This window comes from Rhodamnia argentea, chromosome 4 (assembly GCF_020921035.1).
Source record: "Rhodamnia argentea isolate NSW1041297 chromosome 4, ASM2092103v1, whole genome shotgun sequence".
Classification (NCBI taxonomy): Eukaryota; Viridiplantae; Streptophyta; class Magnoliopsida; order Myrtales; family Myrtaceae; genus Rhodamnia; species Rhodamnia argentea.
The window spans coordinates 14402437-14662703 of record NC_063153.1 but is presented as its reverse complement, the minus strand read 5'-3'; the positions used below and the strand labels follow the sequence as shown (position 1 = coordinate 14662703).

General features: G+C 40.0%; 31 protein-coding genes, 1 non-coding gene and 4 pseudogenes across 49 annotated transcripts; 19 read left to right on the top strand and 17 right to left on the bottom strand.

Moving 5' to 3' along the window:
* The first annotated feature begins 12151 nt into the window (after nucleotides 1–12151).
* Nucleotides 12152–15363, top strand: LOC115749131 (phosphatidylglycerophosphate phosphatase PTPMT2-like). The gene is made up of 6 exons (XM_030685828.2): nucleotides 12152–12736; nucleotides 13291–13413; nucleotides 13675–13768; nucleotides 13894–13976; nucleotides 14086–14175; nucleotides 14826–15363. The coding sequence occupies exons 1-6, from the start codon at nucleotides 12536–12538 to the stop codon at nucleotides 15096–15098; spliced, it is 864 nt and encodes a 287-aa protein (XP_030541688.2). The 5' UTR covers nucleotides 12152–12535; the 3' UTR covers nucleotides 15099–15363.
* Nucleotides 15364–16662: 1299 nt separating this feature from the next.
* Nucleotides 16663–23955, bottom strand: LOC115749130 (mitochondrial-processing peptidase subunit alpha-like). The gene is made up of 13 exons (XM_030685827.2): nucleotides 23814–23955; nucleotides 22137–22379; nucleotides 21720–22016; nucleotides 21447–21614; nucleotides 21151–21318; nucleotides 20975–21055; nucleotides 20734–20800; nucleotides 20252–20349; nucleotides 18416–18488; nucleotides 18258–18328; nucleotides 18082–18131; nucleotides 17118–17230; nucleotides 16663–17028 (listed from the first exon to the last, which is right to left on the bottom strand). The coding sequence occupies exons 1-13, from the start codon at nucleotides 23850–23852 to the stop codon at nucleotides 16976–16978; spliced, it is 1521 nt and encodes a 506-aa protein (XP_030541687.2). The 5' UTR covers nucleotides 23853–23955; the 3' UTR covers nucleotides 16663–16975.
* A 4324-nt stretch (nucleotides 23956–28279) lies between these two features.
* Nucleotides 28280–34296, top strand: LOC115749217 (ATP-dependent 6-phosphofructokinase 7-like). 2 transcript variants are annotated; one of them, XM_048278205.1, is made up of 13 exons: nucleotides 28280–28644; nucleotides 28782–28828; nucleotides 28946–28985; nucleotides 29340–29402; nucleotides 29496–29633; nucleotides 30656–30814; nucleotides 30934–30987; nucleotides 31148–31216; nucleotides 31300–31429; nucleotides 31928–32112; nucleotides 32885–32933; nucleotides 33018–33172; nucleotides 33705–34296. In XM_048278205.1, the coding sequence occupies exons 1-13, from the start codon at nucleotides 28294–28296 to the stop codon at nucleotides 33906–33908; spliced, it is 1644 nt and encodes a 547-aa protein (XP_048134162.1). In that variant the 5' UTR covers nucleotides 28280–28293; the 3' UTR covers nucleotides 33909–34296. The 2 variants fall into 2 exon arrangements, with proteins under 2 accessions (XP_048134162.1, XP_030541806.2); XM_030685946.2 differs by having other exon boundaries at nucleotides 31847–32112; nucleotides 33705–34295.
* Nucleotides 34297–35992: 1696 nt separating this feature from the next.
* Nucleotides 35993–50891, bottom strand: LOC115749145. The gene is given in 23 exon segments (XM_030685850.2): nucleotides 35993–36728; nucleotides 36846–36937; nucleotides 37512–37754; nucleotides 37863–38052; nucleotides 38132–38421; nucleotides 38509–38697; nucleotides 39201–39435; nucleotides 39583–39710; nucleotides 39811–40082; nucleotides 40186–40294; nucleotides 41464–41557; nucleotides 42463–42793; nucleotides 43001–43210; nucleotides 43391–43508; nucleotides 43606–43705; nucleotides 43785–43840; nucleotides 44440–44565; nucleotides 44651–44779; nucleotides 46052–46171; nucleotides 47681–47889; nucleotides 48054–48169; nucleotides 49744–50396; nucleotides 50399–50891. Coding segments are annotated over 23 exon segments (4332 nt in total). The 5' UTR covers nucleotides 50573–50891; the 3' UTR covers nucleotides 35993–36580.
* Nucleotides 50892–87187: 36296 nt separating this feature from the next.
* On the top strand, nucleotides 87188–92332 carry LOC115749190 (zinc finger CCCH domain-containing protein 20-like). Its single transcript, XM_030685901.2, has 2 exons — nucleotides 87188–88687; nucleotides 92321–92332. The coding sequence occupies exon 1, from the start codon at nucleotides 87261–87263 to the stop codon at nucleotides 88413–88415; it is 1155 nt and encodes a 384-aa protein (XP_030541761.1). The 5' UTR covers nucleotides 87188–87260; the 3' UTR covers nucleotides 88416–88687; nucleotides 92321–92332.
* Nucleotides 92333–95470: 3138 nt separating this feature from the next.
* LOC115749214 (transcription factor RAX2-like) lies at nucleotides 95471–97025 on the top strand. Its single transcript, XM_030685941.2, has 3 exons — nucleotides 95471–95778; nucleotides 95979–96108; nucleotides 96246–97025. The coding sequence occupies exons 1-3, from the start codon at nucleotides 95643–95645 to the stop codon at nucleotides 96709–96711; spliced, it is 732 nt and encodes a 243-aa protein (XP_030541801.1). The 5' UTR covers nucleotides 95471–95642; the 3' UTR covers nucleotides 96712–97025.
* A 5323-nt stretch (nucleotides 97026–102348) lies between these two features.
* On the bottom strand, nucleotides 102349–106321 carry LOC115749189 (ribonuclease III domain-containing protein RNC1, chloroplastic). The gene is made up of 5 exons (XM_030685899.2): nucleotides 105419–106321; nucleotides 104357–104561; nucleotides 103738–103938; nucleotides 103175–103261; nucleotides 102349–102727 (listed from the first exon to the last, which is right to left on the bottom strand). Exons 1-5 carry the CDS (start codon nucleotides 106207–106209, stop codon nucleotides 102407–102409), a joined length of 1605 nt encoding a protein of 534 aa, XP_030541759.1. The 5' UTR covers nucleotides 106210–106321; the 3' UTR covers nucleotides 102349–102406.
* Nucleotides 106322–109083: 2762 nt separating this feature from the next.
* Nucleotides 109084–112250, top strand: LOC115749176 (annotated as a pseudogene).
* A 1263-nt stretch (nucleotides 112251–113513) lies between these two features.
* LOC115749177 lies at nucleotides 113514–116487 on the top strand (annotated as a pseudogene).
* Nucleotides 116488–117506: 1019 nt separating this feature from the next.
* Nucleotides 117507–118221, bottom strand: LOC115749193 (40S ribosomal protein S30). Its single transcript, XM_030685905.2, has 3 exons — nucleotides 118066–118221; nucleotides 117825–117962; nucleotides 117507–117692 (listed from the first exon to the last, which is right to left on the bottom strand). Exons 1-3 carry the CDS (start codon nucleotides 118067–118069, stop codon nucleotides 117646–117648), a joined length of 189 nt encoding a protein of 62 aa, XP_030541765.1. The 5' UTR covers nucleotides 118070–118221; the 3' UTR covers nucleotides 117507–117645.
* Nucleotides 118222–119166: 945 nt separating this feature from the next.
* LOC115749192 (60S ribosomal protein L31) lies at nucleotides 119167–120808 on the bottom strand. Of its 2 annotated transcripts, none has more exons than XM_030685902.2 (3): nucleotides 120675–120808; nucleotides 120239–120350; nucleotides 119167–119610 (listed from the first exon to the last, which is right to left on the bottom strand). In XM_030685902.2, the coding sequence occupies exons 2-3, from the start codon at nucleotides 120319–120321 to the stop codon at nucleotides 119331–119333; spliced, it is 363 nt and encodes a 120-aa protein (XP_030541762.1). In that variant the 5' UTR covers nucleotides 120322–120350; nucleotides 120675–120808; the 3' UTR covers nucleotides 119167–119330. The 2 variants fall into 2 exon arrangements, with proteins under 2 accessions (XP_030541762.1, XP_030541764.1); XM_030685904.2 differs by having other exon boundaries at nucleotides 120594–120753.
* A 1192-nt stretch (nucleotides 120809–122000) lies between these two features.
* Nucleotides 122001–135470, bottom strand: LOC115749139 (zinc protease PQQL-like). Its single transcript, XM_030685841.2, has 21 exons — nucleotides 135112–135470; nucleotides 133756–134002; nucleotides 133557–133682; nucleotides 132765–132902; nucleotides 132536–132670; nucleotides 132173–132430; nucleotides 131967–132104; nucleotides 131811–131880; nucleotides 131502–131715; nucleotides 128475–128580; nucleotides 127443–127676; nucleotides 125600–125764; nucleotides 125364–125513; nucleotides 125185–125276; nucleotides 124704–124785; nucleotides 124509–124592; nucleotides 124318–124434; nucleotides 124116–124226; nucleotides 123922–124002; nucleotides 122698–122892; nucleotides 122001–122343 (listed from the first exon to the last, which is right to left on the bottom strand). Exons 1-21 carry the CDS (start codon nucleotides 135318–135320, stop codon nucleotides 122266–122268), a joined length of 3030 nt encoding a protein of 1009 aa, XP_030541701.1. The 5' UTR covers nucleotides 135321–135470; the 3' UTR covers nucleotides 122001–122265.
* Nucleotides 135471–136746: 1276 nt separating this feature from the next.
* Nucleotides 136747–141383, bottom strand: LOC115749140 (histone acetyltransferase type B catalytic subunit). 2 transcript variants are annotated; one of them, XM_030685842.2, is made up of 10 exons: nucleotides 141232–141383; nucleotides 141039–141080; nucleotides 140196–140305; nucleotides 139568–139636; nucleotides 139363–139401; nucleotides 139216–139292; nucleotides 138969–139068; nucleotides 138077–138158; nucleotides 137711–137871; nucleotides 136747–137594 (listed from the first exon to the last, which is right to left on the bottom strand). In XM_030685842.2, exons 1-10 carry the CDS (start codon nucleotides 141308–141310, stop codon nucleotides 136956–136958), a joined length of 1398 nt encoding a protein of 465 aa, XP_030541702.1. In that variant the 5' UTR covers nucleotides 141311–141383; the 3' UTR covers nucleotides 136747–136955. The 2 variants fall into 2 exon arrangements, with proteins under 2 accessions (XP_030541702.1, XP_048133874.1); XM_048277917.1 differs by having other exon boundaries at nucleotides 140204–140305; nucleotides 141232–141325.
* Nucleotides 141384–141510: 127 nt separating this feature from the next.
* On the top strand, nucleotides 141511–141582 carry TRNAP-UGG. The gene has a single exon. It is a non-coding gene; the product is annotated as a tRNA-Pro (tRNA).
* A 532-nt stretch (nucleotides 141583–142114) lies between these two features.
* Nucleotides 142115–143442, bottom strand: LOC115749152 (probable caffeoyl-CoA O-methyltransferase At4g26220). The gene is made up of 5 exons (XM_030685855.2): nucleotides 143374–143442; nucleotides 143193–143260; nucleotides 142779–142923; nucleotides 142524–142655; nucleotides 142115–142408 (listed from the first exon to the last, which is right to left on the bottom strand). The coding sequence occupies exons 1-5, from the start codon at nucleotides 143440–143442 to the stop codon at nucleotides 142115–142117; spliced, it is 708 nt and encodes a 235-aa protein (XP_030541715.2).
* Nucleotides 143443–149159: 5717 nt separating this feature from the next.
* On the bottom strand, nucleotides 149160–150410 carry LOC115749151 (probable caffeoyl-CoA O-methyltransferase At4g26220). The gene is made up of 4 exons (XM_048278045.1): nucleotides 150359–150410; nucleotides 149822–149943; nucleotides 149641–149700; nucleotides 149160–149453 (listed from the first exon to the last, which is right to left on the bottom strand). The coding sequence occupies exons 1-4, from the start codon at nucleotides 150408–150410 to the stop codon at nucleotides 149160–149162; spliced, it is 528 nt and encodes a 175-aa protein (XP_048134002.1).
* A 4168-nt stretch (nucleotides 150411–154578) lies between these two features.
* On the bottom strand, nucleotides 154579–156585 carry LOC115749107 (probable caffeoyl-CoA O-methyltransferase At4g26220). Of its 6 annotated transcripts, none has more exons than XM_030685801.2 (6): nucleotides 156522–156585; nucleotides 155936–156008; nucleotides 155752–155831; nucleotides 155333–155477; nucleotides 155081–155212; nucleotides 154579–154963 (listed from the first exon to the last, which is right to left on the bottom strand). In XM_030685801.2, exons 2-6 carry the CDS (start codon nucleotides 156002–156004, stop codon nucleotides 154670–154672), a joined length of 720 nt encoding a protein of 239 aa, XP_030541661.1. In that variant the 5' UTR covers nucleotides 156005–156008; nucleotides 156522–156585; the 3' UTR covers nucleotides 154579–154669. The 6 variants fall into 6 exon arrangements, with proteins under 6 accessions (XP_030541661.1, XP_030541660.1, XP_030541662.1 ...); XM_030685800.2 differs by having other exon boundaries at nucleotides 155936–156019; nucleotides 156522–156571; XM_030685802.2 differs by having other exon boundaries at nucleotides 155936–156006; nucleotides 156514–156548.
* A 1453-nt stretch (nucleotides 156586–158038) lies between these two features.
* Nucleotides 158039–164192, bottom strand: LOC115749098. The gene is made up of 8 exons (XM_030685787.2): nucleotides 163887–164192; nucleotides 163579–163711; nucleotides 163020–163123; nucleotides 162198–162369; nucleotides 161929–162069; nucleotides 161571–161808; nucleotides 158648–161481; nucleotides 158039–158536 (listed from the first exon to the last, which is right to left on the bottom strand). Exons 1-8 carry the CDS (start codon nucleotides 163916–163918, stop codon nucleotides 158252–158254), a joined length of 3939 nt encoding a protein of 1312 aa, XP_030541647.1. The 5' UTR covers nucleotides 163919–164192; the 3' UTR covers nucleotides 158039–158251.
* A 4296-nt stretch (nucleotides 164193–168488) lies between these two features.
* LOC115749110 lies at nucleotides 168489–170121 on the bottom strand. The gene is made up of 2 exons (XM_030685805.1): nucleotides 169940–170121; nucleotides 168489–169257 (listed from the first exon to the last, which is right to left on the bottom strand). Exons 1-2 carry the CDS (start codon nucleotides 170119–170121, stop codon nucleotides 169101–169103), a joined length of 339 nt encoding a protein of 112 aa, XP_030541665.1. The 3' UTR covers nucleotides 168489–169100.
* A 3662-nt stretch (nucleotides 170122–173783) lies between these two features.
* On the top strand, nucleotides 173784–183104 carry LOC115749101 (xaa-Pro dipeptidase). The gene is made up of 16 exons (XM_030685790.2): nucleotides 173784–174060; nucleotides 174189–174238; nucleotides 175078–175138; nucleotides 176407–176502; nucleotides 176584–176733; nucleotides 176909–177040; nucleotides 178526–178653; nucleotides 179594–179636; nucleotides 180035–180118; nucleotides 180684–180725; nucleotides 180943–181013; nucleotides 181677–181730; nucleotides 181811–181916; nucleotides 182011–182079; nucleotides 182275–182418; nucleotides 182740–183104. The coding sequence occupies exons 1-16, from the start codon at nucleotides 173902–173904 to the stop codon at nucleotides 182860–182862; spliced, it is 1512 nt and encodes a 503-aa protein (XP_030541650.1). The 5' UTR covers nucleotides 173784–173901; the 3' UTR covers nucleotides 182863–183104.
* A 1318-nt stretch (nucleotides 183105–184422) lies between these two features.
* On the top strand, nucleotides 184423–188650 carry LOC115749104 (probable protein arginine N-methyltransferase 1.2). The gene is made up of 9 exons (XM_030685791.2): nucleotides 184423–184799; nucleotides 184974–184984; nucleotides 185769–185924; nucleotides 186042–186105; nucleotides 186207–186349; nucleotides 187170–187257; nucleotides 187384–187499; nucleotides 187664–187814; nucleotides 188209–188650. The coding sequence occupies exons 1-9, from the start codon at nucleotides 184508–184510 to the stop codon at nucleotides 188412–188414; spliced, it is 1227 nt and encodes a 408-aa protein (XP_030541651.1). The 5' UTR covers nucleotides 184423–184507; the 3' UTR covers nucleotides 188415–188650.
* A 1581-nt stretch (nucleotides 188651–190231) lies between these two features.
* On the top strand, nucleotides 190232–193125 carry LOC115749100. Of its 2 annotated transcripts, XM_030685789.2 has the most exons (6): nucleotides 190233–191154; nucleotides 191470–191522; nucleotides 191719–191885; nucleotides 191962–192113; nucleotides 192230–192681; nucleotides 192781–193125. In XM_030685789.2, the coding sequence occupies exons 1-5, from the start codon at nucleotides 190365–190367 to the stop codon at nucleotides 192676–192678; spliced, it is 1611 nt and encodes a 536-aa protein (XP_030541649.1). In that variant the 5' UTR covers nucleotides 190233–190364; the 3' UTR covers nucleotides 192679–192681; nucleotides 192781–193125. The 2 variants fall into 2 exon arrangements, with proteins under 2 accessions (XP_030541648.1, XP_030541649.1); XM_030685788.2 differs by having other exon boundaries at nucleotides 190232–191154; nucleotides 192230–193125.
* Nucleotides 193126–194169: 1044 nt separating this feature from the next.
* On the top strand, nucleotides 194170–197730 carry LOC115749105 (protein NDL1). 3 transcript variants are annotated; one of them, XM_048278298.1, is made up of 13 exons: nucleotides 194170–194437; nucleotides 194527–194732; nucleotides 194953–195052; nucleotides 195146–195247; nucleotides 195465–195562; nucleotides 195705–195793; nucleotides 195990–196050; nucleotides 196131–196217; nucleotides 196298–196375; nucleotides 196457–196513; nucleotides 196608–196663; nucleotides 196747–196882; nucleotides 197198–197730. In XM_048278298.1, exons 4-13 carry the CDS (start codon nucleotides 195238–195240, stop codon nucleotides 197414–197416), a joined length of 891 nt encoding a protein of 296 aa, XP_048134255.1. In that variant the 5' UTR covers nucleotides 194170–194437; nucleotides 194527–194732; nucleotides 194953–195052; nucleotides 195146–195237; the 3' UTR covers nucleotides 197417–197730. The 3 variants fall into 3 exon arrangements, with proteins under 3 accessions (XP_048134255.1, XP_030541652.1, XP_048134254.1); XM_048278297.1 differs by lacking the exons at nucleotides 194527–194732; nucleotides 195146–195247 and having other exon boundaries at nucleotides 194189–194244; nucleotides 194325–194437; XM_030685792.2 differs by lacking the exons at nucleotides 194527–194732; nucleotides 195146–195247 and having other exon boundaries at nucleotides 194173–194437.
* Nucleotides 197731–198392: 662 nt separating this feature from the next.
* LOC115749099 lies at nucleotides 198393–204090 on the bottom strand (annotated as a pseudogene).
* An 833-nt stretch (nucleotides 204091–204923) lies between these two features.
* On the top strand, nucleotides 204924–207197 carry LOC115749109 (thiamine phosphate phosphatase-like protein). The gene is made up of 4 exons (XM_030685804.2): nucleotides 204924–205152; nucleotides 205354–205475; nucleotides 205588–205789; nucleotides 206714–207197. Exons 1-4 carry the CDS (start codon nucleotides 205012–205014, stop codon nucleotides 207044–207046), a joined length of 798 nt encoding a protein of 265 aa, XP_030541664.1. The 5' UTR covers nucleotides 204924–205011; the 3' UTR covers nucleotides 207047–207197.
* Nucleotides 207198–209374: 2177 nt separating this feature from the next.
* LOC115749106 (mitochondrial carrier protein CoAc2) lies at nucleotides 209375–212276 on the top strand. Of its 4 annotated transcripts, none has more exons than XM_030685796.2 (7): nucleotides 209375–209524; nucleotides 210649–210729; nucleotides 210809–211016; nucleotides 211127–211253; nucleotides 211330–211514; nucleotides 211591–211713; nucleotides 211792–212276. In XM_030685796.2, the coding sequence occupies exons 3-7, from the start codon at nucleotides 210861–210863 to the stop codon at nucleotides 211927–211929; spliced, it is 729 nt and encodes a 242-aa protein (XP_030541656.1). In that variant the 5' UTR covers nucleotides 209375–209524; nucleotides 210649–210729; nucleotides 210809–210860; the 3' UTR covers nucleotides 211930–212276. The 4 variants fall into 4 exon arrangements, with proteins under 4 accessions (XP_030541656.1, XP_030541657.1, XP_030541655.1 ...); XM_030685795.2 differs by having other exon boundaries at nucleotides 209390–209524; nucleotides 210633–210729; XM_030685794.2 differs by having other exon boundaries at nucleotides 209393–209524; nucleotides 210644–210729.
* A 400-nt stretch (nucleotides 212277–212676) lies between these two features.
* On the bottom strand, nucleotides 212677–214920 carry LOC115749103 (pentatricopeptide repeat-containing protein At2g15690, mitochondrial-like). Its single transcript, XM_048278296.1, has one exon. It carries the CDS (start codon nucleotides 214373–214375, stop codon nucleotides 212897–212899), a length of 1479 nt encoding a protein of 492 aa, XP_048134253.1. The 5' UTR covers nucleotides 214376–214920; the 3' UTR covers nucleotides 212677–212896.
* A 3683-nt stretch (nucleotides 214921–218603) lies between these two features.
* Nucleotides 218604–219664, bottom strand: LOC125314714. The gene is made up of 3 exons (XM_048277635.1): nucleotides 218935–219664; nucleotides 218772–218799; nucleotides 218604–218680 (listed from the first exon to the last, which is right to left on the bottom strand). Exons 1-3 carry the CDS (start codon nucleotides 219549–219551, stop codon nucleotides 218663–218665), a joined length of 663 nt encoding a protein of 220 aa, XP_048133592.1. The 5' UTR covers nucleotides 219552–219664; the 3' UTR covers nucleotides 218604–218662.
* Nucleotides 219665–219686: 22 nt separating this feature from the next.
* LOC115749150 lies at nucleotides 219687–221812 on the bottom strand. Its single transcript, XM_048278044.1, has 3 exons — nucleotides 221755–221812; nucleotides 220611–220996; nucleotides 219687–220553 (listed from the first exon to the last, which is right to left on the bottom strand). Exons 1-3 carry the CDS (start codon nucleotides 221810–221812, stop codon nucleotides 219687–219689), a joined length of 1311 nt encoding a protein of 436 aa, XP_048134001.1.
* A 5009-nt stretch (nucleotides 221813–226821) lies between these two features.
* Nucleotides 226822–228613, top strand: LOC115749216 (transcription factor MYBS3). The gene is made up of 3 exons (XM_030685945.2): nucleotides 226822–227284; nucleotides 227594–227790; nucleotides 227879–228613. Exons 1-3 carry the CDS (start codon nucleotides 226957–226959, stop codon nucleotides 228263–228265), a joined length of 912 nt encoding a protein of 303 aa, XP_030541805.2. The 5' UTR covers nucleotides 226822–226956; the 3' UTR covers nucleotides 228266–228613.
* A 10578-nt stretch (nucleotides 228614–239191) lies between these two features.
* On the top strand, nucleotides 239192–240272 carry LOC115749086 (annotated as a pseudogene).
* A 6393-nt stretch (nucleotides 240273–246665) lies between these two features.
* Nucleotides 246666–248002, top strand: LOC115749209 (1-aminocyclopropane-1-carboxylate oxidase 1-like). Its single transcript, XM_030685935.2, has 3 exons — nucleotides 246666–246828; nucleotides 246920–247146; nucleotides 247307–248002. The coding sequence occupies exons 1-3, from the start codon at nucleotides 246727–246729 to the stop codon at nucleotides 247899–247901; spliced, it is 924 nt and encodes a 307-aa protein (XP_030541795.2). The 5' UTR covers nucleotides 246666–246726; the 3' UTR covers nucleotides 247902–248002.
* Nucleotides 248003–248822: 820 nt separating this feature from the next.
* LOC115749208 (tetraspanin-2-like) lies at nucleotides 248823–251054 on the top strand. Of its 2 annotated transcripts, none has more exons than XR_007198226.1 (3): nucleotides 248823–249476; nucleotides 250308–250687; nucleotides 250852–251054. XR_007198226.1 is itself a non-coding variant. In XM_048277966.1 (3 exons), the coding sequence occupies exons 1-2, from the start codon at nucleotides 248979–248981 to the stop codon at nucleotides 250617–250619; spliced, it is 810 nt and encodes a 269-aa protein (XP_048133923.1). In that variant the 5' UTR covers nucleotides 248823–248978; the 3' UTR covers nucleotides 250620–250640; nucleotides 250891–251054. The 2 variants fall into 2 exon arrangements, 1 of the variants encoding a protein (XP_048133923.1); XM_048277966.1 differs by having other exon boundaries at nucleotides 250308–250640; nucleotides 250891–251054.
* A 1164-nt stretch (nucleotides 251055–252218) lies between these two features.
* Nucleotides 252219–252925, top strand: LOC115749149 (PRA1 family protein F2-like). Its single transcript, XM_030685853.2, has one exon. The coding sequence runs from the start codon at nucleotides 252242–252244 to the stop codon at nucleotides 252842–252844; it is 603 nt and encodes a 200-aa protein (XP_030541713.1). The 5' UTR covers nucleotides 252219–252241; the 3' UTR covers nucleotides 252845–252925.
* Nucleotides 252926–253548: 623 nt separating this feature from the next.
* LOC115749211 (uncharacterized protein At4g29660) lies at nucleotides 253549–255033 on the top strand. 3 transcript variants are annotated; one of them, XM_030685938.2, is made up of 3 exons: nucleotides 253549–253613; nucleotides 253968–254251; nucleotides 254640–255033. In XM_030685938.2, the coding sequence occupies exons 2-3, from the start codon at nucleotides 254069–254071 to the stop codon at nucleotides 254748–254750; spliced, it is 294 nt and encodes a 97-aa protein (XP_030541798.1). In that variant the 5' UTR covers nucleotides 253549–253613; nucleotides 253968–254068; the 3' UTR covers nucleotides 254751–255033. The 3 variants fall into 3 exon arrangements, with proteins under 3 accessions (XP_030541798.1, XP_030541797.1, XP_048133513.1); XM_030685937.2 differs by having other exon boundaries at nucleotides 253551–253603; nucleotides 254036–254251; XM_048277556.1 differs by lacking the exon at nucleotides 253549–253613 and adding an exon at nucleotides 253643–253783 and having other exon boundaries at nucleotides 254036–254251.
* Nucleotides 255034–255618: 585 nt separating this feature from the next.
* On the bottom strand, nucleotides 255619–258881 carry LOC115749210 (thioredoxin-like 2, chloroplastic). The gene is made up of 4 exons (XM_030685936.2): nucleotides 258423–258881; nucleotides 257215–257397; nucleotides 256432–256596; nucleotides 255619–255974 (listed from the first exon to the last, which is right to left on the bottom strand). Exons 1-4 carry the CDS (start codon nucleotides 258618–258620, stop codon nucleotides 255837–255839), a joined length of 684 nt encoding a protein of 227 aa, XP_030541796.1. The 5' UTR covers nucleotides 258621–258881; the 3' UTR covers nucleotides 255619–255836.
* Nucleotides 258882–260267: the final 1386 nt, after the last annotated feature.

Here is a 260267-nt window from a genome sequence, read left to right as displayed (position 1 = left end):
GAATTGAGGATGTTGAACTTAGGCATGCACTGCCCACTGGCCAAACTCATAGCTATTGGAGAAGGGGATTACGATGTGCGCCCATCACCGATGACGATGTGAGATTTGGTCATTGAGCGCCATTCGTTCTGCTTTAGTGCTGAGACCGATCCGTTTTAATGAGATGATTGTTTGAGATTAACTTTGTTTTGATTCCTTCGTACGCTTGATCACATTATCCAAAGAAAGTAGCTGCCCTAATTCACATGTATGTCGTTATTACATATTTTTCCTAATCCTTGGAAAAATAAGAGCTGATAATGGTTGCCAGGTAATGGACAATGGTAGCCGACAATAATGTCCTTGCCATGGTCGCCTTCACCTCATAATTCACTAACCAAGCTTAGGCCCACGAACTTTCAATTTCTTCTCCTGTTTCGTGTAGTTCGGACAAAAGGGAATTTACTTTTTCCTTTACTTTTGTTCAATCACGTGAAAGTCCAATGATTAATATCGATACATGTTAATCGAATGATTAATCACGTGAATTAACCTCGTGATGAGATTTCAAGTTGATCTCTCGATCTTTTTGGATCTTATCAAATTTGGAATATTTGGATTTCTTTGTGTATCTGATTAATTTTCCAAGCTAATAATTAGCCATTGAATAATTTGCACGACTGAGTTGGATAGAATTATTCGGAGAAAAGTAATTTCGCACAACGAAAGTTTGTCAATAGGCATGTGACCCTATTGGTAAAGCTGTAAATGTCGATTCTCGCTCTCTACAAAGCGAAAGTCAGAAAGATGAAAGTTAGAGATAGGAAAGATAAAAAAAAAAATAACATATTTAGTTGGACCCACCTTCACTCAAAAGTTTAAACTAATGAGTTATGGGCCAACTTGGATATACATATGCATTCTAACAATCTCCCCCTCACGTGTGAACTAATGAGTTACGGGCCAACAGTGTTAGATTTGCTATCCCTTAATCCAAGTATCGGCGTTGGTCACCGGATCCCAAGTTAGAGCTCATTAATATATCTAGTTGGACCCACCTTCACTCAAAAGCTTAAGCTAATGAGTTATGGGCCAACTTGGATATATTAACTGCTCCACACCATATTAATTCTTCAATGTGGGACTTCTCTAACACAACTCATACGTGCATTCTAACACCATGTTACTATGACTAGGACGAAAAATGAATTTGCATTTCATATACGATTTAAAGTACAGAATGATCCGTGGATTATTTGCACTGGGAAAGCTTCACCCTGCAAAATTAAAGGAGATCGAGCTTTCATCTTATGATTCAATGGATGCAAATGGAACCCACAAAAGGTACATGTTTCAAGCAAAAGTTAAGTTATAATTAACTTTTGTCGTGGATATATCAACCCCAAAACGTGAATCATCCGAGATTTTTTTGAATAATTAAGGATTTGATCGTAATTAACTGGCTATCTGAGAGAGAACCGGCACGACAAAACACGCAAGATTAGATTCTTATTATGACATCGCAATCTATTTTTTTTCCCGCTCTTTTAAATATGCGTTGATGCATCATATTCTCCATCAACATAGGAAGTTGAATAAATTTATCCAGATGTTATGTCAAGGATGCAAATATGTGCCCATGGCAAATCGTCAAAAGTTATGAATTCAATGTGTAGCGGTCAATTCAATTTTAAACTTTTCAATAGGATTATTTTAGTCCTAAAAATATTGACAAATTTTCAACATAATCATTCCAATCAATTTTGGCCTGCAATCGATGGCGCGGTCACCGGCCTTCTTACGTGGCATATTTGATGCTGACATGGATGATTTTTGCATTTTTAATTCAATTATCTAAATTATTATTTTTTTTCTTTTTTAAATTTCATTTCCATTGTACATCTTCCCAAAAGGGCTGATGGGGTCATCGGGGCGGCAGCTCATCGGCCACTAGGCAAGAGCCTGCAAAGCTTTCGCCGGCTGCGGGCGATGACTTCTTTCGGATTTAGCCGCCGTACGATAGATTAGGACTTTTTAGACAAATGTGCCCATAGCAAACTTACACCTTTTTTTTTAACCCTAATTTTGCTGTTGAAATGCCGTTGTTGGGGGAAAAAGAAGGTTGCATTCGCTTCTTATCCGTGAAAGAATCGAAGACATTTTGTGCTCCCTAGTACTCTTTCTCCTGATTCTGCCTGCCGCATGTGCCCAACAATGGCCATAGATAATGTAATAAATTAGACCAACTCTCTCTCTTCGACACTCATCTTGAAATCGACGTGGAATGGGAACATTTATAGATAAAAGGGAATAAAGAATGCATCTCGACTTTCAATAGAAATTACAACTTACGCAACTATGTCAAAATGTTCGACCCAAAAAAAAAAAAAAAAAACTATGTCAAAATGTAATCTACTTTGTTTAAAGGCACAATCGATTAAAATTTAGGATGCGTTAGTTTCGTTGGAAATTGTTGAGAAATTCTATTAGACTTTAAAGTTGACAAAACCGCTATAACATCTTGAAAATATTTTGTGAAGTACTTAGGACACTTTGTGAGTAAATGCTTATATACTTATAGAAGCACGTTACGTGGACAAAAATAGACTCTCTCTCGAGACATCTTCGTTCATTTGTGGCAAGCTATATTCTGACTATTCAAGCAATCCTCGGATTTTTTATAAACTCAATCTTAATTGTTTTTATTGTAAAATATCTTTCACTAATGGCTTATGATATGGCTGGTATTTCTTTTCTAAGTTATATTGATTGTCAAGCAATATCAAAGATCATCTTCGTAACTTTCCATACGATGAATCTTGATTGATTGGCAATTACCCCGTAAATAATTTACTTTCTTAGGAATTAGATTTGTGAATTCAAGAATTTAATTGTATATGCGAGCAAATCTTCTCAAATCTATGATATTTCAATCTCAACGGCTACGTGATCTTTCCTCAAAGTATTTTGTCCAATGGAAAACTTGGATGTTGAGGAGTTTATAAGGAGCACAAGGCCCTATAGAGAGAGATCAAGAGTTCATCTCCATATTTCGAGAGAGCTACACATATTCTAAATTATCTTCTTCCAGCTTATCATTGAGATGTTGTGAGAGGTGTTGTAAAGAGTTTAAAAGTGTGTAGAGTGAGAAAACTTTGGGTAAAAGCAATATTCGCTTCTATTGGAGTGCTTAAGCATTAGCCATCACATTTTTCTGTAATCTCTCATTTGATTATTTAGTGGAAAATCCAGCTAGTAGTGGACATAGGCTTTAGCGAAAAACAAACCATTATATACCTTTTTGCATTGCTTTCTATTCTTTTACTCACATCTATTTACAATATGATAAAAGCATTGCACAGTTCTATTTTTTTATATCCGCTCCTATCAAACTTGGAGTTTTTATTTTCACACTATTTTATCTAGTTTGATTATAATCACTTATTCACCTCCTCCAGGTGATAGTATTAGCAAACAACAGAAATAGATCATTTAGAAATTTTTTTCAAAAAATATTGCTTATATCGCTTACAAAACTGAATGAATGAAAAATATTTTCATCATCCATGAGATTGTTTAGGCATTGATAGTGAAAGTATTATTCGTTAACTAATTATTGAAAAATATTTTCTGAATCATTCATTTTCCGTGAAATAAACAGAGCCTTACTCCAGCAATTACTCCTATTCTTTCAATTTGGTGGGGGATGAAATTCATTTGAGTAAATTTTCGTTTCTCCTATAGACAAAGTCGCGTCATTAATTAGAATGCTGCTTTTGTCGGATTAGCGGATTTTGCATTACAAACAATAACGATGAACCGTGAGAAACGACGTCGGATCAAAGGAGCTCACTGATAGAGCCCGCCCTGGCATTTTGGAGATAAGATCGAGGGCAAAGTTCGACTAGTCAAAAATCTGATTTGTGACCTCCTTTTTTTTTTTTCTTGGTCGAAATGACCTCCTAATTTGCAATGTGATTTCTAGCAATAACAAGTTCATGGCCTCAATTGATTTGATACTCAACTGGGTATATATCAATGGGGTGGTGACAAAGCCAACTCAAGGGCAGGCAACAACCCCTAGGTACAAAAACAGTTTGATAATATCATATACAACACGCATGTTTTTATCAGATAAATAGAAAAAAACAAGCAAAACAACTGAAGACGATATATGCAAATCTTTATAGTGGCCACTTTAGATCAAGCCTACGTCAACTCTCTCAAATTAAAGGGTCATCAATAAGATGGAATCCACTTATAATCTTGTGAGTAGTTACAACAAAGCACGTGATGGTTCTACCCGAAGCCAATAGATCGATCTCACTACCAATCGACAAGCACTGCCCACAAACTTGTGTACTCCTTAAAATAGGGATTACAATGAGTAATAACAATTCTCGACAGCGTGGAACACAAGTCAATAAAATCAAGCCTGCAACACGATAAGCATGACATTATATCGACTTTTGTAGCTTTCTCAAGTTTCCGTCATATCTCCATCGGCGTGCGCTGACATTGGAGGTGCATGACAACACTTCTAGAGCGTTATTTTTGTTGGCATTACTTGCAATAAGATAACATCTGCATCTACCAATTAATAATGAGAAATATATGGTTTTGTCGATTTCAAAATATTATGGGATGTTTTTCGATAGAAGGACACCGCAAGTGCCAAAGTTTGTGTATGACACTCACTTTGGTGCCTATTTTTTTTTTTATAAAATTTTTTTAAATGTTATTAGGGAGCTTTGCCGGAAATCTTATGTGGCTCACCGGAGGATCCCAACAAGTAATAAAAAAAGGCTAAAAATTAATAAAATTTTTCACATAATATTAAAATTTTAAAAATAAGCTAAAAAACTAAAAAATATATAAATTTAAAAAATAAAGACAGTTAAAAAAATAGCTAAACAGCATGAGGACTTTAGCATTATAATCTGCAAAATGACAATGCAATCTCCAGCATTTTTATCTATAAAACATCAAAATTTGCTCACTTATTTGTACTAGAAAAACAAAAAATTAGAAAAATAAGCTAAATAACTTTAAAAAATGTAAAAAAAAAAAAAAACAAAGGGGTGCAGCAGGCGAGGGCTATGCAATCCCTCGTCGCCGGCACCGCAATGCGTGACCCCTGCCGACCGCTGGCGAAGACTAGCGGTCGACGTGGACTTTTTAATAAAAATTGCTATGTGGACTTATTTTAAAATAAAATTTCCACGTGGAGTCTAACAGTCGGTGGGGACTTTTTAACAAAAAACTGCTACGTGGACTTTTTTGTTAAAATAAAATTTCCACGTGGGGTCCAACTAGACTGGTTTTTCTAAAAAAGTTGCCACATGGACTTAGAAATGACGTGACACTAAAATATTTAAAGTATAAATGTCACGTATATTTTTTGGTCCTGGAATCTCTTGTCTTTGGCATTCAAGTGATCATTTTTTCTTCGATTGAGCACTTAAGTGAGTCGGCAAAAAATTTTAGCACCAAAGCGAGTGCCATGGATAAACTTTGACACTTGAGTTGTCCTTCTGTCGATGTTTTTCCAACATGAACTCCACCAACTGCGTGCAAGCTACTCTAGGCTTGAGCCATCTGTTCAGGGCAAAGGTCTGGAGTTAACCTACTAATGAGGCTTGCATGGTGTTTCATGGCTCTCAAAGTAGTAGGGAGTAGGAGTGATCGATTCCTGATCCGGTTCGTGCCTGCACAAGAACCAAGAACCGATTGGAGGGACCGGTGCCCAAATTTTGAAATCGTGGACCGGATCGACCCGGCCGGTCCAATGGAACCAGTCAAAATTGATTTTTGAGAAGCCTAGCTCTTGTTGTCAGCATGGATTGCAGGACTTCATTGGTGCGTGGATTGCAGGACTTCATTTCGAAATTGACATCTGCCTATGCGTGGATTACAGGACTTCATTGTTGCATGTGAAGTTAAATTTTAAGAAGCCTGGCTCTTGTTATCGGCATTCCTCTGCACGCGGGTCTAATAACCAATAAGAACTGATTTTTGTTTCCCCCTTGCTTCTGTCCCAGTGCTGGTAATGGCTCTTTGGGGAACTGTTATTAGATCGGACAAAAAGTTCTTTTCTCTGAATCTGGATTATGGACACTAAATTTTTTATTTTTTTTTTTTTTTGTTTTTTTTTTTTATAATTTTTTTAAAAAAAATTTTTTAAAAGTGCTAAACCGAAATCCTAAAAATTCCTCTGGCACCATTCAGATTTCACAAACTCATGCTTAATATTTGAAATTCCTCTGTGGGAAAGAGTACAGCCCGCCCGTGAGAGACGAGAGTCTTTTATTAAAAGTAAAAATTTTAGAAAAAATTTTATCAACGTCTTTTATGAAACTTTGATGGAGAAGTTTAAAAATGTTTTTGTTTCAAAGACAAACCGATCATTCCTCCGGCACCATTCGGATCTCACAAACTAATGCTTAATATTTGAAATCCCTACGTGGGAAAGAGTACAGACGAATCAGAGACCGTGAGTCTCGCGAAAATACTAATTAGTTTTATGGTTTTTTAAAGAAAAACTCTCGTACCTCATAGAATCTAGAATCGGACCGCTTGGTCATTGGTTTCATTTTCAGAAATTGGGAACCGAATCGGCGTCTCCGAGAACCTAATCAAACTGATCGGTTCGGTTCGGTATGATCCGGGCTATTCTCGGTTCGATCGGTTTGTCTTGTCATCCCTAATAGGATGAACACCTCAATTAGACCTCCTGCCCGGGCAATTTGAAGGGCATGGTTTGGATTTTGTTAGAGTGCCCTTAACAAGACTTGAACCCCAGAGCAAACTCTCTTAATATTTAAGTCTACACCTGTTGCCCCCTTTTTTTTAGTCTTTAATTATAATCTTTTACGAGTTTTTTTTTTTCAAGAACGCTCCTGAAAAGTGCCGTTGCCCTAGAATCACATCACCTTCTTGACTTCTTCTGTCGACATGCGGACCCATTATTGATTAAAATACTAGTGACCTTTCTTACTAATGAATTGAGATTTAAGAGAGGTAGATAGTGTAATAAGACAACGGTGTAATCTCGATAACACGTGTTATGAATAGGAAAAAATATATAATAATAGGTAAACCAGGCTTATGATTAGCAAATATTTTATATTACTATCTAAAACCTAAGAATTTTGCCAGTTTCAAGATAGTGAACGGATTTCAATCATTTTCAAGATTAAAAAAATTTATATATCTAAAGACAAAATAATTTTGCATTGAGAAATATAAAAGTCTCGTGTCACCTAGTCAAGTAGTCAACATCACATAATTTAAAAAAAAAAGGAACAGGAAGAAGGGCCTAATCTTGATGCTAATCCGCCTGTCAATTCACACACTCGCGCATTATCCTTAAACATGTCCAAAGATAATAAAGTTAATTGTTCTTTTTTATTTTGTTTGTTTCGTTTTTTTGGACCCTATTCTTTATTCTTTATTTTTTGGCTCGAATATTCTCTCAATCATACAGCGCGTTCACAATCCATAACCTACCATTCTTCCTGGTAATGTGATTCTTTCGTAATTAAAAAAAAAATGCGCATTTACTTCTTTGGCCTTTTGTAATTCTTGTTAGTTTATTGTGATTGGTATGAAAGCCAAAATTTATGTATACGAAAGGATAATTGTTTGGTAAATTCAATACATGTATCAATTGTTTATGTACCGTCAGGCCTCACGGATTCCGTACGAGACCTGTTGTTTTTAATAGTCTGGATTCGTTTGCTATAAATGCTACGTCGTTTGTACCGTTATTCCCGACCCAAACTAAAAATTAAATGTGCAACACTATCTTCTATCAACAACATGTTGGAATTGTGAGCTGAAAAGAGGGCAAAGGGAAATCGATTTCCACATACGATTCTCGTGATTTAAACACGAAGAAGAATGTGAATTGCAGAGTTTCAACCGTCGAACCGTTTCGACGAGCGATCATTTTCGTTATTTTCATATAATGTATTCTATTATATATTAGTGTCAACTCGAATTACAAAAAATAATTAAGTGAATTTTTTATTCGATCATTCCGGAAAAAAAATGTGTCCAGAGCTTTATCAGTCAAACCAAAATGATAACGGCACAATTCATTTTTCACATGATTCTCGTGATTAAGTAAATTTAACATATGCATAAAACAAGTATGTACGGTCAAATCTCACTGAACATGCATGAGATCCGATGTTTTCACTAGCCTGGATTCATTTACTATAAATACTACATTCAATGGACAATTATTCCCGACCCAAGCTAAAAATGGAATACATAATAAGAGCTTCCAAGAACTGTGAGCTAATAAAGGGTGCGGGAAATCAACTTTCGCATGCGATTCTCGTGATCTAGGCACGAAGATGAACATGGATCGCGGAGTTTTAACTTTCGAACCATATGAACGAGAGATTATTTTCGTTACTTTCATATGGAATGACACCGTATATAGCAGCATTAATCAAGATTCCAAAAAAACAAATTAAGTGAGTATATGACTCTATCAATCTCATAATTACAAAAGTAAAAAAAAAAAAAAAGTACCGTGAACCATTTTTTTTTTGGTCGAAAACATGAACTTGACTAGTCAAACCAAGACGTGGATATAAAGGTGCAATTAATTTTCAAACGTGATTCTCGGGATTAATCACGTGCGCATACATTGATAATTGAGATCCCTAAACCGATCAAAGCACATTAAATTTTCCATGAATATTGGAGTCAAAGAGGGCAGTTAATGAGATCGAGAATCCAAGTAATGACATCTCATTAAAAGCTCGTTTATTTTTATTTTTTCGATAAGCTCTCTTTCAACTTAAACACGGGGAAATTTCTCGTGCCGGTCCTAAAAAGCCGATGATTTCGAAACTATTTTCTTAAAATTGATTGGTCATATCGCTTAGAAAAGCCAGTCAACGGAAAACATTTCCAATGTCTACAATAATTTAGGCTTAATGTAAAAAAAAAAACTCCAACTTTAGCATTTCTGACAATTATATTTAAAACTTTTTTTTATCTCATAAAAAACTCCCTAACTTTTACTTTTGTCTCAAATTCTACCGATCTAATACCCAAAAAAACTCAACTTTAGCATATGTTCCAATTATATTCAAAACATTTTTTTTGTCTTATAAAAATCTTCAACTTTTACTTTTATCATAATTCTACCACCGTTAGTCTTTCGTCCATAATCACCATTAGTTAATTCAATATGGATCAAGTTTTCTCGTCAAATTTACCAATGAATCTTCGAAATTTAGAAACGGTAGATTTCAGGGACGTCAAGGTTTTAGATTGTTAGTCCAAATATCTCCATGTCTAGCCGATTTTTGGGCTGCTGAGTGCCGAAAAGAATACAAAACGTGCCGTTTTGAGTGACTCTATATCTCTCGACAATATGTAGGGGAAGCAAACTACATAAGAGAAGTTTTACTAAGGTGTAATTCATTAACAACGTAAAAATGCCACATAAGATTAATTAATGGTGATTATGAACAGAAAGCTAACAATGGTAGAATTGGGACAAAAGTAACAGTTTGAGATTTTTTATGAGACAAAAAAAAATAGAGTTTTGGATATAATTTGGACATATGCTAAAGTTGAATGCTTTTTTGGTACTAGACCGGTAGAATTTGAACAAAAGGAAAAGTTTGGGGTAGAATTTGAGACAAATGTAAAAGTTGGAGGTTTTTTATAAGAAATTTTTTTGGATAAAATTGTCACAAATGCTAAAATTTGAGGTTTTTTTTTTTCTGTATTGGACCCAATAATTTATGCATAAACGTTTTTGTGGATGAGGAAAAAATTCTTTTTTTTCCATTTTCTCTTTTCATTTTTGTAAGCAAAATAGATAATCGTTTTTAGAGAATGTTTCTCGATCCATGGATTTTTCGTAAAATAAACACATCCTTAAAATATTAATTACCGGCAAATGTTACTGAGGCTACTGCTTCATGTAAAGAGACAAATAACAATGAAATAGTCCAATAAAAAGTACGTGTGACAAGTGACACAATGAAGTTGTATTGTTTTTTTTTTTTTTTTTGTTGGGGTCGAAAGTCGTGCTGTTCACTTGGTAAAATATAAATGCGTTCATCACATCTGATTTATTAATTTCGAAGAGATAAACGAGGAACAAATTATTATTATTGTCTAGTAATTCCCAAAAACTTTTTATGCACAAATTTTCACAATCCCCACTTCCATATGAACACCTTATCCTAATTTGCCTTGTTCATTAAAAAATGTCTTAGCTATGGGCCTATAGCACGATATTGTAGAAATGATAAGATTATGAACAAATACTTACTATGGTGATTTTTCATGTGAATCGTTTCAACAATTTGACACATTAGAACTGAAAAATAAGAAAAAGATTACCATATCACTCGACGTTATAATGTATCGCAATTAAGGGATATATAGACTTGAACAATGTGTAAAAGATACGAGATGATTTAATCTAATAAGGGAACTAATGATCCTAGAATATGAGGAAATATCGAATAATATCACGGTTATTGATGATATTCCTACCATGTTTGTAACTATATTATAACGGTTATATAGAAAGGAATTCTACGCCACAAGGCAAAAGTGTAACGTCTCAAAAGGCACGGGTCACTTAAACACGTACTTAATAAGATATTTGCAGTGATAAAGAAATTCAGGATTAGGTAATTGTTAGGTCATCAAATTGCCTAACCACGCCCCACCAACCCCCCGCCCCAAAACCCCCCAAACAACCCAAAATTGTCCACAACAAAGAGAGCTTTGGGCCAAAAATGGGCTGAAAAAACAGGAAAAAAGGAAATGAGAAAAAGCTTGAGAGAGGGCATAATTCTTTAAAAGGATATGTTCACTCGAAGTTCTAAAATTTGTCACGAAAATGAGATTGAGGTATAAAACTTGCGGAAGATGCAATCCAATCCTTCGGTTAACTCTCTCCAATTTGGCTAATGAAAAATGCTGACATGGCTTTTTTTAATATTTTCTCTCTCATATATGGTGATGTCGTGGTTAAAACAATATTGTTTTAGTCTAAATTTGATTTTTAATATAATTTTTTATAAAAATATTTAAAATTTAAGGTTTAAAAAAAAAGTAGAAAGCCCTCATCGCTACCATCCCACCACTTCCGAAAATGGTCGATGATGGTGGGGAAATGGTCGGCAGGAGTTGCTGAACCCCAGCTAGGGGCTAATGACCCTCACCCGATTTGGATGAGGGCCAGCCAACCCTCTCCTGCAATCAGGCTTGTTGACCATTTCCCCACCAACGCATGCCCTTTCTGGCAATGGTGGGCGGCAGCGGCGGTGGCGAGGGCTCCAGCCCTTGCTAACAATTTTGCTTCTGCTTATCTTATTAATTATTTATTTAATTTTATCTTATTTTTAAAATTATTTTGAATAAAATATATAAAAAATCAGATTTGGACCAACACAACATCGTTTTAGCCATATCATCGTCGTGTAGGAGAGAAAATATTCCGTTAACTAAATTGGATTGAGTTAACGGAATAACTCGATTGTACTAATTTGTCAAATTTTATAATTTGATTGCATTTTTTGCAAGTTTTAGGACTTAATTGTACTTTCATGACAAGTTTTATGACTTCTAATGGACATATATATTCTTTAAAAAGTATTCTTAATTTTAGGTTCGATCGCAACTCTTGTTCCGAATACTTTTTTTTAAAAAAAGTTTCAACTTTCACTCTAGTTTCAAATCTACTCATGCCTTCAGTATTTGCCATCTGTTTCCTTAGATGATTAACATCATGGCCAATTAGAAATTCGCAATCAAAATTCGCGGCTTCTTCAACACCCTCGACTTCGTACGAAGTAACAATAACCTTTTGATATCGATAATCTTAAAGAAATGGGCGCGATCTATCGGAAAGCATGATCAGATTTGGGGAATGGGTTTGAAATTTCTTTCAGACAAAAAAAAAAATTCGAGGGCAAAATTGAGAATACACCTGAAGTAGAGGGGCGTTTTAGGAAATTTACCCCGAGAGACCTGGCCTGATCAGGCTTTTGAATTTTTTTTTTGAGTGGCGGAGCTCCAGAAACAACGATAGCCAAAGAAAGGGGAAAGAGAAAATGGCAGTTCAGTAATTTGATCCCAACACGGAGCCCAAATTCGGACCACCTCAGTCCCCATGCGTTTTGACTTCCAAATTTCATTTCGTCACTTTCCAGAACGAGGAGAGAGAGAGAGAGATAGAGAGAAATCTCCATGGAATTGATGGAGTTCTTGAATACGAATCTGGAGAAGGAAACGAATCCAATCGTGCACTGTCCGATTCCCTTTCCTTATTCTGTGCATCAACGAATCTGAGTGTGAACTCTCTCCAGCTCAAAAGCCTTCCCGAATCAGGGCCCCCCCAATCGCGATTCCTTGCATACCCATCTCCGATTCATTTGCCTTTCCTCGGCTTCCTGAGACCCCCACGTGCACCGGTGTGAGGTTGTCTGAATTGGTGGCGCTTCGTTCTCGACTTCGGTTTTCCCGGGTCGTCGAGATTCTGGGTCCGGAGTTAGGGTTAAGGGGGATGAAGATCGAGGAATTGGAGGATGTGGAGAGGGAGAGGGAGAGGGACGATGGGGTTCACGGGAAGATGGTCGTGAGCTACGATACGAAGATGGTTTTGGTGGGTGCGGGGGCGAGGATCTTGTTTTACCCCACGCTCTTGTATAATGTGTTTCGAAACAAGATCCAAGCTGAGTTCAGATGGTGGGATGAAATCGATCAGGTTTCATTCTGTTTCTTTTTTTTTTTTTGGTGGAAATTTAAGAAATTGCTGCGGTCTCCTTATGTGCATCCTGTTGACTATTTACCGAGACATGTTATGAGGTTTGGTTGGTTGGTGCGGCTGATTGGTCTTTGAGGGAGTGCTGGGAGGTGTTGATCAGATAGTCGAGAACTGCGTCTTTCGTATTGGTGTGTTCTGTGTGTTTTTGTGTGTTATTTGTTAGTTTGGATGGCTGAGAAGTGCATGTGAAGTAAATGAATGGGCACACCGGGAAGCTGGAGCGTTGACACAATCTTGGGCGCGGAAGGATTTTCTCTTCAGGTTTACAATTTTGAAAATCGAGGGAAGGTTAAGCTCATCTATGGTGGTGTTTGCTGAGATTAAATTTGCAGCTGATGGACCAGAAACATACTACTGTTGCTACTGAAAAGATAGTAGCTAAGTGCCTTTCATCGTTTATGAAATAAATTGTTTGTCCTGACCTTTCCAAAGATAGATACTAAGATTGATTTTATGGTATTCTCACAGAGTTGTTTTCTTTTGATGTTCTGCAGTTTCTTTTGCTGGGTGCAGTGCCATTTCCCAAGGACGTTCCAAGACTTAAGCAGCTTGGTGTTGGTGGTGTCATCACCTTAAATGAACCTTATGAAACTTTGGTGCCGTCATCTTTGTACCATGTGCGTATATCCTTGAGATCATGTCATGTGCTTATTTTTTGCCATGTGCTGAGTTTTCTCTACCAATTCATTTCCTCGGGACCCTTGCTCTCGACAGGGTAGACTATAAAGAGGGTTCATTTCATGCTATTGTTTGTGATACAGTTTCCATCCATGATTACCTATCAACAGATTCTTGAGATATCTTTCTTTTGCGAGCTGATCTATGTTTGGTTTGCTTATGATATCTTACTCACTACTTAACTCACTTGTTTGCTTCAGGCCCATGGGATTGACCACCTTGTAATGCCTACCAGGGATTATCTCTTTGCTCCATCTTTCATTGACATTGACCATGCAGTGGACTTCATTTACAGTATGACATCTTTGAAGCTGGCTTTTTGTTTTTCTGCATGTTCCTTTTGACTCTGGCTCTATGTTGTCGTCTCTGCCATGAGGATTTCTTCAATCATCTGATATTGTTCTGCTATCTTCGTTTAGGAAAGTCATCATGTGGCCAAACAACATATGTCCATTGTAAAGCTGGTCGTGGGAGGAGCACGACAATAGTGCTCTGCTATTTGGTAAGTTTCATCTCTTACAGAGGAATAGATGCATAACTTGTTATTTCTGGCATGGAAGTTTGTTCCTCTTTTTTATCAGATAGAAGATTGAGCTCCTCTTTGTTTGCAGGTAAAGTATAAACAGATGACTCCTGGTGCTGCTCTCGAATATGTTAGGTCTAGAAGGCCTCGTGTACTCCTTGCCCCTGCGCAGTGGAAGGTAAGGACAAGCTTGCTGGTTTTCGTTTTTGGATCGTGTTTATAGTTATTTCTTTCCTTGGTTGGAAAGGGATAATATGCATGTGATCAAGTCAAATTGAGTCAACACAATCGAATATTGAAGTTGAATTTTTGAAGACCTCGACTCTTGAGCTGGAATGATCATCAAGTTTTCATAAACAAATTTGACTCAAACTGCAAAACTAAAATTTTAGGATTTTTATTGATCTTGAAAATTCTGTTTCCTTGTGTCAATGTGCATGAGGGAGAGATAGGATTTTGACCTTTGGTGCCACAAAAGTAACTAAACACTTATTTGCTAAGGATTTGTTCATATTAAGCTAGCCCATGATCTCTATTCCTGTATTATCATACTAGTCGAGCTGAGACACGTGAGTCTAATCTAGTGACATGGACAAATAGATACCAGAGTCTAGTACTATGTTAATGACTCGATGAATGGTAGATTATAGAAGCTACGAGAGAAGTTTGGTTGTTCTAGCTGTAGATGTGCGGGTAGATGCTATTAGAATATTTTTGGCTTTAGTTTTAGCTGTATACGTTCTTATCCAGTGCGTTTTAGGCAATTGTGTCCTTGTCTTAACGGTTCTAAGTTATTGTTTGCCACTCCTCAATTTTTTTTCTGAGCAGGCAGTTCAAGAATATAGCAAGGGCCAAAGAACGATGGCGGTATGTTCTCCTTCAGGATCGGGGGACACAGTCTTTATAACAAAGGCTGATCTCGAAGGGTACCAGTGCACCTCGGAAGATAATTATGGTAAGGAGCTGGCCATCATCCCCAAGGTGACAAGGTCAAGACCCATGATTGCAAAGTTGTCTTGTCTTTTCGCTTCGCTAAAAGTATCTGGTGGTATTGGGAGTCTGCCAAGGCGGTTGCCAGTACCGGAGGCACGTGCATGCTAAGGCATTTGCATGTCATGGCGAGTCTTTTTGACGTTTGTACATGAAATCTTCTGGGAATAAGTTGTATTGAGTAGGAATTGTCCCCGGTATCTTGTGTCTAAGAGAGAGAGAGAGAGAGAGAAAAAAGGTCAAGTGAGTATGAAGATACGAACAAAAGAGCTATTGTTGTGTGGTGTATCCTGCTTCATTTTGTTGTAATTGAGTCTTTTCAGTGAATTCTGACGCTTTTTCTTGTTGGCAAATGGATTTACCCACTTGACGGTGATATCTGCGGTTACGGGTGTCCCTGGATTACCAAATACTCGTGGCGGGCAGCTTTTTGATTGCTTTGATCTTCGGGTTTTTATTAACTTCCTAGTTGACTGTGGCTGTGATACCAATGGTATGTTATGACATAGGATTTTCGAGAGGCCTTGGGGAGAGGCGAGTCCTGACACTTCGTAAGTCATCTCGACACTCAGCTGGCGAGTTTGGCTGCTGCCGGTGCTGTTGTTGGAGGTGGCTGTGCAGTCCGTGGCAGCCAGTCTCTCTCCTCCCCCTCTCTTCATGCGTCGTCGAGATAAGCTAATATATTCGATATTATAAAATTATAATTTACACATGTCAGCAGCCGCATGAACAGACTGGTTTTATGGGTTGATGAACAAAGGACATGATTATGAGAGTTAATTGCACAAATTAGAAGTCATTAGAAACGACGAAACGAAATGCATCCATTCGTAAATGTTGCACTTATACAAAAAGATGCATCTAGATATATGCAAGTCCATAATGTTGAGAAATATATGTTTGCTTCTTTAGTGAAACACACCTAAGTAATAGAAATGAACGATATGTCTAACGGCATGTTGTGTTTCGTATAATTGGCCTATCAATAGCATGGACAGCACAAAATTTAATATGGAAATGCTCGTGTCACGGTTCAGAGGTTTTCAAGCTCGAGGGACCGTGAACCATGCAAGAAGAACGGATGTCTCTCTCGGGTTATATAGAAGATTCTTAGATAGAAGATTCCTAGGGGCAGACAATATGTCAATGTATTGTACTACAGAGAATTTCTTGTAATATGATTGGACAAAAGCTGTGCACTCATATTAATAGATAGGGAGATGCATCTCTAGTCTTTATAAACATAGGTGTTCTCTCCCCTCAATTGTATGATCCTTGGGAACGAGAGTGAGAGCTAAGAAAGAAATTCCTTTGACATTTAGCTATGTGGCATAAATTGTCCAAAATAATCAGCCTTTAATGTAGCTTAAAATAATTTAAACTAACTAAAACAGCTCTAGAGTTACAAAGATAGTTAACCATTAGAATAGTTGTATTAACACTTTATATGGGAGAAATCCACTCCTAGGGATTGGCTTTGAGCCTTTCAACAAGAAGGTGAGGATGACGTCAAGTTATCATGTCCCAAAGTACATACCCTTTTCCAAGCATGAATCAATAATCATGAGTATCAAGCACTTGCTTCAAATATTAGTAAATGTTAAAAATGGCAACGAGCCAAAGCCGACGGCCAAGCCATATGTAATCTGTCCGAGTCAGGAGTTCAGCCAAGATATTGTTTTAAGAAAAATATTATTAGATCTAAAACATTGCACAAAATATCGCGAAAATATCCAGATGAGGTAGCTTACATCAGATGGCCATAAAAAATTAATAAGTAAAAACCAAAAGAGTCGACAGGCAAACTAGGCCCCAACAAAAATCTCCCGCATGAGCTGCTGCTTCCCTGTTTCACTGATTATCGTTCAACAAAGAATCAGAGTCCTTATTTTTCACCAGAAATGTGGCAAAGAGCGCTCGAAGATATGCACTGTTAAAGAAGGATAAACTGTAAAGACTATCACGTCACAAGCCAGTATAGTCAATCATCATTTCACGTGGAACTTCCTGCTGATCGAATCATAAGTCGGAAGATAAATAACTGCAAAAGCAAGGGGATTCCAATGTTAGGATAGATTGAGGTGCATAAGCTGACAATCCAGGAAAGAAAATCACAATCGCAGAAATTACCGTCCCCATATGATGCCATTGTTAATGGAGATTTTAGGAGCTTTTGGGCAATAGACGCGATATCCTTTGGTGTTACTTCATCAACAGCCTTTAGGAAATGCTCTACAGGTTTCCTGGAATGAATGAAGGAAATCTCCTTAAGATGACCAAGAAATTCTCAGAAACAAGTTGAGTATCTATTGTCAGATATGCAATATGCAAGTAAAAGCACCATGAGCTAGACGGAAAGAACCAAAGAATGATTACAGCAGTGGAGACTGCATTTTGGAACAATCTAACCAGCAAATCATGTAAACTAATACCATGTCAGAATAGCTTATTACGGACTGAAAGTCTGCAGAATCATAGAATAGAAAGTTAACAAAGATCTCAACAAATTCGGAAATGCAGACACCACAGAAAATATTGGTCCAGCAACATGTGAGATCAGTATGCAAGTCTCAAAATCTCCAGAACAAGTTCCTAGATCCAACCCAAAAGCTCCAGAAAATCTACAGGGACAGGCAAGTTTCTGAAACATGCACGAAGCTTTCTCCTAACCTTGAAAGGGCAGTTAGCTCCAATATGTACTTCTTTTCTCAGTCCAATTTAAAGAAGCATATTTCCAGGACACTTACGAGTCAAAAAAGCAAAACCCATAACTATCATCTAGGAAATTCCATCTGATTCTTTGAAGACAACTGAATCCCCTGGTCTCAAAAATCACAAAAAAATCATCTATAACTGGCAGGTAGACTACAAATTCAACCAGCCTCCAACACTTATCCTAAAAGTAGAACCTTTTTCGCAGGGGTCTTTGTCCTGCTACCCCATCAGCAAAAGACATGAAATCTTCCACGAGAAACAGTAGAAAACATATATAAAGTAAATTTGTAATGCAACAAACAAAGATCAGAGTTTCTTATGCAAAGACATAAAGATAATTCATCAGGAAATAGAAGCATAGTCTGTACATAGGTCTTACCTCTCACCATACGTCAAAACTTGTCTGGCTATATCTTCTGAGGCAACCATCTAAAGGAAAATAAGATTTTTAATAAACAATGTGAAAACTGATCCTTGAGAAGGATATGCATCAACTTAAGTCAACGACTAAGTCTATAATGCAGAGGAAATAAATAAGAGGCAATTTTCACATACTCTAGACTCTAAGTTCATCAAAATGGCTGCCCTCGTTGACATTTTGGCACGATCCAGCTGCACCTGATCAACTGTAAGCAAAATGAAGTACTCATTAATAGATTTCGGAGCAAACACTATAGGAAAAGCACTATCAACATAAAGGCGCAGCACTCAACCTTCTCCTGGTGTTGCTACTGCTATAAGCTCCCTTGCTGCAATATCAATGGCTTGGGCCGCAAAATCAGAACCCTGAAAGCCAGAAAGTTTAATTCCTTAAGTGCATAATTAGTAAATAAGGAAAAAGACCACAAAACATAAAAATTGCGAGTCAAAAAAGGAGCTGCAAATTCTTAAGATAATGGTAATAATTAAGTCAAGGAACTAGGGCTGAGCATGGTGCGGTTTGGTATGCTTTTAAGGCCAAAACCAAACGAAATCATAAAAATATGGTTTGATAAAAACTCAAGCCAAACCATTTTACTCATTGGAAGCCAACCGAACCAAACCATGACCAATGATATTTGCAATATCACCATAAGAGAAATACATTATCAATCTAAGCACCTTGATCCAAATTGACCAACAAAAGTCCAAATTGAACACAAAATATGATTTTCTTCAGGATGATACGTTGAACATCAATAACAAAAACATGACAACAAACATTGATAACTCTTGATCTATATCATATATGCAAACTGCGGTTTTTCAATTTGGTTTGGTTATGAATTTTTGGAACTCATGCCAAACTGCTAAAACGGTTCGGTTCAGTATGTTCAACAGGTTGACCTATATTATGCTCACCACTACCAGCAACCACTCGCATGAGATTGCCAAGGCATGTTTTTTGAAAAAGAAGCAAAAACAGGGCAAAGATCATTTTTCCCTGTATATCGTAACATCCTATTACTAGCATATTCTGGCCAACAAAAAGAGTCCAGAGATAAGAAAATTTATTGACAGCATCAACTTATTCAATGGTAAATTCATCACAAAATAGTCCTGAAGTAGGTAATATCAAAGGAAGAACAGGTGACCATGGAGTGTGGGAGCATATGATGAGAAGGAGAAAGTAATGGCAAAGTACAACCTAAAATTTTATTCAAAGCAATAATGAAAAAGTTCCTTATTCAACAGTTCATATTCAGGATTAGGATCTAGAATGATATGGCAGCCTACTCTAGATATTGTTTTAGTCTTCCAAAATAGGCTTAGTCAGAACCTTTCCTAAATATGACATCCATTGTTGCACAGGACTTCATGCTAAGTCATCCATCTTGTGCAGGACCTTCCTTGTTCAATATGCTATCTTCTCTGAAATTTCTCAAAATTCCATGCAGAGTTTGACGACACCTAAGCTAAATCATCAATATGCCTGAAGCGCCTATCCACTCAAAAAAACAAAAAAAGCAATTTCAAAGAAGAATTAAGTATCACATCTTACCACCGAGGTTGCAGTATACAACCAGGATAGTCCAACGAAGATAGACATTAAGCGACAACTTGACATGTCACCCTCTCCCAAGTCCATCTCAAGAGGAATATGGCATGGTCACTTTATGAAATGTCTCCTACCCTAGCAATGGTATACCTTCTAACCATTGTTGCAGCTCACTTTACGTAATTCACACCATCCTATCCATAACCAACTAGCTACCATTGTATACATGTCAGTCATATCAATAGCTGCTGATAACCGTAAATTTCAATATTTGTTCACCTTCATCGACTGCACAAAACGTTCAGTTCTATAGAAGGAATGTACTTCCACCTCTCAAGACCATTTTGTAAAACAGAGTCCCTGACTTATGCAGCTATTCAGTCCTTGTTTCTCTCCTTACCCTTTCTCCAATTCTTACTGAGCATATAACGAGTTTCCCCACATGAGGGGCCTCTTTGCTTCATAACATAAAAGAGCACCCCTTGCAGGAGAAGATAGTGGCATGCATAGTGAGGGAAAAGAATATCCACACTGTCACACAGAATGAAAAAGATTCTGAGAAGTGGCTTACGGTAGTTGCTTGAATGCCAAAAATGCCAGTGTTATTGTAGACGTTGCTGAAAGCTGAGAAGGACTGAACTTGGGGATACTCGTTTAAAACACGAAGATCTGCTCAATATACATGATGTCAATATGATTAACAACCCAAAATGCAAAAAATGTAGTCAAACATAAATTCAATAGGACAAGGGCACAGAAGGATATGCACCAGATCCCAAACCAAGTTAAATGTACCAAGTACTGTTATAACATTTACAGAATAATACATGATAATGGCAGCCCGATGCCCAAAGATCCCGCAATGCACGGGGTCCAGGGAGGTGTCAGAACACTTTGGGTCTAATGTACACAGCCTTACCTTGCAATTTTTGCAAGAGGCTGCTTCCATGACTCAAACTTGTGACCTCTAGGTCACACTCGGCAACAACTCCACTGTTGCGCCAAGGCTCCACTTCTTATAAAGAAAAAGACAAGAAAGTAATGATGACTCACATAACCGCGAATACATTCCCTTCCCGGGACCACCCGCAGAGAAGGATCCACCACCCCCCAAAAGCATCTACAAAAACACAAAATGAACAAAAATTGTCAAAAACCCATATAAAGGATTTCCTGTTGTTTCTTCATTCTGCTCCTATACTAATAGCAAAAGCCCACCAACTTCCTCTGAAGATATTAGAAAGATAAAGAAAATTGAATCCCACACAGCAATTACAAAAATCAGTATTGAGACCTGAAGAACAGTCAAAGTCATTGCTTCCTTCTCCTTATGCCATCCGCCAGGTAGTTCAAATGCAACAGCAAAGTGGGTTCTCTAACATACAAAGCAAAATTAATCATAGTTTCAAAAATCTAAAGCAAGTACAGCAGAGCTACAAGAAAACGTGGGAGAAAGATTATCATACGCACCCCTGATTCACCTTGACAACGATAATCACCTCCCGTATACACAGATTTGGGCTCCTCAAGATGGGGTACACCTGGCAAATCAGATACTAGCGGTTCGGCAATTGATAATAGTTCCTCGTGTTCTACCCCTGAAGCAGCAAGCACCATTCTAGAAGCAGTATAATGTTCCTGTAAGTTTTGTATGCACATCACTTTTAACCACAAAATCCACATGAAGAAGCAGTTAACCAAAAAGGGATAACTTCAGTTCTTGAGCCACATAGTATGAAATACAGACTGAATTCCCAAGGACTTACGGAAACAAATTCCTCTAAAATTGCACTGTTCAATCTGTTTATGGCAGACTCAGGGGCTAGAAGAGGATTGGCCAATGCACCGGAATAACCAGCGGAATGAAGTGCTTCTAGAAGCAAGCCATGTGGGTTATTCGAGACTTCAGCTATCTCAGCCTTGACCTTTTGAAGCTGGATGTGATCAACATTTGAAGAAAAGCACTACATCATTTAACAACTTACTGGATTTAAAGGAAAATATATCAGCAGTTAAAGCAAAGATGTAATAAAACACACCTGTTCATTGACCTCCCAATCAAGGAATGCAGGGTTCCTCACAGAATCAATAAGCAGTTCAACCATTTCAGGAACATAAGTCTTCAGGGCATCATAGGTATATCCCATGTGCTCTCTAGAAGCTGAAGCTTGCACATTGCCACCAATCGCCTCCACTTCCCGGACGACGCGTAAATGGCTACGGTTCTTTGTGGTCTTAAAGGCCATCCGTTCTAAGAGATGTGTGGCTCCAGAAGAGATTGGGGTCTCATAAATTGAGCCACAATCTACATATAAACCTATTGAAGCAGCAGGATTCTGGTAACCAAAACAAGCAAACACAACTTTGTCAAATAAGTTTGAACAAGGCCATGCCCTTTGGATGGAGACATTGCAGAGCACAAAGACGCACAATGAGAAAGAAGAAAGCCTACATACTGTGGATGTTTCAGAGGCTATTTGGACGCCATTCGGAAGAACTGAAATCTTGGTTTTACCCGGTTCAACATAATCTGGCAATGGTGGCGGAAGGTCAAGACCTGAAAGTGGATATTCAAGGGGAGTCGAAGCACTGGAGCTCCCACCAGTCAGCCAGCTCAAGATGCCCCCTGAAGATGAGGATTTTGTCGCGACAGTGCTGGCACTGGCAGATCTCACCAACTGCTTGTTGCAAGCATGGCCCTACAAAAAAGATACAACAAATTACAACATACATTTTCATGGCCATATTCTAGACAAGCGTATAGCTTAACAGAATGTACATAATGAAGCAAGGTGTAGCAGCTAAGTAAATTCAAAGGGAACACAATAAGTAAATGCAACTAAGAAGGTGTATAGCCTTCTTTGACCAAATTTGAAATGCCAACACAACTCAGAGAACTTTCTTTTGATGAAACTGTGCAGCAACTACATCCACACTTCAAAGAGAATAACATGATCCACACAAATACAGCCTATAGGGACAAGATCTCATAATGACTATTTTGGTTCCATCCACAGACACTACTGAGAACATGACAAGGGCTGCTACTCGCTATTGGGACTCTGAGTTGGACTCTTCTCAGTCCCAGTGTGGTTGATCATCCCCTTGGACCAGCTATTGATCGTCGCCTTAGCAAGCTATGGACATTGTCCAAAATTAAAAAGGAGAATGTGAAATATTTGTCAGTAACTCCACAAGTTAAACTTTTGAGTGGAATCAGATATGGGTGGACTTATCAACTAGATTTCATCTCTACATCTTCACCTTACCAAAGAAACATCGGCTTCCACTGAAATTACTAAACACCATTTCCAAAGCGAATTTTTGTGCTGCAAGAAACCAGATTACATTGGAAATGCCACAATGAAGAACTGTAAGGCACAGCAACTCGGGTTCAATGGGTCTCTAGTCTTCATGTATACAGGGTCATGGTAAGGTAGAAGCAACATGCCTAGTGTTGCAAGGCAGATAGAGGTCAGCCATTCAGGAGTGTAGTCTCAGACAAGATGGAAGCAAAGCATTGAGATTGGAGGGAGGCTTCTGATCAAGGAATGCGAGCTTGAACGAACTTTGATACATGAGGCTTCTGATTGAGGAACACGAGCTTGGAGGTGCAAGATGTGAAATCGTATTACTTTGGAGTTTGGAAGACAGACCGATAAAATGGTCTTTGCATTGCCAACCATTCACGAATTTTAAGCAGGATTTCAACTATAAACCTAATATTTGCACATTTTCTTATCCGATCTCTTCGAATTTCACGTGAGGCTGAATCTAACTCCAATTCAAGTCACCGGGAACTCCTAAAATCAGGAGCACCTCAACAGTCCAAGCTCTTGGATACCACGTTTCCATCAATTACACAAAGGATTTGTTTAAGGCCCCATATTGGCGAGCAATCCAACCTCACAATCCCAACCGTCATTCCCTCTCGCTAATCTCTGAACTTTCCAAAATCCCATGGACAACGAAGCGGTCTACAATCAACAGAAGAAGAGGAATTCGAAGAATCCCCATTGAGCTAGTGACAAGCTCATTATAAACAGCTCATCCAGCTAAATCGAATCGGATTAAGAACGCCGAAATCAGTGTAGATCAGACTGTCACTTCTCGAAGAACGAAACGAAACTGACCTTCAAAGCCCTAAGTCTCGAAGCTGCTGCTCGATACATGTTCGATCTTCCGTGTCCTCCCTACCTCGTCGTCTTCTTCTTCTTCTTCTGTAATCTGGATATTTGGGCTTCTAGCTGCGAGGAGAAGCAGTTCTACTGGTCAACCGGACACCGGCTGGAGCGGTTCACTGGCTGGGGGTTCGGGTGGAGTAGCTGATCGATTCGACGGGCCGGGCCAATAGGAAGACTCTAAGGCCCATTTTTCCGGGCTTGTTCCATATGTCCAAGCCCACTCAAACTTGACGAATCACTTCGATGGCCCAATGGGCTTGTGTCCTTGCTTCCCGCTCCGATGATTGTCGGAGATGTGCGGGACGGGTGAGAGCAATACTCCGTGATGATTAGCCGGTTGCTCGAAGAGTTTCGTAGAATCAATCTTTTAATCCCTAAGGCTGTGTTTGGTTATCTGAATTTTTAGCTAAAATAGGATTGGATGTAATAAGATGTGAAATGTAGGGATCTTACTATATCCGATCGATAATCAAAATAGTAAAGCCAAATATTTTTATATGATATCATGTTCATTTTTTTGACATGTATATGAGGGTAAATGAACTCGAAAATGCACAAAAAAGGATATAGCAAGAATCACTCATGTTTGACTGCCAGAAAAAGCACATATATATAAACGAAGAAAACCTCTGGCAATCAACCAATGACTATTGTATAATATAAACCTTAAACGGAACCTTCGCTAATTAGAGCATCCAAATTCACATGTTCGACTATAAAAAGAAATGTAGACGAGTTACGATGATATTGTCGATATAAATCAGATAGTGAATGCCAAATCCAATCAAAGAGAGAGAGCACAATCATTCAATTCGTGATTCTAAAAAATTAGAGTGCTTCAACTCGTTTGTCGCTTTCTTGAAACTTTTACGTAAACCAAAAAGTTATGAAGGAAAAAGAGCTTCGGCTCTCTGCTTTTGATGAACTAGAGAGTTATAGAGAAAAAGGAGTTTCAACTCTTTTGCCGTTTTTATGAAGTTTCAACATAAACCAAAGAGCTCTATAGGAGACTTGAAGTTTCAACGTGAGCCAAAACTACAAAAACTACAAAAAAGAAGGAGAAGAAGAGGATAGTGTTTCTTTAGAAATTTGCTTGCCCCTCACTAGCTTAAAAAAAAGGTCCTAAACTAGTTTATTTTTTCTTTAGAATTAGAAACATTATTTTCAAATTTGAATTTATTCATTTGAAATTTGGGTTGTTCTACTTGGTTTTTCAGTCATACTGGAACCCGTAGATATTCTAACTCTTTGACCTAGTTATTTCCACATTAACAATGTTTTAAATTTTATAAGACCTTATTTTAGTGCTATTCTTTTGAAATATGTTTTAACCGGCTTAAAAAAAGTCATAAATTTATAGTACGAATGTAAATTTAGTAATGAAGCTTTCAATTTGCCTAATTTAGCTCTAAGCTTTTTGATGATTTGCCAATATGGCCTTTACAATCAAATTTGGCCATAAATTGCTAACATGAATGCTAACCATCCTACATGATACGGTTGGCGCCGATGTAGATGAATTTTTTTTTTTAGTTTTCTGATTTTTTTCATTTTATCTTTTTTTTCCGTTACCTTTTATTTCTTTCTTTTTTTTTTTATTTCCCTTCGCTGGCCTCAAGTGAGGGCGTCATGACCCTTGCTAGATTTATATGAGGAGCCTAGAGCCCTTGCTATAGCCAGTGAGGGTTAGTGATAATATAGCAAAGAAATGAAAAAAGGAAAAAAATCGTAAGAAATTCAAAGAATTCTAAAAAATAGATAATTTGTTCATATCAATATCACTTATGCCACGTAGGATGGTTAACATCCACATCAATGATTTTTGCCCACAATTACCAATGACTAAATTGGCAAAATCGTCAAAATGTTTAAGATTAAATTGGCCAAATTGAATGATTTAGAACTGAATTAATATCTTTATAATAAGTTCATGACTCTTTTATAATTTTTCCCAGTGACCCCGCTTGAACGAAAAATAAATTTTAGCTATTTTTATTAAATTTATAGATGGATATATAATCTACAATCAATCTACTTTATAGTGGGTCCCCTCATAAATATATTGGAGAGACCTAAAAGCAACTTTCAGAAAAATATTTTTCAAATTTTCTAGTGTTCGTTTCACAAAAAATAAATAAGTCAAGGAAAAACATTTTCCTTTATGAAAAAGTACCTTCAAAAGGGAAAAAATGATTTCCTCGTTTCGATAAAAGGAAAATATTTTTCCTTAGTTTTCTTTCCTCAACTCCTTCACATTTTTTTAATCAAAATTTTTATTTTTATTTTTCTCTTTTTTTTTTTCCCTTCTTCTTCAGCTGGCCTCGGGTGAGCAAGGCCCATGATCTCAAGCCTCGCCGGTGATTGGCCGAAGAAGACGAAAAAGGAAAAAATAAAAAATAAAATTTTTTGAATACTCTAAAATATAAAAAAATAAAGTAAATAAAAATAAAAATAATTAAAAGGAGTGGACGGATGAAAATTAAATTCAATTATCCATACCAAATGGCGGAACATATTTTTCGGTTCATTTTCAGGTGGATGAAATTGTGCATGAGTCTATGAAACCAAAAATATTTTCCGCCTTTTGATATAGATAATCGAATTTGATTTATCCATTTAAAAGTATTCATTTCATTTCATGTGAGTAATTTATTTCGCTCTAATGGCTAGATTACAAGACTTGCAAGGGTCCTAGTGATGAATATTATAATTTGACCACGTCTAATTGAGGAAAAAAATTTCATATACCCTTTCGGTCGTGTACAACTACGTTGTTGAGTAATGATATCAACACATTGTGGCCTAGTACCCAAAAAAATCTTCAACTTTAGCATTTGTGACAATTATATCCAAAAAATTTTTTTTTGTTTCATAAAAAACCCATAACTTTTACTTTTGTCTCAATTCTACCAGTCTAATACTCAAAAAAATCCTCAACTTTAACACATATTCCAATTATATCCAAAAAAATTTTTATCTCACAAAAAAATCATTAAGTTTTACTTTTATCTCAATTCTACCACCGTCACCTTTCTATTTATAATTAACGTTAGTTAGTCTTATGTGACTCAAATTTTTTCGCCAAACTTATCAATGAATATTTGAAATTTAGAAATAGTAGGTTTAGATAGTTCATCCGAATATCTCTATGTCTAACCATTCTTTAGGCTATTAAGTGTCGAATAAAATACGAAACGTACTATCTTGAGTGACTATGGAGGTTTTTTTGGGTATTACGCCACACATTGTTAATATTTTTTTTTTCAAGAGCTTAGCATGTGAAATGGTTGCTTTCACAATTTTTTTTAAATTTCTTCCACAATCATCTCCCAACTTTACATGTTGAATTATGTACGTGTATATTAATGATATTACAAAGACAAAAACAATTTTAGATTCTCTCAATTTTTTTTTGAAATAATTATTGGTGGTGTTGATCAAGTAATCAACCAACGATTGGAAAAAAAATGGAAAATTATGCATTGCCCCTGAGTTTTTAAATCAGTGCCATTTTACTCTCTTAAGTCTAAATCGGGGATAATGACATAAATAGTCCATGAACTTTGATTCAATATGCAATGTAATCCCTAAATTTTTAATTTATTCAATGTGTCCCTAAACTTTAGCCCAATGTGCAATGAGGTCCATGAACTTTCATTTTTTTTCAATATGATTTTTGAACTTTTGATACATGATCAAGTTAGTTCATCAATTATATGAAAATATACAATGTTATCCTTTTATTAATTCAAGTTCATGATTGAATATTTTCATATAGTCTAAGAACTAGATTGAACATGTATCAAAAGTTCATGGGTTATATTGAATAAATTGAAAGTTTAGAGACTATATTGTACATTAAGTTAAAGTTCTTAGACTATTAATATCATTTTCTTTAAAATTATGTCATGGTGCCCTTGAAAGCTCCTTTCTTCACTGTGACGTCCAACATTCGTGAAATGACACATGTTGCACCCAATTCTATAGGATGTCCTACGATCAATACAAGATGGGCGATATTTATCGAATTTGACATTTAAAATGGCTAGCCAATTCTATATGACTCCGCTTGAATGGATTGAAAATTGAGCTTTAGCCAAATTTCCCCTTTTAAATCTTATTCATAGCTGTACATTATAGTGAAAACGCGATGTCATTGGGTCATAAAGTAAAATTTTAAAGATAATCGGTTACAATTTGTGACAAATTACATTCTAAAGGGTTAAAATGAAATTAGCTAAAAACATTGGTGGGCAAACTATCACGTTTGTTTCGATAAATAAATAAATACATATATGTAATGTTTGTTCCGACAAAAAAAAAAAACCTCGTAAATGTTTTTGTCCTTTTCTTCCCCTCTTTTTTTAATATTTAATCGATTTTCATTTCAACGTGCTACGTTCGGGTCAAACAGTTGTCTCCTACTTTCATGGCGCTCGCTGCTTCTCTCTCCTCGGTCTCGCTTCTCTCTCCATTCCAATGGAGTACATTCACTCCGTGTCTCCCGCATCGCGCTTCGACCCATAAAAGCCCTCCTCGGATCACTTCGACCATGGTGGTGATCGCCGCGAGTGACACGACGACCTGCAGACACGAACGCAGAGTCTTCGCTCCCCAATATCGAGGAGGTTGTTCGCCGTTCGGACAAGGAAAAAAACCGGCCAAAATTGGTGCCTACGTGAGCAAGATGGGCGGCAGTTCGAAGAAGATCGTCACCGGTGACGCCGGTTACGTCCTCGAGGACGTCCCCCATTTCACCGATTACATTCCCGATCTCCCTGTTCGTTGCGCGCTTCTTCTGTAGCTTTACTCCAATATTTATTCATGTTCATGCAGAGACTTCTTTTTTCCTTTTGTGTTGCGTTGTCTTTTTAACATTACCTTCATGTTGATTCTCGTCATCACATGTTCTGGCAGACTCATTGCAATCCCTTGCAAGACCATCCTGCGTATTGTGTCGTGAAGTGAGTTCCATTCTTTTGCTCTTTGTAAATTCACATGAAAACTTGTTGCCATTAGTCGTGAATGCAGCAAATCGTTCCTCCTCACCGTTAATAACATACTGTTACATTTCGAACCAGGCAGTATTTTGTTCACGATGAGGATACTGTCACAGAAAAGGTCAGTTTATACTTGCGAATTCTTTATTGTCTCTGTTTGTTTGCGTGTGCTCGGTTCGATGGTGGTGAAAGAATTTCAGGGTAATCAGCCATGCCCTTGATTTTTGAGAAACAGATTTTGGTTTCATTGTTTTGGTAATACCCTTGAAGTATTTCAACTCATTGACTCTGATTGTTGAAGTTTTATTCATCAAGGCGTGCTGCATAGTTGTCGCCTTAATTCAAAGATTGAATCATATGATGGAACTTTGGCATGCTCGGTTGTTATAATTTAGAGTTTGTAGATGCATTAACTCAGAATGCAAAAGCTCCTCTTAGTTGTTGTCACTTAGTCAGGTTGGATTCCATTTTGTAGGTTATTGCCCACAAAAACGGTCCCAGAGGTTTACATTTTCGACGGGCTGGACCTCGTCAAAAGGTATGATGGTGTTTCTTGAGCATGAAAATAGGTATGTAGATTGGAGTATTTATTGCTGGGGAGCTGACAGCGATTCTTGAATGAATTTTTTAGGTCTATTTTGAGCCAGATGAGGTTCATGCATGTATTGTCACATGCGGAGGTCTCTGTCCAGGGCTCAACACCGTCATCAGGGAAATCGTGTGCGGATTGTACCACATGTATGGTGTGAAGAGAGTTCTTGGAATTGATGTAAGTAATCAGTGTCAATTCTTCTTTGTTGCTTTTCTAGCTGTGTTAAATGCTGTCCATTAGTAGAAGCAGCATGAGGTCCAATGTGACAATAACGAGAGGTTTTTTTTTTTTTCCTTTCTTTTTTCCCCTCAAAAGCTAGGAGAAGTTGCAAGCTTAGTGTACCATGGTGTTCATGGTATCAGTACCCATACTCAGTGTACCATGGTGTCCATTGTATCGGTAGCCATTCTCAGAGTCAAGGCAGCATGGAAATAATTTCATGAGGACTCACTCCAATGTTTGGTTCGAGGTCCCAAACTTTGTCGCAAAAATGTCACCTCTGGAAATTTTAGAAGGAGAAAGGGACGAGAGGCTCTTTTAAGACCTTTCCCATTTTCATTCTTATAGATGAATTAGGTAGACTCTCAGCATATTCCTACCGCTAAGGTTAGATTAGGAAAGGTGCTAGAGGGTTGAGGAGGCATTTTGAGTGCAAGTTCGTTGCTTGGTAGAGGAAGAGCTTGGCATTTTAATCTTTCTGTGGGGTTGTCACTTGCAACGGATTGGCCTCCCCCACCATTTTCTTCTTTTGCTAATTAAACCAGTTATATCTTTCTTTTCTTGTAGTGGTACAAAATCAATTAGCACTATGTTTTCTGACATGAAGCGCATGCTTTATCAGCAAGGTGATTCTTAAACGTGACCTAACTTTTTTTTTTTTCATAAGAGATTATGAGCCACAACCAAGCAGATGAGGTGGTTTAAATTTTCACATGTCTGCTGGTTCTGCACCACTTCAAGTTCCTTCTTCAGGTCTTTGGATGGGATCATTTACCTACAGAGTTGAGGTGGTGGCTGGGCCGAAAGAACCCTCTTTATGTTCTTGTACAAGTGAAAGAAAACTAGACTAGCTTGTCGACACATACTGCACTGACAAAGCATTGTTAATTACATCCCTCAGTTTTGCTTTTCTATGTCAATGTGAAGTGTTTTATCTGGAGGAAAACTTGCATTCGTACTAAGGTCAACATATTATGCAGGGTGGTTACAAGGGCTTTTATTCTCGAAATACCATCCCTCTTACTCCAAAAGTTGTCAATGATATCCATAAACGTGGTGGGACCATCCTTGGAACTTCGCGAGGTGGCCATGATACCTCAAAGATTGTTGACAGCATCCATGACCGTGGAATAAATCAGGTCACTTTAAGACATTGATCAGTCAGAAAGCTGGGTTAACAGTTGCATTAGGATTCAGTTACACTTTTTTTTGCTTCTTCGATGCATCAGAAATAGTTTCTCTTGTTCTCTTGTTCCAGGTTTACATAATTGGTGGAGATGGAACTCAAAAGGGCGCATCTGTCATTTTTGAGGTAGAATAGGAACCATAGGATACTAATCAATGTCATTTATACATTTCAACAAATGTTGAAGTTCTTTCAGTACAAAATAGTTATTGGTCGGATTTCTGAGCAATAATCGTATTATGTCTATTCTATTTTCTTGTGTAATTTTTCCACTACACTGCTTCAGGAAATTAAGAGGCGTGGTCTTAAGGTAGCAGTGGCAGGAATCCCAAAAACCATTGATAATGACATCCCGGTAATTCATGCATAACCCAATCTCTGAAAACGCTGTTGATGGATCTCGAAGCCTTTGTTTGAACTACCTCCTTGTTTAAATAGGTCATAGACAGGTCCTTTGGCTTTGATACTGCTGTTGAAGAAGCTCAACGTGCTATCAATGCTGCACATGTTGAAGCAGAAAGTGGCGAGAATGGCATCGGTCTTGTGAAAGTGATGGGTCGCTATAGCGGTAATTTGCCACATGCCCTCACTTTACTTTCCATGATGCTTGATCAGGAAAATCTTTACCAAATTAATTTCTCTGGCTTAAGAGGTTTTATCAGGACAAGAAAAGCAAAAAAGGGGCAATGCGAACTTGAAAGATAAGATTCAGGAATTAAATTGACTTCCTATATTGTGCCTCTAAAAGCATATTGACCTACAAGTATAAACATCCAGGAATCCAGCTTGAACTCTTGGCCACAGATTTTGCAATTGTAAATGTCTAATTGGTGATGAATAGAAGTTGCTATTGAAATTTGAATTGCAGAAAGTCAATGCAATTTTCATGATGCAATTTTCATGAGTGCATATGCTTGTTTCTTAATGTAACCAGTTATATTCAATGTTTTATGTTCTTTTTATGCTGAATGGAAATAATCTGCAGGGTTCATTGCAATGTATGCTACTCTTGCTAGCAGGGATGTCGACTGTTGCCTCATTCCTGAGTCGCCCTTTTACCTTGAAGGGGCTGGTGGATTATTTGAGTATGTAGAGAGACGGCTCAAGGAAAACGGGCACATGGTTATTGTCATTGCTGAAGGTGCAGGGCAGGAGCTTCTTTCTGAGAGCATGCATTCTGCAGATAAGAAGGATGCTTCCGGAAACAAGCTTCTCCTAGATGTCGGCCTTTGGCTATCCCAGAAGATCAAGGTGACTATCCTACTTAAATTACTGTCATGAGTTTGATGCTCATATCATTTTATGGGACTTTTCACCCTTTTTGAAACTTCATGCAATTTGATTCTGATTTAGCAATGAGAACATTGAAGAGTCTTTCAATTAAGTTTTGCTCTGTATATCTTTGTTTTTGGCTGGTAGATTATAGTTCTAATTGCTCCTGCTTGACTTATTCATTAATTATGTATTGAGCGTGACCCGATAAACTTGCTTGCACTTTCTCTGTTCTCAAACATCCTGGTGGCTGTTGTTTTATAGGATGATGTATGTGATTGAGGTGGAGTGTCTCGATTCAGTGATACAGCACGTTCCGGTAATAGTCTAGAGGTGTATATTTCTAATCTATTAGCATGGTCTGTTGCATTATCATGTCAATGTACACCCATGTCTGTTTTCTCTACCAGCAGGATTACCACGAGTTGAGTGTTGGTTATTGCTCCTTTATTAAGATAGCAGAGGGAATGCATTAGTTTGATTTTTTCCAGACTGGTGAGCATTATCTTGTAACTCATATTTGGCTTTCGTGATTTATTGCCTCTTTACAACACAACCATAAATAACTCTCCAATGAGATGGAGATTCAGAGGCCGTGATAATCTTGTTTGCTAGTATCCGAGTCAAAGCTCTGCTATAAGTAGTCTTGGGGACGGTTAAATCAGATGATGCTTCCCCATTCTGCATCATCTGTTTCTGATGCTGGACTTCAGACTCTATCATGAAATCTTAAGATTTTCCATTTTGGCAGGGACATTTCACCAAGAAGAATAAAATGATCATAAATCTCAAGTATATAGGTCAGAAATATTCTTGCTCTCTTAAACTTGAATGGCTGGGAAATGACTATTTCATTCAATATTCCTCTTTGTTTTGTTCTGCAGATCCTACTTACATGATCCGGGCTGTCCCAAGCAACGCTTCTGACAATGTATACTGTACGCTTCTCGCTCAAAGTGCAGTCCATGGGGCAATGGCAGGTTATACAGGCTTTACAAGTGGGCTTGTCAATGGAAGACATTCGTACATACCTTTCTATGTAAGTTCATTCTATCCCATTTACATAAAGGAAGGATGCCTACCTTTGTCATTCATTTCAGTGGATTGAGACAGCAAGCAGATTCTGAAAGCAATAAGAAACATGATTAGCTGATAGTATGCAATTAGTTTCAACCAGTCTGATTTTGAATCCAGACCAAGACAGGAAAAAAAAAAAATCTTCTACTGAATGGACCCATGCTTCCTTCTATATCTATGTTATGTGTCGTATCAACATTCTGAAAAAGAATTGCTTTGGCAACTCAATTTTGTGCTGAATATCAGTGAGTTACTCACCACTATCTAGTATGCTTTATGCAGAAAATAGCAAACCACGGTCCCGATTGCTTCCGAATTTCCAGCTTCTACATGCTCTCTCATGTTTAAGCTGACTATCTCTGATCATGCATATGCATTTACTGATCAAAAGAAGTAAACTATTGGATCATGTGACAACCCAATCACTCTATTTGCTTATAAGACTGGAGATTACTTCTTATAGTCGACTGATGATTCTCTTAATTGTTCTGCAGCGAATTACTGAGAAGCAAAACAAAGTTGTGATAACCGATAGAATGTGGGCGAGGCTTCTGTCGTCAACTAACCAGCCTAGCTTTTTGACTGCGAAAGATGTTATCGAGGACAAGAGAGAAGATGAGTCACCAACCCAGTTGTTAGATAACCAGAGCAACCCGGATATGAGCAATTTGGTCAAGAAAGAGATCTACTGCAATTGACTTGGATCTCATGCTCGAACACAATGTAGTTTAAGTTATAGCTTTATCCCGACGTAGGTAATATGGGCATGGCGCCATTGCCCAAATCAATGAGTCTGCTGTTGCCACTACCATCTTTTATGTTTCTTGGCTCCACCGGTGAGGCTCATGGGGTTGAAAATCCTTCCTTGCTGAACCGGCTTTTCTGAACTCGTGATTATGCTGGTGTATTGATCTGTTATTTTCAACAAATATTCTTTGATATCCTTACGAGAAGAAATTCCCGATCATCCTTTAAAGTTTTGTTTTACCCCTCAGCTAGTTTGTGTATAGGAAGCCAAAACCAAAATGAAGGTTGTTGAGTTTTGACTTATTCGTCATCACTTATGCAACCGGATTCGTTTTCACTAGTCGAATGAAACCATTCACAGATTCCTTCTTGTCCTGTCTTTCGAATGGGGAGAAATCAAGCTGACCCGTCGTCATTAACCTATTCATTGCTCCTGTATAAGTATGGAAGAGAAACAAGAAATTTCGCGTATGTAAATGTGTCATAGATCGATAAAGGAGTTCTACGAGATACTGGTCTACAGCACTTCTTAGGTACATTTGGAAGAGGAGGAAGAACTAGAAAACCATCAAAAGCGGCTCTCTCTTTTTTTTTTATCGGATGTCTCCGAAGAGACAAAAAGCGGCTCTCTTTGGCAAGCTGATACATGTAGTGGTTTAGTTGTGAAGACAGATATCACGCAATCCGGAAGCCAGTGTTATTCAATAATGAATGGTTTCTTGTATGGCGAAAGAAACGAGTATAAAGATTCCAAAACTTGATAATGTGTCCTGCCGATTTATCTCGTTAACCATGCACGAAGCCACTTTGTTATTCTGATGTAGAGATGATATCAAAGTAAGCAAGACGTAGGGAGTAATGGAAAACCGAACTCGGTGCCTGTAGATATGTCCATAAGAGCAACAGAGAAACATTGGCATAAGCATGATGAACGTCTATTGCCCTATGCTCGGCTAAGGGAGAAACAACAGATCAGAGCCGGCATTTCCTACGCTGGGACTATGACCAGGACACATCGGCCTAAATGCCTCCCGAGGATGTTTTCAACCTCCTCGGCCATCTTCCTTAGCATGCTTTTCAAGCATTGCCCGCAAGGGCATGTTGTCGTTCTCCAACTTCAGTTTCCTTACTCGAGTCAATTCGAGCGGAGTAGGAAGAGTATCCAGACCAGTGCGATCCCAAAAACACTTAGCTTATTCAGAGCCATTGATGATCAAAGCAAGGTGGAATGCCACAATACCCGGTGCCAAGCAAGTATATATGGCTCTTTGTTGGTCATTCTATGAATAAACCTGGAAATTGACGAACCCCGGATGGAAGCAAGTGGCATTGCTGTGCATGGAAGATAAGATTTATATCGAGTTAATTGAATCAAATGAAATCTGTCTCATTCCAATATCGAGGCAAACCCTTTTCGTTCCGTCTAATGTAGCGTCCATGAAACAGAGTAGTTGGCTAAGGGATGACTAGCTCAGGGATGACTAAGTAGTGACAGAGGTTAACCCCAAAGGATCGGCAGAGTAGCGAATCGATTGATATGAATGCGACAAATTCATATACAAATCACGCTTTTCCACTGGACATATATTTGGGGCCCTACTCGCTACTCGGGCTTTCTCGACGTGGACATGGCGTACATTCATCGGTTCATCCAAGAGGTTACCGATCTATACGACATGAGATTGGCATATGCAAAGTCCACTTCTATATGGAAATGGGAGACCACATCCGAATTGCGTTTATAACCTCAATTCACATCAAAGTCTGTTTTTGTGCTTAGCAAAGGAAAACGGGAACTGCTTAAAGGCTCACTGAGACTGTAACTGGATTTGTTCTCCGGTTTAGCAACACAGCTTGCTAGCTGTGCTTTTCCATAGATGGATAAAACTAGTTCATCCTTATACCGCAAGCAAAGAGCCTTAGCCTTCAGCAATCAGCAACTAGTGAGACTCAACCAGATAAGATAAAAGAAGAATCTGTCAAGCAATTAAAAACAAAGAACTAGAAGAAAGCAAACAAGCAACCAAAGTAACAGTAAATGAAGAACAAATCTATGCTTCCATAAACAGTGAGATCCTTTACATACAAAACAATAGCGCAGTGACAACGTAAGCGATCAGTACAAAACCAAAACTAAGCTGACACGCTTTCCCAGAGCCAAGAATTGACGGTCCCCACTTTACATGATTACGCTCACTTTACAGCTCATGTAAATCTTATGACACGATCACAATCACTTTACAACTTATGTGAATCTTATGACTAATCCTTGCTTCTTAGTAAGTAACACAATGGCTAGAATTAGAGGTGCTACATCATCACATCCTGTACTTTGTGCCGAACCCGGAAGAAAGAATGCCTCTAGAAAGAGCGGCATTGAGAGCTCTGACCTTTTCCATTATTAACGGGATACCAGATCGAGTCGTCGTAACCGAAGAGCTGCTGCATGACTTAGAACTCCTTTCTCCCAAGAACCCCACCATTTATAAGTTGAAAAGAGAAGGTAATAAAAAAGACCCTGCTCTTTACAAACATCTGAAGATCCCCATGGAAACAAAAAGATAAATTGTATACAACTATAGTCCCGCTTGCCCAGCTAAACTCTACCTGATTAGTATGCACATTAGAACTGCCAGAACACCTCGGGATCGTTGCTGTACAGGGAGTGATCTTGGATTTCCTGGTTAGCCACGTGCCAATCAATGAGACGAGCTTGTATGATTTTGCACAGCACCAGCCCAGAAGGAAGCATCCACCATTCACTTTCATCCCTATTTGCCATCGAAATGAGAACATTAATATTTTTACTCTGGCCGATGCAGTGTCCAGCAAAAGAGAAGAAGGCATCAACAATGGCCATGCCACGGCAGCCAAAGACAGATACTTACGCACTAAAATTCCAGGACTGAAAGTTTGAGTTTGAATGCTTTTTTCCACTGTGGTTCCTGTAATGAAGAAGTCCACAAATAAAAGCAACTACCTGTTCAAGTGTGAAGTCATAGAGATGGTTAGAATCTGCTTTCTTGCCAAAACAAAAATCACCACTTGAATATGGTGTTCGACATGTCTCATTTGCTAAAACTGCCGTAAACAGCAGGCAGCATAGGTGAGTAGGAAGGAGGATAGATGCACACTCTTATTCTTGCATTGCTTCTCTATCAGATAGTAATACTTAAGAAAGCTAACTCTTTTACTATCAGATCAGAATATGAAGGAAAGATATCTCCAACATTAGCTGCTGTGTGACAGATGTGCGTCTCAGCATAAGTGTACACTTGAGAAGCAGTGTGAATATAATAAGACAAGGAACATGATGAAGGTACTTGAACCCACAACAAACCAACGGAAGAAGTTAGTCTTCCAGCTCATTGGCATATCCTAAAAATTATGTTCCTGGAGTAACGCCATCTTATTAACTGACAGCAGCAAAACAATAATCTTGAATCTTCATCTCATTAGTGGACACCATCAGACATACTAGTACATGCAAGGCACAAGTGATTACAAATTCTGCACTCCAGTATAAATGTAAGCTCAAGATGAAGAGAACTTACGACATTGATCAAGGACGCGATGTTCCATAAAGCATATACACGCGACAGGCCAGCTGATCGCCTTGGTCCATGACTAAATAATGCACTAATTCCAGCCGGGAAAGGATAAAGAATTGCAAGAGGGAGTATAGACAATGCTAAAAGGAAGTCCACCAGAGAAATGGAGTAGAGCTGCAGCAAAGTAAGCAAGACTAAGCTAAAGTCTCCCAATAGCAGCATTGAGACCACCAAACCAACGAGATCCTGCATCAACGAGAGAATCCATCAAAACAGTATTCTATAAATCCATCTGGATGTCAGAGAGAAAGGTTTATTGGCAAACTGGATGGACCTCATTTAAAGCATTTATACCTGATGACCAGCTGGTTTAGTATTATAGACGACGAAAGATAGGGGATAAAACATAGACTTCTTCTCTTTGAAAGTTCGAAAGCTTTTGGAATTTAGAACACCACCACACATCCTTCTACACGTCATTAGAGGTAGAGATTGTTTCACTGCTGAGTGGTCCACCAGATCATCCATGTAAGTTCGAGGCAAACTGCAAATACACCAGAAACTTCAACTTAACGGCACTACCAAAACTCTGGCCTCAAAGTAGCTTGCACGAATATAGTTACCATGGTTGCTGCTGAGGTTGCAACAAACCATCTTGACCTTCAATGGATGATGGTAAATTTTGATTTTCAATGGCACATGCTATAAGACCAAACTGGCAATATCCCGAAGCAGTAGGCTGAAAGGAAGCTAGGTTGAGATGCACGTCATATGTAACTAAAGTAGGGTTTGCATGTGTTTCTAGCCAGCTAACAATACGGCCAAGTGTTACTCTTAGTTGTCCACGGCGCACCAATCGCAATTGAGCATTCAGACCCGCCACTAGTCGATACCATATTGTAGGCGGTATTGCCTGAGATCAGATAATAAAGAACATGGCTTTAAGAAATATTACTCCAATGACGTGCAGAAAAATGATTGTAAGTACTAGCAATCTTACTTGGCTCATGAGGCTAGTGAGGATATTATCATTGTGAAGGCAAAAAGGAGCCATGTAGCTCCCGTCTCCTCCAAATATCAAGGACATAGGAAATCTTTGATTCAGAGGAGGAGGAAGATCAGCTCGCTTTTCATCTCCACCGAGGAAAAAATCCAAATAGCCAAGCATTAGGTCAGATGTTGAGGCCACCTGCATTATGACATGAAGATGAATCCTAGAAGAAATTTTTTTTTTTTTCCTCTTATCAAAATCCTAAAAGAAGCTGATAGCCTGAATTTTAGCATAGCTACTGTTCTTGGACAAAATGACACCACCATAGCATAAACTTCTACAACATATTTGTATTGGGATATATGATGTTTAGAAACGGATATATCTACCAATGGATACTCTTCTTATATAGTTAAATACGATTCAAACCCACAATATGATCATAAGGTACAAAAACCAACCTCTCCAATTCTTTTACCAGCCAGTGTGAAGTGCCAAAATTCTAGAAACTGAAAAGTACTATTTCTAGGGCACTATGTTTACACTGTTCGGTAATATAAAAAATCGGAAAAAAAGACTGTAGGATGTGTGAACTGACACCATCAACCTCCGCAACAGATGGTAAATTGAAGTGAGAAGATATATCAAAAAGACCAGCCAACGTCAAGCTAATAGATCTACAAGCTTTGCCGATATCAAACCTTAATTCCCTCGTAAAGAGCACGTGAACGGCAAGAACGTAAGCAAGCATGATCATATTCCGACCGGACAAATTCTCGAAGTTGCTGTAGTTTGCTTTTGCGACAACGCTGGAGCCATGACCATGACAGTGGATAGGCGAGAAGAGAGAGAATCCTGTAGACCGATCCCTCCCACCATTGGTAAGCAGCTAAACTATTAATCTCATCTACAAATCTGTTAAATGCATCCTCGAATCTGCATATATTTAGGTGAGAAGAATCGTCATGAGTATGGATAATGAAGCTATGGGAAAACTAAAATTCCAGACAGGCAGAGAGGTGGATTTGAATCCCATGGTATCTTTATTTAAGCAGTGAGGGTCCTAGGGAGAGGGGCACTTACACAATCTCTATAATTTCTTCAGGAGGAGAGTGAGGTAGATGCCAAGGTTGACTAAAGGTATTTGCCCCCATGAAGTACATTCTGTGAACGTGGCTTTGAGATTCCTCAATCCTATTTGTTTCCATAACCTGAAAGATTACATCAATAACATAATACATACGAGAAGTTGGTAACAGAATTTTAGGTATCAGAAGCAATAAGATGGAAGAGAGCAATTAAGGGAAGTACCTCATTTAGTGACTCCAGAAAAGGGAAAGAATGATCTATTCGAGAACTACGTCGAGGAGGAACAATGGCCGGCAATTCTTCACCACCAACATACTTCATCCGTGCAACACTAAGGACTAGAGCTAACAGGATGAGGACAGTCAGGAGTATTAGACTAAATAACCATGGCCCACCAAAAGTGTATATTAGCTCTTCAAGTGCAGTATAACAATTTGGCATATGAAATCTTTCGGAAACGCATTTGTATGGGCAAGGAGTTTCTGTCACGCCACCTGTTAAAGAAGACGAAGGCCACACAAAATCAATAACTAGAGCTTCAAGAAATTTGAAAGCTCCTAATAGTACATTTCAAAATCACAATGAAATATCAGACACCTCTCACTGCCATGTATATTGCACGGTGGGGAAGTTCGTGAAGTGGACAATCCTGACAAAGGGCTCTATCTGATCCACTTACATTCTTATAAGTACCCAAGGGGCATTCCTGCCACAGATTTTGAGAGATTAAGTTGGAACACATAAAGGAAAATAGTAATTGCATCAGCCTATGCCAATCATACAAAAGAGTAAATTCAGCAAAATCGCATGAGCTGGATGGTACTAAGTGAACCATACAGGCATTGCAGAGCATACTTGAAGTCATCTCAGCTTTTGCAACTTTAGTACTCGTCAACAAGGGCATTCTAGTGCGAGTAGATTCTAATCCACGACTTGTATAACTTGCTGAGACCCTGTGAAGTGCACCTATCTAACAGACTATTAAATCGATTATCATTTGGTCTATCATGGCCACTAAACTTTCAATTGTCTCAATTTGTCACTAAGTAAGTCCATTGATCAGCTCCCTCTGACTGGCCTCCATTATCCTTATATGATTTTCCTTTTTAGATGGTTGCTACCTGCTATTGTCGACATGTTGAATTTGGTGCCATTCCAATGTTTGATAGCATTAATAGGTCCCACTTGTTGATCATCAACCATGCTGATGTTAATTTTTTTTTTTTTTTGGTCGAATGCTGATGTTAATTAGATTGTTAGTAATTAGGAGGATTTCTTTACCATGATGAGGTGTCCGAGGCTCTTCAAGCATAAGACTTGTCACCACTTAGTACCATACTCCCCATCCCACACAAAGGCAATTAGTAGAGCATCAAATCGAGTGGGTCCAGGCATTTTCTCTCTCCTCTCTTGTTGCCAGCAACCAATTTGAAGCGAGATTAGGCCCTTTACCAGGTTTTCACCGCCTTCCTGTGTGCGGTTTCTTACTTGTTTCAATTCAATCCCCTGGTCTTCGGTGACGAGACAGATGTCTTTTCTAGTCATCGGCAATGGGTTAATGATTAAAATTGTTATTCTCATTTCTTGTACTTCTTTCACTTATACCAGCACATAGATGCCACATTCCACTATGGGCAAAGAGAAATCTAGACAGAAAGCAATGGCAGCAACCTGTGGATACACTTTATGAAGTTCATTGACCAAATTTAAACAAATTATAGTTAAATGAGTTAAATAGGAGTACAGCTAAGTCAATAAGCGATTTCTCAGTGTTGAAAACCAAGATCATACATTATCTTCTCTAATGACAAACCCACTCTAAACAATCTATTATACTTGATTTTTGAAACATCAACAGATTTGATGATAGTTTACCTTGCAAAAAACACCATAAAGCCCCTTTGGGCAGGCCTTTCCCGTTATAGTTCCATTTTCACCAGGACGACCACGGCCTCTGCCTAATCCTCCCCTGCCATTAGGAAAAGAATTCAGACCATTAGAACAACCATACTTTACTGATGTAGGCCACCTAAGTATGAAACCAATCCACATGGCAAAATCACAATGTTTATTTGGTAGCATCACTAACGTTTCACGTAGTGGTCTTTTATTCATCCTAGATGGTAAAGAGATGACAACGTGGAAAGCAACTAAAAAACTTTGAGGCTATCTGAAAGTCTGTTTAGCACTAGAGGAGAGGGTATTGGTTCAGGCATCAAATTTTACTTTTCAACTTTTTAAGCGGGATGAAAACGGTATATCCAAAGAATTTTAGTGCAAAGACTGTGCACCTCAATTCAAGTACCAGCCCTTGCACCCCAACGCCAACAGAGGTCAGCTTTCTTGAGTGATGACAGCCTAACATGATTAGAGTATCCTCTGTCTTCGCGTACAAATAAACCATGCAAGTCTACGCTCACACGATTATTGTAGGAATAAACTTTGGTTGCCAGAAGGCTTGCAGCCAAGAAAGTCAATTATGTTAAAAAACCTAAAACTTTCTGAGAAAACTTGAAGAAATGTAGCGAGTGTTCTGTCATGATGACAAAAGAACAAACTCCTACAAGGCACATTTCTCCTTCTTTAAGCCATTTATTTACATTTCTAAAGACTATATAGCAGCCCAGAGAAACAAAAGCTTGGAGCGAAATTTGGCAAGCATTAATCGACACATGGAAAGAATGTATGATGACTGGTCAGCCAATTGAAAAAAGAGGTCAGGTCAAAAATCAGTAAGTAAAAATGAAAAACCTCAACCGCATCAAAACCTAGAGCTAGAGTAATTTATCCGAATCAAGCAGTGAACATGTGCATGTACATAAGCATGCTAATTGATGCACTCAAATTTGAATGAAGAAATTAGTAGATACAAACCCCGTGTGGATGTTTCCTTTGACACTGGCTAGAGGGTAATATTCGTCCCCAACAGGAATACTTGACCAGTGAAAGTGAACTCTCCCACCACCTCCACCACCACCCCCATTGGGACTCCCATGTCCTCCGACCGTAGATATGATAGAAGAGTCACCAAGAACCAAGGCGTGAATAAACAGAAGAATAGTTCCACCAGATCCACCTCCAGGTCCTACTTCTGAGATGGTCCTACCATTTGTTTCTCTTATACGCTCTCCAAAACTCTCTCCATCTGCTCTAATGGAACCATCAATCGACAGACTTGACAATGAGTGCTCCAGCGAACCCATTACTGCTCAAATCAATAAAAAAAAGATCAGCATCTGTGCCACAAAAGTGAGATCACTAACTTAATGTCTAACTTAATGTAAAGATCCCAAGCAAGCTGGTCCTCAAAAGATATCCTACGAGTAATGACTAAAACCGCATTATCACAAATGTCTGAAAGAAAAAATAAGTGTGAAATCGACATGGCAGCCGTGTTTTACTGAAACTTTACCTATGATACCACCCCCAGCAGTTGCACCGGCAAGACTATCATTCCCACTACCACTACCAAGCTCACAAGGCAATTCGGCATTCCCATATGAGACCCCACCTAAGATAAAAATCCCATCATGATATCCATCCCCACCTTTCCCACCATGCCCACCACCACCACCGACCCCATTATCCATAATTTTACCTCTACCAACGCCACCAGTGCATCCTGCAGGGCATAATGAAGATCTGTAAAACTCATGCAAACATAATAAACAGCGGATAATGAATGTAAAAGTGTTGAAATTAAGATGCTCCTTGTACTTAAAAACAATGATTTTGCAAAACCTAATCATCATGAAATACACACACACACACACACACAAATGAGATAGTGTATCCTCCCTACCAAGCCCAGATACAGTGACTCTTCCTGTGGAGTGTACAAGTACTGTTCTGACCCAGTGAAAATGCAGCACGGAACCTGTAATGCTTCCTTCAACATTTATATCTTCGACACGACAGATCTGCAAAACCGATGTCAGAACACAAAGGCCAAATCATTTTCCAGTGAAAGAAACAGATCTGACTTATACAGGGTGAACCAGCTGGCCAGTAAGAAACCTGAAGAGTGAATGACAATGAAGAATTGACATTGCAGTCTTCAGGTGGATGTAGTAACTCTCTTGGACAATCCTGGAGCTCACAATAAAGTTGTGGAGTCCTATAAAACACAAAAATGAACTTAAAGATGCGATTGCATCAACATGCACTATCTGCAATTGGCAAGCCCCCCAACTTACAAGTCATCATCACTGGCAGTTTCCAAAGGACCTCGCAGCATAGACCCTGGTCCAACCTTCACAAATTAGTAGATAATCAGCCCAATGTGTAGAGAATATGCAATAGAGAGAAAAATAAGTTCAAGACAAAGCACAAGAAGCATATGAGATTTTACTCTAAGCAAAAATCCAGTTACATGGGGACTAATGTAGGTAATCCCATGCTATATAATATGACCACCAACACTGTGCCTCGTATTTCTTGTTCGATAGACCAATGGAATCAATTGGAGACAACAAATTAAAATCAAACAACAACAGCTACGTCAAACTGATTCATTTAGCAAAACTTGGAAACTAGAAAAGCAAGACATAACCCACTAAAGCGAAACCAAGAAATGAAGTCAGCGTAAAATATTCCAATGGAGTCAAGCTAATGATTGCAAGAAAATCTCTATTCTCTGTAATGACAGCTATCTGAGCAAGTCATCGAGAAAGTTTAGTTGTTCAGCCAGTCAAAAGGTGAAAGGCGAGAGAAAACATCAGGAGTTTCAGCATAATACTTCAGTCCAAATATGTAACGGTTGAAAATAAATCTAATGTGGATATGACTCGTACTTGACAAAGAATAGTAGTCTATATAAGGGAATTAGGAGAAAATGGGTCTTCATCTTACACTGATGCAGTAGAATAATGATATAACCAAGCGTTGAGCCTCAATGAGATCGCCTGGCCCTGATAAATTCAGGGAACCTTGTCCATGAACTCCTAGATTTGCATTTGAATGTATTACAGATGATTCCTGGTACAAGGAGAATGTGTGTTATTTTATAGCACACCACAACCCAAGTCTGGAACAAAAACGAAAGTAGGAAGAGATAAACTACCCTCAGAACCACAAGATTGCTAGCCTCAAGCAAGGATGTCGCCAAAATTGCATCGTGGCCACCATCAATAAGCATCTTGGAGTTCCACATCAAGTGCATTTTGACCGACATACGAAGTGCTCCATAAATCTAAAGTAATAAAGTGTGATTGAGACATTAACTTCATTAATCAGTCATTGACAAACCCAAAAAACCAAAAGGAAAAGCAAGGGTTCCACATTTCAGGTTTGATCGTCGTTATGGTTTTCTCTGCAGAAGCTTGCATGCTCTCATATTACTCATTTGAAAGACAAACTTTATTGTCTTAGATCAAGATTCAGAGTAACATGATATGGCGTCAACATGACTTCCATTCAGGATTTTCAATACTTCAATTTTTTGTCATTTATAAGATGTTGGGTTTGGAAGAATAGCACTTCTAGTTGCAAGTACCCGTACAGAAAATTAGGTCATAGTCCTTCCACGGGTATAGACAATGATGGAAACTGGAAGTTCTATTCTAACGAATGAAAGAGTAACAATTTGATGCATTTTTCTTACTTCCTCATTTATAATTCATTCAGCATAACAAGGCTAGATGTTGTGCCACTTACACGATTATTTTTGAAGTTATGTTTGAAAACATCTTTTAAACCACATTCTTTCAATAAATCAAGTTGTGCCAGCCAAAACGCTATCCATTTTTGCTTACTCTAAAGAAGAACCTTCTCCACATATTATGATAGTAATTGGATAAGAGGCTTGCAAATCCCCAGTAAGTGTCCAAAGCAATGAATCTCGGGTTATCCGGTAATTTCTGAGTATGGTGCAGAATCCATGGAATCCGCTATAAGTCTGATAATCTTAAATCAATTTGTAGCCATACCAGGAACTTTATATCAACAAAACTAACAAGTGATGCACCTTCAAAAAGACATCAGGATGGTATATCCATCTCTAACTAGCATTGACCTTTTGGGCTGCTCTAAATATGAGATCAGCAGCAAAAGAAGGTTTATCAGTCACGATTTCTTAATTTCCTTCTATTGGCACTCTTAGTCTAGATTACGATTTGAAAATTGTTTAAATACTACTCACAGCAAACTCCCGCACAACTTCTAGGAATGGAACTAGTATCAATTCAATAAAGTTCTAACAAGGAGAACAAGCTTTCATAGTATAACAGCATAGATAATTAACACATCTTTTTGTGTCTCAACAATTACATAGTTGAGATGCTACTGTACATTAGGACAAGAATAGTAAGTACTAAAAGTTCGAATGCAGTACTTATTCCCAAACCTGACTATAAATCATGCACAGAAGAGAATGCATATTTGTATCCGTGTAAAGCTGCAGTCATAAATATTAAACTTGCAGAGATAAATGCAAAGGAAGGAGGCAATAAGGCCAGTGACTTGCCTTCATTACAGAGTCGCTCATTAAAAGCTCTTCTGCCATTAACTCAAATTCTGATGTGCCAAGATGTGCCAGTCCAAAGCTCAGCATAGCACCAGATGACAACCGAAGTTGGCCTCGAACCTACACATCCATGCTCTATTAGCAAAGAGAAAATGACAACGCAATATAGCAAGAATTGCCTTGCTACCTAAAAGTTAAAACCAAGACCACTGTTTCGGCTAACTCGAGGGGAAAGTCTGATAAACAATTTCTTCAAGCAATTTAATTAGCTTAAATTGTCAGTTAAAGCGTACAGCCTCATATCGAACGTGCCAATGTACATGAATTACAATTTCCTGCGCTTATGCTCTTTTCTGTCGATAATGAATGCCCACTCTTTCTCCATAATTTTTTCTTACAGCAGAAGCCTCTGCTTCATCTGGCCAAACCAGCCTAGTCAAAGGACAAAGGCACGGTAAATTGTGTTACTACCAAAAACACCTCAAGGAACTTCCAATTGAACATGTGGGCAACATTTGAATATCTTGTAAGCATTCTTTTCTGGGCACATGATTGTAAGCATATTGCAAACTAATCCCAAAAGCCAGATCATGTCTCCGAGCAAAATCATGACTAAAGCATTCATGAGTCAAAGATAATATGAGCAAGCAAATAAAGTTCCCGCATCATACAGAACGGAAGGGAGGTGGAACCACAAAAGTTAAATTTTCTGACAGATTGCAAACAAGTAATATTTTTTACTTGAAAATACTGTTTCCTAAGTAAACCAAAGCACAGAAAAAGAAACCAAAACTTAGGAGCCTAAGGACTAAATAGAGGGCAAAGTTCCACATATTATTCACCCCGATTGGCAAATTTTAAACTGAAACTATTGAATTTTAACTCCAGTATTTGGTATAATCAATCATAAAAGGGGAGAAGAATGAGAACTAAAGCATGCCGTGTTGCACAAGCAAAACCTCAAGAAAAGATGGACAGTACAGACTTTAGGTTTCAAAATCCTACATTGTCTCCTATAATTAGCAAGTTCACTATGCTAGGGTCATGTGAGTTCACGAAAAACAGATAACCCTCCATTCTTGAATTAATTAAACATGTCATATAGAAACTATTCAAGTACAAGAAAAATAAAGTCAGGAACCACATAAAGAAGGGGCCAAAACTTGGAACCCCATTTGGTATGCTGAATTTAATTTTGTTATACTCTTTCCACTATTTTTTTTGGTTCTATTAAGATTACGAGAGAAAATGAGGTTGAGAAGCTTCATTCTTTGACTAACTCAAGATGCATTCAATAAATATTAGATTACACATCCGCTGGTAAGTATTTCCAGAGAAAGTGCACAATGGCCACCTGATTAGGAAAAAAACCAAGCCCTCTGATGCCTAAAGGTCGAAACAACAAAGGATTTCTACCAAGCACAATCGACTCAAAAGCATAACTGTGAAACACAGTATTGAGACCTGAACCAATCCGATGGTTGAAGCACTTTATGGCCTACTAGAAACTTACCAAATAAACAAGGAATGCATATATTCTTGAGAAGTTGAAAAGAGTTTCAACAAACCACAATAATTTTGGAGAGAATATAACACAGCAGAAATAGAGCAAGAAAGTTTTTCACCAACCTGGACACGACCCCAATACAGAGGAACACAAGCCTTAGCATGATTCTGAATATAAACATTTGTCCAAAGCGGCTGTTTAGGGAACTCCAGCAGAAGAGTGTCAGTATGAGTGGACAAGTTGTGATTGTTGACAGTAAGACTCCGAGGTACAGCATCATAGTAGGTCCCAGAAGCGCCTGAATTTTCAGGACAACCAAAGCTTCTTCCCCCTGAAAAAAAAAAAAGTCGAGATATTATAACAGTGCAGTCAGGGAAATTCCTTACTGTAAGTCTACAAGGGAAGCTCACAGAGAATCTTTGTATAACTTTAAGTGCACTCCAATTGGATAACTCTAGATGTACATTAGAATATAAAATTAGGGTCTGGTCTCACCGTGGACAAAGTATCCTGTGTCATCATGTCTACTGAAAACATTTATGGAGATTCTTCCACCCCCTCCTCCCGCAAAACCGCTGCCACCTGCAGCACTAATAGTGCCACTTCCAATCCTGCATTCTAGAAGGATCTAGTTTAGTTCACAATTTGATGCAATTCTCATTGACATGAACACAATAACAGAAGACACTTCATCAAACAGAAATGACTACATTGATAAATGATGCATCTGATTGATGTGGCTTGATGCAAGCATAGCAACAAATATAATGCTACACAAAAAACCCTAGAGCAGTATGCCTGCATGCATATTTCTAGTAAAAAAAAATTCACGATCGGCAGTATATAGCCAGTTTCTCGTGAAGCCCTTAGAGTGCTCTTGCAAGTTGCCACCAAAACATAAACAGCAGTTGCTGCTCTTACCCTTCGAGAAGCGAAGTAACATGAATGAAAACAACTGGGCCTTCAACATCATTTTAGTTGAAATGAGCAGTCAATAAACGAATTACAAAGAGTTTGATCGTAAATTACAAACGATGGCACCAGTATTACATTAGAGAGCAGGATACCAACTACTTAAGACATCTGCTACAAAAAATAGTAAGGCATATATGCAGCCACACCATCAAAGCAATAGCTTTTTATGCTTGGCTGTTCTAGTTTCAACATCAGAATTTGCAAAAGTTGCATCAAAGCAAGATATGGGGATTAATCTACCAGTTACGTTGAATGAACTATCAAATTTATTCTCAAAGTGAATAAGAAATCCTATTCCTATGTATGACTCCAGATATTAGCATATACTTCCACGTTTACCCTTCAGCAGTGATGCAGGAGCATAATTTAGTTTTTAGTTTCTTAAGTCTTTTCCTTTTTCTTAAGTCTTTAATGATGTTATTAGGGTAACAGTCGTGCCAGTCATGCGGCTTTCAATGAGCTCCAACAGTGAGACTAGAAGTTAATATATCAAATCACGAGTTGAGAGATTGAAATCCTAGCATAAATAGTTCTTTAAGTCTCTTTCTTATTAGGTTTATTCATTCAATAGAAAGTATTGGTTTTTCCATTGACCCTAGATATCTTTCCTCTGTTCCAGCATCAATCCGACTTGTTTGGCCCAGTTTTTGTTCTTTTTGCTATCTTCTATATCTCCGACTACATCAAATTGGTATCAGAAACCCTTGTTACGGTTTTTCCCTACATCAAGCACCTTCAATAAAGAAGCACTTTAATGATAGAAATTTCTACGTAGCCAACCATCAAAAGAAGATACTCCCTAGCTTCATGATGCATGCCCCCCTCTATAATTGGATGGACACGTCCATGACGTACTTCACAGACAAAGAATTGGTTTCATAACTGAAGTTAGAGCAACTTATTGTCATTCTGAATCAATAAGAATAAGGTCACTATCTTTTCTTAAAACAGCTGCAGTATCTATTATAAGACGAAAAGAACCCTCTATATATGCAACTAAGAATCTTACACTAAACAAGATTGACATAGTCATCAGCTAGCAAAAACAATGAAAAACACTTGGGACATCAAATCTAATGTCACTCAACTTTTACACCGGCCATGATACACAGAACACTAACTACAATCAATTCCAGAAATCATGATGCACTAGGAGGCTAAGAAGAACATCGAAATGTGGCTTAAATTACTCAAAAGGAAGAGACATTACATCCTATGTGCCTGAATATAAATGCTGCCGCCACTGCCTCCTCCACCCTTGACACCACCATCACCTCCATCCGCCAAAAGACTCCCCGAGACCTCGATTTCACTCTCCACCTCGAACTTAATCCTCCCACCTCCCTCCCCACCATAATCCTCTTCCTTACTTGTGGTCCCTCCCTTACTCCCATAGCTATATGGCTCGTCCAAAGACTGCCAAGAATATGCATCTCCACCCCACACATCATCGGGGAGCTTCTTATTATCAGTCAAACAATTCGCCCCTCTTCCACCATGTCCGCCGCCCGCCCCCTGCACCCCCTGCGGGGTGCCGCTTGTCTCCGCCGGCGGCTCGCCGGCCAATCCGGAAACATTTATCAGAGACCCGTCAATCAAACTAACACTCTGAGCTACCACATGCACTGTACCAGCGACAATAACCCCATTTTGGCCTAGACTAAAATTGCCACTTATATTAAACAACATGAAACAGCCCCCAAATGGGCAGCTAAGATGAACACCCGGAAGTATATATAAATTCCCTAAACCTTTAATATACACATCGCCATCGAACTCTAAGGTTTTATTCAGCTCACAGGTCGAATCAATAGAACCAACTCCTTCAAGATCCTCGCATGACAAGGGGGTGGGAGCGGCAGGGCAGGCGGCGGAGGCGGCGAGGGTGGCGTGTAGTCGCCGTGGAACCCGAGCACGTCGTGGTCAGCGACAACCGAGAACTCGTCCCCTAGACCACCAGAAAGAGCGGGCCTTATGGTGGAAACATCAAGAATGTGAAGAATTATGAAGCACAGAGCTTTGATTGCGATTCGAGCCATTTCCCAATGAAGAGGCTCGTCGGAAACAAGGGCTCAGAGGGAGGAATTGGAGAAGCTCTGGCGGGTCATCGGGCACAATGCGGTCGAGCAATTTTCTTGATATTGCGTGATGATTCGATCGAATTATCCTCTGGATTGGGGACAGGAAGTTGCTTGGGGAGGGAGGAAACGGTGCGAGATTGGACTGGTGAATTGGAGGTTGAATTTCTGCGTAATTATAATAAGTTGGTTCTGATGAAATTACGGTTGAATCGTCGTCAAGAAAAGGGACGTCGAAAGGTGTGTCCATCCAGTAGGGGAAGGGGAAGAGGAAGAAGAAAGATGAACAGGTGGACGGAAAGCGGCACATGTGCATCGCACGTGTGCGCTCTTCGAAAGACCCCAATTGTTTTTATTTATTTGTCCATTTAGGATTATTTTTTTTTCAATTGGGCCAATAATTAGGTGGAGGTCAATCCAGGCCCAAATTTGCACGACTCTAGGATGGAAATTGAATAGGTTTCATTCACGGCTCGGTTCGGTTCGATTCGATAGGGCCGTGACAGTAAATTAACTTCTCTATGTTTCACCATGATAAATGAAGCGGAATGAAATGATGTTACCCATTCAATCATCTTATGATTCGGAAAATTTAGACTCGAATTCGATCTAATAAGCCCACTGGCAAATGGAATTTGATCACCAATTATGCATCAATTAGTGGACTACTTCAACGTCATAGTTCCTAATGGGCCAAAATTGGCCCAATTAGGAACCACTAAACAAAGCCGAATCACTCCCTAGTCACTACACAGTTCTTCACTGGCTTCTCGAGCCCAAGATGATGGAGTTTTGTACTTGGGTTGGCTCATATGCATAGTCCACATCCCCACAAATGTTTTTTTCTCCAAAAGTAAACAAACAAACAAAAAAAAAATCAGAAAGATTGTAAAGAGTCAAAAGGTTCCAGCTGAAAGCACCTAGGGAGGTAGAGCAGGATCAGCCATCTGGTTCAATTTTTAATCCAACGCCTGAGATTTCCAAACAATTCTCGTATTTGAATATTCGCGTGGGCCGGCCCGTCGATTTCGCCGATATCGAGGAATCTCACAGTGGTCCAGCCCACTATTTTATCGACCAAATCTGTACTTGCTCCGGATTAATTTATAGATGGGAATATGAAGAAAAGCACGATTTTGTTCTGTTTGTCAATTGGTTAGGTAAAAAGGCAAAGCCAATTATCAATGTGCTTAGAAAGTGAGCTGAGGACTAGGAAGATGGTTTAGTGTGTGCTTTTAGTGTTTAAAGAAGTCCCTCAATTATTCTATCTTTGGAAAGAAGGCAACTTTAGCAGGTCCAATGCTGTGAACCCAATCATGGTTCACATGGATTTGTTCATATTTTTATCAGATTGATGAGTGGCCTTTGGGGGCCATTTCACATGCTTTTTGAACAAGCTTGTGGAGGAGCCTATCCAGGTCTGAGTTCTTTGATGGCATGTGGGCCTTCTTTGGGGCCCAATGTGAGACCATGGTTAAGGTAAAGGAGGGATGCCCCAAATTGGGATTTGCTAAAAGTGATCTCCCTTCTTCACCATCTCAGCAATAGGAAGAGAAAAATGATTTTTGCATGGTGCAAAGGAAAAACACAAAAAAACAAAAGGAATGAGAAGAGAATTTAGGAAAACATGTATCCTTTGACTTGGATAAGAGCTATCTAGCTCCTATCCTCTATATGAAAGATTGTGAACGACTGTTACGAAGTCAAAACTACGTATGCATACGAAAGTTGTATATGGATATGCTCGTGAAATAGTAGAAGCTGGATAGTTCTTACCCGCCCGAGTGCAAATTAAGTCCCTAGATAGATGATCGTTTGATGTGCTTTCGTCCCTCCCTGATTATAACTATTACCGGACACACGGTGAATTTGTAGAAGTTTAGTGGAAGCATGGCTGATTGTTGGAGGCAATCAAACTAACGCATAATTGGAGGCAAACCGCATATAAACATCATGTTATGGGTAAGATCTAGATAGCTCCTGTCTAGGTTCAAATTGGGTCTCATCTTTGGAATCAAGTTATTATAATGGATATAATCATCATACATTTTTTATTCAATAGAGGGACTTTGCTACCCTTATATTCCATCTCTTACTCCGAGAAAGTACCATATGTATTAGTTGCAAAACTGACATGGCGGAACGATTTAACTGTATTGTCTTGTGATATGCATTACCGCTAGTATTACATTTCAATTATTAACGATGATCGTGTATGATCGGATCGCCCTTAACATGCCATTGCTGCGTGATGCGTTCGATGCATAAAATACTTTCCCGGCTTTTTTCTAGGCAGCCAAATATCCCGCCAGTGTCTTGAAACGATGGTTGTGTGGTCATTATTGAGAGCACTAGATTGAATCCTCAGCCCCATGCCCCACATATAACATAACACGAATCGGCTACCATCATGTAAAGTGACACTCAACGGCGGCAAATTAACCCCACGTCAATTTACCCGCCAAAAAAGAAACAAAAGAAGTTGTCACCTTCATTTCTTTTTCTTTTCCCCCACTCCCTTTCATTGTCAACCTATAACTTAGGATTTCATAATGTCATTTTCACGGAGCTACCTCCAAGAACTTTTACCCACCGCTAAAGCTTTGGCCAATGTAATGTGCCTCTCAAATATTTAACTCAATTGGACACACATTAGACAACTACATATCACTTATAATAACCCATTTCGACCGCCAAATTAATTTTCAAAGATTTAATCTTGTAGACTAATTGAGTCGATTCTCCACTCAACAAGAGATGGCCAAGTGGGTGTAGTCCTACTCCGCAATCCACATAAACATTCAAAAGGATTAATCATGGTACGTTTGTTTCGCGAAAATGAATGATTCGGTCCTAAAAGCGATTGGTTATACTCCTTGAAATAACTACCCAATAAAAAATGTTCTCATTAACGACAATAAGTTATGTTTAAATATTTTCGCGAACGATGAAAATTTATTTTTCATTGGCTAAACAACTAAATAAGGTTAAGCAACTAAATAAGGGAAATTTGCCACTATCGATGAACTGTTCTTTTTTCCTTCCACGCTTTGCTAGCATAACAGTTTTTTCTTTTGTGACTATGAGAATAACAGCATGTTATGGACTCCAGATTCTTGAAGGAGTGGACCCCACAATAATTTTAATTATTTGTCATTAATTTTTGTGGCTCACAATATATTATCATTGTAACGGCAAATAAAAAAACTAACACATAAGCATATTCATTTTCTTCCCTTGTATTGGGTATGATTAATGTTTTGAAAATCAGACTATCGTCTAATTAAGTATACTCGACAAGTATGTCAAGGCACTAAACTAATAACATTTTACCAAAAAAAAACAAAAAACACAGGTGTAAATTTAGTTGGTATTCTTCAAAATTGATGTAAGGTTTTGCCCCCTTGCAGCAAGCATGGGCAACTGCGAAACTTGTCGGCAGGTAACATGCATCTGGGCTTGAGTGGGACGTGGGGTTGGAGGAGGTCTATCGAAGTCACGTTCAAGATGGTCCATGCCTTTGCTTTGGCTTTTTTTCCTTGATAACGATGGGACTAAACTCTAGATTCATAGAGTCCAAAGTCCTCCTAAATAATTTGATTGCGGGACCATATAATTACCGCTCTTAGGGACCGGTCAGAAGAAGAAGCTTATGCTTAAGATTGACATCGTATCGTCCAATTTTGATCGCCCGTTTGTCTTTCTCGCGAAGCAGAACGTTCGAGTGCAACCGTATATTGATGCACGGAGAAGAGAGAAGATTGTATGCCGAGGAAGGGATTTTGAAATTTTTGGCTGCTTGGGATATTGAAGACATATAAAGAAATTATTGTTGTTGTCATTATTAAGAAAGGCTAGACTTCTTTGTCTGTTGGTTTAAGTTTTTAGAACAACATCCGGAGGTGGTTTTGTAGAAATTTGTATGGTATCAGAGTAAGAGTCCCCGAATTCAAAATTTTCAAGACCTTTTAATTACCTCGTGTATTATCTATTTCATGCTTTATTAAATATTTTCACGCTTTAGTCTTAGGGTAGGATACATCTTATGCGTGAGAGGGAATGCTGAGATATATAAATATTTTAAACGACGCATCCGTCAATCGGTTTAAGCTTTTAAAATAATATGCAGAGGTCCCACAAATTTTACTTAAGAAGATGGGCGGCATTTGGTAGTTTTGATGACATTCATTTCATCGACATATCGTCTATTTTGATTTGTGACATTACGCTCATCGCAGAGATACACGATCAAAATTGAACAAGGGAGATGAATATGAAACTTTATGATAAGGGAGGTAAATGTGGGATCCGAAAAGATTTGAATTCGGTATCTTTTGCTTTGATATCGAGATCTGACATTTCAAGAACCATCTCCATATTTTTTTACGAGAAAACTATGTCCATCGATGTCGATGATTTTACCACGATGTGCCCCCTAGACGGCTCGACATTGACTATTGGAACTCCACCAAATCGAGACTACTTTTCCCCCCCATTGGACTACCAAAAGTATAAAATAATAACAATAATGATAATCGGTAAATGTATTTTCTAAAGGGACATCAACCGTGACATTTGTCCGTCGCTTTCCAAGTTTACGAGTCCCGCAAGATCCCCCATATCTCTCCCAACGTTGACAAGCCCCACCCCCCATTCCGAGACCGTCGCTTTCACACGAAGTCGATAGGGCCCCTTGTTCATAATTCAAACATGCAGGAACGATCCCCCACTGTTCCCGGAGTGGATTGACGCATCACTCCCCCATCGCTTATCCTCATTTTATGTATCACGCGTGAGCTGAAATATCCTGTTTGCGTTGTTTATATGCTCTTTATATACATATGATTTGTGTCGATTCATCAATTTGTGCTACCGATTTGAAATTTTCTAGCGTTGTGTCGGTGCCTAGAGATGAGGATGGTTTCAGCATATTATCAAGAATCGGAGAAATCGACCGGTTCTCTCCGATCCGTTTCCGGGTTTTCGAGGATGCAAAATAAGTTTTAGGTTCTAAAAATTGAGAAATTGTTTTCAACCGATAGGTTTCGGGTTCCAAGTGAAATTGGAAACATGTCTTTGTTATATATATATATATTCACGCGATCCTGTTGTATTTCATGGTCTATGATGAGTGTGTAATCTAAAACCATTAGTTTGAACTTCCATTTCCGGCGATATTCATGACTGACACTTTTACTTTGTTAATGTTTCCTAATTTTCGTGTATCTAAATATGAGTTGTGCTTAATGAATTGTAACATCATATTGTGGTCATTAGAAATAATGATTATCCGTAATCGTTCGACTAAGAATACGGGATAAGTTCCATGTTTGCAGATTTGCAAGGTAAGTTATAAGTTTCAAAATTTGGAGAATCGATTCCGATGAGAATGTTACGGGTATCAAGTGGAGTATGAAACCGGTCATCCCCTATCGGCACCTGATTCTTCGGGTGCTCCTATCTCCTGTCTACGTGATTTTTGTGCCCTTTTATACAAGTGATCTACCTTTATCGATTAATTTGAGGTTATGAGTCGAACCTTCTAAAGACGAGAGAGCCCCGACTGACGAGATAAATCTCAAATTTCGACCGATATTTTCATGGTGCGAAAACTCGACCCACGAATTACAAGTCAATGGTAGCTTAGCTAAAAAGAAATAAACAGAGTACAAGTTCTCATTTCGTCTTCTATGGATAAAAAAAAAATTAAAATTTCATCGTCAGTCATTTTAATTTTTTCCCATGGGAATCTGGCCAGCATATTTGGATTTTTTAAGCTTTTTGACGAAGTCTTCCACGAATTATGAGATCTATGGCAACATCTTCCACTAAGGCTAAGTCGCTTTCGCCCATTTGGGAGGGTCCCTTTGGATTTTACGTTTAAGATGAAGTGGTTTCCCCCTTTTACTGCTCATAGCATCCCGTCTGAGCTACTAAAGTCCATCTTAAATCAATTGCTTCGTGCTATCTAGTACCCTAATTTTCGCCACATCGCATTCAAACAATGAAATTCTTCGTGACAAACGAGGGCTCGAAATATCTGCAAAAAAAAAAAAAAAAAAAAACTACCGCAATTCGTCCTCCCCTCCTCTTCAAGACCTTCGGCTAGGTTCCAAGTAGGTAAACTTTTGAGAAAATTATCCAAAAAGTCATAAATTTATTGCGTTTTTGCTGATTCAATCCTAAACCTCTTAATTTTATCAATTCAGTCCCAATCATTTTCACGTTCTGTCAATCAAATCTATCCAATTAATTTTGATTGAGAATCGTTGACGCGAGCACCGGCACTGTTGTAGATAAATTTTTTTTTTAATTGCTGCCCTTCAAAATTTTGGGAAAATTGTCCTTCCAATCGAACCCAGATTTTCACCCAAGGGCTAAAGGACAGAAGAAGACGGAACTTTGGACGATGGTGCTGGCCTTACATGCAAGGATAGGGCAAACAGGCTTTTGCTTAGTCAAATCAAATCGAAAACGTGATTTGTCTGGCGATCGAATCGAAGCGCTGTGGCCTCACCTAAAAGACGACGACTTGGTTGAGACTGGTCGGCCAAAGGCGAGCTAAGATCGCTCATCCGGAGCCACGCCCATGCGATGCATGATGAATCTCCGGGGACCCTCTTGGATCATATTTCTCTTGACCCACTACCGAAAAAGGAGAGAAATAATGGAAAGTCGAGGACCCATAGGCTGGTTTCAGACCGTTCTTATAGTTCACGTCAGTAATTTCAGATCTAAAGTGATCGAATACTACTGAATTGATATCAATACGAAAAGATTCATAATTAAATTGGACAAATTAAAAGTTTTGTGATTAAATTTGTATCTATGCAATAGGTTTATGGCTCCTTTTTTATACTTCTCCATGTGACAAATATACTATCGAGCAAATTAATAGGCCGTGGGCATCGCTTTTTATTTTATGTCTTTATCAAAACACAATATTGGGCATTTCTTCGGCCACAGTGGCTCTCGGTGATTGGAATGTTTGGGGTACGCTTAATCCCTAACAGTTTCGACTTAAACATATGCTTTCGATATGGACTTGGATTTGATATAAACAAAATGGCCCGTTGCATAACCCGTTTAAACATAAACCGACATGTTTAAGTTGCGGTGTTACCGTGTCATCATTCGAAACGAAAGGCATGACTCATGAGTAAAGAAAAACCTTAAGCTTAATCTAAATTCCAAGTCCATAATGAACAACTTTTGTGGCTTGAATTCTTGTATTTGGTAATGTACAAACACGCTTATTACCAAGGGGGATGCCTAAGCTGCATTTGCATTTTATTTTGGTGCAATGAAATTCTCGGTGACTGGAATGTTCGGGGTACGCTTAATCCTAAACATACGCTTTCAATATGGAATTGGATTTGATATAAACGAAATGGCCCGTTGCTTTGTTTAAACATAAACCAACATGTTTAAGTTGTAGTGTCACCTAGTCACGGCCGGTTCCGGTTCCACGAAAAGGTGGAACCAGAACCGGCCGTTGGAAATTCCGGTTCGGGCTGGTTCCGGTTCCGAGTTCGGAATCGGCGGTTCATTCCGGTTCCTTTTTTAATATTAATTTTTAAAATAATAAATTATAAAATAAACATAATAAATTATAAATTATAAAATACAATTAAATTGTACATTGTAATAAAATATGGAGAAAAAAAAAAAAAGAGGAGGAATGAGCTTGAACTTAATAAATTATCATTAAGCGCCTACATATCTTATTGGGGATAGAATATTCAAAGCCCATGTAGTTCTTTTACTTTTGAGAACCCCAACTTACCTCATCGTCAATCGTCACTACCCGTTGTGGTACTCGTGGCGATGGTATCTCTAATATCATCGCTAAAAAATTCGTGTTCACGATCCAGCTCTTGGTGTCGATATTTTGCCCTTGTCCAATCGTCGACACAAACTTAAGCTTCAACAGAGTCCGGGCTTAATCTTAAACGGCGAGAATCCAAAATTAATCCTCCAGCACTAAATGCTTGTTCAACTACAACCGTTAAAGAAGGGGTTGCTAATATCTGACGAGCGATGAGGGCGAGAACTGGATAATCGCTTTGGTGACTCTTCCACCACTTGAGGATTTCGAAATCCGTACTATGTTACGCATCACGAAACTCAAATTGAGTGGTTAAATATTTTTCTAATTCAGAAATACTACTTATTGCCCCCTTTTTATTTTTTTTGCCTACTCTTAAGCATATTATACCCTCTACTAAGTGAACTACCATCTTCGCTACGTGAGGCGGTAGATTGTAAAGATCCAGAATCACTTAAACCATATCTACTACAAAATTCTCCATATAATGCTACTATAGATTCTTTAACATGTCCTAGTATATTTGAAATATCTATTGAATCTTCGAAATGTAAACAATCATGATAATACACGTTCAAATAATCTAGTAAACCGTTTAATTTAATACGTGGATCAAAAACAATACCAACTAAATAGACAAGAGGAATTTGCAAATGATAATGCAACCATTTTTCTCGCATTACTAAAATAGTTCGAGCTAATTCGGTATCATTTTCATATTCACTAAAAACACTACCAATATTAACACACTCTATTAAAAATAAATGTGTAATAGGATAATAAATACCAGATAAAGTCTTAGTAGCATCATTAAAAATTTTCAAAAAATCTAAATTTTTTTTGCAAACGTCTCAATGTTGAGGAAGTAAAGTAATTTCGGGAATATTTTGTGAAATAAATATACATAATAAATCTTTATAATCAAAAGTTTGCCGAAGTAACTCGTACGTAGAATTCCAACGAGTCGGAATATCTTTTGGAAATCTTCTTGCCCTTCTCCCATTTTGTTTACAAAATTTTCCCCATGATTTCATAAAATGGGGACGACTCCATAAAAATTTAATTGCACCCTTTATTGGGGCGAGAGAAGTGTCAAGAGTTTGCAAACCATATTGTACACATAAATTTAAAACATGACAAGCACATCTAATGTGAAAAAATTGTCCGCCAAAAGTGGGTTTGCAAATATTTTCTAATTCGGGAATAGAAGCGGTATTTGCGGCGGCATTATCAAAATCAAATCGAAAATACTTTATTTATCAAATTATATTCTTCTAAAACTTGCCTAATTATTCTATAAATATTATGAGCCGAATGTCTTTCATCAAAAACTCAGAATGCAATAAGTCTTTTTTGCATCATCCAATCGTCACCTATCCAAAGACACGTGACACCCATATAAGAATGAATTTGCCAAGGATCACTCCAAATATCGCTACCTATATGCACACGTTCATTGAATTTCGCAAAAAAATTTGCTAAATTTTTTTTTCCTTTTTTATAAAGATGAAAAAGTTCGCGTTTAAGAGTATTTTTTGGAATAGTTGGCGCTTGCGGAACCAACGCAGTATTTATCAAATATTTCATATTAAAATTTTCATCAGTATTAAACGGAGCATGATAAATGGTAAGATATTCAGCTAATGTTTGTTTATAAAATGCATCAGTATAACGAAATATAGGATGAGGATTAGAAGTGGCGTACTCGGAAATTTGTTGTTGCGTATTGTCGATCCCCGCTTGCATTGGATGTTTTTTCGTCAAATGCCGACAGAATGTTCCGTACCCGTTTCCTTTCGTAAATTTATATGTTTGCGAACAATATTTACATTTTATATTATACTTACCTTCGCCTTCATCACGTATCTTGTCGAAGTGTAGCCACAAATCGAATGTGTTATCTCGGCCCTTCCGTTCCGGCTCATTTGCCGTTGACGTTTCTTCGACACCAGTGGGAGGTTGAAGACTTTCTTGTGTTGGGATGTGCTTAACGTTCGGAATCGGGACATAGTTGATATTATCGTCGTTGTCTTCCCAACATGCATACTCACGAGGATCATATTCGGGAATAGGATGCTCGGAATCTCCCATAGTTATCTTGCCCTTGTTAGCATTTACGCTTCCACTTGCCATTTTTGAGAGAATTGATCGGAAATCCGATTGAGAGAATTGAGTCGGGTTGAGAGAATTGGGAGAATTTGAGCCATTTGAGAGAATTTGAGAGATTGTTCTGAGAATTTGTGACAAAAATGAAAGGGGGAACATATGTATTTATAGGCAAGAATTATTTTTAATTTTTAATTTTTTTTTCCCAACGGCCCAAAGAGCGGTTGGGGGGGAGGAAGGGGGTGGGCCCGGGCCGGGCCCACCCCCTGCAGGTCTGCCCCACGGGCCACGGGCCCCTTTTTTTTTTCCCCCGGTTCCCACGGTTATGGAACCGTGGGCCCGGTCAACGGGCCGGTTCCGGGCTCACGGGCCCAAATGGCATTGTCTAGTGTTACCTGTCATCATTTGAAACGGAAAGCATGAGTAAAGAAAAACCTTAAGCTTAACATAAATTCCAAGTCCATAATGAACAACTTTTGTGGCTTGAATTCTTGTATTTGGTAATGTACAAACACGCTTATTACCAAGGGGGATGCCTAAGCTGCATTTGCATTTGCATTTTATTACGGTGCAATGAAATTACTCGTATCCGTTGAAGTGTAGTAATTACGAAAGCATAAGTCGTTTTGCATAAAACTTTTTGTAATACATAAGGTAGCATATATTTATAAATTGATCAACATATTATATTTAAAGCTTTTGCTTGATATTACGCTCACTCACTCGGTACTCTTACTCCTAGATTAAATTAAATATGAAAGTATTTTAAAAATACGAGTTAGATATGTGTTGAATATGAATCGAATCGGTTATAAAATGTTTATGAGCTAAGGTTAAATATTGTTTGTTAGATTTGCATTATAATAAATTGATCGTAAACTGACAAAATTTGTTAATTTGAGTTAGTGAGTGCCATTTGGGCCCGTGGGCCCGGAACCGGCCCGGAACCGGCCCGTTGACCGGGCCCACGGTTCCGGAAACGCGGGAACCGGCCCGGAACCGGCGGTTCCGGGCCGGTTCCGAACCGCAAAAAAAAAAAAAAAAAAATGGTGGGCCGGGGCGAGAGCCGTTGGGCTCTGCGCCGCCCCCCCCCCCCGCGGCCCGCTTTGGGCCGTTGCCAACGTCTGACGGCCAAATTGGCCGTTGCTTTGTGTAACGGCCAATTTGGCCGTTGCTTTTCTTTTTTTTAAAAAAAATAATAAAAAAAAAAATGATTCTTGCCTATAAATACATATGCTTCCCCTTTCATTTTTGTCACAAATTCTCCGAACAATCTCTCGAATTCTCTCCGAAATCCTCTCAAATCGTTCAAATTCTCCCAATTCTCTCAATCCCGATCAATTCTCTCAAAAAATGGCAAGTGGAAGCGGAAATGCGACAAGGGCAAGATGGCTATGGGAGATTCCGACTATCCCTTTCATGAATACGATCCTCGTGAGTATGCAAGTTGGGAAGACGACGACGATAATATCAACTATGTCCCGATTCGAACGTCGAGCACATCCCAACACAAGAAAGTCTTCATCCTCCCACTTGGTGTCGAAGAAACGTCAACGGCAAATGAGCCGGAACGGAAGGGCCGAGATAATACATCGGACTTGTGGCTACACTTCGACAAGGTACGTGATGAAGTCGAAGGTAAGTATAATGTAAAATGTAAATATTGTTCGCAAACTTATAAATTCACGAAAGGAGACGGTTACGGAACATTCCGTCGGCATTTGACGAAAAAACATCCAACGCAAGCGGGGATCGACAATACGCAACAACAAATTTCCGGGTACGCCACTTCTAAGCCTCATCCTTTATTTCGTTTCACGAAGCACTTTATAAACAAACATTAGGTGAATATGTTGCCCTTGATCATGCTCCGTTTAATACTTGGTGAAAATTTTAATATGAAATATTTGATAAATACTTGCGTTGGTTCCATAAGCGCCAACTATTCCAAAAAATACTCTTAAACGGGAAGTTTTTCATCTTTATAAAAAAGGAAAAAAATCTTTAGCAAAATTTTTTGCGGAATTCAATGGACGTGTGCATATAGGTAGCGATATTTGGAGTGATCCTTGGCAAATTCATTCTTATATGGGTGTCACGTGTCATTGGATAGATGACAATTGGATGATTCAAAAAAGACTTATTGCATTCGAGTTTTTGATGAAAGCCATTCGGCTCATAATATTTATAGAATAATTAGGCAAGTTTTAGAAGAATATAATTTAATAAATAAAGTATTTTCAATTGGTTTTGATAATGCCGCTGCAAATGCCGCTTCTATTCCCGAATTAGAAAATATTTGCAAACCCACTTTTGGCGGACAATTTTTCACATTAGATGTGCTTGTCATGTTTTAAATTTATGTGTACAAAATGGTTTACGAACTCTTGACACTTCTCTCGCCCCAATAAAAAGTGCAATTAAATTTTTATGGAGTCGTCCCCAATATATGAAATCATGGGGAAAATTTTGTAAACAAAATGGGAGAAGGCCAAGAAGATTTCCAAAAGATATTCCGACTCGTTGGAATTCTACGTACGAGTTGCTTCGGCAAACTTTTGAATATAAAGATTTATTATGTATGTTTATTTCACAAAATATTCCCGAAATTACTTTACTTCCTCAACATTGGGACGTTTGCAAGAAAATTTTAGATATTTTGAAAATTTTTAATGATGCTACTAAGACTTTATCTGGTATTTATTATCCTACAACGCATTTATTTTTAATAGAGTGTGTTAATATTAGTAGTGTTTTTAGTGAATATGAAAAAGATACCGAATTAGGTCAAACTATTTTAGTAATGCGAGAAAAATGGTTGCATTATTATTTGCAAATTCCTCTTGTCTATTTAGTTGGTATTGTTTTTGATCCACGTATTAAATTAGACGGTTTACAAGATTATTTGAATGTGTATTATCATGATTGTTTACATTTGGATGATTCAATAGATATTTTAAATATATTAGGACATGTTAAAGAATCTATAGTAGCATTATATGGAGAATTTTGTAGTAGATATGGTTTAAGTGATTCGGATCTTTACAATCTACGCCTCACGTAGCGAAGGTGGTAGTTCACTTAGTAGAGGGTATAATATGCTTAAGAGTAGGCAAAAAAAACAAAAAGGGGCAACAGTAATATTTCGAATTAGAAAAATATTTAACCACTCAATTTGAGTTTCGTGATGCGGAACATAGTACGATTTGAAATCCCGAAGTGGTGGAAGAGTCACCAAATCGAGTATCCAGTTCTCGCCCTCATCGCTCGTCAAATATTAGCAACCCCTTCTTCAACGGTTGCGGTTGAACAAGCATTTAGTTCCGGAGGATTAATTTTGGACTCTCGCCGTTCAAGATTAAGCCCGGACTCGTGGAAGCTCAAGCTTGTGTCGGCGATTGGACGAGGGCGAAATATCGACACCAAGAGTTAGATCGTGAACACGAATTTTTTAGCGATGATGTTGGAGATACCACCGCCACGTGTACCACAACGGGTAGCGACGATTGACGATGAGGTAAGTTGGGGTTCTCAAAGGTAAAAAGAACTACATGGGCTTTGATTCTTCTATCCCCAAGAAGATATGTAGGTCGACTTAATGATAATTCATTAAGTTCAAGCCCATTCCTTCTTTTTTTTTTTCCCATATTTTATTACAATGTACAATTTAATTGTATTTTATAATTTATAATTTATTATATTTATTTTATTATTTATTATTTTAAAAATTATTATTAAAAATGAATCGGAATGAACCGGCGGTTCAACCAGGAACCGCCGATTCCAGCGAACCGAACAAGCCCGAAGCCGCGGTTCCGGTTCGAACCGGAACCGCCATTTTTCACGGCCGGTTCGGTTCCACCTTTTCGTGGAACCGGAACCGCCGGTTCCTCGAACCGGAACCGGCGGTTCCACCGAACCGGCCGCGTCTAATTTGAGTTGGATTTTTTTTACTTGATCCACCCGTTCGGCGGGTTTAATTGCATGGTACAAATTTCCGACACGCGGCACATTTGATAATCGTGTCACGTGCCTTTATCATCAGCATTACTGTCCTTTTTTTTTTTTGGTCGAAAGCATTACTGTACTTGTATTGGTATAAATCCGTATGTTCAACGAATGTGTCGCCTTCAAATGGATCGGATAACTCTGACCACAAAAAAAATAATAATAAATAAATCGATCGTTATAATTCGTACTATATTTTTTTAAGATGCGTGGCCCATTCCTGGCCGTTCAACTATTTTTTTTTCTTTTCCTCTGTAAACAGTGGCGAAGAAGAATTATATATATTTTTTCATTTTTTCCAGATCTCGAGGTCAGAGAAGGTCGGATCTCGCCACGTGTAAGCCCCTACCCCGACTGCGCGCAGTCACGCAGATTGTCGTGTCGCAGAAGCACAAGACGACAAAGGGGGACACGCGTACGGCGGGGAGGGATAAACCAGGGGACACGTCAAAGCCCGAAATGGCCCGTACGAACATCACATCCCAATCACTTCCCTCCGCAAAAAAAAATGAAAAAAATGAAAATGAAAAGGCAAAAAAAAAAAAAAAAAAAGCTTTCCTCGTACGGCGGGTCCGTTTCCGTTTTGTCGGAGAGCGCGAGCGCCACGTGTCGTCATCCGGCGGCTCCTCCGGGCAATCGCGCCTGCGGCAGCCGCGCGCCCCCCACCCTTCTTGGAGGGCTCTTCACGTGACCGTTTTCATTGCATTTTGGTCCCGCCAATTATTTAATTTCCCTGCGATGTAAGTTGGCAACTTCTGCTATTGCCGCCTAAAATCTTCACTTGATTCGTGTGACCCCATTGCTGCTGCTGCTGCTGCTGCTAGATGCAATGGATGCATTTGGGGTTTTATTAACTAGGATAAAAGTATTCGACCAAAAAAAAAAAAAACCTAGGATAAAAGTCACGAAACGAAAATACTAATGTTCAAATTTTAATATAAAAAAATTCAAAATAGCGACGAGATAAACACAATTTTAGATTTGTTTATTCGTATTTTTATTAACTTATTCGAATTTCTTTCTATGTGTATAATTTGATAAATATTTTCGGTATATCGTTTTGATTTATTGTTTGATAATTTTTTTTTTATTAAGGAATGGTGGAAGGGGAAAAAAGGAAAAAAAGATAGAGGGAAAAATAATACAAAATAAATAAAAATAAAATAGAAGAAGCCAAATTTTAAATGAACAAATTCAAACTTCAAAAGGATATTTCTAATCCTCAAAGAATAAAGGGTAGCGAAAGTTCTTTGAAAACTCTATTGTCTCCGTTTCCTTTTTCTCCATATATCTTGTTCATATTAAAGCTTCATGACCCTTTCTTAATTTTTTGGTCAAGTAAAAAATCCATAAAAAAAACGATGAAAGAGTAAAAGACTATATTCTTCAGAATCGAAAAATAAATGATCATATTTTCTCTCTCTTACCAAATTTGGCATTTGTTGAGTGGGGGGGGGTTTTTTTTTTGCACGGGTACGGCATAAAAAAAAAAAAAAAGGAAAAAAATTTTTTTTTAAATTGGTCGAAACCGATGCCAATTTGGAAAAAAGCGTCAGGAAGCCCCCTCTATTTAAAAAAAAATTACTCGCTCCAACCTTATCGATGTTGTTGGAGCTTCTTTACAATTTCGATCATCAGTTCATCGATATCATATTATTTTGATGGAAAAGAAATAAATAGAACTTGAAAATTTGCAATGAGCTCCGATTCTGTTGAAGATTTAGATTAGGACTAAGCATACCCCATGTTTTGGAGCTCAATTCGATCATGTTAACATGTGAACTTGAAATTTTCCAATGAACTTGAAGATTTAGATTAGACCGCAAGAAACTCCGATGGATTGAACTTGCAAGTTTGGCATGGTTCTCGGGGGCTCCTGTCTGATTCCCAGTCCTATGAAATTGGAACCGATTATAGTTGATATGGTTCATGATTCTAAGGGAAAATCAGACCAAACCGAATAATTTTTTTTAAAATTTTGTTAAATATAAACCCAAATCAATACCTCGCGGACGCCTCTCTTTCCCTCTCTTTACGCTCGGGACGGCTTCGGATTATTGGAATTTTTCAGCACGTAATATCCTTGCCATCCAACAGTGCCGGCTTAAGTTAAGAAACTTCGTCTGCTAATTGGGCTTAACTAACTGACTCTGCGAGCATTTCTGTGTAGAAATTCTATCATTATGCATCTAACTCCAAGCTTCAGCTTTCATTATATTGCCAACCTCGATATGAGGGAGAGAATTAGAATATGAAACATAATTTACACGTTCACCTCTGTGCAATCCATCGAGCATATGATGTCTAAGAAGAGGGTTCGTGGAGTTATGAGCTTATTAGCCGCGATTCCATCGGTTTTATTGGACCGCCTAGGAATCCGACCGATCGGTCTAATTTTCGATCCCGAAACCTGAGAACCGATTCTTTTGGTCCGGTTCCCTGTTCATGGGTGAGACTAGACCGGATCGGAAACCGATTGCTCCTAATTTAGATCGTACACTAATTATGGATTGATAGATGAAGGCTGTCTTCGTTTATCCAATTTATTATTTTTTTAGCAACGAATCATGAGAGATTATTATCACATCCATTTGTGTGTTTTTAAATTCGCTCGCGCACAAATATTGTTCGCCAAATAATGTGCGTGACATTGCAAAATTTCTGAATTACATATTATTTCTTATCAAATCCTATCTCAAAAAGCTAAATAATCAAACGCAGCCTAATGTCTTATCTCAATAAGGAGGGAATATAAAAAAAAAAAAAAACACTTATATGGCGCTTTATAAATACTATTGGCAAAATTTGTACCTAAACCCTATGATTAGGAGACTGCGGGCATTAGAATTCATACATGCATTCCTCCGATCTTGAGGGTTGGAATCACTCTTCCAATAAGGATCGTGTCGACGTGTGTTCCACAATCGCGAGCCCATGTTACAATAGTTAAGTGGTACGATAATCGGTCAATGCCCGATTTGGCGACAAAGATTGATCTATAGTCGACTGAAAGACAAATATCGGGGGGGACCATCATTTATGCACCAGCATCGTCCATCGATTTCAACCAACCACCAAGTCAAATGTGATTTATGATCGTCCAATTTAGTCCCCCACATGTATCTGTAATTTTGAATGGTGACCCTACTATGGATACAGAAAAATTAAATTAGCAATTATTTCGTATACAGGAAAATAGTACCGTTGAGTCGATAGCTCATTATTGACACGAATGCTTTTACATATAGACTTCGAAAAAAAAGGTCGGATGCATTTCTCACTTTCTAAAATGGAAAGGACACGTGTGATCCCGGGACCGGACTTAATTGTTGCCAGATAAAAAGAATCTGATTGCAACACTAAAACTACCTAAATTCCCGGTCCAATTTAACAATTGTCACCTTAAATTTCGAATTTCCCTTGCCATATCTACCCCCAACATCTAAAGAATTAAAGCGGGATAAATGTACTAAAAGTCTTAAAACTTATTAAGAAAATACAATTGAGTACTAAAACTTTTAAAAAGTATAATAAAGTCTTGAAACTTATCGCAAATGTGCAATTCGGTCATAAAACTTTCAAAAAGTGCAATAAAACCCCTAAAACTTATCAAACTGGTCCAATCAAAGAGCTTATGTTGATTGAACTTTTTGAAAATTTTAGGACTCAATTGTACTTTCACTATAAGTGTTAAGGCTTGATTGCACTTTTTGAAAGTTTTATGACTCAATTGTTAGGATCGGTTCGCAATCACGGGGAAGTAAAACTAGCGAGAAAGAGAAAATTTGAGACACGAGATTTTATCATGATTCACCCTTAAATTAGGGTTACGTCTAGCATACGATTTCACTATAATTAGCATATCGTACCTCTCGTTACATCACTCAATTACAAGCGAACAAGAGCATATTTAGCAGTAGCTATTCATGAGCATAAACTTAAACTACTAATGAAAAATTATGGACTTAAGTCGTAAAAGCCATCTAATTTTCGAGGGTGCTGCTCCTTTGAGGCCTCCGTCGGGGCGACTCCCTCGGATCCTCACATGCTTTTTTATCATAAAAGAGTATAAATCACATCTCAACATTAATTGCACTTCAAATTTTAAGATTTGATTGTACTCTTTAAAGGTTTTTAGAATTTAATTGCATTCTCAAATGCACTTTTTCCTAAACGATAAGGGAAAAAAAAGAATAGTCCAAATCCTACGGTTCTGGAAGGCGCTGGAAACGGGCAGAAGGCGGGCTAGGAATTTTGCGGTGGTGGGGGCAACCAATAATATTCACTGGTGGCGTCGCTGTGCTTCGTCAAGGAACGGGGGCGAAAATTTTGCAGAACAGTACCTTACGTGCCGCAATGGCAATGGCAATTGCATTGAATGGCCTGTAAAGCAGCTCCCTCCCTCTCTCTCTCTTTTTCTCTCTCTTTTGCTTTTAAGGACAGTTTTGGAGTAAGTTCCAAAGTGTAGGGCTGTGCCACTGTGTGTACATTTCTGTCGTGAGTCGGTGGGATTGGATTTTGGTTGAAAGGCTCTGCACGTGGCCGCTTTTGCTCTTTTTTTTTTTTTTTATCGTTCCCCTCCGCCACGTATTCATCACGCACTGTCTCCTTGGGATAATGTGTGCAGTGGAGAAGAGTGGGCTTGGGGAAAACTTCCGTGATTTTTTTTTTTTGGGGACATGGTTTTTGAGGACGTGCGGTTGGTAAACGCTTGGTCAAGTCGAGTCCATATGACGTGGAATAGATTATTCATAGGGGCCCAAGGCGAATTGGATAGGATTCCGCGGGGCCCGCCGTAGCTCCGGCGACTTAACCAGGGATGTCGGCGGATCGGAGTCAGATTGATTCTTACATCCCCGTTCGAATCTTGCAAGATCGTAGTAAGATCTGCGTGTTTATGATTGAGTCGGTGGATACTTCATAATCCGATCCCGTTGAATTATATTATCGGAGTAAGGTATAGTTTATGGGTATTAAAAACCCCATATTGACTAAAGAATAGTTTTTTTTTTTGGTATGTTACTCTACATAAATTAGATAATTGTATTGTGTATGTTCTTATTTGTATATTCATTAAGTCAATAACGATGGTACAAACTATTCGAGTTTTGGGCAGGCTTGATATTTTTTGTATTTGGAGAGGTGAGGCCTCCATTTCTAGCAACATAAAATGAGTATCCTCCAATGTTCAATGGGCTCTAGATGAACAATGTCCAATTCCAATTAGGGCAAATACCGTAAAAAATTGCATATTATGTCCACTGCGACATAAATATTCTCGACTCTTTTTACGTGTCACCACAAGTCCTAAACTTGACAATTACGACACGAAATAAAATTTGGGTTGCGGTTTTTAGAAACACTAAACAAATAGGGGTATTTTTGTCCCAATGGCATAATTTGGAATTTTTTTTTTTATGATATCAACCCCGACAATATGCATCCGCCACACACCAGCACTATTTAGGATGCGTTCGTTTCACTGGAAGCTTCATAATAAAGAATTTTTTTTCCATGAAAATTATTTTTTAAGGAAAATAGTTAATTTTTTATTTGTTTTGTGATTTAGGATAATTGATTTCGTTCTTGCCATAAGAAAAATTTGTTTTTCCCAAATTTAAGTTTCTCGTTTTCGGTCCATAGAAAACGTTTTCGCTAGATCGATTAGTTTTTCCTCATTCAAATACTGAAAAGTAGAAAAATAATTTGTAATAATTTATCCTTGTATCTTCACTTTTTCCCACCATTATTCAGTTGAGAAAGAGAAACTTCTTACATTATCGCAAGCATCCGGTTGATATTCTAAACTGGTTACTTTTTGGGCAACCAAAGCAAACATCTTTCTTTAAGTTGCTCTAGAAGGAGCTGCTTCCTAAAGAGTTACTGCCTTGCTTTGCTCAAACCAGAACGTGGCCTTGGGTTTTGATCGAGAGCACACTAGAATTTTGGCCGTGGGGTCATGATAGAGAGAGAATGGACATATTGTAGACTAAGCTTTTGCTTTGAATTCAAAGTGACCTCAACTTTGCTTCTTATATTTGATTATGCATCCTTTTGAGTGAAAGATAGACAAAACTTTGAGGGAAATTACCAAAAAAGTCCCCAATCTATTGCAACTGTATCAATTTAGTTGTAAACTTTTTTTTATCAATTCGAGTCCTAATTCTTTTACATTTTTGTCAATTCAATCCATCCGACCACCTTTGGCGGGCTGGCGGTGGTGTATTGCTGCTGGCACCCACATGATAATTTTTAATTATATTTTATTTCCTTTTCCTTTTCCTTTTTCTTTTTTTCTTCTTCTTCTTCCTTGGTCACAAGATTGGTGACCGGTTGGAGGAGAGAGTCGGCGAGATCGAGCTCGCCTAGCAACAGCCCTCATTGGCGCTCTCCCCGGTCAGGTTGCCGGTCAACGACTCACTGGATGAAGAAGAAAAAAAAGTAAAGAAAAAAATTAACAAATTGTAAAAAAATTATCCATGCCAACGCCGGTTGGCTAAAGTTGATCGGATGGATTGAATTAACAGAAATGTAAAAGGTTTAGGACTGAATTAGCAAAAAAAATTATAACTGAATTGACACAATTGTAATAGATTTATGACTTTTTTGGTAATTTTCTCCCAAAATTGAGATCCTAGGGAGTGAAATATATATTACATATTCCAATATTTTCTCGAAGTTTCAGGATTTGTAATGACTACTTAGAAGTAAATGAATAATAATGTACTAGACAAACGGTTGGATCGGGTATGAGATATTCTAATCCAAATAGACCCATTGCACATGTTATGATCCATTGCGCCACGCAATATAAATATAGTGGCTCATACGGACCCGACCCATATCCAACCATACCCGATATGATCCATATTCCTAGAAGACTATTGTAATTAACCTAACCTAATATAAGTTCACACCCAAACTGAGGTGAGAGTGTAGAACGAGTGAGTGCAAGAGAAAATGAAAAGAAAGTGCAGAGTGTGTTGGGTCTTAGTAAGTTGTAAACCTGTTTTTTATTCATTTTACGATACATCTAATAATCATATTTAATTTAAACCCATTTATGACTCATTTATTGAGTAAACTAACTTGTATAATAACTCAACCCTCACATATGTTTTTTTTTTTTTTTCTGTCCTATGTCTAACTTTCCTCCCTCTTACTTTTGTTATGCCTCTTTGCGGAGCGCGGGAGTCAAACCTCGCACTTATGATACTAGTGTCCCCATCCCCAATCTCTTTATTAATAGGATTGCATGCCTAATAGATGGGTTAAGAAATATGTATATGATCCATTTCGACAGGTCTCGTATATACAAAACCCACGACATTTTTCGCCGGGGGAAGATTTAGCAGTTTACTTAGATTTTGTAACGATTATTTGTGTAGTAACACTACATATGAAACGAATGCTACGAAATTTTAAGCCATTTGGTTACGTTTACATAGATAGCTTCTTCTTTTTTCCATTTTATAATCAGAAAAAAGTATTTTTGCTTGTCTCTGAATTTTAAATTAATCATAAAAAAGTTTTAGCAGGATGTAGATCTCTTCTATTTAAGACAATACATTTATCATTCTTCGCAAAAAAAAAAAAATCGATTTTGTCAAATCAAAATAAATTACTCACGTGATTGAGAATGTGTACAAAATAAAATTGATGTGCGATTCTCAAACCTCGTGATGTTTTGGAAATTGGGTTGTAAATTTGCATTCTCCTGTTTCTTGCTCTCTTATCATCTTCCACGTCCAAATAATGGGGAGAAATTCTATATTTTCCCCCTTAAATAACGAGAATACGCGAGACAATGCCGTACCATCTTCTTTTGTCCGGTCTCTCGCTATGGTGTCAACACAATACAGAAATATTGACTTAACACCCTAAAAAAAAAAAAACCAACTTTGGGTTATGTTCCAATTTTGTGCCACAATTTTTTTTTTTATCTCGTGAAAAATCTCCAACTTTAGGTTCAATCGCAACCTCCAATCTTATGTCATGTCCCAATTCTACTGTACCCTAAAATTTGTTCATCTCATAAAAACCACTAAATTTTACTTGAGTCACTAATTTGCCCCCCTTAACGCTTCGTCCAAAATTTCTCATTGACGACTAAGAAATGGAAAACTTCCAAGCACGAGTTTTTCGAGCGTCCCGAGTAGGGGTGAACAAGATGGACCAACCGAACCGAAAATTGCCTGATTAGGTCCGATTCCCTAGAGTATCGGTCAAGTTCCTGGTTTCTAAAAGCGGAACCGGAGTCCAGATTGTCCGATTTTCGTTTCCATGTTCCAAGGGGAAACTGGATCGTTCGACCGGACTGGTTATGAATAAATATATTTATCTTTTAAATGTAAACCCAATGGTTAGTATTGTGTTGTGTCCACTTTGATATTTTTTTTAACTATTTATAAACATTCCTTACTTACGTCGGTTTGTCTTTCCACTTCTTTAGTTTTATTTCTTAGTAACACATACATCTTTGTGCAACATCTTTTGCTTTTTCTTCGAGGTGACAACTTCTTTATACAATGTCTTCTTTATAATGCAAGAAAAAATAATGTTTAAATCCTCCATTTTTCAGGTGCTGTAGGGTGTAATAATAGTAGAAATCTACTGTAATATAAATGCGCGATCAAGTCCATATGATTAAATCACATTTTGTGTATAAGCTTTAATAAAATAGAAAAAAGAAAAAATATGCATGGGACAAAAGAAAAATGTGACATGGTGGTGGCATAAGTATGTTGCGGGGCATTTTTGTTTAGTTACCCATTATCTCATCAACCATTTGACACGTCTTCAATGCATTTCTCAAATCACTGGTTCCATTGGATCGGACCATGCGGTCCTTGGACCATCCGGTTCGGTTCCCGATCCTAGAAAGTGGGAACCGATCCTTCTAGTTCGATTCCCAATTCGAGGGTGAGATTGCACTGGACGAGAAAGCAATAACCCCTAGTCTTGGGTTGAGTGTCCTAAAGAGTGAGCTTTCTGACCATGAGAGCTGGAACAATCTTAAACATGAAAAAAAGGAAAGGTTCCATAATTCAAGGATAAAAATCCTCCTCCATCATTCATGATCTCTAATCTTGTTGAACCCTTTTTACGGCAGTAGTACCAGCAAGCTTTGCCAAACGTTGTAGCAATTGAAGCCGAACCAGAACAAATTGAAGAAAGTTCCAATGATGATTCGAATAATTTATCCGAAATATCCATAACCATTGACAAAGAAACTCTAACTCGGTATGGAGTAATGATGGCAGATGAAGATGAAGATATTGGATTAACCGCATAACAGTTCCAACCAAGCTCATCTAATGCGTTTCAAGGAGAAGGTAGAAGTACGTATGGTCCAAATATTGGGTTCACTTTAAACGGTCTTCCATACTCAAAGAAGATAGATCGGTTTCAAGAATTTCATGCCTGGATGACTACTCAATCTTTAGACCCCGAGTTATCAAAATGGGATATCCTATCCGAGTTTGTTAGCGGATTTCTTGGAAGCTTGAAAGCGTGATGGAACCGCCTTCCTATAGCGGACCATAATCATTTTCTAGCATTTGAATAATTTTACCATGCACTCGGTTTGATTCATCAATTCTTTATTGGTGATATCAACGACCAAAAGGAATTGAAGCGGCGAGAGTTCTTTAATAAACAATGTTGTTCTCGTTAAGGTTGATGTCTTGTATCCTGTTATCCAAGAGATTATGAGGCGATTTCGAAAGGCCCCCTAACGACCGGACAGCACGGGGGTCCCGCTCCCCGGTGAGTGGGCGGGGGTCCCGGGAGCGGCGCCCCGAGCCGTCGAGAGATGTTTTATGTTCAGTCATAGAATGATTTATATGGAAAAGTTAAATATTTTAGGCTATGTGGGCAATTTTGTAATTTGTGCCATGTAGGATTTCGCTATATAAATTTAGGGCGAAACAGGTCTCTATAGATAGAGAGGGTGTGAGAAAGAGTGGCTATATACTTTTCTACGTTATCGGTGAAACAGATCTCATCTCCCCGTGGACGTAGGTAGGCGAAACATCTCCCTTCTTGAACCATGTAAATTCTTGTGTTGTGCGAATTTCCATTACTTTCTTGCATCGTTGATAGGATCGAATTTAGATATTCGACAATTGGTATCAGAGCCTGGTTCGGCAAGCTATCAAGATGGCGGGAAAGGGTTCGAGTGTCAAGTTCAACATCGAGAGGTTTAATGGAAAGAACAACTTCACTCTCTGGCGACAAAGAATGATGGACCTTCTAATTTAGCGGGGCATGTCGAAAGTGCTGCTGGGGAAAGGGAAGAAACCAGAAATGGGTGATGAAGATTGGGCGGAGATGGAGGAAAGGGCGGTAAGCACCATTCGATTGAACCTATCCGATGAGGTTTTGCGGTATGTGGTGGATCTCAATTCGGCTCCACAGGTGTGGGTGAAACTTGAGAGCATCTATATGACCAAGTCCTTAACGAACAAACTTTTTTTGAAAAAACAATTATACTCTCTACAGATGGAGGAAGGCTCAAATCTGTTAGAACACATCAACACGTTCAATCAAATTACGAGTAAACTTGCAAGTCTGGAGGTTTCAATGGAAGATGAAGACAAAGCCCTATTATCGCTATCGTTGCTACCAGCATCTTATGATCATCTGGTGACGACATTCTTGTATGGAAAAAATACGCTTGAGACGGATGAGGTCACTGCTGCCCTATTATCCAATGATACGAGAAAGAGGGCTAACGGTGCTACGGCGCAGGGTGAGGGTCTCATCGGAAAAGTCAAGGAGCGAGAACGGGGAAGAACAATCCAGTGGGGATCTAGGAATAAAGGTCGATCGAAATCAAGATGGGGTAAAACGAAATTCTCTTGTTATTATTGCAAAAGGGAAGGTCATCTGAAAAGAAACCGTTATAAGAGAAAGGAAGACTTGAAGAAACACGAGAAAAATTCTGATCAAGCAAGTGTGGCTAATAGCTCGGACGGTGATGATGGAGATGTTCTCTCTATATCATCAAGTAAGAATCGGTTCGTTGATTCATGGATTTTAGACTCTGAATGCTCTTAACACATGTGGCCAAACATGGATTGGTTTGATTCATACCGGTCATATAGTGGCGGATCTGTTCTAATGGGGAATGATGCGGTTTGCAAAACCATTGGAATATGGACTATTAAAATCAGAATATTTGATGGTATAGTCAGAACTTTGGTGGATGTAAGGCACGTTCCAGATCTAAAAAAAAATTGATATCTTTGGGTGCGCTTGATGTGAATGGCTGCAAATACGCAATAGTAGCTGGAGTTCTCAAATTCATCAAGGGAGCTATGGTTATCATAAAAGGAGAGTTGATTGGAAGTTTATACGGGCTCATAAGGAGTATAGTAACATGTGGAGCATCTATGACTACAGCTACAGAGTCCAATACAAATGACACACATCCGTGGCATATGCGGTTAGGGCATATGGGTGAAAGGGGTATGATGGAGCTTCATAAAAGGAAGCTGTTAAAAGGTGTCAAAAGCTGCAAATTGAACTTCCGCAAATACTGCGTTTTCGAGAAATAGAGCGGGGTTAGTTTCAGAATTGCAAAGCATACGAGCAAGGATGTACTTGATTATGTACACAGCGATGTATGAGGTCCCGCACCGATCAAATCAAAAGGTGGAGTCGAATATTTTGTGACCTTCATTGATGATTACTCAAGGAAAGCCCGGGTCTACTTCATGAAGTAGAAAAACGAAGTCTTCTCCAAATTCAAAGAGTGGAAGTAGAAAGACAGATAGGAAAGAAGCTAAAATGCTTGAGAACGGACAACGGAGGGGATTACGGGTACACACCATTCCTAGAACTATGTAGAGTTGAAGGGATCACACGTCACTTCACAATATCGGATACACCACAGCAAAACGGTGTAGGCGAGAGGATGAACATGACACTTTTGGAAAGGGCTCGGAGTATGAGGCTGAATGCGGGGTTGAGTAAAAGTTTCAAGGCAGAAGCAATTAATATGGCATGCTATCTCATTAACGGGTCTCCATCTACAGCCATTGAATGCAGAGTTCCCGAGGAGGTATGGATAGGTAATCCAATTGACTATTCGGGTTTGAGAGTATTTGGTTGTCCAACCTATGTTCATGTACAAAGTAGACATCGTTCCAAGTTAGACTCAAAGTTTAAGCAGTGCATCTTTCTTGGCTATGAGAAAGGTGTGAAAGGATTCAAGCTATGGGATCCAAATGCACGGAAGACCGTGGTTAGCGGGGACGTTGTCTTTAATGAATCTAACATATTGAAGGCAAGTAACGGTTTACATGCGGATGGCGGAAGTGAAGAAGGATCTACTTTGTAGGTGGAGTTAGGTGAACTAGAAATAGCGGAAGGAAGAGAATCATCCAATAACTCACCGGAATCACGGGAGACGGTAGAAGATACCTACACCATCGCAGAAGGTAGAGGAAAACGTACTCATAAAGCACCCGTGAGATATAGATTTGAGGATATGGTTGCTTATGCCCTCACAAGAGGTATGGGTGATCTATCTTCCTATCGGGATGTGATATCCGATGCTGATAGTGATAAATGGATGTCAGTTATGATGGAAGAAATGGAATCCTTACGGAAAAACAGGACTTGGAAGATTATGGAGAAACCTAAAGGGCGAAAGATCATTGGGTGTAAATGGATCTTTCGCAAGAAAGAAGCGATGTACGAGAATGTGCGGGTAAGGTACAAGGCTAGACTTGTAGCTAAAGGGTATGCACGGAAGGAAGGAGTGGATTATAATGAAATATTCTCTCTAGTAGTAAAGCACACTTCCATTCGGGTTCTACTTGCCTTAATAGCCATGTTTGATTTTGAGCTAGAGCAACTTGATGTGAAGACGGTGTTCCTTCATGGAGACTTAGAGGAACATATTTTCATGAAGCAACTTGACGGGTTCAAAGTGCCAAGAAAGGAAGATCACGTTTGTTTGCTTAAGAAGTCACTTTATGGCCTTAAGCAATATTCGAGACAATGGTACAAGCGTTTTGACTCTTTTATAGTGAAAATTGGCTATTTGAGAAGTGAGTATGATTGCTGTGTTTATTTTAAAGTGTCAGATGATAATTCGATTATTCTTTTGATGCTTTATGTTGATGACATGCTCATTGCTGCTAAGGATATGCATGATATTGTCTCTTTAAAGTCCTTGTTGAATAATGAGTTTGAGATGAAGGATCTTGGTGCTGCTAAGAGGATCCTTGGTATGGAAATTCATAGAGATAGAAGTGCGGGTAAACTCTGGGTATCTCAAAAGAGGCATGTTGAAAAGGTGCTTGAGTGTTTCAACATGAATAAGGCTAAACCAGTGAGGACACCGTTAGCTAGCCACTTCGGGTTCTCCGAACAACAATGCCCCACAAAATATGAGGAGATTGAGGAGATGTCTCAAGTTCCTTATGCTAGCGCGATTGGGAGTTTCATGTATGCTATGGTGTGTAGCGGGCCCGATTTATCTCATGCGATCGGTGTTGTTAGCAGATACATGAGTAATCCAGGGAAGGAGTATTGGAATGGAGTCAAGTGGATCTTTAGATATCCGAACGGGACTGTAGACTTAGGTATTATGTTCGGTAGCGATGGAGGTTTGAAGGAGCTAACGGGATATGTTGATTCAAACTTTGCTGGTGACCTAGACGGGAGGAGGTCTACTACAAGATATGTCTTTACATTAGCTGGTGGACCTATCTCATGGAGGGCGATGCTCCGATCCACAATTGCATTGTCTACTACAAAGGCAGAGTACATGGCGCTTATAGAAGCTGCTAAGGAAGGGCTCTGGTTGATTGGGTTGGTTCATGAGTTGGGTTTAGAGCAAGCGGGTGCGGTGTTACATTGTGACAGTTAGAATGTCACACATCTCGCCAAGAATCAAGTGTTTCATGCAAAAACAAAGCATATAGATGTAAGGTTTCACAAAATCGGGGAGCTTGTGTCGGATGGCAGCATTCACTTGAGGAAGATTCACACGAATGATAATCCTGCAGATTGTTTTACCAAGCCGGTCACTATTGAGAAGTTTGGGTCTTGTTTGGGCTCAATTAATATAACTCGATGTTGAAGGTGAGGGACGCACTCAATGAGTGCGGGAGAGTACCTCTTATGGAGGTACGGGGATGAAGACATCTATATTTCATATTCTTTCACAGGTGGCTTTACAAAATCCAAGTCGGGGTGGAGATTATTGTGGTTGATGTATTATATTCTGTTATTCAAAAGATTATGAAGCGGTTTCGAAAGGCCCCCTGACTACTGGACAACACAGGGGTCCCACTCCCCGGTGAGCGGGCGGGGGTCACGGGGGCGGCGCCCCCGAGTCGCCAGAAACGTTTTATGTTCGATCATAGAAGGATTTATATGGGAAAGTTAAATATTTTAGGCTATGTGAGCAATTTTGTAATTTGTGCCATGTAGGGTTTCGCTATATAAATTTAGGGCGAGACGGGTCTCTATAGATAGAGAGGGTGTGAGAAAGAGTGACTATACACTTTTCTACGTTATTAGTTAAACAGATCTCATCTCCCCGTGGACGTAGGTAAGCGGAACATCTCCCCTATTGAACCACGTAAATTCTTGTGTTGTGCGAATTTCCATTACTTTCTTGCATCGTTGATAGGATCGAATTTAGATATTCGACAGTTCCTATAAAAGAAAATATCTAGATCGATACTTCAAAGAGATGATAAAGCTCTTCTATGATATAGGAGCTGATTCGACTCTTAAAATTGTCTTTTTGACATTTATTCCAAAAGAGCTCGCCATAGTTGTTGAGAGAATTCCAAGTCAAAAGGAAAATGACTTTGGGTGCTACTCTTGGAGAAATCCAGCAAGAGGCGCATCCAGCCATTGATGATATGTGCCAAAAGAGGCGGACCATCAAATCCTACCTCCAAGCAAATGCCCGATTCAACAAGGCTTGTCATATGCCCAAGCTATAAATCAAATGTCCGAAAGGACATGTTGATTGTGAATGTTCAACGAAAAGGCAAAGGCATTTAAGAAACATCAAGTTCAAGTCCTCTAAGCAGAAGAAGAGGTACAAGTTTCTTTGTAAATCAAAGTTCCCGAAGAAGAAAAAGAAAGGTAATAGAGTTATATTTGCGGGCAGAAAGGACATTTTGCTAAAAGGCGTCCCAAAGCAGCAATGAAAAACAAGCACATCAATATGATCCAGAAGCTTGAAAAAATAGCAGGTGTTTCTTTGGATAATGATGATATCGAATCGATCTTTTCTCTCTCGAAGAACCATCAGAGAATACTATTTGTGCTATTGAAACTATTGACAGTGATGATGAAATATCCAGTGATACCGATAACCTGTATTTTCTTAGCCCATAACCTTCCCTAGAACTTATTCAACTACCACCCGAAACTATCTCAGATAATCCAATCACGAAGTTCTTAAGCCCCTTGAGAGCTTCGAGATCACTCATTTCCATAATCTGTGTTTGTCTATACACATCATACCAACGAAGTACGATACTCCTACCCAAGTTATTGCACTTACCGATACCGGAGCTAATGCATTTATACTTGATCCTAAAATTCTTCCTAATGAAATTTGGGAACCGCATGTTAGGCATTTCTAGTCTACATCCGGAATAGGATTCTCTACAAAAGTGAGGAGCAAACCCATAAAGATTCGATTTTTTCCTAAATGCTCCATCACTACAAGAATCCTAGGATCCTCAAATCCAAATAGAGATCTTATTGTTGGATGGGATATTCTCAACCAACTCCCCGCTCTTCTGATAATTCCAAATGGACTACGGTTCAAAGACCAGTTCAAGAAATTTGTTAGCATCAAGAGGTTGTATTCCCCACAAGCAACCCAAATTGAACCAATCCTACAGCGGTTGCTAAGTTCATGTATAGAAACCCACTCAGAGTTTATGGAGAAAAGCTCCAATCCTTTATGGCTGAATTTTGAGTCCTTTGTCCAATTGCCTTTCAAGAAAAATGAAGATAGTAATCTAACAAAGGCAACTCATTCAGGAATGAAACTAGAAGATGCAACTTTAGCCCTCCAAGAATACTAGCCGCTGGTCCAAAGAGGGCTAATTGGGCCATCTCACTATCAGTAGGCATGCGACGCCTTTTATGTCAACAAAAGATCCGAGCAAAATAGAGGAAAAAAGAGATTGATAATAAACTACTAGCCTCTAAATCATTTTCTACAAGATGATAAATTTCCTCTACCCTACCGAAAGACTTTGTTTGCATCCTTATCCCATGCAAGGATTTATTCCAAATTTGGTCTTAACCAGGATTTTGGCGACTTGGAATCCAACCGGAAGATCACCACAAGATAGGGTTTTGCATTCCTAATCAATATTACCAGTGGAAGGTACTCCCTTTGGGTTAAAGACAACACCTTTTCTCTTTTAGAAAGCGATGTGCAAGATTTTTCAGCCAATCAATGCTAGTTATAAAATTTACATTGATGATATCCTTTTATTAAGTCTTGGTGAGGAATCTCATTGTAAGTTACTAGTCCAGTTTGACAATCTTGTCAAGCAGTATGGTATCTTGCTTACTCATGACTACAACCCAAAGAGAAGTAGAATTCTTGGGGATGTACCCGAGAGACGGAGCATTCCATCCAGGTGATCATGTCACTAAGGAACTCTTCATGTTTCTAGATGAAGATCTTTCTCGTAAGCAAGTCCATCAATTCCTTGGCATACTAAATTATCTTTGGGACTTTGTCCCCAAGATTTCTAAGCTTTTGCACCCATTGCAAAAAGATTTTGAAAAAGGATCCTCCATCATAGGAAAAGCCCAAACAGAAGCCATCAATCTTTGAAAGAAAAGCTACGGGATTTGCCTCATTTTCAACTTCCTTTTGAAGGTAAAAAAATCCTCCAAACTGATACTAGCGATAAATATTGGGCATCAATTCTTTTGGAAGAAGAGGATTTATGAGCACAAAAGTGGAAGATTCTCCCAAGCTGAAATGGATTACCATTCTACATTCAAAAAAATCTTGGTCATTAAGTATGGGATAAAAAAAGGTTTGAATTCCATCTTATCGGTCATCATTTTTTTTTTGTAGAAATGGACATGGCATCATTCCTTCAAATGATGAAGTTTAAGCAAAAAATGGTTCCACATCTACACTTATTGAAATGGACAAAATGGTTCTCAAAATATTCTTTTGAGACTAAGCATGTCAAAGGAGAGAAAATGTCCTTGTTAATCTTCTCTCCAGGCCTAAAGAAGATTTGGCCATAACATCCGTTTTTATATTTCATGGTTCCTCTTTTAGTTCAAATTCCCCAGGATAGGATATGAGCATCCCTCCGTAAATCCCATATCTCCACTAACAAGAAGGATTCTACACTAGATGTAGAGAGATGATGTGGGAATACCAGCTCAAGATCTTCATATAGTATGGTGGGCTTAATCTTGGACCATTTGAGATGAGACATGATTACTCGTTCATTCATGTGTTCACCATCAGCCCGATCGCATTCCCCGAAGAACTCAAATGGTTTTTCTCGTATGTATTTCACAATGTCACTATTGCAATTGAATTCCCCACTGCAAGGATTTTGAGGTATATCGATCGATATGAAGAAGGGCGTGAACATTCCTACTTCAAGCATCCGGCAGAAATGCTTTAGTGGTTTTGGTCCATTTACTATAGGCGAGTCCAGTTTGAAATGCTGATTAATCACCTATGGATAAAGTATGGTTAACTCGAGGATATCATCCAAACCACAATGATTTTCCGCATGAACATGGAGATATATCTGCCTTACTCATAAGATCCATCCCGTGAGCCGGAACACCTTGGTCCGTTTGTCTCTTTCGCTACAATTTGTAAATCTTATGGTTGTAGTATTGCAAACCTTGATGGAGAATACAAAGCTATACATAAGATACTCTGCGGAAAAAATAGGTAATTCCAAAAGAGATCTAGCCAAGTGCTTATGATGAAGAAGTACCATAGGATTATTCCCAGGCCCATGAACCTACTCGAGAATGTATCCGACAAGCTCTTGTAGAGTTCAATGCAAATCATCCACAAAAATTAAACCAAGCAGACTCTTGGGGTGGTCCTCTTTCTCAAGATCCGTGGGATTTTGGTTTCCCTCCAACAGACATGGTAATTGATGTGCCTCTGTATGATGTGCTACCATGTGATGTTCCGGAAAATAAAAACTTCTCCAGCTGGCCTCAACCACGGATGCCAAGAAAAGAATCCAATGCTTTGCAAATGTCGAGAAGAGAATTCGATGTCTCCGTGTAGTGGACCGTCCTTAATCCCATTTGCTTTGATACCACATTATAAGGGGCCCAACCTCAATCCATGCTCTAATGCCAACCTTATCAAGCCCCGACCTCAATCCGACCTTGATTCGGGCTCTAGTCGTGTTTTGTTTTAATCTTTTATTACATATCGTGGGCACACGGAAGACTGGACAAGAATACAAGTGCTTGTAAAGAAAAGGGTAGGCGCGACGTTTCAGCTTATGGTTTTATCCACGGGGTTCGCTAACTTGTATCACACGCACAAATCTCAAGCAACAGATTGAGAAAAGTATTAAACTTAAAGATATATATATATATATATATATATATATATATATCTTTAACTGATTATTTACAAAAGTTCAAAGAATATAGGGAATTACAAAGTACGATAACCATTCCACATCTAACGGCACCAACGGCGAGCTTCATGTTCATCGTTGACATCCATGGTGTCACCTTGCGATCTCGTCCTCGCTACTAGACTGAAAAATAATTAAACATCAACGAGTGAGCTAAAAGCTCAGCAAATAAATATCTAACCAAACTACTAGGCAATCCACCACTTCCAACCGTCAATTATATCTTAGCAAACCACGGAACAACAGGTTACAAAGCAGCGAGCAACGTGAAACATAAGCATGGAAAGGCTCATAAGAGACAAAAAAAGAACACGAAGGAACCGCGAGGATCCGTTGACCCTTTCATCCCCTCTAATGGCCGAAGCTCGAGTGGTCTCAATTAGCGAAACCAGATGACAATTAAACTACAAACTTCCGAATAGAGCTCCTCAAACAATTAACCTCTAGGACCTCATGGCCGAATACATGTATAGTCTTAATCTTTCAATTTTCCTCCCCATTAAAACACGGTTTCCACAATCTATAAACACCTCAAATCACCCCCTAGATGCACAATCAAACACCCCCAATGATCCAACTTCAAGTCATGCCCATCCGGCGACATTCGTGACGAATAGACCATAGCTTCTAGTTGCCCAAGAATTGAGTAAATTAAATCAAGTCACAGATTTAATATCCAAGATCGTTTATCCATCCATGCAAATACAAATATCGCTCCAAATATCCACATCCAAAGTTGGTGAATCACACCCAATCAAGGCCTTAGATGGAGATACGAAGAAGAACAAAGCTCGAATTCCGCCAAACGAACCTTGGGTCCTTTTCCTCCTCTTGCGGTGCAGCTCAAATTCACGGCGTTCCAATAACTTCTTCGACAATCAACCATAGATATGAGTTTCCCACGACCTTAGGATCACTTATGAAGAAACGGAGCTCGATCCGGCTTCTAGACGAGCTCAAATCGACTATTTCTTCCTTTGGTGTGTTGCATAGTCACCGATGGGAACGGGGAAGAGTCGAACGGCATCGAGGGGTTGGGAAAGGCTTGAAGGTTCAGGAACTTATCGTTGACGAGCCAAAGAAGTCACCGGCACGAGTACGGGAGGAGGGAGTCGCTCGGGCGGAGTCAATGAAGAGGAAAAGAAGAAAACAAAATAGAAGAAGAGAAAACTTGTAAACCAGAACCACTCAAGCTAGGAGAAGCCTATCCCCTTATTGAGCCAATGCCAAATGTTGCAAAAATTCAAAAATTCGAACCGGATATAGCTATAACCCTAGCTATACATATGTTTTCTCCCGTAGAGTTTCCTCCATTAACACCTACACCTCAACTAGAACAAGAGTTCGAGGCGACTACTTTTGGTCAGAGATGTAAGCACATTGCTAAAGTCCCAACTCCTTCAGGGGTAGATGCTAGTGGAAATTCTAAAAAGATTTTTGCTGGAGAAGCTATCCTTAATTGGCATACTGAGGCTACTCTCCGTCAGAACAAGGTACTTGCCTCCCATACCACTACTCTCCAGCATATTTGTACAACTCTTGGAGATATGTGCCAAGACTATGGGGACATGTGAGAACGAATTGATCGGGTGCAACAAAGAATTGATCAAGGCGCACAAGCTTCTATCAAGATAGAAGGAATGATCCGAAATCTCAAGAAAAGGCTAGCTAATCTTGAAGCTGGCAGAATTCAATCCTTTAGTGAGATTGAATGAAGACTCCCTTAATAGAAAGAGCAAATGAAGAAAACCAACCATAATTGCCCTAGCTTTTTCCCAAATTTCAAATGCAAGAAAGACATTGTTTGGGCTAATGTGAAAATTCATCTCCAAAAAACAAATCCTTTGTGGAACATTTTTTGCTTTTTCGTTGTGGTGATAACTTCTTTATATAGTGTATTCTTTATAATGCAAGAAAAGAATGTTTAAATCATCTATTTTTCAAGCGTTGTACATTGTAATAGTAGTAGAAGTCAACCGAAATGTGATATCTCGTATTTTCGAGAATTAAGTAAAATATAAATACATGATCAAGTCAATATGATTAAATTACCTTTTGCGGAAAAGCCTTAAAAAATAGAAAAAAAAATATGCGTGGGTCAAAAGGAAAATGTGACATGATGTGTTGCACGAGTATGTTGCGGGGCATTGTTGCTTAGTTATCAATTACTTCATCAACCATTTGACATGTCTTCAATTCGTTTCTCAAATCACCATTTCCATTGGATCGCCTAGAAATATGACTGGATCGCTCTTTTGATCCGATTCCCAATTTTGAGATGGTATTAGACTGGGCCGGAAACCAATCACCCTTGGTCTTGAGATGAGTATCCCAAAGCGTGAGCCTTCTGATCGCGAGACGGAACAATGTGAGCACAAGAGATTGAAGATCGAGCGCAAAATTGAAAATCCCTTACGTACGAAATTGCAAGGGCTTGTTCAATAAAATTTTAAAATCAACACAATTTTTTTTTTGGTAAATTGATACTTATTAACAGGTGGAAATAAAATAAAAACATTTTTCAAAAAGCTAAATCATTCGGTTTAATAACCACACTAAGTTTTTAGGGTTAATACCGTGAAAAACCCTAAATTGGTACACCTATCACAAATTTACCTATAACTATTTTTTTTACCACAAAAAACTTGAAATTGGTACACATGTGATAATTTTACTCAAAATTATTTTTTGAACATCAAAAGCCTTAAACTGGTACATTTGTGACAAATTTACCATAAAATAAATTTTTTTACTACAAAAAATTCCAAACTAATATACTCATGAAAAATTTACCATCCGTTAAATTGAGTTAATACAAAAAAAAAATTCAAAATTGATATACTTGTGATAAACAGAGGGTAAAAATCTCAAAATAGTACACCCATGAACTACTACATCCCATCCCACTTAGTAATTTGATGCTTAAATTTAAGAAACATTAGTGGAGGGTAAATTTGTTACATGAGTATTAGTTTGGGGTAAATTTGTCACAAGTATAACAGTTTGAGATTTTTTTTTGTAAAAAAAAATTGAAGTAAATTTGTCACAAGTATACCAATTTGGGGTTTTTCGTGGTATTAACCCAAGTTCTTATCAAGGCACTATTTATTTCGTGAAAAATGCATGGCATAAAAAATATTTTCCTGAAAGTGATTGCCTTTATTGTTTTAGAAAATCAGTCAATGGCAAATGTTTTTACTATCGTGAACGAGAAAAAAAAAAGTTTCTTTCATTCGTTTTTGTAATCAAATACGGGCGATTATTTCGAAAAAGAATATTTTTCAAATCATTTAATTTTTACAAAACAAATCGAACTCGTGTCAGATGATTAAGTTTTATTTTCTTATTACGGCATGAAATATAGCATTAAGTGAAAGTAATCTCTCATTCTTTCCTTTATTTTTTTTATCCCACTTTTTCCCCACTTCTTATCTACCATTATTCGATTCGCATGATTAAATTCAAAACGGACTAATGCATTAGCACCTATGCTTAGATTCTAGATTTTATCAATGCTCCTTTTTATTTTATTTTATTTAATGATTTCCTTTTTTCATATTTCATGCGTGTCTTTTACTCCCTCTACACCACCGCCTCAAACTTCCGTTCCAGACTAGGGGTCGACCCCACCAATTTCCCTTTTTTTACCGCCAGTAAGCTTTCCTAGATTGACAGCCCCCCGTCCCTCAAAGCACGGCACTCCTTCGCCACGTGGAGAAGCGTACGGATAAGTAGCCACGTGTAAGCCGTTAACAGGCCCGTCGCGCATGATTCCCCCTCGTCAACACCGTCGGGATAGCAAAGCTGAGGAAAATGTTTATTTTTAAACCCCGACAAATCAGCATTTTTATTTTTTTTGGTCGAAAAATCGGCATTAACTTTCTAGTTTCTACCGCCAAGGTATTTCTCTTAACCACGGTTAAATCCCAACCCGACCAGAGTTAAGCCATCACCGCTTTAAATACCATCAACCTCAGTCATCTTCCACTCCACAAACTTCCAAAAACCCTCTGCAACTTCGAGCTCTTATAGAGGTGAAAGAGAGGAGAAAATGATGCTTGGAGAGCCTCACCGGCCTCCCAACCCGACGATCGATGTCCCTCCGTGGCCGATCCTCGACGATCCGACGGACGATGCGGTCGCTCACTCTCCGTACTCTCCTTATTCGGTCAATGCCAGCTTCGGCTGTTGCGACTCATCTCCCTCCGCCGCGAGCCCCGGGCACCTCCAGGATGTCATGGCGGCGCTCCGGAGGTATCTGCCGTCGAACCGCCCCGATACGGACTCCGACTCGGACCTCCCGTCGTCGCGCGAGGCGGACTTCCCCATGGACGTCTACTCGTGCGACAGCTTCCGCATGTACGAGTTTAAGGTGAGGCGGTGCACGCGAGGGCGGTCGCACGACTGGACCGAGTGCCCCTATGCTCATCCCGGGGAGAAGGCCCGCCGGAGGGACCCGAGGAAGTACCACTACTCCGGCACCGCGTGCCCGGAGTTCCGCAAGGGGAGCTGCCGGAAGGGCGACGCGTGCGAGTTCGCGCACGGCGTGTTCGAGTGCTGGCTCCACCCGGCGCGCTACCGGACTCAGCCGTGCAAGGACGGCGTTGGGTGTCAGCGGCGCGTGTGCTTCTTCGCGCACACGCCGGAGCAGCTTAGGGTGGTGACCCCGCAGCAGAGCCCCAGAGGGGCTGCGAGGCAGCTTCCGTTCCTGGCCTCTCCGAGCACTGTCTCGCCGGAGGATTCGCCGCCGATGTCGCCGATGGCGGCCGCGGTGACTCACCAGTCTCTAAGCCGGTCGCTCGGGTCGAGCTCCGTGAACGAGATGGTGATGGCCTCGCTGAGGAACCTGCAACTCGGTAAGGTTAAGTCTCTGCCTTCCTCTTGGACTGCAAATGCTCACGCCGCCACCGCCGCCGCCAGCACCACCGGTTCATTCGGGTCGCCGCTGCGACCCGGGTTCTGCAGCGTGCCGACGACCCCGACCCGCGTTGCGCCCCGGTCGGGGATGGGTTATTTGGATTTCTGGGACCAGGTGGAGGAGGAGGAGGAGCCGCTGATGGAGAGGGTGGAGTCAGGGAGGGACTTGAGGGCAAAGATGTTCGAGAAGCTGAGGGAGGAGAGCTCTCTGGGCCGGGCCGAGCCGGAGCAGCCGAGCCTCAGCGGTGGTGGGCCGGATGTTGAGTGGGTATCGGATCTGGTGAATTGATTCGGATCCTGGGAAGTGGGGAAGCGACAAGCGAGTGGGTTCTTGGTGGTTCCTGTTTTTTTGGGGTTCTGTTTGCAGTGTACAGAACATGGATGGATGGATGGATGGATGGAGAGAGGGTTTGTGGTCTCCAGAGCAGAAGCAGCAATTCAAGATTCGGTGTATATATAAGTCTAGTATCAAATTATCAATTAATCAGCATATATATATTTATATGTGGTTATAGATACAAATATTGCGGCAAAAGAAATTGTGTTCCTTGATGGAAAGCTGTCCTGATCTTTTGTATTTGTGGCGGGTTTCTGAGAAAGATCAGAAGGGGGAGAACAAAAATTAAGGATCGGGTAATTTTTTCCCAAGTCAGGCAGCAGAAATTGGATTTGGCAAATTTTATCGCTCTTTTGGAATTGTGAAGAAAGGAGTGATTAAGGTAAAAGCTAAGCACTCGCTGATGATTATTGTAAAATTGTTCTTCCCAGTCGATACTGTGAACCTATGTTCTTACCGTCGTCTTGTGCAAATGTTTTGTCAATGGAGTCCCTTCGTAGTGGGGGGACTTGCCGAGGTTTTTATTTATCAGAACGGTTACCTGGGTGTTTTGTGTAAAAATCTGAAGCACCGTATGATAAAAATGTTCCTGTTCTGTTCTCTTGTGATCTTAACATGCCTTATCTCCCCTCGTTCTCGCGTTGGAAGTTGCGCTTCTCTTGTCGCCCCTGTTCTGGCCCCCCTTCTCTTCTGCGCCCGAGAGAAGATTTGTAACCAAGTTGCGGTCGTGTCTTTCCTTTGATCGTGGAGGAAGAAAAGCTTTGTCGAGTTTTAATCGGCACCGGACAAATTTTCGCCGGAACATCATCGGCGCAGCGGTGTTTAATTTGGATGTTCTGCGTGGCGTGATTTTTTTAGCTCTTTATTTTTCCAAGTCTTTTACTCCGGTAGTGGAACTTTTTCTCCGAATGTGATGACATTATGTACTGCAATGAATCCAAGGTTCCTTCCGAATTATATCCATATCGACGGTATTCCAAATTTTGATTCTTTAAACGATGCCCACTAAATATTTTAAAATTGGTATTGTGTCTTAAAACAATTTTTTTCCAGACCATACAATTGTGGAAAGATCTTAAAAAATTTGTCACATTTGCGTGAGGTGGTTGTGTTAATGATTCCAAAAGCTGGGTTGGACAAATTGTAATCGCGATTAAACGAAGTTCAAATATTGTGGGACTGTTGTTAATATTGGCAGACCGTGAGTTTAAAATGCCATTAAGTTTGGTGTGGGCATGATATGTTAAAAACACATTTGGGATAGATAGAATTTTTGCTCCATTTTTATTTCGCAAGTGCTTCTGAAGTACAATCTATTTTTTATTTTTATTTTTGAATAATTGATTTTTTTTGTTTTAAAATTGAAGCCATTTAAAATGGTGAATTTTTTTTTAGAAATGAAAAAAAAAATTAATTTTTAGGGCTGAAGTGATGTCATGCACCTAATTTTCATCACCAATTATTCAGTGGGCACAATTTTAGACGATTTTTCTGCGTTGTTTAATGAAGGGGGAGTCATTTGAACGATCGAGAAGAAGCTGGAAGCAGGAACATAGAGACAATTTATCAGACATCAGGCGAGGCGACACATGTACTTATATTTTACCCCCTTCAAACACGCATAGAATGTCTTTCACCCTCAGCGCCCCGGTGAAAAAAAAAAAACAAAAACTCTTTTTCCCGTCCGTTGGATCATGCCTCTCCGTCGTCCACGGGTTCCGTCCGAGGCCGTCGGATACGGCAAATCCTATCCTATAGTCAAAGCACAGGAATCAAAATCCCCCCGGTGATGCCAGCACAGTCTCCATTTGTCAAAATATCGCGTGGATTAAGGGTTAAAATTGGAAAAAAAAGGACAAAGCACGAAAGCCAAAAGCCGGTGTGGCCTTTACCGATTCGTGTCTTGATGACGAAATTATTGTCCGATTTTCCTTCAAGACATCATTGACTTCTTCATTTTTGGGTCCTTGAATTGAAATCCGGATCTCGCTATCCTACGACTAAATTTGAGAGAAAGAAAAAAAAGCCTATGCTTCTAGATTTTTGGAGAAGAAGAGGAAGAAAAACAAAAGGATAAATACTCGTGGAATCATAGGTGACGGCCATAGATCTTTGCAAATTTCTCGACTTTGACAATTATGTGATTTCAGAAATGACTTTCAATACATAAATATATATTATTCTTTGATTTTGTAAAGAAAAACCAGAAGTGACCGATAAGTATGAGGAAACGGGTCTTAATAAGAGACCGAGATAGGTCATGCGTTTGTAGTTCGATCGACTATAGACCGGATTCATCGCCAGATATGGAAGACAGATTGACGTACTAAAAACTTAAGCGGGTAGAAAACACTTTTTTAATGGCTGAGGGTTCTTTCTTTGTTTTTGGTCTCATCAAAAGTGAATAGAAAATTAATTATTTTCACTTTCCCAATCAGAATCTAACTCAGGATTTAGGTTTTGAAAATAAACAAAAAAAAAAAAGAAGTGAAAACTAAGTATTAGAGGTTATTCACGGGGTGGAGTTGGGCCGGACTGCCACATTAGGCCTAAAATGTTGCCCAAAGCTTTGCCCACCAAGAAAAACAAACATTTATTTTGAGAAAGTTTCAAGTACTTTAAATTTAGAAAAAAAAAAAAAAGGTCACAATACTTGCACCACAATATTTAATGGGAAAAAAATATCAAAAATAAAAATTGTTTTAGATGGGTTGCAATGCAAATACCGAAACTCTTAAAAGTTTGAGCTCACCATTGACTCCTCCATCTCCCGTCGAGGTGAGGAAGCTGACGGGAGGAGTGGAAACACATAAAATGAATGGAGTTAAAAGTCGGATATCTGACGTATAGGAAAGCTTTTGTGTCTAAAGTCTAAACACATAAATTTCTGAATTTTGTATCATATTCTATTTAATCTCGTCCCGACTTCAAATCTAAATAATCGAACACATCCTTAAAGGAATAAGTGTCAAAAAAGTCCTAAATTTATTTTATTAGTACCAATTGAGTCATAAACTTTTTTTGTTTGTGTCAATTCAGTCCTAAACCTTTTGCATTTGTGCCAATTTAGTCCTAAACATTTTATTGGTGCCAATTCGGTCCTAAACCTTTTGCATTTGTGCCAATTCGGTCTTAAATTGTTTGTATTTATACAAATTGAGTCAATTCGGCTGATTTTGGCCAAGAAATGCTAACGTGGATGTCGATTGTCCTACATGGCACGGCTAGCGCCGATTTGGATATTTTTTAATATAATGTAATATTTTAAAAATATTTTAAGCATTTTTTTGGTTTTTTGAAAAATATTTTTAAAAATTATTTAAAATATAAAAAAATGTTTAAAAATGTCCACTTTAGCGTCGGTCGTGCCATGTAGAACAATCGACTTCTATATCAGCAATTTCCAGCCAAAATCGGCCGAATTGACTCAATTTGCATAAATATAAATAATTTAGGACCGAATTGACATCAATACAAAAGGTTTAGAACTGAATTGACACCAAAAACAGGTTAGGACTCAATTGGCACTAATGCAACAGGTTTAGGACTTTTTTGGCACTTTTCCTCGTCCTTAAATCTTCTAGATTACTACTTTTACCCATCGATTGTCGATTAATCCGACATAATTCGGTCTCCAATACCCGCGGCGGGGGTGCAGCTTTGATTTTGCAAACCCTCTAGATCACAGTCCATCTTAGTGTGGATGACAATCATCAGCTTTTCATGTCAAGCAAGAAAGTTTTGTCTCTTATGGCCATTCTAATCATCATCCCAAACATCTAATCTTTAATTTTTTCAATGACAAGCAAACTACAGAATCCAGGAAAAGGGGGTGCGCATGTAGTGCATTTTCCCAGCACATGGAAGCTCCGGTCAACACATGTGAATGATACATCTTCCTTCCTCAAGTGCAAATTCCACCCCTATTGTCGCCATCATCATCGCCATCATCATCGCCATCTCGTGTGCTCATGTGTGCTTCCTTAGGGTTTAATATAAATGGGATGACTGTTAGGTTTCGTACTTTTCGCGCTTCGTCGTCTCGAGGGCTAAGGTTTTATTTTTATCCTGTGCCGTATGGACCGAAACGTCGCTTCGATTGCGTCGTTTTTCTTTGTTAATTTCGGGCGGGGCATGGGCCAAGTTGTACAGATTATCACTAGAGATGATGCCTACATTGGATTGCTATCTATGTGTATGTAATGATTCAAAGGCGTGATTGCACGCCATGATGTGTTTGGCCACTAAATCTCCACACTTGCGCTTTGATGGATATGGGGTGATAGCGAAAAGGGAAGAAGCCGGCACAGGAGGGTCACCATCAATTGCCTATGCTTTGATAAGTCAAATAGAGTTTTAGAAAAATAGCCCAATTGACATCGATTTCATCCATGCGCATTACGCAATCAATTACCGATTTCGTCCCCACGCAAGCTATTTCATTGGGATGGTTGCATTGAAGTGAAGGGACTTTACTCGAAGTGAGTTGCCAATACTTGATAGTTCGAGTCCAACCACTATACCAGGTACGTATCCCGCTCCTTCGTAGAATAATCGATATCGAAAAAGTCACAAACCTATTGTATTTGTATTAATTCAATCATAAACCTTTCAATTGGACTAATTCAACCCTAAATCTATTGCATTAATTTCAATTGAGTCTATTCAACCAATTTTCACCTAAAATTGCTGACATGGACGTCGGATATGCTATTTGGCATGACCAGCTTGATGTGGACACTACTTGACGGCCCTCGCCCACGACCGACGAGGGTCACGGTGACCGGCCAAAATGAAACAAATAAAAAAGTAAAGAAATTAAAAAAAAAAAGAAACTAAAAAACGTAAAATTTATCCACGTCATGCCACATTGGACGGCCGTCGTCCATATCGGCGATTTTCGATCAAAATTAGTCAAATGAACCCAATTTGTACAAATACAATAGGTTTAAGACTAAATTGATCCAATTAAACAATTTATGATTGAATTGATACGAATATAATAAGTTTAAAACTTTTTTTGATACTTTTTCCCTGTTCCATTACACATAATGGTTTGGTTCTTCTAAATTAAGGAAGTAAACCGATCCGAATTAAAACCACGACATATTGAATATTCATATACATCTCGACGATTTATTTGATTTTTCGATGTTGTCTCATGAGCGTCAAAGCACGGAGCAAATTATAATCCTATAGAAATTACAATGAGTCACACAAAGGAGGCATGAATTGCTTTTTCATTATTTCATTTTTATTGTCAAATCGGCGACTTTCGACAAAGACACTTGTAACTTTTGTTTGATTGGTTTTGTGTAATCCGAATTGATAATTCTTGATTTGATTTTTGGCAGCATTTCTTAAAGTCTCAAGATGATGAGATTTGACTTGTTGGGAGCTTGTCGAACTTTAATGGGCCCCTTACATGATCACTGTTCTTAGGTTTGTCAATGTCGGTTATTGATGGTGTCAGAAATTGCTCGACTTGGGGTTGGTCTAATTGGGCTTTGGGCCTTTATCATGTTGTGGGCCCACAATTGAAGCCCAGAACTGGAGGCCCATTTCTAAGATTGGACTCACATCTCGCTCACTAGAAAAGAATCAAATTAAAACCTGTTTTTCCTCTGGTTATTGTGATTACTAGAGCGGGCCTGCGCCGGTGCGACGGAGAAAATTAAATTTTTTTGTTAATTTATTTTTATCAAAAATATTATCTTAATATCATCAATTTCTTTTAGCAATTTATTTTTTAGCGATTATTACACACACATACATATATCTACCAAATAAGACTAATCAAATCTCTCTCGAACACGACACCCGACTTGACTAACAAAAAGATTTGATTGCGTAGCCCTGTCTATTTTGGGTGCATCACTTCACGTACAATCCATCGCCGTGTGAAATTATCACCATTGTGGTTGGGCTAGAAGATGACTTGGAGTCCCCAGCCACGGGTTCGAAATCCCTCGGGCTGCTCCTCGATCTCGGGAAATCGTTGCTTGTCCGTGGCATAGAATCGATCGTGTGATGGCGTAAAATAACCCCGACTCTATTCCTATCGACACCCCGATAGGGCTTTGTTAACGAGCTCGCTCAAAGTGAGTAGCGATAATGGCTCGAGTTGTAGATCCGGAATTCCTATGGTAACGTTAAGGGAAGACGCCGGACGCCGGTGACCTTTTCATTTATCGAAAAATAAGGGATGGATTATCAAGATTTACATATGATTTTTTTTGTTTTGGTTTAATAATTCAAGGACGCGACCATAATCAGCCGACTACTTGAAGGAGAAGTAACATGACAACCCGCCGTCATGGTTCCTCCCTCTGAATAATCTGAGCTACACAAGGCTGGAATCAAACTTAAAACATCGGTTCTCTTCTTGTGTTTAAAAATCAGGTCATTATCTTACCAGGGTGAAGAGAGAAACGACATCTGGATAAAACAAGAGTACTTCACCACAGCACAGCACGGCACAACCAAGAAATTTTTTTTTCTAGGGACCGTCTGTCGGGACGGCTTTGAAGTAGACACCATCGGATATATGCTAAACTCTCTATCAGTCGAAACAAATCATACAAACATGACACATGTGCTACATCTCAAACAAATTTTCAGTATTACCGGTATTCTGATCGATTCTGTTTATCATATTATCCGCGAGTTATGCTTTTGTATCTCTGAGTATCCTGAGCCGGATCCAGGAATCGAATCATCAATTACTGCACTTGTGTCTCAGGCCAACCGAGAGCAATGTGCGTTAAAAGCTGAGAGGCCCGGTTTCGCAAATTTTTATGAGAGGGTTAAATGTGCAAAGAACTAGGTCTTCGACGACTTGCTCATCAGAAATTTCCACGAGATGACCTCAAAAGGCAAGCAATGACATTTCTTCACAAGCATCCGCATTGACCGGGCTCTCTTCTCTCGCTTAAGTTCACAAGAAATTGCAGCTGCAAGCAAACGTTGCATCAAGACAAGTGCTATGATTGGTAAAAGAGAGACTGCGCAGTCATGAGGCCTAGGTGTGTGTGTCCAAAACTTTCTCATCCAGCCTCAATTCTTCTATATATAGAGTCACAAGTGCTCGTTGATCGGCTCTCTGACCAACTTGAAGTTGTGTCTGGCTGGCTGTTTTGCTGTCCCTGAGTGCTTGTCTGGTTTGACCGAGTGGCGGCCATGGTAAGAGCTCCTTGCTGTGACAAGGCTAACGTGAAGAGAGGGCCTTGGTCACCTGAAGAAGATGCCGCCCTCGTGAACTACATACGCGAGTACGGACCAGGCGGCAATTGGATCGCTCTTCCTCGCAAAGCCGGTCTCTCTCTATCTCTCTCTGTGTGTCTCTCTCTACCTGATTACTCCTTTCAACTTGAAACTGCAAGAAACATGGTTGAGTGGAGTTCAGGACTGTCAGGATTGTGTGAAAAGTTCTCGTTTTTCCGTCTTCTCTTGAAGGACTTGATTGTTTCATCTGGATGATTAATGGGGTCTTCTTCGTTTTGGATGATGTTGAAGGGCTCAAGCGCTGCGGAAAGAGTTGCAGGTTAAGGTGGCTGAATTACCTGAGGCCAGACATAAAGCATGGAGGTTTCACCAAGGAGGAGGATGACGTTATATGCAATCTTTTCTTGACCATAGGAACCAGGCAAAGCTTTAACAAAGTTCATTGCAAAATCAGAAACTTTCGTACACTATTTTAATTTCATTAGGCTTCGACAAAAGTCCACAAGATTTTAGTTATGCGAAAATCGGTAGAAACACTAATGGTTGCTGTCGACTCAGGTGGTCGGTAATTGCTTCCAAGTTGCAAGGAAGAACGGACAATGATGTGAAGAACTACTGGAATACCAAGCTGAAGAAGAAGCTAATGCAGCAAATGGATTCTCTGAAAACATTGCCTCAAAGTAACTTTGATTATCAGGACAAGACACGGAACTCGGCCCCAATCGATCCTGAGACGAAGAATCGGGAATATGCAGTTAATTCCATAGGGTTCTCCAAGACGAGCTTCAATCCAGGAACACCCACTTTGAAGCCGAGTCTTCTCCGTCGTGCAAGGCTCACCGAAGTTTCCGATTCTAGCCATCTACGGGCGTCCACGCCAGAAGGTTTGAGTCATTCCGATGTGGCGATGGAGAGCGACTATTCGGTGTCTGCAAACGGCGGTTCCGAACAGGACCAAGTCCCGTTGGACTTTGATTGGGATAGTATGCTCAATGACTTTGGCTTCCAAGATCAGAGCAACTAAACACAGTTCATGTTTTCCGGATGTCACCTTCACTGGTCAAGTCATCAACCCAAGAAGAAAAGAAAGAAAACTAGGGACCTTCAGATTTTTCAGCAGGTGATGGGAAATTTTCCTGTCTTAATTCTATGGAAGCGGTCTGAGCGGTGATTAAGTCGAAGTTAGATGCGAGATTTCGCTGTTCTTTATCATGATGTATATTTCGCTAGGGCCTACTCATCTGAATCTCCCGGGTATATCCTCAGTTTACGTATCAAGATGAATCAATGTAATTGAACATAGAAATGCAATGAGCAAAGTTTGCTCATGAATTTACATCAGCTGACTCACTCAAAACTGGAAAATCAAGTCTTGATTTTGTTAGCGACGCATTCGACAAAAGCCAATTTCCCCAAAAATTTGTGTAGGATCCTGTCTTTCTGCATGCAGGATATAAGACACATGCTAAGATCAAACAAAGACTCCAATCCGGAAAATAACTTCTTCTCTTGCTCTCTTCCCCACTCTCGGGTATGTATGTGCACATGCATGATGGTCCACACATCGCTCGCTTGAGAACGACGCGACGATCCTCGAAGGGTGAGCGCTAGCCAATTGGCGAAATGTATACCGTGACTGCTACGATAGTATGATGAAGCCAATGCCTTTCCTCAAAAGTACCCGATGAAATCTGTTTTACAATCTGTTCTCGCATCGATTCCTCTAGCCGGCGTATCTTCTTCGGTCCAAATTACGACTCTTCCAACGGCTGCGCTGTCCCCTCGGGACCTTCTGTTCTCGGAAATTTCCAGATCATAGACTATTTCCACGGGGATCGACGCCTCTGCTTTTTCCCGTGTTACATTCAACTATACCGAAAGAGCAGCCGTTCCCGCCACAAAGTAAGAAGTCCCCTTTGAGGGACGAGGGTTCAATGAAGTCAAGTCGTTGCCTTTAATTTCTAAAAGCAGTGCCTCACATCACATCTTTGAATTGATGAAATTAGATTAGTCAATTCATTTCATCTAATGAGTTTAGTAGAAGCAGGGAGACCCCAAATCAGCTCCTCACAGGCCTTGTTTCCCTGAACTTTCCTCACTTCCTGACATTTTGCTTTGTTTACTAAACACCCATTTGAAAAATCCATTGATTGTGGCAGCCCAAAAAGAAAAATCATTGAAAGCTAAAGGCTGACACTTGCCTCCACTAAATGAATTGAATGTGCTTGTTCTGATTAAGATCTTGCAAGACTCAAACAGTGTGCCATGAGTCAACAGGAAGGAGCTTTGTCTACTTTGTGCAGCACCTCCACACTTATTTTCTTCCAGCTTTGCTGTATAATATTACATCTGATCCATCCTTTTCGGTCTTCCATATGTGCATTAGTCTCCCATTTCTGGTCTATGATGAAGTGAGCCCTTTTATGCACTTTCTGGTAGGCTCATGAAGCTCTCCAGCTGTTCTTTCATGCAAAAAGAAGGACAGATGAACATGGCAGGAAATGGGGTTGTTCAACTTTGTCATGAGTCATCTCCATGAGGTCCACACCCTAAATTTTTCCTAGTGGCTGATCTTTGCAAATGGTCCTCGGCTCTCTCTTCTTATCCTTCTTTTCGCTTTCATTAGGTCGGCTATTTCCCTTTGAAACCACCCTCCACTTTATGCTTTTCCTCCGCGAGAAGTAAATGCAAACAGAGGGCGACGCCGTAAGAGCGTCCATATGGCGACACCGCACGTTAAGACAAGGCCTTTGGTTCGTAGAATCAATCGCAGAATGATCCCGGATCGCAGGGGAAATAGAAAGAGCCATGGAGAAGAAGGGCTTGTGTTCAGCTGCTCTTGTGACAGCTCTCTCTACACCAGAGTTCTCCTGAAAACCTCCATCCTGTGCAACAGAGGACCGAACTACATGTAAAGGAGTGAGCAGTGAACTGTAGCATCTCTCAAAAGCTTAGTGCCCTAAGGATTTGACTTAGCAAGAGGGAATCCCGGCACACCAGTCCCCAGCACTTGCTAAAGATTGTTGCTTCAAGGAAGTTGCCAGGCTCACATAATCACATCTTCTCGAATCCGATACGGACTCGGCAACGCGACGAGCATAATGTCATATGAGAGAACGGAGTTCATATGGAATGAACCCGAAAGTTATTCTAAACATGTACCGATGATCGGAACTGAATTATTGTTAGAGGTGAAAAAATGGGTCTAGAACTCATATTTTAAATCATATTTGGTGATGTCTCAATTCTACTTGCCTGATATCCAAAAAATCTCCAACTTTGGCATATGTCCCAATTATATCCAAAATTATTTTTTGTCTCATAAAAAACCTTTAACTTTTTTTTTTCTAATTTTACCACTGTTAGCCTTCCGTCCATAATCACCATTAGTTAATCCTACGTGGCATTACCACGTTGTTAATGAACTATACCTAAGCAAAGTTGATATGAAAAAAATCTATAATTTTTCTTTTGTTGTCTGTTTCTCCTATACATTGCCGGGAGGTACAGAGCCACTCAAGATAGCGCGTTTCGGATTGTCCTTGATACTCGACAGCCCAAAGAACGGCTAGACTTGAATATATAACTATGGGAAAAAATCACCAAAAACCCTAAACTATGCCAACTGTGACACATTTACCCTAAATTTTTTTTTGTGACACCAAAAATCCCAAACTTATACTCGTGTGACATATTTACCCTAAAATTTTTTTTGTGACATTGAAAATCCTAAACTTATACCCGTGTGACATATTTACCTCAAAACATTTTTTTGTGACATAAAAAATCCTAAACTTATATTCGTGTGACACATTTACCTCAAAATTTTGAGGTAAATGTGTCACACGAATATAAGTTTGGAGTTTTTAGTGTCACAACAAAAAGTTTGGGGTAAATGTGTCACACGAGCACAAGTTTGAGGTAAATGTGTCACATGTGTACAAGTTAAGGGTTTTTTGTGTCATAAAGAAAAGTTTGGGATAAATGTGTCATAACGGACATAGTTTAGGATTTTTGGTGGCTTTTTCCCTATAATTATTTGGGCAAACAATCCCAAATCTCGTCGTCCGGGAAACTTGCTATTTTTGTATTTCGAAAATTCATTAGTTAGTTCGGCGAGAAAATTCGAGCCACATAGGATTAACTAATAGTGATTATGGACGGAAGGGCGACGATGGTGGAATTGGGACAAAAGTAAAGTTATGAGGTTTTTATGACACAAAAAAAAATGGGTATAATTGAGACATGTACTAAAGTTGGGGATTTTTTTTTTCGTATTAGGAGGTAGAATTAGGACAAAAGTAAAAATATGAGATAATTGAGACAGATGCTAAAGTTAGAGGCTTTTTTTTGGGGATTAGGCCATTAAAAATGTGTTGCCTTAAGTTTTAAAAACAAGTTTAAGTGAGTCATAAATGGGTTGTCTAATAAAAATAACTTAATGGGTCTTACATGAGTTGATAACTAATCCATTTCTAACTCATATGAAAAATAGTTCTTCACCGGTGGAGCTAGAGATGTTTGGTGTAATTTATAATTTTTACAAAAATTCTGATTTTATTTTATAATTTCTTATTCTATCTTTCTTTTCCTTTTTCCTTCTAAGAGGTTCGGCGAAGGCTCGGCCGTTGGGCGAGGGATGCAACTGGAGAGGACCGGTCCTCGTCCACGGCCAGTGACCCTCGCCGGGCTTAGAAGGAAAAAGAAAAGGAAAAAATAAAAAGAAAAGGAAAAAAAATCATGTATAATTTCATAATTTCCTTTTAAAATTTTATAAAAATTGTCCATTAGATTTGTATCGCATTAGAGTGTTTTAGCGATATAATTTTTATGAGAAATAATTTTTCCTAGATCGTGTTAAATATGGAAGCAGTATCTTAGCAATATACGTTGGGTTGAGTACAGATAATTAGATTTGCATTGAATATAAATGAGTCAAAATGAGTTAATTTGGATCGGGCCATTTTTCACCCGATCCAAACGCAACCCGACTCGATTCACCTGGTTTTTTTTTTTTTTGGATCCGACGGCTCACCAATTTGACGAATCTAATTATTATCGGTTCAGAAACCCTGACACGTCATACTCTCGACCGTGGAGCGAACATGGCAGGACCAAGTCAAACGGTCGAGGTGGAGATAACGGCTCCTCAATTTTTGAATTTCTTAACGCCACGAATCTGGACGAGAGAACCTCCCCACGAGGAAAAGGGGCCCCCCCAACGGCGGAAAAGAAGAACCATTTTGAATTAGCTCATTTCTATTCACGTGGGAGTTGCCAGGGAATCTCCCTTCATTTGAGAGAGAAATTTTCATTTTATACAAATATAAATCACGCTCGATATCCGACGACATTGGCCGTGTAAAATCGGCATCAACAGAGTATGATGTACCTAACGCAGAGTCATGAGCACATGCTAAACTTTGATAATCCAGTCATAAATCTTATAATTGTGCCAACTTAATCTTAAGCCTTTTAGTACTGTCAATTTAGTCATATATTTTTTGAAAACTTGCCAATTCAGTCATACATCTATTATTTGGATGATCGTTCGGAATGTTTAGAATTAAATTGAAGCAATTAAAAACGTTTAGGACTTTATGGACAATTTTCCTGTTGTACTGTATGGGTTCATTGTTAATTGAATGGCATAGGATAAATATAGTTATGCGACAATCCATCGAAGCATACATGGTATGTTGCCCCGTCCAACTGGACGACGGATGCCTAAATAATTTTCAACACTTCGCAGCGGACCTAAGGAACTTTTTGTCTTCAGTGGGGTATAACAGCTCGAATCCACCTGGCGGCTTGCTGCCCGTACAGCTGGCATCTCATCAACGGTCAACAACTTTAGAATCCAAATATATTTTCCGACTCTCTCTCCCTTGGATCAAAACATCAGTTTGGCGAGCACTTGCAGAGAGAGAGATTAGCGAGCGAGAGAGTAGAGACGACGATGGAGGTGTTGAGATTGAGGATGAGCTTCGCCGCCGTCGCTCTGCTCTCGTTCCTGATGGTCTTCGTCTTGCCTTCCGCCGCCGGCGTCGCACAGAGCCCAGCGCCTGCTCCTTCTAGCGACGGTTCGTCTCTCTCTCTCTCTCTCCCTCTCCCCTCTCTCTTTCTCTGGTGATGTGAAATGGTGGTGAAGCTTGTGGAATGAACTTGTGCTTGTGTAGGAGTGGCGATCGATCAGGGAGTTGCCTACTTGCTGATGCTTTTAGCTCTGGTGCTCACCTACATCATCCACTGAATCGAATCCCCCAACACTTTGTAGTAGCTCCTCCCATTTTTTAATCTCTCGATGTAAACGGAAATCATCGCCGATTCATTTAATCTGATCATTCTTTCATCCTAAATCGAATTTGGAGGCTGCCGATCATGTCGTCCTTTGAAGAATCCTTCTCATGTTAACTTGTTGTAGAATGTCGTCGCGGTTTGCATTTCTCATTTCGAATTCCTCGACGACCAAAGCAGCGACTCCCGAACGGCTGATGGCAAGCGATGTAATTCTGAGAATCTCTCCACATGACGCTAAGTTGCTCGCCAAAACTTCATCCGATTTCAAGCTTTCTAATCGTATTTGCGAATCGTTAGAAGCTCTGTTCAACTATTTCCATGATTTACAATTTCGTATTAGATGCAAGCATTTCGAATATTGTAAGGCACAAAATGACTCTATTCACTATTTTGGAAGCTTGCAATTTCGTCAAATCGTTTTAAACGACAGCTTTAGGCTGGATTTGCTCAAAGTCGAAAACACCAAACATGAGTCGCCTTACGTCCGACTTCCCGTACACCGTGTACGAGAGCCCGTGAATCGCTTGTTGCACGGCCGTCGTGGCCGGGTTCCGTAACCGTCGGTTGTGCTCGTACGAGTCCTGAACTTGTTCGGAGTAGATGATTGAGTGATGGAGATGCTTGTCCCTCAAGTACCTCCCGCAGAACTTGTTCATGAGGAGACGCCGGTGCCTCTCTTGCAGCCATTTCCCGGGCGCATCTAGGTGCTTCATCAGCAACCTCTCCGCCATCACCAGATCCTTCAAGTCAGCACAGGGAAATTAGAAGGACATCGATAATGCGCTTTGGGATCGAACTAAAAAAAATTTCTATGAGCAAGCCCCACCTATTTCTTCATCCTTTGGATAAACAGACTTAATATCTATGTAAGTTCTAGGACATATGATGACAAGTTATCTCAATGATCTAAACTTTAGTAATTGCTTGTGGAACAAGCAGTTTTGGATTCCGACCTCTTAAATCGACAGGGCCGCATTAATTGTACACATTTGAAGTCAATGGAAACATCAACTTCAGGAATTGTTTCTTTCTTTTCATCCTTTACTATATACTGCTCTTGCTTGCCGTTTCATTTTAGTATCAAATTCGAATGAAGGAACCGGGTACTTTTCCATAAATCATCACAAAGCAATATCTTTGAGCAACCAAACATCTTCTACTGTAACCGATGCAAGAGAGACATTTACCTGGATCTTTTGGCCGACATACTCCAACCTCTCGTAACAGAATCGAGGATGATCAAACTTGTATTTTGATGGGTGTAAGAAACATAGCTGCATGGGAAGGACAGGAGAAACAGTGGTTCAGGAAGCCACACCAGACCATTCAAATTTGACCTTGACAATTTTAGTCAAATACACAACATGATGAAGCTAATGATGTGCACATAATAATTCCTGTAGCGTCGAAGCAAATGCGAAATCTTGTCATATTAAATGAAAGACGTGAAACATTCACGAACTGGAGTGCTTACTTTTAGTTCCACAATTTTTAGCTCAAATTCAGAGTTCACATTAATCTAAAGATTGCCAACCTGTCCAACAAAGAAGCCAGTAGTGTCTTAACCCCAAAACAGAAATAAACAAATAAAGGGTATGTCGAGCAATTCCAAGGATATTCTTTCTTTACTAAAGCGAGGACCCCATGTCATTGAAAGCTTATGTACTTAAATTAGAGGCATGTTGCAGAATATGGTGATTTCTCTATTACCACATAAAGCTTGATTAAAAGAGGATCAAAGAAGTAGTACCTGTAGCCCAAGTCCAAGTTCAATATTTCTGGCTTCGGTAATGTCAGGTATCCTATCTGTCATGTTTAAGGGATACCCCAGAGCTTGCATAACTTTCGGTCTGCTGTCATAGTCCCATATGTTTCCACGGAATCGATGCATTCCCGGCGGCACGCAAGCCCTAAAAAGCCTCGGATGTGCGAAGAGTGCATCTTCTGGAGGCTGCAAGTAAAAGTGTATCCGGAACTCTCACAAGGATGAAACAACAATTCTCTAAACTTGCTATCCAAGTGCAACATAATGACCTAGTACATGAACGCACATTGACCTGTCAACTAGACTTCACCACCTCCTCTTAGTTAAAAGTGTCTTCCGGGTTTGATCTGAAATCATTTCCCATTGATTTTATTTACTCCCCGATTGAGAGTACCAGTTGTGAGAGAACAAATGACTGTGGACGAGTGTTCATGAAAGTTTCCGATTGCTTATTGATATAATGAAACAATTTCGACCTTCTGGAGCATGACGAATTATTTGCTTCCCAAGTTCTCTTCCTGGCCATTTCTTTTTTTTTTTTTTTTTTTAAGGGCCACAAACTACTATATGCTAAGTACGAAGAGGAAAGCAGAAAATTACTTGCCTTGTAGACAGCAACATCTTGCCAGCTGAGCATTTTGGTCTCAAATTCAACAGATACATAATCAACATCCTCAAGTTGCCTCCTTAGTTTTGGCTGGCAATCCTCAGAATCAGGATCCATTCCGAATACTTCAAAAAGAACGCGATATACTTCTGGCATCCCAAAGCACAGGTATATTGCCCCAAAAAGAGCCCAAAAAACCGACCTATATGGCATATATGTATTAGTGAAATGAAAGAGGATGTTCACTAAGTAAAACAAAGAATCCGCAGTACTCATTTCTGAAGGTGAATAATTTTTGCGGCAAGATATTTAGGTAGGTAATATGCCACAAAAGCTCATAAAACTCTAATGGATAAAAAAACATAAATCCACGGCGCATGAAGTTTTGATAATTCATAGACAGCATGAGCTTTTCATTGATTAGTGAAAAATTATAAATCACATCAATTCTTCTCCTGACAATCGATCAATCCTATGTGGAAGAAGGATATACATCAGAAGACAACTGTCATTCTTATATCATAATAAACAACACATTCCAATCAGTTTCGCCTTGTTCATTTTTCTGCGTCTATCAAGGTTCCCACCAGATGATGCTAATGACATTCAATCAACACCAATTCACCATCTTCCCACTATTGAGAGCCCAGTGAGAACATTCTGAAAATTGAAGCACTTTCAACTCACACCTTCAGCATTTTCTGAAAGTTTTCAAATGCTCCAGCCACAACCCATTTGCTTAACCTTGCACATGCTTAAAGTCCGATTTCACATCTGTTTCCTTTCCAATCCATCAATTGTCGCTATATGTTTGAACATGATAGCATTATGCTCAGCACAAAAGCACAACCTCACCAAAATTTCACTCACAACCAGGACAAAGTGAAAATGAAAGCTCTCCCATTATAAAATCATACCCATCACGATAGTAATTGCTCAGAATTCAGCATTCAAAAGTTGATTTACCAATCATCAGTGCTCTAGCATTCCAAAAGTACATAAGAAAAATCCAACCTCAGACTAACTATAAACTAGAGCCAAAGTACCAAAACAACTTACTTAACAGGCGGTTCCTTGTCCTTCCTAGTCAGCTTATCCATATCATCATATGGGAATACCAAATTCTGCAAGCTAGCAGCTTTAATCCATTTCGGCAAGTTCCTCTTCCCAATCAATCCAAACACCCTCTCCCTCATCGGCGCCGGGGACTCCCTTGGATACCGCTGCAAAAAGTACTCCGCGAGCGCCAATTCCAGCACATATTGCCCCAAGAACAACAACCTCGAATGCCCCGACCTCACGTGCCGGGCATTCGTCCGCTCGCACGACGGGTGCTGGAAGGCCAAGTACAACAGTGAATCAAACTGCTTCGCCGGGTTGTCGTCCCCGAAACTGTCCGACGGCTCCAGAGGGTACCCGAGAGCCTGCTTCGCCTCCAGCAAGTACTCGTCGATCCAAGTCTTGTCGGCATTGTTCAACTTGGAAGAGGGCAAGCAGGAGCTCAACAGGGGAAACGATTTGAGGGATAACTGAGGGCTGTTCAAGAACCTGTCGGCTAGCTTCTTGTCGTCTAGAGGGGGTTTCAGGATGAACCTCTTCGGAGGCACCTTCTTCTTCGGCGAAGTGGCTCGCTTGCGCTCCGCGAGCTCCTTGAGGAGCCTTTGGGGGCTGTTCCTGGGGGGTTCTTGTCTCGGGCCGACGGCGACTGCGGAAATGGAGCGGCTCTGCGAAGCGGGGAGCTTCTTCCTGGGATTCTTGAGGCGGATTTGGATCGGGAACGGAGAGACGGAGGACGAGAAAGAGAAAGGCTTGGTGGTGGGTGGATTGGTGAAGGGAGAAGAGAGCTCCATGAGAAGATAACTAGGGTTTGGTGGAGGTTCGGGAGGACATCAATGGAGGAACTGTGCTGCGATAGACTGATCAGCGAGAGGAGCATTCAGGATTTTTTCGGAGCGTGTAGATGAGCAGGCAGTGATTTTTTTTTTTCTGTTGTTTGGTCGGACATAGGTCAATCGGCCAAAACTTCAATTAAGGGCTCAAAATGCTATTTTTTTTAAATAAAAATTTAAAATAAAATTTATTTTAAATAAAAATCTGAAGTGTCTATATTGTTTCAAATAAGGATATGAAATGGATATTATTTTAAATAAGAATCTAAAGTGGCTATATCAGCCTAAAAAAAGGCATCTCACTAATTAATGAGGTGCATTTTCGTCATTTATTTTTTGAAATTTTTGTAATTTTTTCTTTGTTTATTCCTCTTATCTTTTTCTTAAAAAAAAAAAAAACACACACACACACACACAATCAAGAGGTAGCCCCCTCTCGCCTACCGGTCTAGCGGCGAAGGTTGTCGTTGGGGTCGCCGATAGTGGCGAGGGCCAACAGGCCCTCACTAAAGTCAAGAGAGGGCTGCAACCCTCACCCAGGTCCAAGAGAGAGTGATGGCCTTCACCTAGTCCGGCGGGGTTGTCGGCTCTCGCTAATGAGCAAGCGACCCCGATGACAACCACAGGCGAGAGGGCGCTCTTTATTTGAAACAAAGACCACTTTATGTCCTTATTTGATAAAATGAGGGCACTTCGAGCCCTTAATTGAAATTTTCCCTCGGACCAATGTGGGCCGCCGGATTACAAGAGAGAGCATTTGGATCGTAGCTTACTTACAGTTTTATAGTTTGAGATGATTTGTTACGGGATAAATGCAACGGAGGCCCTAAAACTTATTATCAAAATGTAATGGTGTCTTAAAATTTTTAAAAAGTGTAATTAAGTCTCAAAACTTATTACCAAAGTGCAATCAAGTCGTAACATTTTTAAAAGGTGCAATTAAGTCCTAAAACTTATCATCAAAATGCAATCGAGTCATAAAACTTTGAAAAAAGTGCAATCGAGTTCTAAAAATTTGAAAAAGTGCAATTAATAGGAGGACTTGATTTCAACAATTTGACAAGTTTTATGTCTTGATTGTACTTTTTGAAAGTTCTAGTACTCAATTGCACTTTCTGATAAGTTTTAGGACTTAATTGAGCTTTTTAAAAGTATTAAGACTTAATTGCTCTTTTTGAAAGTTTTAAGTAAGACTCAATTATACTTCATTTATAAGTTTTAGGACTTTCAATACATTATCTATTTGCTATAATATTACCGGATCACTTAATACTAATATTTCCACACCTTATGACACCGGAATTACTATGCATAAAGGAGTAAGAATTACATGTGCAATCGAGTTTATAGTTACTTCAAGTAAATTAAAATGGTTGGAGGTACAATTATTAAGGATAGAAACTATAAGTCACTAGCCGGAATTAAGTGATAGTATCCTCCCGTTACTCTATTACCTATTAAGATAGCAAGTCGCTCAACCTAAGTGCGATCGAATTACGAGAATTGCACGAACTTTGCCATAACTTGGGGGAAATCATTAATGCAGGGTTGTTATTACAATTTGAGATTATATACTATGTTACCGACATTTCGAGGAAAAACGCGATATTATCGGATTGGATAATCACTAAAATGAAAGCATAATGGAATTGTCAAGTATAATGGAAGCTCGTTATTCTCAGTGTGATAAAAGCATTTCAGACGATGTTAACATAAATGGAGACCAGTTTTAAGTATTTTGGCCAAAAACAAAATATATTTTCAATTTGCCAATGTCAATTCCTTGTCCCCGTCAAACCGAGGTTCTCGCATTTGGATTTCTTTTCTTTTTCGTGTCAGAAATCCGTTTTTTTCATCTTTTTCATTTGCCAACTCCAAGGACTGCAGTGGAAATTTAGGGTACGCATGATTTCACTTCTGAAAGTGAAGTTTTACTCCAGAAATGCCTGTGGAATAGAAATCCGTTTGGTAATATAACTTCTGAAACAAAAATTAGTTTGGTAAAAAAATTTACTTTTGAAAGAAATTTCCACTTCTGAAGTGAATTTATACTTTTGAAGTTATTTTTTCCTCAATTTGTGAAGTTAAAAAAAAATAACTTCTCAAACTCAAGAAGTACTTTTCGCTTCACCTTCTTTTTATTACACCCTCACCCTCTTTTCGATCATATCCACCTCCGCTAACCTTCCCCGCTACGGACCATCGCCGCTACGGACCATCGCCAATAGCCGCCCATCGTCGACCTCCACCGACCGCCACCCACGACCACCGCCAACCACCGACCATCGGCTGCCCTCGCCCACCGTAGACTTTTGCCGACCACCACCCGTCTACCGCCTCCGGTAGCCAACCATCGCCGACCTCCGCCGGCCCATTGCCGCCTACGACGGCCGGCCACCACCGCCGTTGACTACTGCCGACCACCACCGGCCGCCACCAATTGCCAATCACCGCCCACTGTCAACCTTTGCCGGCCACAATCGCCGCCAACCGCCGCCCTCTATCGTCAACCATCGACCACCGCGCTAGCCACCACCGCCGCCAAGTCATCATTTCTGGCCATCGAAGTAAAAAATAAAAAATAAATTTTTATTTTTAAAGAAATTTAAAATGTTAAAAAATGAAGTAGAAATTTTTTGGTCATCGCTAATAATTTTTTGCAGAATATTTTGTGTTGATAATGTTTTAGAAGTAAAAATTTTCAATAATTACTAAATGAATTTTTTTGATTAAAAATAACTTTTGAGGTAAAAATAAAAATAATAATTTTTAATCAAAAATTGATTTCTGAAGCAGAATCAGAAGTTTTACGATGCGCGCCCTTAGGGGGCATCTTTTGCTTCGGCTCTGCTACAAACGAAGCCCAACACCTGTATCCGCCCACAAAGTATTCCCAACTTTCTCCGATTTCAATCTCATCTCGCTCGCTTTGGGAGTCTCGACTCAATGGGTATCTCGAAATGGGTCCTCCTGCTTCTAATTCCATACGTGCTCATCCCGCAATCATGCTTGTGTTCATCAAGAACGGGTTTGACCCCAGAAGAATTGGCTCAGATCCCAGTGGGTTTTCTCACTCTTGCTAAAAAACTCGAGATCGTGGACTACATGGTGAGCATCAGGAGGAGGATACACGAGCACCCAGAGCTTGGTTTTGAGGAATTTGAGACCAGCAAGCTTATAAGGTCAGAGCTTGATCGGATGGGTATTCAGTATAAACACCCACTTGCTGTTACTGGTGTTGTGGGTTACATTGGAACTGGGAAGCCACCGTTTGTAGCAATTCGAGCTGATATGGATGCTTTGGCGATGGAGGTTTGTTAAAAGTTTGCTCTTTCCCCCCCTCTTTTTGGGGATTAGTTACACTGTCAAAAAAGGACAGACAAGTCAACCTAGATACTCGATCGTGTCATGTGACGAAATAGAAGAGAAAAGGAAAGGGAAAGGGTGGATTTGCATGGACTGCCAAGAGCTGATCAAACCGTGGTCCTTGGGCTGAACAGGAAAAGTAAAGGGGTGGACCTAGCAGGGAAACTTGAGCTGATTTACAATGCTTTGCTGAATTTGGCATGCTCTTGATTTATTCATTTGAATATAAGACGTTACTTTCGCTGTTGTAATCGTGTACTGGATCACTAATTTATTTGAGATGCTAATGCTGTTGAAGAGAAACATTGTGATGAGGCTTTTGGGTTGCAACAGGAGAGTGTAGAGTGGGAGCACAAGAGCAAAATTCCTGGGAAAATGCATGCCTGTGGACATGATGGTCATGTTGCTATGCTTCTTGGTGCGGCCAAGTTGCTTCAAGGTCATCGTGACCAATTACAGGTTTGTTCTTTTTCTCTCAACGTACCTGGTCAGGAATCTTCCACCAGCAGAAGTTTTGAGCTTTTGTTCCTGTAGTCATGTTGTGGATGTATTGTAGCTTCTATGTCAATCAATGTGCAAAATCAATCACCTACAATGGAATGCATTCACAACAGTTCTCGGCCCGCTTGTTTTCTCCAGTTGCTCGACTTAAGTCTGAGTGCTCAACCGACCTTCGGAATTGGTCTGGAAACTGCAGTACTGCCGCTCTCTTTCCAATACTGGTTTGAAGTGCTGGGGTGAAGATGTTTAAAACTAGAATGGGCTAGCTTCAATTTTCAAACTACGACTGCCTTGTGTGTTCTGCACAATAGCACTAAGCGTTGGAGTGTAAGAGAAGCTTTTAATTGTCCTCCATGGTTAAGAATTCAATACGATCGGCAAATTGCTCTGTATACCAAACTGTAACAATGTAGGTGATCATTGACAGAAAGAGCCTTCGCGCGTGTGTGTATGAGACATCCCTACAGAGGAACCTATACCTTTCATTTTCTAGGCAATATTTGATCTCTTCTGCAGATAGACTGCATTATTACCTTGGAAATTCACTTCTTTTTGATCAAGATTTATTTCTGTGTACACTGCTTGTCTTTCGTTTTTTTACAGGGGACGGTGGTTCTTGTTTTTCAACCAGCTGAGGAAGGAGGCGGAGGAGCGAAGAAAATGATAGATGACGGAGCACTGGAATATGTTAATGCCATATTCGGACTGCACCTTTCTGTCAGATTCCCTATTGGTGCAGTGGCAACCAGACCCGGTCCTATTCTGGCTGCAAGTGGCTTCTTCGAGGCGGTAATAAGCGGAAAGGGAGGTCATGCGGCAATTCCACAGCACACAATTGATCCGATTGTAGCAGCATCCAATGTGATTGTTAGTCTGCAGCATCTCATTTCACGTGAAGCCGATCCATTGGATTCGCAGGTTCTCTCTCTCTCTCTCTCTCTCTCTCTCTGCAACACTAATTTCTTTGCATGAGCTAATGGAGTTGTGGAATCATTTAATGGACGTTCTAATCATGATTTATGGATTAAATCTCCTGTTACGATTCAAGATTGACGGGATTTAGCTCGTCCTATCCTCATAGGGAGGGCTGGGACTGAATTACCAGCCCCCAATCAGCATTTCAACTCTTAAATGAATACTTGCAGGTGGTTACGGTGGCTAAGATTGAAGGAGGCGGTGCGTTCAATGTGATTCCCGATTCTGTGACTATAGGTGGCACATTCAGGGCATTTTCAATGGACAGCTTAATACAACTTAAACAAAGAATCGAAGAGGTGAGATCCATCTGATTTCCCTTAGCTTCATCTCCACTCAACGTGCCCTTTCATCTTCTGATTTATCCCCCCATTCTCAAAGTTATGCCTTCTTTCACCGTTTGAATACTTCAAGTCTACAGAAGATTTTAAATTTTGGATAGTGTAATACCTTAAGTTACAAACATATTCTATTTAAACACATGTTACAGGTCATTATGAGACAAGCAAGTGTACAGAGGTGCAATGCGACGGTCTCATTCAGTGCTAAGCCCTTCTACCCGGTGACGGCTAACGACAAAGCTTTGCACGAGCACTTCAAGAGTGTCGCGCAGGATATGCTGGGCCCACGCAAGATTCTAGGGATGGAACCATTGATGGGTTCAGAGGACTTCTCGTTCTATACTGAGGTGATCCCGGGTTACTTTTATTATGTTGGGATGAAGGACGAGAGCCTAGGGAAGATGGAATCAGGGCACTCCCCATACTATATGCTCAATGAAGATGCACTTCCATATGGAGCGGCGCTTCACGCGGCACTTGCGATGCGATACATCCTAGAGAACCAACAAAAGTCGGGCGCAGCAAAAGGAAGTTCTCACGACGAATTGTGAGGTGCCTGTGCTTTCTTGATGTGAACTTGTTTTAAGCTTCTAATAACTTAAGACAGCCAACAACTACATGGAGATTTATGGCCCAAACGGGGAAAAAAAGAAACAAATGTTTGGAGCTGTATGTAAATATGGCATTGCTGATCATTGCAGCCTGCAAGCTGAGGTAGGACACAGTTGCGGCGATTGTGTTGTTAGAGTGACCTTAGCTCGGCCTCAATTGCTGGAACTTTTGTTTTGAGCAAGCAAGAAGATTGTGGTTTCACAGTGATAGAATCTGGTTATTACCTTACATGTTAGGCTTCATATGATTGTCCTCAAACAATAGCTACTATGAAAGAGTACGTCAATGCACATAACATTACTTTGGGTTCTACTTTTGGCTATGTTTCACCATTTATGAAGACAGACCAGTTTGCCCCCCACCATTTGAGATGGGATCTATTCTTGCCGCTCACCTTGCCATTACGAGGTGTCGGCACCGGAGTAGCCACGGGTTTACGTGACCGAGGTTGTTTTGGCAGTAAGAACTCTAGAGATTCGGATTACAGTGCCACTTCTCCTACCTAAAAGATGTAATTTTGCTAAATGGTGCACTGTAAAACAACCTCAACCAGCATTCCAACTGAACTTAAAGATGCCTTAGATTCCACGAGCGTGCACATGACATTCTGGTGACTACCACAAGCCTCCCGAGCACCAAGGCTAACCTAACAAGCAACAGGCAATCCCGATGCTTTTTTGTGTATACTCGTCTTCCTTCTCTCATAGAGAGATTTTTAAATTTATGATATGAATGATTTATGGTAGATTATGCGATAGTACGACAAAAAAAGATGTAATGAGATTTTTAAACGGAAAGGGATAATGATATAAGTAGTCTCTAAACTTTGGCTCAATGTAAGATGTTATTTTTGGATTTTTATTTTGTTCAATGTTGTCGTTCAATTTATTTAAATGACAAGTCAGATATTATTCAATGAGGAAGGTTCTAATATGCTTAGTTAGATTTTTAAAGCTCACGAGTCAACATGTCCATCTACTTTTGAAAAAGGGAAAAAATTATGGGGTTAATATATATTATGCATGGATTTTTTTACCTAGTTTGAGATGAACATCTTATTTGGATAATTCACGCATAACTTCTTTTTCTGTTGGTCACCGTTCAAATCTAACGAATTGTAAGCATACCAACAGATTCTGCTAACTCGATAAAACGTAAAAGATTAACATACGGTCAATATTGAACGTATCAATATAGTTAAGGGATTATATTGAATATTTATTAATAGTCTAGGGATCACTGAACAAATTAAAATTCTCAAGACGATATTGCATATTGGACCAAAATTTAGAAATCATCTGTTTGCAGACCAACGAGATAACAGTAGTCCACGAAATTCTGGAAAAAGTTTGCAGTTTCTTTTTGGCCAAACAAAATATTTTCAATTCGCCAATGTCAATTTCTTGTCCCCGCCAAACCGAGGTTCTTGCATTCCATTCAAGAAACAAAAATAAAAAGAAAAAGAAAAGGAGCATCTTTTGTTTCGATTCCATTACAAATATAAACCCACACCTGTTGTATCTCCACAAGGTCTCCCAACCATCTCAGATTTCAATCTCTACGGAGTCACTCGCTCCGTATTAACGCGATGGGAATCTCGAAATGGGTACTTCTGCTTCTAATTCATCACATGCTCGTCCCACGATCATGTTTGTGTTCATACAAACCAGGTTTGACCCCAGAACAACTGGCTCAGATCCCAGTGGATTTTCTGAATTTAGCTCAGAAAACAGAGATTGTGGACTACATGGTGAGCATCAGGAGGAGTATACACGAGTACCCAGAGCTTGGTTTCGAGGAATTTGAGACCAGCAAGCTCATAAGGTCAGAGCTTGATCGGATGGGTGTCCAGTACAAACACCCACTTGCTGTAACTGGCGTTGTGGGCTACGTCGGAACTGGGAAGCCACCGTTTGTAGCAATTCGAGCTGATATGGACGCTTTGGCAATGGAGGTTTGTTAAAAGTTTGCTTTTTCCCCCCTCTTTTGGGGACGTAGTTGCAGTGTTAAAAAAGTACAGAAAAGTCAACCTAAATATGCAGTTGTGCCATGTGATGAAAAAGAAGAGAGAAGGAAAGAAGAAAGGGTGGGTTTACATGGACTTCCAAGGATAATTGATCAAATAGTGGTCCTTGGGCTGAACAGGAAAAGTAAAGTGGTGGACCCTTGCAGAGAAATTTTAGCTGATTTACAATGCTTTGCTGAATTTGGCATGATCTTGATTTATTCAGGTGACTATAAGAAGTTACTTTGGGCTGTTGTAATAGTGTACTGGTTCAACTAATATGAGATGCTAATGCTATTGAAGAGAAACAGAATTGATGAGGCTTTTGGGTTGCTACAGGAAAGTGTAGAGTGGGAGCACAAGAGCAAAGTACTTGGGAAAATGCATGCCTGTGGACATGATGGTCATGTTGCTATGCTTCTCGGCGCAGCCAAGTTGCTTCAACGTCATCGTGACCAGTTACAGGTTTCTTCTTCTCGATGTAACTGGTCTGTGAGCTTCCACCCGAAGTTTGAGCTTTGTCATCAATCACCTAGAAGGGAATGCAACTTCACTTAAAAAGTAAAGAAGCAGGCAACCGGTTCCGACATAACCATACGCTACACGACTATTACGCTGAGATATATTTCGGTTCTAACATTCACTGACAGTTTTCGACCCGCTTGTTTTCTCCAGTTGCTCGACTTAAGCCCGAGTGCTTAACCGACCTTTGGAATTGGTCCGGAAACTACAGTGCTTCCACTCTCTTTCCAGTACTAGTTTGCAGAAATGAGCCAAAAGATGTTTAAAACTAGAATGGACTAGCTTCAATTCTCTAACTGTGACTGCCTTATGTGTTCTGCACAATATCTTTAAGCGTTGGATTGTAAGAGAAGCTTTTCATTATCGAACTCTAATGACATAGGTAATCATTGAGCTTTGCATGTTTGGGCGAGAGACATCCCTGGAGAGGAAACCTATACCTTTCCTTTTCTGGGGAATGTTTGATCTCTTCTGCAGAACTGCATTTTTACCTTGAAAATTCATTTCTTCCGGTGGAGATACATCTTTGTGTACACTGCTTGTCATTCCTTGTCTTAGAGCTGACGAGTAGATGGATTTTTTGTTTATAGGGGACAGTGGTTCTCGTTTTTCAACCAGCCGAGGAAGGAGGCGGAGGAGCGAAGAAAATGATAGATGATGGAGCCCTGGAAAATGTTAATGCCATCTTCAGACTGCACCTTTCCGTCAAGTTCCCCATCGGTGCAGTGGCAACCAGATCCGGTCCTCTTTTGGCGGCATGTGGTTTCTTTGAGGCAGTAATAACCGGAAATGGAGGTCATGCGGTGATTCCGCAGCACACAATAGATCCGATTGTAGCAGCATCCAACGTGATTGTTAGTCTGCAGCATCTGATTTCACGTGAAGCCGATCCACTAGATTCCCAGGTTCTATCTCTCTCTCTCTCTCTCACACACAGCAAATTCTTTGCATCAGCCAACTGAGCTGTAGAATCACTTAATGGACGTTCTATTCATGAGTTATGGATGAAATCTCCTCGTACATTCCAAGTTCGACGGGATTTCTCATCTGATCCTCATAGTCAGGGCTATGACCGAATTACCAGCCGTCCAATCGGCATTTCAAATCTTAAGTGAATACGTGCAGGTGGTCACAGTGGCTAAGATCGAAGGAGGCGGCGCGTTCAATGTGATTCCTGATTCTGTGACTATAGGTGGCACATTCAGGGCACTTTCCAAGGACAGCTTCATCCGACTTAGACAAAGAATCGAAGAGGTGAGATCCTTCCGGTTTTGCCTTAGCTTCATCTCCGCTTAACTAGCAATGCTCTTTCATCTTCCCATTAATCGCACCCCGTCTCAAAGTTACTTCAATTTTTTTTTCACCGTTTGGAGTATTTTTAGGCTTCGGAGGATTCAAAAATCTTGCGGAGCATAATACCATAAGTTACAATACGTAACAGGTCATCACGAGACAAGCGAGCGTGCAGAGGTGCAATGTGACGGTCTCGTTTAGCTCTATGCCCTTCTACCCGGTGACGATTAACGACAAAGCTTTGCACGAGCACTTCGAGAATGTCGCACGGGACATGCTGGGCCTACACAACGTTCTAGAGATGAAACCATTGACGGGTTCGGAGGACTTCTCGTTTTATTCGGAGGTGATCCCAGCTTACTTCTACTTTGTCGGGATGAAGGACAAGAGCCTAGGGAAGATGGAAGCTGGCCACTCCCCACACTACAAGCTTAACGAAGATGCGCTTCCATACGGGGCGGCTCTTCATGCGGCACTTGCAACGCGGTACATACTAGAGAACCAACAAAACTTGGTCACGGCAAAAGGACGTTCTCATGACGAACTGTAAGGTCCTTGTGCTTTCTCGATGTGAACTTGTCTTAAGCTTCTGATAACTAAAGACAGCCAACAGCCATATCAAGATTTATGGCCCCAAAAAGGGAAGAAAGGAACTAACTACTGTTTGGAAAGGTAGGGCATAGAACTTAGAAGTAGTCATTGTGTCCTTAAAGCGACCTCACCTCAGCCTCGATTGCTGGAATTTTTGTTTTGAGCAAGCTAGAAGATTGCAATTTTGCAGCAATAGAATCCGGTCTTTACCTTATATGTTAAGTATCTATCATCGACCTCAAACAATAATTGCTCCCAAAGTGCATATTGCGGCACATATTAGCACCTCAACCCACCATCTGCGACAGGATCTAGTCCCGCCATCGGACAGCCGTGCGATTACACAGTTGATGGTTTTTTTTGGACATAAGAACTTGAGAGGTTCTAACAACTGGAAATACTAGGGGTTAACTCATATACAGTGTCCTAATAGCTGGAAATATGTACGCGCAATGTTATGAATCGCCAAATTGCGCCACTGCAAAACAGCCTCAGCCAGCGTCCCGACTTTTACTTAAAGACCACAAATTCAACCCCCTGGCATTCCTAGATTCCACAGGCATGCATGCGACATTCCATACAAGCGTCGCAAGGACCAACACTAACCTATCAAGCAACACTTGCCAGCTACCATCATCATGATCCGGCACATTTGAAGTTCAGAGGCCATCTCAGGACAAGTCTAATGATTCATCATTCATTCTTCGATATGCAACGCAAGCCAAAACCTACTAGCTTAGCTTACACCTGGGTTAAGCGCCGGACATTCTCTCTGGTCTCACCATATAAAACGAATAGACTTCGACTTCTTCAAATCCTAAGGGAACTCACGAGTTTTGCCAGACACCAGTCATTACCAGGCGAATCGGGCATTCGACATCTCCCAATGCTTGCTAGAATGCCCATCTTCCTCTACATACAGAAATGTTTAGGGAACGAAAACATCACATCAAACGCTGACATCATGTTCGATTACGGGTATCAAGCAAAAGCATATGGAGAAAGCTCAGTAATCCAAAACCAACAACTTAAGACCTCAGCAACATCCAGTAAGTTGCAAGTCACCAAGACCAGAGTATGCAATCAAAGCTCAAAATCAAAAGCATAACAATCCACTAAACAAACAAGAAACCAAAAATCCCATCTTTGTAGACCTACATAGCTCCCTCTTCCTTTAAGACTCAATGAAGCTCACTTCTCAGACGAGTTGGGGCCTCTCTTCTTTCCAAAGCCAACAACTACACAGCACCAGAATTTGACAGAGACAATAATCAATAAATCGTTAACGAAACCATTACGAAAATGCACAGAACCGATACGGATGTAAACAGGAGGCAAATCGGGACGAGAGAGAGAGTCTCGGTCGTTACCGGCGGTGACGAACCGGCGGTTGTACTGCATCCGCTTGTGGGCGCGGCCGCGCGGCTTCTTCTTCTTGTCCTGCTTCGCCACCTTCGGCGTCTGGCCTCTCACCTTACCGGCGCGAGCCAGAGATCCGTGGACCTTACCTGCGAGAAAAGAGAACAAAACTCGAAATCATCACCCACCATCAAAACCCTCGGAAAACGAGGCTGAATCGGAGACGGCTAAGAGCTTCGGTTCGGAGCTCACCCATGGAGAAGTGTCAAACAGAGCTTCGCTTCGCTTCTGCCTGCGTCGTTGGGTCAGCGGTGCGTATGTTGAAGAGGCGAGACGAAATTAGGGTTTCTGCTTTTATAGGTGTTTGCACTTAGAAGACGGAGAGGATGGGCTGGGCCTGAAAGCTCGAGACTTCCTCATGGGCCTCAGGCCCATTTCAGGGACCTCTGTGGGGCCCAGAGTGGAACGCTTCGAAAGAAAATGCGACGGAAGGGCAATGCTCACGAGACCTTATATGATGTTTCTATCTGAATTTCTCCCAATTTATCCCACATCTTCCTTTTTGGGCTATTAACGTTCCTTATAAAGGAGAAATAGATATTGAAAGCCAGAATCGGTAAAATTGACGATCCTATCAACTCTAAAAGCCGGAGAGCCCTGAAGGAATCATGGACGAAAAACTACTGAAGTCGCATCTCTCAAGTGAACTTAGAACAAAGAATAAGATTAGCAAAAGGATCCAACCATAATGATGTCACGGAATTCAAAATAGACATGGATGATTCAAATCAAACCGGACCAAACTAGAGTGTCTGTGAATTATAGATTTGATTTTAACTTGGGGAAGTGCAATGAGGTCGTCTCTCCGCCAACCTTCGAACCCTTGGCCTGCACTTTGAGACTCTCAAAGCCAACAGGCTTATACGAAATTTGGACTTTGGTAGAGCTTAGTTTTAGGCAAAACAAGGAAGTTCAGTTTGTGGTCCTTCGCTAAATGGGCACCTTTCCCTCTTCCTCTGCTTGCTCGGCTCGTCTCATGAGTTATTACATTGCGGGTACATATGAAGCAATTTCACATGAATGTTCTTGTCTGCTTCCTCCTCTTTCCCAATTTAACGTCAGAAGCTCAGCGTCCAAATGCATCTTTCCAAATAAAGCACAAGCAGCACCACTAGCAGCAGTGATTAGCAAAGAGTCAAAGAAGCAGAACTGGAAAATCATTCGACAATGTTGCAAAAGAGCATATAAGTACATGCCTGAACTCTCCAATTCAACCAATGAGTTGCACAATTCCCATTGACAATACTGGAGAATGTATCTGAGAATTTAAGTACGGCGAGCGAAAGCAAAGAGTCAAAGAAGCAGAACTGGAATTTCATTCGACAATCTTGCAAAAGAACAGTCAAGCAACTAACTTGTGTGTCCCATAAAGCTCATATGATAATGAAAATGCTTGACAAAGCTGATATGCCAACAGCATGTAGGGTCAATACAATCAACTGTAGCAAAAACCAAAACTACTCATCGTCCTCGATGATCTTGGTACCCAGCCCCTTTATCCCCTCCGGAGGGATCTCGGCGACGGTGACGAGAGAGTACAGCTCTTCCTTGGCGTCTTCATCCTCGTTCCTCTTGCGTGCGACGCGGACCCTGATCCTCCTTGGAACGCTTCGGATCCCCCTGCTCCATATGTGCTTGTTCAGCTTCACATCAACTCTAACATCCGTGGTTCCCATGGCTTTCTGGGCAAACTTCCTGATCTCCTTTATGGCATTGGGAGCTTTCTTCTTAAAGGTGCTGTTACCCAAAAACGACGGGAAGAACCGTAAGACACCTTCTTAGAGGCACAATCACACCACCAAATTCAGCAGGCTTAACTATTTACCGCTTTTCCTGTTCCTAGAACTTTCAAATCTGAACAAAAACTATAAATCGACATTTCATGCAGGAACTGGAGATTCCAGGAGGTTTCACAACTCATGGATACCAAAGGGGCCACTGACGCTTGTTAGCCAAGGAGAACAAGACTACTGCACTCACGCTACAAGGTCTATCGATTAGAAATGCCAACCAAACGACAATGCCAGAAACAGGAAACACATATCACAAGATGAAATCCCAAACTTCTTTAAGTAGATGATTTGCCTTTCTTGTGGGTCAGCAAAGTAGAATGAAAACGGGCGTCCGATTAAAACACAATTTCACCGAAACAGGCTCCTGATCAGTCCGAAAAAGATATTCTCATTGGCAGAAATAGATCATCCATACACTTAAAATAGTGAACTATTGCAAATTAACCGAAAACAAAAAACCGCCATCAGCTTCAGCCTCTTTCAACATGTACTCAATCCTATTTCGTTCAGGCAATTCACTGAGCGAAAGTGAAATCAGCGGAGACAAAAGACGAAGTCAAAGATGGATATACCAGCCATGAAGGCGCTTGTGGAGGTTGATGGTGTACTCTCTAGTGACCACCTCCTCTTTTCTCCCAGTGGTCTTCTCCACCATTCTCGACGACCCTCTTCAATTCCAATCGCCTATTCATTCAACCACCAAGAATTCAAAACTGTTCTTCTCAAAAAAAAAAAAAAACACGCGCGCACACAATTTGCGGTATAATTGTTGATCTCGAATAAACTAGATTGTCAAAGACGAATGTAACGCGAGAATTTCGGACATTGCTCACAAAAAGATTAAGAACCATGAAACCATTAGGTAGTAAACGCTTCGGTCCAATTCGAGTTCTGAGCAAGTCAGAGATGGCAAAGACACACACAGACCTTTTCTCCCAGTTTCCTCTGCTTCCGAGCAACCAAAACAGTAGAGAGAGAGAGAGAGAGAGAGAGAGAGAGCGAGCTTACGGCGCGAATGGGCAGAGGGCGAAGCGAAGGCAATGCTGAAATTAGGGAGACGAAGAACGAGAGAAGTCCGGGAAGGCAAATAAAAACCCTAGTGGCATTCCGTAATAAACCCCACCAAAAGCATGCCCCGCTTCGTAAATATGCATTTCGGCTCAATTTCTCTCTTTACGGCCGATGATTCTATCTTTTTTCCCCCCTGTTGAGTTTTGTCATCGTGTGCTCTCCTGGCAATTATTAATTAAGCACGTACTCAATTAAAAGATGTAACGATTATCAAAATAGTGACAGCTGCGAAATTTTCCTGATTGATTGCTTAATTTGGTTGGAGAACTGCGTCGCTCGACTTAAATGGCCGGGACTATTTTGTTGTCAAGACTCGAGCTGTCCTGGTAACCAGAGCAGTCACCTCTTGCTAACCCCGAAAGAAAATGGCAGCGTTAATTGAGCAAAACTTGATAGTCAAGGAACTAATTAAACAAGCGATTGAAAAGTTGTGCAGCTAAAAACTGTTCTTTTCCCTAGGATTTGTGACTAGTTTTGTCCTACAATATTAGTAAGTACCCAAAGTAACTTCCGTAACTTCTTCATGTGTTAGGAAATTTTCGTATCAGAAGGTAACTTTTAACATCTCAACGGCAACGGCAAGCAACTCGAAAAGTTATGACAATTACCAGATGAAATTACCTGTTTTTCTAGTTATTAACTGATCCACCAACGCACGTTTTTTCAGTTAAAGTTCAAACCCTTTTATGCAGATCCTCCGTCATGATTAGAACTAGCAATTTTCGCCCATGCTATGCATGGAATCTCTTTTTACATGTAATCAAAGAATACATTGATGGATACGAAAAATTAATTTATAGTTGGTCATACATATATAAGATTACATGGACCTTACTACGGCCAATGGAAAACAAAAAGACTTCATTCTTCAAAATCTGCATGGGTAAAATGCATGGATATTAAGGAAAGATGAGGACTAAAGATTAGGATAATTAATGGGATTCGAACATATACTAATGCACAAGTAGATTATTTAATCATTTCTATGGCAAGAAAAAAGGCCATTCATGATGGGTTACTCGCTCGATACATGATTAAGAGAGGGATGCGGTCAAGCGATTTTCCACACTTTCTACCCTCATAGAACACTGGCCTTCGAGTTGAAACCGGCAAGGCCAATCAACAGGACGAAGCAATGATCCTAATAAATGTATAAAGTATGCACAAAAGTCGTAAGCTTCCTCAAATAATTCTAATGGTCTTCAAAAGCAGCAGAGCGGCCACACCAATCATTCATCGGCACAAATCAAAATCTCCCGGGAATAAGCAGTAAGTGGAATCATTAGAATTCTTTAGCTGTCTCGTACAAAAAATGGCAGACATGTTGTTTAACAATTCTGTAGTTCGTGAACAAGGGCCGATCCGGGGAAGTAGGCTTGAAAAGTAACCTTAAAGCACCCGAGATCTACCTGTTCTTTGTATCAACGAATGTTTTTACCCTTGTAAAATTTGAAATCTCAAAGTATTACGAGCTGTACCTTAGTGAATAAGCTATGTCCTATGCAACATTAACCTCGACAAAAATCTCCTACGATTTCACAGAGCAGCGTGAGTATCTCCACAAACTCAGGGCCAAGATTGTCATAGTGGCGACGCCCACTAAAATCTGCATAAGAGCGGTATTCCCTTGATTATTGTCTTTGAAAGTAAAAGATAAAACTCAAATGACAAAAATTGATAAATCATGAGGAGCTTAAACCAATGCAAAACTAGAAAAGGCACTCATAACCTATAGTTTACAAGTGTCAAATATATTTTCCAATTTTCGATCATGATATCTTTTTTCAAATACTTGCATGACCGAGAACTGGCTAACAGATAGAAAACATGAGAGGGTTGATCAATTCGTGAGAGTTGTTAGGGCAAATAAGAAGTTCCTAGGATGATTGTTGAAATAATACATCCCTAGGATGTAGCTAATTCACAAGTGGCGAGAACTCTCAAGCTAATTGCAACTGACCTTTGCATCTCTTCCATATGTAATCCGAGAGAACCCGAATAGTGATTTTAACATCTCGAGGCAAGACCTTTGCGGCACCAAAATCACCACTGTGTACTGCTTCTTACAAGGAAAAGGTAGTATTCTTTGTAATGCCGACTGGGCTGTTGACGGTGTAAGAGATTCTCTAACTTTTGAGCGTGCTTCATCTTGAACCTGCACCAGAAATGTAAAAAATGGGTCTGTTCCTCTTCCGCTACAAGATTAAGTACGTTAAAGTATCGGGAAAATGACACAAATAGTCTATAAACTTTGGTTCAACGTACAATGGGGCCTCTGAACTTTTATACGTTTTCATATAGTCTATGGATTGCATTGAATATTTACCAAGAGTTCAAGGATCACATTGAAAAAATTAAAAGTCAAAGAACGACATTGCACATTAGACCAAAGTTCAGGAACCACATTGCATAAATTAAAATTCAGCGGCGATACTACATATTAGACCAAAATTCAAGGACAATTTGTGCTATTATCCACAAAGTATCCTTTAACACTTGTCTATGGGGTTTGGCAGGCATTGTATACAAATATTCTCCCCCCATCGAATGACCTAAGCTTTTGGTTTGGTTTGGCTCTTCTATCATGTTATTAGAGCCATTTTTCCCCAAAGTTTATTTCACAAGCACATGCTATTATCAACCCAGTTTGCATATAAAGGGTGTTATAGTACTCCACATTGCTTATCTAAAGTGTTCATATGGGCCTCATATATGCATAATCGACCTCCGCCTAACAATTTAAACTTTTGGGTTCAATATTATAACAATTACATAATATAAATTATGTGGAACTAATAATTGCATATTCATTTTTTACTTTGAAAGCAAAATCCGATATACTGCATTTAATGACGAGTCTTAATCATGCAGACTTCTTTACAAATGTACTAATAAGAATAGTCCAAACAAGATTGTCCAACTAATTTTCATTAGCTTCTGTTGTTGGAGATGTATGTTCTTTTGTTCCTACAAACCGCAGATTTATGTTTAGTACATTCAAATTGTTGATGAACTACTGCACGGATTCCGATTTTCACATAGATTTTCATGCCTCATGAAACCATAGCTCAGCACTATGTGACCAAATGAAACATATGCAAAGAAACCACACTGCGTCATGCATAATGCAGAATGGAAGAACACCATAGCAAGGAAATATCAGAGGATGACCACAATAACTCACCTTAAATGAAGTGCCCACATCTCCGGAATAAACTCTTGACTGGTAGCTGCGCAAAATTTTATCCAGCCAGTAATAGTTCTCCTGAAAAAGAAAGTACCAGAAATGTAATGGTGAAAGTTCATATGGCTCCAATGTACCGACAGATCATGATTATAGAGAAGTGCAGAATCTCAAGGAAAGAATTTTACTTTTACCTGCACTCCATCTTCATGAGCTCTTTGTTCTATCTCCAGAATTGTCAAAACATCTTGCTCTGATGGGCCTTCCTCTTGAAGACGTTGTATTTCATCCAAAGTAAGATCAACCTGTCAAGACACATTGCAAAATTAAGTAATATTAGGGTATCGACCTCATTGATCCAGCAAAAGCAAGAAAGAGAATTGAAATGGAAATTACCAGCTTCGAGGAGATTTCTGGATCACAAGAAAAATTAATGCTAATGTCACCACGGACATCGCCAGTCCTCGAAGGTCTATTACTGCCAAGAAATACTGAAACCCCAGTGGAATAGATCTGTACATGATGGTAAGAACTAAATAACTGCCAAAAGAACAGAATGGTGAAAACGATGTCCGCTATGTAAATACCTGTCCATGCTTGAAACGAAGAACCTGCATTAGCTTTGTTTCAAGAAGTTTGCTCAAAAATCCGATAGAGTGAACCTCCTTCACCTACACTCAATATTTGTTATTTGAATGAAGTACAAACAGAAATTGGTCAGAAAAGCATGGCAACCCTCCCATCCATGAGGTGAGAGAATTTGATCACAAGGAACCACATACCATTGTCCCATTTTTCAATTCCACAGGAAAGCAGATCTGGACAGAACACTGGGCTTGCACCATGGGACTCCTAACAACATCTCTATACGGGTATGTAGAGTATCAGAATTTAGAACAGATATATTACGCTTTGTAGTGTATTAGAATCCAGAACAGGTAAATCAAGCTTCATAATGGAAGCCCATCCACATTTTTCACTCCTACTGAAGCATAACAAATTGCTATTGCATATGAAAAGCAAGATTAAATGTAAGAAATAACGGATGCTGGATATAGAGAACTGAATCTTAAGTATTCCCAAAGATGGTAAGAGAGAGTGGAGTGCAAGGGCACTAGCTAAAACTAAAAGAAAGAAGGATAGGGTGGCCGGCGAGTGGAGATGCGACACAAGTATTTCATTTCCAGACATGAAAAAAAGAGATCCTAACCTCCCCCCTTCTTGTTTTGGTGGGAGGTGTGACATGATATCTGGAGAGCCCACCTGACAATCTTTGTAGGAGAAGTGACAGGCAAGCCCTTGAGGTCATCGCGACTATATCTTAATATTGGCTCAGGGGGCCTTGGAATTCCGCCCTATATGAAGAATCAGAACACAATAATCAGTAGAAGGCTTTCCAATCTCAAATGATCGAGAAATCATAAGCTGCAAAAATTACTCACCAGATATTGCAAGATCAGAGGGACAGCCATTGTAGGACTTATACTGCCAACAATCACAACTGTAAAGGTTGATGGATCCTTAAAACAGCAACTAAAGTATTCACATGCTCTCCTAGGCTCTACTCTTTTGAGGTCACTTATCTTTATGGGCTGCAGAGAAAATTCTAGCTCATTTCTGACCTTGGAATAACGATCTTAGAATCAAAGCTGAAATGAAACCATGACGCAAGGCATACCCTGAAAAAGTATGAGTTTCCATAATTGAGCTCGCTCACACGGTTTGCAAAGGCAGTATAAGGATCCCTCTCTTGAGCACGAACTGCTGCTTCAGCCATCTGCATGACAATTTTGACATCCTCTTCTCCCGGTTCCACAGTGGTAGTAAATAGTTGATAAACAAGCTGCCAATTTAAAAATGAAGAGCTCAATATTGAACACCTGAACAGCAGTGGTAACATGTAATATGCAAATGCAAAGTATTGAGTAATATGCAAAGAAAACATGAAAGCAAATTTCCACAGTGGCACAGAAGATGTCAAAATAGGGTATCCTCACTCAAATAAGTCCAAATTCCAGGTAGCAAGATACTCAATTAAGAGAATCATATCCTTGCAAGCAACATAGGATGAAAACACGGGCATCCTGTAGATTCTATTTCAGCAGCTATTGGAATAGAGATAAGGCTGCCCAATTGACTACGTATGATGCAAAGAGTTAGGGTTCTAGAAGACTACCAAACCCAAATCATAGAAAGATTTGAAACACCAATCTAGAAATGAATTAAAATTACAAGCAGATGTTGCTGTTGTCTGTAAGACTACACATGGAGGGTGCCAAATCATCTTACCTACAATTGGTTCATAATTTGATATTTTTTGGTTGTGGTAGAAGAGCACTACCACTTGTCTGTTCTTCTTGTGACAGTTTTATGCTAAAAATGAGTGATACTGTATCGACATTTCTCTGACATTAGTGGTTGATCCAAATGTGCAGATACAAAGATGCATGGGTTCAATTGCCACAATACTGGAATGAGATTCAATATTTTAGGTTGTGTTCGCGGGATTCCCTCCAATATAATGATCTTTCCTCTAGTATATTGCTTCATAACTTTTTTGACGACTCTAAAATCTTTCACAAATCTTATGCGTTCCTCCTCCCTATCCTTTTCTTTTCTTCCGAGAATGGTTCTTTCTATTCCTTTTAGGAGCCTGGATGACAAATCTAAATATGCATGATTTAAGGAGACGACGTAAAAGCTCAAACTAAACAGTTGATTTGGAATCCAATTCGGGATTTTTCTTGGGATGTATTAGGAAGGAATTGGAGTGGAAGGAATTAGGAGAAGCAAGACAGGTGAGTAATGAATGGGAAAACTGTAAAATTAGAAGAAAAAAGGGTTTTTTTGGTTAGAGAGATCTTTCGTGGGATCAGGCCAACAGCATTCTTAATACTGAAATATAGGGCCATCGGAACAATGGCGTCCTATTTGTTATCTGCATGGTTATTATCCTTAAGTTGTCACAAGTGGATGAGCCAGAAGTTGGTAAGGTTGGAACCTGAATCTGCCACTGAAATATAGGGCCACCGAAAAATGGCATGATGCAGATCTATGGGGTTGATAGAATATAATCAAAATGACAATTTCATAAGGTTATGGAGTATTCATCATTTATCAATGAACCAGTAATTGATGTTTGTTAACATGAACTTCTTGCCAATAGCACCAAGTAAGTTTTCACTAGTTGATAGGAATTAGTACTAGTATACAGTCCAACCCAATTAATTCAGAAGAGAGAGAGAGAGAGAGAGAGAAATGTCAAGGAAAGTATGAGGAACACTGATTAACAATACTATGGAAATGAGATAAGCAAATTAAAGAGATGGATTGAGGTTGGAAGGATATATCTCTTCTTGCAGTCTAACCAAGTCTATGCTATTTAAAAAATCAACAAAAAAAGGACAGACAAATTAAGACATACAGTTGATCTTTCAAAAGACGTGGATATACAACAACTATATGTAACAAATGACATGAGTGGATTCTTCAGTCGTGACAATAGAATTACTAAGTCAAACCTGCAGAGCACTTTCCAGGTCCGAAGGAGAGCAATCCCCAGAAAAAGACCTCATATAAGCTCCAATTTTTGTACCAACTTCAGCTCTCTTACCAGCAAGCATATCCATTAGTACGGAAGGTCTATAGCCATATACACCAATTTCTCCAGCAATTGTTGATCCCATAGAGCACGAAAAGTATTCATTCTCCAGTACTTCAGATAGACCCCCATATGAAAAACCAGTAAACAGGACCTGTAGTGCAGAACTATCAATGTATTAGACGAAAAAAATGAGAGAAAGCAGAAAACAAAAATCTCATGATTTCAGCAAAATGTGTCATCATACATGAAGATATGTATCAGAAATATGAAAAAAAAAACAAGAATGTCCTCACTACATGATGATATGTTTGCTGCATCAAATAACCCTTTCCACAGGCAACAAATCAGTTAGTTCTTTCACCTAAGCGAGCAATGAACCAGTTAGTGCTATCCTATGACATCTCTAATGCAAATAAGTCCACCGGCATAACATAATTCAATGAGGAGGTTCATGAAGTAGAGAACTAAAGCTTTTGATAATTTCAAATCTAAGCTAGAAATTAACTTCCTCTAGCATCCCGGAAAGCCAAATATTACTACTCATCAAAGGAACCAAGCGAACATTGGCAACTTTAAGTTAAAAAAAAGCCTATTTCCATCAGTTCTGGTAGAAAAGAAATTCTTAAAGGTGCCAGACACACATCTTTTCAAGAGCCAAAAGGTACTCAAATTTTATCTCAAGACCCAAATCTATATAAGAACTATAACCTTTAAGTGTTTCGACTGCTCTACAACTTAGCAGATAACACATGCATGCACAGGAATTTAAGATAGCAGGAATGGTGAAGTCCATGTTTTGTATACACAATCTGATGAATGCCATTCATAGAAAATTAAAATGACTACTATTCACAAAATATCATAAAATTTCAGGATCCACTACCCTGAGATAGTTTATGTAAAGTACTCAACCTGAGGAGTTAACAAGGCACAGAAGTCCAGAGTTTACCTGGTCATCAAGGAAGTCAGTACATTTATAACATATTCTCATCCCATTTGATAGGATCAATTCAGTGGCTCCGATGTCTGAGTATTCAAGCTGCTGGGCAACATAGCTGAAAAGAACATCCTCACAAGGTTAAAGTCTTTCTGGCCATAGAAGGTTAAAGTTTGAACGTCCAAGTTCAAATACAAATGTGCCAGAAAGAATTGTCCACCTAGATTGATTGAATAGCCAGTTGAGAGAACATGCTTGGCTATAAAGTTGACAGAAGAATAAGAAGTTTGAAGAATTACAAAATCAGTCTTAGGTAGTTTAACCCTGTCACAGAATCTGCATTATGCTTTTGCAGCACTATCAGCACTTTTCAAGATTCATAATAGTCAGATCACAATGTTGTCTGTACAAATCACCCTTTGAGGTGTTTCCATGTTGATAGAAGTAGAACTCAAGAAGATACTGATCTACAGAATACAGTTCATTTAATACAAACAAGGGAAATCACAATGGAGGTCTGAGGAGCAGTTAAATTATGTGCATAATTCTTTAGTTGTTGTAAAGCATATCTTGAGTGTATGAGGACCATAGTGGAAATATAAAAAATCATGATAACTGTCGAAGAATCGGGAAAAGATCTCGGGGAATCAGGAGAAGATCTTGGGATATGATATTATTTTATTTCCATTTACTTTTATTTGTGAATGCCCAAAATTAGGAGGTAGATCATCAGAATTAGGAAGTAATAAATCTTTTCCTTTTCTACTTTTATTTTCTTTCTATTGTATAGCTGTCATAGACTCTATTTATATGTAATGTTCGTTGTAAGAATGATTAGAAAAATAAGAAATAGAAGAAACTACTTTTCTTCTTTGAAATCCGCATGGTATCCAGCTCCTACTTTGGTGAAAATGGCAATGACCGGAGCTCGTAGAGACACCGATTCAGGTGTCGTGCCAGAGAGAAACTCAACTGATCTCTCTAGACAATCGAGCAGTAGTAAGGAGCAATTCTCCAAGAACCCCAACCTGCTATTAACAGTTCACCGATTGAATGGCCAAAATTATTTTGAGTGGGCTCAATCGGTGAAACTAGCAATCGATGGCAAAGGGAAGCTCGGCCACTTGACAAGCGAGGTTTTCTCTGAAGTTAAAAGGGAGGAATCTCGGAGGCAAATCAGGCTACGTGATTCGGAAACAAATGATTGGCCTCTGCAACAACTAGATGTGAAGAATGCGTTTCTGAACGGAGATTTGGAGGAAGAAGTATACATGGATTCCCCCCCGGGCTTTGATAGAAGGTTTGGATCAAAGGTTTGTAGATTGAAGAAGTCACTATATGGACTAAAACAGTCACTGAGGGCCTGGTTTGAGAAGTTCACTCAGGCTGTAAAGAAACAAGGGTATGTTTAAGGACAAGCTGATCATACCATGTTTGTTAAGCATTCTCGTGATGGGAAGGTTGCAATTCTGATAGTGTATGTGGACGACATCATTCTCAGCAGGAATGATATTGCCGAGATGAACAGGTTGAAAGAAGGTTTAGCTTCTGAATTTGAGATCAAGCACTTGGGAACTCTAAGGTATTTCCTCGGAATGGAGGCGGCTCGGTCAAAAAAGGGAATTCTAGTATCACAAAGGAAATATGTCATGGATCTTCTAAAGGAGACTAGAATGAGTGGTTGTAGACAAGAAATTAATCTATTTATCGCATACTCAGCCAAACATTGCTTTTGTTGTGAGTATGGTAAGCTAATTTATGCATTCTCCCTATGAAAAACACGTTGAGGTTGTGTATAGGATCCTGAGATACCTAAAAAACACACCTGAAAAATGTATGCTATTCGAAAGTCTACTCAACAGGAAATTGAAGCATACACAGCTGCAAACTGGGCAGGGTCAATTACTGACAGAAGGTCAACTTTAGGATATTGTACATATGTCTGGGGAAACTTGGTTACTTGGAGAAGTAAGAAGCAGAATAGCGAGCAATGGCCCATGGAGTCTGTGAGATGTTGTGGTTAACACACTTCAAGTGCCAGAATAAATGCCTATGAAGTTGTGCTGTGACAACAAGGCTGCAATCAACATTGCACATAATCCAGTGGAACATGACAGAACTAAGCATGTTGAGATCGACAGACATTTTATCAAGGAGAAGATTGACGCAGGAGCTATTTGTATGCCATTTGTGCCAACAACACAACAAATAGCTGACATTCTTACGAAGGGACTGTTCATACCTAACTTCAAGTCTCTCATCAACAAGTTGGGCATAATAGATATCTTACGCACCAACTTGAGGGGGGATGTCGAAGAATCGAGAGAAGATCTCGGGGAATCAGGAGAAAATCTTGAGATATGATATTATTTTGTTTCCATTTACTTTTATTTATGAATGCTCGAAATTAGGAGGTAGATCATCAGAATTAGGAAGTAGGAAATCTTTTCATTTTCTACTTTTATTTTCTTTCTATTGTATAGCTGTCCTAGACTCTATTTATATCTAATGTTTGTTGTAAGAATGATTAGAAAAATAAGAAATAGAAGAAACTACTTTTTCTCCTTTGAAATCTGCAACAATTGATATCTGACAAGTTAAATACCCCAATAACTAGGTAGATACTAGTTATGTTTTATGCCACAAATCATGCAGCAAGGCTCAAGGAATGAAATCATAAGATAGCTGACCGTGCTATCCCTAGATGTTCCATGAGCAATTTGCCGACCTCTTGTTATATAGCACAACCATCTCAAATCCAGCAAGAAGATCTCCACAATCAGAATTATGAATATTTGAGGAATTCTGTTGAATTTTAATTCACATGTTCATTGCCTAAACTCTGACTCAGCTGAAACTACACTTGGAAGAGTAAAATCCACATCTACCATTGACATACAAGAGATTAAACAACTACCGTATAGATTGAGATAGGAACATGGTTAGAGGATATGCATTAATTAGATGTAGGAAATTTATTATATTAATACTTCCAAAGGCAAGGACAGGTACAAGAAGAGACCATTGGCCCAACTATACCCTGGATTTGGCTTCACAGGAACAATCTCTTCCGGAATATGTTCTTCATCCCATAGTGGAACTTGTTTTGCCTCCTCTAGAGAATTGACCTTCAATACGACACTTTTAAGATCGTCCACCTTTGCGGATACTTGAGGCTCAATGGCTTTAATGACACAGCTGCTCGAGGTAAGCAGCTTCTCCGCATATTTTGATACGTCTAATGATGAAATATCTACAAGTACGAAAGGACTTAGTCTGTGCTCACGACCTCTATTTTCTCTGGTATGGAAAAGCACTAAACTACATAAAATGGTTATGATTACTCACGGGGTAAGATAGTTTTCTGGAGTTGTGCCTCGTACTCAATACCAATCACAGGCTCGCCACGCAAAAAGTGCTGCAGGTTTATATGTAGCAGCAATCATTTCTAAAGCCAATGAACCTAAATAATGACTTTATCAAGCTTATAGGTCATGGAAATACTTGGATTAATTCATCTCGCAAGCTGGTTGATTGCATTTGATCACGCTCCAGATAAGCGGATTCAATCTCTGACAAAAGCAAAGCTCGAACAATAGATATTTCACGTTCTGAAAAACCATGGATTCTCACCCTTGCCACCTGAAACATAAGTGTGGTTGAAGAACAATAAACAACAAGAGAAGTTTATTAACCAAAGAGAAATTGACCTCCATCAGCATTGACTCTAGAGCCTCCATGGTCCCTCCTTCTTCGCACGATGCTGTTATCACATAGGCCTTTAGTGGACGAACTAAGACATCTGAATCAGCTGAACAAGAGAAATAGGGCGGATCTTTCATCCGAGATTGCTTGAAGAATCTTTGGTTTAGGGCATGAAGAAACACAGATTCTGTGAGCAAGTCTTTGTAGTCCTTCACGGTTTTTAAATCATCTGCTGGCATTTTATAGCTGATCATTACCACACTCTGCAACAATACAAATCAAGCTTATGGAGTCATGAAGAAACACTTCCAGGACAACAAATAAAGGTTAATATCGTGTACAAAAGAGAAAATTAAGCATACACTCACCCCAGCAGCTTCACATTCAACAGAATATGAAAATCGTGGTTTGTCATGAGATGGAACTGAATAGGTAGGAATGGGTTGGTGATCAAGCATTGCACCTCGCTGCCTAAAATGAGTCTTTATCATATCAACGACACTCTGTAATAGAGAAGGAGAGCTTTAGAAAGCCTGGAAATTTGGATACTAAACATGGTGCTTTGGGATGGAAAGTTGATATACAATGACACCAAACCTGAGTGTCCGGAAAGTCTCCAACAGCTATAACTGCCATATGACATAACTGGTACCATTTCTGATAAAACTGCTTCACAGTCTCAGCAGAGACAGTTCGAATCACCGCTTCTGTTCCAATAGGTAAGCGCTCTGCATACTGCAATATTCCGATTCCAATTATAAACCACAAACTGATGCAACTTCGCCGAGGTAAACTTCAATTTCACACCAGCCAATGTAACTTCCTCTGTAACTTTAAAAATGCCAACACTTTTGGGGAAACTTTCTTTTCCTTTAGTTGACCTTTAGAAAATTACAATCACTGACCGATTTTTCAAATTCTAATCACCTCACAGTAATACTCTCTTGCATTGCAGCTCCACTAAAAGACAACGAAACAGAAATAATTCCATAGCAGATAGGATGACAAGGGGAAACAGGATGCCCCACCTCAGAAAGAGGGGATGCACAAGGCAAATAGACAGACTATTTTCATTGAAATTCTACCTGATTGTCCACTAATTTGGCAAGGTAATAGAAGGCTACAATGAACTGAACTCGAAAGTGATGCAAAAACACATCCTTCGCAATTTCCACAAGCACCATGATTTTCTTTTCTTTTTTTAATTTGGCCATCCTAGAGGCTCGAGCAACACATCTTCTGTACCATTTTAGAAAGAGCTTAGAAATATTAGAAGTACATTCTTCAAACAAACTCTCTAAAAGAAGTGCAGTATAGCAAAGAGTCACTGAAATATCAGTAAAAAATGGATAGAAAGCAATAGGGATATAATTTATTACATGGGACTACCTTTGAACCTTCCATCAACAAAAGCCAATGAGCATCCTGCATTCTTCCAGTTGCATTCCTGTTACTTCTGTATTCTTCTAAGACAGCTCCTCGTTCTTTTTCCAGATCATCTTTTGAGACCCGAACCTGAAGTCCACAGTCATTAACAATGATACATCAAGAGACCAATAACTATCAAACTGCCAAGTTTTGTTGGTACCTCAGAGCTGAACTCTGCCAATATAGAGATAGCCTGAGACAGCAGCTCAGGCTTGTCAACAGGAACAAACAACTCATATATGGTCTGATCAGCAGATGTTGCAGCATTTTGACATGCACCGAATTCTGCTCCGATACTCTCTAGGAATTTCACGATATCGTGATTGGTATATCTGTTAGTAGCACTGAAAGCAAGGTGCTCGATTATGTGAGCAACTCCAAGCTCATCATCCTCTTCCAAGACTGAGCTGCCACAAACACAATAGGTTATCCTCTGTGTCAAACCAATGCTATGTTTTACCATAGAAATAAGCAATGAAAAAAGTGTAACTAATGGCTAGATGAAACACGCATCCCATTGTTTCTCTTTAGTTAAGAACCGAGACTAGCAATGAAGGCGGAATTCTAAACTGTCATCAGGTTCTGTAATTTGAGTCTGTAATGGTAGCAGACTCAGCTGTTTCATCAATATCATGACGGAAAATGCCAATAATAACAGGTCCACACCTAACCACATGTGCTTCAAGGTATGAAAGACACACGACCAGCATTGCACGTAGTCTCAATGCCAGCTACTCCAATGTAATTGCGTGACAATTGGGCTTAAACCATATCACCTTAACCACAAGGTTATTCAGACATCAGTTTTGTCTGAGTTTTGACTTGGATACCAGATGACACATACTGACACTTCATAAAGACTTGGATGGATCAATAAAAAGTCTAGATTGCTCGTCCTTGCAAATATGCTAGTGACCTGACCTTACTAGCGCAAGCCTGACAAAAGCATTTCCTCATGGGAGAGTGACAGTTTATCCACTATTATTGCAGACAGATTTTCTAAAAATAGCGGCTGATCTTGTATATTCCACCATTTTCCTCAGACAAGGTTTCCCTATAACCACTTGAACAAATTACAAATTCTGTTTCCCTCGCGGAAATGAAGGTATACATCATTCTCCTTATCACAAGACAATGTTGACATTAGCAGGTAAACAAAAAACCCTAAATATGGAAGCCATCCTTCAATTGATGCCACTTCACAATTTCATTCTACCTAGTCATATCTAATTTGCAAACTGATTCCACTAATAGGCAATCTCTTCGGTCAAACTCCCACAGCCACATTCCAACAGTTCACCCAATAAACTCGGCCACCTCGCTCAACACATACAATCAAACTCAAATGCACACTCGAAGCTCACTCTAAGCCAGTAACACCTCTTCGATGTCAAACTCCGAACCAATCTAATCACCTATCCGACCACACAAAGAAAAAAACACACACATACACACACACAAGCGCACACACAAAGGAGCAGTAGACCGAGTGCGAGCTCAAGTGCTCTTTGCTTACCCAACTTTAACGATGAGAGCGAGGGCGGCTCTCATTCTGGGCTTGAGATTGCGGCGGACGTAGTAAGTGAGGCCATTCTCGAGCCTGCCGTACTCGGTCCCGAAGGGCTCGTCCCCGAGCGGGTCGTCCATGTCGACGGTCGCCAGCTTCAGCGACCGGAACCCGTGCTTCTTCCCGAGCTGCGACGTCTCTGGGGGTAGCAAATCCATCGTCACGCTCTTCGCTCTCGCTCGCTCTCTCTCTGGTCTGGGGGTCGCGCGCGTACTTGCGACGGTTTTGGACGGTTTCAGAGAAGATTCGATTTGATGTGGGTCGATTAAAATGCTTTTGCGTCCTGGATTTTGCTTTTGCTTTTTATGGAAGCTTTTACTCCTCAAAATGGGCGTCACTTAGACCAAAAAAAAAAAAAAAGAAATTGGCGTCACGGCCCGGATGATGGGTGGGAAAAAAACTATTTTCATTTTCTTTTGGGGCCTCTTATTCTTCTCCTTTTTATTTTTTATTTTATAATCCAGATGTCCAGATCGGTTTGCGCGTACCTCAACTATTCATCGGGAGAGACTAGCACAACAACCCACCGCCATGACCCTCCCACTTAAATCACGGGTACTTAGCTAGGGAATTGAATTTGGGACCAAAACGTCTAACCACATAATTCCAAGTACGCCCTAACCAACTAAGTCATCTATAAGTGAGTTTTTTTTTTGTTTTTACGATACCAAAATAATGAAAAAAGAAGAAGGTTAGAATGGAGTGGGACTATCCACGCCAACATTATCCTATATATTACCGAAGAGTCTTACAATCGTTACAAAATTTCAGAGTAAGTTATAATTACTTTATGTATCATCTGCGATCGTATTACATTGGCGAGCTCGTCGGACTTGATATGCTACAGTCAAGCAATGTAACATGAGCTGTTCAGAGATTCGATTGAGGCGTGAATTGAATTTTATAACCTCATAAAAGACTGGCGACTTTCTTTATCCTCAGGCCAACCATCTAGGGGTAAGCAATGGTTGTAAGAAAGACTCATGTGAGACGTTATCTGATCAATCGATTTATCGATTGCTTTGAGTCCGTCGTCGCCATTTCATCGGGTAAATTTTGCAAATCAGGCTTGATCGCAAGTCTTCCACATACTTTCAATAGCTCAGGATAACATCATAAACTTGGATAAGTAATGTTGATCAGAGTCTATCTTCTGTAAAGTTTGTCTTTCTTTGTCTAATCCTACACGAGAACTTGTCGATTGCCGGCTCAATTATGTTACCTTGACTTTCTGCCAATAACTTCCTGACGAATTCCATGCCCGTGTTTTGCACGCAATCCATACACAAAAGTCTGCTTCTCTTGATCCCTAAACAAGAAGCGCTTTAAGAATTGTCTCCGTTTGATGGGTCAATAGGCGTTGCACGCTCCATTTTCATGTGAAAAACCAAATTTGCTCGAGGATAATTCTCATGTGCCATTTTTCCACGAAACAATGGACGAAACACTTCGTTCCGAACACAGCTTACTGCTTTCATCTTACCGTGATGTCCGGCTCGGGACTATTATGCACTTATTCGGCCAATTTGTTTGGTAGGCGTGTAATGCCGGTGGCCATCATTGGGGTTTCTCAGAGACAGACACTTGGAAACGATCTAATTCTCCTGAAAATGGATCCAAAACTAGGGATTGAGAATAAGCAAAACCATGCTGTCATGATCCGCAAATCGCGGACTGCAAGGGTTTCTCAAATCACAAGCTAAAAGGGCAATGCCCACCTCAGTCATCTAAAGGACCTTTGTTAATTCCATCCCAACGGCTACAATATTGGTATTACATGACCTTTTCTGCGCTCATTTCCGAGATACCTTCTGAGCAATCAGCTTGATGTCCTTCAATCTTTCATCAATTAACTGCTGCAGCTGCTCTTCTTGCTTGTTTTGGTTGTCCTCCACCTGGATACCATTAGCTTCACCACCTGCTTGTGCCCTATGCATGACGAATGACATATCTGGATCAAAATCACTCGGTACTTCAATCACTTTCTTCCCAGCAGTCTCAGAGTCTTTTCCCAAAATGTCGGCCCTGACACGGTTTGAAATGACAGAATAATAATCCTGTATGCTCTTATCAGCTGGATCAAGCCCAAGATAGACCAGAATCTCCCAACATTGAAGAAACTGCTTCTTGTTGATTTTGAAACGCTTCCTGGCATCCTCAACCACACTAGGAGGAGGCAACAACCGAGGGATGTAGGTTTTCTTTGATAGTTTGCCTTGCTTCAACTGAGACACTGTTGAATATACTGCCAGCTGGACTTTGTCAAAGCTCAGAAGCCGTTGCACATCGATACATGTTCGCAAGTGTTGAAGATTATCCACTGGCTCCTCTATTGTGAAGTCATAAACACCATCGGCTATTGCGACATTGTTAAGCACCTCCAGGAGATAGCAGCCATAGCCTTTGCGCTGGTAAAGTGGTAATACTAGAATCTGATATTAGCAAAAGACCCCATGAGTAGTACAAACTAACTGATCAGATACGTTATACATGCTCTTCTAAAGCACTAAAAACTGTCTTCTTATAGATAACCAAGACGACAGCAAACCTGACCCAGCCGCAGTCGCGAATTATCAGGATAGTGATAGAAACGGTATACAGCGGCAAAACCAAGAAGCCTATCTTGAAAATTGCCTTGCTGATCACTGGTCTTCTGAATAAGAAGATACAGCTCCCAACTTGAATCTGTTACATCAATAGGATTGCTACCTGATATTCATCAGAAAAAACTTGCTCAGGATCGGAAATTTCTACACTTGACATTTAATGCAACACATGCACTCCCAAATAACCCATGAAAAGTTCACCTCCAGGATGTGATGAGTCGACATATAATGCAACAGATGTGGTCACCAGTACTGATACTCAAGAACACATGCACTACCAAATAACCCATGAAAAGTCAATGAATTACCGTCTACAAGAAGCAGAACAAGAGGGACCAACCGACTATACAGGTGTCCCGCTGTCATATTGCCCATCAGCATGCGCACCACCTAACATGCAGCAAGAGTCAATTTTCATGATCCGCTCAACAAGTATCCCCTACTGTGCAAAAGAAAAAGAAAAAAAGAACAACACCTAATGCATTGGACTAAAGAAAGATGACTCGTTCAGATAAGGGAAAACTCCTGAGATCGCTTCGAAGGAAGATCATTGCATTGACCCTTTCTGGAACCAGAACCGAGGCGCGGGGGTTTTGTGGTGGCGTTTTTTTTTTTTGGGGGAGTTGGGTGGGGCTTGCCGATAGGAAAAGGGGCTCAAAAGGCAGAGCAGGAAAATGAAAAGCAAGCTCCTCTAAGAACACTCTGTCAAGCTTATGAGATAGTCAATGGGCAATAAAAAAATTCACCTCCCTCCCCGTTCCCCAGGGGAAAGAGAGAGAGCAAGAGAGAGGGAAGGGCAGGACAGACATTGATTTTCACAATGTTGACTAGCCACCAGCCCACAATGATAGGCAAAAAATGCCCATTTCTCCTTATGACTTTCCGACTAGAACCAACTAAAAGAATCAATGATGAGATTGCTCATAAGAGGAGGTCTGCTTCCCATAACAGGCTCATATTGAAACAGGAAAATCTTAATTAGCACAGTAGGAAATTAACACATTCATTAGGCAGGCTTTGCCTGTTACAAAACATAATCAAAGTTAATTGTCATGTTCACCATATTATGCATGCACAATAATGAAGAGCACTGAATATGGAAAATTTAAAAGCATGTATTGAAATAAAATGCATCCCTATGTAAAGACTATTATCATGAGTAATCATAGTAAGCATCAGCGTTTAGAGAATTAAACCCACCTCGACATCAGAACTAACTGCTTTTAGATTACTAATTGAATCGTTGACATCGCCATCAGAGTATTTATGCTGTAAAATCTCCCCAGCTGAAACTGCAGACCTGAGAAAAGTTATATTGACACGAGAACTTAACAACATAAGACACTCAGAAAACAAGAACCAAGAAAATGAACTCCTAATTTGAAATAACCCCCCCCCCCCCAAAAAAAAAAAAAAAAAAGAGATACCGGCAAGAAAAATTGCGTACCTAATAAATTGGGTCTCCTTGGAAAAAGTTTGAAGGAAGTCGTCTTTATTATCCACAAGAGTTTCACCGAACATATTCTGATTCAAAGATCAACCAATCATCGGCTGTCAAGAGGAAAGATAAAACTTCAACCAATAAATTCAGTACCTTAAGAGCAGTGTTCAGATCTGTGATTCCTTTGCCTCCCTTGAACAAAAAAAAAAAAACACCACAAATACCGCATGTCACCATAAACAAACACAAAGCTAAATTGCAAGAAGAAAGCATCATTTTCCCGCATTCTTTTGACAACCCCAAAAAAGTCAGCAATGCATACTGATCATAACAACACAGAAGTAGATGGAGTACTTACATCTGATTTGCTCTCAAAAGCAATCTTTGCATATGCATGAAATGATACGCAACTTACCCACATGGTTATCTGCATCGAGTGCAATAAGCATTAAGTGGAGTCATGTTCTAATATTTAAAACTGCACAATCACACAATGTTCGAACAAGCTCAAAGAATCATAAAGATGAGATATTCTCCTTTACAGCCAGGAAAGATATTGCTACAAGAAAAAAAAACCAGAAGATATTTCCCATTCTCAATATGTTTGCTTATGTTACAGGAGTAGTCGACCAAAACCATCAAAAGGATACTAACTGCTAGACATCACTGCACTTCAAGCACAAATACAGACTGCAGTATCCAAGGTCTTCAGTAGCTGACACAGACTATCATTGTCACATAGCTCATAAAAGGGAGCAGCTTGTCAAGCAACAACCAAACTTGACTTAGATGTCAATATAACAAGGAAAAAAGGCAGCAAAGTTAATGAAAGATAGATCACAGCTTGATCACGCAGAAATGAAACAAAAGCCAACCCTCTACAGGCAAAGCACATTATCTGGTAAGTGAAAAATAAAGTGCAGGCAACTCATACATTTCCACACAACAAAGGACACATAGTATCACACGTAAATTATGTCCCTCACATTTAGACCTTGGTATCCATAGATTTTTCCATCTTCCTCAAAGAAGTGACTCAAATCAACTGGATCGAGGCAGAAGCTTTCTGGAGCTCCCACTTCTTCTTCCTTGGACACTACAAAAACCAGCAACCAAATTACAACTCACGGACAAATGAAGTTGCAACACATTTCAGACAAAAAATGCTCAGGATCTAAAAAAGGAAAAACGACCGACAAAAAAAAAAAAAGGTATCTCATGGTTAGCTGAGCCTTTAAACCGAGACAAAGCTCTAAACTCAGTAACTCCAAGGCATACGAAAAACCAGGGCAGGTACCTCCAATAGCATATAAACATAGCAAATATAGCTCCCATTCGACCGTGGTCACGACTTAACAGGACCCCAAAGAGTGGGGAAAAAAAAAAACAATGCCTACACGGCTGGAAGTAAATAAAGAAGATTAGCAAAAGACATAACCATTTCTGTTAGTTCAACGTAGCTTGGATTGATATGGGTGGACCCGTATTTGGTCACCAGAATTTTTCTTTCTTCTGGCCGGAAGCCAGTTACCACAATGAGAAGACAGACTAATGTCAAGTAAACCATAGATCTCAATAATCACATTAACTCCTACCCTTCCTTTCCTTCTTCATGTATTTACTTGGTTACTCCATGAATCAACCCAAGAGTAGCTCACTCCACTATATGAGTAAATACTAACGATTTTATCAGGACCATTTCGCACTAAACTACGAGGAAACAAAGGTTTAGCATAATACAGAACTTCAACTAATTCGAGCCGCTGCTGACGAAAAGAGAAGGGAAAACAAAACCCGCAAAATCGTAGAAATACTCCACCCAGACTTACCCAGATACACTTTGATGCAGCCATTTGGGTCAACTCCAGCATCTGCACCATGAATGCAGGAAAAACGAGAACACTGAGCGCGCTAAAACATATGTGAATTTCCAAGAAAATAACTACCTGGAAGTCCGTAGACTACAGTAATGGTTTAGAATTGAACGGTAAGCAGCTCGACAAGAGTCGGTTCTGGGGTTACCGATGCCGGAGAAACCGACGCGCCGCCGCTTCTTGGGCTCGGCTGCTGGATCGGGCGCGCTGCCGTGCTTCTGCGCCATCGTTAGGGTTTCTCCCGAGCGGGAAACGTGATGAGGAAAGGCGGGAAATTACAGAAAAAAGAGGTGGTGGGGAGAGAGAGGGGACGTTGCGCGGACGACGATATAAGACACACAGGAGTCACGTGTGTGTCACGTGGAAGTTCCATCTGACGACAAATTCAAATTATCATATAAATAATTCCAACGTTGAACTATCGGGTGGGCGTTTGGTCTAGTGGTATGATTCTCGCTTTGGGTGCGAGAGGTCCCGAGTTCGATTCTCGGAACGCCCCCGAGTTCAGTCCTTTTGTTGCTTTCCCTTTTTTCTTCCCTTCAATTTTTGGTTGCTTTCCTTTTTTTTAGCAGAGACTCCTTTTGTTGCTTTTCCTTTTTTCTTTCCTTCAAATTTAGGTTTGCACTAACTTTGCGCGATACTTGTGATAATAAAAACCGTGTGTCGATGCCGCTGATGTATGAAAATTCGTGGTACGCTCGGCGCCGAGAACAATTATTATGCCCGAGAACTACAAAAAATCTCTATTTTTTTTTTTTTTGGGTAAGGTAAGTATGAAAAAAAAAAAAAAAAGATTGAAGGAACCGGATGAGAACGATCACGATTGCAGCTCGGAATTCCCAGGACTAAGAAGATTGAAGAAACCGGAATGAACATTGAACAGTCTCTTATTGAGTGAACAATCCCCCAAAGTTTATTCAAAGCATTCAAAAGGACATAAGACATAACTGCCACACCAAAGCCATTGCGCTCGAATCTCCAAAGATAGAGACGCGCCTTTATGAGAAACTCTTTTAATTGATCAAGACACATCAATAGATGCGCCTGCAGATTGTCATCCCATCGCCCAGCGCGACGAGAGATATATCGACCCAAGGGTCGCCCGCTATCATCTTGTTGAACTCGACCATGTCCTTCCACGCGGATTGCCTCAGTGGGACAACACAGGACGGGTCGGACAAGGCGACAGTGCCACCCCAGAGAGTGTTGTCGTACATGATCGTGCCCCCGACCCTCACCAGCCTCAACAGCCTCTCATGGTAGTTCTTCAGGTTGGCCTTATCAGCATCGACGAACGCAAAGCCGAAGCAGCTTTCGTTTTCTTGCTGGCACGAAAAAGAAAAGCCGGAAGAGATTGTCTGAGCGTCTAACAAGCTCAGAAGATACCAAATTTGTTGCACAAGTCCAAATGAGGATTACTTTACTAGAAAAGTTACACACGTTTTCTAGTAATTTATCAAGGACAGGCAAAGCTTGCGATTCAATGAAGTCAATCTTGTGTTCGACGTTGGCCTTCTTGATAAATGGTAATCCGATCTCATATGCTTCTCGGTCTACATCGATCGCTATGATCTGCAGTAGAGAAACATTTCATGGGATCAATATGAAACAGCAAGAGAAAAATGCGCAGATTAATTCTATCTTGACAAACAGACTTGCAAGTTTTTCCCTTTTTCCAAGCGAAAGACGACGTACATTGCCATCTTGCGGAATTGTAAGAGCCGTGAGGAGGAGAGAGTAGCCGGTGAAGACGCCGATCTCTATAGTCTTCTTCGCATTCAGTAGCTTCAGGAGCAGGGCAATGAGCTGACCGCTGTCCGGCGAAGTTACCATGAAGGACCTGTTCAGTCAGAATATCACCAACACTGACCATACAAACTCAAGATACTCTCTGGTTTTCGTACATGGACAACAGCTTTCCATCATTGAATTCTATGGTTATGCCAGATTTTACTCAATTTATCATCGCCGTGACATGAATGTCCGGCTCCGAGAGCAAGTAATAGAATCTGTTCATACGCTCTAAACTGAAGCGATTGGAATCACAGTGTTAAGCAGATCAATAAAAGTGCGTGTGGCATTGAGCAATGAATATTGAACAGAATTTACAGTGGATAGTTTGCACTAGCATCTGTGAGCTCCTTCAGAATCTCTGCTTCTCTTGGTACACACAAGTCCTCAGTACATATTGCCATGACCATGCAACTACTTAGGAGTATACTCAAAACTGTTACAGCAACTTCATTTAACAGAAGAATTTGGTGCAAACAAAGAGAGAGAGAGACTTCACATTGTATAGGTCATCACTCTGCAACAACCCTGCTGGACCATCGGAGACTATTTCCGCCGTCGGTTCCATCTCTGCAAAGCCACTAGATCAATCAAACACGCAGATAAAGGATATGCAAAAGAGTGATGTATTGTAATGAAGGGTATACGAGGATCTCACAGGCATTACAAGACGACTACATAAATTATCTCGCAATCAATAACTCGAAAGAGATACCGGCACAATCATAAGATATACAGAGACTCGCCTAGATATCTCCAGCCTCCACAACCATTTAAGGCTTAAAAATATAACATTTTTTTTGTCCAGTTATGCAACAGCAGACGCGAAAAAAATCACTATAGTTTGGGTGTTAATGCGGAATACAGATGGGAGGAACGCGGTCCGCTTCATTTTCACTGTGAAGCAACTTTTCCTCCATTAAAACGGGGGCAAGAAACTTTTTGATTAAAGCCTAAGATGACCTCCCTGACTTGAGGGTGTTTCCATGGACTGTTGTGAGAGAAAATAGCAGCAAAAAGTTAGAGCGAGATCAGAGAACTTTACCTTCTACTTTGGAGAAAGAACTGCCCAGTTCAAAATGTAGATTGAGAAAGTTTGTGCAATTTGGTGGGAAAAATGGGCATCATATAAATACATTTCTCTTCCAAGATAGGACCAAAGCTGCCGAATTTTGCTGCTGTTTTGTCTGCAGGATAATATTATGTTATGGTCGATTTGTTTGACTGACTTGGAAAAAAGAAGAAGTGCTTTTGTTCTGTCATCTAGAGATTGATTGAGACATTTTTTTGTTTTTGTTTTCAACTGATGCAGGTGTCATTTCCTCTTCCCCCCTTGTAGTCGCCAGAGACGTTTGGGTGCGGGACGCCCATCCTCGTTTGACGTTAAGTTGAGTACGATAATGTGAGACTGAATTTTGTCTGAGTCCTCTGTATATTATTGCCATGGCAAGACCACAGAACTAGTTGTCATGCATAAGGAATCAAGCAGGAGGAGAAGAAGAGTTAAAAAAAGGTGACGCCAAACAGAAATATTGTCTGTCAATTAGACTTCATTGTTTCCCAAAAAAATGAACAATTTAGAAAGTATTTTCCCAAAAATGTCACTTGTATTGCTTACAAAACGAATAATTGAAAATATTGCCATTGTCCATGAAATTGTTTAGACATAAGCTATCATCGGTAATAAAACATTTTCAATTGATTAATTATTTCAAATGATACAAACGATCATTTCTAGAAAAATATTATCGAGATCGTTTGTTTCTTGGGAAATAAATGGAGATAATACTTTTTAATTTCGAGAAACAAACATTTTGATTTTGTAAATACGGGTAATAGGGATTTTAGAAAAAATGAATTATTCTCTAGATGCGACTCGTTAACATGACTCGATGAATTGAGAACAAAAATATTTGGTATTTATTTGGATTTAGAAACATAATCCGGTCTTACTTTCTTTAAATGTGGGTCTCATTTCGAGTCCAAAAGTCCAAATTACAAACTTTCTATAGATTGGTTTACCATGCTACTAAAGGATGAACATGATTTCCTAATAGAATCTAGAATCGGATCGAAACGGCCTTGAAATCGCTCTATTTCCAGGTTCCACTAGAAATCGGTCCAGTTCCGAATTTAATGTATTTTGGAACCTAACTATGTGGATTGGTTCTCGATTCCCACCGAACTGAAGAACTAGATCGAAAACCAAGGTAACCCTAAAATAGAGCACGACATAGACAATATTACATGACGCTTGGCCGAATGAAAAGAAAATTCCTTCCTCCTAGAGCAACTTATTGGCTTTCATCATGGTTTTTGACTCCTCCTAGAGTATTACATGTCGGTTTTATGTTATGTGTTTTGAACTTTTTATTATTTATTGTAGCTTATGAGTTCATTTTTCATAGACTGTTGCTATTGACAAACAAGGATTTTAGATATTGTATTTACTTCCATTTTGCTTGATAAAATGAAATAAAAAAAAGGTAGAAAATGTGAATAGAAAGTACAAATGATTTTTTCAATTTTTGAGAAACCAATTATTTACAAGGTTTAATACCCCAAAAAAAAATTCAAACTGGTACACCTGTGACAAATTTACCCCAAACTGGTATACATGTGACAAATTTACCTCAAACTATATTTTTTACTATAGAAAATCCCAATCTAATACATCTATGGTAAATTTATCCCTAATTTTTTTTTTAGATAAAAGGACACTTCAAGTACCAATATTTGTGTATGGTCACTTTGGTGACTATTTTTTTGGATCACTTAAGTACTAATTTTTTTTTAAAAACGGTTATTTAAATGCCAACTCCGGTGAGGTCGCCGAAATTTATTACCGTTGGCACTAAAGTGATTATTTTTTCTCCGATTTGATCCTAAAGTGATTGTTTTTTGGATCACTTAAGTGCCCATTTTTTTAAAAAAATGATTATTTAAGTGCCAACTCCCGTGAGTTCGTCGGAATTTCTTGCCATTGATACTAAAGTGATCTTTTTATCTCCTATTTGGCACTTAAGTGATCCAAAAAGAATTGGTAGCAAAGTGAGTACCGTACATAAATATTGGCACTTGAAGTGTCCTTATGTAATACCATAATAAATTTCAAATTGGTATACACGTGATAAATTTACCCCAAACTCTTTTTTTGACCACCAAAAATCCCAAATCTATATATTTGTGATAAATTTATCCCAAATTAAGTTTTTTGATCATCAAAACTCCCAAACTGGAATATATGTGACAATTTTACCCTTCATTAGTTTTTTTTTAATTGGGTTAATACCATGAAAAATTCAAACCGATATATCCGTGACAAACGAAAGTAAAAATCCCCAACCTGGCATACCCGTCAACTACTACGTATCATCTAACTCAACAATTTGATGGTAAAATATAAAGGAGGGTGAATTTGCCACAAATGTATCGCTTTAAGATTTTTCCGATAAAAAAAAATAGTTTAGGGTCAAATTTATCACGTGTGTACCAAGTTGGGATTTTTCATGGTATTAACCATATTTATAAGCAATACCTATAGTAAGAAGTTTCTAGAAAAATGAATCAAACTCTATCGAGTAGATATAAGAAGTGTCTTCTCGAGAGACTCGACAACGTGACCAGGCAAATCGGGCACGAAGAAGTGATTTCATATTTAGGGTACATCTGTTTCACTAAAAACTTGATGATAAGAAAACAAATTTTTTATTAAAACATATTTTCTATTTGAAATTATTTACAAGGAGAATGGTTAGTTTTCATCCGTACGGTGATTTAGATAAAGTGATTTTCTTCTTGCCACAAAGAGAAGTCTTTTTTCCTGGATCTAAACTTGCTGTTTTAGCCTGGAAAACATTTTCCTAATATCAATTAGCTTTCTGTCATTCAAATATCGAAATGTTAAAAAATAATGAAAATGATTATCCTTTAAACAAATGGACCTTCTTGTCGAGATTAAGAAACATAACAGGACCTTGTTTTCGCTTTTATTAGATCTTTTACTACGAAACGGAAGTCATTTCGTGCCCAAGATGTCCAAATCACAAACTTTCTATCGATTGGCGAAGTGAGTTTTACCACGCTGCCTTGAAAGACGTCATTGTCAGCAATCCAATTGTGACCTTGTTATCAAACTGTTCCTTCTTTCTTTCACAGAGAAGCGTCCCAGAAAATTATATCTATTAATTTAAAATTTCTTATTTAATCATAGATTCTGTCGATTAGAGGTGTTAAACAGGTGGATTGAGTCAGATTTGGGTCGGATTGAAAAGGGTCTGACCTATATTGACTCATTTAATCTGTTTTGACCTATTATAATGCCATATAAATTTAGTGATCTATACCCGACTCGACCTATATTATTAAAACACTTCACTATTAAAATTCAGTTCAGAGAAAATTAGTTCTTATACATTTTTAAATATATATATTGCTAAAAATAATTTATAGTTTTCTTAACTAACACATTTATGAGCTATTTAAAATCCATTTCGGACACATTAAGTTTCTAAATAAATCATTTATGAATCACTTTTAAAACTTAAGGAATCGATTTACGATCCACTACCATGAAATATGGGTCAAATATGAGTTTCTAAACTTACTTTGCCGCCTTTATAGTAATGCAACCCTTTGGAAAAGTTGCGAACTTTTTCTTCTCGCACGACTCATAAGCAGGTTTCATGCGCACCTTCAACAATCCCAGGACCTACGTTGATGTATGTTTCAGTCCTAGGTTCCTCTGATAAGCTCCACTCTCTCTCTCTCTCTCTCTTCGCCGAGAACGTATCCGAGTGCTCGTATGGAAGCTTTGTTTATATACAGCTTTTAATGTGAAGTTACATTAGATCTCCAGAGAAGAACTGCACCAGGTCGCCCGAAACAGCAGACCTTACGCTCGCCCACAGGGTTCCCTACCATCACCGAGCACGAATCCAAGTGCTCATATTGAGACCTTGTTTATACACAGTTCCTAATATGAACCGCACCAGGTCGCCTGGAAAAACCGGACCATACACTCACCCAACAAAATCCCTAAAAGGTTGTAGCTTGCAGCCTGATGCGAATGGAGAGCTTCCGTTCAGGATCTTAGGACAACAAGTGCCGCCGCAAGCCATGTCTAACTGGCTCAAATGCCCTCGCGGTCTTAAAGTCTCGACTTACTGAACCGGAAAGAGAGAGACTGATAAAACAAATCAGACGAGGCAATTCCAGTTCAATGGAGAAGTGACCAAGAAAATTCACGCCATTATGCTTCAACTTATCAAGTCATCAAATGAAAGAATAGCTCAATATCCCAACTCAGCCCACATAGACGGAGTACTATTGCACAAATACATAAGAATCCAATTTCATCGGGTAAACTTTGCAAGTCGGGTTTGATCCTAAACCTTCCATATACTTCTGTCAAGTATCCAAAATCCTTGTAATAAGTTTTTTTTATCGTCGGTGCACGTTTCCTATCCAAGAATCAACAAAGGATCATTCACATCATTTGTCGATTTTTGCTATCAATTCACGTTTCGAAATTTGCTTTGTCAACGTTTGGTTGCGAAACAACAACTTTTTAATTTTCTTTGTCAGAGTTGTGCAAGTACTCATTAGCAAGTTTTATGCACACAGCACACATTCAACGACTTTTCCAAGACTTGTTCGTAGACTTCTAGTCGTCCACAAGGCAAGAACACCATAAATGCCATAGTCTTTGTATGATGCTCACTTAAGAGCTATAAGTGCATGACTTCTAAAAAATGTTCACTTTGGTGCCATAATTTTCAATCGATCGCTCGACTATCGTAACTTCTCAAAAATTTTGACCCAAATGCCAAAATATCGACGTGGCATGGCACTTCTGGTGAATCTTTTAAAAAAATTATGGTACTTAAAAGATCGATTGAAAAATTATATGGCACTTAAGTGTTAAAAAAAAAATCATAGTATTCAAGTGAACATTGTATATAAGTTATTGCACTTACATGATTGAAAATAAAGTTATGGTACTCAAGTGAACGCTTATAAAAACGTTGTCGTCCATAACAAAGTTGATCTCGGAACGGTCGAACAAAGATTATTCCTAACACCAGAACTAGGTAGTGCAGGTTAAAGAAATTCACAGGAACAGTCTTTTAGTGAGTGAACAATCCTCCGAAGTTTATAGGAAGCATTCAAAAGATCATAACACAACAGCCTCACAATCGATAGTAGAAGCTATTGTGCTCAAATCTCAAAAGATTGAGTAACAAGTACTATTTTGATCTGTGCCATAAATTTGATCAAAAGGCATCAACAGATGCGCCTGCAGATTGTCATCCCATCGCCCAGAGCGACTTGAGATGTATCGACCCGAGGATCGCCCGCTATCATCTTGTTGAACTCGATCATGTCCTCCCACGCGAATTGCCGCAATTCGTGAGAGGAGGACGGGTCGGCCAAGGCTACGGTGCCTCCCCAGAGAGTGTTGTCGTACACGATCACGCCCCCGACCCTCACCAGCCTCAGTAGCCTCTCGTGATAGTTCTTCAGGTTTGCCTGGTCAGCATCGACGAACGCAAAGTCGAAGCTGCTTTCATTTTCTCGCTGACACGCATAAGCAAAGCCAGATGAGATTGTTGAGAGTTTAATTAAGCACAGAAGATATTACTTTTATTGCACAAGCCCAAATGAGGATTGCTTTACTGGAAAAATTGCACTCACGTTTTCTAGTAAGTTATCGAGGACAGGCAAAGCTTGCGATTTGACAAAGTCGTTCTTGTGTTCGACTGGCCTTCCTGATAAAGGGTAATCCGATCTCGTATGCTTCTCTGTCTACATCGATCGCTATGATCTGCAGTGGAAACATTTGATTTGACCAATATGAAACAGCAAGAGAAAAATGTGCAGATTAATTCTATCTTGACCAAGAGACTTGCAAGTTTTTCCTTTTTTCCAAGTGAAAGACGACATACCTTGCCTTCTTGCGGAATTGTAAGAGCCGTGAGGAGGAGAGAGTAGCCGGTGAAGATGCCGACCTCTATAGTCTTCTTCACATTCAATAGCTTCAGGAGCAGGGCGATGAACTGACCCCCGTCTGGCGCAGTTGCAAAGTAGGACCCGTTCAGTAAGAATTCCACCAACACTCGACAAGCTTAAGACTCTCTGCTTTCAGTATATGGACAGCAGCTTTCCATCCTTGAATTCTATGGCTATGCCAAGTTTACTCAATCTATCATTGTCGTAACATGAATGTCCGGCTCTGAAAGCAAGTAATAGAATCTGTTCATACGCTCTAAACCGAAGCGAAATCACTTTGAGATCACAGTCTAAGGAGATCAATAAAAGTGCATGTGGTATTGAGCAAAGAATGTTGAACAGAATTTACTGCCATGACAATACAACAACTCAGAATGTTCTCAAACTGTAACAGCAACTTCATTTAACAGAAGAAATTGCTGCAAACAGAGAGAGAGAGAGAGAGAGAGACTTTACATTGTATAGTTCATCACTCTGCAACAACCCTGATGGACCATCCGAGACTACTTCCACAGTCAGTTCCATCTCCGCAAAGCCACTAAATCAATCAAATACACTGAAAAAGAATGTGCAGAAGAGAAAATTGTATAATTTCTGTATGTTTTATAATAAAGAGTATATGAGGTGCTCATAGGCATTACAAGATGACTATATCAATTATTGCACAATCAGGTATATGCATAATTCGAAAGAGATACCAGCACAATCCTAAGCGATACAGAGAACAGCCTAGATATCTCTAGCCTCCACAACCTTTTAAGGCTTAAGAATGCCACATTTTTCTTTCCCATTATGCAGCAGCAGATGCGAAAAGTCATAAAGTTTTTGGGTGTTAGAATACAGATGAAAGGAAGGTGTTCCGCTTCATTTTCACTGTGAAGCAACTTTTCCTCCATTAAAATGGGGTAAGAAACCTTAAGTGAAGCCAAAGATGACCTCCTTGTCTTGAGAGTGTTTCCACGGAACCCCAGAAAGATTGTTGTGAGAGAACATAGCAGCAAAACGTTAGAGCGAGATCAGAGGAACTTTACTTCTACTTTGGAGAAAGAACTGCCCAGATCACTGTTGAAGTTTGTTTGGAAAGACAACATAGTGCCATTTTTGCAATCCCACCAAATTGGATGGAAGGTAGAGGGCAAATATATTTATTAGTTAGAAGGCTACTATAATCTGTCAAATAAAGAAAAATGGGCAAGTGGGCTAGATCTCACCGTACACATGTGCACTTAGCACGCTTGCACAACAATTATTGGCACTAATCAACGATCAATTTATTTTAAGTTGCAATTATTTTATTAAATTTATTTATCAAAATTTAATTAACTGTTTACGTCCAAGAGTTGCAATCTTTCTTCATTCCTAATGAAATAGTGTGACTGTACACATAGGAGTTGCAATTATTTTATTAAATTTATTTTTTGAAATTTAATTAACTGTTTTCTTTTGTAAAGAAATTTAATTAACGGTTTATGTCCAAGAGTTGCAATCTTTCGGACAAGGTCGTTTTTTGGACAATGAAGAGCTGTGTTCGAATAAACCGCTTTTCGGACAATGAGGAGTTGTGTCTGAATTACTGCTCTTCAGACACGGAGTGGTGTGTCCGAAATTAACCGTATTTTGAATACGAATAGTTGTGATCAAATGACACTTTTGAGACATGAAAAGTTATCTTCTTTCAAGTATTTATATTGAGCGACTCTGTTCATTTTCTGAATCTTAATTTCTATTTTCGTTTTTCTAAAAGACACACAGCCATTGTTTCCAATTGTTTCTTTTGAGAGATTATGGAGAAATATCAGAATTGTTATCTACTATTCTCATTTAGACATTATTGTATCTTGGATGATATTTGCTGAAACCATTAGCAACGTTGTGGGGCAAATAAATCCTTAAAGAGAATGTTGTCATGCCTCAAACTCTGATTCTGTTGTTCATCCCATTCGATCATATTTTTCAACAATCACAATCTAGCTTTGGAAAGTTTCTGCAACTTGATGGGGAAGATGGGCATCGTATAAATACAGTTCTCTTTCAAGGTAGGGGTCAAAGCAGGCGACTTCTGTGTCATCTGGCTGTCGTTTTTTCTGCAGGATAACATTATGTTATAGTTGATTTGTTTGACTGATTAGGAAAAAAGAAGTGATTTTGTTCTGTCATCTTGGGATTGATTCAGACATTTTTTGGGTGTTTGTTTTCAACTGATGCAGGCGTCAGATTGGAATGATGCCATTCTCATTTCCTCTTCCCCTCTGTAGTCGCCAGAGACGTTTGGTTGGGGGACGCCCTTCCTCGCATGACATTAAGCTGAGTAAGATGATGAGAGACTGAATTTGTCGGGTCCTCTGTTGATTATGACCATGGCAAGAACGCAGAACAGAACTTGTCATGCATGAGGAATCAAGCAGGAGGACGAGAAGAGTCTAAAAAGGAGACGCCGGACAAAAATGTTGACCAGTAGGCTCCGTCTGTTTAAGTAAAAAATGTTTCGTCATCCACGAAAATTGTTTTGACATAAATCATCGATTATCTCTAGAAAAATATTTACAAAATTGTTTGTTTTCGCGAAACAAACGGAGATAATAGTTTTCAATTTCGGGAAACAGACATTTTGTTTTTGCAAATAGGCTTGATAAGGATTCCAGGAAAAATGAATTATTCTCTAAATGAGACTCGTTAAAGCGATTCGAAGAATCCGGCACGAACAAAAACATTTGGTACTTATCTGGATTAAGAAAAATAATCCAATCTTGCTTTCGCTTTCATTAAATCTTTCACTTAGAAAAATTTTCGGACTAACGAAATCAAATGTTGGTCTCGTTTAGTGTCCCAAAGTCCAAATTACAAACTTTCTATTCATTGACCATGTCGGGTTTACTACGTTACCAAATGGTGAGCATGGTTCCAGGTAGAATCGGAAATCAAACCGAACCGGCAATGGGAACCGATCCGGTTCCACGTTCCTATGGGAATTGGTCTGGTTCCCGGTTTCATGCAGTCCGATTCCTGATTCCCGCTCAAGAACCCAGCCCAATCGAAAACCGGAGAACTGCACTGGGAACCAGGTAACCCCAAAATAGGATGACATATACAGTAAATCTCTACGTGTTGACTTACGGACAGGAAGATGTTATCTGTCTTGAGATTATTGTTCATTCCTTAAGAGCTAAGCTGGACATACTTAAGAAGGATTATGATCAGTCGATGTCCATGAATCTCGTTGAGTTCCATGAGGTTCGAGCGTCGACATCACATGTTTTCGCACAAATGAAATGGGCTGACACGGCTTACAATAAGCATGTGAAAGAAAAACAGTTAGCCGTTGGTATTTTAGTATGAAGGACTATTTTACCGGTCTGGGTGTCGCCGGCCTCACCTAGACCCAGTGAGGGCCGCAAGCCCTTGCCCTAGTGGCTGGCAAGCGTCAACCGGCAGCCCTTGCCGGCCCTCACAAAAAAAAAAAGAACAAAAATTAAAGGAAAAAAACATAAAATATAAAATAATTATAATAAATTCAAAATATTATTTAAAAAAATATTCATGTCGGTGCCGGTCATCTTACATGACACAGCCGGCATTCACGTTAGCGATTTCCGGCAAAAAAAATAAAACCACGAATGATAGTGGCCGAGAAATGAGGGCTATTTTAACCGTTAGGAAGAGGGTTGTAAGCCGCGGAATCCACGGTTGATTCGGTGTGGGGCGAGTGATGAGACCATGATCGTCGAGCAGTGAGTCTTTTGAAAGCACATGTTGCTGAACTTTAGGAGTCACGTAAGATCTTATTTACTTTATTTATGACTGTTGTTAACTGTCGCTAGTAGCTAAGGTTTGTGATTCGAGCTAAGGTAGTGAACTTTAGCTGTTCGATTTTATCTTCCTGTTATCTTTATATTCCACAACCATCTTACATTGTTTGCCGTGATTGCCTCGAGTTTTCGTAACTTTAGTTTTATCGGTCGACGTTTCCTGTGCAAGAATCAACAAAGGATCCTTCACATCCTTTGTCGATTTTTTTACTATGGATTCACATTTCAAAATTAGCTTTGTCAACACTTTTTAGCCAAACAGAACCGGTTTAAGTTTCTTTGTCTGAGTCGTGCAATTATATGCACACACACATCCGACGAATTTTCCAGGACCTGTTCATAGGCTCCTCCTCGTCCACATGGGTGAAACGAATATCACAAGTGCTATAATTTTCGTACAATGCACACTTGAACGCCATAATTTTTTTTTGGACCACTTAAATGCCTTGATTTCTAAAAAGCGTTCATTTCAGTGCTATAACTTTCAATCGATCGCTTGACTATTGTAACTTTTGAAAAATGTTGACCTAAATGCCAAAAGATCGACATGGCATGGCATTTGTGGTGACCCTTTTTAAAATATTATGGTATTCAAAAGATCGATTGAAAAGCTATATGGCTTTTTAGTGATCGAAAAACAAAACATCATGGTATTCAAGTGGAAGATAAGCTATGACGCTAATGTAAGTGAAAATAAAGTTATAATACTCAAGTAAACAGCCATAGGAAAGTTACGACACTTGTGGTGTCTTTATGCAAAGTTGATACAGTAAATGATGGAACGAGATTATTCCTAACACCAGGACTAGTAGTGTAGGTTAAAGAAATTGACAGGATCCTCCGAAGTTTATCAAAAGTATTCAAAAGGTCATAACATAGCAGCCTTAACAATCGGTAGCAGAAGCTATTGTGTTCAAATCTCAAAAGATTGAGGAGCAAGTGCTATTTTGGTCTGCCAAAAACTCTGATTGAAAGGCATCAACAGATGCGCCTGCAGATCGTCATCCCATCGCCCAGCGCGACTTGAGATATATCGACCCGAGGATCGCCGGCTATCATCTTGTTGAACTCGATCGTGTCCTTCCATGCGAATTGCCTCATTGGGTGAACGGCGGACAGGTCGGCCAAGGTTACAGTGCCTCCCCAGAGAGTGTTATCATACATGATCACACCCCCGACCCTCACCAGCCTCAACAGCCTCTCGTGATAGTTCTTCAGGTTTGCCCGGTCAGCATCGACGAATGCAAAGTCGAAGCTGCTTTCATTTTCTTGCTGACACACAGAAGCGATGCCGGATGAGCTTGCTGAGAGTCTAATTAAGCTCACAACATATTATTCCTATTGCACAAGTCCAAATGAGGATTACTTTACTAGAGAAGTTACACTCACATTTTCTAATAATTTATCGAGGACAGGCAAACCTTGCGATTCGACAAAGTTGACCTTGTGTTCAACATTAGCCTTCTTGATAAACGGTAATCCGATCTCGTATGCTTCTCGGTCTACATCGATGGCTATGATCTACAGTAGAAACATTTGATTTGACCAATATGAAACAGCAAGAGAATAATGTGCAGATTATTACTAGCTTGACAAGCAGACTTGCAAGTTTTTCCCTAATCCAAGCGAAAGATGAGCCACCTTGCCATCGTGCGGAATCGTAAGAGCTGTGAGGAGGAGAGAGTATCCAGTGAAGACGCCGACCTCTATAGTCTTCTTCGCATTCAATAGCTTCAGCAGCAGGGCCATGAACTGACCCCCATCCGGCGCAGTTGCCATGTAGGACCTGTTCAGCAATGATTCCACCAGCAGCCAACATAAAAACTTAAGACACGCTTTGGTTTTAGTATATGGACAACGGCTTTCAATCATTGAATTCTATGGTGCCGCCAGATTTACTCAATCCATTAGTCCCCGTGACATGAACGTCCGGCTCAAAAAGCGAGTAATACAATATGTTCATACACTTTACTGAAGCAGGATAACTTTGAAATCATAGTCTAAGGAGATCACTAAAAGTCCATGTTGCATTGATCAAAAGAATGTTGCATAGGATTTACTGTGGATGGTTTGCAATAGCATCTCTGAGCTCCTTCAGAATCTCTGCTTCTCTGGGGTACACACTGGTCGTGAGCACGTACTGCCATGACAGTAGAGTAACTTAAGAGAACTCTCAAACTATTGCAGCATCTTCATTCAGCAGACAAAATTGGTGCAAACAACGAAGAAAAAAAGAGACTTTACATCGTATAGTTCATCACTCTGCAGCAACCCTGATGGACCATGGGAGACTACTTTCGCAGTGTGTTCCATCTCTGAAAAGCCACTAAATCAATCGAATCCGCATAGATTTAGATAAGAATACGTTGGAAGAGAGAACCGTTTAATGAAGACTACATGGAGAAAAAGCCTCGTAATGCCGGTACTGCGCTATTTATACGCTTCACAAGATGAAACAAGGTATTGTAATATCAATTACAATCAGTTAAGAACAATCAAGGACATCGCAATCAAGGGAAATACGCGCACGTTCCCGAGAGATCAGGAAAATCAAGGCAGATACCAGAATACATCTTGCAACAGTAGAGGAGGAAAATCATGAAGCATTTGTATCATTTCATGACCAAAATCAGATGAAAAGGAATGTGTTTTCCCACTTCCTTCTCGCTGTGAAGCAACTTTTCCTCCATTAAAATGGGGGCAGAACCTCGAGCGAAGCTAAAGAGTACTTCCTTGTCTTGAGGGGTTTCGCTATGGAACCCCCAGAAAGATTACTGTGAGGAGAACATAGCAGGAAAAGGGAGATCAGAGAATTCTTTTACCTTCTACTTGGGAGAAGAAATTTGCCAAGATCACAATCCAAAAACTGGGAAAAGTTCCTGAAAAGATCAAGTGGCAAAGATGGGCATTTTATAGGAGTTCTCATTCTGTCTTCTAAGGGATTGTCTTGTCCGCTGAATAACGTCATGTCATGATTCTCTTGTTTGACTGACTTATTTGTGCTTTTGGGTCAAATGTTTGACCGACTTTGTGGCTGTTTGTAGAGTTGATTTGTCGTTGCTGTTTTATTCCAGACGGTGCATGGGAGAGTGATATTTTTGGAGTCTTCTGTGTGCTAACCTCATGGCAAGACCACACAACTAGTCATGCTCAAGGAATCAAGAAGCAGAATAGTCATAACGGAGACGCCAAGATTGGCCGCCGTCAGAACAGGAAAAATTATCGGGTAGAACTCAATTTCCGATTGTCTTGAAACCGACTTTTATTCATAGTAAACACTCGTGGTAATAAATTTCGGAAAAATATGGATCAATCACTATCGAGTAAAGAAGCATCGTCTCAGAAGACTCGACAACGGGACTTGATGGATCGGGCACGAAGAAAGTGATTTCATACTTAAGATACATTCATTTCACTAGAAATTTCATGGCAAAGGAAAATATTTTTCTATGATAGTCATTTTTAAGGAAAACGGTCAATTCGTATTTATTTGTTGGTTTAGAAAAAGTGATTTCCTTTTTGTCACAAAAAGAAGTTATTTTTTCCCGATCTAAAAAATTTCTTGTTTTCGCTCTATGAAAGGTATTTTCGATTAGTTTTCCGTCGTCCAAATATTAGAAAGTTCGAAAATGCTTTCTTGGGAACAATTTTCCTTCGAATAAAAGAACTCTCTTATCGGGATAAAGAAATATAATCAGAGATCTCACTATGGACTTTGGTAGATCTTTTACTTGGACACGGAAGTCATTTCGTGCCCAAAATGTCCGCCAAAACACAAACTTTCTATTGATGGGGCGACGTCCGTCTTACTACGCTACCTTCCAAGACGTCATTGTTAGCAATCCAGTCATGACTTTGTTACCAAACTGATCCTACTTTCTTTCCCGGAGAAGCGTCCCAGAAAACTACATGTATAAATTTAATCACAGGGTTTATTGTGGATGCAACGTTTTCGAAAAGTTGTGAACTTTTTCTTGTAGTTTTCTTTGCCAGAGTCGTGCATCTCTCTCTCTCTCTCTCTCTCTCTCTCTCTCTCTGTGCCAAGGAACGTATCCGAGTGCTCGTATCTTAGACCATGTTTATATACAGCTTCTAATGTGAAGTTATATTACATCTCCGAAGAAGAACCGCACCAGGTCGTCCGAAACAATGGACCATACACTCACCCACAAAAGCCCTGAAGGCTGTAGCCTGCTGCCTGATGCGAACGGAGCGCTTCCGTTCAGGATCTTAGTACAACAAGTGCCACCGCGACCCATCTCTAACAGCCCAAGCACCATCTTAAAGTCTCGACTTACACAACAGGATAGAGAGACTGGTAAAACAAATGAAACGAGGCAATCCTGGTTCAATGAAGAAGTGACAATTATGCTTCAACTTATCAAGTCATTAAATAAAAGAATAGCTCAATATCCCAACTCAGCCCACAAAGACGGACTACTACTGCACAAACACATAATAATCCAAGTTTATTCCTCCCTCCGAAAATAATAACATCAAAACCACGCCCAAAAATGAACGACATGAACGTATTATATCCACAAAGAAAGACCAAAAGAGTTACTGTCGATTAGCTCGAAGTGATTGTAGAGTGGCAGCAAAAGTATCATAGTCAGGAAGCTTAGGATGAACGTGACTTGCTCGTTTCAAGGAATCCTCCCTAGATGTAGACTCCAAGCCAGGAGTTGCTGCCTTAGAACTTTCCCTCGTCTCTGAATTAGCAGATGAAACCTTCTTTTGAATGGGTAACGAGGGTTGCTCTCTCGCAGTAGACTTTGGACCATCTTCACTCATACCTGACTTACTGGATGAAGTTCTCTTTGAAATTGAAGATGAAGGTTGTACCTTTGCAGAAGACTTTGAGGGTTGCTCTCTTGCAGCAGACTTTGGACTATCTTCACTCATACCTGACTTACTGGATGAAGTTCTCTTTGAAATTGAAGATGAAGGTTGCACCTTTGCAGAAGACTTTGAGCTCTCCTCACGAGATGATCTTTTGGTTTCTGAAATGGGCTCGCCCTTTGCTTCCTTACCGTACCTCGAATGTCCAGAACTTCTCAAACTATAGGCTTCATCAGCCGCAGACTGAGGCCTTGTTGAAGTTTCAGTTGGATAAGAGCTCCTAAGAGAGGATCTTGAATCTGCACTACGTTCTTTGGATTCGTCAGAGGCAAAAGCTGACTTCAAGTTGGTATTTCTGTGAGTACTTGGAGCACCAGCCTTTGTCCTTCTAGAAAGCCCAGCACCAATGCGTTCTCCACTGGTTGTGGATGAACCAGTGGAACCTGATCTTTTATTCGCTTCGGACTCCTCCTGACTATAAGGTTCAGGACCGCTGTTGTAAATATGTTCTTTCCCAGTTCCCTCTGAAGCATATATGCCATCATCAGAGCCCAGAGACGGGATCATTGGCCTCGTGCTTGCTCTTCTTGTCAAGTTGTCATCCACGTCCTGCTGCATCTTCTCAATATAACGTTCCCGGCGGGTTCTTGAACCACGCTGTTCTTCTCTTAAATCAAAAGATGCACTTGAACCTCTGGAACTTGATCTTTCATCCGCTTCAGGCTCCTGCTGAGAGTAAAATTCCGGATGGCTGTCCGAAATTTGGCCTTGGGTAGTCCTTTCTGAAGCATAAACACCAGAAGGACCGAGAGATGGGATCACCGGCCTTGTGCTTTCTCTTCTCGTAAATGAATCTTCTGCTTCCTGCTCCAACTTCTGAACCTGCCGTTCTCGACGGCTTCTGAAACTTTCTTGTGGAACGGTTTTCTCTGGAATCTGATCACTACCAGAACCAAAAGATGTGAAAGCTGGCCCTCTGGTTGGTCTCTTCTTAAACTCGTAACCCACTTCCTCACTCTCTGGATCTTGCTGAACTCCAGAATCATCTGATGTATCAGGCAGAAAAGAAGAGGAGGCTTCCTTTGCAGCGTATTCAGCTGTTTGTTTAAATAACGAAGCATCACCAGCCGAGCTCCTCAAATACGAAGGATGCCTATTACCTTTATTTTTCAGACCACCAGTCAATCGTCCGAATGTCAAACCCAAACCACTATCATAACTATCTTCATGTGAAGATTTGGAATTATCAATTGTAACGGGTTCTGAAATTACGGAAGCACTTTCCTCGACATCATGAACCAAAGCATCTTCATAAGCATTGAAGGGCTGGCTCTGGTGCTTCTTATCAACAGGATCATCCGAGGTATCCAATCCTTCATGCTTTGAATTAAATGAGGATTTCCCTGAACTAGAAGGTAAACCACCAAATCCAAACTTTTTCTGAGATCCAAAACTGGAATATTCTCTCTCTCCCTTATAATTACTCCGATCCTCTTCACTTTCTGAACTTGGCCCATTTGACTCATCGAAGGTCACAGGCTCAAGTTCATCTGCTTGTGAATGAACTGAAGAATCAGCTAAACCCTCAGAAAAGATGGGAATGTTATGGTCCATCGAGAAACTTGATTGAGGAGTAATCTTTGTGAACGTGTCAACTGTGGTCCTTTTGGGGCTTGGCGTACTGATACTTGCTGATGGATAGCTAGGTGATTCCCAGCTTGGTTGTGAGGTCTTCACACTTGGCTCTGCTCCTTTGTCCAAACCAAACCCATAGTCATCGCCATCTGAATCATAATCATCAAAAACTACTGCAGTGCTTTCAATTGCTGATTTATTATCTTTCTGGAAGTTTTCTTCCTCAAAATCGGCAAAGGGATTTTCAGCAACATCATCCTCCTCCTTCCGATTACGCAAAACCTCTCGGTTATTATTAAAAGTACTTGAGCGTGATGAATGAGAATAATAGGAAGCATGGGTAGAGTGTTTAGCAGATATAAAATCATCCTCCAAGTCATTAGCAGACTCCACTAAAGATCCACCAGAGTTTCTTCTCTCACCCGGTTCGTCTAAAGTGCCACTAGTCTCTGGTCGAGAGTTTCTCATAACACTTGATTTATCCAAAACATTGCCAGGCTCAGCTCCAGACGAGCTGTTACGGGTATTTCTGCTTGCCATTTCATGTTCATTCACAAATGAGTCAACACCACTGAAATCTGCACTAGAATTCCTAGAATTAGACCGGCTGGATTCACTGCTTTTCTTATGACTCTCTCTGTAATATCTTTCATTGACCCCTGCAAGCCTGTCATTGTCTCGGACATCAGGTTGACCGCGGTGCATGCTTGGAACTCTGGCCTCAAAAGTATCATTGACAGGAGCCCTGTCAGAGAATCCACCCTCCGATTTAGAGCTGATGTATCTTTCGGGCCGCTCGTTGTTTGTATCATAACTATTTGCAAATGAGTTATTGTCCATGGGCTCCATATTAGACTTCATGGAAGCATACTGGCTAGGTCTGTTATTGCTCATATGGTCATCTTCATAAAAGCTCTCACCTGCTTCTCCAACGGACTCCTCTTTAACATAATTGTGCTTATATGGTGTGTGAGGTTGAGCATTTCTTCCTTCAGAAGCCTTATCACCAGCAACTTTAGCATGGGCTTCATTTTGAAAACTGGAGCCTGCAGATCTTCCAGCCCATTCATCCATAGGACCATGAGCAGATGACCTTTGTGGCTCTGTAGAGTATTGCGTAGAAATCCTCCTGCGGCTAGAAAGTTGTGCAGCAGCTCTGGCAGCCATGCTTGCCCGTTCAGCAGATTCTGCAGCAGCTTGAGCAGCAGAGGTTGCATCCTTGAATTCCATATTCCAGTTTTGCCCGCCCATGTAGTCAACATTCCCTTCCCTGGGATATGCATGCCCAGCTTCAGCCCCCTCCATCACATTACCTGTAAATGGAACTTCTGTTAGTATGAATATCAAAGCAAATTTCCCACAATTCTACTTTCAAGTAATGAGATGGTACAGCTCATTGTACCTGGAGCTTTTGGCTCTGGATGTGAGGTGGCAGGAACATTAGCATGTCCAGGGGGAATATTTTGGTGGCCAAATGATAACCTGCTGCTGTTCTCATGCAAGTTTAAAGAAGCATCCTCCTTTACTACTTTCTGTGGTGCTACTTGCACATTAGTTCTTTCTCTGTCATGATCAGGCACTTGGAAGTTTGAAAATTGTGTCTGCAGTTTACTGGCCTTCTCAAAAGTACTTGGTCCATTCTGCATAGCAATAATTACCAAAAAGTCGTATCAACAAACAGAAGAAGAACATGCTAAACTACTTGTGCATAGACAGAACTCAGAAGCCAAACTACTACAGCAAACATAATTCGGATTTACCAACAAATCTTCATAGTTATGCGAATCTTTATCCCCAAATGAATTAGGATCCCATTTGATGTTGTGTTCTTCGGCAATTGAGGTTAGAATCTTTACTTTGGTTGGACCATCAGGTGCTTTGGCAGAGAGTTTCTCAACTAACTGATAAAGGGCAAGAAAAGATTCCATCAGGCCCAATGAAACAAGTGCAACCGAGAAACTTTGGCTCCTTTCATTTCATTCGTAGAAAGAACGCAACTGTGAAGAAAGCTGAACAATTATGGACTTACAGTGCGGCTCACACCACAATCTGGACGCAACTCAACAGCTGCAGAAATGAAATCTTTTCCATATTTTGCTGTAAAATGCTTGCGGATATCTACGAGTTCAGGAATGTCTGCACATCTCGGAGATGCGAATACTACACTTGAAATAGCCTCCTTCAAGTCAATTGGGCAGTTTCTGGAAATGTACAGAGAGTTAATTGCACATTTCTCACCAAAAATAATTACGTAAAATATTATGTAGAACTAAAAAGGCAAGACTATCATTTCTTTGGGAAATCGCAAGCATCAAGGTGGGCCGACTTAAGTGCCTGTTGTGCTTACATAGTGGAACCAAATCGTGAACTACAGGGACAAGCTAGAGTTCCTGCCAGTACCAGTAGGATGGGCGAGGTCTGGTAGGAAAGGGGGAGGGGTTGGTGTAGTGTATTATATACCAAGGAAGAAGAGCCCATGGTGCAAAAGTAAATGAAGGAAGCAGAGGCATCAGATTCTATGCATCTCGGATAAAGCTTATTATCAATTGACAACTAGGAGCAGCAAGGTGACACAGGAGTTGCCTCTATAGAAAATATGCATTTGCACAAAAAGCCCTTTCAAAGACGTCCTTGGGGCATATAGTTCTGCTCTGAACACTATCTCTAAGCCTGACATAGAAGAATTATCAGATAATTCACCATTTCATTGGATAACTTTTGCTCTAGCTATGTGCTGTCTTCTCAGCTCGGTGTCTATATCCAAGCCCGATAATCCCAAACACAGTACATTTGTACTATATGACAAAAAGAAACTCGAGTTTAATGAAATAGAACAATCATGGCCACATACTTCTGTGACTCGATTATAGGCAAACGGGCAGCAATAAGTTCACAGTATATCTCAACAAGCTCGAAGGCTGCCATCATCTTCTCTTCCCTCACAACATGTTCAACCTGAAGCAAAACGAGAATGAACTACGTTAGCAGATTGCCCTCAACAACAATTATTGATTCACGTGCAGTAATCTCATGAGGAACTAGACAATTCAGATTTTCATCGCACAAATACAAGTGCCAGACAGATTTAATCCGCACCATTCTAAGCAGAAATTCACTTGCTAAGGAAAGAGTTGTAATTTGGAAGGAAATATTTAAGCTTTTCGAAGGAAAGAGTCACCAACTTATATCCTGGCTACGGTCAATCATGAACACACGCAACTATGGATAGGCCAATAGATTAAGGCAACCATGTTTCACGAAAAATGAAAAATAAAAATAAAAATAAAACAACCAGCTTAAAATCGAAAGTGCGAAAGGTCTCACATCAAATTTCCATCTAACTGAACCATAATTCAACAAGTATAATCGGAAATTGAGTCGTCTCAATCTCCAACAAGACAACAACTCACCCGAATCCTAGCAGTCTGGTCCTGACCAGACTCGAGCAGCTGAGCCAACTCCCGCTTCATCTGCTTCACCTGGACCTCTTTCTTATTCTTCAACAGCTTCAGCCGCGACGCGGCCAGCTTCAACGCCGTCTTGCTGCACAATTCGCCACCAACAACAAAATAAAAAATCAACACACAACCACCGGTCAACAATCAATTGAAGCCACCGCAACCCGCCGATCGACACACGAACAAAACGGAAAGCAAGGAGCACGCCAAAGCAGCACGCAACCGATTGACGGAGCAGCAAGCGAACCGGGGAAACTCACCACTTCGCGGGCTTGAAGCTCTTGTGAAGCATCTTCTCAGCGCGAACCGAACAACTCTGACCGCGACTCGCAGGAGATCGAATTAGAAAGAGAGAGGCTGCCTAGACTGCGAATGCTTCGCCGACTCGAAGAGGGAGAGGGTGAAGCGATCGTTTTCGATCTGAGGGAGGGAGCGAGGATCCTGCTCATGCGAGAGACGATGCACGCGAAGGAGGAGGAGGAGGACGACGACGACGTCGCATCCAGACGCGTACGGTTGGTTTTGGGTTGAACGTCCCCGGAATCTAATCTACTCGGCCATGGATGCGGGCCTTTACTTCTCCCGCGAGGGCGTTAAGCAATCGAGGGGGACAGATTTGCCGCGGGAAGGTGCACGGAAGTTACTGCGGACGTCGATCGCCCCCTTCCTTCCTTGTTGACTTTGACTTGGGCTTTTTTTTTTTCAATTTAACTACGCGGAGTGGAATCCTCTTTTTCAGACATGGAGCACTACCCTGCTCAGAATGTTATTTTTCATATGTGGCGAAACAAAAATTTATTTTTTTGGGGCTAATACCGAAAAAAAGTAGTGAATAATACCGAATTATAATATTTATGGCCAGAATTTCTTCGTGTCACTGAAACTCCTAAATTATACCCACTCTAACACCAATACCCAACAATTTTTTTCTATATCATCGAACCCCTCAAACATATATCGATATAACAAAAATACCATTTGTCTGAGATAAGAAAGTCTAAACTTTAGACTCCAAAAAAAAAAAAAATTGTGATGGATTCCGTCCCTCACCAATAGATGTTTGGGGTATCGGTGTTGCCAAGAAAAAGCTTAGGGGTAAGATTTAGGATCTTCGTCGGTAGATCGATTGTAATTTTTGTCACGCTAAAACAAGTTTGGAGGTACAAAAATAAAACTCTTGGATGTTAGTGCCGTAGTTTATGGCAGATGGAGAGTATTTTTTTTTTTCGCATTAGAACAAGCTCGGAGGTATTGGTGTCACGAAAAAAAAATCGAATATTAATGTCTGATGTAATTTAGGGTTTTTTATTAATATTTTATTGCTTTGCATTTTTGTCTGTATTTTTTGGTTTACATGTTTTATGTTTTCTGAGTCATGGAACTAATTGTGGTGAACCACCAGGTTGCTCAGTGGTCACTCTTCCCACTTAGGAAAGGGAGGGTGGGAAGTTCGACTCCCCATCTTCTCAGGAGGTGGGAGTGGCTATGCGTAAATGATGGTGTAGGGTTTCGTAACCAGCATATAGCGTGTAAATGATGGTGCAAGATTTCGTAACCAGCATATAGCGCGCACTTTGTAAACTATAATAGGATAAGATAGAATCAAACAAAAAAATCTTAATACCACAAAAACCTTAAACCGATATATCTGTCATAAATTTACCTCAAACTATATTTTTTACCACGAAAAATTTCAAACTATTTTTTTTACCACAAAAACTCCAAATTGATATACATGTGATAAGTTTACTTAAAATTATTTTTTTTTACCATAAAAAATCCAAACTAGTACACATGTAATAAATTTACCCAAAATTAATTTTTTTTATCACCAAAAACTCTAAATTAGTACGCATATGACAAATTTATCCTTCGTGAGTTTCTAGTAAATTGAGTTAATATCACGAAAAATCTCAAGCCGATGCATCTGTGATAAACAGAGGGTGAAAACCCCAAATTAGTACACCCGGCAACTGTCATATGTCATCCAACTTAACAATTTGATCGTAAAATTTAACGAAATACTAAAGTATGGTAATATATCAATTTGTCATGGATGTATCAATTTAAGATTTTTGGTGGTCAAAAAAATAATTTGATTTAAATTTATCACATGTATAATAATTTGGAGTTTTTTTATGATAAAAAAATAATTTAAGATAAATTTATTATGAATATACTAATTTAAAATTTTTCGTTGTATTAATAATAAAAAAAACAATTAATCGTGGTTGGGGCCCGGCCTCGCGGGATGTACATTAAAGCGAGGGGCCCAGATTCGTTGCCTGTAGCGATGGTGATGTCCATTTTCTTCGACGCATCGTACGTTCGATCGCGACCCATCTGTCGCGTTCTGATTGGTTGGTTGGTTGGTTGGCTAGCCTGCTTTCCATAAAAAAAAAGGCCATTCACTTTATCTAGAAGAATGGCGTGGGCCCCGCACCAAAGAGCGCGACAGAAATTTCTCCTCTCCCCCCACTGCAATTTTACAAAAACGTGAAGACAAAGTCACGTTTTTTCAAGACGCGGTAACATTGTTTAATCCACGACTTTTTTATTTTTTGGTTTTAATTCTTTCGTGCGTCTGAGAATTTCCAAACATGCCATCAACATTGTGTAATCTTGGAACTTCGAGTAATACTTAATGCATTAATAACCAGAATCGTGATTTTTTTTTCCATTAATCATATGGATCGGCGGTCATATTCAGTACGCATCAACGGACGTGATTTGCGTGCGTTCGTGAAGAGTAGTTAATATGGATATCAACATGCTTTGCATTAAATGGTGCTTTAGATAATAATGGAAAAAAACTGGGGGGTGATGCGTGGAAAGCAAAAGCCATTTTAGAAGCTTCCCATTCAAGATTTAGCTGCTGTAGGCGAAGGTTCTTTCAATGCTTGGTGAGCTTGATAAGTCAAAGTACATAGCCGTCATTAATTAAAGTTGTAGTAAAACTCTTGTGTGGATTCGATTCTTGCCTCGCATGACAACCTTATTACCTAGGAAGTACGGACACTGTTCGGGAGATTTTTACGTTGGTGTCCGACACATGATCAATTCTATCAGGCACGCAGCAACATGCAAGTCGGCATTCCGATACTCACGGGATCAATTTTGAAAAATTTTCAATATTTTAAGGGTAAAATTGAAAATCTATCAAAACTTAAAAATCTCACCTAATTGTCCTAATTCCACAAAACCTAATCGTCATTCCCTCTCGCATGATGTCTCTCATCTTGGCCTCTCTCACCCTCTCGGCTCTCGCACGGCGTCGACCTCTCTTGCCTCTCGGTTCTCGCACAACTCTCGCACATCGACCTCACTAGATTAATGTTTCTAGTTTTTTTTTATAGGCTCTGTTTTTTATTATTTATTTATAGATTTGAATCAAATTAATTTGATTGAAATAATCATAAAATTGATAATTTATTATGTAAATATAAAAATATACTTTTAATATACAACTTGTCCCGGCGCGTTAGAATTGTCTTTTTTTAAAAAAAAATTTACGTATCGGCTTGTCGTGTTCCGTGTTGGTATCAATGCTACATAGCTTATTACAGGTTCGCACCAACTAATAAAGCATCAAAGTTCTAATAAAATTGTAGCTTGGATTCGATTCATGCCTCGCATGGCAACCTTATTACACGTTTGCATAGACTAATAAAGCTTCACTGGAGAGGATTACCAGTAGATAATCACATAAATGGTCCAAAAGGTTCTAAATATATTACACAAAAAAAATTACTAAAAAAGTCCTCAACCTATTATGATTGTGTCAATTCTAATATTAAACATATTTCATTTGTGCCACTTTAGTCCATCATGCCAATTTTGGAAAAATTGCTGACATGGCGTCGCCGGCGATGACGTGAATCATTTTTAATAATACTTTAAAATTTTTCTTTTTTTTTTCTTTTCTCGGCGATCGGTTGGAGAAAGAATAAACGGAAGAAAAAAATATAAAGAGAAAGAAAAATAGGAAAATAAAAGAAAATTAATAAGATAATAAAATAATAAATAATAAACTATTATTAGAATTCGTCCACGTCGCCTATTTCCAAACAAAATTGGCCGGATGGACTCGAATGCAAAAAATCTAAGACTGAATTGACACAATTAGAGCAGGTTTAGGACTTTTTGATAATTCGGTCATAGATCTTTCAATTTTACCAATTGAGTCCTAAATCTTTTGACACTTTGCCAACTGACTCAATCCTATCAATTTTAGCAAAAAATCGTTGACTTGGACGTCTTATGTGACATGACCAACACTGACATGAACAATTTTTTAACTTTCTAAAAAATTTTAACTTGGTTTTTTACTATTTTCCTTTTTTTTTTTTGTTTCTTTTCCTTTTTTTTCTAGCGAGGGCCTTGCTGCAGGTGAGGGCCGCAAAGCCCTCATCGATTGCAGTCCAAACCTAGACCTTGCGAGGGCCACAAAGCTCTTGGCGAACTTGATATAAAAAAAAGAAAAAAAGAAAAAAAAAAGAAAAAATAGATAATTGTCCATTTTAGTGCTAACCATTTTACGTGACCCTACCGGCGTCCAGGTCAACGACTTCCGATTAAATGGATCGAATGAACTCAATTGATAAAATATCAAATTATTTAGAATTCAATTGATAAACTTGAAAGGTTTCTGGGCTAGATTGGCTAAAATATGATAGATTTATGATTTGTTGGACAATTTTCACGAAATGTCCAGTCAGCAATGTTGTGTAGCAGACACCGCGGCAATCATGGAACTTTGCGTGGGCCGATCAGCATTCGCACGTGCTCCAACTTGTATTAAACACGAACATATCAATTTGATGATTATTTTAAGAAAGATAGGTGATTAATTAACCTGTAACAATCCAAGAATGATTATTATTTAATTTGGAAAATCTAGCTCTGGAGAAGGAACACAGATGCCTGAGGAAAAGGAATATGCTGAATTGCAGTTGCAGAGAGGAATCCTCAGATGATGCCCAGAATGAAATGCAAATCAGAACATAGCATCTTTCAAATTTTGGGAGATCAATTAGGGAAAAACATCATGACCCACCATTCTAAAAAGCATGAACAGATCACACATCTAAAGCCCAAGTTTCAGCACTGCTCACCGAAATTCAGATTCCAGATTGGCATGGATTTATCGAGCTCCATGGGTATCGATGCGCCGATCCTCGAGGCTCGAGCCCTTCTTTCCGGGCTCTGGTGCTTTCCATATGCATATAGATGAGTGCAATTCCATTAAGAATTTACATGCGCTTCATGAAAGCAGAAAGTGAACTCACTAAGCTGAGGCAGCACCATCCAAAAAAGATCCAAGACAAAACCAAAGTGACCCTTGCTCGATTTTGAGAGAACAGAAGAAGGCTACCGAAAACGCAAAGGCAGCTAAGATTTCTGGGATCTTATCAGTTTTCAGACGTAGTAGCCAGTGATGGTGAATCCCGTCCCACGATTTCACCTATGCAGAATCACCCGTAGCATTCCAGACCGAACAATGTGGCGATGGCGACATCCTCCACCTTCAAGTCCCCTACATGCCTCCACTTATGTTTAACATAATCGAGCTCCTTCCAGAATGCCTTGTAATGAAGAGGAATGCAGCAAAGTGGATGAACAGCGTTATGACTGGTCAAAGCAGCATGACTATCCAATCAAGCTGCCTGAGACATTGAAAACTGCAATCTATACGAACAAAAACAAGTTGGTTCTGTTCAAGGATGAAAAGCAACCTCAGGAATGTTATAAAGGTTGTGTTACATACGAAATTTCATGTCCCCCTTTTTAAAAAAATGCATTGACCGTTGATTCTCTGAATCAGAAGCACTCCACCTGTTTGGTTTTATTAATAGTGGGTTCCGTACAGACTCGTTTTATGAAAAAACGAAAGTGTCTTTTGATATTACTGAAAGAACCAACAGTGGATGCATTAGATAGATATGGTCACGCTGAGTTCAGGCAAAAAAGTCTAGTTTTGACAAAAGAAACTTGGAAAAACAGAAATGTTAAGCTTAGTGATTGGGGCCTTGGGGGGTGCAGAGGACAAATGAGATAAGGGGGAACAGCTAAACCAAAATTGTTATGCCCTCTTGTCTACATTACATGTCCAAAGATTCTCTCTCTGTTGAGTTCCATTGATAAGAATGGTCCCAACTCCCACGGCAGAATGCTTTCTCCATTTTATAGTCGAAGACAATCAACTAGGTATAGTAAAGCCAGTTAAAAGCGTAACAAAACAATTAGTAGTCGCCCGATGTGAAACACAAAGCATGCTGCACATATTAAGACACCAACTTGCGAAAAAGCTTACCTAGCAAGGCGAGTATAAAACAACTGCTTCGATAATAGATTACATTTCTCTGGCGTTGGTGGCTCCTGTATATATTGCTTGTTCTCCTCCAACAGCTTCTTGTAGTACTCAGTTCCATGCTTGGCAATCAACTGCGTCACTTGATTGGCCTTTGCTTTCAGCTGATAGAGCTTTGACACCATCAATCCTAGAATGTGACAGGACAGAAATTACTGCAGCGAAGAGCGAAAGAAAGCAATTAATTTCCTCCTGAAACAAACAACAGAACACTGGTTTACAGCCTTAGAAATTTGGCACGACATATTCGGATCGTAGGAAAACCATGAACCATTGCCCAGATTACTATGAATGATTATCCTACAACATTTACTTCCAATGTACCAAAATTAGAGCTTCAATTTTCAGTTGCTGATGCCTTTTAACCTCACATAAGCAATGTTGCAAAGCCCACAAATAAAATCTACAAGATGGAAAGGGGGTTAAATCCGCTGATCCAATATTCAAGAAACTGGATCCGACTGGCCAACTGGTGCAATTCATTGGGAGGGGAAATGGTCTAAGGTCAGGGTTGATTTGACCACCGGGTAGTATGGGTCAAAAACCAGACTGAACTGGCATTGGCTCAACCGATCAGGTCAAGACTGGGCAGTTTAACCGGGTCCAGAACAATATGAAGCCAATTCTGTCAAATAAGGCATGAACAAATAAATTCAGCAGTGCTGTGACCTGGTGCCGTTTTTAACAAGGGGCATTTCTTGGTAATGACTTGCTCAGCACACGTACTGTGCAGCAATCGGATTGCTAAATAGCACTATAGGCCACTAAAAGGTGAGTACTAAATCAACAAGCAATGAATGCAAAAATGAAGAACGAAACACTCATGTGACAGTTTGAAAGCTGGACAGATGGCACGACATGGAGCACACTGCTGAGCCAGCTGACGCCTAAGCAAACGGTTCGAACATGAATATGTTCACCTAGCAATAATTGAGCAGTTAAACTGGCCGTTCAACTACTGGAACCCCTTCGACCAAAACAATGGAAAAACCACTGGAGCCCCAGGTCCGGTTTTGATACACTGGTTTGACCCATAAACTCAGAAACAGCAAGAGACGGCAATGCTGACCAATTTTCCTTGAGAAAGCCATGACCAATGCATCAACACAAAGTCTTTAGCAGTTTAGAAAATCCAACGCTCATTTCTTTTTCTCTAACAACTGTTGGACAAATCTTTTTCCCAAAACCTTAAATTGTAAGGAACCGGATTAACAATGTACCAACAGCAAATTACTTGACACTTCCCCTCGCATGTAAGCCGATCCTGGCACACAGAAGACAGGTTGTGGTGAAACCACATTAGCAAGATTATCCGTGGAACAGGGAAACATACAGGCTAATAGGTACAATAATGGGGAGAAAAAGGAGAGAAAATGCCAGGATTCGAACCATTCAATTGTGACCTGTGTTTTGATACCATTTTAGACAAACCGTCCTATCACAAAAGCTGAAGTTGCGAGAAACCGGCCAACAATGAATTTACAGCAGATTACTTAACAACAACTGTACCCCATATCCCCCCGACTAGATACTATCATTTATGTTCCAAAAATCACATAGCAGCAAACTTCTATAGCTCAATTAGAGCAGCCTCAACAAGACTACAAAAACCGATTTCAAATAAAGAAGAGAAAAGGAACGGCTCTTCTGCGGGCAGCAGATAAAAACATGCAGCGCCAAAAGAAATGGAAGAGAAAAGAAATTGCTGTCTCCGAGGTAAGATAGAGGAACATTGACATCACCTACGAGCTAACCAGTCGAGTTCACTGGGCTAAAACCTCTCCACGGCACATTACAAGAAAACCACCCTAAAAATACACCGCTTCATCGTGTACGGAATCACGGCCGATGCAGCAAATTCGAGATACCCATCGTCGCTAGAGTTCTGTAGTACGTACCGCACGGGTGAGCTCCATCCCAGCTCGCACTCGATGATCGATACGAATGGACTGAAAACGAAATTTCAAAACTGAAAGTGAAAGGGTGGTGCTCGTGAATCGAAATGAAGAGGCTTGCCTTCTTCGTTTGATGTTGTTGCCAGTGAGAGAAGCGTGAAGCGCCGCTCTTGTGCGTTGCTGTGCCCTCGGCCGCGCGGCGGTGCGGGGCGAGAAAAAAAAAAATTATGTATTTTTCTATTTGTTTTGGGCACTTTTTAAATTCACATTTTTCTTTTGTTATTTCAGTGTTTAATACAATTTTTAATATCGATTGCAAATTTAAGTTTTTTTTTCTGCTTCGGAATAAAAAAATATTGCACATGTTTCATATTCGTTTTGTTGCCAAAAATTAAGAAATAATTAATATTTTGGGCTGGACTGGCCATGCCAGAAACATAAATAAAAAAAAGGAAAATTACCAAAATGAAGTCTTAAACCTATTTTCTCAACGGAAAAGCCACCCATAAACCAAATGAGCCATTTTCACGCATGTGAATTTCCAGACAGGTCGAGTTTTTGAGCTTTCCTTTTTTATTTGCACCCTTGAATCGAACTTGTTGGTCCGATCAGATTCTAGGATCCCCAAGAACCAACTAATTCCTTTCCTTTTTTTGGTTCAACTTTTTTTTTTTTCTCATTCCTTGAAGGACAAACTTTTCTCATTAGTTTACCAAATGGTGAGAAGTAAAACATCACCTTATTTACTTACAACCGAGGCAAGTAACTAGAGGTAATCAATTCCAGACGGGGAATTTGAAACCGAACCCATTAGGGCCGGTTCTTAATTTTTAGAACACGAAACTCATCTCTATAAACCCACCACGGGCATAGCATGTTTGGTGAGAATCAAATCCTTTGGCGCCGGCGTAAATCACAGTTAGGGGTTCGAAACTCTCCCAACGCGTTTCTCGGACTTAAGTGGGGGGCCTTTGCTGGTGGGTCATGGGGCCGGCCTCCTCCCGGTCGGAAAGGGCGAAGTCCAATTACGACTAACGGATCATGGATCATAAAAAAAAAAAAGACTTATCTCTATAAATCTTGGAATGAGACCAAATATTGGCCTAATTTTCATGTAGTTTTTTTAAAAATGGTGCCATTGAATAATAAATAAAGAAAATACTATCGACCTACGTCGAAAATGGTGTACCTCACGTGTGCTTTTGTTTTTTGATAGTGTAGAATGTAGAGTAAGGCTAATTTTTCTTCGTCTCGTTAAGTTTAGAGAAATTGGACAAATAGTACGCCGACTTTTGAATAACATCAATCCAGAGAAACATCCACGTGACGTGCATCGTAATCGAACAATCATAATCGAACAATCATAATATTTTACGTGAGATGCATATCGATTGATCTCATGTTAAAATTTTAGAAAAATCTCCTATCACGTTTAGAAGTTCATTTTCACAATAATATGCATATGCTAGGAAAATCGACATAAATAATTTAGAATATGCAATATGACTCATGAACTTTTAATTCGTCAAATGAGTCTCTAAATTTTAGTGAAATGTGCAATATCGTCCTGAGCATTAATTTGTTTAATGTGATTCCTAAATTTTTGATATCCGATTAATCCAGTTCTTGGATCATGTGAAAATGTTCAATATTATATTCGAATTTGAATTAATGAAATGATAAATATGAAATAAATTTATATAGTTTAAGAACTAGTTGATCATGCGTAATTTTTTTTTTGTAGGGATTCCATTTTTTACAAAAAAAAAATTGTAGGAATTACATTTTTAATAAATTTAAAATTTGAAGACGAGATTATATATTGGATTAAAGTTGATGAAACACTTCATATGTTGTGTCCAAGTTTAAGAGCATTTCTTCCGATAATACACGACAGGAGGAATTGATTCGCTTTGCAAACTTTTCACCTTCGAAAAAAGCTGGGAATGCAGTAGTATAGACGCGGCATCCTCCCTTTTCTTCTTCGCTGTGACAGTCGTAGAAGTAGTGATGGAGTCCGACGCGTCGCCGTCGTCATCGCCGTCGTCTCTATCCCCTCCCGCTGTTCCGATGGAGCTCCACGTGCGGAACCGCGAGAAGCTCCTGAAATCGCTCCGCCAGAGCCTCAGCGATTCCGGCCGTCCTCTCCACGGCTTCGTCTTCCTTCAGGTTGGTGTCCGCGCGCGTACCGAATCTCTGATATCTACAGTGCTCGTGTCATGTCACCTCCTTCAGGTTGGTGTCCGTGTTTGATTTTGACTTTTTTATTTTGTTGTGCTTAATTCGATTGTGGGAAGGGAGGCGAGGAGCAAGCGCGCCACGACACCGATCACACAGAGCTCTTCAGGTGCGTGATTGTGGTTTCGATTTGGGATCGCTTGGGAAGTGACTTTGCGTGTGTAGTTATGCGAGCTCATGCTAATGGATTTGCTGGTCGTTGTGTTGGAAAATCGAGTAAAATGAGGGAGGCAAACTGTAACTGTGAAGAACACTGAGTCTTTGGTACAATTTGAGAACTCTTAATTCAGTTGATTTCAAAGGCATGGGAGGTGTCTTAAATGCTGGAAGTTTTGGGAAAATTTTGTCAAATTGGTCAGTACATGCTTTGTTTTCACACCTATTGCAAATGAATCCTGTATGCCAGCCTTGCTTGATTTACGGCATACTATGGTGCTTACGATTTACTGCAAATGATGGAATATTGCTAGCGTGGCAATTAAGTTGCAGGTAATGGAAACAGTTTACCTAGGATCCAATATGATGAAAAAACGAAGCACAAGAAGAGATATCATGGATTTGGTCACCTTTTGCCACTCTTCCCATCACTCATAGCTTTATTGGTAATTGTGGAGAAACTATGTAGAAGTTAGCCTTCGTTGATTACCAGATTATACATTGAAACGTTATAGATTCTTTTTTTTGCACTAGTTTGGGTGGCACATCTTCGATATCTCCCTTTTTCGCCGTCGAAAGGTATTTGGAAAATGCTACTTTTTTTTTCCCTCAATTAGACTCTTTTTTGAAAAAGGCTAGTCCATTTGTGATACATTGCTTAAGTTTGTGTCAGTCATCTTACTGTTCTCCAGGTTTGATTAGAAATGGTATTTCAGGCTCAATAAACACCATTGTGTTTGATGTACCGAATCATGATTGTTTAACCTGATTGGTGGCTGAATTGATTTTCAGGCAGGAGAGCTATTTTGCTTATTTATTTGGAGTAACAGAGCCTGGATTTTTTGGAGCTATCGTGAGTTCCTTGATTTTTTGAACTATCATTTTCCTTTCATATGGATGGACTGGAAATTACGTTATTTGTTTATGTTGTTTCCTTTTGATTGTCAATTGCTTAGTTCACAAATAAATCATACCGTCAAGATGCTTGCCAGTTATGTCAGGTGACAATGCTACAATGTACCTAATTTTTTTTTTTTTTGGTCAAAACAATGTACCTAATTGATAATGTGAAAATGCCACCTGTTCCTTTTCTGTTGCACTGGTTGGAGAACCTTTAAACTCCAATTGATTTGTTCCAGCAAATCGTTTGCGCATACAGGTGAGAGGTTTGGACATGCAAACTAATGGCCTTTAGATATTTTGCAAGTAAATGTGATTTAGTGACGGAGTACTAGTTAGAAGGATTGGAGAAGTTTAAATAAGGCCTTGACTCGGAATTCACTGATGATATGGTAGAATGATGTCTAAGGATCGTCGTAGCCAACATCAATAAGAGGAGAAAGGTGCGATTGTAGTTCTCTTATTCTATGTACAAATATCACCAGGCACACATTTCTCATGGCTTACAGGGTTTTGTCACCTTGTTTTGGTGAGTCAAATGCAACCTCACGACAGCTAAGTCTTTATTTATTTAGTTATGATTATGAATGCAACATGGATCAATGACAATTGCTCCACCGTTAGAATACTAATTCGATGATTACTTATCGATTTCTTGACTCTTGAGAATGAAATTTGGGCTCCATACCTCATGAAGTCCTTTTCGTCCAATCTGTTTCATAAGATGAGAGCTTTGATTCTGGTTTCTGTAAGAGTTGTGATGATCCATAATGTTGCTAGTCTGGAAGACATCTGTTAGTGGTTGAGTTATATACAGTCACGTTGGTGATCAATTCATTACACCACTGTCTTGGTTTTGCAGCAATACATCGAAGAGCAATTTGATTTGGTTCAAAATGTGGTGACTGGCCTTGCATGATCCTTCATCAGTATTGCACTCTATAATTGTTCTATTTTCATCTTTTATTCCCTTTGTTCCTATTATATCTTTTTTTTTTTTTCAAGATTTTTTTCTGTTTGGTGGTGCTTGCTCAGTTTTTTAAAGTGCTGATTTCTGCTGTGAGCACAATTCTTCGTTGTCTGCATGCTTTTCTTCCATGGTCCATGCTCTTTGTTCTTAGCTGATGGAACATCAGAATTGATAGTTGTTTGGATGTGCTGCTGGAGAAAAATGACTTGTAAAGACTTTGAGTTTGATGTTAAGCACGAATTCTTTTGAAGGATATCATGAGTGGAAACTCTCTGCTTTTTGCTCCTCGGCTTCCCTCAGAGTATGCTGTTTGGCTGGGAGAAATAAAGCCTTTGTCATTCTTTGAGGTGACTGCCTGATCTGCCAGTCCACTTGTCAATATAAACCAGGAATGATTTGGCTAATGGCTTACAGTTTCTGCTCTGTAGGAAAAATACATGGTCAACAAGGTGTTTTATACTGATGACATTGTAAAAGTTCTCCACGAGCTGTTCCAAGGACAGGGAAAACCTTCATTGTTTCTCTTGCATGGGCTTAACACTGATAGTAACAATTTCTCCAAACCAGCTGAGTTCGAGGTTATTTCATCTTCTGTTTTCTTTGCTTCTTCGAAACTAGTTTCCAGTTACAATTGCATTTATTATGTTGTAGCATAATGATGGTCCTAGTCTTTGCATAGCATGGTTATAAGTCTTTCTCTGTTCCAATTTCATTGATTTGTCAACTTTTGACATTCCTTGGACTTCTTGTTAGGGAGTGGAAAACTTCGCCACGGACTTGACTACCCTACATCCTATTTTGACTGAATGTCGTGTTACAAAGTCCGATTTGGAGCTTGCTGTAATTCAGTTTGCCAATGATATAAGCTCTGAAGCTCATGTTGAGGTAATTGGTTGTCGGACATTTTGATGTTTTCTACATGAAGGCCTCTAATCATCCTAAAATAATTCCTCTTTTGGATGATTATATGAAATTATTCATTTATAGTAGATGAACATATGGAAATTATTCATTTATAAGCTCTGAAGCTCATGTTGAGGTAATTGGTTGTCGGACATTTTGATGTTTTCTACATGAAGGCCTCTAATCATCCTAAAATAATTCCTCTTTTGGATGATTATATGAAATTATTCATTTATAGTAGATGAACATATGGCCATATTATAGGTTATGGCAATCTACTGCAGTGGACGGAGGGGAGGAAAAAACAATACTTAAGAAACTCTGGTTTTGCTTGTTTTGATTGTGCTTTACTGTCACTTACTTTCTTTCACCTATTTTGTTCCAACATTATGTATGATCAAATTACTACTGACAATTTAGTGTACTTTTACATGTATACATTTATCGGCCAAGAAAAAACATGTATATAAGTGAAAGAGATGTATATGCGCACGGGACCACTTGGGGAAGTTCATTTATGAAGGATGATGATGGGATAATTCAGTTGGTTGACTTTGTTACAAAATTTATTATTTCTGAATATCTATCTCTTTTTGGATGTATAGCAACAGGCTTAAGTACACTACAAGTGCCAAAACTTATGTACGGCGCTCACTTTGGTGTCAAAACTTTCAAAACGATCACTTAAGTGCCAAATTTTTTGAAAAACGATCACTTCAGTGCTAAAACTTTCAAAACGATCATTTAAGTGCCAATTTTTTTTAAAAAACGATCATTTAAGTACCAATTTTTTTTAAAAACGATCACTTCAGAGTCAACTCCATTGAGCCACATCAGCTCAAATATTAATAAAAAAATAGCGTGTGTCGGATTTCCGATAAGCCACGTCAGCTCAAATTGAAATTGGCATTAAAATGAACTTTTTAAAAAGAAGTTGGCACTTAAGTGATCGTTTTTTAAAAAAATTGGTACTTAAGTGATCGTTTTGAAAGTTTTGGCACTAAATTGAGCGCCGTACATAAGTTTTGGCACTTCTAGTGTACTTTAGCCTATAGCAACATATTTAAATGTGTCTTGTAAAGATGTTCTCTTGAACAATGCCGATTGCTTATCTAGCCAAATATAAGTAGAGGAGCTATTGTCAATTTGTTGCATATTTCTTTCCATGTCCGCATAATGAAGAATTTGTGAAATAAAAATATTGCAAAACAAAAAAAAGTAAATCATGGTTCTTTACTGGTTTTTTGGGGAAGACAGCGATGTCTGCCTTCAAAAATATTTGACTTGTCTGGCATTCTCGCAATTTTGGGAGCAACTTTCGATTACAAACACTATCTAGTCAAATGTTAGATTGGAAATGCAATAATTTATTTCTTCTTTATTTGAGTTTTATGGAGCATTCTCTCCTATCTTTAGCTTGTTGAGTCAATTTTTTCACTTAGTCTATTATGTGTTCTTCTTGTTCAGGTAATGAGGAAGATTAAGGTTGGCATGAAAGAGTACCAATTAGAAAGCACGTTTCTTCATCACACATACATGTATGGTGGGTGCCGCCACTGCTCATACACGTGTATTTGTGCCACTGGTGGAAACAGGTTAGATTTAGGATACAAAAAGTTAGTTTGGTTTCTCTAGCATGTGCATATGAAAGATCTGGTGTGTGAATAGAAGAACCTCGAATTGCTTGAAGGAATTTTGACGACAATTAGAATATTACCGGAAGCGAACTTGGAAATACATGCTCAAAGGAATTGGGTTCCTATATTTTGGGCCAGAAGGCCCATCGGATGGGCTAATTGGATTTGCAACCGATTTAACTAATTTACTGGGGACAATAGACAAGAGAGAGCTGTCTGCCTCTCCCCGTCATCCCACCCCCAACACAACAGAACCCCGGGGCTGATATTATGGAATATTCTTAGTTGTAAAGATAACTGTATGTAAGAAAGCAAGCATTTGAGATGCCATTGGTATCTTGAAAATGCGAGAGCTCCACTATGATCTTGAACAAGTTAAAACAGTTGCAGAATCTTTTGAAAGAGAATGTGTTATTGGCACGTACATATTGCTGGCTTGAGTTGATTGGTTTGCTCACTGTATTTGTAGAATTGAATTCTTCTGACAATGATAGGAATTATATGCCTATGTTGATCATTTATTTTAGTTACTGAATTTGCAGAGGATTCTCCAATAGATAAAAGTTCTTTTCCGGGCATTTCCCTTTGTTGATCAGTTATTATTCGAATACCAAATGTTCTACAGTGTGAGTGGCACATTTGATAGTGAAGTATATTTCCAAGAACTGCTGACTTTGTTTCAACTTTCGAATTACTGCTGATTTCCTCAATCTCTATGGTGTGCTATTGATATTGTGATAGTATGTGTCTCTGGAATAGAGAGAGTATGACTCAAGCAACAGAATAGTTTTTTTTTGTTTGTTGAAATAGTGGAAGGTTGCATTTCCTTTTCTCTGCGATTAGACTGCTTATAATATTGCCAGTGTGAAGTAACAATAATTTCTTCCATGTATTTTAGTGCTGTTCTCCACTATGGGCATGCAGCTGCTCCAAATGACCGGGTAAGTTAAGCCTCCATCTCCTGAAATTGTTAATTTTCGTTTCTTGGGGTAAAATGCCTAACCTAAAGTAGGCATTGCTCTAGGCAGAGGATGTTTACTTTGGTAAAGTGGCATGCATTCATGAATGTAAGCTTAGGCTAGCATGGTTTCTTGTACGCGCGCGTGCGCGCACACACACACTTGGCTTTTGGGAAAGGAAAAGATGAGAAGAATCGTAAAAATGTGGCCAATTTGGTTCGACCCTCTAAACACGTCCAATTTTTTCCTTTCAGCTCTTGTTTTAATTTTTTTTTGGTCAGATTCATGAAGGCTAAATAAATGGTTCTTATTTAATTTCCGTATCAGATTCATGAACGCTAAATAAAGCTGGTAAGTTCTTCTTGTGGATTTCTTTGCAGACGTTGGAGGATGGGGATATGGCATTGTTTGATATGGGAGCTGAATATCATTTTTATGGATCTGATATTACCTGTTCATTCCCAGTGAGTTTCTGGTTCTTGTGTGCTTTTGTGGGGTTGACATGGGATCTTTATTCTGCTAATACTTCTCCTCTTTGAAATGCAATTTATTGATTGCAATTTTGATTTTGGTTTTCTGTTTTCCTTCAACTTATTTTACATTCTGCCATGGACTTACCCAATTTCTTTCAAAAGGCAAGAAAGTTCGATGACTTATCATGGACAAGATAACAACCAAAAAAAAAAAAAAAAAAAGAAATTCGTAATTACCCTTTTCATGGTTAAGGCCTGCTTATTCCTGGGGCTATTGTTACACTGATCCATGTCACGACAGTGGCAAAGTTAAAAGGCTCTCCCAGGTTCAAACAAGCGGTTATTGGCAATTTCATGAATTCACAATGTCTCAGTCATATTTTACGAATGTTTATCCTTTATCTTCTGGCAATAGGTGGTCTTTGTAGATAATTATTGATAGAGATGACAGACATCTCCTTGGCTTTAGAAGGAAATGGATTTACAAGATCGATTATCTTCTTTTTGTGTCAGAGCTACAAGTATCCCCTCTTACCATCAGCTTCATTTTGTGCAGGTGAATGGCAAGTTTACAAGTGATCAGAGTCTAATATACAATGTAAGTTGCTTATTTAAATTGACTATGAAAAAAGCCAACTGCAGTTGCAGTAGAAATTAGCTATGAACAAAGGCAACTGCAGGTGCAGTGGAAACTATTACCAAGGTTGTCTGGGTATACAGGTGGAGAGAATTGTGGGGCAGTTTTGCTAATCAAATGTTTATTTCCAGTCTAAGCCTGATCATACGGAGTTTTGATCTTTTTGTCGCTTTCTCAGGCAGTACTTCAAGCACATGATGCGGTGATTGCTGCTACTAAACCTGGAGTTAGCTGGGTAGATATGCACAAGTAAGAGTGGATGGCAAAGTTTGAAAAAGTTCTACTCGAGGGCTTTTGATTTTGAGTAATAGTCAAGAAAATAGTCAAGAAAATTCTTCTTCCATAGTTCAGGGATGCTTAAACAAAGAGTGCTTCTATGTTGTAGCATCGCATTGCTCTTATATACCGAGTGAAACTCTCAACTGCCAATTGGCAGTGGCATTTTAGTTATTTGAAATCAAAATTTTCTCTCTATATCTGGATTCAGTTTACTCCAATGAAGTAGCTTTACTTCAACTAATCTCAATGGATGCTTTGGCAAAGCTTATTACAAGATTATCTTGAGATTTTTATGCTTTGTGGTATTTGACTTTGCTATATTGCCATATAAGAGCAACTCTCCCCTTGGCTCTCTCTTGCTACTGAATTTAATATTAGAGTTTTAGAAGGAAATTTTGAGTCATCATGTTGATTGTAGCATAAAACCAGTCCCCTGTGTTTGGTGTTGCTTCTGAAGTGAAGGGACAGCTAGCGATTGTGGATGGTTAATTGCAGTATCGAAAATCTAATTAATTGTAACAAATTTCTTAGGGTAACTCACTGCTGCTAAGATTTTCTAGCCTATACTGTATGTATCTTCCCCCTCCAAGATTGCACTTGTCATGTAATTTCATTTGATCTATCTGGCTGCAGATTAGCAGAGAAGACTATTCTCCAGTCATTGAGGGAAGGAAGCATCATATCTGGGTAACTATTCTCAAGGATATGTCGTCTTCCCATCATCCTGTCTCCATGAACTAATGCTTGTCTGTTTTTGTCGATTTCAGTGATCTGGATCATATGATGGTTGAGCGTTTGGGAGCAGCCTTTATGCCCCATGGGCTGGGACATCTATTGGGTATTGATACTCATGATCCTGGTGGCTACCTGCAGGTTTTTAGATTTAAAATAATCAATTTCTTGTCTATCTTCTTTGCTGGTTCTGATCTTTGGCAACTGTGATCCTGAGAATCTCCATAATCTCTAGGGGTTGGAGAGACCAAAAGAACCTGGATTGAGTTCATTGCGGACAGTCAGAGATCTCCAGGAAGGAATGGTTAGTATTAGTTCTCTCTGCTGTAAATATTAATCATTATTTGTTTGAGAAATATTGGGGCAAGGAGGCCTTGAGAGTACTCTTTTTGTTCTATTTTCTGTTCTTAGCGTGCTGATCTCACAAGGTATTTTGTTTTTATTTGTTTCATTAGCACACCTTCTATGTATGATCAGCAGTGAATTGACCTTGACTCAGGTGATAACAGTGGAGCCTGGATGCTACTTTATCGATGCTTTGTTGGTTCCGGCAATGGAAAGCACAAAGACATCACAGTTCTTCAATCATGATGTAATTGGAAGATTCAGAACTTTTGGTGGAGTGAGAATCGAAAGCGACGTGGTACTCCATTTTCTAAACTCTCTTTGAACACCTTGAGTTGGGATAAATAGTTTTTGGACATATATACCCTACGTCTTAGTGCTGCTTTCAATTCGAGTTGTCAGCTTAAAGTCAGAATGAATATCGTCGTTATATTTATATCCATTATTCTTAGTTGCGAAGTTCTTAGCTGCGAAATGTGTTATTTTTCTCAAGCGATTTCTTCCCCTTATTCTGGAATTCTAAAATTTAATCGATTATGGCAAGCAATTTTTCAGTCTCCCTATGTCTAATATGTTTACTTTGACTTATGCATTCTCGTTTTCGTTTCTACTGTGGCAGTGTGTTACCGCAACTGGTTGCAAAAACATGACGGACGTCCCTCGCCGGACGTGGGAGATTGAAGCCGTGATGGCAGGAGCACCATGGCCGCCGCGCTTGTCCCCTGCTCACTTCGAGAGCTGATAGAACAAGTTCAAAAGCCAGTCCGCTCAGTGCTGGAAGCGTGGCTTCACGCTCCGAGTCTAAGAGAATAAAGGGCATTTTTTACATGCCAAACTCCGGTGATATTTGAACATGTCGGAAGACGCGGCTTGCTCAGATTAGGGGCCTTTGCACATTCAATCGTGCTAGGTTGACGCTAGGCGAGCCAAAACTCAGACATCATTCCAATTTGACGCTTGAATTCATTCGAGGACTACTTTTTATTTTTGGCCAAAATTTTACAACATGAAAGTGACTTTGTGGGGTGGAGATGCTAGTATTATAGGTGCGAAGTTTGATTCTCACGCTTTGCAAAGAGGTAGAACAAAGTTAGCGAAAGAGGAGAATTAGATATAGGGCTGACAGAAAAAGGCTTTCTATGACAGATCATCAGGCACTACGACAAACGGCAAAGGCAATTTACTATCGAAAAGGGGATTAAGAAACAAGAGGATAATTGTTGCAGTTAATAAAAAAAATTACCAAGAAAAATTATGATTTACGAACTTTATTTTCCAACTACGGTACGCCTTGCTAGAACCTTTTAAGTAACAGACAAAAGTTTATGAGCAGAGAAATGAGTTTGATAACGACATAAAATTTCTAGTTTCAAAACAGAAATTCATTTGTGTCGGTTGCGATGGAGAATAGGGCTGCGGCGACAACCTTCGACAGTGAGTAGCGGTGTCAAATAAGTGGGTGGGGTTGGGTAAAAAATGATCCAATCCATATGAATCCATTTAACCTGTTTGATCCATTTGCATGTAATACAAATTTAATAATTCATATCCCACTTGATTTATATTACTAAAATACTTTGATATTTAATCTAATTTAAGAAACTTATATCATATAAATTTTATTTTTATTTTCCTTTGTTTTCTTTATCATGCGCATCTTAGAATGTCCATAGTTCACCAGTTTCAAAGGTAATCGGTGATACGTTTCCAAATTGATCCGATGGACGAGATTTTTTGACTTCATATCCAACGACCCAAATTGTATACGGGAGTCGTCGCATAAAATAACATTTCGGACCTTAGAGTTTTCCTTAAAAAAAAAAAAAAAAAAAAGTAGGAGGTTATTATGAATTGTGATATAATTATCGGGTTCGTGATGCCGGACTCTTCGAACGCTTGAATATAATTGTCGGGTTTTGGGGACATTAATCATGATTGCCTGTTCTAAAAGGTCTGAATAATTATTCAATCCAGTCCTTAGATTATTATAGTTCTAGATTCTATCTAATCTATGAATTACCTAACCCATAAACTAAATTGAACATGTATTGAAAGTTTAAGAATCATGTTGAACAATTTAAAAGTACATGGATCACACTGCACGTTAGACTAAAGTTCATGGATCACATTGAATCAATTAAAATTTAAGGGACATCACTGTATATTTAGTCGAAATTTAGAGACTATTTATCTCATTTTTCCAAAAGAAAATAGTACAAATAACAAGTCATAGCTCAGGCAACACATGTACAACATATAATTTGATTAGTTATATAGATCGGGAAAGGAACCTGCTCATGCAAGTACCATAAACCCCCTCATCAGCAGCCGTAACGTTCCTTTCGCTTCCTTCCCTAAAACCCTAGTAGTCCCACGCTCCGTCCGCCATGGGTCGTCGCAAGAGCCACAACCCCACCACCAGCGGCGACCAGAGCTTGAATCAGCAGCAGCAGCCCGCCAAGATCCGGTTCAAGGACGGGGACGGCGACGGCGACGGCCAGGAAAACGCCGCCGGGAGCTCCAACCTCGACGAGGTCATGTGCGACCCCGACGAGTCCACCGCCGTCGCCGATATGACGGTCGACGCCTCCACCCGCGAGGCCAACGAATCGTTCCCCGATGATGCGGGTGACAATCAGACCAGCGCCGATTACTACTTCGATTCCTACTCCCATTTCGGTACGGTTCTGGTTTCGTTTTTGGGCTTTCTTGGAGTATTAATGTTGTTCCGTGATAAAAGTTTCGTTAAGTTTGTTCTTTTCGTTCTTCGTCTTTGGTTCACTGCTACATTATATTAGCATTTGTTGCAGAAGCTTACATTTTTTTTCCTTGTTTTTTTTTTCTTTTTTGCAGGAATTCATGAAGTAAGTGTGCTGCATGTGAATTTGGAGCAGTTTGATATTGGTTTTGATATGTTTTACTGCTAATAGCATTTGTTAATGGCGTCTTCATTTACTGGGATGTTGGTCTACTGGTGGTTTGATTTTCACTTTACATGATACAATTACACGAATTCTATCGCCTTAGTTTTTGGCTATATCTAGTAGTGTTTCGGAAGAAAGATTTCAGAAACTGGGCATGGAAAACATTCTAGTAACAGCTGCATTGTCAATGTATGAAGCACTAATTTTATGTAATGGTTCCGTTGGATATTACCTGTTCTGAGTTGAACAGGGCGGCTTGGTTTTGATAGTTTTGGTAGAGCCTTGATTGCTTGCTCAGTCAGAAAGAGAGGTCGTGAGGTTTGATGGCATGTCATAAATTTCTCCGAAAATACGAGATGTGGTCCACTACTGGGGGGTATTTGTTCTAGTTCATGAAGACCCGCCTATTTTTGAACTCTTCTGCATGTTTCTGCTCTGCTTTTCGGTTATCACCCTCTCGAATTATCCTCCTAGACACGTGTCATACTTTGGGAACGAAGAATTGTCCTTGCGGTGGTCAACCTTACCAATACTGAAGAAGTCCTGCTTTGATTCCTAAGCGTTGCCTCCCCTTCTCACATCTATAAAGGGGATCTCAAACTCTCACATTTGCTTTTTTTATCAACTTAGTAGACTGACATCTCTCTCTGTAGCAATGAGGAGCTGAACATGTCCTTTTTGACTATATTTGTGACACTATACTGTGCCTATGCTTTCACTGCAGGAAATGTTGAAGGACATAGTAAGAACGAAGACATATCAAAACGTCATTTACCAAAACAAGTTTCTATTTAAAAACAAAGTAGTTCTTGATGTGGGAGCTGGGACTGGAATACTGTCCTTATTTTGTGCCAAAGCCGGGGCGCAACATGTTTATGCGGTGTGTTTTTATTTTGCTCGTTCCTTGTCTTCCTGATCTGCTCCTGCTATATTCCTTCTCAATGTTGACTTTCTGTCTATAAGTTTGATAAATATTGTTGTTTGACTCTTTTTGTAGGTTGAGTGCTCCCATATGGCTGACACGGCGAAGGAGATTGTGGAATCGAATGGTTTTTCAAATGGTAAGATGCCTTGATTAGTCTGATTTTGTGTCTTTGGATTCTTGTAGTATCTTTGCTACTGAATTTCTTTTCTCTATTCATGTTTGTTCCGTTATTTGCAGTTATAACAGTTTTGAAGGGGAAAGTCGAAGAAATTGATCTTCCTGTCGCAAAAGTTGACATAATCATTTCTGAATGGATGGGATATTTCTTGTTGTTTGAGAACATGTTGAATACTGTCCTGTATGCTCGTGACAAATGGCTTGTAAGTTGCTTGTCTTGCTTCTCGATGCAAATGCTTTTCAGAGACTGTAGGTTTTTTATTATGTTTTCTCTTATGTTTCTGCTTGAAAAGTACTGCATGTGAACTGCGAAATATGAAGATTCAAACACCAGCAAGTTTGGCATCTAACTGGGTCATTTTTCCCCTAATTATTTTTCTTCATAAATAAAGAGAAATTTGCTATAAGGTACCAAAAGGTTGTTCTCTCCTAATCAAATTGGTTGTGTAAGTTTTGGTACTTCCTTTTGTTCCTTTGGCCAAACTATTTCTAGTTGAGAGATTGCAGGTCTATTGTATTAATGAGGAAATGCAACAGGCTGAAATCGTGGTTGGTCATTCATAATTGCCATGGTGTTTCTTTCTGTTTGTGTGAAGTTGGTGAAGTGGGGGTGACTTACTGCTTCACAAACAATTTATTCACCATTCTTAGTTCAAAGGTGCAGCATTGTACAAAAGTTTGTTTTGATTAAAAGAAAACAAGATATTAAATTTATAACCTTGCATGTGCTGCTCGTTCTTGGACTTCCTAATGGGGTTACATGCCTGTCTTAAATGATAAATTAGTATGTCTCCTTTACTGAAATTTCCATAGCAGACCTTGCAAATTTTACCTTTATTTTCCATTAATGTCTTTGTTTGGTTAGAATACCTCTGGTTGCCCACTTGCCATGTTTCACTGTTATTCTTTTAGGCTTATGTTATGGTAGTTTGCCTGTTTAGTTGCTATATTGTTTTTGCGTAGCTCTTCCACGGGTTTGTGACTTTGCGCAATTCATCAGGCATCATCTTTCTTCCCTCACAGGTCAATGATGGAGTTGTTCTACCTGACAAGGCTTCACTCTACTTAACAGCCATTGAGGATGCTGAGTACAAAGAAGACAAGATTGAATGTGAGTTTAGCTTCTTGCTATTGGACCTTTTGAATATTATTTGCAAAGTCTTTTTCCCGCCCAACAGTTAAACTCTACACCCGCTATTATGTGTTTCTCTAATTTGGCGTTATTATGCAATTATAGTTTGGAACAACGTGTATGGGTTTGATATGAGTTGCATCAAGAAGCAAGCCATGACGGAACCTCTAGTTGACACAGTTGACCAGAATCAACTTGTTACACAATGCCAGCTACTTAAGGTGAGAATTCCTGGCACTCAGTTGAATTCATAGTATTCATACCATGCAGCCCAAGACCCAGTGGGCTTGCACACTTATCAGACAATAGGATCTCTTCTCTCAATTCGTTTCTCATCAATGTTAACAAGATTTTTTTTCATACATTGGTTGCTTTCCTTTCCCAGACAATGGATATTTCAAAGATGACTCCCGGAGATGCTTCCTTTACAGCTCCATTTAAGCTAGTGGCAGAACGCGACGATTACATCCATGCTCTAGTAGCATACTTCGATGTGTCATTTACCAAATGTCATAAGTTGACAGGCTTCTCTACTGGTATGTAATTTTTTCCTTGGGTGGCTATGCCTCTCTTTAGCTGCCTGGATTTAAATTGTGTTTGTTTAAACTAAATGACTTCTGAGCTTTGATGCATCTTCTTTTTTCTCAAGATGACACTATTTAAAGAACTTTTTCATTCTGGCCTTTGTTATTTCTTTTTTTTTTTTTTTTTTTTGTGAACATTCGGGCCTTTGTTTATTCAATGGGGAAAAAGGCAGTTGCATAAAACACCTTAGAGTGGAAATGTATATGATAGTTAAATAATTTACGGAATTTTTGCCAAGTCATCGGGGGCACCATCAGGTGTCACAATGAACGGCCGTTTGAGTGATGTAATAAAATGCTGAGGTGGCTCTGTTTAGTCTGTTTTATCCATTGCATCCATGTGCAGGGCCTCGATCGCGGGCTACGCATTGGAAGCAAACGGTCTTGTACTTGGAAGATGTGCTGACTATATGTGAAGGTGAGGCATTGGTTGGGAGCATGACTGTGGCACCAAACAAGAAGAATCCTCGTGATGTGGATATAAAGGTCAAATACTCGCTGAATGGTAGACGTTGCACGGTCTCCAGAATCCAATACTATAAGATGCGATGACCAGGTAATTATTATGGCATCTTTTTCTTCTTCCGCAATTTTCAAAGCTGCAATTGCTAAAGTTCATGCATGTCAAATGTATGGAAGATGAGGCAATCGTCGAGGGCTTGTTTATTTTTCACTCCGACATGGCATCTTTGTTTGTATCACTAAGTTATTCTTTCCTGACATTCGGAAGTTCTTAAGAGCTTCAAATCATTATCCAGTGCTGAGAAAATGCTTTTTTTGAGGAGCAATCCTTCTTGTCTGCCTCTCTGCACCTCTTATTAGTGTCTAGGCACTGTACTTAAGCCATCTTCTGAACTACTGCAGCACTCAGCCCAGATAAGGTCAGTCGAGTTGCATTTGTCTTTTCGATGCATGCCGTGTCTGAATTCTCATGATTGAGAGTCCAAAGTCAGTTTTCTTACCACATCTATCCTATTTAAGAAGGCTATGATGTTCTAGAATAGCAAAAAGCAAACTTCTTCTCGAGGAAAATGAGAAGTTCCTTGACATCGCGTTTTGGTGTTCGCTGTTCTTTCCGCACGTTACAAGCCGGTCTACCGAGAATACTATGAATTGCAAAATCCTAGCGACTAAAAACTTCTGCAGGCGTCAACTCTCAGATGTTTAGAATAGAGTGATCGGACTGCTTGAGACTAGCATTTCATGTTGATCTTGATGACTAAAGGTCACTCGAACCCAATGCCGACTAAATTTAAAATCGGAACGAGCTGACATGTTTTTACCAAAACAAGTTCAGGTTGACAAGCTTGATCGAACTGCACAAAACAAGATCGAATTGAAACAGGTTTTTGCATATGCCTCTCGAGCAAAATTTGAAATGGCAGTAGATTCTTCAATCTAAGCAACGAGGAAAAGTGAACTTCTCTGAGATCAAGTACGGAAAGGAAATTGAAACCACAATGTTGAAATGAAGGGAATTTTAAACTACGAGCAGTGAATTTGAAGGAAACTAAAGAGAAAACGCCTGAACAAAAGATGCAATGTAAGGGAAAGACTGAAAGGAACAAAGCACTGATGTTCATTGTTCACCATGGAACGGCAAGTTCGACCCACAAATTACAACTGAAACTGAAAGCCATTGCATAAAAGATGAATTCTGGGTCGATGTTCCGGCAGAGTTTTTGGCATAATTGAGCGGTCCTCATCTTTCCCTTGATGGTTTGGATGGTCTCCGGATCGAACTCCGGTGCTTGACCATCCCTCAAGCTAGCGGGCATGTCTCTAGCAACGCTAGTGGTACTCTTCTCGGCCTCAGATCACCACTGATATTTGCGCCCGATGTTCATCGAAATTAATACGCTGGAAGTCTTGAAAGCTATTGAGCAAGTTCCATTTAGTGCCGACACTTTAGAAAAATGTGATCGAGTCCTACTAATCACCCCATTAGCATAATCAAGTGATTCAATTAACGCCGTCCAAATTGAGCGGTGGAGAATGCCGATAGGGCCGTTTTTTAATATTTGCCTAGGCCAAGCGGGCCGATATGGCTCCTACCCGAGCCATGTTAACCACATCAGGACAAAGCAGCTACAAAATTATTTCAGAGAAAGGTAAAAACTGAAGAATAAAAAAAAAAGTGGGGGGCAAAACAGAACAGAATCGGTAGATTTCTTGTACGTGCGTAATATTTTTTTTTTCTTTGTAGGTTTCGGGCCGGACTGAGTCTCCGACGGCTCGGACCGGCCCGAACTTTGAAAAATTAGGGCCGGCCCAGGTAACCCTGGCTCGAAAAAATCAGTCAGGCCGGGTCCGGGTTTTCGGGCTAGCAAATTTATTTGCACTTCTCTACGCTCCCCATTCACGAGAATCACGACAGTCAATACGACGTTGGACACGCTCCTTCCGATTTAGGGTTTAGGGTTTTCTCTCTCTCTCCTCCTACTTCGAGCTGATATTTGATCGTCGGAGGAGGAATTCTCCATCAATCTTTAGTCCTCGATCATGGAACTGCTAAAAAACGATGCTCTCGAACTATCAAGACCTGGTCTTCTCGTTGGCGAAAGCTTCAATCTCGTTTTGAAGCAGGCAATTGAGGACCTTTTAGCCGAAATCCGCAGAGAAACCCCCAACACTACCTGCTTCATCGATCCATTTTACCAATTGATGCAATCCAGATCGGATCCACCTCTCGTCTCCGTCTGGGTCTACGCTGCATTGACCTTTCGCGGCCGCAATTACGCAAAGGACGACGCTCTTGATCGCGTGGCGGCCGCGAAAGACTTGTTTCTGCTAATCAAGGCGTGCTCTTCTTCTTGTAGTCGTCTAAAGAGCATATCACTGCTCGCGCCGGTGATGTTTCGAATCTGTGAGATTGTTTCTGAGTTGTTTGCGAGGGGCTTGTCGTCTAAGAGAGACAAAAGGGCCGTGAGAGAGGTCAAGTCCTTGGTTGATACGGTTCTTGGATATTTAAGCATTTGCAGTTGCGAGGGTTCTTATGAGGGAGGCGATTCAGAGATGAGCACGGTTTTTGCGGATTTAGTCAGGGTTTGGTTGGGGTCAGGGGAGAACTCGGAGAGATTTTTTCCGCTTTTGACTGATGACATAAGTAGAGCTCTCATACGGGGAGGTTGCGGGGTTAATTACTTGGCTGGGGCAGTTATTGCGGAGGCGTTTTTGTTGAAAATGTGCTTGAAACTTCACGTCAAAGGAGTCAACAGGTCGGAATTGGAGAAGGAGTTGAGGAGTTGGGCTGTTGCTTCGATAACTGGTTTTCGGAACTCTTACTTTTTTGGTTAGTGTTGCCTTTGTTTGTGTCTGAGATGTGAGTTTGCTTGTCTCATGGTTGAATCGGCGTTTTAGTGGTCAACCGAGTTTACAGAATGTCCAATAATGACTCTCTCATTGAGTACAAGCAGATTTGTCCTGGAAATGTAATTTGTGAGCATCTCCTAATAAAGTCAATCCTTGAACCTGATAGACTAAGTGCCTTCTTTTGTGGAAGGGATAATTCGTTGCTATGATCTCGTTTGTTGTCATTTAGTTTCACTTTCACTTGTAAATTTTCATCATTTGCTTGCAAACTAACAAGTCCTGTATTCTTGACCAGAGACTCTCGTTAGGATGCTTATCCAGACTACTTTACCTGGCGCCTCCTTTTTGGTGAGCATTGTTTTCACTTGAGAGCGCATTTTGATTTTGTTATATGTTTATTAGAGCCTAAAAAAACTGAGGTCATATATAGGGATATTCCAAGTCCGGTATTGAGGTGATATCTACAATGTGAAGCCAGCTGCAGTTCAGCTATATTTTCTTCCTAGAGAAATTTGCTTTCTGATTTCAATTTTCATTTGGCCAGGGGTCAGAGGATCAAGCTTTACTTAGGAAAGTCCTATATGATGCGATTATACTGGTGGAGTACTCTTTCCTTGATCATGAGGGAATAGCTGATTTGGCCACTGAACATGTTAAGAATCTTTTGATGACAAGACTGATCGTTGCTTATGAAGCCATGGAGTATTTCAGGTACTGACTCTTTGATGGTGTTTGTTTGGATTTTGGTGTAGTTGCCTCTTGCATCTCATGTTATGATTTGTTGTAGGGAGCATGGGGACCAAACTCTAGCCATCTGTTACATAAATGCCTTCTCTAGTTCTGCTCTGCCTTCACAAATAATGAAACTGGCGAGGAGAGAGATTGGTGTGGAACTTAAGGCAAGTGGATCAGCAGGTTCATCACCTAGAGCTCTCATAAGTAAGTAACTCTATTATTCTGACATGGTTGTGTTCTGTTCATTTTTGTATCATGAAGTGCCAAACGTGCATGAGCCCTTAATTTTGTTTTTTGTTTTTCCTTTTTTTTCTGTCCAGAGTGGTTATTGGAACTTGAGGATCGAGGATTGAGGTTCTTCAGTGATAGCTTGTTGAAGTGCCGTGCTAAATTGGTCTTCGATGTTTCTGTTGCAAATGAGAATCCGGTTTTGGAGTTGGAGGATAAGAAACAGGAAGATGACGTTCTCTTCTACATTGATAACAAGGGGGAGGAGAAAGATGTAGATGAAGATGGAGAGGGCAAAGACATAGATGAATCAATGACCGCAGCATTTATAGCAGCTGCACATTCGATGGAGATGACTGAAAATGAAGGTAAAAAGAGGAAACAAAGAAAAGGGGTTGGGAAGGAAAAACGGATCAAGTTTCTTACGTATGAGCTTGCCGAGAATGCTGATTTGCAAGGAGAGAGGTCCAAGGGGTTTGGTGGTGATGGCGTAGGCAGCACAAGTGAAGTTGATAATCCAAGTTCAGATGAAGATGAGTAAATCGTGAGTCCATAAGGAAGAAACATGAAGTATGTTGATAACCTATACCTGCTAATTGCTTCTGTGGCGAAAGACTCTTGCTGAATTTTTGGTATGATCCAGGTGTCTGGAGATTGATAATCCAGAGCTAACACAAGAAGCTGGTGAATATGTTTCAGTGTTGTTGCCCATGTTTTAGTTCGCGGTGTGCAAAACACATGTTCACATCTCCAAATCATATAGAAAAATTTTGTAGTTCTCCAGTGTCGTCGTTCTGCGTAGAGTAGTTCGTCAATGCTAGTTAAGCTCACTAGAGAGTTGAAAGTTCTTTTCATTTTGGGTCCTCAGATGATATGATGTCTATATGATGTCCCCCAGTGTAAAATTCGAGAGAAATAATGTTGTACGAGACCGTCTTAATTACATCTGCAGTAATGCCAATGCATTTTAGAAGTTATGCATGAATTCCCATTGTCCAGCAGGTTGCACGGATGGTTTTTTCCTCATTCGCGAGATTTTGCAGTCTCTGGAAAATGCAAGTGTTCATAATGTTTGGTTCTGGAAGAGCAATCAGTGTGGCATATATGTGGGTATCTGGTGAGGTGAGGCTTTCAGGCAACAAATGGAACCCTGGAAACCTGGGAAGTGAAATCGCCAAACTATTTTCAGACTTGTGATGTCATGAACAATAAGCATGCAATAGAACATGCTGGGTCTTGAAAGATCAAATTATGACGAACAAGGCCCAACATGCTCATAGGATCTTGAAAGGTGATCGATGTTGATGTTTGTGAATGGATAGCCTCGCCTCAAGCTGCAAAAAGGAGGGGTTCATGTTTATTAGTTGCTGATGAGTAGAAAGAACAATGTGATGTTGGGGAATGAGCTTTGATTGGGGGATAGGCCATGGTGAGTCATGGATTCAGATATACGGCAAGCAAAAACACATTCGTTGCTTCAGCCGTCAATCAAGTACTCAAAAAGACAAGACCGAAAGGCCAGAATGTTAGGTTAGGAGGGCCATTTGGCACCATTGACAGACAGACAGATTAGCAATGAATGAATATGATTTGCTCTGTCCCAAACCAGTGCATTAATCATGATGTCCTGACCTGTCTTTTGCTTGAGTCACCAGCTATATATTGTAAAGATTACCTTACCGATAAAAACAAAAGAAGGATTTGCAGTTAAAAACAAAGTATTAGGAACGAGGGTCGCCATTTAAAAGGTGTTATTTACAAGATTAAGAATTATGTAGTTTTCTCAAAATTGAAAATGGAAATCTTGTGCAAACCCGAATAATCAATTTTTTTTTTATGCTATCCGTAATTACTATGACCGTGATATTGATTTCTTGATGCAAGCCCAGTTCATAGGACGTTTGCTCTTTTTGGGCAAATCCTCGTGTGGCCACGTCACGGGTTGACCTGTAAATTTGACCTTGGACTTGACCGTGGTTTGACAGTGGTTGAAGACAGGTTTATTTTCGGCAAATCCCATTTTTGTGCTGCTTCTTCCACCAACCTCTCCTTCTCTGTCACACAGAAGAAATAGAGAGAGAGAGAGAGAGAGAGAGAGAGAGAGGGATCGTCAGGTCGAGTATAAAACCCGAAGCAAGTCGATGCATTGAAGAAGAAGCAGCAGCTCGAGAGAGAGAGAGAGAGCGCGAGGGAATTTCGGTTCTTGTGGGGGCTTTTGCAGGTGCATGGAAGCCTCGGCCATGCGCGAATCTGATGATTCCGTCTTCGTCGACGTGGAGAAGATCCCTCTCGGTGGGAAGGTTCGCTTCATTAATCTCTCCCTCCTGTTATCTTGCCCCAATTTTTTTTTTTTTTAAATTTTGCCGCCGTTGTTGGCTGCATTTGGAAGGGTTTCTGTCGTATTCTGTCGAGAATGCTGATGATGGACTACGTCGAATGAGGATAAAAGAACTAGATTTCACAGCATTAGGAATTCGACTAGGGAATACAGGATCAGAGGGAATGGAAGTGGGGGAGATTGAGCGGTGTTCGACAAATGATTTCTTAACGAGTCGCGAAATTTTGCATTTTGGGTTCGCGGCCTAGGGAAATTGGGTCTGCAAATTTCTGTAATTTAAGTCATTTTGGCTTTTCAAACGAGGGGAGTTGTAGGGGAGGCCTATTAGGTGAATTAGTTGACGAGTTTGAAGAGAGCTTGAATATAAGATTTCCTGGAAAAAAAAAAATGAGCTTGTACAATGGCTGACTTTTTGGTTTTCTACTTGATTGTTATATAGCATCGTTGTAAAGCTCTTTCTTTCAACTTTTGTTTTAGGAACATCTTATACGCACTGGCCGTGGTCCTGTATCTGTAATTGTCTATGGAGAGCATGACAAGCCAGCCCTCATAACTTATCCGGATATAGCCCTGAACTGTAAGTGCAATTTTCTTCAGATCTTGGCTTCGGTTGATTCGTGATTTTGGCCTCTACATCTTGTTATCTTGTGATGCTTGACCGTAGCTTTAGTCAAGTACTTCCTCTTGTTGAGATTTAAGGCAGTTATGAACACATCCATTGGCATTTTTTAGATCTGTAATAAAGGAAGGGAAAAGTTCAGCATGTTCCAGGGTCATTTCTTTGGTGGTTTGTCATCTTCTGCAAAATTCTGTTTGTCACCTGTGTAAATTTTGCTGTACCTGGACAATGTCTTTGACTCAATTCCTGTTTTGTTAATCTCTTAACTAGTAGTGACAGGCCGGCAACCTTTTCTTGGCCAATTTGAAATGTTTGAAAACGCTGCCTAGGGCAGGTGATATTCTGCAATCTCATTCTTTCCTTATCTCAGATGTTTCTTGCTTCCAAGGATTATTCTTCTGCCCCGAAGCATCTTCTTTGCTGCTCCACAACTTCTGTGTTTACCACATAAGCCCACTTGGACATGAGGTCAGTGATTGGTTAACCAAAGAGCCTTTGCTGATATTGAATTTGTTTCTTTCTGAGTTATTTTATGATGTCATACTCTAGAGCTACCGGGCACTATTGTTCACGAGTTTATTTTCTGGCACTCTGTTAAGAGATCTTACAGTTGGGAGCTGCAGCAATATGTCACGACAATCCAGTGCTCTCTGTCGATGATTTAGCGGATCAAATACTTGAGATTCTCAACTATTTTGGGTAATTATGGTGCTACCACTTTGTGTTGCTTTGTTCAACTAATGACATGAAAAACCTGTCAGTGGTTGGTTTCATTGCTGCTTGGATACTGCTGCTCATTAGGAGAGGACTAGAAATAGTATTTGAATTTCTCTACTGAATTTCCTTTTCTGAGACAGAGTAACTTACTGATTGGATACTTTCTCTTCTTGTCTAGGCTTGGCACAGTTATGTGCATGGGTGCATTGGCTGGTGCTTACATTCTCACTTTATTTGCGGTATGTACTTGGAGATCATAAAATTTTTGCTCAGGGTTGTTTTTAACATTAATTAACCTAGACTTTTGCGCTTGAAATAGATGAAGTACAGGGAACGTGTTCTTGGTTTGATACTTATATCTCCTTTTTCCGGACACCCCTCCTGGTCTGAATGGTTTGGCAATAAGGTATTTTACCTGATCTTGTTATCAAAACTGTTTCTACAATGAGAGAATGGCGTTCCTTAAGCTTAGGCTGCATTTTTTAGGTGATGTCACATCTTCTTCATTACTATGGAATGTGCAACTTGCTAAAGGACTACTTGCTGAAACGCTACTTCAGTAAGGTATGGCGTGCTTCTTCTTTCCAAAAATCTCTTCGCTTTCGCTTATCGACTATTTTTCAATAATATTTCTGGTTCTAACAGGAAGTTCGTGGCGATGCACATGTTCCTGAATCTGACATAGCTCAGGCTTGCAGAAGAGTGAGTACTCGCTGGCTTTTTGCTTCACACTGTTCAATTGTTGTACATTATATGGAAGTGAATGGGGTTGTCACATGATCCAAATTTTTAACAGTTGCTAAATGAGAGGAAAAGTACAAATGTTTTGAGATATCTTCAAGCCATTAACAGGTAAACACCGGAAAATCTCTCTTTGGTATGATCTTGGATGTCTAGGACATGCTTTTAACTGCTTCCAGGTTTGCTACTTCTAGGAGGCATGATCTTACCAAACGCCTGAAGAAACTGAGCTGCCGCACTCTTGTATTTGTTGGAGACCATTCTCCTTTCTACGAGGAGGCTCTTCACATGACATCTAAGATTGATAAAAGATATTGTGCTCTTGTTGAGGTAACTATTTCTCCTTTCTCTACAAATTACTATGTCCGTATCTGGCATTGTAGATTTTTAAGAATAATTAGCTCAACGATATTGTTACCTTTCTTGGCAATTCAATAATTGTCTTAACTTGTTATACTTAAGATTTCTGGTGCAAGTATACCTGGTTATTAGTTTTTGAGATTCCGACTGGCCAATAAATGAGGATGCTATTTACACTGACAATCTAAACTTGTCAATCTCATTGTCGAATCGTGCAAATCATGCAGTCATGGTAATGTCACTACTAGAGCACTGATTGTTAAAAGATTCGGTTGTATCCTGCAGGTCCAGGCCTGTGGATCAATGGTGACAGAAGAGCAGCCTTATGCAATGGTAGTTCCTATGGAGAATTTTCTCAAAGCATATGGGCTATATAGGCCATCTCTGTTCAGTAGTAGCCCGAGAAGCCCGCTCAGCCCTTCTTGCTCCTACCCGGAACTTCTCTATCCCGAAAAAATGGGCTTGAAGCTCAAACCGATAAGAACAAAACTTGCATCAAAATAGAAGCCAAGGTTGGTGGGTGGAGTCCAAGCAAAAACTTGAAGGCACTATAGCGAATCTGTTCATCAATCTTATTTCTTGCTTAGTCATTTGGTTATGTAAGAAAGGTTAGAAGCTGCTAAAAGGGGGTTAGATAGATAGGAGAGGAATTTTTGTGGGTACATAGGGAGGATTCTTTGTATTCATTCATTCGTAGTGCACCATAATTGGATCATACCAGACCTATCTGTAAATGCACCAAGGGGCAAAAGTTCGATCCTTGACAAGCAAATAAACATGGACAGGAACACATATCATGCAGTTCTGCTTCTCAAAAACTCTCTCTCTCTCTCTCTCTCTCTCTCTCTCTCTCTCTCCTAATGTGCTTGGGCATGTACTGTTTCGCGTTCCTGACCTGTGAACTTGAATTCTGATCAAGTTATATGTGTGACCTTCATTTTGAATCTTGTCAGACTTTACCTGGTATCGCGAACTTTCTAATATAGCTATGATAATTGATAAGTACGTTTTGAAAGTTCAACTACCCTCTTCCTTTTATCCGAATCGAATTGAACTGGTTGAAAGTTTAACTACATTTTGAAGCCGGGACACTGATTCAGCATGAAACATAAGAAGAAAATCTTTCGGTGCTGCTGGATCTTCCTGAAGATCATCATCAACAACATGTCGTAGTTCTTAATTGAATCATTCAGGATAAGCAGCATGACTGAAATATTTCCAAGGTAACTGTTATCTTTTTCACGTTTGATGCCTTTTCCTTTTTATGGAGAGAAAAGATGTAAACTTACATTCTCAGATGCAGAATGCATCATCCTTGCATCGTCGATGTGAGCGGTCTGCTTAAACTATCCTCATTTACTCATTTTTCACCTGTCAGCCTCCTTTAGTTTTCCTTGCCCGTTCAATGTTATCCAAAGGCAACCTTGTAAGTAGGAGAAGCAATTAACCTGAGAAGCCAGGTTGATCGATGATTGACCAGAATTATTCGCCCCCGATGTTGCATTTATGCAGAGCTTTCTGTCTAGTACAAACTTGATTCTAAAGACTACAAATTGAAGTATAGAAGGCTAAGAGAACTAAAGAATTTAAGCTGTCATCTAAGGCAGACCGGTATGAAAAACTAAAGATGTCACAACTATTTCTGACAACTAAATGGCGTGTTAGTATGCTTGATTTTCACACTTCCCTTTGTCAAAGTCAGCTTAGTTGTTACGGCATCCTTTGCATGTACAAGCTCCTAAAGACTGGAAAAGAAAATGAATGTTGGTACACTTGAGCATCATCTCAACAATGGAAGTTGCTTGATTCCAGATATTGACAGCATGAAAACTAAGAAAGCCATAGAAGGGCCATGCGAAGCGCCAGGGCCATGGTGGGGGAGGTTCTTCTCGAACGGGCTACTCCCTGATCTTTGGACCAAAGAAACTTGGGTCGGTTCGCCGCCCCATTCTTTGAAAATGACCAACAGATTGCCTGTGGGATTGAGCCATGATCTCGGAACGTGGTACCTGAAAGTCGAGAGCGTGAAACGGATGTTCATCTTAAACAGAAGAACCATACAGAAAAAAAAGTGTAGTTTCAACATTTTCTCACCATCTTTGAGAAGCCTCTCCACAATTACTCCGGCAATTGTTCTCGTCAAAGGTTCCCGCGTAACTGCAGGCGCCGTAAGTGCCATGAGCTGTATAAGCAGGCCAGTGGCGTCCGATGCTCTGACCATTTATCCATATCTGACCCTTCCCCATGCCGTTCATGTCCAAGGCTAATGGAGCAATTCCTCCGGGGGCATCGAAAGTTGTCTGCAGACAAAGCATGAACTGATTTTTATAGTGGAACCGGACTTAAAGTCATCATTTAGTGAAATTTTTGGAGGTAAATCTTCACCTTGTACCAGATCAGGGGCTGATTTTGGACCATCGTCGAACCTCCAGTCCATTCAACTGAGGAACTGCTGATCGGCGTGTGAAGACCCAGAGCTTCGCCCTTCAGACCGACCTATTCCCAGAACCTACTGTTTAGGTTCTGATGATTTTGTGTAGCAAGATTATTCTTAGTGTCCCATGTCATACAGTATCCAAGTCATGTCCAAGAGACTAATAACTTCCCACACATTATAGAAGTGAATCATAGCAGCAACAATTATCCATACAAGAACTTGATTATCAAGACTAATAAACCATCGATTGCATTCAGCAGAAACTATCCTTTTTCTTATTTGACAACTCCGAGATTTTGATTCACATTTTCAACTTTTTTTTTTTTTTTGTAATGACGATGAATGTATGCTGATACGGTCTCTTTAATTGCTGGAAATTATTGGTTTAGAAAGCTAAGGAAGAACAAAGGAGCAGTGCACAAACTAAAAGATACCTTGCAAGACCATTTTCATTTCGACAAGTCCCATTTTCCAGAATTCATACCCTCTAACGTGATCGGCCCGAGAACCCCGGCATTCCATGTCTCAAAGTGCAAGCCAATATTCTGAACATTTTGAAACAGAAGAGACAATGCTCTTTGTCAAAATGTATTTGTCCATCTTAAGAATGTCATCTGTTACTGAGAACAATCTGGGAATGGATAACTGACCGGAAGCCCGACAGCTACACTTAACAGCGACACCTTGTTGATGCTGGCCGTCAGCTTCACTTTATCACTGTATGTTAATCTCGGGTTCCCTAGTCCCCTGTATACTGACCCTGTAGTACAGCCAGATGATCGATAGAACATAATCTTTAAGTTGAGATTTCGAGGGCTAAAAGGATATTACAATTTCAGACCTGAGACAGAAATTGATCTACCTGCTTGTTGACCATTCACAAAAACATAAAGGGCATGTCCCGCTGATGATACGGTGAGAACCGGATATTGCCCATTCGTTAGAAATACTTCGTCTTCACTCAATGTGAAGCTGAATGAGCAAGAACATCAGAGGAAAACTGTAAGCACACGACATTTCGAGATCCAAACTTCAATAATGTTCATGAGATGTAACAGTGGGGAAGCAAGCACCACTCACTCGATCGCATACCACAGATAGTCTGAAACATCTCTAGTGACACTAATTTGCTCTGGTAGTGCTTCATTTGTTGCTCCTTCCTCGCCAAAAGAAAAAGTTCCTTCTCTATACGATTGCCAAGGGAATGCGCTTTTTATGGGCGCCATTTGGACAGGAGAACTCTCTGCTCGAACCTGCAGAGGAGTCGATGGCACCATGTCAACCTCAACATCAATCACTACAAGAAGGATTTTGTGCTACATCTGCAAGCGGCAAAGGCAAGATGTTCCTTGCAGTGAATCTTTTTCTGGGCGCAGATTTTTAAAATGCTTCTAAATCTTCCAAGATACATCTTTAGATGGACTTGGTGATTTGTCGTGGACGGTAACAAGACATGTTCCATTGGAAAAGGCTAGCGTGAGATGTTCAAGAAAGTCTTCTCCTTACCGCGGCGGTGTTGTAGACATCAGTTTGGCAGTCAGGAAGAATGCTGATGGACCACGGTGGCAAGTCGTATCGCCCATTTCGGAAAGTGACCTTCACGGAATACCGCGTGTCGTAGTTCGCCAGAAAGGCTGCACAAGCCCCAGATCTGGATTCGAACACGTGAGCCTAGAAACCAAAATCTGATGGCTAAATTTATTTCCACATCGGAAAACACGTCAGTGTTGGGTAAAAATTAAAGGGGGCTGAGAAACCAAACCTCTTGTTTACTTCCGAGTGATGACACTGCAGAATCAGCAGCAAATAGAGCTGATTCGCTTTGCTTTATGGCTTGATGCAAATCTCTCAAGTGACTCCATTTCGGTTCCCGCAGCGAACCTGGGACAATATTGTGAGTTCTGATGTCAGGAGGATAACCTGATGACTGTCATCCAACTATATCATGAATTACTCCTAGTCCTAGGTTCAATAGCAACAGCGGTTAACGAGTATGATGTACATTTTGACTTTACTCGATCAAACTTCCGAAAGCGTAACTGGTTTTTCCAATTAGGAGCAGTTATAAACATTCGACGACAAAAGGGAAGCGAGACTTATGATAAACTTAACCTGACCTGCCCTAGGATACCTAATGTATACCCTGTTACAGACCAAATTCATCAATAGGAGCATCGAAATCGTAGCTGGTGGCGATGAAGGGACCCCCAGCTGTCCTGCCAAAGTTGGTTCCTCCATGATACTAGAGAAAAAAAACAAAAAACAATCCAGCAGAAGAAAAGAAACAAATCAGCAGTGATACGGGAGGAGATGAAAAGAAGAAAGTTTCAGTAAAGATCAAAGCAGACAGCTGATCATCTGAAGAAAAAATGCTATGGGATTCAAGATTACCATATAGTAGTTGAAAAACGAACCGCGGTCCTGAATGAACCTTGCGACTGCGAATGCCAAGTCTTCCGCTGGCCTGTGAGGCACCGGTCCCCCGAACCCAGTGTACCTGGAAACAAATTATGATGATCAGCTTCGATACAATGGCAGGAGGAAAATAAAAGGTGCATTGGCCACGGCGACGCACCAGCCGGTCCAGACTTCGGTCCACATCTTGGGTTTACTGTCCGAGTTTGGCTCGAAATTTTCGCAGTAGAAGCCATTGCAAGTGTTGATCTGTGGCGCAACGAACCGACACAGTTCTAAGGACAAGAGAGAACTGTTTCCTAGAAAGCTCCTAGTCCTAGTCTTTTAGGCGACTCGTCCGAGATAAGTCGAGATTTTAACAACTACGATGCCAAGAAAAAATTAAGTCGAGACCCGACGAAACAGAAGGAAAATGCAGACCACAGGATCAGGGGCATCAGCCTGCTTGCACATGACCCAGGGGACACCAGTGCCAAGCCCCACGGCCATATCAGCTGCCCATTTTGTGTATGCCTTGCCTGGTTCACCAATCTCCCACTCCACTATTTCGAACTCATTCTCTATCTGTCCACAGGCCAGACAAATTCCAAAATTATCAGCTCGAAATGAAAAAGTGATAATTGCAGAAATATCCTAAAACTTTCAAAGTTTGCGCATTTAAGCACTTTGAAAACTTCCACATCGTGCATTCAAGTCCTAAAATTCGTAACTTTTTGACCCGCTCATGTCTTTCCACGCACAAATTGCGTTGAAGCTGTAACTTTCGGAAAAAAAATTGAAAATAAAATCCCTTTGTGAGAAACTCATTTTTTTGGACAAATAAACAGACAAATTGTAAGAATTTTCTCACCTGAGACAAAATTATGGGGCCTCCCTGGGCCTGAAACAACTTCTCTGCCTTCATCATGTCGACTATCTTTTGCGGGAAACCTTCCATTGCATCCTTCATTATGTAATTAATCAATATATGTCAAGAGTATTTAAATAGCCTTTTTAAAATAACATGGATTATAAATAATTTACGCTAAAAGGGTATCGCGTAGATTAAAAACCTCTTTCGGACCCCAAAAAAAAAAAAAGATTAAAAACCTCTTAGACCAAGCCAATACAAATTTTCAGAAATGAGTGCAACCACGTAAGACAAGATCCTGCAAATCTTATCTACTTCGACTATTTATCGACTTAGGCTCCGTTCCTTTCGGGAAAAATAAGGTGTTTTCGAAAAATGTTTTCTGAGAAGTCATATATGAAATTTTTCTCGAAAGGAACGGAGCCTTTAGTCTACACGAAATTTTCTTCTTAACAGTTCGTTACGAAGTCGTCTTAGAATGGCCAAACACTAGTCAGACGCTCTCGACGAGGAAACTTCCATTTCTAAACGTTCGAAAATTACGTACAACGCCAAAAGACGAGGCTTTTTCTATCGGGGCACTCAATGAATCAAAGTCCTTTTCAAGCAGCGCGAACCTTGAACGGCTGATTGTCTGTCCTGAAAGCGATTCCGGGGACGTATTTGAGCCACACAGGGAATCCTCTGCATCGCAGAACAGAACAAAAGGAGAACAGGGGATTCATATTCTTGATAACAGGTTGTATAATGTAGAAGAGCAATGGCAGATTATCGTTACCCGAGATTCCACTTGGCACAGACGTAAGGCCTGATCCGGAGATGAACATAAAGACCGGCTTGTTGCACCAGCTTTACGAACCGAACCAGATCGAACCTGTCCTCGAAATAAAACTGCACAAAAAGGGTAAACAAAACAAAACAAAACAGAAGAAGAAAAGAACCAGCTGTGTTAGTTTATAGCAAGTACTTAAATTTAACAGAGGGTGGGAATAAGCTAAATTTATAAATTTACTTCTCCTTGAGAAGGCTCGTGTCCATTCCAGAAAACGTAGGTTTGAATAACATCCAACCCTCCAGCTTTTGCCTTCTGTATAAGATCAGGCCACATCTGAAACCTCCCAAGAACGAAAGGCAAATAAGATTCCCAGCACAATGCCTTACACAGAATCAGAAAGAAACGTAGAGAAAAAAGAGAGGCAAGTCGTGAATTGCATTGGGTAGGTCGGTTACCTCAGGAGTGCTTCTGGGGTAGTGAATGGAGCCGGAGATGAGAATCCTCCTCTGCCCATCTATGACGATGGCTTTTCGGTCGTAAGAAACAGAGCACGACACTGAACGAGCCCACGAGGTCAGAATCAATGCCAGCACCAATCTAGCTCCAATCACAGTACGAAAAGCATGAAACTTTGAACCCATGATGATGATGATGCCTCTTCCTCTGTTTCAGCTTCAGTCAAAAAGCAACGACCTTTTTTATCTTTTCTTTTCCCGAACAGGTTCTGCATCTACCAAGAACTCAATAACAACAATCTGTTGCTGTCGAGTGAATCAAGAAAAGAGTTAGAAAGTAAGCGGGAGAGAAGAATTGTCCAAATTCCTGTTATTCATACAATAAAGAGAGACAGTTATTTGAGGCAAGTAAATATGCAATGTCCTAATCTTAGTGTATGGAACCAATCTAAATCAGTCATGATGCAATAAATGCAATATACGAGGAATCTCCAAGGATACTTCTTACACAACATCCCCTCACTTTCATCATGACGAAATTACGCATGTAATAAGATTAAATGTTTCTTAAATAGCACTCACGTGATCGAAATAAAAAGTTTGCTTCTTGTTTTCGGAACCGGAACCAAACCGGTCGGCAAACCTATTGGTTTGAACGGCAACTTAGGAATCATCCTATTTTTTTTTGTTTGTTTTCATCTTTTTTATCTTGGAGACATAAGAAGATTGACAGCCTTGACGATTTTCACATGCCGTTTTGACCTTAATGAGAAATGAGAAAGTGCATAAGATACGTATTTTAGAATTTGTTTCTCGACCGGTTCGAAACTAGTTCTACTCGAAACTAGCCTCATATAGTGTTGAGCTAATCGAACCGGTCTCCGTGTCCACGGTAAACTAATGATAAAAGCACTTGATAGCCATGTTGTATATTCTTGTGAAATAATCGCAATACAAAGGCTGGATTATCCCAAAAAAGTAGTAATAATAATAATAATAATAATAATAATAATAATAAAAATAATAAAAAAAGCACTTGAGAAAACAAAAGCATGATAATTTCCCCATCGAGCCTCGAGAAATACAGTCTCCAATCCAGCCCTTTCCAGAGCTAATCGCCGGCACTCGACACTCGGCAGGTCTTCCTCGTCGTCGCCGCCGGAGACCATGGCGGAGGTGGTGGTGGTGGTGTTCGACTTCGACCGGACGTTGATCGACGGCGATAGCGACAACTGGGTGGTGACGGAGATGGGTCTCACCCACTTGTTCCGTGAGCTCCGCTCCACCATGCCCTGGACTTCTCTCATGGTTCGTCTCGTTTGTAGTCTCTCCTCTTTCGGATTCCTATCACTTCCCAGCAAACACTATCAGTACTAGAATTTGACTCTGTGATGCTCGTGGGGTGCGCGCCTTTGAGTACGGCCTGCTCAAAGCTTGCAGCTTTTTTGATTTTTCATTGATGTGAATTTGAGCAGAAATTGATGATCTGTGATGTTCTATTATCCCCAGAATAGGATGATGGTGGAGCTCCATTCACAGGGCATGTCAGTCGAGGACATTGAGGATTGCTTGAAGCGAATGCCTCTTCATCCTCGTGTTATCGAATCCATTAGAGCAGCTCATAGACATGGGTAATGAATATATATGATGCACTAAGTTTCATATGTGTGGGTGTGGTATAAGAAGGGGTTAACGTATATAGCTAAATGGTAATGTTTATATTGGGGGCTTTGTCCCCGTTAGATGTGACTTGAGGATAATTAGCGATGCGAATCAGTTCTTCATAGAGACGATCCTGAAGCATCACGGGCTGTTGGGTTGTTTCTCTGAGATCGTCACGAACCCGGCCTTCGTCAACGTGGAAGGCAGGCTAAACATCGTCCCTTTTCATGATTCTGCCTCTTCTCCTCATGGATGCAACTTGTGCCCTCCCAATATGTGCAAGGTAATGTAGCAATGATTCACACCCTGGACTCTGCTTCACGTATGCGATTCTCGTGTTTATGTATTCCGAATTTTGATGCATTTATTATTGGTGAACCAACTGTTTATGGCAGGATGATATGCATTCCTATGTGCATTTGTGGATTTTGTGAAGCATTTTTGAGCTTTGAGGCTTTAAATGAAAGGAAGAAGCAGTTTGCCTTACTTTTAAGCTTTTTCTGCATGCATATCGCTTTAGGGATGCCTGTCGAGAGATTTGAGCATCACGAGGAACCGTGACGAGGGTTCCTTGTAGTTTTCTGAGAGGAATTTGTGCATGATTTTACGCTCTGCATTTTCCTTCTATGGAGAATATAGATGGAAGGTGATTGATTATTCTTTAACCAATGGAAACTGGATGAAGTTGTATAGAAGTGTGTTACATCAAGAACGGCAGAGAATAATCTTATTGGAAATTAAAGGTCTTACCGTTTGTCAAATAGGCCAGGGAAGCATGCACCTACACTTTAACAACCTGGCTGCAAACGTGCAGAGGGTGGCTGGAACATCCTCGGGTAACTGTGGAAAAAGGAAAGAGGTCGATGTTCGACGTATATGCAACGTTTCGCGTGCTTATTACATGGCCTAGGGGTTTCAATGTGTAATACTGCCTAAATCTTTAAATTGGGACAGGTTGTTGAAATGTAAAATATACAATGCTTTTGAATTTTCAGCAGCACAATGGTGTTTTCAGTGGTAACTGTGTGAAATACACAACGAACCTATTTGTATTTTATTGCCTTTCTTGTATCCCCAATAAAGTTAGGAACTTAGGATAGTCCATTTTGTTTATTGTCTTAAGGAAATCTGCGGATCTTTGGTGTGCCAGCTCATTATAAATCCTTCACGCTGCTTAATTTTAAATGCATGGCGCTTTTCTATACAGGGCTTGGTTCTGAAGAGGATTCAAGCTGCTGATTCTGAGTTCAAGGAGAGAAGATTAATATATCTAGGAGACGGGAAAGGCGATTACTGTCCGTGCTTGAGGCTCGGAATGCGAGACTTCGTAGTGCCAAGGAAGAGTTTCCCTCTCTGGAATCTCATTTTCAGTGACCAAACGCTTATTAAAGCCGTGATCCACGAATGGAGCAATGGCGAAGAGCTCGCGGGGGTGCTTCTTGACATTATCGACAGGATTCTAATGGATGAAAACACCAGGACGGGGCTCATAGCTTCGCCTGATAGTGGTTGTAAGACAACTCAAGTCTCTTACCCTTAAACCATCTTTGCAGAACCTACCCATTTGATCACTAGGGAATTGGTGAGACATTGAACTGATTTTATCTCCATTATACTCTAATGCCATGATGCTAGCAATGTTCGATCATGCCGATGTTTTTTTTTTTTTTTTAATGATAATTTTTGCTCTACCATCTCTGTTTCTGTTTGGCTGATCCATATGACAGATTTTTTAAAAAAGAAGTTAGGTTCTCAGAAAGTTCGGTTTCATTTATCTAATCTGCAATCATATTCGATCTAACCGGATGATTCATTTAGGTCATAGTGAACATGCAGTGATCTGTGGAAAGCATGCTGTCTTCTATCTCTTTTGGGGAAAAAAAAAAGGAAAGAAAGATGTTGCTAGGAGTATACTTGGGTCACCGGTGATTCTTTAACATGATTTTTGGCTTTTCAAATTTGGTTTTGACCTGTGGTTTTTTCCAGAGTTTTGGATTTGGAAAATGTGGCTGTTGAATTGTTATTTCATAATACTATCATTGGATGACTTAATTTGCTAGTCAACATGCATGTACTTTTCTTGAAATTATGCAGAATTGAAAATACTTTAGCATACTTCAATTTGAGATATGATCTTCCTCCTAGCCTCGGAACGGACGAGTTCTGAAGTCACGTGTTTGTTTTTTGAAGTCGGTAGACCAACTGTCGCACGTGCAGGCATCTTAATCAGACAGTCTAATTGACGTTAATGACATTGATTAAGGTTGGACTAAAGTCAAAGAAAAACGGCAGCCCGTTCTGGTTACCGCGTTGGTTTTGATTGGACGAGGCATGGCACAGCTGGGCTTAGTTTCAATTTGCCCTTTGTTTAAATTGATCGAGAATAAAAAAAACATGAAAGGTGTTTTGCTCGGGTGTGCGCGAGGAGCGGACAATCTAACTCTCCCCTACCACTCGTGTTCTGCCGCGCCCTCCCTAGCACATAAGGGTGAGCATGATTTCGGGGTAGAATCGAGAACCCGAAATCGGAATCTGGAGAATCCGGTCCAATTTCAAGTTTCAAGATATGTAAGGTATGTTTCGGGTTCCAAAAATTGAGAAACCTATTTCAATGGGTAGGTTCCGGGTTCCACTACCTGGAATCTAGATATTAAATCTTGAAATAAATTTTTATATTTTTCTTGGTATATATTTTTGCATGATCCTATAATATTCTATAGCGTCCAATGATGAATGTATAATCTGGAGCCAATCAAATTTTTAGGTTTTAAGTTCCAAAAAAATGATAAATGTGATCCAATGGATTAGTTTCAAGTTCTAAATGTAACCAAGATGGTACCTAAAACCACTCACCTTTATTTTTTTTTAGATATTGTAGGGGTCACTCTCATTTTGCTTAACTAAAAATGAAATAAAATAAAATAAAATAAAATAAAATAAATTGATGGGTTCTCGGTGATGCGGATGTCATTAGTAGTGCGTTCCTGGATCGATTGGATCGACAGAAATCCAATCGGAAGGTAAAATGGTGTTGCGGCTAGAACCGACGGATCGGGTTGACGACGTCGGGTTGAGCTCAAATTCGGTCGGCTGAAGCGAAACGGCGTCTCGATCAATACTCACATTCTTCTACTGTGACTAACGATGGATTTTGGCGGTTCGGGAATGTCTAGATGGGTTTTTCTTTTTCTTTTTTAGTATTTTTCGAGCTTAATTTTATTTCAGTGGTACTTTTATAATTTTCCGTTTTTTGATATTTCTTTTCTTGGTTGGGCTATGGTTAGGATAATACCCTATAAAAGGTGTTTATCACGTTTTTTGGAACAGATCATCAATAATATTCACAGAATTTTTGAGATTTCTCTTCTTTTAGTAAGGATTTACTTGCGATCTTTGCTGAATGCTGCGTCACTTGAGTACCTTGAAACCGACTCTAGAACCCGTAATAGGATAGGTTCTAGGTTCCAGGTTCCAGAGTATGACAGGTAGATTTCGGGTTTCAAAAAATGAAAAACCTGTTCTGACGGGTAGGTTCCAGGGTTTAGAGGGAACCCGTAAGGAATCTAGAACCGCTCACCCCTACTAACACGGGGACTCTGCTCCTGATTGGGTAGCAAAACCAGAAGTAGCGAGACTGAAATAGGCTGGTGTGCACCTGATCACTTCTTCCTCCCACCCAATAGGCTCGTGCCAATCTTTTGCCCGGAGTGGCCCTCTCTGACAAGTCAGATTCTTTTCTCTTCTTCTCCTTCTCCTTCTCCTCCTCCCTCTATACGAAAATTTCATCGGCAGTCTCTTTGCGCACGTCATCAAGCGACGTTCAACTCTCTCGTGTTGAACGTCGAAGCGGAAGAGGGAGGGAGGGAGAGAGAGAGAGACAGAGGCGATGAACGCGTCCATGGATGGCGTGATCGAAGCCATGCCCGTGTTCGCCAAGGAGCTGATCGCTGGCGGTGTCGCTGGCGGCGTCGCCAAGACTGTCGTGGCGCCTCTCGAGCGCGTCAAGATCTTGTTTCAGGTACGCCCTCTCTGACGAATTTCGCTCGTTCTCGAATCCCCGAATTTCGCCGCGGCTTGCTGGCTTGGCTCTGCTCGTTGCGTGTTTCTGATTGTGGACTGTGGATTGGTTCTGTGAGGACTGTTCTGGTTGTAGGCGAATGTGCTTTGACTGCTATTGATTGTTGAGGCTGCGGAAGCTAAGAGTCACAGTTAAGTGTCGAGGTTGGGTGTATTGATTTTGTTTTGGCAGTTGGCATTATCGATTCCAGAGGGTTGAGGTGTATGCGAGAGGACAATTGATAGTGAATGCAATAAGATAAGGAGAATGTGGTTGGTAGATTGGTTAAGACAAGCGATGGATATTCCATGAAACCCTATTGTAGCGCAACTTGGATGCGACCTTGTCCATCTTACCTCTCTGTGGATTAATTAGTGTAGTCAATTGGAGGATGAATTAACTCTGCTAGGGGTAAGCGTTGAATTGTTGATCATTGAAGTTCCTTTTCTGTTAAAGTGGACAGTCGCTGGATAATTGAGCCGTGGTAGTTAGTGTTGGGTTTATGAGTTCTTATATGCTGGGTTATCCCGATTTGCAAAATGATCTTATGACAGTTGTGTTTAGAGAGGGAAAGGGGGGTGGGTGGGTGGTGAGAGTGGGAGAGGGAGAGAGGAAAAACTGTAGCTCTCTCCAGTATGCACTCTGTCGAATTCTCTTCCCGATTATGTCTGTCTGCACCTTCTGTGAGCATTTTACATTTTGAGTAATATAATCATTCTTGTTTTATGACTTACAGCAGGATATTGGTATTAGACATGAGTGAATCATTCGACAAAGCTAGTTGCTAGAGCTCCATAGGCTTACTTGGACTCCACTTTTGATGAGGCTTATGAAGTTGGATTAAGTTCCATTTGAGCAGATATAGTATGAGCGTTGAGCAGCACACAAGAAAATAAACAAATGAAAGATGTTTGTGATGGATTCATGTTTTTATCTGGAAATGGTGCTGATGTACATTTTGAGGATTATCCTTTTAGAGTAGTCTGCTTTAGCCCTGGGTTTCAAGATTATATGCTTTCGTAGGCTTAATAAGTGCATTCAAGTTTTTCTATTAAATGTTTCTTACTAGTATTCATTTAGACCAGAAGAGCAGAATTTCAGAGCATAGGGCTGTTTGGATCTATTAGAAAGATTGCAAAGACAGAGGGGCTTTTGGGTTTCTACAGGTAGATTGATATTAATAGTCATCATGTGAAAGTTTTTCAAAGAACATATTTGGTATTGATTTTCTTGTTTGTTTTTCAGAGGAAACGGTGCAAGTGTTGCTCGAATAGTACCATATGCAGCACTTCACTATATGACCTATGAGGAATACAGAAGGTGGATCATTCGTTGGTTTCCAGATGTTGGAAGAGGCCCTGTGCTTGATCTTGTGGCAGGATCATTTGCTGGGGGAACTGCTGTACTTTTCACCTATCCTCTAGATTTGGTTCGGACTAAATTGGCTTATCAGGTAAAGCAATCATGTAATATCCCCATGAGAGCATATGCATGACGATTAAAACCGAGTGACAACCATATGTTCCCGGTAACATGTTTGACCAATTTGCTGTTTTTGTGCAGGTTGTTGGTTCATCAAACTCTTCTGTAAAAGGAGTGCTTGGGGCTGAACAAGTCTACAGAGGAATCCTGGATTGTTTTTCAAAGACATTTAAAGAAGCTGGGATTAGAGGACTCTATCGCGGTGTTGGTAGGGTTCATCTTCTGCTTTCTTAAGGAGGATACTATTTCTTCTGTTGCCATTAACATGCAGAAACATTTTTCAGCACCATCACTCTACGGAATCTTCCCTTATGCGGGTTTGAAGTTTTACTTCTATGAGGAGATGAAACTCCACGTCCCTGAGGAAAACAAAAAAGATATCGCAGTGAAGCTTGTCTGTGGATCCGTTGCCGGTTTATTGGGTCAGACATTTACTTACCCGCTTGATGTTGTGAGGAGACAAATGCAGGTAATATGAAAGTTGATTATAGATACCAATTGGAGGATGTATAGGGATGATCCAAAAGAAGTTTTTGCCTTGACAGGTTCAACGGCTCATGGCATCTAACAGTGCAGAACTTAAGGGAACAATGGAAACCCTTGTCATGATTGCCAAGAGGCAAGGATGGAAGCAGTTATTTTCAGGATTGAGCATCAACTACATGAAGGTAGGAAGTCAAGCAAGTTTCCCTTTGTTAATCACTGTACATTTATGCTTTTACTAAATGCCGGTTCGTTTCCTTCAGGTTGTACCGTCAGTAGCTATCGGGTTTACTGTGTATGATGTCATGAAGTCAAACCTAAGAGTCCCATCACGAGATGAGGCTGTGATTGGAGTAGAGTTGAACGAACAGAGTAGTCATACATCTTCATTGCACTCATGAGGACGCTGATCGCTAACATTAGGAGGCAATCAGGGGACTCCATTTTGCATCTGGCTTTTGACTCTGTTTGAATCATTTGTACCATCAGGTCATTTGTTGTATATTTCATTTTCCCTCGGACATTTTATGATGCTCCTAGCTGCAGCATCCAAAAGGACATTGTTCGAGGTCCATTATTGAAGGAATTAGCCAATAAGGTATCACATGGCATTCTTTAGAATTCAGATGGTTTAACCATCCAGATTTCCTGTATACTGGGATAGGATTGACATGCAAGTCGTACATACGTAAGGTGTAACCATCCGGACATCCTATGTGCTTGTATAAAGCACCAGAATCTGTTCTGCGAATTTCTGATCTCATACCTTACCTCCTGAACATGTTCTGTTTGATGCGCTTCACACTTTATTATTCAATATATCGCACCATCAGTTCTTTGAGAAGGCGAGTGGGAAGATCTGTTATGCAATCAGCTCAAAAAGTTGAGCTAGACATTATAGTGCTTGGCTGACTTAGGTGAACTGTGACAAGAAGACTAAGCAAAGATTTCCTTTTGCAGCCTTCTCAAAAGAAGCAATCTATTGCTGGTTTGTTTTTGAATAATTGAAAAGCAGTTTGGCACCTACTTGCTTTGGAAAACGGCAACAGCATCATTCACGTCTGAACTCCGACATATTGATTTTGGGTAATGTCATAGTCCCCAAACTCATGGAGGAGGTGAAACTGTACAGATGAAAAAGGGAAGACAAAGCGAAAAACGTTCATGCTGCCTTCCAGGAACTCACCCATAATGAAAGTGCTAATGTCATCAATCTAGGTCCATGACTTTTGAGCATCTAGTACAATAACAAACTCCCATGTCTAGACAATCACTTCATCCTCTACGAGAAAGGACCATAGAGGGCCCTTTTTACGTGGTAGAACTTGGAATAAACAGAAGTTCCCATCACCAGGGGAAAAGCCAACTTCACCAAAAATCTCCACAGGAGCACTGGCCATCCCTGAAATGATGGAATCGCTTGTTATCCCTCACAATCAACTCCCTCCCGACGATCTTAGACATGATTTTAATTGCGTTGTGACAGTCCCCACAAATTCGGAGATTCTTCATGATCCTCAGTGTCGTTCTTGGTGGCGTGCTGATCAAACCATAGGCGATCGCCAAGCGCTCGCTGTGATATTGCAAGGCCTGCTCTTTCGCCTCCTCGTCAATGTCGTGGAGGACATATCTCGTGTCAGGTACGTACCCGGCTTCCCTCATCTGCCCATTCAAGCCTCTCGAATTCACCTCTTCCTTGTACGGTTCGATGCATCGATACTTGCTCAGCTTATTCTTCTCCTCAATCATATTGACTGCAGAATCCTTCCTTCTCGGAGGTAATGGGAGTTTATTGGCAATTGCCTGGGAAGGATCAAGAGCAACCAACAACTCCTCCGCTCGGTCCTCAAGCTCAAGATCCCCATGAATCCGAGCATAATTCCTCAGTGCCTCCCAAATCTCCAAAGTGGGTTCGATTGGGATTTTCTCAACAAAATCCCACGCTTCGCACAAATGACCCAAACTTCCATACACACCAATCACCCCTAAATAATGCTCGATGCTTGGAGCAATACCGAACTCGTTCCTCATCGAATCAAAGTGCATGAGCCCTTGTTTTACCGCTCCTGCTCTTGCACAAGCCGCCAAAACAGCCGTGAATGTCTTGCCATTGGGAAGTAGCCCCGCCTTCCTCATTTGCTCGAACAATAGCAACCCATCATTTCCTTGGCTGCTCGCAGCATAGCCATTGATCATCAAGTGCCACAAACTCATATCCTTTTCACGCATTCTGTCGAACACCCGGCGCGCATCTCTCATGCTACCACATTTCACGTACATCCTCACCACTTTCTCACTCAAATTCACATCGCCCCAAAAGCGAGACCGCCTCAACAAATCATGAACTCTCTTGCCTAGATCGAGAGCCTTCGAATTCTCGCACAATTCCAATAACGCGCCAAAAACAGCATAGTCCGCACAACCCCCCTGTTCCACACACCCAACAGCTTCTTCCACCTTACCCTCTTGCAACAAACTCATCAGATCAGCTTCCTCCAAACCCCCTCGTACCGACCCCAAATTCTGTTCCCCCGACTCGCCACCTCCCCGACTCTCCGTCAAATCACGAGCATCCTTCGAAGGAGTTTCGCGGCCCTGTTGGCGAGGTGGATTTTCTGTCCTGTACTTGGTGGTGGAGCGAGGGCTCGCGCTCTCTCCGCCGCGGCGGCGGCGGTAGACCCTGGGGTCGCCGGCGTTCGGGACGGCGTACGTGCAGAGAGGCTTTAGCTTGGGATTCTTCAGCGGCCAGAGAGGCAACGTCCTGGGACGGAGGTTGATGGGTTTTGGTGTTTGTGGGTGTCCGAAGTCCGGAGAGATCCTGGAAGTGGAAGTGTAGAGTGAGGCCATTGCTGTGCTTCGATGAAGAAACGCAAGGCGGGAGCTTTATCGCGGGGTAGGGACTCTCAGATATTTGTCGTTTTGTCCCGCGGTCGAAAGACTCTTGACTTGGTATCGCTCCTAATATATCGTTTCATGGCGCACGATGGCATGCGACCTATTGAGCTGTTTAATCCTATCATCGTCGGATCTATACGAAGATCCAAAGCTCAACTCAATCTTATGATGGATCAGAAACTTTTTTGAAGTCCTATTCCTCTGTATAAGTAATTCTACATCGGGTGCCTGTCACCGCCGGCTTTCCTTGTCTCGCCGGAGGACCGGGTGGTGCGAGACCAGACGTGTCGTCACCGATCACTGCACTTTCTCCTATGACCACCCTCGTCGGGCGGATTGGACAGGACCCTTCTGCTGATCTTTGCCGCCAGGCGTACGTCGACGATACTGTGATTCTTAGAGATGGGAGATTGGAGGTGCGAGAGCGGCCTCCACGACTGGTTCCATAGGTTGTGTGCCCCTCGATTAGCCCGGTTCGCGTGACCAACATATCAATCCATGCCATCAATTAAAACAATCCTACGAAAAGACAAGGTGTGATTGATAAAATTTTCGAAAGGTAAGAAACTAATCAATACAAGTCCAGTAGCAACTGTTTGATACTGAAAATCGGTTTGAGCCTTAATTGGTTGCAAAGCCCGCGGAGTTCACAAGGCCCAACCAAATCACACATGTTGGTAGCCAAAAATGGTAAACCAACCCTCGGCCATAAAGGAACATCGGGCAGAATAGTGCTCGGTTGGAGAAAAATGTCGGCGACACCATTTTGTCGGTACGTCATGCCGACGGTTATGCGGAGCAGTTGAGAACATGTTTTAAACCATTTAAAAGAGGGAAAATTCCGATTAAGGGCCTCAACTGCTCATATTTTCTCAAAAAAGGGCCCATAGTGAAGCTTGTTCCTAAGAAGGGCCTGAAGTGCCCAAACTTGTTTCAAAAAAAGGTCTCGGCTCGCCGGCCAGCAAACATGTACTATTTCCGGCGATTCAATAGGGGCATTTTTGCCAAAATAAATTTGAATTAAAAACAACGTCAAAACTCTAAAATTAAAAGATAAAACCCTCTTTCTCACTTTTCTTTTTCTTTTCCATCCCACCCGCGTTCGTCAAGGAAAAGAGCTCTCTGTGTGTGATTGAGCGACGAGGTGCGATCCGGCGATGAGATGGGGGGCTTTTGCGACCAAGCGACGGCGACCGGAGCGGTGACGGCAACCTTCAAAGGTGAGGGCTTTTGGAAGAAATTAAAAGACCCCTCCCGTTCACTCGGACCCTCGTTCGTAAAGGAGAAGGAGCTGGTTGTACGCAATTGAGCGATGACGTGCGAATTGGCAACAATGATGGGGCTTGCGACTAGGCGATGGCGGCGATGGCGACCGGGGCGGCGACGGCGACCTTTAAAGGTGAGGAATTTCGGAAGAAATTAGATCCCTCCTGTTCACACAAACCCTAGCTCATAAAGGAGAAGGATCTAGTTGTGTGCGACCGAGCAAAGACGTGCAATCGAGTGGCGGTGGCGACAGACTATGGCAACAATGGCGACGGGACCTTTCAAGTCTACTGCGGGGATGGTGATGGCGACGAGGGCAGCGGTTGCGACATTCGAAGGTGAGGGATTTTGAAAGAAATTAAAAGATCCCTCATATTCACAATAAGCCTTCCCCCAATTCAAGAATGGTTTAGATTAGGTCTTCCGTGTTACCTTTGTGATTCTCTTCCGAGGTCCGGTAGCACCGGCAATGTGCGACCGGGCGGTAACACCGCAATCGGGAAGAAAACTCTAGCCACCAACGCAACCATGACCAATTCGAAGGTAGAGCCGATGTGCGACTTGCTCATTGGAGGATGATCTCTTCTTACAAAGAATTCAAGCCTTTCAAAATGAACATCCGAGAGTGGCTTGTACTGCATGGATTGGATTTTGGTTGTACTCGTTTAGCTTAATTTTTCCTGTGTAACTCCAAGATAGTTAAGGCGAGCCTAAGAGTTGTATCACCGGGTATGTAAAGCAAGAGTATATGTGCAGGTCTTGTTAGTTAACCCCGTACATCTGCTGCAGTTCATTCCACAAAATTCAAGCAAATGGATGAAGGAATTGGATTTTCTATAAAGTTTGTTGAATTTATTGGTAGTTGCTCCCTTAAAGCGTCGCAATAGCAAGTCAATTTTGAGGAATACTGGTTACCAATTGCGGATGAAACATGTAATGCTTTTGTTGGAGGGAGCTCCTTTTGGACTTGCCTTACGGATCTTTTATATGTTCCGTCATCATGACAAAAGCAAAGCAACATCTAAAATGATCTTGAAATGTCATTGAGATTGACTTGTACCAAGTAGAAAAGAATGAATTTCATGATTCACCCATAATGTTTTTCAAAGTGTTCAATTGTGATTTCTTTCCACTATCATCATGTTTTCCTCGGTGCCATTGTTCGGTAATTCCCCTTAGCCCCATTTCTAGTAAGGCTTGACCTCTTATGGCAAGTTGCTGATCGTCACCAAGGCCGGACGATCGGTGGACAAAAAAAAAAGTAAAAATAAACACACAAAAAAATGAATTAAAAATTTGAGATGAATAATTTCGAAAAGTGTTTTTATCTTTTTAGATTTATAAATTCACTTTATTAATTGTATGCATGAATTTCTTGAATCTACATCATTCTCACAAAAGCAAATTTATCCATTTCGTGACCTCTGCAGCTTTGAAAGGCTTGGTAGTTTTTCAATTTCTTTGCACCAAGAAATGTTCAGCAACTCCAATGATTCAGTCTCTTCAAGCCCTTCAATCTCACGTAGACTTCTGTAACTTCCAAGATACAAGAGTTTCAGCTTTTCACAAGAAGGATCGGAACTTTATTATTCCTCAATCTCTGCTCAAGCTCTTTGATCCCCTCAGGCTTCAATTACCTGTCAATGTGTTGTTCAAGCAATGACTCAAGTATCATTTTCCCGCGACATTTTCCCCCAACGCAAAAAAGTAGATCCGCACATCGTATAATACTTGCTCAAGGCGATTAAAAACACAGAGTGCGCATCATTGATATAGATTGTTGCTACAATTACAAAAAAAATCATTCAGTTACACTTCCCTTAAATCTCATAAACGGGATTCATTCAAGAAGTTTGCAACCAACCGTGCAAAAGCCCATTAAAGTGCTGAAATGCACTTGATCTCCATCCTTGCATTCGGTAGCAAAACATCAACTGATATGTTGAGCGAGCTAGGGCAGATGCTGGAAATTCTGCAACATAAAGTCATCTAGTCACTTTAAAGGTGTTTAATAGTGAATATTAAAGAATCTAACTATATTGAAGTTTGCAACCAACTGTGCAGAAGCCCATTATAGTGCTGAAATGCACTTGATCTCCATCCTTTCCAGATTTTTTGCAGCACATCGCAAGTACATCTATCACCTTATTGTTAAAACGAGTGGATGCATGATATCCCTACAAAACTTCTTCTGATCGGTAAATTAACTAGCAGCTGCATAATGCAAAGCCAAAGCGGGACATTTGAAATAGCCAATACCAGTATATTTTACCTCACTCATCAAAATTCTGCGACTTCATTTAGTGAAGCTTTTTCTATCATCCATAAAGCCTAGTTTCCAAAAAAGGGCAAATAGAAGTTTCTTGTGGAGATGTCCTTTGTATATAAATAGACAAAAGCAACATGATTAGAAGATCAAGTCGGGCTCAACACTGTGGGCTAATACAAAAAGTTGCTTGTTTTCAATTGCTTGTCTTCAAAAACTGTTTAAATCTAGTATTTGTTGAAAAATTATAAAGTCGAGTTACCTTTCCAGATTTTTTGCTGCACATTGCAAGTACATCTATCACCTTATTGTTAAAACGAGTAGATGCATGATATCCCCGCAAAACTTTTTCGATCGAGTAAATTAACTAGTAGCTGCATAATGCAAAGCCAAAGTAGGACATTTGAAACAGCCAATACCAGTATATTTTACCTCACTCATCAAAATTCTGCGACTTCATTTAGTGAAGCTTTTTCTATCGCCCATAAAGCCTAGTTTCCGAAAAAGGGCAAACAGAAGTTTCTTGTGGAGATGTCCTTTGTATATAAATAGACAAAAGCAGCATGATTAGAAGATCAAGTCGGGCTCAACACCGTGGGCTAATACAAAAAGTTGCTTGTCTTCAATTACTTGTCTTCAAAAAGTTGCTTTTACTTTTGCATATCTCAAAAAGTTGCTTGTCTTCAATTACTTTCATGTTGAGGTCATTACACCCTCCTCTTTACCTACGGTTGAATTGCAAAATAAATCATTAGTAAGAACAAATTTAAGTACAAATAAGAAATTTTTATGGTAAAGTGAAGCACAAATGAATACCTGCATCTTCTCTCTTCCCATAGATGATGTTGAACTTGAATTGTTACCAAAAATTGACGCAAGTAGTTCGACCGGATCAGGTTGTGATGCTAGACTTGAGGGAATGCTTTCTACCACATTTTGTGAACATGAGGTTGATGTAAAACTTACTGCGGTTGATGATGTTATTGCTGCTGCTGTTGATGCTATCAATGAATTCTTGCAATTATTCCTATTATGGCCCGACCCACCACATTTTCCACAAGTGATTGTGGTATTTTGTCTTTTCAACTTGGTTCCCACAGGCTCTTGCACAATTTTTTTCTTCTTTGTCTTTAAATTGTTGTCGACCATTTCGTTCAATGACTTTGTTCTTTGTTTTTTCTTTCTACCGACTTGCTTAGGCACATCGGGTGGGAGTAAATGATCTCTAGCGAGCCGGGTATCTTTGGAATCTATAGCAGGTACAACATGGCTATAAGTTTTCAAGAATGTTTCCATCTTGAAACATGTGTGAACCCATTTTTCAGGTGGTTCCTTCAGATATACAAGAGCCGCCACAACATGACAACAAGGTATTCCACTAATGTCCCATTTTCTACAGCTACAAGTTCTCTGTCTTATATTAACCACCCTTTTGTCTCCATATGGCCCACTCAATTCAAATTCATCCTCCCCGTTCCATGAAGGAATCCATGATGCTGAATTTTTTTTTTGAAGTTCTAGTATCTCCCGAATCTTAGGACAAATCACACCATTGTAGTTAGCCAACCCATCTCTTTGCTTATGAATCCTTTCCATGAGTTGCACTCTTATAGCTTCAAGCAATGTGATGATAGGCTTGTCTCCGGCGTCAATAATGCTCTTGTTGAAGCTTTCGCACCGGTTATTCAAGGAAGTGTCGCATTTTGAGCTTGTTCCCAAGTGGGACTTGCTTCATTGCACTGGAGGCCTTTGGGATAACCAATCATGAGCTTTTTCATCGACCGCCTTAAGCTCTTCCATTGCCAAGTTGAAATCACACACCCTAGTTGCCATGGCAGCCTTCCAAACCAAACGTTTAAGTTCCATTCCTTTGTGACGCAGCCTGAAATTCTCATAAAGATGCCTCAAGCAAAATCTGTGTTCTGCTTCAAGCATCAAATTTGCTAGTGCTTGCACTAATCCCTTCTGCTTATCACACAAGAAAGTCCAATACTTGGAATTTGTAGGGTCCGTGATCCCCGGATCTTCTGCCATCATACTAATAAACCAGTGCCATGTTTCGTATGTTTCTTGTCCCACAACCGCCCATGCAAATGGATACATTTGATTGTTTCCATCTAGGCCTACAACTGCTAGAAGTATACCCTTGTAGCCCGATGACAAATGACAACCATCAAACCCTACAAAGCGCCTACATCCTTCTAGAAAACCCCTCCTCAATGCATCTAGACATATGTAGACTCCTCTAAACTTGGATTGGTCCTGGCATTGCTCACTCTTGATTACACAAGCGGATCCTGGATTGGAATCAAGAAGTGCTTGGCAATAACTTCTAAGCATATGAAATTGCTCTTGCTCATTCCCTATGACCATACTCATTGCTGTAGCCCTAGCTCTATATACCATTGTCCTGGATAGCTTCAAAACATTCTCAGACTCCATTGTTTTCTTCATTGAAGCACCTGGCCATGTTGGATTGTTCCTCAACCGATCACAATATTTGTTTGCTAACCATTTAGAGCTTACTTGAGGAACATGTAGAGCTCTATTACATTTATGTACGGGATTGAAGGTTTTAACTTGTAAAGTGTGCTCCCCCTGCATTTTGGAAGCATATATGAGCCAACCACAACCTTACGAACACATTGCCCTCACCTTATTTGGTGCATTCTTAGCAAACCTCACCCGTCTCCCATTTTTTATGGCATAATTCTTAATTGCTTCTCTAAACTCCTTAGCATTGCTAAAGCACATTCCTAATTTGAAGGTAGGATTCTCCATATCCACATCGGCATTGAACTCGGGATGAGTATACTCAAATTGACTATCCATATTCAAGAAATCTGCATTATCGGATGATGTATTTGCGTTCAAGCTAATGTCTCCAACCTCTATAACGCTCCGTATTGAGCTACCTTCTACACATCGTGCATTTCTTCCATATAACTCATCAAGATCAATTATGGTAAACCCATCTTCTTCAATACCTTTAGCACTCCTACTATCACACGTGGCATAGTTGACTTCTTCACATCCCTCACCTGGTGCAAATGGAAGGAAAAAAAGGTACATCAATATGTTGTTGGAGCCTATATAAGTCCAACATAACCACAACTGCTCGAAACCGTAAAGTGATAAATGCAAGTAATGGTAACATAGTAAAATATTGGGACCATGAACAGAAATTTGAGAATCATAGACCAGGAATAAGTTTTTCTGTCAGTTTATGATAAACATAGTAAACAACAAAATGAAAACAATAAATAATTAGGAAACATGGACCACAAATCACTAGGGACAACAACCGTAGCAAATAAAATAAAAAAAATGCATAAAAATGTAACTTGTATTAGAAATTGAAACTCACTGCCATTGTTGTTGCCATCCATGTCGTATTCTTGCCTTGTCTTATACGAAAGAAGTACCCATTAAACCAACTCAGGAAACTAGCCTCCATGGAAATGAAAGAAATTAGAGATTAGAGGATTTACCATAATTTTGTTGAATGAATATGAGAAAAATTAAACAATGAACCAACCAGGTGGGGTCAGAGCACGCCGCCCTCTATGCTTTGCAATTCGCATTGCGTCTTCACCTTCGAATCAACCATGGTTGGTTTAGTGGTCAAAACGTTCTTCTTGATTGCAAAGCAGACGTTAAGTTGCATGTCGCCAGTGCCACCGAACCTCACCGAGAATCACGAGCTATCACGGAAGACACAATCAAAAATAGTCTTTAATTGGGGGCAAAGGCTTTGTGTAAACAGAGGGATCTTCCAATTTCATTAAAAATCCCTCACCTTTGAAGGTTTCCGTCGCTACCCCGGTCACTATCGCCGTCGTCAAATCGCACGCCATCGCGCGTTTGCGCAAAACCAGCTTTCTCCTTTACGAACTAGGGTTTGCGTGATCAAGAGGGGTCTTTTAACTTCTTCCAAAAGCCCTCACCTTTGAAGGTCGCCGTCACCGCTCCGATCACTGTCGCTTGGTCACAAAGCCCCCCTTCGCATCACTAAATCGCACCTCATCACCGAATCGCACACAACGAGCACTTTTCCTTGACGAACGCAGGTGGGATAGAGAAGAAAAAGAAAAGTGAGAAAGAGGGTTTTGTCTTTTAATTTTAGAGTTTTGTGGTTGTTTTTAAATCAAATTTATTTTGACAAAAATGCCCTTGTTGAATCGCCGGAAATAGTATATGTTTGCCGGCAGGTGAGCTAAGACCCTTCTTTGAAATAAGTTTGGGCACTTCGGGCCCTTCTTTGGAACAAGCTTCATTATGGGCCCTTTTTTGAGAAAATATGAGCAGTTGAGGCCCTTAATTGGAATTTTCCCTTTAAAAGATAAAGAGAGTAGTTACCGAGGAAAATCCGAAAATTTCAAGATGAGGTGCACGTGAAGAAATCGCAAGAGATGATTTTACTTTGTACTAGTCTATAAATAGTCGGAGACAACTCCTTATTTGGGACCAATCGGTCAATCAACAAACAAATACTTATCAACTTGCTTTGCAATTTATCTCATGAAGCATTTGCTTTATCGTCCCGTTCATCTTTTTGCCATTTATTTACTCCATGTCCGGAATCGTTACAAGAGCTCATTTAAAATAATAAATCTGAAAGCGCCACGCTTCTCGGTGACGAGACATTCTCCTCAAACTAAGCTGGATTAAATCCAAAGATATCAAATGGTTTATTTCCGCCATTCCAAACGCGTAGATGAACCTCTGTAATACAAAGGCTTGGTAATGATGGATTGCGTTAGAGGCCTCGTCTTGCAGATTTGCTGCCTCTCAGTTGAAGACCCTCTCATTGCGATTAATATGGTTTGTGCTTTAGCTGAAGAACTGGAGAATAGCTCCTCTTCGACTGAGCCCCTTATTATGCGAGCAACTTGCAGGTCCTCTGCAGAAAATTTGCTGTGAAAATATGCAAGTTTACTCATTGGAGGTCCTTTTCTCTGTCTGTCTTATTTGTATGTTCATCTTCCTTTGTGATTGCTGTGCTGAAACAGATGTTATCTGGAACTGACAAAGAGGTCTGTGTACATCCTGGAGACCCTTGGAGTTCAAAAGGTTCCGAGCATCTTGTTTAGCCTTTGGTATCTGGATAATCTGTTGACAAACCCTTCCTCCAGCAACACCGGTGAAGTGGTTCATGTCGAACCAGTCCACCGATTTCCACTTTTTCGAGTCCGATAGAGCCACGATTTTTTCCATTTTTTTCACAAGTGTTGCAGGTAAAATCTCTAGGAACTTGACAACTGACTGATCCTGGTAGATTTTCTCGGATTCTCCTATAATAGCATAAGACTATTAGCGACTTGACACGATTTCCTTTCGACGTAGTCAAGTTCAATTCTGGATGTCCGTCCATGTCATGAATTGACTTGAAATTGGCACATATGTGCTCTGAAGTGTGGCATTTACAAATCAAGGAGAGCTACATGGACTTGTCCACAAAATCTAATTGGCTCTTTGTTTTTGCTTCTTTTCTCCAGTGGTTAATTTATAAATATCCACATCTTGCTCTGACTTTGTATTATAACCGATGCGGTCTACATCAGCACTAGAGTTAACCAAGATTTCTGGGCATCGTTCGGCTTTTCTTGAAGTAGTAATTGGCTTTTCCTTTTAGTAGAAAAGGACATTTCACTTTATAATGCCTGTGTTTGTTGACTTGATATAATCACCCAATCCTTAAATACAGTTGACCAGAAAATAATACGTGATAATCGAATCAATAACCTGAGGCAGCCGGCATTAGACTTTGGACTATCAAATAAACCTGTACAGGCGTGTCTGCGCATAATATGTATATGTACTCATATGGACGGACAGTATAAAGTTGACGGACATCTGTTTATCATTGTAGCTTTCCTTGAATTGGTCTTCATGAGGATGATGCTAAATAAGAACTCTGGTATATACATCGAATGAACTTATATAGGAGTGTGTGGGCCTCAGATGGAGGGACTGTATGAAGTTGAGAGATCTTAGACTATCTATGCAGTTTTCCTTGAATTGATCTTCAAGAGGATGATGCTGCGTCTGGTATATACATGACATTGCACCAAGTAACTCTCCCATAAACTAAGCATACAATACTAACTCATAATCATTTTATCGAGTCGTTAGATCCGGCTGATTCATCTTACGGAGAAGAAGAAACAGGACATAAGTTGAAGTTGAAGTGGTCATTGGTTGGTGTTTCCTGGAGTAGGTAATGTTTGAACTGTCAAAGCGGACAATCTAATTCTTTCTGCAGAAAGTAAGTTCTGACCTTGTGAAATTTGAAAGTGTGCAGTGCTTCTCTTCTGCAGAATACTAAAGTCAAATCTTTGGAAAGTTGCGACGTAATTGCTCCGCAAGACGAGCGCGAAAAGCTCATAAAAAAACTTCTACCTTTGTGGTTAGCTTGGGAAGAGATCAGTTCCCTGCTTTTCTCACTCTCTTTCCTGATTTGTTGTTGTTTTAGGAAGTGACAAAGTGCATGTCCGTTAGACATTGCAACTGCTGCACCCATTCATCTTTCTTTTTTCCTCTTGTTCATATTATATTTGGGGTGATTCCCATTGAAATTGCACTTGCTCACATAGAACAAAGGGGGTGCATGTACACATTCCATGCTTTTGATCAATCAAAGGTTCTTGTTGAACAGCAATCTTTTGAAGCAGTCTTGAGTGTTCTTTAAGGTTCCAGTTCAATCCTCAAGTGGGCCAGCTCTTGTTTCAGTCTTGACCAATGACTGTTTTGTCAATGGCTGAAGTCGCAATCAACTTAGTCATCACGTTAATTCTGCAAGAATCCCTTGGAATTGCGAGCATGACAGGATTGCATCTTGAGAGAATATTCTGACCCCTCATTGTTGCCAATAAATATCTCTTTTGACAACCCACCAATCTTGTTTCCGTTGAAGCCAAAAGTCTTGACTCATGATTAGGGTTATGCATAATCATGGGATTACAGCTCTAATGGTGCCAAGTAACGCAGAATGTGTCAGACCTTACACACATGTTTTAAATGAATCCCAACTCAAACCCGGGTTGGGGGCAAAGACCCACGGTCAATCCAAATAAAGAAAAGAAAATCACGTTTAAATAACACTTTTTTCCATGTCGAAGTAACTTCTAGCGATCTTTTTCGTGACGCTAAACATATTCGTATCTCTTAAATAACTTGGCTAATCTCATATGATCGTTGAATCTCCATTCTAGGAATAACTATCGATCTTGCAAAAGGTCATCGGGGCGGCCCCGTAAGAATGACCCTGAATGCATCTAAATGACACTTCATTCTTGTTTCCTTCAATCCTCAATTCTGATGAATGTGAGAGATATTCCATTGCAGATCCCTCATCCAAAATGACTGATCTACATGAAGCCTTCATTGGCCGGCTACCTTCACTAAACTAATACTAAAAAAAAAAAAAAATGCCCCATTTAAAGAATTGCCTAATTCTGTTGTCTACTATTATATTCATATTCCAAACTACCCCTTGATTTATCTTATTCTTAATCAAATTAGGATAGAGCTGGCTTTTTAAATAATCAAGAAGCCTGCAACATAGATAAATCCAAAGAGAACAGAGTTGATTCCTACTTCAAACATGGGATAACTAAAATTATCCTCAACTTGCCTTCCATGATCAAATGTTTGATTGATTAACAAACTTAATCAAACCTTAATTACTTGCAAGTTGGTTCATGTCTCTATTTAAGATAATAATATTAAGGCAAGACCAAATCTTGTAGGAGAAGATATGTATTAATCATGTAATTAGGCTGTGCCTTTCCAGTTTTAGTCAATTTAATTTTTATCTTGCTTGCTTGTTTAGCAAAGAGAATATTCTGGTCCCCCCCCCTCCCTTCTTTATGTCTGTCTTGCTTTACATTATTGGAAATTATCCCAAAAATTAATTAACTTACTAAAATAGTAATTTGAGTAGGCGTTACTATTTGAGTGCTTTAGTCACATGGAATTGATTCATAAAGAATTTAATTAGTGAGGTGTGGTGTAATTTAATTTATCTTGTAACATATGATACGACCGATTAAAACGACAAGCCATCACCGTCTTGAAATGGTAACGACTTCAAATTATATTAAGTGTAAACCGATACCCCGTCATTATCTCTCGATAGTTGAAGATGCCATTCGAAGTTGCCTTATATTTGCTAATTTTAACATGCCAAATATTTTTTCTTATCAAATGGGGTCGATTAGATAAGTTTTATTTTTTTTGCTTAATCTGGTTTTTGAACTTTTAAAAGTCCAATTGGTGTAGCATTCCCCATTAAATTTTCCAGCATTGTTAGTTGACATAACCATATTTTTTGTTAACTTGATGTTATATTTGCCATGTTGGGATCTAAGTGGTTTACATGTGACTTGCCCATCACATCCCTCTCAAATTATTTTGGCCCAAAAAAAAGAGAAAAAAAAAAAGATTTGCCTGCTTGGGAGATCAATGTGACAATCCACGTCATTATTTTGGTCTAGAAAATGATGACGTAATAATCCATGTTAGGAAAAAAATTACATTGAGAGGACTTTTCAAAATTTAGGGACAAAGTTAAACAGAAAAATGTTTAGAAATCAAATTGAACATAGGAGAAAAGTTGAGAGACCACCTATAATAAGATATTTCTTTCTGTGTACCCTATTGTAGATTCTCAACTACTTGGTATGCTCAACTAACTTAGGTGGAAAATAAAGAAGATAAAGTACAGTTTTCCTCAGAAGGACATGAGAGGAAGTTAACTACTCATTTTATCTATCTTTTTGGTCATCATGATTCATGACTCAAGTTGGGATAAAAGAACAGTATTTCAGCAAATAAACTATGTCCATCCAATCATCTTCCCTTTGTGTGCATCCAGTTTCCACCATATATTCCAACCGGACATACAGATATAGTAACCTCTCTCTCTCTCTCTCTCTCTCTCTCTCTCTGAGGTTGGTGTTTGTGGGACTAATCTGGTCTGTGAATTTGTCTGTGAAAAATGGGCAGGAAGTGTTCGCATTGTGGCAACATAGGACACAATTCTAGGACCTGCACAATCACTTACTCATCATCATCAGTAGCTGCTGGTTATGATAGTGTTGGGCTCAGGCTCTTTGGTGTCCAGCTTGACATCTCCCCATCCTCTTCTTCTCCTGCTCTTGCCATCAAGAAAAGCTTCAGCATGGATTGCTTGCCCTTCACTTCATCGCCGGCCTTATCGTATTCCCTGTCCTGCTCGCGAATCTCGATTGGCGAGAGCTCCGATAAAATGTCCCTTGGCTATCTGTCGGATGGCCTACTGGGTAGATCCGAAGAGAAGAAGAAAGGTGAGTTTTCCAATCATTTTATCAGCTGAAATTGGGGTATAGGTTTTGTTTGTCTCATTTAAGTTTACATGATTTTTCTTCTCTGATTAAGATAAGCATTACTTTCCTACTAGATCTATTGCTCTACTTGTTTTAATTTGTCCAATTTTTTTTAGCCCTACTTCTTTCTCTCCACAGATATTTTCATCAACCTTACTTCGTACCGACACTTATGTCAAATGCACAATTTTTTTGTTTTCTTGGGAATTTTCATTTGTTACTGAGAGTTTTTGACATCTGAATCCTTTTTTTTTGGGTGGAAATGAGTAGGAGTTCCATGGACAGAGGAGGAACACAGGACATTCTTGGTTGGGCTTGAGAAGCTTGGGAAGGGTGATTGGAGAGGCATCTCCAGGAGATATGTGACTACGAGAACCCCGGCCCAGGTTGCGAGTCATGCTCAAAAATATTTCCTCCGGCAAGCGAGCTTCAACAAGAAAAAGCGGCGCTCAAGCCTCTTCGATATGGTAAAAAATCATTGCTTCCATTTACTATTGCTATCGTCTCGCTATCATCAATTAGTTCGACGCGGTTTGATGATTTCCTTTTGTATAGGTTGATGTCAAGACCGTGGTAGGTAATTGTTTAGGCAGTTTGATGGCCAGGCCGACTGACTCAGTTCCTAATTGCAAAATGGGAACCTTCATGATGTCTCATTCGCAAGTTCATGATGCCAGAACCACTCGGCTTTTTACCGCACTCGGTTCCTCAAGAGAGGATGGCAAGCGTAATTATCAAGAAAGTGTGAGGATGATGACTGGTTCGTCAAGCTACGGATTGATCAGCTCCTCACAAAAACCATCCGATGCTCCAAAATCGATCATCGTTTCGCAGAATTTGGGTCTTGATCTGGAGCTCAAACTAGCTGTTTCCAGGCCCTTGGAGCATAACAAGCCTTCTCTTGCAGCTCCTCTCTTTGTGGGACGTCTTGCTGTTACATGACGAACTGTTTTTAAGACTAGCAAAGAGACAAAATCTACCCTTCATTTTGTCTTTTTATTCCCTGAGGCTCGAGAAGAGGAGTGGACATCACCATTAATGCTAGTTTCTAGTGCTTTAGCTTCAATTCATCTGTTTGGAAGAGAATTTTTTGGTGAATCCCCTTCAAAAGGAAAATTTGCAGTTGTAGTTCAAATGATCACGATGATGACATTACCTTTATAATAAGTAGGATTAAGTTAGTGTTTGAAGAATGTCGCCTTTTGTTGTCTCCTCTTTCCATCTGACAAATGTGTGCTAAAGCTAGTACACATACGAGGGATACTGATTAAAGATGATTATTCTAGCTTATTCCCATATGGTGACTTTTTAACTTTCTGTTTGCTTCATTTGGAGAAAGAAGAGTTGACAAACACCAACATATGAACATAGAAAAGCAAAGATATTCACCAAAGAGTTAGGTAAAGAGAAGAATGGCATCTTTTTATCACAGAGAGTTCACTGGCCGGGCTCATCCAAATCTTTGAAGTTCCTTCTTTGGAATCTAGTAGTCCCTTACCTTGTTTACATGCTTTAAAAGCAATAGAATTTTGGAAAACACCTAAGGAATAAACTGCCTCCTACAAAAATTTCCAGAGATAAGTTTGTGTAGAGTTACAAGAAACAACAACATTAGTACTGTGTTGAGTGTGGAAAAGATTGGGAAAACGAAACAAACTTAGACTTGATATCTAGCTTCTTGTTCATGAGAGAATAAACTTATGGATTGAAGAGATAACCAATGAAAACATGTTTCATATGGCCAAATTAGCGAGAACTCCTCCATGAGTAAACTGGACAGTATTTGCTTGCTCTTTATATGAGCATGAACTTAAAGATTAAGATTGAAGGGTATATGTATCTAGTCAATGTGTGAAAATTAGAGGAATATTCTTCTAACCCAAGCATTAGAAAATCTATCGGAAAAGGTACTGTTCTTTTAGGAGCCACGTTTGCATTGCAGGAAAAGCAGGCAGTTTTCAGAAGTTCCCTCTTCAAATTATGTATAGATGAAGGACGCTTAGAAAAAAAGGGAAAAGATTCGACAAAAGAAAAGAAAGCGCAACCGACATCAAACCAACCATGAGTTAGAACTTGCCTTTCCATTTAGCTTTGCTGAAAAAGATTATGCATGAACCAACACACTGCAAGAATTAAACTAACAAATGACTCAATAAAGTAATGAACCAAGTGACTTTCTGAAGTTTCTTGGTTCTGTTGTAACAGTAAGTTGCGTTCATGCTCGTTCATGTTTTTCATATTGTGGATCTTTTTTTTGTTGGGGGCCAATTGGAATATGCTTGTTTACTTTGCCATGAAAAGCATCAAGTTGAAGGTAACAGTTGATGCATGCCATAAATACAATGGTGACACAAGATGCCAATCATATTTGTCGTGTCATGGAGATTGGACCACACATTAATGGTTATTTCCATAGGCAGTTCTCTACATTGTTGGAGCTTCTTCTTTGGTCATAACATAACTGATCTCTTCCCCAAACAAGATTCAAAATCCCCTAAAAAAGAATCCTTTTGACTTTCTGAATATTTTCGTTTCCCTTTTCACCAAATTTGTGAAGCAAATGTAGTTTCCTAGGTGAAAGAAATAAGATCATACCTTGAAAGAGAGATATTTGTCTTAAATAAAGCGACCCTGAAATCGATTATCCTACTACAGATTAAGGATGAACATATCAGGAAAGGGAAAAAAAGAAAAGAAAAAGAAAGCACTTGTCGGCATTTGAGTACAATACAGATTACAAATTGTGTGATTACAAAGCTGACACAATTCTGGACATCTAGTGATTTTGAGGGAGATAAGGAAGAAACGCAGCTTGTCCACAAAGCTTGCAAATGGAATAACTTTATCATCTCCTCTCTCCAGGCATTTTCTGTTCCCTCATTTCATTGGAAAAACAAGCCCCAACTATGCTGTATCTTTCAATGGGAACTATTTGGATCTCTAGCTGCTAAACATACAGAGGCACATTCGTAAGTATAGCAAAATTCACTCCACTATACTTCACTAATCGAAATCGGGCTAAAAGTTTTTCATTCCCACATGCAAATTACGAATGCAAGAAACTCTTTTTGTATCGATCAACAACTTCTGGAACCAAAAAAAAAAAAAAAAACGTTTTACTACTGCAATCATTTTCACGCGTTTGTATCGGGTTTGCATTTATGGCATCGTCCGACTACAAGGATTAATAATGCGCGACCGTGAGTTAGAGAGCATCAAGAATTTTCTTCATCAAGTTCTTGGTCAATCCTGTTGGCTTCATTTGGAACGTAACTGGTAGAAATGTACGTCCATCCTAACTCCCACCATCTCGCTGGGCTACCTCTTTGGATTTGTCCACCTGTGTCTGCCTCATTTTTCTGTGATTACGGATCACTTTTTGAAGAAAGCGACTCTTCAGCTAACCACTGGGTCTGGCTTTACTGCCTGTAACCATCACCGAGGTCCCATTTAAATTCTGCTCATGAATCATGTGGGTGGTACAATTTTGTTCTCGAGCTGGGGCTGCAGATCTCCTAATATTGCTTTTGTACCCTTACGTTCTTGTGATTCGAAAAGAGTCCAAAACGGTGGTCTTCGCGGTTATTTTCAGGAACGAACTCATCAGAACAACTTAGATTTTTCCTTAATCCCTCCATCCTCATGCATACATGGTCTCTACCGTCCACGAAAATATACGCAATGTTCTTGAAGAAAAGAATCTGTATTTTTCTTATTATTAATGAGTAATTACAAGGAATATATATATACATGAATAGAAGACCTAAAAAAGATAAGAAACCTATTTTAGGCATAGATCCTAATTAGCCCCTAATCTCTATTAGTAGTTAATTTACAGCTAACAAAATCAAATCACATAATATTCCAAATAATTAAGGAGAGATCATAGGAGATTTTCCAACACACCCCCTCAAGCTGGTGAGTGAATATTTTCCATGCCCAGCTTGCTGATAATCTCCTGAAATCTTGACATTGGTTGGCCTTTGGTCGGTACATCTGCTAGCCGATCTTTGCTAGGATTGTAGGGAGTACTGATCAAACCAAATTCAAGCTTCTCCTTTATAAAATATATGTCTACCTTAATATGTTTGGTTCGATCATGCTAAACGGGATTATGAGCAATGTTGATGACCGATTTATTATCACAATAGAGTCTCATAGTTCCTTCGTGTTCCACTTCAAAGTCTTCAATGACAATCCTAAGCCAGCCATTGCCCCGAATCCAATTTTAACACTAGATTTAGCAACTAAATTTTGTTTTTTACTCCTCCAAGTGACAAGATTTCCCCCTAGAAAAGTGTAATAGCTAGATGTGGACATTATATCTGTTGGTGACCCAGCATAATCTGCCTGAGTATAGGCTTCATGATTTAGCTTATCACCCTTTTTAAACAAAATACCTTTTCCAAGAGTACCTTTGAGGTAGTGAAGAATCGGGTAGACAGCTTGTATATGTTCTTCTTTAGGATCATATACAAATTGACTTACAACTCCCACAACATATGCTATGTCTGGCCTTGTATGAGACAGATAAATAAGCCTTCCTACTAACCTTTGATATCTCCCTTATCAATTATGGCACTCTCTCCCTGTCCATCCATTTTATGGTTTGCATCAATAGAAGTGCTCACCACCTTGCTATTGAGACATCTTGGACAGAGGACTCGATGAACTTGATAAGGACTAGGTGGACTAAGAGGCTAGGACTGGATAGAGATGGGGAAGGAGACGAAGTTGGATGGGACCACGCACTAGGTAGCGGAGGCAGTGGTTCAAACCCACTATCTTCATTAGGAGTCTTCCCCTGAAGATAATGGTGAGAAGGAAAAAACGATTGGTTTTCATTAAAAGTGACATCCATAGAGATAAAAACTCGACGTGTTAAAGGGTTACAACATTTATAACCTTTTTGAGTATTAGAGTACCCAATAAAGACACACTTTAGAGCATGGGGGTTGAGTTTGTTCGGTTGTGATTATAAATATGCGCAAATGCAACACAACCAAAGACCCTAGGAGAAAGGTGATATTTACAGGAAACATTTGGATAAAAAGGTAGACAAGAGCTGTAAGGTAATTTTATTTCCTAAGGTTTTGGAAGGAACCCGATTAATAAGATATGCTAAAGTTAAAACAACTTCCGCCAAAAAATGTTTTGGAACAGACATTTGAAAGAGGAGAACCCAAGTAACATTTAGGAGGTGCCTATTTTTCCTTTTGACTACTCCATTTTGTTGAGGGTTATTAGCATAGGAAGACTCATGGATAATATCCTGAGTTTGGTAAAAAATGATCAAGATATTGATTGAAATATTCCTTCCTGTTATCATACTAGGTCTCCTAATTGACACCCCAAATTGATTGACTATCATTTTATGAAAGTTTTGAAATATAGATTGAACATTAGATTTGTCTTTCATAAGATATAGCCATGTAATATGAGTACAATCATCGATAAAATAGATATACCATCCAGCTCTTCTAAAATTAGTAATTCTAGACAAACCCATACATCAATATGGATATGAGAGAATTGTGTTGAAACTCTAGCATTATTATTCAAAGGAAATGGAACACAATGATGTTTTTCAAATTCACAAACTTCACATTGAAGATTTTCAATAGCAACATCTTTAAAAATGGAAGGAAATATAGTCCTAAGAAGACTAAACAATGGATGTCCTAATCGAAAATGGTGAAGTCAAATTTGAGATGAGTGGATAGGATTACAAGAGTTGTAAGAGGTACTACAACCCAGAAGAGACCAACTGGTTCTGCTCGAATCCTCAAGGTTGTAGAGCCCATTCCATTCCTAAGCAAATCTAATCGTCCTCCTCATTTTCGGGCCTGCAAAATACAATGATCAATAGAGAAAAGCACCTTACAATTCAGATTTTTGAAAAGTTGATTAATGGAAAGGAGATTAGTGGACAACTTTGGAACATGAAGTATATTGTCAAGTTTAAGTAAGGGATTTAGAGTTATGATTCCTTGGCCAGCTACGATAACGTAAGATCCATCCGCTATGGTAATGCTCCTATTTCCTGGTGATGGTTTATAAGTTTTGAATTTAGTGGGATCATGTGTCATATGGTTGGTTGCTCTTGAATCAAGAACCCATGAATTAGGTTATTGAGAAACTGTTGAGTTTTCGAAAATTAGACACGTAACTAATTGGACTAATGAACACAAATCATCGGACTTAGATCGGGATTCAAGGAGAGCCCGATTTTACCAACTTTTTCTCTGTTAAATATCTCCTCACTAACATGTTTGTATTGGTCCATAGGGGCAGCTTCACCCTCACTGGTCATGTGAGCTTGTGGCTGTCTTTTAGGTCTATAGAGCACTTGTGTTCTTCCATGAAGCTCAAAGCAATTTTTTCTTGTGTGACAAGGTTTCTTGCAGAAACCGCACCATAAACCTTCATTACCCGTTGTCCTAATCGGATCTGATCTCCTATTTTTGTCGGGATTTGTTTCCTCCTTAATTGCTTTCATGGTGGATTCTTCGGTGTGTTGGCCTTCAAGCTTTACAATCCGTTCGCTTTCTTTTCCTCTTATAGTAGAAAAAACTTCATTCAAGGATGGCAGTGGCTTTTTTCCGAGAATTTAAACTCAAATATGATCAAAGTTTGCATTTAGACACGCCAAAAACTCAAAAATCCTATCTCTCTCCATATGGTTTCAAAGAGTATTAGTGTCTTTAGCACACCTCATCTGTATATTCAGATTATGATCTATTGCAAGCCAAAGACCTGTCATGAGATTGTAGTATTCTATGATAGACCGATTACCTTGTTTTGTTGTTGAAGCCTTTGTCTTGAGTTCATATTTTATTGCTGCATCTTCAACTTTTGAATAAGATTGATGAACAACCTCCCATATGTTCTTGGCAGTAGGGAGAAACATGTAGTTTTTGCTGATTTCAGGTTGCATTGAGCTCTACAACCATGACATAATTGAGGAATCTTCTTTGTCCCATGTCCGAAACCGAGGATCACTTTGTCCTAGATCGGTGCCTTCTAGATGACTGAGCTTCCCTTTTCCTTTAGGAAACGTCCTCACAATTTGTGTCCACTGAAGATTATTTTTCCCATCTAATCGGTATTCCTTCGGGTTAGGAAAATCTCCAATCAATGAGTTGGATTGATCCTTAAGAGAGAACCCAGTATGGTCGGAGATAGCCTTCCCCGATTCTTCCATTCGCATCTTACTCAAAGAGCTACAAGCTCTCAATTCTTGCCAACTCAAAATTCCAACTTGCATTCCATGCTGCCACAAATTTCAAGTCATTTTGTATTGTCCAAAACTATGTCGAGACTCTTGTTAACGGCATCGTGGTTCATGTGAGATCAACCAACACAACCATCCGACGAAGAAACGACATTCATTGTTCCGTCTTGCCGATGGACCATAAGGTTCGGTTTGATAAGTACAAGGGCTGACAATCGAAACATTAAAGACCTAATGGGTAGAGTTTCACTAGTTATCTGTTTTTCCTATAATTTAAATAGTTATCTATTTATTCCTAATTTAATCAAACAAATGTAAGCAAGGATAAGAAATGTGCCTCAAATGGTGCCATATGAATTCATGAGCTTAGGCCAAGTGCTCTTCACTCTCACTTGAATGGGCCTGGGGCCTTGGTGCTCTGTTTACGGAAAGGCATGGGACTTGAAACCAACTTACAAATCTATGTGTTAACTTACTCCAATCTTTGTAAGTGACAACTTGCCGAACTTTCCAAAATCAGTTTTTGTTACCCTCTATCATTTTGCGGAGCGTGGGAGTCAAACCCCACACCTATGATACTAGCGTCCTCATAGAAAATCGAAATATAGTTGACGCTTCTTCCTTTTTGTTTTCTTTTTCGGTTGTGGTGTTAAAATAGCGTCCGGGCCGGTTTTTGTGCATCTCAATTGGTCCACCTCTCCCTGTGATCTTAAAGGGGACATTTGTGGACATCGGCCCGGTGCATTTAGAATTTTACTTCTTGAGCACTTCCAACAAGACTTGAACCACGGCCACAAAAGATGAAGATTTTACAGCGTGCTATTTAAAAACCAAATCAAATTTTGTATGCAGACATTATGGAAGCGTGTTATTTGATTTATGCTTAATGTTAGCATACACATGATATGACTATGAAAATTGAACATGCCCACCAACCGTTCTATTTCAGCACTTAAGCACGATCAATGTGATTTTCGTGACTAAATCATATATGAGACTTTTTTTTTGGGGGGGGGGAGGGGGAGGGGGGGCATAGCTATAGCATATATAGTTCTCGACAATGCCTCCTGGCGAAGCATGATCGCAGCGTACTTGACATGAAATTGAATTTTAGGTTCCGTTTGTTTTTCAAAAAATTCATTTTGCAATATTTAGATTGCTCAGGAAAATGAGTCTAATGGAAGATTTATGATTAATTCTATAAAATCATTTACTTTTTTGGAGATCGAAAATTATTTTTCAAAATATGACTACAAATTAGCGTTTGGACCCCGAACTCTGTGCTTGGTCATAAGAACCCAATACTCGTTTTGAGGCCCTTCGTTGCATACTCAAATCTAGTGCTTGGGATCTCGGCGCACTGTGGCCGGGTCTCCGTACCCAAGCCCGGGTCCACATAGACCAGGCCTAGTACCTCAATACCGGTTCTTGGCCCCGCCCGGCCCGGCCCATGGGCCCGAGACCCTATGCCTGTGCCAGGATCCCTAGCACCCGAGGCCGAGGCCGAGCCTACGCCCGAGCCTGAGCCCGAGTTCAAGTCCATCTAGGCTAGGCCCGGGACAGTATTGTTCATTCTTGGATCTCCCTCACCTCGAGCCTGATTCATTGAGGCCGAAGCCCGGGAGCTCGGTACCCGAGACCTCATCTCCAACACCTTGGCTTGGGTCCATTCGGATCGAGCTTGAGATCTTGGTGCTCGTAACTAGGTTTCCTATGCCCGGATCCCTTGCTCCTAAGCCCGGGCCTAGGACCTCGACGCTCAAGTCCGGGTCCTAGTACCCGGGCCTAGGTCCATGAGGTAGGACCTCTTCCGCGTGTCATCCCATTTATGCGATGCTCAGCTCATTTTTTGTCCTCCTTTTTCGGAGATCGTATCATCGCTCAAGAAAAACCCATAAGAGAGATTTCGAATTAAAAATCATAATCAAGCCTCTTTCAAGCGATTATTTTTAGGATGATATATTTCAAAACATTCATTTTTTTACAAAACAAACACACCCTATAATCAATCATAAAGTTATGAAAATCGAATAATATCTTAAATCTCGACGGGATTGGAAAAAAAGTTCAAACAAACCGGCCATACAATATAATCGGTAAGATTTCAGCGTACTTCGGTAAATGAGTAATTACTTTTATATAAATTGTCAAATCACTTTTGTAAACACAACTTTTCTCCCATAAATCATGTTTGCTTTATTTTTTTGTGCAAAGTAAATATTTTATTCATATTTCAATATGAAACGTGATAGATTCAAAACAAAGCAAAAAAAAAAAAAATTAAAGTAGAATAATAAAGCACAAATTGTTCTGATAAGCACATCATTATCCCATAAGAATGGATCTCTCTCAGCATCAAAACAGAACCAAAGGCGATCGATCACCAAATCTCGGATCTTCATCAACTATGAGCATACGCTATAATCCCCATCTCCAATAACTAAAATTTGAATAGTTGACGGTTCGTGCCTAAATTCAGTGTCCTCAACACTATCACCGTATAAAGATAATAAAAACAAGCTATCGGATCTAGATCGGGAAAGGTTGGATGATCATACATACACCTTTAAGAAACTCTTAAATCTAGAGCTAGACAAGAGAGAAGAGTTCTCCAACATAGATTTAGATCAGAAGATGAGAGCTTTCAAATCTCGAAGAAGCCGTATAATTGCTCCCAAGGTAGTAGGAACTCATCGTGTTCTTCCTCAATTCAGTCGGACTTCTTGGTATGGAGGATATGAAGCAACAGGTATATGCCCAACAATGAGCAAAGAAGAAAAAAATAGATGAAAACAATAATTCCAAATCAAATCGAGAGAGATAATCTTGAGCCTCCCTCGATTGACAGTTATTTCTCAATCAACGGAGCTTGGAGTGGAAGATAAAAAGGTGCTAGAGAGAAGAGAATGAGGAAATAAAGCGGCTAAAATCATGTATGCATTGGTATAACTTAGCTACCCATTGATGGGAACCGTACGATGGTCATACTTTCACTCAGGAAGATCACCAGTTTATTTCAGATGCAAGTTTCGAATGTATCGACTCTCCGACAATCTAAGTTTTGAGAAGATTGGATCATGGAGCAAATTATGGGGCCGAATCTTGTATAATTCTCCTTTCCTATCTGCTCTTAGGTTGATTTTACACTTAGTGGTCAGAATTCAAAACTCAACGATCCTGCTAGATGTTGCATTTCAATCATTGTCATAGTCTACAAGCTCTACTGAACTCCAACCCAAACCATGGGTGGAAGGTGAAAAACAAACCACTCAGACATAGTACTTGGGACCTCCTGATTTGCTGAAAATCTGACTCATTATGTGAAAATCTGATATATCTGCCAGTAAATGTTAAGAAGAAGAAGAAGGCGAAGGAGAAAAGTGTTGATTTTGATGGACAACCAAAATTCCGAAAGGACATCCCGACCACTTTGATTGATTTGCATGACGTCCCACGTGATTGATTTCACTCTTTAGTGGACATAACACTTGGGAACTCCGGATTTGCTGCAAATCTGACTCTTCTTGGTTGAACTTTGTGATGGAGCTGAGGGGAGCTTCCCCTAATACTTTGCCGAAAAGAAGAGGGCTTGTCTTACAAGACACGCGAGATACTGAATCACTTGCCACTAAGGCACTGTTGAAATGAAACAGAAGTTCTTCAACCCTGGTTACGCTAAATTTGCAACTCAACTTATTGATGTGATTATCTTTGTGTAAGAATGAGATTGAGACATTTATCTTGGATCGGGTTCTTTTGGCTCTACTTTCCCAGTTTTGCCGAGGGAGTCACCCCGAATTTTTTGGTTCCTTGAACTAGTTAAAATATGCGGGATTTCTTATAATTCGCGGAGGATTAGATCAAGTAATTGCGGAACTATGGCTGACCAGTGTTGTCCATAATCATTTAGCTATCGTTCTTCTCTTTTTTATATCAGGTCACGTGTACAAGAATAGAACCAATCGAGGCATTGGTCGTAGTATAAAATGTATTTTAGAGGCTCATAAGAGTCCATTTACAGTGACCGACGTACACAAGATCCCAAAAACACATGCTCCATTCTCTCTTAACCTAACTATGTTAAGCTCTTTAACAATTGTTGTAGCTCACTATTGTTGGATACCGGAGCCGGTCAATTGAGGGGTTGGAGAACCAAAGCTTGAACACCGAATGTGTAAATCTTGCCACTTCGACTGAACGAGCCGGTCCCTCGACAACCCTAAAGAAAGCCGCCCCGTGCTTTTTATACGATAGACATGAGGGAGAAGTTCGGAATCCATTTTTTTGGTAAAATCTTAATGTCGTGATAGCGGGATTTGGATCATGACTCCCTTTTTCTCCAGATCAATGAAATGAGTATTTTCCCTTGAATGCAGCTGGGCTTGTGGCTTTGAGTTGTTAGCTCTAGACTTAGCCACCTGTCTTTCTTTGCCGAGTCACGCTCTTGTATAAAATGACGACACCCGGCCTTTTTCCAAGCCCGGACCCATTTCTTTTCCTAGAAGTACCAACAGATGTAGGCGAAAGAATCACTAAACTTCCCCCCATCTCCAACGCTATATATGCCGGGGTCCACGAACCATCTCAAGAAACTTGGCATAGAGAGTTCAGAGGTAGACGAGGAAAGCGAAGACATGGAGATTCCTATGATAGATTTGAGTGAGCTTGATGGTGATACTTCACCACGCTTGTGAGACATGGGGCTGCTTCAAGGTATAGCAGTTTGTGATTCATCATCATCGAGAAGGTTTCAATCTTTCTTGTCCACCCAATTCACTCTCTTATCTTAAGAAATGATTCTGTTGATGATGATGCTTTTCTTGCAGATTTATAAACATGGGGTTGACCCTGAATTGATGGAGTAAGTGAGGCATTTTGTCAACACCCACTGTGAGGAGAATTTGAAGGCAAGTTTCTATGAGTCAGAAACTGCCAAATGCATGGAGAATGCCAGTGGTACTACTACATCTGATCTAGACTGGGAATGCCCATTCTTCATCTGACACCGCCCGAAGTCGAACATCGAGCACTTCCCGAACCTCTCGAGCGATCTTTGGTGCATGAAAATTACCTCTAATCGCGAGTTTACAGCTCCCGATCATTTGAGAACTTTCAGTTATTCACCCAGCGACCGACTGATACTTTGTGCAATATTCTTGTAGGGCGACAATGGATGAGTACATCGCTCAGGTTATAAAGCTAAGAGGGAAGCTGTCGGAGCTCATTTGTGAGAATCTTGGCCTAGACAAAAGACAAGGAACACATAAAGAGGGCATTCTCAGGGACTAATGGGCATTCTGTCGGGACGAAGGTGGTGAAATGCCCGAAATGTCCCTAGCCCGAGAGGATTTCCTCCATGATGGGCAATGGGTGCCGATCCCACCGTCCGACAGCGCCACCATATGCATCAACACCAGGGACCAGCTCGAGGTGCTGAGCAACGGGCGGTACAAGAGCGGCCGACACCACGTCATGGTCGAGAAGAGCGGGAGCCGGCTCTCCGTGGCCACGTTCTACAATCTCGCAGGGGACTCCGTGATCTTGCCCCGCCGAGGCTCCTGTACCCGGAGAATTACACCCTCGGGGACTACTTGAAGCTGTATGCAGCCACTAAGTTTCAAGGGAAAGAGCCAAGGCTTGAATCAATGAGGGAACTGACGAGCAATGGATGCAATGGGGTTGCCTAGGATAGGAGCCGAGTTTTGTGATTGTGACTCCTAAATAAGAGATGGTACTGAAGTCTCCTTGAGTAATTTATAAGAAATTATTAGATTGCTTGGGAGGTCGTTTAAGTATTCCTATTAGGTAACCGGTCCATCTGGTCTGACTCCGGATTTCTGGATAGGACTAGACCGAACCGAAAACTGATCACTCTTACTCTATAAAAATGGCCTTTTTAATCAACAACACCAAAGTTGCCTTCTCTTCTTAAAATCTTGTCATTGCAAGTTAATTGTTGAGAATTGATCTTGTCATGTAACTTGCTTTAGTAACAGGAAAGGAACACAGTAAAATAGTACCACGTTTAATGATATTTTATGCGTCAGTTAAAGCAAATACATGATTTCATAGATATTGTCATGAGCTGAATAGTACTATGTTGAATGAATTACTATCTTTGCATCTTATCCAACTACTAGTCAAAATGTTAAACGTCATCTTACTTGTCCCAAAGAAAAGTTAAATTAGCATTAGATCATTCTATTAAATTTTCTTCCGATCATCAAAAAATTATGAGAAGTGTCAAAAAGAACAAAAGAACCGTCCCATAAATTTTGCAGTTTCAATTGCGATTTTGTTGTTTAGCCACAAAAAAGAAATTGTTGATGAAATATCTTTGTCCTAGGTTCTGTTCATTTCGGAAAAAACGAATGGGTGGAATAACATTCCACTAAAAATGATCATTTGGTGTTGTTTGAGATAATTAGGCAACGAAAATTGTTTCATTGTTGACAATTATTTGTATCTTAACATTTTTGTGGACGATGAAAATTTTTTCCACTAATTTATTTATAAAAGCGTTACAAGTGGTTAGTTTGAGAAAATATTTTTCAAACCATTTATTTTCTGTTAAATGAACACACCACTATATTAGTATGTAGAAAAAATATAACTTCCTCTAGATTAGGGCTGCCTGTACATGTCAAAAGTTTGGACTAAATTGGTTGTTGAAACTTGCACAGTGTCCCATAGGCTTCCGGTTGGCCGAGTCTCTATGTTGGTGCTTTGGATTGTCTACTGTAGACTATCCGAAAGTCCAAAAACTTATTATAAAAGTATGATCAAATTCTAAAACTTTTAAGTAATGCAATTAAGTTCTACGATTTATTCAAAAAGTGCAATCAAGTATTTTCATTAACACCAACTGATTTGAATGACAGTTCGTGTCGTTTTTTAATATGTCTTGAGCAAATGCTACGCTGATGTAAAATGAAACTAGTAATTAAAAAAAAAATGGAACATGGATAAAGAGGAATCATAGGAGATGAGAAAGTCACACCTCGCCGCCGCTATGGTGGGAGGTGGCCTTCAATGGCAATCACGGGGGCTAGCTGCCCTTGCATGGCGGTTGTGAAGGCCGGCCAACCCTCATGTGGCGGCGGGGGCAGCAAGAGGTGGACCCTCACCATGCAAGGGCTTGCAAGCTGTTGTCCAGTGAGTTTAGAAATGGAAAAGTCTTACGTGACATCCACACAATCCTGATCATGTTATGCTTGCTATAATTTTTTTTCACAGTTTTTGTTTTTTTTTGGTTATTTGCCAACCACAAACTTGTGGCTGGCAAAGCATGGTCCACTATCAAATGACAGTGGATGGTCAAGCTAGCATGGTTCTTTAGAAATATCATGCATCAATAGTATATAAAAAGAAAAATAAATAAAATTCTTAATTGGTGAGTTTAGATATACGGACTTATATATTACATTATATCCAAATTAATAACTAAGGCAAATTGATGTTCATGTATTGTTCTAGTAAATATTATACTACATTAAATGAGATCACTAAGTTTTTTCTAAGTACTGAAAAACAAGGTGTCTAATTAATGTTGAGGGAAGTGGGAGGGAATGGAGCTTTGCCATGACGTGGCCCAACCACAAACTTATATTATACCTCAACGTAGTTATTATTTATTTTAGGAAAAAATTCAAATAAGGGCTTGAACTATCATAATTTTTTCAAATAATGACATAAAATATCCTCGTTATTTCAAAGAAGGGCTTAACCGAAGGGTATTTTAGTCCTTTATTTTTTTGAATTGTTTTTCCTTTTGTTCTTTTTCTTTTTTCTTGTTCTTTTTCCTCTCCTCTCCTCCGGTCTTGTAGGGCTAGGGCCACCCTCTCCAGATCTGGCAAGGGTGACCCTCGCCTGATGCCTGGCCTTGCCGGCCCACCAACCTCTGCCGATGACTGTGCAGATGTTCTTTTGAAACCATCCAATTAGAGTGAAAGATGAAACGCACCAATCAGGACCCGATAAGCTTACAAAATGGAAATGCCAGCAAAAAGAAATCACCATAAAAGGTTCGATCTCATACTACAAATTTGATAATCCTTCTCTCAGATTTTGAGCTCCATTTGGAGTCTCTAGACAAACAATCCAAGCTAGCTCTGTATCTGAACCCACCGTTTGGAGTCTTTGCACAGTCCATATCGACCTCCGCCGATTGCCCCCGATAGCCCTCACTTGGGTTGACGAGGGCCCTCACTTGAGTTGAGGGCAATTGGCAGTAGTCCCAGGAAAGGGCGGCCTCGCCTAAACTCGGTGATGGCCGGGTGAGGGGAGAGGAAAAATAAAAATAAAAAACGAGAGAAACGAAAAAAATAAATGACGAAAATCCCCTTCAATTAGGTATTTATTTAAAACAATGATGGCACTTCAGGCCCTCATTTGAGATAAAGTTCACTTTAAACCTTTATTGAGAAAATGAGAACATTTCATTTCCTTATTCGAAATTTTCTGCTTAATATAATTTCGGAATGTATGTTTTTTTATGCATCATTATCAAAAACTGGCAATCTACGGGAAACCTCTGCGGCGGTCGCTATGACAATTCTTGCTGTTTTAGCAGACACTTGACAGTGATGGAGCAACCGATGGGCACCGAACCGCCATGATGGGTCGGAGGAAACTAGTTTCTTATTCATAATGGTGGAAGTCAAATAGCTTTGGTTCAAGAAAGAGTTGACCTCGAATTATGCAAAAATCCAACTTTTATTTACTTATTTATTTATGGGAATTTTTAAGAAGCTTTAACTTAACCTGGACACAAGACGCTCATATACTTTCCCCACCCCTTTAAGCTTCTTCTTTGACCAAAGTTCGTTGGGAAATGTCTCCTAAAATTGATTACTTATAATCCACATGAGAGTCAGATCTCTTGCATACTTTTTTTTGGTTCGAAAGATCTCTCGCATGAATATGGAGGATTTTTGCAGAAGTTTTATGCACATCTCTGATGTCAAACACAATACCTTATGTTCAAGTGTCGTTTTTTTTATAAGGAAAAACGACACTACAAGCGTCATAATTTTCATACGTCACTCATTTTAATATCAAAACTTTTTGAGTAATCACTTTAGCATCATTTTTGTTGTAAAAAAAATGTTACTTTAGTGCCATGGCCGATTTACGTGGCTTGCCGGTAAAGTGAAGTCAGTATCGATGAATTTAAAGGACGTTGTTTGACCATCTATGTAGCCTAGATTCAAGAACTTTGGGAAAATCCACTATGAACTTGTAGGTTCGCCATTAAGTCATTCAGATCCGTGGATTGTAAAGACTTTCCTCCTTAGGCACATGGGGAAAGACCTGGGGATCAGAGAAACCAAACTTTTTCTAGCGCGGTTTCCTGATGTGTCGACTTCGTGACAATTTAAGTTTCGAGAGAATTTGGACCCAAAAAAAAAAAAAAAAAAGTTTCGAGAGAATTGGATTCCGAATTTGAGTGGTTCAAAATCTTGCACTTTTCTACTTTCCTATCTGCTCTTAGGTTGGTGGCTTACATAGGGTCCAATTAGATCGACGTTAGTCTTTGGTCAGAATTCAAAGCTCGACAAAGATGTTGCATTTCAATCACTGTCTAGGCTACCAGCTCTACTGGAACTCTTAACACAAACAATGGGTGGAGGATGAAGAATAAACTACTTTGCCATTATGGGCGCGCATGGTAACACTTCTAAAAATGATTTTTTGCTCCATAAGCATTTCTGGAGCAGAAATCTGTTTGCTAATGTAATTTTTGAAGTAAAAATTCTTCGGTTATGCAATATTACATTTCCACTTCTAAAGCAAATTTCTACTTCTGAAGTTATTTTGAGCCAATTTTAGAAGTTAAAAAAAGTCACTTCTCTAAAAGAGTAAAAATCTCTCAACATTAATAGTTCACTCACTTTGATTTTTTTTGTTTTTCATTTTCAGTCTCTCTCCCAACTGTGCCTCCACCATCGCCGCCCCACATCGGCCACCGCCCATTGCCGCGACTGCTGCTGCCACCCACCGTCACCCACCGCTACCAACCACCGACCATCGCCGCTAGCCGCCAACCGTTGCCGTAACCATTGCTGGCCGCCCGCCACCACGCCCCCCACCACCGCCACCGCCACTGCCGCCCACCATTACCAAAATAATTTCTATTCTAAAAGCAGAAATTTTGTCCTGTCATCAAACGCTTTTCTCTGATCAGAAATCAATTTCTAGAGCATAAGTTGATTTACGTAGTAGAAGTGTTGTCATGCCCGCCCTATAACCGGGGAGGAGCTCTTGACTCCTTAAGGGAAAACCTCATGAACCTGTTACAAAGGGGAACAACGGAGAATGCAAAGTCTTGATTTTGAATGACCTCAAATATTAACTTCATTTTAGACCAAAAAAAAAAAAAATTCATAATCAAGGTTGGCTCCCTCTGGATTTTGTAATTGCAAAGTATTCAAAATTCATTACAAGTTGAGACCGATTCCGCCTGTCTTCCAACGAATCAGGCTGCAAATCCTGAGAATTATTTTATGTAGTTCCGAGGTGGACCCTCAATTTCCTCGATTCCTACCAAATTATTTTTCCTTTTTCCGATAGGAGGAGGATACCAAAAAAAAAAAAGCTTACGGAAGTCTAGCTTCCAGAGCTTTCCATTGAGCCTTATAAGGACAAGCTAAGGTCCGGAACTCCTTAACATAAACAATGGGTGGAAGATGAAGAACAAACCACTTTGAAATTACAGTTGGGAGCTCCTGATTCGGTGCAGATCTGACTCCTCAAGTGAAAACCTGATGTGTATGCCAGAAAGGGGAATAAAGGAGAAGCCAAAGTCCTTGACTATGAGTCATATTCCAAAAGGAGTGGACACCCCCAGTCCAATTCCCACCCAACCGTTTGAGCAGTCATATCGCCCATTGGGAAGATTTTCGAAATGGAGTTGAGCATCCCCTGGTTTCGATTGGGCTGTTTTAGCTTCAAAGAAACTGCCCACAGTTTCTTTCCACCACCCAATGATTTGCACCTCAAGAAACCGTGAGTTGACCCGAGTTGGGGCCCAATTGGCATATTATAACTCTTTTTCCTTGCGTGTCGGGAAAATTACAAAAAAGAGCTCGAAGTGTTGTTTTGTTTCAAATAAATACCTGAAGTGTTCTCGTTTTCTCAAATAAGCGCAAAAAATGGTCATGACATTCTCAAATAAGAGCCCGCCCTTCTAGTTGATAAGGGCATTTTCGTTACTTACTTTTTTTATTTTTATTTTTATTTTTTTCTTCATTTTTCGCCGGTGATCGGGCCCGGAGAGGGCTAGGCAAGGGTGGCCCTCGCCTAGGTGAGGCTGCTGGCTCTTGCCAATGCCTGGCGAGGGTTGCCAGGTCCTCACCGGTCTCGGCGAAGAAAAAAAAACCAAAATAAAAAGAATTGAAAGATAAAAAAATAATTTGGAAGAAAATGCCCTTGATCGGCTAGAATATTTACCTGGCCGGCAAATGAAACTTTCATTTGAAACAAAATTCAATTCATGTCTTTATTTGAAATTTTTCCGGTACGTATCTTTGTCTGTCCACGCACCTGAAATTAGTTAGTTAGAGAGAGAATCCATCCGTTGATCTTAATGCTAGATTACAATGTCAATGATTTGCTTCTCCACCAGATTGAATTTTAGAAAGGACCAACTTGGCTGAGGAAGAAGCAGATCTTCGTATACCGGCTTCGAAATCCACGTTCGTGTTTCCGAATCGGTTCTGATCCATGTGTCGCGGTTAAGGTGCGAAACTCGGTTAATGCGAGACCCCCGAGAAGACTAAACAAGTACCCGGTACGCATTGTAGGCCAGTTTCCTAAACAAGCAGAGGGAGTTGATGCTTTGCCTAAAAGGAAAGAGTGCTGATCACAAGGCATAGAAGCGACACTGAATCACATGCCACTGAGGCGCTGATGAAATGAACTTGTACTGTTCAGCTTTGCCTGTTTAAAAGGGACAGCAACTCTGCGACCCAGGTTACGGTTAATTTGCAACTGAACTTGTTTATTTAGTTATGTTTATGTAGTAACGACATTGACCCTTGAAACGTGGGCAAAAGAATAACTAAATTTTCTCCCCCATCTCCAACCCCTATAAATACCCTGTCCATCAACCATCTCAATACACTTGTCAGAGAGAGTTCAGAGTTGAAGGAAGAGGGAAGCAAAAGACATGGAGGTTCCTGTGATAGATTTGAGTGAGCTTGATGGTGAGAAGAGGAGCAAAACGATGGCACTACTTCACCATGCTTGTGAGGAATGGGGCTGCTTCAAGGTAACATTTTTGTGATTCGTCTTCATCGTTGTCGAGAAAATTCACTCTCTTATGTTAAGAAATGATGATGATGATGATTCTTTTCTTGCAGATTGAGAACCACGGGGTTGATCCAGAATTGATGGAGAAAGTGAAGCATTTTGTCAACAGCCACTATGAGGAGAATTTGAAGGCAAGTTTCTATGAGTCAGAAACTGCCAAATGCTTGGGAAATGGCAATGGGACCAGATCTGATCTAGATTGGGAATGCACCTTCTTCCTCTGGCACCGCCCAAAGTCGAACATAGAGGACTTCCCGAACCTCTCGAACGATCTTCGGTGCGTGAAAATTAGTCCCCATCACCAGTTTACTGCTCCTGATCATTTGAGAGCTTTCAATTTCAAATCTTGCTTTTAGTGACTAAGTAATAGCGGTTGATTTGGCAGATTATATACAATATTAACCCATGGACTAATACTTTGTGCAATACTTTTTTAGGGGGACTATGGATGAGTACATTGCTCAGCTGATAAAACTAGCAGAGAAGCTCTCAGAGCTCATGTGTGAGAATCTTGGCCTAGACAAGGACCACATAAAGAGGGCATTCTCAGGGGACAATGGGCCCTCTGTCGGCACGAAGGTGGCGAAATACCCAGAATGCCCCTATCCGGAAAGGGTAAGAGGACTCAGAGAGCACACTGACGCAGGTGGGATCATATTGCTGCTTCAGGATGACCAAGTCCCAGGGCTTGAATTCCTCCATGATGGCCAGTGGGTTCCAATCTCACCGTCCACAAACAACACCATCTTTGTCAACACTGGGGACCAACTTGAGGTGCTGAGCAACGGCCGCTACAAGAGCATCTGGCACCGTGTCATGGCCGTGGAGAGCGGGAGCCGGCTCTCTGTGGCCACGTTCTACAACCCTGCGGGCGATGCGGTCCTCTCGCCGGCGCCGAAGCTCCTGTACCCCGAGAAGTACACTTTTGGGGAGTACCTGAAGCTTTATGCTACCACCAAGTTTCAAGAAAAAGAGCCCAGGTTTGAGTTGATGAAGAAAATGATGAGCAGTGGATGCAATGGAGTGGTCTAAGAGCTCCCAATAACTTAGATGGATCAGGCTCATTTGACTCTGTTGGGATCTTGTTTTAAACTTTTCTTGCTCTGATAGAAACACCTGGTTTTGTGGTTTTTAACCTGCAGATGTCTCTTTTTCAGTGAGTTCTGTACTGCTCCGAAAGAAGAGATGGTATAAGAGTCTGCACATAAGTCCTTGTGATCACTATCCATTTTGACTTAAATGGAATGTTTTCCCTGGCTTTCACTTTTAGCATCGACCACATATTTTCTTACGTTCTGCCACAGTCACTCCAACAAAATGCATCTCCACATGCTGTGGCTGACATTGAGGGGTGGCTTCTTTGATTGATTACTTCAGTACATATGATTAGCCATGTGAAATTCCAACAAACACATATGCCTTCAGCTCTTTACACCTTCGAAGAAGCCGCGGAGCTAAGGTGTACTCACTCGAAGAAAATGAAAACAAGTAAAAAAACCATCTTCGAGCTATTTGATTTTGAACTTATCTAATTTTAAGAACGCTCGCGAGCCGGTTCTCAGGTCGACGCCAGTGCCAATCACGTTAAGGGAGAGGAATTGTTAGTGACACGCGATAAAGATCCATCTAACCAATCCATTTCAAGTTCCAACTAGCTTACTGAAAAACCTTAAACTTCACAATTCATTCCCTACATTGTATCTAAAATTGCCGTACATCTAGTGTGCAGAGAGAGAGAGAGAGAGAGAGAGAGAGAGAGAGAGAGAGAGAGAGAGAGAGGAGAGAGAGAGATGTCAAAGCAAGCATCTTTTAATCAGTAGACCTTGCTCTCCCTTATTATGCGAGTTGTTGAACTTTCTGGTTTGATAATGTTTTATAATTACACTTTTGACACCCACAAGCATGCACCCAATAAAGATTCCTTTGCCCCACCGCCTAGCCAATCCCAAAATCAACCAATACCCGCACCTTTTCCCACTCCTTTCCGCAACCCCCCACATCCTCAAAATTCTATTGCACTTCACCCCACAGAAAAATTCCCAGATCCCATCTTCTCAACTCTCTCACTCTCTCCTTCACAACATTCCCAGTTCTCTCAGCACCAATCACATGGGTGTGAGCAACAAAATCACAGCGCTGCTCAACTTCATTGCCTTCCTCAGCTCAATCGCCATAATTGGTGCTGGCATCTGGCTTTCCTCCAAGGCAGACAACCAGTGCACCCGCTACTTCAGATGGCCAGTCCTCATCCTGGGCACTCTGCTTTTGCTAGTCTCTCTCTGTGGCTTCATTGGCGCTTTCTGGAACAAGAAAAGGTTCTTGGTCTTCTACCTCTTCTGCATGGCCCTGCTCATAGTCCTCATCCTCGTACTCCTCGTGTTCGCCTTTGTGGTGACAAGGCCTGATGGGAGCTACTCTGTGCCTGGGAGAGGGTATAAAGAGTACAGGCTTGGTGGGTTCTCTTCTTGGTTGAGGGACCATGTGACGAATTCTGGGAATTGGGGAAACATCAGGAGGTGCATTGCCGAGTCTGATGTTTGTGTGAAGTTGGATCAGGAGTATGTGACTGCTGATCAGTTCTTTGCCGCTCATATATCCCCAATTCAGGTAAAAGCCTCTGTTTTTCCTCTGTTTTGGGTGATTTTGATGGAGGTGCGTCTGCTATCTTCGCCTTGAATTCTTGATTTTGAGGGTTTCGGCTTAGAATAGAGAAACCCCCTTCGATTTAAAACTAGAAATTTGGAAGTGCAAGTCATGGAAGATGTGATACTATCTGCTGTTTTTCTTGGATTTCATTACAATTACAGAGTTAACATTGTTTCAAGATCAGACTTCAAGAGTGTGGCTGCAATTTCTAACCCCAACATGATTTGTTTCCTGCTCACTCTTCTCCCAAAAGCGGCCAGGAAAGAAAAATGAGAGAAAGAAACAGAAGGCTGGGTACACGTGGCATTTATTTCTGAGGACACCAGACACAAGACTCACTGAGACAGCCGTCTAGTTGCACACAGCCACATGGTACCATGTGACTCAGTGAATTCTAGGAAACGGACTGTAGTTAGGTTGGAATGTCAAAGCAGGGCCTACCAAAAGTATAGTTTCTACCAACTGCAAGTGAAATCTTTACCCCTCTTGTTCCAGTTAATACAGAAATCATGGGAATATAGAGATAATTTGGTTACTTTCTTTGTTACCCCCTTCAACTTTTCTTCAAAGAATAACAACAACAATCAGAATCTCTGAAACTGTGAAATTATGGAAGTTTTTTCGCCTCTCAATCGCCAGTCATAAACAAGTTTTTTGGGGGACCACTTGGGTGAAAAAAACAGAGGAACAAGAACAGTTTCAAGATAAGATTTTTAATGCCTAAAGTTTGTCCCCATCCTCCTTACATGATTGAAATTGTTACTTCTCTTGTCCTTTTCCTTTGGGCAACAGTCAGGGTGTTGCAAGCCACCAACGGCGTGCGGCTACACGTACACGAACCCGACAATGTGGCTGAACCCGGTGAACCCCAATGCAGACCCGGATTGCTACCTGTGGAGCGACGTCCAGACCCAACTCTGCTACAACTGCAACTCGTGCAAGGCTGGTCTCTTGGGCAACCTGAGGAGTGAATGGAGGAGGGCCAACGTTATCCTGATCGTGGCCTCGGTTGTCCTCATCTGGGTTTACCTCATCGCCTGCTGCGCCCTCCGGAACGCACAGACCGAGGAGCTCTTCCGCCGCTACAAGGAGGGTTGGGTCTGATCTACTACGCCTGCTTCCAATCACAACACCCCAGTTTACTTCTCTTTCTTTGTTTTTAATTTCTCCACTTTTCGCTCTGTCGATTTTGGGAAATGCTTTGGTATAATCTTAACCGTAAATTCACGTACCATCTTCGCATGTTTTCCATAAAGCACTCATTGATTGGGAGACCGTGTGATCATAAATAATTGACAGATCTGTCGGATTATCGAGTCAGCAACTTCCGTCAAATTTTTCTCCACTTTGAGGAAAGCCTAGTTGTTTATGGAGTGTTCTGTTGTATAGTCTGGTTCCTTTTCTCTCTTGGAAGTATAGAAGCCAGAGCAGAAAATAAGCCAAGGGATTGATTTCTACCAAGTCTGAATTTTGTCCTGAATAATGTAAAGCAAAGAAATAAAGTGGCATGCCAATTGTGCAAGCTCTTAGTTTACTAGCACATGCTTATGTTTCATTTCTAAGCTCTACCATGGTTCTGTCTGTGAAATTGATGCAAATTCGTGACGATCCGAAGATAGAAGATACCGGTTGAACAACGCGTCGTTTATACCCTCTGTGATTTATCACTTAGGAGATCTTTGTCAATTTTCCTTGATCTTTTCAGAATAATGAACCTAATATTAGCGTGACCCAGAACTGACCCGTTCCCTCATGTCATTAGGGCAGCCATGTATAGGTAAGTAGAATTCTCGGATAATTATAAAAAAAAATTTAAACTTATTGTTCTCGTGTCAATTCAATCCTTAACCGTACAATTTTACCAATTGAGTCTTAAATCTTTTGACAATTTGTTAATTGAGCCATTCCCTCCAATTTTAGCCGGAAATCACCGACGTGAATGCCGGTTATCTTACATGGCACGACCGGCACCGACGTCGAAATTTTTAATAATTTCTTCAAAAAAAGAAATTTTTAATTTTTTTAATTTCGATTTTTTTTATTGTTCTTTTTTTTTCTTTGCTTTTTTTCCCCATTGGGCGACGAGGGTCACCGGTGACCCTCGCCGGCTGCGGAATAGGACACAGAGGCCCTCGCCACCGCGCCCTCGCCCGCGGCCGGTGAGGCCACAATAGCTTGGCACTCGACCTTCGCAGTCCTAGCGGTCGCGAAGGTCCTCGCCTAGATTTGGCGAGGGTCTTCGCACTCCCACCAGCCGCTCGCAAGGCCTTTGCGGCCGATCACAGAGAAAAAGAAAAGCAAAGAAAATACAAAATTCAAATAACTCGAAAAAATTACGAAAGTGTTATTAAAAATATCTATGTCAATGTCAATCATGCCATATAGAACGACCGGCATTTATATCGGTGATTTCCTTAGTCGAAGGACTTAATTAGCGAATTGTTAAAGTATTTAGGTAAGATTAACAAAAATGAAAGGTTTGGGATTGAACTGGTATAAGTCCAATAAATTTCGGACTTCTTGGTAAATTGCCCCGTAGAATTCTTGCATGAGACCTCTGCACGTTTTTCAGCTAAATCTATGTGGTTGGCTTTGCATGTTTTCCGCTAAACCTTTGCAACTTTACACACCTTTCTCTCCCTCAAGGAAAGAACATCCCCCATTCCTCTCTCTCTGCCTTCTGTTCTCCCATTCCTTTCACTCCCAAACTTAAAAAAAAAAAACAGATGACAACTTATGGAACCATACCGTCACCTTTATCGCCGCCGCCGCCGTCCAACCTCGAGTTCATCTCCCGAGCCAAAGCTCAGATCAGGACCAGCCTCGCCACGCGCCGGCCATGGAAGGAGATGTTCCTCCTCTCCGCGATGGCCCCTCCGGACCCCCTCGCCGCGTCCATCGGGCGGATCCAGACGAACGTGACCGTCTTCCGCATGAACTACGCCGTCATCGTGCTGGCGATCCTCTTCCTGAGCCTCCTGTGGCACCCCGTGTCGCTGATCGTGTTCGTGGCGATGATGGTCGCATGGCTGTTCCTATACTTCCTGAGAGATGAGCCGCTGATTGTGCTCGGGCAAGAGATCGACGATCGGGTGGTGATGACGGCGCTATTCCTGGGCACCATCGTCGCGCTCTCTTTCACTCACGCGACTGACAACATAATCGTGGCGCTGTTCATCGGAGTCGTGGTGGTCGTAGCGCACGGAGCATTGAGGGAGACAGATGATCTGATGGTGGACGACGGTCCACAGGCCACCGGATCCGGCGGCCTAGACGCGTCGAACACGCAGTTCCGGGGTCCTACTTCGGCTACTCATTCTTTGTATTAGGAATTACTGATTATGTTCTGGACATTTTCAGGAAGATTCAGGAGCTACAAATGTTGAGGATTCCTCTTCCTTTCTTCTTTTTTGAAGTCACAGGGACGACCCATTATCATCTCAAGATTTATAACATTGATACCATCGCAGTAACATGATTTATAGTATTAAATTTGCCGTTATCTATGCTCGTAAAAATCTTAGAACACATTAGATTTAGTTTGGTAAAATGACACAAATGGTCATGAATTTTGGTACAATATGCAATGTGGTCCCTAAATATTCAATTTGATCAATATGATCTCTAAATTTTAGCCCAATGTGCAATGTGATCTATGAACTTTTAATTTATTCAATATGATCCCCGAACTTTTATATCATATTCAACTTAGTTTTTGAACTATAAGGAAATATCTAATGTCGTTCCTGAACTTGAATTAACAGAAAGACTACATTAAAGATGTTTCTATAGTTCGAGGACTAAGTTGAACAAGTTTCAAAAATTCAAGAATCATATTGGTCAAATTAAAAATTTATGGACCACATTACATATTGAGCTAAAATTCAAGAACCATAATAATTAAATTAAAAGTTTAAGAATCACATTATATATTAAACCAAAATTTATAGACCATTTATGCCATTATCCCTTTTAGTTTAACCTTTAGACAGATTAATTCATCAGCTCGATATTTGTTTTGTCGGGAGTCTTCCTTCCTCGTCCTCCTTCCTGCGAAGAAGTGGCGCACCTTCTTCTCATACATGCAGGCAAGCATCTGTAGATTCCTCTACCCCTTCTCCATTGCTTTTGATTCATCGTATGTGTGTCGCTCTCTGTTTTTGGTGGTTTCGACTAATTTCAATTCCCGAGTGGGACAATTCGACTTGTCCATAGATGCTTGCGGAAATTATTTAAAAAGTTCGATCATTTCAGCCTGAAAATGTTGGGTAGATAGGTCCGACCGTGCAGGCTTGCTCGTTTAGTCAATCCGTTTGTCAAATGCGTGCATGCCCGCACCGTTAGTCGATAATGGCAATGATAAAATAAGGTTTTCAATGAAGATGCATATAAGGTGTTTGACGAAATGACCCTTTGGGCACTGATTCTCTGTTGACTGTGTTTATGATTTAGAACATGGAGACTGCTGTGTGACTATGCTTCTTGCTGTGCTAATCTTCAATTGCTATCCTACTTTCCAGTTCAGTGAGGACTGACGTGAGAGGCCGGCGAGAATGACGAGTTATCTATGGAGGAAGTACGCCGATTACTTGTACACCAAGTGGGAAAAGAACATCCTGTGGACCATGGTCGATCCGTATCGAAGGCCTAAATCTTTCAAGCCCCTGGTCACCATCTATATCGCTGCTTTTTATACTGGCGTCATTGGGGCGGCAGTCACCGAGCAACTGTACAAGGTGCTTTTCTAACAGCCCATGAGTTGTGCTGGAAATTTGTCATTAGCTTCTTGATTCAGTGGCAATTGTGCAATGAGTCTAGGTTTACTTCTGAGTCCTCACATGTTCTTGCCTGTCTTATAATAGTAGAGTTGATGCTATCCTTCGACCTTGAACTTGATTATGAAGCTTCTAAAGAGATTATCGATTATGCAAGATCTTTGGATGGTTTCCGTCAAAAGTCTATGCGAATTGAAATAGACATTGATGGACATGATTTTGGAGAGCTGGGAATTAGACTAGAAAAGAGAAGTCGCCCTTTTTTCCACCTTTTTTGACGCATGCCAAGACTTTCTTGTATCTGATTTCTTGAGGCTTTGACTAAAGCACGTGTTATGATGCTGAACAGGAGAAGTACTGGGAAGATCATCCTGGGCAGGAGGTTCCTCTCATGATGCCAAAGTTCTATAAGGGACCCTGGAGGGTGTACAGAGGCGAGGCCATTCGGTCGGAGAAGTGAGAGTAGTTGGCGAATGCCTGGGTTCTATGCTTACATCTTCTATACCACACTCCTGTTCTCCCTCAAGCCCAGTGATTCTACAGACATGGATTCTCTAAATGGAGATATTACTTTGGTTTGAAGCTTTGAGGAAGTAACACCTGCTGCTGCTATGTTGGAACTGATTGAAGATGCTTTAGTAGGAATGAGTTTGTGTATCAATAAACAAACTAGCTCACCACAGGTAATGTAACTTGTATGTACACATGTTCCTGCGTTTATGATTATGATATCGATTAGGTTTTTCGAATTGATATATGTAGTACCTTGCAGATTCTTGTGCACATAGTACAAACACATGGCTCGCCCATCAAATGCGTAATAACTCGATAATTCTGCCAATAAATCATGTTTACTTACACATTTTGAAAGTTACTAACTTAACAGTAATGAAATGAACACCATCTTTCTATCACCTCATCTATTGAAAATCGTTAGTCATCATATTATGCCCGTAACTGAGTGGGCGACTCGTAGAATTTTGTGTAGAACCTCAAATTTGAGCTTCCCTCACACGAAATATACTTGCTTAAGGTCGGTTTCTCGTCCCAAGAGGTGGTCATCTGCACGGTCGACTTGAGTTATTCACCATTATCGACTCACTAGGGTCTTTGAGAGGAGGCGCATAATTTCATTCTCTTCTTCATGATAATTTTATCTTAGCCGGCGTAACTACATAATGGATAATTTGATCAGCACTCAAATTATATATATTAAACGACAAGATGGAAGACAAAAATTTTCAAAAATGGTTGGTTTAACAAATGAATTCTTTAGTTGAAAGCTGGTCATGCAGAGCAAACAAGTAAAGTTACCGAATTTACTGCAATTATCAGAAGTCATATGTTTTATTTGCTCTTTGCTACAACACACACTGATATATCACAGAATTTTGAATGACAAAAGAATGCAATGCGCAGAAATTGCCATCAAGTCTCTTACAAAGAGCAAAGACATGGTGCAAACCCTAATGATGAGTAAATTTTTTTTATGTGCAATATGGATAGTGATGATACACAATTTGGCTAAATAACCCCTAAAGTGGTCCTAGAATGAAGTAGATCCTGTTGGATTGTCCTTCAGAAGAGACCCGATTTCAATATTGAGATCTCCAACTCCCTTCAGCGGGCCAGAACTGCACCGAGTGGTGCTGTGCTTTTCAATTGCATCCTTTATCTTCTGAAACTGCGCATTATCCCACAAAGAAACGATGAAATTTCAACATGACAAGCACGAGGCACAGGTTACTTATTGTGCAACCACTGCAAGCATGCATTTGTCACCGAGTTCACCATTATTCATTCAATCAAGCCTAAAGACATAAAGGAACATTATCACTGATCCTACCATTTGCATATTCAACTTTGATAAGTGTTAATTACTTTCTCTAATTCTGCAAAAGTCTTTTGGCATCCTAAGGATACCCAAAAGAACGCATAAATCCCTAAAAGATTATTAGCCAGTAAAGGGGCTCTGATTAAGCTTAATTAGTATCTACATTTTTTTCTACCTTTCAATAGCTACACGGCTTTTCCCCTAGTTTTGTAACTCAGTATGTACCAAAAACCATCTCAAGAAACGGTGGTGTTGAATTATAACAAGATTCATTAACTAAAAATTATACATGGAAATCGAAGCATACCTTGGCAAGGGAACATGAAAAGGACTCCACCTGACCATCAGCACCACAATAGAAGTGGAAATACGGTAGCACCTTAACATTCAAGCTCTTGCACATTGGCTTATTCTCGTCAAAATTGACTTTCAAGAATAAAATCTCGGGGTGTTCTTGAGCTGTCTTGCAGATCTGATGGACATAGATAATCAGATAAATATATCACGATGATGCTAGATGGATCAAAAGCAATTCCAACAATAGATACTCCCAAGGCCAATGGTAACCAAGACAATTTTTTTTTTTTTGGTCCAAGTAGCCAAGACAATTTGAATAGCACATTTTTGCGAAAAAACCTTGCACCTAATTTTCTATCCCAAAATCTAGTGCCTCCTTGGTTTTCAAGAAGCCCTCTAATCTTAGACTCATTAAGTCCCTTAATCGTCTTCAAGACCAAATACTCAGAACATTTCTGTAGAAATAAAAGTCTGTCTGCAGGTGCAGATCCCGAAGGCCGTTACATTTTCATTCAATGTGCTCTGGTCATGAATGGCAACGAAATGCAACCAAACATCCCAATAAACGTCAGGGCAATCTCAAATGGCAAAGATCACCTCAGAGTGTTAGCAGCCAGAGACACACACACAACACACACAAAAAGCATGCATACAACTTCTATGTATTACCCACAACTTTCCTGTTCTGATGCTATGTTTCCTAGTGGGATAAAGCAAAATCAATATTCGTCATATGTAAGATAACTTATCGAATAGTATAAAAATGGAAAATGACAGAGAAGTTGTGTTTTACCTTTGGAAATAATGCTCGGCAAGAAGCACACCAAGTTCCATAAAATTCAACAATAACTAATCTATCTCCAGCTTGACTTAAAGCACTCAGAAATTCTTGTGTAGACTGGATGTCGACCATATTTGGTCCTGCATTCTTCTCCCACCATTTTGGCTGATCAGTTTCAGTAATAGCAGCATGCACCTGAAGTGAAGCCACCAATAGGACAAAGAATGAGAAGAGAAACAATGCAATGACAAGTTCCGCTTTTAGTGTTGGACATCTCCAAAGCCTAAACAATCGAACAATGAGATCAAAACTCTGCAGAGATTGTCAATAAAGACATCCCTTCAAGCACTCCACCCCAACCCCCCACATCCCCCCCCACCCCCCAAAAAAAAAAAAAACAAAAACAAAAAGAAAATAAATAAATAAATAAACAAATAAAGGATTTCGTGATGGAGAAGTACGACATGTAAAGATCGCGCTTTTGTTGCCCAACACACATAATTAAGCAAAGCTTTTTGGAAAAAAAACAAACGAGACTACCAGCTCACAAGTTTCTGTTTCCACAAGTCCTGTGTACAAAATTCTTTTGTTAGAGACAGAACCAAAATCAGGCTCCATCATCAAGAGAGACACGTGATAACCATTGAGCGCATAACCTCATTTTAAATGAAACTTCAGTTAGCCAGGGGCTAGAGCAGAGTGAATTGGAGAATAAATTGGCGTGAAATGAAAACATGAGCAGGGAACGCTGCTTTTCCTGGACGTGGCACAGCAGGGTTAGAGGCATCCGCAACCATTTACTGGGAAAAGGAGACGTTCTTATAGGCCAGATTCTAACTATGCAAACAATATTCTTTCATCTAGGATCCAAATTTCAACTACCGATCATAACTCATTGCCCATTAAACCCTATTCGCTATTATTCATGAATTGAAAAAAGAAAGGCCGGATATGCAACTGAAACCATACGAAAAGCACCACTTGCAGACAAGTTTGCAGAATCAGACCACATTATGAGCAAATGCCCCCCCTACCAAATCAACCCAAAAGAATCCGAAACTGTCTCGACAAGACCACTAATTTTCGGAATACTAGTGCCCAATCATTAACAGTTCAACAAAAATTGAGTGGGCAATAACATACAACAGCAACACAAAAAGGCCAAAAGCAAACAAGCAATTGAAGAGAACAATACGCAAAAAGGTAAGAGACCTTTATACCTTCAAAGAAGCAAATTGCTTTCTGGGTCTGAAAGCAAGTGGCGAAACATCACCGATCGAGCAACTTGCGACCGACAAAATCCTCTTACACGATTTCAAATTGGGGACGACAGAATTAACAGAAGCTGGGAAAGATGCCAACGGTGAATCGGAGAGTCGGTGAGTGTACAGAGACGACGACCTCAAAACATCTGCCATCTAAAGATTAGAAACCACCCCTCCAAAAGGCGAAATAGCAAGACAGGAATCGAAGGGATTAAACAGATTAGATTCCACTTTTGCCGGAAAACGAAAGTGAAATATTAAAGAATCAAACTTTTAGTTGTTGAGGATCAGAATGGAACGGCGTGGCAGAAAAGGCACAGATGATTCGTGGGATTTGAGATGGGTGTTCTGGGTTTTGATTTTCCGGGAAAATTCGCAGAAGAATCTGCCGAGAACAAGAAAGGGTTGTCGTCATGAGCTTTTTTATGTTGGGTGCGTCGTCGGCATTTTCCTGAAAGTGTCGGTTTTTTTGCTCTTCAAATCCTGAAAACACTTCGACCAAAAAAAAAAAAAAAAATCCTGAAAGCATAAATTTTTTTTGGCCGTACTGAAAACATAATTTGGGCGCATGGAAAATGGGGCGATCTTTATTGAGGGCTCGAATTTAATTTTTTCCTACAATTTTGGCCACAAATTCGGAAGATTGAGCTGGTTTGATATTGACGTAAGCATTTGTCCGAGGAATAATGAGATAAATGATCTTTGAAATATGTAACGTGATTCCCGAACTTTTTATTTGACCAATATGATCTCCGAACTTTAGCTCAATGTATAATGTGATTCCTGAATTTTTAATTTGACTAATATGATCCTTGAACTTTTAGAACATGCTTAACTTATTCCTTGAACTATAGGAAGATGTTTAATCAAGTTTAGGGACGACATTTGATATTTTCTTATAGATCAAGGATTAAGTTGAACATGCTGCAAAAGTTCGGGGATCGCATTAAACAAAATGAAAGTTCGGAGATTATATTGCACGTTGGGCTAAAATTCAAGAACCTTATTGATCAAATTAAAAGCTATGGATCATATTACACATTGGGCTAAAGTTTAAAGACTATTTGTGTTATTTTTCCTTTGTCCAAAATAGACCCTCAAATCGGATCAAACCGATCCTACCTAACCAATTGTGATTCGATTCGAGGGTTTACGGAGTAAGTTACGGGTTCAAAACTGAGAACCAATCTTCATAGGATAGCTTTTATATTCCAGGTCCGAAATCTCCTGGAACCTAGAACCTACGTACTTTGTAACTGCTATTTGTCTTGATTATAAAGAAATAGATGTCTTTTTAAAAAATAAAAAATAATAATACAAAAAGAAGAAGAAGGAATTGGTTGGTTCTTGGGTAGACTTTATCCGGATGATTAGTCCGAGTGGAACCCAAATCAATAATACAAGAGTTGAAGTGACTTTGGAGCATTTGAATGTGGTTTTATTATTAATGCAAGCAAGAAACAGCTCAAAATAATTAAGCCTAATTAACGCAACCAAATATTCAACCTATAATTGTTCTCCCACATAAAATAATGTCCACACCCACCACTAATGATGCATAATTCATTAATCAAAGAATTGATATATGGCCTCATATGATAAAGATTGCCACTGAAAGGGCCTTGATGATGATATCACACATGGCTATTTCAAGTGAAGACAGTTCTAACGCCAAGAAAAATTGGATACAATTTGCAGGACATAGTAATAAGCACATTAGAAGCCGCGAAATTTCTCCTTGGGGTTCATATCTTGCCTCATTGTCTTAATGGAAGTAGACAAGTTTCTCTGTTCTTTTCC

Excerpts from the sequence above, each read along its gene's own strand:
- LOC115749110 (XM_030685805.1), bottom strand. The coding sequence starts at position 170,121 with ATGGTGTCAAAGCTCTATCAGCTGAAAGCAAAGGCCAATCAAGTGACG. Across the intron at positions 169,258-169,939 it reads TTTTATACTCGCCTTGCTAG|TCATAACGCTGTTCATCCAC; the intron begins GTAAGCTTTTTC and ends TGCTTTGACCAG.
- LOC115749193 (XM_030685905.2), bottom strand. Across the intron at positions 117,693-117,824 it reads CCGCCGGTTCGTCACCGCCG|TTGTTGGCTTTGGAAAGAAG; the intron begins GTAACGACCGAG and ends GGTGCTGTGTAG.
- LOC115749152 (XM_030685855.2), bottom strand. The coding sequence starts at position 143,442 with ATGGAACCGACGGCGGAAATAGTCTCCGATGGTCCAGCAGGGTTGTTG. Across the intron at positions 143,261-143,373 it reads AGAGTGATGACCTATACAAT|GACTTGTGTGTACCAAGAGA; the intron begins GTGAAGTCTCTC and ends ATATGTACTGAG. Across the intron at positions 142,924-143,192 it reads GCTAGTGCAAACTATCCACT|GTCCTTCATGGTAACTTCGC; the intron begins GTAAATTCTGTT and ends CTGACTGAACAG.
- LOC115749208 (XM_048277966.1), top strand. The coding sequence starts at position 248,979 with ATGGGTGTGAGCAACAAAATCACAGCGCTGCTCAACTTCATTGCCTTC. Across the intron at positions 249,477-250,307 it reads CTCATATATCCCCAATTCAG|TCAGGGTGTTGCAAGCCACC; the intron begins GTAAAAGCCTCT and ends TTTGGGCAACAG.
- LOC115749104 (XM_030685791.2), top strand. The coding sequence starts at position 184,508 with ATGGGTCGTCGCAAGAGCCACAACCCCACCACCAGCGGCGACCAGAGC. Across the intron at positions 186,350-187,169 it reads ATGCTCGTGACAAATGGCTT|GTCAATGATGGAGTTGTTCT; the intron begins GTAAGTTGCTTG and ends CTTCCCTCACAG. Across the intron at positions 187,258-187,383 it reads CAAAGAAGACAAGATTGAAT|TTTGGAACAACGTGTATGGG; the intron begins GTGAGTTTAGCT and ends ATGCAATTATAG.
- LOC115749109 (XM_030685804.2), top strand. The coding sequence starts at position 205,012 with ATGGCGGAGGTGGTGGTGGTGGTGTTCGACTTCGACCGGACGTTGATC. Across the intron at positions 205,153-205,353 it reads TGCCCTGGACTTCTCTCATG|AATAGGATGATGGTGGAGCT; the intron begins GTTCGTCTCGTT and ends TATTATCCCCAG. Across the intron at positions 205,476-205,587 it reads AGAGCAGCTCATAGACATGG|ATGTGACTTGAGGATAATTA; the intron begins GTAATGAATATA and ends TGTCCCCGTTAG.
- LOC115749130 (XM_030685827.2), bottom strand. The coding sequence starts at position 23,852 with ATGTATCGAGCAGCAGCTTCGAGACTTAGGGCTTTGAAG. Across the intron at positions 20,801-20,974 it reads TGACTTTGACTGTTCTTCAG|ATGCTTTTGGGGGGTGGTGG; the intron begins GTCTCAATACTG and ends GTGTTTTTGTAG. Across the intron at positions 18,489-20,251 it reads TTGGCATTCAAGCAACTACC|GGTTCTGATTTTGCGGCCCA; the intron begins GTAAGCCACTTC and ends TCTGGCTTTCAG.
- LOC115749140 (XM_030685842.2), bottom strand. The coding sequence starts at position 141,310 with ATGGCGCAGAAGCACGGCAGCGCGCCCGATCCAGCAGCCGAGCCCAAG. Across the intron at positions 139,293-139,362 it reads ATCTGAACACTGCTCTTAAG|AATATGTTCGGTGAAACTCT; the intron begins GTACTGAATTTA and ends TCTTTGAATCAG. Across the intron at positions 137,595-137,710 it reads CGCGACTGCGGCTGGGTCAG|ATTCTAGTATTACCACTTTA; the intron begins GTTTGCTGTCGT and ends TGCTAATATCAG.
- LOC115749190 (XM_030685901.2), top strand. The coding sequence starts at position 87,261 with ATGATGCTTGGAGAGCCTCACCGGCCTCCCAACCCGACGATCGATGTC.
- LOC115749105 (XM_030685792.2), top strand. The coding sequence starts at position 194,363 with ATGGAAGCCTCGGCCATGCGCGAATCTGATGATTCCGTCTTCGTCGAC. Across the intron at positions 196,051-196,130 it reads ACATTCTCACTTTATTTGCG|ATGAAGTACAGGGAACGTGT; the intron begins GTATGTACTTGG and ends CGCTTGAAATAG. Across the intron at positions 196,883-197,197 it reads GATATTGTGCTCTTGTTGAG|GTCCAGGCCTGTGGATCAAT; the intron begins GTAACTATTTCT and ends TGTATCCTGCAG.
- LOC115749098 (XM_030685787.2), bottom strand. The coding sequence starts at position 163,918 with ATGCTTCACAAGAGCTTCAAGCCCGCGAAGTG. Across the intron at positions 163,712-163,886 it reads AGCTTCAAGCCCGCGAAGTG|CAAGACGGCGTTGAAGCTGG; the intron begins GTGAGTTTCCCC and ends CGAATTGTGCAG. Across the intron at positions 158,537-158,647 it reads GCTCAAAGTCTTCTGCAAAG|GTACAACCTTCATCTTCAAT; the intron begins GTGCAACCTTCA and ends TCTTCTGCAAAG.
- LOC115749107 (XM_030685798.2), bottom strand. The coding sequence starts at position 156,291 with ATGATTTTCCTCCTCTACTGTTGCAAGATGTATTCTGGTATCTGCCTT. Across the intron at positions 156,018-156,220 it reads TTTCCTGATCTCTCGGGAAC|TGGCTTTTCAGAGATGGAAC; the intron begins GTGCGCGTATTT and ends CGATTGATTTAG. Across the intron at positions 154,964-155,080 it reads TCGATAAATTATTAGAAAAT|CAAGAAAATGAAAGCAGCTT; the intron begins GTGAGTGTAACT and ends TCTGTGTGTCAG.
- LOC115749210 (XM_030685936.2), bottom strand. The coding sequence starts at position 258,620 with ATGGCAGATGTTTTGAGGTCGTCGTCTCTGTACACTCACCGACTCTCC. Across the intron at positions 257,398-258,422 it reads AGCAATTTGCTTCTTTGAAG|GTGCATGCTGCTATTACTGA; the intron begins GTATAAAGGTCT and ends GCTTCACTTCAG. Across the intron at positions 255,975-256,431 it reads TTTCATGTTCCCTTGCCAAG|TTTCAGAAGATAAAGGATGC; the intron begins GTATGCTTCGAT and ends GATAATGCGCAG.
- LOC115749150 (XM_048278044.1), bottom strand. The coding sequence starts at position 221,812 with ATGGCGTGCGATTTGACGACGGCGATAGTGACCGGGGTAGCGACGGAA. Across the intron at positions 220,997-221,754 it reads AGCGACGGAAACCTTCAAAG|GTGAGGGATGTGAAGAAGTC; the intron begins GTGAGGGATTTT and ends CATTTGCACCAG. Across the intron at positions 220,554-220,610 it reads CTAAGAATGCACCAAATAAG|GGGGAGCACACTTTACAAGT; the intron begins GTGAGGGCAATG and ends TCCAAAATGCAG.
- LOC125314714 (XM_048277635.1), bottom strand. The coding sequence starts at position 219,551 with ATGGAAAGGATTCATAAGCAAAGAGATGGGTTGGCTAACTACAATGGT. Across the intron at positions 218,800-218,934 it reads TCAACAGCAGCAGCAATAAC|ATCATCTATGGGAAGAGAGA; the intron begins ATCATCAACCGC and ends TTCAAGTTCAAC.
- LOC115749217 (XM_030685946.2), top strand. The coding sequence starts at position 28,294 with ATGGCGCTCGCTGCTTCTCTCTCCTCGGTCTCGCTTCTCTCTCCATTC. Across the intron at positions 31,217-31,299 it reads CCATTGATAATGACATCCCG|GTCATAGACAGGTCCTTTGG; the intron begins GTAATTCATGCA and ends TTGTTTAAATAG. Across the intron at positions 32,113-32,884 it reads GGCTATCCCAGAAGATCAAG|GGACATTTCACCAAGAAGAA; the intron begins GTGACTATCCTA and ends CCATTTTGGCAG.
- LOC115749149 (XM_030685853.2), top strand. The coding sequence starts at position 252,242 with ATGACAACTTATGGAACCATACCGTCACCTTTATCGCCGCCGCCGCCG.
- LOC115749214 (XM_030685941.2), top strand. The coding sequence starts at position 95,643 with ATGGTAAGAGCTCCTTGCTGTGACAAGGCTAACGTGAAGAGAGGGCCT. Across the intron at positions 95,779-95,978 it reads CGCTCTTCCTCGCAAAGCCG|GGCTCAAGCGCTGCGGAAAG; the intron begins GTCTCTCTCTAT and ends ATGATGTTGAAG. Across the intron at positions 96,109-96,245 it reads TTCTTGACCATAGGAACCAG|GTGGTCGGTAATTGCTTCCA; the intron begins GCAAAGCTTTAA and ends CTGTCGACTCAG.
- LOC115749101 (XM_030685790.2), top strand. The coding sequence starts at position 173,902 with ATGGAGTCCGACGCGTCGCCGTCGTCATCGCCGTCGTCTCTATCCCCT. Across the intron at positions 174,239-175,077 it reads GATCACACAGAGCTCTTCAG|GCAGGAGAGCTATTTTGCTT; the intron begins GTGCGTGATTGT and ends ATTGATTTTCAG. Across the intron at positions 175,139-176,406 it reads CTGGATTTTTTGGAGCTATC|GATATCATGAGTGGAAACTC; the intron begins GTGAGTTCCTTG and ends ATTCTTTTGAAG.
- LOC115749209 (XM_030685935.2), top strand. The coding sequence starts at position 246,727 with ATGGAGGTTCCTGTGATAGATTTGAGTGAGCTTGATGGTGAGAAGAGG. Across the intron at positions 246,829-246,919 it reads AGGAATGGGGCTGCTTCAAG|ATTGAGAACCACGGGGTTGA; the intron begins GTAACATTTTTG and ends CTTTTCTTGCAG. Across the intron at positions 247,147-247,306 it reads AACCTCTCGAACGATCTTCG|GGGGACTATGGATGAGTACA; the intron begins GTGCGTGAAAAT and ends ATACTTTTTTAG.
- LOC115749106 (XM_030685794.2), top strand. The coding sequence starts at position 209,393 with ATGAACGCGTCCATGGATGGCGTGATCGAAGCCATGCCCGTGTTCGCC. Across the intron at positions 210,730-210,808 it reads GGGCTTTTGGGTTTCTACAG|AGGAAACGGTGCAAGTGTTG; the intron begins GTAGATTGATAT and ends TTTGTTTTTCAG. Across the intron at positions 211,515-211,590 it reads TTGTGAGGAGACAAATGCAG|GTTCAACGGCTCATGGCATC; the intron begins GTAATATGAAAG and ends TTGCCTTGACAG.
- LOC115749103 (XM_048278296.1), bottom strand. The coding sequence starts at position 214,375 with ATGGCCTCACTCTACACTTCCACTTCCAGGATCTCTCCGGACTTCGGA.
- LOC115749189 (XM_030685899.2), bottom strand. The coding sequence starts at position 106,209 with ATGGAGCTCTCTTCTCCCTTCACCAATCCACCCACCACCAAGCCTTTC. Across the intron at positions 103,262-103,737 it reads AACTTGGACTTGGGCTACAG|CTATGTTTCTTACACCCATC; the intron begins GTACTACTTCTT and ends CTTCCCATGCAG. Across the intron at positions 102,728-103,174 it reads ATGTCGGCCAAAAGATCCAG|GATCTGGTGATGGCGGAGAG; the intron begins GTAAATGTCTCT and ends GCTGACTTGAAG.
- LOC115749131 (XM_030685828.2), top strand. The coding sequence starts at position 12,536 with ATGAAGATCGAGGAATTGGAGGATGTGGAGAGGGAGAGGGAGAGGGAC. Across the intron at positions 12,737-13,290 it reads GGTGGGATGAAATCGATCAG|TTTCTTTTGCTGGGTGCAGT; the intron begins GTTTCATTCTGT and ends GATGTTCTGCAG. Across the intron at positions 14,176-14,825 it reads TTGCCCCTGCGCAGTGGAAG|GCAGTTCAAGAATATAGCAA; the intron begins GTAAGGACAAGC and ends TTTTCTGAGCAG.
- LOC115749211 (XM_030685938.2), top strand. The coding sequence starts at position 254,069 with ATGACGAGTTATCTATGGAGGAAGTACGCCGATTACTTGTACACCAAG. Across the intron at positions 254,252-254,639 it reads TCACCGAGCAACTGTACAAG|GAGAAGTACTGGGAAGATCA; the intron begins GTGCTTTTCTAA and ends GATGCTGAACAG.
- LOC115749100 (XM_030685788.2), top strand. The coding sequence starts at position 190,365 with ATGGAACTGCTAAAAAACGATGCTCTCGAACTATCAAGACCTGGTCTT. Across the intron at positions 191,886-191,961 it reads GAAGCCATGGAGTATTTCAG|GGAGCATGGGGACCAAACTC; the intron begins GTACTGACTCTT and ends GATTTGTTGTAG. Across the intron at positions 192,114-192,229 it reads ATCACCTAGAGCTCTCATAA|AGTGGTTATTGGAACTTGAG; the intron begins GTAAGTAACTCT and ends TTTTCTGTCCAG.
- LOC115749192 (XM_030685902.2), bottom strand. The coding sequence starts at position 120,321 with ATGGTGGAGAAGACCACTGGGAGAAAAGAGGAGGTGGTCACTAGAGAG. Across the intron at positions 119,611-120,238 it reads CACAAGCGCCTTCATGGCTG|CACCTTTAAGAAGAAAGCTC; the intron begins GTATATCCATCT and ends TTTGGGTAACAG.
- LOC115749151 (XM_048278045.1), bottom strand. The coding sequence starts at position 150,410 with ATGGAACTGACTGTGGAAGTAGTCTCGGATGGTCCATCAGGGTTGTTG. Across the intron at positions 149,701-149,821 it reads CAATTCCGCAAGAAGGCAAG|ATCATAGCGATCGATGTAGA; the intron begins GTATGTCGTCTT and ends TTTCCACTGCAG. Across the intron at positions 149,454-149,640 it reads GATTACCCTTTATCAGGAAG|CGAGAAAATGAAAGCAGCTT; the intron begins GCCAGTCGAACA and ends TATGCGTGTCAG.
- LOC115749216 (XM_030685945.2), top strand. The coding sequence starts at position 226,957 with ATGGGCAGGAAGTGTTCGCATTGTGGCAACATAGGACACAATTCTAGG. Across the intron at positions 227,285-227,593 it reads ATCCGAAGAGAAGAAGAAAG|GAGTTCCATGGACAGAGGAG; the intron begins GTGAGTTTTCCA and ends GGAAATGAGTAG. Across the intron at positions 227,791-227,878 it reads GCTCAAGCCTCTTCGATATG|GTTGATGTCAAGACCGTGGT; the intron begins GTAAAAAATCAT and ends CCTTTTGTATAG.
- LOC115749139 (XM_030685841.2), bottom strand. The coding sequence starts at position 135,320 with ATGGATTTGCTACCCCCAGAGACGTCGCAGCTCGGGAAGAAGCACGGG. Across the intron at positions 127,677-128,474 it reads CTGACTTCCTTGATGACCAG|GTCCTGTTTACTGGTTTTTC; the intron begins GTAAACTCTGGA and ends TCTGCACTACAG. Across the intron at positions 124,786-125,184 it reads TCTCCTACAAAGATTGTCAG|AGATGTTGTTAGGAGTCCCA; the intron begins GTGGGCTCTCCA and ends ATACCCGTATAG.